Source organism: Ambystoma mexicanum, chromosome 6p (assembly GCF_040938575.1).
Source record: "Ambystoma mexicanum isolate Mex_15411 chromosome 6p, UKY_AmexF1_1, whole genome shotgun sequence".
Taxonomy (NCBI): domain Eukaryota; kingdom Metazoa; phylum Chordata; class Amphibia; order Caudata; family Ambystomatidae; genus Ambystoma; species Ambystoma mexicanum.
The window spans coordinates 684,320,742-684,609,099 of NC_090935.1; the positions used below are offsets into that span (position 1 = coordinate 684,320,742).

Here is a 288,358-nt window from a genome sequence, read left to right on the forward strand (position 1 = left end):
GCAAGGCCAAAGCATAGCTGACCCTATCCAAGCAGGGCCAATTATCCGGAAAACCCCACAAAAATCCCAATAGCAGAGGAAAACCTGTGGTACCCTTGGGGAGCATCCAGTGACTCGAATTACCCAGCTGCTTGCTGTTAGGAGTGTCCACCGCTGTCCTGTGACAAGAGCTTTTGAATCCAGAACCGGTTGACTGTCCAAATCCCCAAACTCAAATGCAGATTGTGAGTATTTCCCCATCCCGTAGCCTACCCCATCTTTATACTTTGTCTTTGTTCCACTTTTTAAGTAATCCTATCAATAGCCCGATTCCTTGTTAAAACTGTTGTTGTCATTGATCGCCAAGCGTTAGCACCACTTTTCCTTTAATTTCTGTCTTGCATAGATCATAAGGCCTTAGCCATATTTGGAATAATCAAGTTAATTCCCACAAAGTTGAACACGGGGTGAAAAGGTTGACGTTGTGAATCAATCTTGGAACGTACCGTGTCTTTCTTTAACCATATAGTCTAGATAATTTAGTTTAAGTAAAACTTTCCTTTCCTTCATGAAAACGATTTTCTTTTCTGAACTGCTTTATTTTACCTAAACTGAACCTCATTCCACATTGAAAATCTCATCCAATTTTTCAGCTATAGCCACTCTCTCACTTCTATATTGTCCCTGTGATGTGCATATATCACCCAGCCTAAAAACTGCATTCCGATTCTGTTTTTCACCAGTTTAAAAAAATAAATACATTTTGACATTTAAAATTGCAAATGTGTAAATTGCAACTTTTCAACGTGTGAATTTGGCTGCACTGTGTTTTCATTTCAAGTTGCTTTTTGAACTGTATGCCTTTTGTGATAGCTTACCTTAGAGTTGCTAGTGATATAACATTCCTGAGACTGTGATCAAACATATGTACATCATTATTTAAACACACAATTAATTATTTGTCAAAAATCTGAGTGTCATTTTAGGCCATTGTAATCTGCCTCTTGTTTTTGTGAGGGAAGGTCAGATTTGGATTCTGTTTGCTGTCTCATATTCCTGACTCCTCGCTGCTTCTTTCTATCCACTCAGAATTCGATTGTGGGTTGAGGGAACATTGCAGGGGGAAACCTTAACTCGGGAGCCATCGATTCTAATTGAAAAAGTGCTTCTATTCATTTGTGCTTTGGATATGGTCTTGTAGAAGGTTACCCAAGTGTATTTCAGTGCTTTACATTGTAATTATCACCCCATTGTTGATTGCTGCCCAATATAAAGACTCTGTGATTTTCTTTGAAATTAAAATAAAGAAATATTGTGTTACAACCCACCGGCCTGGTTCATGGTTCATTGTGACCCGGGGTATTTGTAAAAGGGGGTGTGAGACGGGTTGGGTATCGGCTCAATTCGAATTCGTAGAAAATCAAGAAAAAGCATTCTCATTGTGCGCTACATCTAAGGCTTAGGGCGAAGGTCCTGGTCCGGTGTGTGACGCCTGGTTGGAATCCTTCACACTCAGCCTTTTCCCATTCCCCTAGGCTTGCCAATTGCCTGATTGCATCACTCACCTCATCTGTCATTCTACCAGTCATTCCCACCAACAGGGTCATAATGACATTCTTATATGCAGGTGGAGTGGTTCGAATGATGGCATTTCTAGCTGATACTGATAACGCTACCACTCCCATATGTTGGGGGGTATCTAAAATGAATCACTTCTTTCATGGCATGTTCCCTCATTCTTTGTATGGCCTCTCTCAAGGTGTACCACCTTTTCTCCTCATTAGGCTAGTCTGATGCGATCGGGTACTTGCGGTTACACCTTTGGGCCGCTAAACGTAATGAAGACATTTGAACCTCTCCCATGTCCTCACGAGGAGGACCTACATCTCCCGAAAATGTGTTTCCTGCGACAATGGGAGAAACCTGCGCATCACTGGTTTAGCTGTTACCTCCTTCCGACCAGACTCTAGCCTGGACAATACCTCCTGCTCTGAACCACTCTCGGTACTGGTACTGTCAAATACATCCCCATCCCACTGGTCGGGGTCCCAATCAACACCTGCGGAGGCAATAATGGTCGCTAACTTAAGGGAGGTCACCCTTCCTCTTCTCTTTTGATGTTTATATCGAGCAACTCTTACAGCAGCTCACTCATTTACAGCTTGATATTTGCCTGCCTTATCACAATATAACTTGGAGCTGCTGCATTAACACAATCTGTTTCTCAGCCGCCAGCTCCTTTTCCAATCTCAACACACTCACCTGCAATGCCACAGTCTGTTGATGCACCTTTCGGAATGCATGCAACACAATCCAACCTCTTCTGCCTAAAGCCAAACACACTTTCCGTTTTTCCACAGGCACCTGTTGCAGGCAGCCCATCACTGTGGCCGGACTCGCCTCTCCTATGATAGTATCCCAGGTCTCACTCAGACCTGCACCACGTGCCCATGTTTGTGCCACTTTGTCATACAAACTTTTGGACCACCCTGGGATGGTCACTTCACAATCTTCACCTGCGGAGCTTCCTTTTTTCCTAAATAGGGAACTCATGTTATCAAATGAATGTTTCACGTCCCCATCGCCAATACGTCACCACACCAACTTTCCTCTTCAAATATCCACAAAACCAAAATTGCTTCTTGGAGTCCAACACTTCAAATGTATTGAATTGGCAGGTCTCTTTGGCATCAATGTCAGCACAAAGACCCTGCTCACAGCGCCAAATGTTTTGCTTTGTCCGGTCCGTGTAGGGACCTCAGACCCACCCACACTATTACACAGACCCAGCAAAGTTCTTGGACTCAGAGGCAATAAATCACACTTATTCACCTATTCACAGGCTATATAAATACACACACACAACTAAAACATCACATATAATAGATTATACATAAATAAAGAAAGAGCATCTCCGTTAATATGACTGCAAAAGACACCTTCATCTCGGCGACCACGACACTGCTTAGTCCCAGAGCAGGTAGGCAGAGAGATCACTCGTTCTAACAGGGTCTGGAGCGGAGCGTCCTCCCTCTCAGTGAGACTGCATCACCCGGGGTTCAACTCTCCCAGTCTTTTTCATGAGGAATACCCCTTCCCTTTATGGGGAAATCCCCACCCCTTCATGGTTACCAGACTGCCCTTGGCCGAAGGGCAGACAGCAAGCATTGGGAACAAAGAGTGGAAAAATCTAGCTTCTCTACCTCGCCTTCGTTCCCAGCACCCCCTATTGACTGCACCTGCAAAGCACTGACTCCATGCTTGGCTCATCCTTCTGCGGACAATACAACAACTATCCTTCACAGATCCCTCATGACTTTTTTATTTTTTGTATCTGTTATTTGTTAAGCTTGACAATACAACTGTGTGGTACGAGCAAGAATACATTGAATATTCAATGCGGATTATGACTTATACAGACAATGCAACACTAGTAGAGGTAAGGGTTGTTACAAAATATTTACAGTGGATTGTGACTTATACAAACAATGCAGCACCAGTAGAGGTGAGGGTTGTTACAGAATACTCGTGACATAGCGGGTATCAGTGCATATATACTAGGTAGACTTGGGAATCGATGAGTCCAAGTCATCCGTCTCGTCTTCAGTGTCTGTGGATAAAGAGATGTATAAACGAAAGTGCGTCCAGGTGTTCCTTGGTCTAGATACTATGGGTTGTAGATGTATCCAGTGTTCTTCGGTGTCTGAGGCCCAGGTGACCGCCCGAGCCACTGTGCGTGTGGGGGCGGGGGAGGTCTAGGGCATAACCAGAGCAATAGAACACAGAGGATTGCAAGAAGTAGACACAGGCCGGCCAGTTTCCTAGAATTCCGGCTCATCCGGGGGAGCTCATGAAAGAGACAAGTCTATGGGGACAGAGTGATTATGCAGTCCGTGATATCCGATAGGGATGTGCACACACCCTTCCCAAAACAGGGTCAATCGTGGGCACGACCACACCATGTGTATATAGTTTGCATTGTCAGAGTTGCATCTCAGGCATGTGGGTGGGTGGGTGGTCTTGCGACATATGGTGCAATCTGATCATGGTATGATGGAACCTGTCGAGTATCTTGCACTGGATCAGTTTGAACCAGGAGTTAAATGAAATCTTGTGGATGCAGGCACACATGCGGTCCCAGCGATGGTCTGTTATTTTGACACCCAGATCTTTATTCCAGGAGTCTCTAAGCTTTGTGAATGGGGCGACCACCGTGTTCTGGAGGGTAGTGTATAGTCTGGAGACCTTCCCCTTGAAAGTCGTAGTATTTAAGATTTCTGCCAGCAGTAGGTTATCTGGGGAAATCGAGGGAAAGTTCTAGAGTCTGCTCTTAAGAGAGCGGTGCAAACCTGCATAATGCAACCAGTGAGAGGGTCTATTTCATAGGGACTGTGGAAGATCCAACCATTGAAGGAAAATGCCCTGTTCAAATGCGTCTCAGAGAGAAAGCAGTCCGGCCCCCGACCAATGAAGCGTTGTTGCGGTACCAACTCAGGGAGAGTCCGGAAAGAAATTCTAGAGGGGGAGGTCCCCATGTAAGGGGTACGGGATACCAGTCAGTTGCCATAGTTTACCCAGAGCTGCGACTGTAGCTGCAACCGGGTCAAGTAGTTCAGGTTTCATTTGACAGGCGGGGAGGACCATCGAGTGAATGTCGAGGCCATCTGCAGAGTGGCGCTCGAGTTTAACATGAAGGGGGGGATTAGTGGCATCAAACCAGAATGAAGTAAAGTGGGCCTGGGCAGCCATCCAGTATCTTTTGAAGTCAGGGGGGCCAAACCCACCCCTTGATGCTGGAGTAGTCAGCGTTCCTAATTTCAGTCTGATCGCTCCGGAATTCCATAGGAAAGTATTGACAGTCAGGGAGATCAGTAGTCTGGCTCAACCCTGGGTGAGGACAGTTAAGTAATTTCCAAGGTTTGCATTATACAAGATATTTTGGTGTTGCGAGACTGTCATGCCCAGGTAGGTGCTCTCGGATTGTGCCCATTCAAAGTCCAATGGGTTCGAGTGCTGGGGAGGTGATCTCGGTCAGAGGGAATAGTACAGAATTGGAGCAGTTGATTTGGAGACCCGATAGTTTGCCAAAGTGTATGATGTCATCTAGAACTGGGGCCAGGTTATGTTCAGGGGATCGGATGAAAAGGACAGCGTCATCCGAATATAAGGAGATATCCTCGGGGGCCCCAACCAACCGTATGCCCGTATGTTCGTGCCACCGACGTATCCTGTCCACCAATGGCTCGATAACTAGTGCAAAAATTAACGATGAGAAGGGGCAACCTTGCCTCGTTCCCCTGGCTATCAGGAACTGAGGCGACCACAGGCCATCGGTACGAACTCTAGCAACTGGGGAGGAATATAGGAGTCTTACCCAGGATCTAAAGTTGGGGCCGCGTGCGCTCAGGTCGATACGAGTGATAATGTTGAAGAATCGCCATAGATTGAGGGAGGTGGATCGACCCAGGATAAAGCCGGACTGGTCCGGATGTATGATGCATTGCATGTAAGGGGCCAATCTTCGGGCCAATACTTCAGCATAAATTTTAACATCACAGTTAATAAGCGAAAGGGGGTGGTAGGAGCCACGTTGTGTGGGAGGTTTGCCTGGTTTAAGTAATACCATTATTATTGCTTCACAGAGAGATGGGGGAAGGATACTGGTGTCGCAGGCCTCGCTCCACAAGTCCGATAAGTGCAGGACGAGGCGAGATTTGTAGTGTTTATAAAATTCAATTGGTAGGCCATCGGAGCCAGGGGCTTTACCAGATGATAATGAATCTATGGCATTGGAGCTTTCTTCAGAAGGGTGATTGAGGGATCTAAAGCGTCCTTACTGTCCGTGGAGAGGACCAAAAGCGGGAGACTGTCCAGGAATGTGTCTATGTTGGCTATGATGATTGTTTCTTTGTTGGAACAAAAGGTTTCGTAAAACAGGCGGAATTCGGAGTGGACATATGAGGACAGTGCTAACGAGCCATCGGACCTCTCTATAAGCGTAGTGTGTGAAGTCCCGCTTTCAATATCGATCAATCTGGAAAGAGCCCAACCCGTACGGCCCCCCTCCCCATAATTACGTGCTGCCCGAGGGTCATTGAGGAATTTCCGTTCCTGCTCGGCGTGGACGCGGAATGTGTCTAGTTCAGTGCCTATTTCGGCAAGAGTATCGGTCCGCTGCGATAAAGCACACCGAGTCTCCATGGAGGAAAGTTTAGATTCACTCAGGACAATGTCCCTCTGTATCACCTTGAGGATCCCAGCCTATTTGGAAATAGCTATGCCCCTAATATAAGCCTTAAATGCTTCCCATACGGTGGCTTGTTAATCAACAGAGTCAGTATTCAGTGAGAAGTAATCATCGATACTGGTTCCCATATCAGTTTCGAAGGCGATGTCTAATAGGGAGTGAGGCTTTAATCTCCACGAACAGGCCTTGGGGTTTTTGGTATTCCACCTCAGGGAAATCAACACGGGAGAATGATCGGAGAATGTCCTAGGGAGGATATATACACAGGTAATGATTCCGAGCAGTGTAGCCGAGATCAGCCATCCATCTATGCGTGAGTGGGGGTCATATACTGTGGAGTAGGAGAACATTCGGGTGTTGGGGTTGAGTAGTTGCCACACATCGACGATGTGAAGTTGGGCCTGCAAGTCAATGATGGTTCTGGCAGCTCTGGAGAGCTGACGAGGCCTAGAGCCAGATATATCATAGTTAACATCTAGGATGGTATTGAAGTCTCCGCCCCATAATATGGGGATGAGAGGGAAGACAGAGTAGGGAAGATAGGTGCGTGTAGAACTCAGGATCATCGATATTAGACCATATATGTTCAGCAAAATAATGATTTAGCTTTCAATGACCCATACAGTAATACATAGCATCCCAATGGGTCTATGTGGGTCGCCTTCTGGTGAAAAAGGAGGCTCTTGTGGAAGAGGGTCATGACCCCACAGTTTTGGGTGGAGTAGGTGGTGTAGTAGCATTTGAGACCCCAGGATCTCGCGAACCCCTCGCAGCCCCCATGTCTAGCATGTGTTTTTTGTAGAAACAGTATTTTGACCTTATGGCGTTCAACATATAATTGCATTTTCCGCTTTTGGTGTGGCTGCCCAGACCTGTAACGTTCCAGCTCATACATGTAATATCCTCTGCGATTGTGTTGGACATCTGACCATGTAGCAAAGTTATACAAACCATGGGGTGTGGCGCTCCGTTTCAGTCGTGGGCAATGAGGCCAGTCTAGTGAGATCCATCAGAGTGGATACAGAGGATCAAGTCCCCAGTTGCATGTCAAGCATTTATTTTATCAATAACAATAACTTCCTCCCTTCCCTACCCCAACGCCACCCCTCCCCCAATCAGAGAGGTGATTTCTACAATCAACATAAACCCAGTCACAACCGGTGGCGACATTGCCTGGGGGGCTTTGCGCCGACATGAACGGTAACACAACCGAGGGGGGATATTGACTAGGTATTGTGTGGTGCATAGTATACTGACAATACAGAACAGTGAAAGGATACTAGACTTGTAGGCCAGGTCATGATGGCTGACATTCCAATCAACGGATTGGTCAGCTGGTAAATCAATCGTCAGACCTCTTCTGCCTTAGGAGTTTTTAGCATTCACCAATAATCGAGACTCAAGTTGTTTGTGGATGGAGTCAGATGTTTTGCTCAACCAGGAAAATGATCTTCAATGAACTTAGAGGCTTCTTCCGGGATTGTGAAGCAGTAAGTGGTTCGAGTGTTCGATCCTAGTTTTGGCGGGGTATAGCATGAAGTATTTGACCCCTAGGTCTCGCCGTTTTTTCTTGGCGGCCAGAAAGGTCTTTCATTCCTGCTGGAAGGCCGTGGAGAAGTCTGGGTAGAGATGGTTCCTGGAGGAGCCCAGCTGGAGGTCACCCTTGGCTCTTGCCGCCCAGAGCAGAGCATCTCTGTCACAATAATTCAAGACTCTAGCTATATTAGGGCGGGAAGGGGCCCCAGGTTTTGGCTTCGCCAGCAGTGATCGGTGTGCCCTCTCGATGGCAAACTGCAGGGAAAGTTTCGGAGAGTCTGATAGAAAGAGCAGCATGTGCTCGACATAGTCCTCCATGGCACCCAATATGACGTCCTCTGGGACCCAATGAAGCATATGTTATTGCGCCTAGAGCGCAACTCAAGATCTTTGTTCTTTTTGCTGATCTCTCAGACCCGTCCAGACAGGGTATTCACCTCAGCTCGGAGGGCCACAATGCTATCCTCGGCCGTCCCAACTTTGGTCTCCACCTCTGTGACCAGAGCGTCTGTTTTCTCTATGTGGGCCTTAATCGAGGATATGGTGCCGCTCGAATCATCCAGCTTGGAATGAAGGGTGGTGAACCCCTCCCGCATGAATTCCATCATTGACTGACTCAGGGGGTTCTGTGGTTGACGCATAGACGTGTCCTGTTCTGGTTGAGGATCGTCCACCTTTTGTGTTGCTTTAGTATAAAGATTGATCGAGCTCTGCTTCTTGCCAGTACCTTTGGTCATAGTGTCTTGGGCCACCCGAGAGGTAGAGACGTACCACATCACCTGTCCTGGAAAGAGGGATTCTAAGTGAAAATGTCTGCAGTAGGCCACCTGGTTCCAGAGATGTGTTGGTGTCAGGGAGTCGCCGAACTGAGTCGTTCCAGCAAGGACACAGCAGTGGTAGGCGTTCGAGCCAGAGGATCAGGAGGATAAGATTCCGGGACATTAGGGCAGAGAGGGTAAACCTGCACCCCACCAAACCAGAGTAGTGTGAATCTCAGCAAGCCCATGAAGAGTGGGTGCCGCCAACAGAAGAGCACCACGCCGTTACCCAGTGGTTTGCAGCTCCCAACGTATGAAAGGGCAGGGGAGGATGTGCAATGGATGGACTGCAGTCCGGGTGAGTGTTAAGGGGCCATATAGTGTTTGAATAGCAACAGGATGTTGCTCTACCAGCAGGGTCCCTCGGCTCTTTCCGTAGCGCCACCCGAGTTCCCAAAGGGTGCATAGTTGAGAGGTCTGGGCGCCCCTCCCTCCAGTGGGCACCAAACATACAGAGGGAATACCAGTGGAAGCAGGGTCTATGCACCAGCGCAGAGCCGGATCGCCAGCTCCAGTGCCACAGCTAGAAATGATCTGTGGACTGAACTTCCAGGTATCGTAGGGCATTATTTGATATAGTAGCTTGTCTTGCTAAACAGATGGGTGAACGAGTATTCAGTACACACCCCTATAAGCAATTGTAGTCCCAATGCAGGAAGGTGTTAGATTTAGAATGGCGTAGAGGTCGAGAGCGTGCAAGGGGATTGTCAAGGCCTGTGTTCCTCCGACTGTTGTGGAGCACAGGGTCCCACAGATCCAGACAGCCAAGAGGTAGGATGATCAGCCTGTCGGATGCCAAAGCGGGAGAGTCCAATGTAGTATCCGGAGGATACGACACAACAGGGGAGCATGGGCAGTGGGCTGATTGGAGCAGCGATGTTAGGTTGGATGCCACTCGCCTAGATGCATTAAGATATGCAAGCACTGCATGGAATAGCAGATTCCGCTCAGAAGTGGTCCTTGATGTAGGGGACAATTTGCAGCCCTCACGCTTCCCCTATATTACTGAAGCTAGAATGGCTGGTGCGCCACACAGCCCATGGTGTCACAGACTTATGTTCCATGGAAGGATGACACAGAACTCCTCTGTTTCGCCTGTCTCTGCCGCCGTCAGCTCGTCACTGCAACCCAATGGGTGCCCGCAGGTGAATCCGGGGGAGGGCACCCCTCTGGCTGCGGGGCCACCAGCTGTCATTGAAGCAGGGCTGAGGAGGCTAGGTATGCGCAGGATGCACCACCGGCTGAATCCGGGAGCTCCTGCTCAGAGCCGTGGGTTGCCTGCCGGGTCTCAGCAAAGATTTAAGTCAGGCAGGAGTACCCCAGGACAACCGGTCACAGTCTCTCGTTGCGGGGGTGTTGGGACGTCACAGGACGGGGTGGTTTCTGGCGAGGTCATGTCACTCCATGAAACGGCCCCTCTTCCCTCAACTGTGCCTGTAAGGTCCATCACCCGTGTGTTGTAGAGTCCACACACTGTGGAAGCGTGGTGCGGGGCGCAGTGAAAGGGGCAGGCGGCGATGGAGAAAGCAGAGTTTTCTCTGTGGCAATCTCCCCGGGGGACACAGCAACTCAGGGGGCGGGGGTCGCTCAGCAGACCATCGGGCATTGGTCCTCAGATGTGTAGATTAATGCGCAGCACCTACACAGAGGGCTTAGCAAAAAGGATATTCCCCTTCTCGGAGCGCAACGTTTCGGTGGCCATTCAGTTCGAGCACAACAGCGCCCCCGTCTGACATTATTTGACCTTGCAACCGTTGCAGAATTCATGTTTGCTTACTGAGCTCAAGAAAACTTAAGTCTTTCATTGCGGCAATGGAAGTGAGTGTCCAAAATGGCTGAGTGTCCAAAACTATCCTTACAAAAATCATTGAACAACAAGATGGAGGTCATATTCAAGACACTCTGACATACTTGACTATCTGGGTGTCTCATACACCAACTACGCTGACACCCAGATACTCATCCCCATCTCTGGTGACTTTGCTCTTGACGCTAGGGCACTTAATGATGCCTATTCAATCATCCAGGCTTGGATGGCTCATCATGGGCTTTGCCTCAATGATGAGAAAACAGAGCTACTTATCCTTGTATCGCATTCCAAATTGGCGAAACTTGACCCAGCCTACAAATCATTAAATATAGACGGCAACATCATTAAAGTGTCTAACGAAGCAAAAACTCTAGGCATTTATCTTAACGCAACTCTATCTCTAACGAGACAAACGCCATAGCATCTGCCTCGGCTTATATTTGTAAACTCATCACAGCCTGCAGACCCTTCCTGAACACTGAAAACTGCGTTATCCTAGCTAGAACACTAATCATGGCAAAGATAGACTATTGTAATGCTCTCTACATAGGGACCAGTCAAAAAAACATTGACAAGTTACAAGTTACACAAAACATTGACAAGTTGTTTTGTATCATCGCTGTTAAGACTGCTCCCTTGGGGGAACAGGTTATGCTTGCTTGTAACCACCTTCTTGTAACCACGCACCCAGATGCCTCAGGGCAAGGTTGCGCGCAACAAATAAAATAAATACAAATACAAAATACAGCTATAAATCCACCGACTGCTAACACAATTGTGGACACTTGCATAGCCGGGGCTTCAGCAGGGGGATTTCTTTCAGGCAAACAAAGGCGCTTACACCTTACTGATGGGAATGACACCCAAACTGCTTTGCCAACAGGGCAGCACAAGCCTGTTATCTCAAATGCAGTTCTTAAAGTTAGCAAGCAATCACAACTCTCCTCTTTCTATCCGCTCATTATCAATAACACTAGAGTTGATAAGACGGATATTGGGCAAGCACCTGGCATGGTTAATAACTAAAATGCCACTACTACTACTTCTAGTAACGAGTCCAAATGGATTCCTCTACAACACACGCCCTTGCAGGAAGGATGGACTGGTGATACTGCACTATCAAATGGGAAGGATTCTAATGATATAGATCAAATTCATCCTGGTCTAAATGTAGTTAGTGAGTCTAATGCTACAATAGAATAGCAGCGGGTTGTGTCTCATGATGTGTTGATAACTGTTGATAATACATCTACCATCATAGGCTGGATCAGTGATCCGGCAAATAATGGTCAAACTCGTCTTAATCGCTCTTTCATATTTAAAAATGTAATAGCATTCAGATGCTAAGCATTCTCAATTCTAAAGATGTAGAGTGGGAGAAACTGGCGTGCAACAACTTAAGAATGATTTGCCAAGTAAATTCATTAATCATATTGAAACAAATTTGGGAGAATCGTGAGGAACTTGATTTATTGGGTATTCATATGGTACTCTCTGCAAAGTATGATCAGGCATTTTCGTTTATAGAAACCCAACTACCTTGAGTTACTAGTGTATCAGAGAAGTTAGCCGACAATAGACCGTCTGCTACTCGGCAAGCCGAGTTTATATCTCAATTGTTGGCCATCGCCGCAACCATCAAGGAATGGTCCTTGGTGGGCAATTTGCTAAAAACCATACTGGATGTAGAGCCCCCAAAGGCAAATCCTTAGCTATATAAAGCTTAGATTGCACTGTTGGAATGTATGTGGCTTCCACAATTTCTTTGCATGTTTGAAATCACATGCTATATTTGATATACCATCTATCATTTTTTTGCAGGAAACAATGCATATGAACCAAATGTGTGTGGATGGTTATAGTACATTCTATTCTGCGGCTAAAAAAAAACAGGATTGGGTTGTCCTAGTGACAGACTTGCTATTTTAATCAATAACATGAACATGCATGCTACTCTAATTCACACATCTGAGGCTATATTAGCCATTGAAACCATACAGTCAGATGATTCAGACGCATTCCTTTTAATATCGATACATTTCAATCATCCCAACATGATGATGGATAGTTTAATGGACATATTGGATGACATTTTTGAAAATGCTTTAATGCACAATCCAAACTATAAGATCTTGGGAGGAGATTTGAATTCTAATTGTGCTAAGGTTTCCAGTGTCACTAGTGGTCATCAAAAATCAAACGTTGATCATAGTTCTGTCAAACTGGGCCAACATTGGGATCATTTTGCCACATGGAACATGTCTATAGTTGAATTTAGACATGATGGTCCTGTATTTACAGGGCATAGAGGGCATGCATGTTCAATTATTGATTTTTTCTTTATATCAGCGAATCAGCTTAATTCTGGTAGAATGTGTGAAATTTCAGATGTGGGGTACAGTGACCATTGTGTTATTTGTTGGTTTGGTGGAAATAGAGTGGCCACTTCACTCAGTTAATTGGAATAAGAAGCTCTGCAATCTTTTGGTTTACAAACTTAGTTCCACAAAAAGATTTGACGCAAAAAACTATACTCAATCCAGGACATCGCTTGGATAGAAACATATAACAATTATATTATCCGAGAGCAACTTGCGCTTGTAATACGCAATAAGGCCCAAAAACTTTTTCTGCATCCTCAAATACTCATGGGAAATTGCTCAATTGAAGCAACAAAAGAATAGTGATACAAGAGCTCTGAAAAGTTTGCATTTACCTATACAAAAGTACATCATCATAAGTCTTACATAGCTGATAATCAGGCTATAGTTAATCATCTTTGTAAACATGACATCAAAGGCATATGGAATATGTTTAAGGAGAAAAATCTAAGAAGACCTTGGATTCCATGGCGACATCTATCTCAGCGGATACCTGGTCTAAACATATTTCATAAGCCTTTCAACTTCCAGACAAATACAGTCATATTGTATTTCAAATGATTAATTTAACATCTCTGCCACAAATCTTATGGTCTATAGAGGACATCATATGGGCCATAGGGAAACTGAAATATTCGAAGGCTTCAGGGCCGGATGGCATACCAGCTTGTGTGTTAAAGATGGATGCTACATTTTGGGCAGGTATTCTCAAACTGAAATTTGAAAATATTCTGAATACCAGTACAATTCTGCGCTCCAAGCAAATGTCCCTGATAATTCCCATATTCAAAAAGGGCAATCTATCAGAGCTGACAAACTATCGTCCGATAGCCCTGATCAACGCATCATATAAAGTCTTTACCATCTTGATTCTCAATGAAATTGAGAATTTAATTCGGGGACATGACCTGTTATCACAACATCAAACTGGCTTTAGGAAACATATGGGAATGGCGTTCAATGCAACTGTACTATCCCATGTGCTGTTTGCAGCGAAGAAGACAGCAGAAAGTGCAGTCTATATGGCCTCGTTGGATCTTAGTTCTGCATTTGACTACGTAATTAGCAATCTTCTGTGGACGAAAATGGGATTTACTCAGCAAGGGGCCCTTACAGATGAGATCACCACACAAACGGGCGTAAAGCAGGGGTGCAACCTTGCTTCCACTTTATATCCTTCTGACATTGATAGTATCTGACAATAAATGATTTCATTTCCGATAAAAATAGGACATCTGCGATTAAATTGGCTTGCTTTTGCCGATGCCATTTTAATATTCGATAAAACACCGTTTGGGTTACATAACAAAATGACAGGCCTTTTCCAAATACGCTTTAGAACATAATCTGCGTGCTAATGTTGGTAAATCAAAAATATTAGTTTTCACTGGCAGAAAGAAAATCTCCTTATTCCACTGGACACTAAATGGGACAGTCATAAAAGAATGCCAGTGCTTAGGTATTTGGGTTATGATCTGTCAGATGTGTCCCCTAAGGGAAACTGGCACAGATCTTTGAATCAGAAATTAAGACCTCTGATTTCTCAGCTAAAAATGATCTTTACAAGATACTGCAAGTTTTCATTAAATCCAGCTCTTCAATTTTACTTAATGAAAGTTGAAGCCATTTTGCTATATGGTCTTGATTTATGTCTATGATATTAGTGCCCACTTGAAGTACAATTCTTGCATACGTATCAAATTGGGTTTATCTAGTCTATCTGCCCGATTACAGTGGAGACAGTTAAATACATATGCCAACCCCCCCTCCCAGAAATTCCTTATATCAAGAATTTGCTAATATGCTTGTGATATCTAATCCGCAGTCCTTGGTAATTTTTCAAGGAAGAAAGGGGGCTATATTGGATATGATTAATATCACGAAGGAAGATCTTTGGTTGCGTCTTTGTGATTGTGCCACAACTATAGATGAGATTGGGGGCGATCATCGTTCCGTGAATTTGCGCAGTTCACTCATAAAAGATGGCCTAGATTGAGATACATTGAATGCTTTCCATGTGAACAGATTTGCTCAGATTTGCTCAATCTACACGCAATTTTGAATGAATCAACTGCATACGCTTGAACGTACTAAGCAATGGATAAAAAGCGCATCAGAATGTTGCAACTTCTGCTTGTTCCATCAGCAGCCAGAAACCATTAAGCATTTAGTTGTGCACACTATGAAGATGTGAGAATTGCCCAGCTGGGAGCAGATAATGTAAGAAGTACATCTCTGGCAAGAGAAGCCAGAGTATGGCAAGCCCTAACAATTCATTTTTGTTTTCATTGGGCCGTCTGCTCAAAAAGATTGAATCAGATTTGATTAACCTTATGCCTGTCAAGTCCGTTTAGAGAGTGGATTAATCCATTAACCAGGTGTCCTATGATGGCTTATTTGGCTAATTGTAAACCGTAGATGTTATCATTAGGGAATACTTGTTGTAAATCTTTGCAATACTTAAAGATTGTGACATGACATTTAGTTTGAGGAACAGAGGAACATAGTCAGTACACAGTTTTGATTTTATGAAAATGTGAATGAAGGATCTGTCTACATGCAAATCTATGTAGTGTTTGAATTTTTGGTTAATCTTGGTCAAATGTATGTATTGTATGCATTAGTTTGCGCACAAGATTGCTGTAAGGTTGTTGTCATTCACGTAGAATGCTCAAAAAAATTGTGTTCTTTGCACCTTATTTTAAGACGTATATGTTTTTATTGATTTGTTTTGTACTATGGCAACTGTCCCTATTATAGGGTTTCGCTTGACAGCTACTCATAATGCTGCACAAATACCCAAACCAGAAGATATTCAATGTCTCACAAATGCTCTACCCCAAGTCCCCTTTTGTACCGATATTGTTATGCTGAGTAATCTTACTCCTACACAAATAGACATTGACCCCCCCCCCAACAGAAGCAAAGTGATTCAATGCTTTAGCCGAGGATGCCGACTTGGCTAATATTTCTATGCAGGCGTGATCCTCTTTTCAAGCATCCACGCAGAGTAACCTCCAGAGAAGAAGTTTTAAAAATCAAGATGTCCCTCATTTCACTCTATCCCAATCCCCAGTGATGTTTTCAAGCTCATCTCAACATTGCTCGCCATCACAACTCGGTTCACCTGGCTCTTATGACATATTCGACTCGAACTGCTCACCTGTCTTGAATATTTTTGCAGATATTCCCTCACTCGAGGATTTGACTTCTCCTGATATCGATAGAGTGGAATTCTTGGATGACTCAAAGCTTACCTGCGCAAGGCTGTGGATTAAATCAGGGGTCATCCTAAACCTGATGTGGCAAGCAAGACAGGACATTTTTGAGCTGGGTTTCACAATCTCGTACTAAACTTTTCAGAAACAATTGGCAAATCAGAAAATGCAACCAAACCCGTATCAAAGCAACTAAAAATTTTCAGGTATCAATCAAACTATTTCCAGAAAATCAGGTAACGAGTCATGATTATGATCATCAAATCCTGACACAACACCCAACTAACACCACTTAGCTGGAATTCACGAGGTTATGCCTCCCTACTAAACAATGACCAATTCAGTCTGCATCTTTACGATATTATTGCCATACAAGAGACATGGCTAACAGATAACCCCACTTGGGACAATTTTGAACTTGTAACTCTGAAAGCAATAAAACAAGCCAAAGGTAGACCGAAGGCAGGGCTGCTCACGGCAGTAAGGAAGTCGACAGGCCTCGCAATCACTGAATGGGCGACTCCTAATGACTAGATGCATTTAGTAAAATTACATACCAATTCATATATCATCGCACTTGTAAATGTATATTGGAATCGGCTTGCGCTGCCGATTGCAGACTTCCTTGCTGACATTGAGCTCCGCCTCAATTTAATCGCCTTAGACAATACAACATCTACGACCTTTGTAGTGGGAGATCAAAATTTACATTACTTTCAAGAAAACTCCCAACAAGAAACAAATATTCAGAGATGGTCAGCCATTACGGCCAATAATGATCTGCTTATGGCGAATGGCTATAGAAGGGGACATTCCGCATCGACCGACATGGCATCATCAAAATCAAAAATCCACTATAGATTACATATATACTGACTCCATGATGTTTTTGCTAGCAAAAAAGCTTGAAGTACAAGCACAAACTCTAAGTGATCAAGACCAATTGATTTTCACATGGTCCCATGATATCCCTATCACGCAAACTGAACATTTAAAAATGTCATATGTGATAAATAGCGGACAGAATAGGCTACTTTTAAAGGAAGACTCTTCACATAGTCTTTATTACTGTTTGAAATTTAAGGTTGGCCAATCCTGCCCTACAATGGCATTGGAGGGGTCATATGTTGATGCCCTTCAACTATTCTCAGAAATGGATAATGGACAAAAAAAGAGCATCTTTTATACACAAACATGCCTTCGACCCTGAATTGAAACTTCGAAAGTCTATCCTGCGGAAGGAAATAAGAAATCAGCAAAAGTTTAAACAACTTGGTTACCAGAATAGGATTAGACACCTAAAACAACGTAAAGAAATTGGATAACAGAGAGAAAACCTCTCCTATTCCAAAACGATAGTGAAGAGATGCTGAGAGCACTCTGTCAAAAATTCACGAGGAATATGGTTGTTTAAAAAAACCCACTCATCCTCTGCAGCTCACTTTACAAGCTAATCCTGTAAGCGAGCAAAAATTGACAACTCATTTTTTTGAAACTATATGCGTCTCCTAACACAACCTTAGCATCAATAAAGGAGAGGTGGAATCCTACCCCCAGTTTAGATTTAAAATTTGACTTAGAAGATATAGAACTCTATATCTCCAGGCTCAAATCATCAAGGGCCCTGGGCCCTGATGGCTTGTCAAATGTAATAAATCAAACCCTAAATTGTGGGCTCTGATCTTGACTTTTATCTTTAATGACTTTCTTAATTCTGGGAAAATACCTCCCTCATGGCAAAAATCTGTGATAGTCCCCATATTTAAGAAACGGGACCGTCACAGCCACAGAGTAACCGCCCAATTACGTTGTTGGACGTCCCTGGAATGTTATTCTCAAGACGTTTCCTATGTGATTTCACACAGTGGCTAGCGCAAAAAGAATTAAATGATCCACACCATACAGGGTTTATTCCCGGAGTTGGGACTGCTATAAATTTGACAACAATAACTGTAATACAACAGCAGGCCCACTCTTCGAGACGGAGCATATATTTTGCTTTTGTGTACTTCAAGTCCACGTTTGATTCAGTTAGTCGTGAACTCCTGCTAGACAAGTTAATAGCGGCGCGATGCCCGGCGACTCTTGTGGACTTGATTTCTCCACTCCACTTTGAACACGCCAATCTGCGTAAGATTAAATATGCAAGGACTCCTGTGTGCTTCAATCTGGATGCACCGCGGTCTCAAACAAGGCTGCGTCCTAGCGGCAATCTTATTTAATTTCTTTATTCATGATTTACAAATCCATTTTTCACACCCAACATCTGATCCTCCGCGTCTAGGTACTGATGGAGTTTCCTGGCTCCTTTATGCGGACGATCTCGTCTTGTTATCTAAGACAACTGTCGGTCTCCAAAAACTACTGTCTGCTTTAGAGCAATATGCCCATACAAATGGCCTGGAAATAAACACAAATAAAACTAAGGTCTTACGCTCGCTAAATAACACACCATCTAGATCATCTACTTACAAATGGCACTTCGATACCAACACACTAGAAACTGTAAACGAGTATAGATACCTAGGTGTCAGCATCAACAATGATTTCAATGGTGACCTATATGTTAATGAGTTAAAGAGAAGAACATCTTCCTGTGCTTTGCAAGCGATCCGCATACGAGGAAAATATGGGAGGTTTTCTTATCAACCTGTTATCACTTTTTACATGCAGAAGGTGTCAGCAATAATTCTGTATGGAAGTGAAACCAAACCAATAAGGAATCTGCTCTTTTGGACCAAACTTGAAGGAATTTATTGGAAGAGAGTATTAAATATGCCGAAGAGTCAACCTATGTGCCTCTTAAGACAGGAATTAGGCCTTCCGTCACTAAACGTTATGGCTAATTGGAAATTACTTGCGTTATATCGGAAGTTTATTCTCATACCTGATCCTAACTCTGATTCAATAGCATCAAAACTTGCGAAGTAGATGTTGGAATCTTCTCATGCATATCCACGATCATGGCAAAATCCTGTAAATTATTTGATGGTCTCAGCAAGCATTTCAGAAATTCTCTTGAAACAAAAGCCCATACGCGCAAAATTAAAGCTATGGTGGTTAGATTGGAGTACTGTACTTGCTGTAAAACATACAAACATTTTCAGGAAAATCCTTTTGAAGGAAAGAAATTTCAAACAACTGAAATGTATCTAATACAATTTCCACAGAAAAGCTACGAAATACATTTCTATGATTCTGTCTAAATGTATGCCTAACTAGAGATGTACGTGCCTCTAGAAAGCAGTTAGACAGGCAAGAGAACTCCTGTAGATTCTGTGCTAATCAATTGATTAATGATACCTTACAACATGTTGTGAGCGAGTGTCCTGCGCTGTTAAATCAACACATCCTTTTATTACAACCGCATTTTCAAGACCAGACAATCCTTACTTCTGAGGAACTTTGGAAGAGACTTTTTCATGCAAAATCCTTTTACTTGATTTAGAAGCATAATTACCTTCATAAAAATTCAAGGCGAGCTAAACCCTGCATATTGATATCACTACTTAACATATGACTCCCAATGGTCACTTTAACTTCCGAGTCAACTTGAGGCTTAGAAGGGACAGACATTTACAATGTAAGTTCCATTATAAATACTGGTACAGTTTGATTAAGGAGGCTTAAGTGACTAAGCACTAGCTTAACTAAGAGATGCTGCTATAATCTTAAGCACGGTACACCGCTACATTGATTTGTAACATTTTCTTGTTTCAAAACTGGTTCGTTATACTTAGGAAACAGCTGTAATCTGAGTTCTTGAATTGATTTACTTTTTAAATCTTTGTAAGTTTATGAAATGAAATGACATTCTTTCTTTTGTATTTCAGATTTAAGAATTTATATTTCATTACCATTTAACAATTTAAATGGTAACTATATTAAAAAGTTGTATAACTATATCAATTATAAAAAATAAAAATAAAAATCTCCCTTTTGCCACGCAGGTTCGTTTGTCTTCTTGAAAACCATCCTCGTCACCAGTGAAATAACGTGGCTTCCTTAGGCTCATAGGTAAGTTCCAGTATTTACTTTATTACATGTACTCAAGTCACATAGAGTTAGCTCAGTAGGAACAGACACTGGCTCCCATCGCCCATGCAGTGGCTCTCCAACTGCCTAGGCTTAGAACCCTCACCACAAGCATTCTCTCACTCACACCATAACATTCTATCTTACATCACAGGCTTCTGCATTCATCCCCAAGCACTATATAACACCTCCCTTTCGTCCAGATATCATCACTTGAAAACAAAGCACATCATAACAGATCTAATACCAGATACATATTCCTTTCATTTATAGAATTTGGAGCCAAAATAAGACTTATACCTTCCTTGTGCTACTACCAATTAAGATTATTTTTCTCTTCTTCGCATACATCATCAATTCATTGTACTTATAGATGTGAATAGCCTCTCTCCCGTATCGTATACCAATCAGGGGTTAAAAACAGAATTGGCACATGGGTCCTGGCGTGCATCCAATCAGCAACTCTTAATCTGCCTCCCCATGTAAATTCCCAAATCTTACCTGCCTCTGCTCCAGCACTACTCTTGCACGTCTTCATCAAGCAGTCATGGAAATGTAAGAGTGGCTCCTCCAGGAGCTCCTTCATCTTGCCTGTATTTCTTGAGGAACTCAAAGGGTTTCCATCTTTGTGGGTAAACTTTGACCCCTGGCAAAAGGACTGCTGTCACGCTAGAAGTTATCGCAGGGTGGTAATGGCAATGGCTGTACTGCCAACCATCGTTTTGCCTAAGTTTTGCACCATCTGCATGAAAAAAAGCACCACATTCCGTACCATTACTCTTTCATTCATGAAGAATATATGTGTACAACCCCCTGAAATGCTTTTTTAGATAAACACTGGTTCAGAGCAACATTGTTAATACAAACCAATCAAAATCATTCTGAATAAACGATTAGTGTTTTCAGAGGTTCAAAGTTTATTTAGAACAGAGGTGTTGTGTACCCTCATTTACATAAAAAAATTCCAAATACTTTCCTTTCAGCTTTTATAAATAGGCCTTGACACAAAGTTCGTTTAGCAGATTCTCTAAAGAGACGCATTGTTCTATGACGTGTAAAGTTGCACTTTGATATAATAACCTCTTCTTGGTCCAGAAAGATACTCTGTTTGCAAGTTTTTATTGTGTTTCCGTCCAAAAACTTGTTAGAAAATAATTTGAATTTCAGTTCATACAGATGCAAAAAAAGATGCTTCAAATTTGTTGGACACCAATGAGACTTCTCACTTTCCAAATGCTACTGTTGAAACAGAATGCTGAAGGCCATCACTATACAGCACACAGCCACATATGGACTCTTCCGTTCACCTTTGTAAAAAAACAAAAACATGGAATAAAAATGAAGAATCAATTTCCAAATGAATAGTTACAGTGCACACAATCCAATCATTTCAAAATTTAGAAGCAATCTCTGGAGCCTTTACTAATATGAAGTTATTATATAATGCAGCATGACATCAAATTCTACCATTAGATATTGTGGGAAAGAATTCAGTGTATGTGCACCTCTCGTCCTCGATGTAAAATATAGCCAGAAATAACCATTGCAGCATGGACTTGTCTAAGCATTCTTCCACTTTCTTGTCCCGAGCTTCCCAAGCCATAGCACCTTTATCCAGTACTACAGTTGTTGAAGAATCAAGTGTTTTCCATTCCCCCAACGTGCAAACTGCGAGAGCAGACTGAGCCAAAAGATCAATCATAACTGGAGTGAAAATTCCTTCAACAATCTTATTTTTTGAATCACGGTCTCTGGCAATTCATAGTTCAAGAATGCACTCTTAAAATCACATTTGGAACAAGAGAGCACATCAAATCAAAATCTATGGTCTTGGGATCCACACATGAACCTGTATGATTGGTAGTGCTTGACATCGTCTACACATACACAAATGACACAGCAACATAGAATGAAACATCTGGCCCTTACACACGACATCTGGCAGATATTACAGTACACAATGCCTACTAAAACTACTCAAATTAAAGTACATTGCATGACCTGAAGGAATTTTGCTTCGACTTTCTCAGCGAATTAATCCTTACCTCTGGCATTGCTCTGGGCACCCCTCCAGACCATCGTTCCTTGCCTGCCAAACCATTACAAAAGAGAAAAGACCATATGCAAGTCAGGGCCGGTCCAACCCCAAAAAGGGTAGTTCGGCCCGAACGATATCTGCAATGCTGCAAGTGGGCTGGGCTTTTAATAGAAGTCAGGCAATCCAGCATCTCAGAATTTTGGCACAATAGGTTCTGGCGTCAGCTTCTCACTGGCCTTTGTGTGACCAGTCAGAAAACAAAACAGGGTGTTCAGTGTCCAGTCTCTTCCCGAGTGCTTATAAGATGTTGCTCGACACATTATAGCTGTAGTAAGGATTGTGAGGAGGAAGCTGGATGAAGGGGTAATGACACCATTGCTTACCAGTAAACTATGTTGCTCAGCCTCGTGATAGTCTGCTCTCATTCCCGCCTGTCTGGTGTTTATGGCTTGGGTATACAAAGGCTGAGCTAAGCTAGTTGGGGGAGTTATGGCTCCAGAAGGGGCAGTCAGACGGACTGAAGGACCACAATTGACATTTAAGAATCATTCTTTTTTCTCTGCAAGACTGATACCTCACATAAGGAATGTGAGGAAGATCTGGACTTGGAGTAATGAAAATTAGCAGCAAGTAATCTGGATATTGCAGCATATTCAGAGCTCATATGCTACAAATGCAGAAATTACAGTGAAAGTGTCAGCACTTGGTGGTGGAGGTGAGGAGGGTCCAATACAATCTAGGGAAACGGTTGTAAAAAAAAATGGGAGCACCCCTATACTGAACACCAACATGTTTTAAATCGCTCCACCTTACATTAGGAAAAATATCCATTTGTATACCAGTCAGTTCCCACCGACAAGAACACTAGCACCTAAACGCAAATCTCCTCTCAACAAGAGTACCTGATTGCTCACGTCACCTCTGCTGTTAATCTGTCTCTTTCTACTGGAACTATCCCCTCTGCTCTCAAACATGCCCTGGTTATTCCATTACTAAAGAAGCAATCATTAGATCCTGCAGTACTTGCTAATTATCGTCCTATCTCACTACTGCCGTTTCTCATGAAGGTCTTGGAAGCCCTGGTATCTCCTCTCTTGTCTTTCTTGAGTCTTCCCACTATTTTGTTGAGTTTCAGTCCGGTTTTCGGCTGGGAAGAGGCACTGAATCGGTTTTAAATTGTGTGCTTGATGACCTGGTTGGTCTGGTTGATCAGGGCGGTGTCGGAGCGGTCCTGCTACTAGATCTTCGGTGGCTTTCGACATCGTTGATCATTCTACCTTGACTGCACGATTATCGGCTGCCGGGCCAAGTTCTTAGCTGGTTCTCAGCATTTCTGGCTGACCGTTCTCAATCGGTGTCCCTTCCCCCCTTTCGTTCTGCTCCTGTCTATCAGTTGTGGGGTCCCTCAAGGCTCTGCACTGTCCCCCATTCTGTTTAATGTCTATATTAGAATCTTGATGGTTCTCCTGCAGTCACACGGTTTCCATTTTTATACCTACGCTGACGACACCCAGATTCTGGTGCGTCTGGATCTATCTCAATCGGACACTGTTGTCCGTTTGAGGAACTGCCTGGAAAAGCTAGGAAGCTGTATGACCTCTGGCTCAAGCTGAATGCCAGCAAAACAGAGGTTCTAGTTGTAGGCACGGCCTCCCCTCACTTGTATTGGACTAACGATTTCTGGCCTCCCTCCTTGAGCTCTCTTCCTACGCCTGTTGCTTCAGTGAGAAACCTGGGCATAAAAATAGCCGCCTCTCTGACCATGGTGGACCAGGTAGCAGCGGTATTTAAGACCGGTCACTTTAAATTACGTACTGTAAGAAAGTTCTTCCTTTCATTCCAACCACTAACCAAGCGCCTGTGGTAGCTGCCCTGGTTTTGAGCGGAATTGATTACTGTAATTCGCTCTACTTAGGTCAGCCCCTCTACTTGCTCAGGCGGCTGCAGCTTCTTCAGAATGCTGCAGCAAGATCGGTTCTTCATCCTTCCTTTGGTACACATATGCTTCCATTACTTAGACAACTCCATTGGCTTCCTGTTGAGGCTAGAATTAGGTTTAAGTCTATGTGTATGGTTCACCGGGCTTCCTATGGCATTGGTGCAAGCTAAGTTTGTTCATTTAACTCCTATTCGCACTCTCCGCTCATCTTCTAGTTGTCCCCAGGTTGAGGCGCACTCGCATTGGTGGGCGCGATTTCACTGTTCTGGCAGCAAAGACCTGGAATAAACTTCCTCTTGATCTCCGAAAGACTGCTGACCACCTCCTCTTTCGACGGTCATTAAAAACACTGTTATTTTAGATTCTTTTCTTCTGTTTTTTTACTATCCTGGTTCATCATAGCACCATGATGCCCTCGGGCATGCGTGCGTTCTATGAATTCAATTAACATAATATAACAAGAGTACCATCAACAACATGCCTCCTCCTTGTTGGGTGCCATTCTTGTGGTATGGCTGTTTTGGGTGCTATGCATCTCTAAGCATGGGGGAGCAAGTGAACCACATCTGCACCAGCCTTTGTGTCAAAAGTGGAATAGGTTGTTCCTGGATGGGACCGGAGTCCTTGACCCCAAGTGGGTAGTCGCTCCCCGTCAGATCCTACTTTCCGCTACCCATAGGGGAAATATCACGTCGTAGGCTCACCTCCTTAGCCTCACAGAGAAGGGCTCCCCACTCTGGGGAAAAGTGACTAAATCCTGTCAATCATCACACATCTTAAAGTAAGAGCTTTGCTCGAGCAGGTCTATAAAAAACACAATGATGCAAGGTAACCCTTGGCATTAGTCTCCCGCAGCCCCTGATGGGATGGATACAGCAAAAAAAGAAGAGAACAGCAGGTGTACTTTAAGTAAAAGGATCAATATCCTTAGCTCTACACCAGCTGCAAAACGTGTTCCAATGGCAGTGGTATAGTGTTTTCGTTGCTGGTCTTGGGCCGAAAGCAACACCTCCTCACATAATGTAAGTGAAGAAGGGCAAGCCCATATGGCAGCCCTGACAAATAAGGTAGAAATAATTATCTGGGGAGGAAAACTGGCAATATAACATTACAGCGTGTGGAGAGACAGTAAGAAAATAGCACAAATCCTGTCCACCTATCATTGGGATATGCTTTTTTTCACCGGTCCAACATGGCAGACAGTAAGGAAGACACAGTAAATTGGGGATCAGTGCTGCGCTGCTGCCAACATGGCATGGATCTTAGACAAGAGGACACGCCTTAAATGGGAAATAGGGGAGCAAAGGCAAAACACCATTACCCTGAGCACTGCTGGGTAAAACCGATTGCTGCAGTGATCAATTTCAGTGGTATGAAAGCACAGAACCCTCACGACAGCCTAACATACGACCACACATAAGGCACCTGGTCTTTCACACATACTCGGTGGCCATCCTAGACTTACACTGGGGATGTCGAGGTACAGGGTGACAAATACGGGCAAGCCAAGAAGAGATTGGGTCCGAGGGTATTGGCAAAGATTGTTTATAGAAACATTCACGTAGGCAGTGAACAACAAAGTTAATTGAAACTCTTGCTTCAATGACTTTGAAAACCAACAATTTAAAGGACCTGGCATTTGGGTTACCCTGAACAGTTAACTTCTAAATATTGTAGTGGTTCCAATAAAATACCCGAACTGAAAGGGAGCTCGGTATGCCATTATTTACGTGAATATTCAGTTATCAAATTCAGGACATCATATACATTCCTCCTTTCCGCTACATTTAAAACCATTCAAAAGTGCACATCTTCAGAAGATGGACTACGACACGCCAAAAAGTCCTACAGGCTCTCACAAAGGTGCATTTCGATCAATATTGTCAGAAAAGTGTGTCAAGTAGAATATTCTTAGAGGAAAACCTCCATGCTTACTTCCTACTCAATGGAAAATACTGTTAACGAAGTGTACACATAATTGCATGTTTTAGTTTCTAATTCCAAAAAAGATAAAGCAATTAGCAATATATATCCAACAGTAGTTCATGTTTTTACAATGCACATTATGTAGATTCAAATGAGAAAAAAGCCTTTCGAAATATTATTTTGCTTATTGAACACGATAGTTGGGTAATGGAAATAACTCACTTCTTCAGCTGTAAAATAACTGCATAAACGCAGTTGCAAATGCTAGTATAAATAGGCACACACACAAAAACAACAAGGTAATTCACAGAATAAAATAATTCACCACATCTATAACGACACCATTTAAAAAAAAAAAGCATTGGCAAGGACAATAGTTTGGGATTTTGGAATGTATGGGAAACACTTTTGCCAGGCACGGCCGTAGTAATATTAGCTGGCCATCGATGGTGGCAGCTGTAAAATGGTGCCAGTACCTAGGCATATAATAGCGGTCCCCGGCAAATCCCTAATACTTGTATAGAGCTCCCTCTGTGTGGTGGACTGCTCGATTTGCAGTGTGTGCTGCCGGCACACCCACACTCATCTGATGCTGGCCTGCCTGAGCTGAGGATGTTCATCTGCCGGCTTTGTCATCTTTGGTGCTGCCGCGGTCTTCCCTGTGTGGCCCTCTATCCCCTGGAAGTGCAGGAGCTGCCTCGAGACAATCACGTGACTGTTAATAAGGAAGTGCGTCTAGGGTGTCCTAAGCCCTAGGTGTCCCATCCAAAAGGTGACCTAAGGGCTTAGACTGATCACGTTTGCCCCTGTTCGCACTGGGTCCACTAAATTTTCTGCTTTTCTGCTCCCTGGTGTGGTTGGTCTCCTAATGTATAATGTTACTAGCGATCGCATTACTTAATTGCTACTCATTTTTTTTCAATGCCATATCCCATACCTTTACATATTTCGGAACTTTCTTTTTCACATCACCAATCCTGCCCTCGCCCAATCTGTTATTTGCCCCCTGTACACTACCGGGTCTCTTTTTCCTATTTCCATTAGTCTCTGGATTGCAAGATCATTGTGTAATAAGTTGCAAGCCACTCTTGACCCGTTACAGCGACTAGTCCTCAATTTTCTTTGTCTTACTGAAACCTGGATTTCATACTTTTAACAGCCACTGGCTCTTCCTCCAACTTCTCTAACATACCCTGTCCCACTGGTTGTGGCGGTGGGGTAGGTATTCTTTCTCACCCTTTCTAGTTACACCAGGTTTCTCCTGGTCCTTTCACCTCTTTTTCATCTTTTGAGTATCACTTTGCTTCCTTCCTTAAACTCTCCTTTTTAACTGCATCACCCTTTATTCACCCGCAAGGATTCCTACCACATCTCAGGTCTCGACTGTCACCCTTCACATTCCTCTGGTTGTTCTCTTGGTCTGATACTTTCCTCTGTTCCTTGTAATGTCTTAGTGGTTTCTGATCTTGTATATTCCTCAGATCACTTTTGTTGTCTTAATTCATCGTCCACTCCACCTTTACCTCCTTCTATAAAAACTTTTTTACATCACAATCTCTGCTTTGATTCTTCTTGTACTTCTACTCTCCTATTCATTATTTTGCCACTCTAACTGCTTATTCTGCTCTGGGCATTCTACAATCTATTCTTACATCTACTATAGACTCTCTTTACCCTTCTCATCCTTTTACACCTTCCTGTAAACCTCTGCGTCCATGGCTTACCCTTGCTATTCTTGTTCTTGGTAATTCTCTCCGGAATGTGAGCGCTGGTGGAAAAGAACCCAATTCCTTCATGACCATGATTGTCTGCTCACTCTTTGATGATACTCCCTATTTATCAAAAAGCAATATTTCTCCTCCCTTACTTTTTCTCTTTCAAAGCATCCCTGTCAGCTCTATCAGCTCCTTAACAAAATCGTTTCTCCTCATCCACCCGATCGTCTTTATCTTCATCTCTTTCTGCCTCTGATCTTGTTCATTGTTTCTCTACCAAAGTCCATCAGTTTTCCCTTCCCCTCCTGACCTTGCCCCTCCCTTATCTTCTGCTTCCAGCCCTTCCTTTACTGCCTTATCTCCTCTTACCCATACAAACACTGCTCAGTTCCTTTCTTGTGCTCATCCAACTTCTGATTCTATTCCCTCTTTACTCATTCCGTTAGTCTGTCCTAACATTCTTACTTACCCTACTACTCTAATCTCCCTCCCTTTGCTTTTTCCTGCATTTTTTTAAAACATGCTACTGTAATTCCTATTCTAAAAATATTCTCCTCATTATATCAGTCTTTACCTGCTAATTGCCGGTCTATTTTGTTACTTCCTTTTCTTTCTAAACATTTAGAGAATTGTCTATTCTCAAATTTCAACCTTTCTTCATCTTCATTCTCTCCTTCCTCCACTCCAATCTGGCTTTAGATCTTGCCATTCTACCAAGACTGCTCTGTTGCATGTCTCAGACTCTCTTCCAGGCATAATGTAATCTCCTGTATTCTTATTCTACTAGGTCTTTCTGCTGCTTTTGGCACAGTTGATCATCCCACTCCGCTATCTACACTTCAGCTTTGGGTATTACAGGTACTCCCCTCGCTTGGTTTAAATCCTTTCACTCTAGCTGTCCCCATTCCGTTTCCTCGGCGGATCAGCTCTTTGCACCCCATACTCTTCTAAATGGTATCTCAGAGTTTGATCCTTGGCCCTCTTATGGTCCCGCTACACCATTCCTCTCTCCATTCAATCAGTCCTGCCACTTCTAGGTGGACAATTCTAAAATCTTTTTCTCTTTTTCACAGTTCATTGATGCTCTCCACTTCAATGTATCCGTTTGTCTTTCTGCCATCCGAGCCTGGATGGCTTCTCACTTTCTTTTCTTGAATTCCTCCAAAACTGAAGTTATTTTCCTTCTTCACCCCCCAGACCCTGATCTCCACTTTCATCCCCTTCTTGTCTCTTTCCTGCTACCAAGCTTCCTTTTTCAACCTTGGCTCGTAATCTTGGAATTCCTTTGGATTCCTCGGTCTCCTATTCTTCCCACATTTCTCTCACTGCCTGCAATTGTCACTTTGTCCTTTTTAATCTCCTTCTTGCTCACCCTTTTCTGTCTTCTCAAGCCACAAAGAGTCTTATTTTCAGCCTTATTTTGTCCTGCATTGACGTTTTTCTCTTTTGATTGGACTACAGGCTACTTGACTTGCGCGGCTTCTCTCTCTCTAGAATTCTGCTATTCGCTTAGTTTTTTCAAACTTTTAATTCTCATACTTCTACTGCTAGCCGGTCCTTTGTGTCTCGTCTCCTCTTTCCTTTCCCTTGTATTGTGTTCAAATGTATTCCCAGTCTTGCACCTTATCTTGCTTCTCTGTTTCTTTCTATGTCCCAGCCAGATCTCTTCGTTCTGAATCCACTTATCTGCTGGTTGTTCCCAAATCACCACCCCCCCCCTTAATCCCCCACCGTGCCTCATCCTCATCCCATTTCCGCTCTCTCTCTTTTGGCACCCTTTAATTGGAATTCCCTTCCTCTTCACTCTTCTACCTATTCACTCAAAATATATCTCCTATCCCATTCCTCTTCTTCATGTCTTCTTATTGTTCATCTAGGATTGGACAGTTGTTATTTTAATAGTTTTAATGGCTTTTTGGTGAAAGGGTGATAGAAATCACAATAAATTAAATGAAAAATAAAAATGAAATACAACCATAACGATTGGCTTTGTCAATGCGTGTTTTTTTACAGGTCTTCAGTGAGTGCTTATAAAATGGAGTAGCTGGAGGTAGACCTGGTTGACATTTTTATGACAACAATGGCGCTTTTACAACCCCAATTAAGTCCAACTATCAGAAGACTGCTTTAAAAAAAAAAAATCTGTTTTAAGAAAAACAATGGCAGGCATTTGAGCACAAAGTCTGATGGTAAGGCTTGATAAAGCTACCTCAAAGAAATCCCAGGAGGATGCGATTTGGGAGTGGAGGGGCAGGAAGTAGATGGTAATGGCCATAGGGCGTTAATTTTTGGGTAAATACACAAACACCAAGAAGCTGTGTGTTCAGTCTCATATGCCATTTCTCCCTAGCTGTACTCTAATGAAATAGGTTTGGCTCATAGGTGGCAGTAGCCTCACAAGTGCTCTTCTGTAAATGAATTGGTTTCAAGTTGGTAGAATAAAGGCAAACTAAAGCACTCCTAAAGCATTTGCTGATACGATCTTCAGGAGATGATTAGCTTTCAGGAGGCATAGTGGGTGCGAAACGTCATTTTTATTAAGCACATTCAAATAAATAATTGTATGTCGGTGAACATATCGGTGTCCTCTGAATGCAGTCCATAACAAAGGGCATAGGCCTCCTTCAGAAACAAGTGAATTAAAAGTATTGAAATGGCCAGAGAATTACTGCTGAATGGAGGATGAAAGAGTGGTGGTGCAGAAGAGAAAGTTTATAGTGCTAATAATAATCCATTATTTGTATTTGTTCAGAACATCTGTGAAGTCATAAGAGCGCAATGGAGAATGTTCAGCAAAGTCAATCTATGACAAAACCAATGCTGGAAATGTGGAATTTTGAAACTGTTCAATTTGCAACCTACTAGTCAGGACTAGAAGTAACTCAACCCCAAATAAATATAAGTTCTCTACATCATTCCTCTTACCCGCCAAGAAAGAATTATCGTTTGCCAAAGACTAATATCAAGTGAATACTTTGTGGCTTCGATTTAAGGTTGCATGTATTTTTATTTTTTTTTAATTTGAATTTATTAACCATGACATTCGCCTAACAATGGCATCTTAGACCTATTCCAGAGGTAGAGGGTTCACGTAGTTAAGTGACTAGAAAAGGAAAGTCTTCAGGGCGCGACAGAAACTAAGATGGTTCTCAGCAGCACAAAGTGCTAAAGGGAAAAAAGTTCCACAACTTGGCCACAGCAAATGCACAGCCCCCCACGTCTGTTTGTCAAACATGCAGAATTCGAATAGTGAGAGAAGTTTGAGAACGTAGGGGCCGTGATGGTACATAAGGGCAGAACTAAATTGAAGATACTCGTCCCCGGTCTTATAAAAAGCCCAAAGACTTAAACTGAATTTGCTTATCTGCCGAGAGCCAATGCAGTTTGCACAGAGTGGGGGAAACATGCGCCGTCCAAGAAACACGTGTTGCTGCTGTGTTCTGCAGCAATCGTAACTGGCACACCAAGTATGCTGGCTGAGCGAGATAAGAGTGAATTGCAATAATCCACCACACTCATGAGCAAAAATTAATCACCAGAGAATAAAATTGAGAAGGAATGAAGGGTAATTCCTTCCAAAGCATCCTCAATTTACAGGGTCCACTCTGACACACAGAAGCTATCTGAACTTTCATAGAGAGATGATAGTTTCACACTAAGATCCTTTCCGGCTTCGGCAGTAATAGGGGGCTGGCCAAGAGTTATTGGCCAGAAATCTATAGGCCAAGGAGAGGAAAGACAGAGAAGAGAGGAAGAAAGTGAGCCCATGACCAGTACGCTCATCCAACAAGCTATAGCCTCCAAGCAGCCCTGCAGCTGAGATGCAGTGTTCGGCTCTGCCAGATCCAGCCAAACAATGATTTGGGTGTCATCAGCATAGTAGGAGCAGCAGAAGCCGTTGGAGTGGATAAGCCCAACCAGGAGCATGGATATACACATTAAAGAGAATGGGAGAACATGTAGAGAGTTGAGGGGCCCTCAAGTAACAGGCACTGGTTTGCAGCGAAAAGGAAGGACAGACAGAGATTGAGCACAATCAGTCAGGAAAGATTTAAACCAGGAAAGCACCTGAACGGAAAGACCTGGACTGGCTGGACAGACTAACATGGTGGAGTTGTCGACCGTATGAAGGGTGGCTGACACATCTAGCAGTATCTGCGCCCCACTCCACCCTGATCCATCAGACACGCCAGGTCATCAAATAAAAAACGAATACACTTTCTGTGCCTTTTCCAGGGCGATAAGCTGAATGAAAAGACTCAAAAAATTGGTTGATTCCTGAAAAGAACTGAATAGAGTAAACACTAAGTACCTATAGTTTTATAGGAAAAGGCAAAAGTGAGATAGGCCAACAATTAAAAACGGTGGGGGTCAGAACTTTTTTTTTTATTTTCTTTTTTTTTTACAGAGGGATAACCAAGGCATGTTTCAATAAAGGAGGAATGACGCCTGTCAAACAGGAATCGGTAACTGACTGTGCTACCCCAGTGGCAATAGTAGGCATCACCTACTTAAGAATATTCAAAAGGGAGAGGGGCAGGCATTCTAATCTGTTGAAAAACTAGGAACATGTTTGGGCAAAAAATGACTCATTGAGTTGCAGGGCAAAACTATGCAAACAACCCTTGCAAGGTAGGTAGGACAATGATGAGACTAGTAACGTCATAGGGTTAACAGACCAAAATTCCCTTCCAACATTCCCATACTATACCTGCCAACATAGATAATGGGCAGATTAAGCCAAGGGATAGGACTGACCACTAAACCCTTCTTTTTTCAGAAAGGCTCATTAAGACCTTTAATGGACTTTTCAAAAACATCAAAACATATGCCATACCAACAAGCTACAACAAACTACTCCTTAGAACAGTAAAAAAACAAAACGAACCGCTGAATGGAAACTTACCAATCCTCGCACATTTCCAAAATATCCCCAGCACACTGTATAGGAAAAACAAAAAGTTGTAAATTACACGGTTGTGCTTCATGTACTAGTATCGCTCAACTGTGCAATGCATTTTATAAACTATCCATACTCGCAATGAAGGGTTTTTTGCACTAAGGCTCATAGTGGAATCACTCAGAACTCGGGGAGAGCAATGAGAAATAAAATAAGTATCTTTAAACAATATTGGTTAGTTTACTTATTATGTAGGCGGCTACTTTATAACGCATTGTTAAACATTCAGTAATCTACAAATAAAGAAATAAAGCAAATCTAGTGCAATATTTATGCATTTTTAGAAATGTTTCGGGTACATAAGACACACCTACAAACACTCCCTCAACTGCATTTGTCACTGAAAGAAAACGCATGTCAGTTCTTCTTTTGAACATATAAAAAAAATGCCAAAGAGAATCTAATTCACACTATTTTGGAACATATTTCCGGAATAAGATTACCAGTAAAACAATGTCTGCTGGAAATTAAGGCAGCACTAATATGTTTGCTTATGCACAAGTAAACAGAGTTTTGTTTATCTTCATAGGTCAATCACATACTGCACACAAATATTTCATAAAAATTAAGCCTTTAATAATAATAAAAATACAAACACCATGCTTGGCATAATAAAACACCCTGCTTGGCACATACAATTTTTTCTTGTATTTATCATATGCAATACGGAATGCACTGTTTTTATTGCTTTTCCATCATCACACTGGTGTCCTGAATAACGCCACTTCTGCCATATTCATGGCCTTCCGGTTCTAAGACCTGCAAGAGATCTGTTAGGTTGGAGGTGATTGGTGTGGGAAGATAGGAGAAGGAGAGTGAAGAGAGCAAGGTTTCTGCAGTGTGGCGGTATGCAGAGCAGAAAAAACAAGGCTGTTTGCAGAGTATGTTTTGTGGTGGTTGCGTGATGGTCTGGTATGTCCCAGCCTAGGGACACCTTTGTGTGGGTATGTTTGGTATCAGGAGCGAATTTTGTGTAGTGACCCAGTCAGATTCATGAATGCAACAAGATAGATTTTGAGGTAGTGGTGAAGCATGTACCTCTTAATACAGTCCTTCCGTGATTTAAAGCTGTGGAGGGATATGGAGTTAGTTAGGCAGGTGGGATGCTACATTAGTTGGTAGGGAGTATTGGACTCGAGCGAGGTTGTGCCATGGAATGCCTTTCCTTTATCTGGTCTTTTGCTGGGGTTTCTGGTGCACCCGTACTCCCACAAGACGACCTGACGTATGTGTTCTGCAGTTTGTAATGATTATAGTTTGAACCTAAATTGGTAAAATGTCTTGGCTTGTTGATCAGCCTCTCACCTGTGTGTTCCAGGCTCTCTCATCTGTTTGGCATCTACCTGTGAACACATTTGCCTGCTCATGAACCATTTTATGTCGCCAGTGGTTTGGAAAGGGCTAAGTTGTGTGCACTTTTGTTAATGTTCAGACCTCCCATTTACAATTTACAAGACATTATTTTCACAGGACCTGGTTCTTCTTGAGAAGAGTGTGGCCTCAATTTCTTTACACAAGATGAATTGTCCTACCAACATGCAGATTCCATGGAACTTTGGTAACCACGGTCTGGTGGTCATGACTGAACAATGTGCATCCTTGGCATTTTGAGTTGTAGAGAGGCACTTCAGGAGTAATTGCACTGCATCTTATGGTCTTGTCAGACTGTAGGGTGACCATTTCTTTTGGATTCATTCTGCTTTAAGTCCTGCTCCCTGCATGCAATGCAGAGTGCTTTGAACTGTATTCTTGGACTGACGTCAATCAGTGTAGAGATCAGTGATGGCATGATGTGATTTTGTCCAGCCATAGTTACAGTCTCGCAGTCATGTTCTGTATTCTCTCTAGCTTCAACAGATGTTATGGATGCGGTTCAAATAATCCAGCCTTAAAAAGGGGGTTTATGATTGAAGGTGTGAAGAAGCAGGGGATGTCAGATTGTTTACAGGTGAAGACCAGTTTTAATTAATCAGTGCCCCAATTCATATCACCAGTGTTAGGCTATCAACATAATTCCCAAGGTCATTTTCCACACAGTCATTTGCAGGCGGTTAGCCATCATTTCTGTCCAGGGACTGTTCATCTGGGGGAGTGGGGGGACAAACATCAAGATTCAAATGTCATGTCGGTGAAGCGTCAGTCTTTTCGAGGTTATCCACAAGTTCAGTTGGTTGAGACACCTTGCGAGGCCAGGCTGAGCTTTGTTTTTGTCCACGAAGATTTTGAAGCCGTGAGTAGTGTCCAACTAGAAGGAGTATGTGAGAAACATGTTCTTTGAGGAGTCTTCATTGGAGCATTGTAGGTGCTGATGAGGAGAGAAATTAGCATGATTCTGGTGCTACTCCAAAGATGACTATGTGGGGTTGAGTAGAAACAGAAGTGGTTTATTTGCTTTGTTTTTTCGGAAAGGACAGCATCATTGACGGTGCCAAAGGCAGCAGTGGCGTCGAGTCGGATGAGGATGCAAGCTGTGTCTTTATCAGTGCTAATCTTCAAGTCATCTCATCTGAATAGTAGTTATTTGGTTTCTTACTGATCTGAAACGCTGCCAATGATCCTGGATGTTGCTAGCTTCCATGTGATCCAGGAGTTGGCTGCAACAGTTTGGATGAATAAGCTATGTTGAATATGAGGCTGTATTTTGTGGGAACCTGGGTTCGTGTCACATTCTTCACTAGTGGTTTGATGCAGGATGTATTGACTGCTCCTACTATTTCCTACTTATCTAGGGCTTGGTAGATCAATGTGGTCATATTAGTCAAGTGGCTAGCAATGTCATAAAGCTCTTCAGATGTTGCGAGTGTCCCCTTCCAGATGGTTTGGTGGAATTAAACATCTCCTTTTGTGGGCAGGCTGCGTGCTTGGTGCATTTGGCATTAGGGGTTCAAATTGTAAGTTGCAAGCTACTAGCCAGGCAAAATAATTCACTAGTCACTGAATTATTCAAATACAGCAAAGCATTTCTCACTCGCCAAGAGCCATTTTCATTGGCCAGAGGCTAGAGACAAGTGCACATTTTGAGGCCTCTCTGGCATTTTGTACTTTCTTTGTTGTTGGGACTGCTGATTTGTAGTCTCACACAGTTGGTAGGGTGTTTTGTTGTTGGTGCTGTAACGTCCTGGAATTTAGTTCCATCATCATGTTGATTTTTGGGATTTAATTCAGTTCTGGCGTGACAGTAGAGCTTGTCCGCGACACTCTGCTGCTGTTGGATTCAGCTTTCCGTGTCAGCTGTGATTACTGGAAAGACTCGCAAGTGATTCTACGTGCATTCAAGGTGACTGGACTGTTGTGGAGCCAGGCCCACCGAGCTCTTTCTGTTCCTGTGAGCTCTTTTTGCATCTCCATTGATTATGCATTTGTATTTCACACAGGAGCCTGCTTAGAGCAACGCCCCCATTCAATGTCACAACCAAACTCCCATATTACGAGCGCGCGCATGCACACTCTTGGGAGTACCGGGAGAGTACTGCTTGTCCACTTAGCCGCGCAGCTGAGCAGCCTAGACTTAAATAGCTCTTGGGGCGTTTCTTAAGCAGATGAGGCTATTTGGGTGGAAGTAAGACGATTGTTTATCGCCTATTTTATTTTACATTACAATTTGTTTTGTCTTTGTGATCTGTCATAAGAATGGCATATAAATTAACTACGAGTATGCCGGCCAATATTTCAAATTTGTCGTTATTTTCAAAGCAGCCTATCCAGGCTGGTTTAGAGGCCCCTCCTCAATTATTTTACTCAGCTATTTCCATAACACCTATCTGTGTGTTAGCTCGCTCAGTCTGAATTTCCTTTTGATGGTCACACAAAGGAGAGTCCTGTTTCTGTGGTGTCGCAATCAGCTCCCTCCTTAGTAAGTAGTGGTACCCCTCTTCCCAGTCACGGGTTGATGATGCTAACGCTCTTCTAACGCCCTATGTGCACGAGTCCCCAACCCCTTTCTGATATCACGATGTTGGCATCAACCAAAAACTGCCCGAGGCTATCCTCTCCACCTATTTCAATTTCGCCAATTAACTTTCCCCCATTGTCTCTGGAGCAGTCAGGTCCATCAATTCATGAGAGTCAATGTGAGTCACTGATCACTTGGAGGGAGGAGGAGTGCCCCTGCGAGGGATCCCAGGAGGGTGAGGGCGATGTAGGTTTCCATCAGTCTTCTGTAGCCCATCATAACTCTATGCTACAGTCTTTTGCCCTGCCTACACCCAGACCCATTAAATCAATTCCAGCTGATAACTCATTACACCATTTATTATTGATTCAACCCGCCCTTACTGCCATCAATACTACCATCATGAGTTTATGCAAACTATTTGAATCAATTGATGCAAAATTATCCCATCAATTAAACCAGTATGATGAGTTGGTTAAATGGCTGTCATTACATTATCTGCCAACAAAGAGCAAGATTGATCACCTGACTAATGAACCTGGTGTGTTGTGCGACTCAGTGGTATATGTCGATGACCAGAATGTTCTAGAGCCTCCAATCCAAGCGCCTATCTCTAACCATGCTACTGTTGCTATATCATGTTTTTTACCCACTATTTCTGGCATTATACGCCCAGTTAGCGACTTAAATAACCATCTAATCCTAGACGCAAATGAGGCAGCCTCTGCTCAACCAATGCCTGGGGGTCAGGGCGAAAAAGAGTATCTCAATAACCCCAAGAGAGGACTCATCAGGTACAGGCTCAAGCCATCTAGTGTCACTTAAAGCCAGAAATCCTAAGTTTGCAAAGAAAAGATCATTGGCTATATTGAAGAAGACAAAGAAAATGGCAAATGTGAAACATACTAAAAGAACATTGAACGCTTTCTTTAAAGCATTTGGCAAGACGACTACATCTCATGCTGAAGTGATTGTTCCAACTGAGGGGGTACCCCTTGCAAGGGCCCTAATCTCAACCACTTGTAAGCCTGCCATCGGGAACCACCTCTGTTGCAAACTTCATCAACCCAGCCCTATCAAGCATGCAACTTTCCCCTCTTTCCCATTTAGTGTTTTCGATTCAGCAGATAAAAGGAGGCTGAGGCCTTGTCCAATCCGGCCTCAACACAAAAACAAAATGGTGCACTGCCTATCCTTATTCCTGAGAGTACTAGCAGCATTACATCTGTTGACATGTGTAAGAGGCTGATTTCAACATCACATCAGGTTGGAACACCACATGACTCCTTGTCTACTCAATTCCAACCTATTAAGAAATCTGTAGCTTTCTGTACGCAAGCCATCTCAAACATGACTGGCAATGCAAGGACATACTTGAGAATTTGAAACAAAAAGTAGAGTATTTGGCTGTAAGTATGCCAAACCCATACACTCACCCAGCAGCTAAATCCATATCTTCTGCCTTTGCAGAGACATTTGTTGGTCAAACTCCACTTACTCCTTTAAACACTGAAACATCACGCTGGGAGGAAACGGGGCAACCTCATCCCAGGACAGACGCAAATCCCTCTAAATTGAATTGGACGCCTCAGCATCACACTCTTCATCCAGTTTCAAGACATCTGCATCCACGCCGGGCGAACTTTCATAAATTCATTTTGAAATGTAGATAAGGGAACTTTCCAGTCTATGACTTAAACCGCCAGAGTCTCCTGAACCTGTTTGGTGATGTGGCAGAGCTATATAATATATCGACGCAAGACATTGACCAAAGAGAGTTTGTTTCTGAGCTCACATGCTCAGTAGTGAGGTTGTGGATCCCATCAGAGTTGTATGCGAATCCATTTGGCGCTGCAGAAGGCAGCTTTTTGAGATGGGCTTTCTTCTGGCTGAAGATCCAGAGTGTGTAACACTCAAGGCCCAATGCACTAAACCAAAGTTCAACATTTATCAAGGGGCAAGTAGAGCCATTTCCGATACCCAGTTGCCACTTAACCAGCAGCATTAACCGTTAACATCGGAGGTTTCATCTATTTTAAAAATTGCAAGCTGGAACACAAGAGGCCATTTACATCTGCAATTGTCTTTTGCTAAATTATCTAGTACTCATCATGTGATAACTCTACAAGAAACCTGGCTCACAACACCCCCACTATGGGATGACTATAATACAATCTTGCTTCCCGCCATCCCGAGTGGAGGGAGACCATCCTTGGGCCTTCTTGTAGCTGTCAAAACATCCAGAGGCCTTACCATCACACCTTGGTCCTCCGTTGGTGCCCATATCCAGCTAGTCCAAATGAAAGTAACAACCAGTGATAGCACTAGTTAACATCTATCATAACGTTGCAGTAATGACGGACAATGTTTTTTATGATGGCCTAGCGTCTATCTTGGATATGATAGTGCTGAACCATACAATCACTCATACTATCATTGAGGGCGATCTCAATCTTGATTGCTGGAATAAGACTTGCAGCAATCGTGATGTGCAGAGATGGATTGCCTTTATGTGTGACCGCAATTTCTACATGCTCAATGGTACGGTTCATGGTGATTCGCCTCCTCAATACACCTGGCACTGCGGTTTGAGTATGAGCATCATTGATTATATATATATATATCAGCCAACAACTACTCCAAAGAGTAAAAAAACTGACAATCTGTGATCAACCATATAGTGACCACAGACTTTTAGTTGCGCACGTTGCCTGGGATTTTCCCAAATCTAAAAAAAAGGCTGTTTTTCAGGCCGAGTTCACGGTCAATTCAGCAAGATCTCGCCTCTGTTGGAATATGTCCACGCTAACTGCCTTCGAGAATATAATTGACTACAATTCACTTTTTCCAAATATTAACCAGTATTCCGATTTATTACAACCCTTTATTAGAACTGTAACAATACCATCTCACAACAGAGTTCGTCATCCTCACTCTTTTGATGCAGATACTCAGCGCATCAAAGCGGAGTTTAGGAAAATTAAGAAAGATCTACTAACATCAAATCATCCACATCGCTGGTCACTCTTAAAAACAGCGAAATGTCGATATAAAAACTGGCTGAGAAGTCGGAAAGCCGGGCAATTCCAACAAGATAGTGAGGCGATGGCAAGCGCCATGGCCAATAAAAACTCATCTAGAATGTGGCAACTCCTGAATAATCAGCCTTTTCATTTACAAGGTGACTCCCAAATCAATGGTGTTCAAGAAGAATGTTGGGTCAACCATTTCTCAGCATTATATTCTGATCCTTCCTTCGCAAAGACAAAGTATGAACCTATATCCACATCATCATGACATTTGGAGATATCTCCCGACATTATTCAAGGTATCATAATGCAGGCGAGCTCCTCCAGGGCGATGGGCCCAGATGGGTTATCATATTTTATGTTTAAATCTCATCCGGTTGAATGGGCAAATATCCTCTATAAAATCTTTTGTCGTATATTAAGAACACAACTTATTCCGCCCTCTTGGAAAAACCTCCATAGTCATACCTATTTTTTAAAAGGGTGATCGCAGCGTGCCGACCAATTACCGGCCCATTGCGATATTAGACGCTCCAGGCAAGGTTTTCACAATATTAATTTTGTATGAATTTAATGCCTGGTCCCTACAATTTCATCAGCGGGACCCGCACCAAACAGGTTATGTTGTGGGTATGGGTACAAACATAAATCTCCTTGTTCTAAATGCCATCAAAATGCAATGCCATATGCACAAGCAGCAGGTTTTCTTTGCTTTTGTCGATCTTAATGCGGCTTTCGATTCGGTTAGCCGCTTGCTTCTTCTATCTAAGCTCCGCAAATATCATTGTCCACCAATGTTATATGACGTCATTCATTCGCTACACTCGAACACTTCCATTCGAGTTCGTCTATCCTTAGCTGGTCTACTTTCAGAGCAGATTAATACCGCACATGGCCTAAAACAAGGATGCTTATTAGCATCAGCGATTTTTAATTATTTTATACAGGATGTCAGATTTCCTTTTGCCAATGTTATATCAAATTCACCAAAACACAATAACCAATCGATTCAATCACTTATATATGCAGACGATTTAGTTCTCATTTCCAAAACACAAGTAGGTCTGCAGCTTTTCCGAGATGCTCTCATTCATTTATTCATATATATATAGGATACATTACTCACCGTAATCGTATTTCTGATGCTTGTATCTGCTTAGATTCACATGCTGTGCATAGGCCGACATCTAGTGGAAGCTGCGGAGTGTTACAGTTTGTTTTTCGAAACTCGAAAATGGGCGTCGACACAGGCGTGCCAGTAATACTATCCCTAGTGTGACGTCCACTGTACCCAAGATCCCTCACGCGTCTAGGATCCTCAGATTGTATTTTTTCTGACATGAGGAAGCATGAGGAGTAGCGTGAGTACAGATAATCCAAGCAGATAGACAGAAAGGTAAGACTACCAGCAATCATGCGCCTTCTCTCGGAGGGGAGGAAGGGTGGGTCGCATGTGAATCTAAGCAGATACAAGCATCAGAAATACGATTACGGTGAGTAATGTATCCCTTCTGAGGCTTGTGGATCTGCTTAGATCACATGCTGTGCATAGATTAGCGAGCAGTACCAGAAGAAGGAGGTGGGATGTGAGAAGAGTCATGAGCAAACAGGTGTCTCAGAACCGCTTGTCCCACTTGTGTATCTGTCTTGGAATGAGTGTCAATGCAGTAATGCTGAGTAAAAGTGTGAATAGAGCTCCAGGTAGCTGCTTTGCAAATGGTGTCGAGGGGAACATTTGCAATGAAAGCCAGAGTGGCCCCAATGCCTCTAGTAGAGTGGGCTCTTGGCGTAAAAGGCAGAGTTTTTTCAGAAAGAGAGTAACACAGCTGTATACAGTTGATAATCCACTTCGAGATCGCGCCTTTAGAGACGCGATCTCCCTCTCTGCCTGTAGCTACGGAGACAAACAGTTGGTCTGTTTTCCTTAGCGGTCTGGTTTTGTTTACATAGTAGAGGACCGCCCTACGCACATCTAGGGTGTGTAGTTTCACCTCAGCCGAGCTTTGCGGGTTCTGGAAGAAAGCCGGAAGCTCGATGGACTGGTTTACATGGAATATAGATATAAATTTAGGTGAGAACCTAGGGTGTGTGCGTAAAACCAGTTTGTCTTTGTGGATAGTAAAGAAAGGATCCTGCACTGACAGAGCCTGAATTTCACTGACCCTTCTTATAGAGGTAATAGCTACTAAGAAGGCAGTTTTATAAGTCAGTTGTTTGAGACTACTTTTATGCATGGGTTCGAAAGGGGGGCCCATGAGCTTAGCTAGCACCACATTAAGGTCCCACCCTGGTGGTGGGTTAGAAATAGGAGGGTGAAGTCCCTTTACTCCTTCCATGAAGGCTTTAACTACTGGTACTTTCCACCACGAGACCTTGTTATGGGATGTGGTGTAAGCCGAGAGGGCAGCCAGGTGTACTTTCAGAGAGTTAAAAACCAATCCTGCATCCAGCAGGTGGAGCATGTATGTCACAATGTTGGAAGGAGTGCAATCAACCGGGTTGATTTGTTTATTCTGGCACCAAATAACAAATCTCTTCCACTTGTCAAAGTAACAGTGCCTTGTGTTTGGTTTCCTGGATTCTTTTAGGATGTCCATACACCTCTGTGGTAAATTGAGATGTCCAAACTCTATGACCTCAGGAGCCATGCGGCCAGGTTCATTGAATTGGGTTGCTGGTGCACTGTTTGACCTTGTTGCTGGGACAGTAGGTTGTACCAGGCTGGGAGTTTGATGGGCTCGCACACCGCCATCCTGCGTAGGTGTGGAAACCATGGTTGTCTCGCCCACATGGGAGCAACTAGGATGAGCGTCATCGATTCCTTGTTCATCTTGTACACTACCTTCCTGATGAGAGGAGTTGGTGGAAAAGCGTACGCAAACATCCCTGACCAGTTCATCCACAGGGCGTTCCCTTGGGAGTCTGGCTGGGGGAACCTGGATGCAAATCCTGGGCATTGTTTGTTTTCGCTTGTGGCGAATAAGTCTATAGTGGGGAAACCCCACTGAGAGAAGAGATCTCCTACGATCTCTCTGTGAAGGACCCATTCGTGTTCTTCTGGGAGGGAGTCTCTGCATAGAGCATCCGCTATGGAATTGAGCTCCCCTGGAACATGTTGCGATGTCAGGAAGATGTTCCGTCTGAGTGCCCATATCCAGATTTTCTGGGCAAGCTTGGACAGATTTGGCGAACGAGTCCCTCCTTGCTTGTTCAGATAGAACATGGCTGTCGTGCTGTCCGTCCGGATCTGCACCGACAAGTTTATTAGATGGGGCTCGAACGCCCGAAGCGCTCTGAATACTGCCAGAAGCTCTAGCAGGTTGATGTGGTTCTTGGCTACTGAGTGAGACCAGAGACCCTGAGCTGTGTGGTGGTGATGGTGAGCTCCCCACCCAGTCAGGCATGCATCTGTAGTCACCACTGCCTGCACTTCGGGATCGTAAAAGGGTTTTCCCCTTGCGAGATTCTCTCTTGTCCACCAGTGTAGGCTCTGTACAAGTGTTGGCGAAACGACCACTAGATCGTCCCACTGACCACTTGCCTGAGACCACTGTTTCGCCAACCATTCCTGCATAGGACGCATGCGCAGTCGCGCGTGGGGGACCAGGTAAATGCATGACGCCATCATGCCCAGTAACCGCATCGCTTTGCGTACCGTTATTTGTTGACCGGACTGATAATGTGGAATTTGCAGTAGTATATTCCGAATTCTCTCTTCCGAAGGGTAGGTCAACCCTTTCTGAGTATCTAGGATTGCTCCCAGGAACTGTTTTGAGGTGCTTGGCACTAGGCTTGACTTCTTCTCGTTGATTGAGAAGCCTAATTCGTGAAGGAGGTCGATAGTCCTTTGAATGTTTGTCCTGCAAATTCCTGGGGTTTCCCCCGTTATGAGCCAGTCGTCCAGATAAGGGTACACTGGGATTGCCTCCCTGCGTAGGTGTGCAGCTGCCACCGCCAGTACCTTGGTGAATACCCTGGGTGCTGAAGCTATTCCGAAGGGCAGTACCTTGAATTGGTAGTGGCGACTGTCCACCTTGAAGCGCAAGTACTTTCTGTGCGCCGGGAGCATGGAAATATGAAAATAGGCATCTTTCATATCCAAGGTTGCCATGTAATCCCCCTTTTTTAGGAGGGGGATTACCTCTTGTAGCGTGGTCATACGGAATTTTTGGGGCTTGACATACTTGTTGGCAGGCCGTAAGTCCAGTACTGGGCGCATTGTCAAATCTTTCTTTGGCACAAGGAAGTAAGTTGAATAGATACCCTTGTTTACCTGGTGTCCTGGGACGAGTTCTATCGCGTCCTTTTGTAGCAGAATGGCAATCTCCTCGAGAAGGATCTTCTGATGTTCTAAGGAGTGTACTCTTTGTCGTGGAGGATGGTTCCGGGGACGCTTCAGTAATTCTATACAATATCCTGTGGCCACTGTTGACAGCACCCATCTGTCTGAGGTGATCCCTTCCCAAGCCTGGATGAAGTTGGAAATGCGTCCCCCTACTGGGGTTGCGTGAGAAGGGACCCTGAACTGAGCGTCACTGCTTTGGAGGGGGCGTGCCACTTCCCTTGTTGGGGCTGCCTCTGCCTCTTCCACGGCCTCTCTTGTTACCCCTGCCGTAACTTTGGGTAGGCTGCTGGCTGTTGTTCCACTGTGTACCCTGTACCTGGGCATAGTTGCCTCTTTGTGAATTTTGGCCGCGTGGGCGACGAAAATTACTATTCCCCCTCTGGTTAGGGGGTTTGTTGGTTAGTTGGCCAAGGGATTTCAGTGTCTCGTATTCGTCCTTGGCGTTTTTAAGTGCGTCTTCGACCGCTTTCCCAAACAATAGATCGGGTTCCACCGGCTTGTCTATTAATGAAGCCTGAGTTTCTGTTTTGAACCCTGACTGCCGTAACCACGCATGTCTTTTGATAACAGTACCTTCTGCTATCAATCTTCCTGCGTTGTCCGCGGCGTCGAAAGTTACTTTTAATATGCAACCAGACACGGCTCTCCCTTCTGCCGAGATCCGAGCCAATTGGCCCTTTAACAGGTCAGGAGCAGAGGCTATGAGCGCCGCGGCCTCTTCCCATTGATGGCAGTTGTAGCTGGCCAACAGGGTGGTGGAGTTAGCAATCCTTGCTTGGTAGGCGGACGTTGAGGCTACCTTCCTGCCAAACCCGTAAAGTTTCTTGCTCTCCTTGTCGGGAGGAGCTTCTGATGAAGATAAGGGTGTTCCAGCCCTCTTCCGAGTGTTGGTAACAACTAGGGAGTCTGGTTTAAGATGTCCTCTTATATAGAGAGGGTCAGACTGGGCTGCCCGGAAAAGCTTTTCGATCCTGGGGTTGACTGCTCTGGTGAGGTTAGGGTTCACCAGGGATGGATCTATTCTCCGTTGGATGGATTTAAGGATAGGGATGGTCTGAGCGACCGGCCTCCTCTCTCCCACCAACTCTTCTGCGAAGTCCCTTTCCTCCTGTACACCGTGGGTGTCGATGTGAAAATGTTCTGCCGCGCGAGCGAGAACCTCATTAAGGTGGGGCTGGTTATCGACTGGAGAGTCGGTAACTGGGGCTTCGTTCTCTACCGGGGAATCTACTCTGTAAATTTCCTGCTCATCTTCTCCCTCCTCCTGATCCTCATCATCCGCATAGTATTCCGTCCCGGCTTGTTCCTCCATAATTTCAAACTCCTGGTCCCCCTCAGGGAATGGAGTAGAGTAAGGCTGCACCTCGAAGGGTTCAGGTCTTTCGAACCGGGCCTTTTTACTTAGGGGGATAGGATCAGTGGAACCTGAGGGTGTGGCCCCGTGAGGGTCATACGAGAGGAAATGCTCTGGATTCTTGTCGTAGAAATCAGCCAAGGAAGACATCCTTGACATGACCCTGTCTATGTCTTCACTGGACCATTCTTTGGAACAGGGTATGACTAATAGGCAATTTAGGGGACTTATCAAGGGTACCCTTGCTGGATGTTGATCTTTCAGTAGATTTGTATTTATCTGTCTGATTAGGGGGGAAGGATGGTCGTACAGGAGTGGAAGAATGTGCTTTCCGCTGTTTCCCCCCCTCCCCGTGCGTGGAAAAATGTTTCCCTTGTCCCTTGGAGGCCCCGGAGACTTTCGACGCCTGGCGTCGAGGATCGGGAGAGGTATCTGTGTTTTTCGAGCGTGGGGCCTCGCTGGTGTTAACTACAGGCTCCGTTTCTTGGAGCGCGGCCTGGGGGTGGAAGTCGTCTTCGTCCTCCGACGATCGAACTTCCGTTAGTCTAGGGAGCGAGGCACTCTTGGCAAGAGTGGATGCTTGCCTTGCGTCATGAGGCGATCTCGATCGAGAGCGCCCAGAGGACACCGAGTCGGACCGTTCTCTTTGTGCCTCTTTCCGAGAAGTCGACGTCGTCGAGGTTCGGTTGGACTTAGTGTGCTTAGTGTGTGTAGGGTGTGTAGCGCCTGCGTCGCCGGGGGTCTTCCCCATAGCCGTCCTGCCGGACGACCTTCCGAGGTCGGGGACCTGCGCTCGGCTGTCTTTCGACGCCGTAATGCCCTCGCCGTCCGAAAGTACGGCGTCGCTGCCATCGCTGAAGGCGCCCTCCGCTGCCATGGCCGCCTGCCTGGCGTGGTGGGCCCAATGCTTAGTCGAACGGTCCTTAAGTGTTTTAGGTTTAAACCTACTACACGCTCTGCAGTTCGCTTCGGGGTGGTCCCTCGGCAAGCAGAGATTGCACGTGGCGTGCCTGTCGACCCAAGGGTATTTGCGGTTGCACTTGGGGCAGAATTGGAAAGGGGTACCCTCCATACGCACCTAAAGGCAGCGGGCTGGTAAGTGTATGAAATATATAAGCTAAGGAGTACTTACATACCAAGAGTGAAGAGTATGTACCACCCCCCACTCTCCCTACTTGCAGGGCCGAGGCCAGCGGCCTACCAGGCCCGGGCCGAGGCCAGCGGCCTTCCGAGGCCCAGATCCGTCGTGCGGCAGCCGACGGTCGATGTCTTCTCCAGCCGTTGTCGAGTATCGACGTTGGGGTGGGGAAGGATGTCAATAAAGAATTATAATTGTTCAATTATTAGCAAAAGTATGGCTAAGGCCAGGGGACTCCGCAAGATGCTTCCGACCAGTATGGCGGAAAAAAACAATCTGAGGATCCTAGACGCGTGAGGGATCTTGGGTACAGTGGACGTCACACTAGGGATAGTATTACTGGCACGCCTGTGTCGACGCCCATTTTCGAGTTTCGAAAAACAAACTGTAATACTCCGCAGCTTCCACTAGATGTCGGCCTATGCACAGCATGTGATCTAAGCAGATCCACAAGCCTCAGAAATATATATATATATACATACACACACACATACACACACGCACGCACAAATTAAAAATCAACATAACCAAAACACAAGCGTATTCCCCTAGGCGTGCTGGATCATTGTCATATGTTTGGACGTTCAATCAGTCACCAATAATAATGGTGCCACAATACACCTATCTTGGCATGCTGTTTGAAGGTTCTCCCCAGGCAAAGGGCCACCTGGAGCGTGCAAAAGCCAGACTTACATCAGCCATTTCACAAGCTTGAATCATTATGTACAAATATGGAAAATTCGCAATCATGCCGGCATGGCACTTCTAGACCATGAAAATAACACCCTCGCTACTATACGGATTAGAAACATTGGATGTTAACTCCTCCTTCCAATTCAGAAAATGGGAAGCCAAATTCGGGCGGCAGATATTGCACCTACCACAATGTATACCTGCTGCCTGGATAAGTAAGAATTAGGCCTGGTTTCCCTCCAGGCGCTGTATAATTGGCGTTTATGTTCCTTATTCAGAAAATGTCTGCTTTCCACCCAGTTAAACGTCATGTTGAAAATTCTAAGTAGTTACATTTTCGTCACAAACCATCCATTCATTCATTAAAAGGTGGCTCTCGAAAGTCTATCACATGCTAATCTCAGCAGAAATGTCTTTGGATTTATTATTATATAACCCAAATAAAGCCAAAGCCAAATTATTTGATTCTGATTGGATAGAAACAAGAGCATCATGTCTTCTGTACAAAGATACAGATAGGTGTCGCTTCCACATAAAAAAATGCGAACTTTGCCCCCATATTTGGTGCACTGCCCTTCTCACAAGCTACGTAATGACATATTAAGATTGCATTTTGATCTATGGATCACTAGAGACATCCAAGCTAAACGCAAACTTTTGTCAGCCTCTGACAATATCTGCCGATTTTCCTTAGTGATGGACACTCGTGAAGCCTTAGAATGTTGTGTACTCCGACCAACAAGAGAAACTCATTTTGCAAGACATTACAAGTACTTGACTCTCGTAGATCCACAAAAATGTTGGTCATTAATTTTGTGGTCATGCTACTTACCTCTTCAAATTGCAACGGTTAACTTTTTATTAAGTTTAAAATTGGAGGTTATGGAAGAAATGTGACATTTCCATATGTGCCAAAATAAGCTGTTTAAATTTGGGTGTTAAGGTAATGGTTGCCAAATTATTTTTTATCTATTTTATTCATATTTGATTTTTATTGTTGTCTATATTTTGTGATTTGTTTGATATATGCAAATTATATGTTTCTTGTGTTTTATATTTGAAAGGTTGATTAAATTCAGCCAATACAAATAAATAAATAAATAAATAAATAAATAAAAAGGTATTACAACCTAAAGAAAAGATTCACTACACCTTAAGCCAGAAAGAATAATGTTGGACACAAATGATGTTTTGATGTTTTGGGGGTTGTTTTAAAAAAGTGGGTCTGATCGGGAAGTGTTGTTGGTAAACGTTTATTTCCTCCCAAAAAAGGTAAAAAGGTTACCCCTGTTAATGATGCCCTAAAGAAACTGGCAGAGATTACCTATAGAAGTTGCCCCTGCATAATATTTGTGAAGTACTTTAATGCTAAACTAGGAGCAGCTGGTAAGATGTCAGAAGAGAGACAGCTATATATGTATATGAGGTATTCCACTAAGGAATCTCAATATCCAAAGACAAGATGGTATTGGGGCAGTGTTTGATTCCTTTATGGCTGAGCACTGCCTGATTGGAGTTTAATGGGAGAGGCAAGGGTGACAACCCCCCCCCCACCCTGAGTGCATCTATAAATGGTGATTTTGTGTAATTAGACAGATAGTGACCACTCCCCTCTTAAAATCATGTCCAACCTTTATGATACGACAGACATAGGCCCCCGCCTCCCATCAGACTTGTTGCGTTGGACAACAAGAAAAGTAGGAAAAGCCATTTTGAAAATGTTATTAACCTCCCATTAATTAAGACTAAAGTGGCCAGCCTGCTGGGGGGACATTTCTCCTAGAAACCCAATCCCTAATGGAGGTTATTAGAGAAAGGTGCATGATGTCTGTATCCGACGAAAGAATATTTCAGTTGGGAGGGATTTAGGACTCCCTGTGGTATGACACAGACAGCAGAGCTTTCAAATTTAGGATAAACAAATCTGTTAAGCAGGGGACAATGAATGAGGTAGCTCTTGCCAATCCCAAACAAAAGAATCTAAATCTATTCTGAAAGAAGAGAAAAAAATAAATAAAAATGGTATATGATCAAATTATGGGATCTGATGGAGGCGGTTGTCTTAAATAAAGAAGTTATACCATTTTGGAAATTGGTGGCCAATGGATTTGATGGATCAGGGGGAAGCCCGGCAGGAGAGGGGGTGGGGGGGTTGAGATCCCCAGGGGATTGGGTCAAGCATTATGAAAGTATTTTTTAATCAACCAGTATTAGCTAATTGAACAAAATGCTCCCACGGAGGCGAGTATCTCGTTTTCCAGGGGGAAGTCACCTTTTTTCAAAGCTTTGCCCTTCAGGAAGGCCACAGGCACAGGTGAAATTGGCTCTGACATTTATATGATTTTGGGAAACGTGGTCTCCTTTACTCAATGCTTTTTAATGCAGTTTAAACCAGTTGTGCGAGTCTAATCATCCAATAGCTTGCCCCCATAGCTATGCCAATTAGTTGTCTATAATATGTTATTGAAGAGGAATATGTTGATTTAAACTGCAAATAATAATAACTCCTTGACCATTTCAACATGTGTGTAGAAAGATGCTGAATCCTGACAAAAGCTAAAATTAACACACTCAATTGCTTTGGAATGCTCAATATACGTGTAAAGGGCCTTTACATCAAGGGTGACCAGCAACATATTCGGGTGGTACGTTAGGTCTTCAAGGCTCCGAAGAATGTGCATTATGTCCCTCACGTAAGTTGGTGTGTGGGGAACAAGTGGCATAGATGGAAACAGGTTCCAGAATTCCACCTCTTCCACCAATTATTGGCCTACCTTCCGGAATGGTCTCAACTACTTTGTGAATCTTGGGTAGAAAGTATGCCGTTGGCATGGTTGGTCGATCTACTAACAGAAATGTTTTTCTACATCTGTCAGAATGCCTCTAAGGTACCATTTCTGAATCCGGCATGCTATCTGTTGCAGATCTTTTAATAGATTAGCAATCAGCATCTGACAGCAGCCCTCAATATTCAGATGTTGTAATCCCATTCTGATGTAATCAGACTTGTCCATCAGCACAACGTTGCCCCCCTTATCTGCCTCTTTGATAATCAGGTTAGGGTTACGAGCTAGTTTATGCAACGCAATTGATTCAGTTTTATTCAAATTCCAATTATGGTGATATCCATGTTTATGACTGTCCGCCAGTACTTACATAATTGGCATCTTGATATTCTTTAAACATGCTTTACTATCAAATTCCATTTTCAGCTTGACATATAGCCACAGTATAGTTAACTTGATTATTGAGTTCCATAGGAAATCCTAAAAATGAAGTGCTAATAACTTGACTAGTAGGACGGATTTGGCTGAAACTTTGCAAAGATTGTACTCACGGGCCCCCAGACTAGACATTTTGGTGGGAAAGTTCAGTTAAAAAATAAAAAAGCTATTAAAGAAAAAAAGTCCAGAAGTCTACTTTCCTCCTCAAGGTCCAGAGATACCCCCAACCTAGCAATGAAATTACCCATTATAACAATGTGCTCCCCTGGGCTCAGTATTGTCATCTGATCAAGCGGTCTCATCAACTTGCGGTCGGTAGCGAGACAACTTTTTGGCAGCAGACGCATATTACTGGTGCCCGGTCCCCCGAGACTAAAAGCTATTAAATGGCCGTGGTCGACCTGGAGCCTCACGACATTAGAATGGAATGATGAGCAGATCCATGTCGTTGGGCCCCCTTTCGAGTGGCCCTTGGTGCTTTTTTTTGGCCAAGATTGAGAAACTGATGTAAACAGCCAGCATATGATATAATGCTGCGACTGGCATCACCCTGGGCCCAATCGAGGCCTACCTCTGAGTCGGGGAATGTGGTTAACACTGCTGAAAATGGGGTTGCAAGCTTGCCAAGACAGCCTTGTAATGTATTTGCCGTGCCGGAAAAGTGTTTTAAGGAAAGATGGGGCTAAATCAAGGATAGGGGAGAGCTGGTAAGTGCCGGTTTATTTGGCCCACAGGGTTCAGACTGGTTAATACATACCAGGGCATGGAGCCAAGCATCGAGTTGATGACTGTCTGGCCCTAACATCCAGCTTAACTCGGCGTATTCCCATTGCAAATCCCATGAGCACATGACATGCATTACTTACCGTAAAAGCATTTTTGATGATTGTATCTGCTTAGATTCACATGCAGTGCATATAGTCCGACATCCAGTGGTTACCGCAGAGTATTGCATCTTGTCTTTCAAGAATTGAAAGGGGACATCGACATGGGCGTGCCTGTAACACTATTCTTATCCTGACGTGTAGTGTACCCAAAATCACTCACCCGTCGAGGTCCCTCCGATTGTATTTTTTCTGACGTGAGGGAGCCTTATGACCATCGTGAGTGAGTACAGAAAGAGAGAAGTAGTAAGACGTGTTTGTTCCTTCGATCCGAGCGGGAGGAAGGGTGGGCACATGTGAATCTAAGCAGATACAATCATCAGAAATGGTTTTACTGTATGTAGTGCAGGTCTTCTGATGCTTGTTAATTTGCTTAGAATCACATGCTGTGCATAGACTAGCGAGCAGTACCCGGAGTTGGAGGTGGGTTGTGAGAAGGAACAGTAGTGAAAAGATGTCTTAGTACTGCTTGTCCCACTTGAGAATCCGACCTAGAATGAGTGTCTACGGAATAGTGTTTTGTAACGGTGTGTACAGAACTCCAGGTTGCTGCTTTGCAAATGGACTCAAGGGGAACATTTGCAATGAACGCTATGGAATCCCCAGTGCCGCGAGTAGAATGTGCTCTAGGCTTGAAGGGCATTTCTCTCTTAGCAAGAGAGAAAGAGTGTGATGCATTTGACAATCCACCTAGAGATAGTGGATTTGGAGACTGGGTCTCTCTCGACCTGTTGCCACTGAAACGAAAAACTGATTTGTCTTTCTTAGTGGTCGAGTTCTTTCCATGTAAAACATGACTGCTCTGCGTACATCAAGTGTGTGCAGGCTTCTTTCTCCCATGTTTGAAGGGTTTTAAAAGCAAGTTGGTAGTTCTATGGATTAGTTCACACGGAACTTTGAAACTAATTTAGCCGCAAACCTAGGGTGAGTGCGCAGAACCACCTTATCTCTGTGAACTGTTAACAAAGGGGTCTAATACAGAGCGCTTGTAGTTCACTTACTCTCCTAATGGAAGTAATAGCTATTAAAAAGGCAGTCTTGTAGGTCTTTGAGACTCGCTCTATTCATGGGCTCAAAAGGAGAACCCATAAGTCTAGTTAACATCACATTTAGGTCCCATCCGGGAGCCGGGTTAGAAATGGGAGGGTGAATTCCCTTTACTCCCTCCATGAAAGCCTTAATAACTGGTATCTTCCACCACAACACCTTCTGTTGTGATGTAGTGTAGGCTGAAAGAGCAGCTAAGTGAACCTTTAGAGAGTTTAAGACCAGGCATGAGTCAAGTAAATGAGTCAGGTACAAAACAATGTGTGGGAGAGCAGTTGGAGTTCCACCAGATGACAAACCGCTTCCACTTACTGGAATAGCAATATGAAGTGTTATGTTTTCTTGCCTCCCTGAGTATGTCCATACATCTCTGAGGGAGTTGCAGGTGCCCAAACTCTATGACTTCAGGAGCCAAGCCGCTAAGTTCAATGTCTGCGGGCATGGGAGAAGAGTCTCCCCTTTGTCTTGCGACATGTTGTACGGGCAAGGCAGCTTCATTGGAGGAGATAGAGATAGCTCCATCAAATGAGCGAACCAGGGTTGGGGGGCCCAAATGGGGGCCACCAATATCATCGTGACTGGTTCTTGATGCATCTTGTGCACTATATTGTTGAGTAGGAGAGTCCGGGGGGGGGAGGAAGCGTAAACAAATTTCCCTGACCATGATATATGATATGATATATGATATGGCATTTGTAACGCGCCTATACACAAGTGTTTCAAGGCGCTACGAGACGAGGGGGGGTGGGGAACAAGGGGAGACAGACAACGGTCCTACTAGGCCAGGTGTCATTCAGATCGCACAAGTGCAAGGGTAGAGGGGAAGGGAAAAGGGGAAAGGGAGAGGGGAAAGTGCAGTACAGGGTTAGTAGAATACAAGATAAATATTAAGGGCCAGCTAGTGGCAAGTGCTAGGTAAGTGCCGGGAGGAGGGGCTGTAGGGATACAGAGACAGTCCCGCAGTGCAGGGGTTGCCAGGGAGGCAGTGCAGGGAAGAGTGGCTGAGCCAAGGACCGAAATCGGTGAGTGGCCCAGTTGCAGATTCAGTGCAGGTTCAGTGAATTTAGCAGGGGAGAGGGGCAAAGAAGGTTTTGAGGTGCTTCCGGAACCGGAGATGGTTCTTCTCAAGTTTCAGGGAGGCAGGAAGGCTGTTCCAGAGGGAGGCCCCTGCTGCGGAGAGAGATCTACCCCCAAACTTGTTGCTTGAAGAAGAGGCTGACCCAGAGGGAGTTGGAGGTGGATGAGCAAAGAGCTCGGGAAGGAAGATATTTAGGAAGAGAGAGTTGAAGATATTTTGTCCCAATGCCCCAGAAGGCCTTGTGGACAATGCAGAGGGTTTTGAACGTAATCCTCGCAGCCACTGGGAGCCAGTGTAGTGATTTCAGTCCTGTAGAGATACGGTCCATGGGCTTGAGGCCAAGGACAAGTCTCGCAGTCCTGTTCTGGATGAGTTGCAAAGGGCTGAGAGTAGAGGCACGCAGATTTAGATAGAGGCTGTTACAGTAGTCCAGCTTCGAGAGAACCAGGGCTCTAGAGACAGTGAGCTTCTAGGGGAAGGAGAGGAAAGGAAGGATACCTCTGAGAAGATGTAGCTGGTATTGTGACTTCTTAGAGACGTCAGATATGTGAGGAGAGAAAGAGAGAGTGTGGAGTCGAAGATGACCCCGAGGTTTTTTGCCTTGCAGGTAGGAGCAGGAAGAGGGCCAAGAGAGACCGGCCAGAGAGCTGCAGGGAAGGAGGGAGTGAGTGTGCCGATGAGTAGAATCTCAGTCTTACTGGCATTAAGGCAGAGGTCGTTGGCGGCACACCATTCATGGATAGCAGAAAGGCAGTCAGAGATGAGGGCAGGGGGAAGAGGAGGCCGAGGGTAGCCTGAAAATAAGCTGGGTATCATCTGCATAGCACCGGAAGTTGGGACAGAGAGCGGCGATGCGGTGGGCAAGAAGTGCCAAATACTGATTGAACAGCCAGGGGGAGTGATTAGATCCCTTGGGGACACCACAGGTATAGAAAAAGATGTCAGAGAGGAAGGACCCCAGTTGGACCTGGGAGGGTTGATTGGAGAGGAAAGAGGTCAGCCACACCAGAGCCTGACCAGTGATACCCAGGTTATCACGGTGACGGTTGAGCAGGATGGTGTGGTTGACAGTATCAAAGGCAGAAGAGAGATCGAGCAGAATGAGAACACACGGAGTGTTGGAGTCGAGGTTCGAGAGCAGGTCCTCACGGATGTTCAGGAGAGCAGTTTCCATGCTTCTGGCAGTTCTGAAGCCAGACTGATGGTCATGAAGACTACCAACAGATTCAGCATGGAGATTAAGCTGGGAGATGGCCAGTTTAATCTCCCGGAGATTGCCCAGGAAGGGACTGATAGAGATTGGGCGATAGTCAGCCGGGCAGGAGGGGTCAGAAGAGGGTTTCTTAAGAAGTTGGTGCACAAGGGAGTGCTTTAGGGGGGATGGGAATACTCCAGAGGCGAAGGAGTGATTGCAGAAATCAGCCAGGCAGGAGCCAGGGAGTCGATGTGGTCCTTGATAGTTTTGGAGGAACAGGGGTGGACCTGTTATCCAGAGACATGTTTTGACGAGACATGTTATCCAGAGTCCGTTCCCCTTGGAACGGTTCTGGGGGTACTTGGCGGCGTAATCTTGGCATTGAGCATTCTCCAGATTTGCGAATAAGTCTATCTCTGGGAAGCCCCATTCTGTGAAAATGTCTTTGTGTAATCGCCATTTGTACCCCACTGGTAGTGGGAAATCTCTGCCGAGTACGACCGCCAGAAGATCGAGTTCCCCTGGAACATGTGACAACAGGAACATGTTGTGTTTGAGAGCCCACTTCCAAATGTTCTGGGACAGTTTGGACAGCCTTGAGAGTGAGTGCCCCCTGGTTTGTTCAGATAGTACATGGCCGTGGTGCTGTCTGTGAGGATGAGGACCGTCTTTCCCTGCAGTCGTGTCTGGAAAGCTTTCAGTGCTTTGAACACTGCTAATAGTCCCAACAGGTTTATGTGGTTGGATGCTATGTCTGACGACCAAACTCTGTGTGCTGTTTATTGAAGTTCCCCTTCAAGAGGTTGTCCCTCGACCACCAGAGAACGAGGGCTGGCGAGACAACCACTAGATTGTCCCATTGTCCGCTGGCCTGACACCACTGGCTGTTGAGCCATTCATGCATTGGACCCATGCGCAAGCGCGCGTGAGGAACCAAGTAAATACATGACGCAATCATTCCTAACAGTCGCATAGCCTTGCATACCGTCACCTCTCGACTGGCTACATATTGAGGGATTTGAATGTTTTGGACCCTCTCGTTGAAGGGGAAGACGAGGCTGTCCTTTGTTCGAATAAGAGCCCCTAGGAAATGCTCGACCTGACTGGGGTCTAGGTTGGATTTCCTCTTGTTGATGGAGAATCCCTGACTGAATAAAAGATCGATTGTTCTTTGGGCATTTGATAGACAGGTCTCGTAAGAGTCCCCTGTTATGAGCCAGTCGTCGAGGTAAGGATAAACCGGGATAGATTGCCTGCACAGGTGTGCTGCTGCCACTGCTAGTACCTTTGTAAATGCCCTTGGTGCAGAGGCTATGCCGAAGGGTAGTACTTTGAATTGATAGTGTTTGTCTTGTATCACAAACCCGAAGTATTTTCTGTGCGCCGGCAACATTGAGATATGAAGGTATGCATCTTTCATGTCCAATGTTGCCAATATTCACCTGTGAGAGCAGGGGGGGGGGATGACCTCCTGCAGGGTGACCATACAAAACTTTTGTGGCTTTACAAATTTGTTCCCTGGCCACGGATCTAATACAGGGAGCATGGTGAGATCCTTTTTGGGTACAAGTAAGTACACTGAATAAATACCTTTGTTTACCTGTGAAAGAGGTACTACTTCTATGGCTCCTTTCTCATGTAGTGTCTCGACTTCCTGAAGAAGGATACGCAGATGGTCTGGCATCAGATCTGAACGTTGGGGGCCGGCTGAACTCTATAAAGTACCCATGGGCCACAGTGTTTAGCACCCACTGGTCTGTAGTTATCCCCTCCCATGCCTGACATACTGATGTTAACCGACCCCGACCGGGGAGGGGACCTGAATCTTCATGTCATTTTGAACCTGAGGCCAGGGAGCATCTGGGAGTAGAGTTCCGGCCCCTTCCTTTCCCACGATGCTCATCCCTTTGAGGATACGGGGGTGGTGTATCCGCTGGTTCCCTGTGGAGAGGACCGATTGTTTACCGCGGTGTACTGGTGTTGAGGGAAGCGCTGGCCACGAAAAAGGCGTCTGGACCCAGATCCTCGTCTTGTAGAGTGTCTGTGTGATTTGGTCTAGTGGATTCCTTCTTTGCGGTCTCGAGAGCCTCGTCCAAATAGGTTGGATTCTTCAAAGGTTTTATTAATAAGTGACACTTGCGTTTCTGGCATGAACCCAGAGTTCCATAGCCACGCGTGTCTTTATAGGAAGGTGCCCTAAACCAAAGATCGAACAGCTGTCTCAGCAGAATCCAAAGTGTTCTTAAGTATACTTTGGTTTGCTTGTCTGCCCTCGGTTACTGTGGGCAGAAGACAAGTCTGTAGCGGTTCAGGAACCTTCGGCAGGCCTTCCTGTAACAAGGCCCACTGAGCATCCGTGTGGCTGGCTAACAAGGTGGTATTGTTAGCGATGCATGTAGAAAAAGCGGCTGCAGCCGTGATCCTCTTTCCTAGGGTGTAGAGCCTTTTACACTCTTTGTCAGGGGGTGCCTCGCCGGTTGACAGGGGAACCCCTGCCATTTTTCTGGTAGTGGTCACCACCAAAGAGTCTGGGGTGGAGTGCCCTCTGATATAAAGGTTATCAGATGGTGAAGCCCGCAAAAAGCTTTTGTATCCTCGGATTAAGTGCTCTTCTGAGTGCAGGTGTTGCTAACGAGGGAGCCAGATGCTTTTTAATCGAGTTGAGGAAAGGCATAGCCTGGCTGGCCGGCAGCTTCTATTTAAGAATATCCTCCACAATTCAGCTTCAGGACAGCTTCATTGGTGGCGATTTTTAAATGTTCTGCTGCTTTGCGCAACATGGCGTTAAACGTCATTTGATCGTTCACTGGAGAGGGCTGTCTAGTGGGAGTAGTCTGGGGGGAATCCAAACACAGGGCATCAGGATCTGGTGAAGGGTTTGGAGACTGCCAAAGGTGAGAGTCACCCATATCTGGGTTTTCCCCCCACCCTTCTATGGGTTCATGCATATCCTCAGGATCGATGAAATGATCTTCATCCCGAGTGTCTGCAGGAACTTCCTCCTCAGTGGGGTCATAGGTGTACACACCCTCTTCCTGAGAGGGGTCAAAGTCTTGGAAATGTAGCCGCAGGGTCCAAAAGGCTTTCTTCCTGTGGTCTTTTGGGGGTGGATTGCTCCGATAGGGTAACAAACCTGTCAAGCCTCTCCATAAAATTCTCAAATGTTTCCTCTAGTCCAAACAGAAGACGCAGAGGGGTCTAGAGGTGGAAAGGGCTCCTGTAAACGATCCTCTGCCGCCAAACGTAGAGATTTGTGTCTCAACGCCGAAGAAATAGCTTCTTCGCCTTCCGAAAACTCCTCCCGGGGGACCGAGAGAGGTGGCGTGTCCCTGTGTTTCTCCTTAGGCTTGGTGGAGGGTTCTGGTATTCCCATTAGGCTATCTTTGGATATCGACAGATCCTTGGCCTTTTGCGTAGGCCTCAGCGAATCCTTTGACTGCCGCCTATGACCGTCGGCCGAAACAATTCTCGCAATGCTTTCGGCAACGTCCTCCGCAGACTCATAGCCTCGGCCTGCGGTTGTGTAGTTTTCGGCAGAGCCGGCGGCTTGTCTCCAGCGGACGCCTTCTTCGGCAGAGCCGGGGCCTTGTCGTCGGACACCTTCTTACGATGCGTCTCGACGGAACTTGGAATATTAGGAGTAGCGCCCTTTGTTTTCGAGTGCCCGGTCAATAGGCGCATATGGTCGGCGGGTATGGCCGGAACCTCTGGTGTGCCTGTTGGCGCTGTGGCCTTCTTCGACTTCGTCGAACACTGGCCGGGGGTTGTGTGCTTAGTGATGTACAAATGTTCGTCTTTGTCGCCAGTGTGTATATTCCCCATAGCAGTGTCTGAGCTGTGCTTGGCGGGTCGGGGACAGACAACGTGGAGCGGGAGCACTCTGTTGAAAGGTCAACGACCTCCAGGTCGGTGGTATGCTCGTCACTATTGCCCTCGTCACACTCGGCGGTTGCGGCAGTGGGAGATGACTCGCCCTTCGACATTCCGTAGGCTGCCCACCGCTTGACACAACGCTCTTTAAATGTTTTAGGACGGAGGTGCTTGCAAGCCGCACATCCTTCTTTGTTGTGATCGAGGGGCAAGCAACGGTTACACTGTCTATGCTTATCTCTCCAATGAAATTTGCCCTTGTAAATGGGGCAAAACCTAAATGGAGTCCTCTCCATAGCTGAGAATAGGGAAAGTGACAAAGACCAAAGAGGAAAGAGAAAGGCATTCTCAGATTGTTCAAAAATGTCCACCCAGAGCCCACTCTCCCTACTGTGTAGTCCGGCTGGAAGGCCCGACCATGTGGTCGGCAGCGCCGACTGGATCACCGTCCGTCGAAGGTCCGTTGGTTTTCAGAGATCTGGAACAGCTGTCGAAAAGGAAGGACGGTTAGGGTGATCTCAAATATTAATATAATCTATTCGACCAAAGATCGATGGTACAATTTGCAATGTCTCTGAACATGCTCCGCGAAAAAAACAATCTGAGGGACCTCGACGCGTGAGGGATTTTAGGTACACTACACGTAACAATAGGGATAGTGTTGCAGGCACACCCATGTCGACGTCACCTTTCGATTCTCGAAAGACAAGATGCAATACTCTGTAGTGACCACTGGATGTCAGACTATATGCACAGCATGTGATTCTAATTAACAGGCATCAGAAACATATTATAAGAGAAAGGCTTCACAATGACATACAAAATGGCATTATGGGGGCCGTCAACAGGAGCACGCAGAGTTAAGCTGGTCATGACTTCCCACATCTGCTGAATTTCAAGGTTTTAGTTGCGTTGAATCTGGTCAACTTAACTACACTTTAACTAAGGATATATTGCTATTTTAGAGGGTGGTGACAGTTAATCCTTTAGTTAAGGTGAATCGGACTCCCATAGGAACCCCTTCAAATTCGACTTGAATAACGATTTGAGTAACGGATTTGACCGAAATTCCAAATGTGATTAGGGACACATGCCCCCACAGCCTCCAAACTGCATAGTTTCGTAAAGATACGTTAAAAAATAAGAAAGTTATTAAGAAGACAAAATAAATGTTTTTTTCCAAAGTTGCATCCTACTTCCCATTCATTTTCCGATAGACCAAGGAGGACAATTTTTGCCAAAGCGCACAGCCCAAAACAACTTGGGTACGAAGCATTAACTCGCAATCCTTGCTTGGTCCAGGGTTATTCCATGCAGTAGTTATTTAAAGATTGGACTGAGAAGGAGGTGCCCCCTTCTCAAAAATAGATAGCTATATTGCAGGGATTTCGCAAAACGGGGTGCTTTTAGAAATGAAACGGCCGCCATCTTGTCCCCCCGTAGCCCCCCCGCCCGAGAGATATTCAAGGTTATAGCCGAGGATACGGGAAAATCAAAACAGGAAAAAAAGCCACTTGCAGGTTGAAAAAAATGCAAATGCCATCAGGCTAGAGGTGGGTGGGTGGGGTGGCTAGAGGGCACCAAATGAAATTTGGGAGTTGGAGAGGGTCTAGGGACTTAGTTTGCAACACAAAGCTTTCTGTAGCCTCAGCTATAGTCGCAAATAGCCGACATTTCAAAGCAAACTGCGTCACAGAAACAATGTGTCTTGTCGGGGGAAAAGGGACAGGGGAGGTGAGGAAGCCATCTGGGAGTGGGGGGAGCTGGCACTGATGAGGGGGCACTTGGTGAGGGCATAGGTGGCAGAAAATCATTTCTTTGCCCGTTTTCCAATATTCGCGGCTATAAACGAATATGATAGCCAAGGTTATGTGCAGATCAGTACCCACGGATACAGTTTGTTAAAAAAAAAAAAGTATTTGTGCAGCTATACTGACGTAGGTGGTGAAAAATCAAGGGCCATTGCCTGCCAGTGACAATTGCCATCCAGTCATTCACCAGGACAGATCCTGCTTATATTCTAAGTGAGGAAGGTGCCAGCCTTGTCAGGCCATGTTGCCGATAATTGAGCCAAACTTACAAGACCACTTAGAGAAACGGGTCGTCCCTTTCCTTGCTTTCAAGCCAAGCAGGCTCAGTCCTGCTTTAAAGCTAAGCAGGGTCCTGGTTACTGCATGGATCGGCAACCGAATGGGCATCCAAATAATAAACTGTGCTACTGTCAGTCCTTGAAATCCTTCATCGCTTTGAAGCTAAGCTGGGTCAGTCATAGTTACTGCATGGATGGGAGAGAGTCCACAGTTCTGAATGCTGTGTGTTTTCCTATTTTCTTTTTCAAATTTGATTTTGTTAAGCATTTTTCTAACCAGAAACATGCGGTCCATGACCGATAAAACCAAAATCACACTCCCCCACCCCACCTCCCTCTAACATCCAGGATACGGCAGGAACTTCTATAATTTCTATGCCCAGTGTTAACAGGAAGAGAGGTGCTCTGCCAACATTAAACAGTCACTTATAGATCTCGAGGAACGGGGCCCATTCTATTTCTCTATTTGGTAGGTGGTCGTGCAGGAGGCTCGCAATGTTTTCCATTTCGTGAAGGTCTTTAGCTTTCTTTGCCCAGGTGGCTTCTTTAGGGAGGGTTGGAAATTTCCAACTCATCGTGATGCAGGCCCTCGCGGCAAGGAGTAGAAAGTGAGCCATATGAGGGACTTTCGTCCATCGCTCTTCTTGCTGTTCTAGGCCGAATAGGACCATTTTGGGGTCTAGCCTTCTGGGTATCCCTTCAATTTTATGGATCCATGCTAAAACCTCTTTCCAGAATGTTTGTGATTTTGGGCATGCCCACCACATATGCCAGTAGTCTGCGTGAGATCCACAGCCCCTCCAGCACATAGGGCTCGTTTGGGCAAACATCTTCAAGAGCCTTTTAGGATAAAACGGCCACCTATGCAAGAGTTTTATCCCACAGTTTATATTGGGCCGAGATTGAGGTTTTGTGTGCCGCTTTACACAGCGTGGACCATTGACTGTCCGACATCGGACCCAAGTCTCGCTTCCATCTCTTACGTAACGTTTCTGTCTCGTCCCCCCTCGCCTCATTGAGAGCTGCATAGAACCCCAAGATGAGACCCCTCGTATGTGTGGAATCACTCAGGATAGTTTCCATGGGAGAGAGGAGGTTGTCCTCCCATTTCTTTGAGGTGAGGATGGCCTTCAGTTGGAGAAATGTAAACACGTTTTCCTAGTTTTAAATATCTCATAACACACAGCGTCCAAATCATGTTTTCTCAACCGTGCTACTGTCAGTCCTTGAAAGTTTTGATCTCAGAGACAATTCTTTTGCCTTTTGCTGAATTGCATTCTAGTATTTGTAATCTCCCAGTCAAGAAGGGGGAAATAATGCTAAAAATGTTACACTTTTTGCCCAACATTGTTCTATAAGGATTTATATATTTGAGTGACACTTATGTGTAATTTTCATGGTATATTTATAAAGAAGAGTATTGTTGAAAGCCAGACATGGGGGTGAGTAGGGGAAATGATGCTTGAATTTAGCAACAGTTCAATCACTCACTCAAAAGTCGTGCTGGCTTGGTTTGTATTGCTCCTAAAAATCAACCATTCCATTAAAAAGGCACAGAATGGTTATTGCTGCCCTAAAATGTGCTCTTCGGAAATCGCAATGCTCAGCCATTCTAAAACAATACGGATTTGATTCTGCTGTTCCTAAACGGAACCACTTTAAAACTCCACTTAATTCCTACTGCGCTTGAACCTCGGCATTCTAAACTCAATACTACCTGATCCTAGCAACTTACTATCGTTATTGCCTTATGCCATTTCGAAATTAGCTACTTCAAACAGGACTTATTTGTTCCAGACTGCAACCAACATTTTGTTCGGAATGAACGCTTGCTCCCTCTAACACCTACACTATTACGAACCTGACTCTGCTTTGACACACTGTATTACAACAACCTGAACGCCACTGCTCTCAACCTTAACTACCTGGAATCTTCCAATCTAATCCTTATCACCAAGAACCTGATAACTCTGGAGTGACCCAAAAGAAACAGGAGGGCTTTTGCCACTGAACAAAATAACAAATCCTAAACATCTGTGACAAAGCAAGCCCTGAAAAACCATTAACCACAGCCGGGCACTCGCCACTGTGTGAAGCCCCACACCGATCTATCTGGTCAATAATCGTCTAAGACTACGGCTTAGCCGCCATGATCAAAACAAACAGGAACAATCAACTAGAGAGCCTCCCAACTAGGTAGCCTACTACCAAAACAGCTTAATGCACAACCAGGTCTGCAGTAGAACACTGACCCCCAAGTCACAAAACACTGCAACCGCAAACATGCCCAGATACAAGGAGGTCAAGGAAACAAAAAAGGACAACGGAACAAGAAAGACTAATGAAACCTCACCCCAATCGAGCAACAGGAACTACCTACCAGAATTTGCAACACCTCAAAATTACCATCAACCACCTCGAAATGAACTAAAGAGAAGAAAAAAAGACAACATAAATCTCCCCTCCCTCTGCACCTAAAATACTACTACACCGGAAAAGAAACACAAAACAAAGGACCCAATAAATACTAGAGCAGACCCCACCAGACTATCGAACCACCCAACACAACGCACAGAACCAGGGAACGTGGAAAACCACTTTGGAAAGAACTAGTGCTAAGCTAGAATCCCTAACCATACAACACCCTTTACATAACCAGAGACTGGAAAAAGGGCCACATGGAGAACCAAGCACTGCACTAAAATGAATCAGAACAGAGAAGCACATTGCTCAAATTAATGGAACCCCTCAACAAAGTAACAGAAGATTCAACCACAAATCCAGCAAAAAATAGACAGAGGGACGAAGAATCGGTCACCGCCCCAACCGAAACATGAAAATTGAAACTTAAAGCACAAGCCGACGTGAACACACTACACTGCAGTCTACTCAAAGTACGAGCTATGGAAAAGCACAAAAAAGAAATGTATGACCTCTTAAGTGAAGGCAGAACAGACGTGCTCTCTCTCCCAATCACAGAAACATGGCTGAAAACGATAAAGTATTCACCCACAAAGCCATACCCGACAACTAAAAACTAATACAGCCTAAGGGAAAACATAAGATAAACAAAAATCACAAATCACATCAGCTCAACACCCCTGCCCTGAACCGACATAGGAGACTGTGAATCACTCCTAGTCAATCTCTAGCTCAACGACCAATCAACCCTACTGCTCCTTCTGATCTACAGACCGCTCAATTAGAAACGCAACTTCATCACAAATCTCACAGACGCCATTCCAACCTCTCTACAAACCATGACAACATAATTGTTCTGAGGCATTTCAACATTTGGTTTAAAAGAGAAAATAAACATCACTACAAAATCCCTCAGTGCCCTACTGGAAACCATTCACTTCAAACAAACAGTGAATAGTCCCACCTACAGAGCTGGAAAAACTTTATACGCAATCTTCTGCAGAGATGGACTCTCGACCACCGTCCCACCATTACCAATTATATGGAGCGACCAACAAAATCCTGAGCTGCATGATGCCCACAATCATAAAACTCCTGCGACAAACAAAAGAAACTTGAAAAGACTTGACCTGGAAACCTTGACAGATCTATTGTAATCTACCACACCCAACACCACCCAGCTAAATAGAATGTCACCGGACTCTGTGGTAGAAAAACTTCACACCTGGATCACAGACGTGCTAGATCAATTAGCACCCGTAAAACTCTTCAAACCCACTCCAAAGAAAATGCAGCAAGATGGTTCACAGAAGGACTGAGGGACCCAAAAAAACAAATCAAACTGGAAAAACTATGTAGAAAAACACAACCAACTACCAACGACAAATCCAAAATATAAAAATCTGCAATCTTGAAAGACAAAGCATAATACACTGCAAGAATCCATTCGATAAACCCACAAAAAATGTTTTGAAATCTTAAAGGAAATAAAAAAAAATCCAACTTCTTGAAAGAACTGCATTGCACCATTGCATTACCTATGAGACAATATCACAACCCATCTAAGAGCAAAAAAACAAGCAATACAACAGACCATCGACGCAGGCCGAAGTACCACAGACCATCCCAGAAACCAGCACTCCATGATTTGAAACGATGAGCAGGGAAAGTTTCAACAAACTAATAAAAGGTAAACATCGCCGCATCTCCCAGTGACGCTTGCCCACCAGGTATCTACAAAAAAGTTCTCAACTACAAAACACCAGCTTTATACTTCCAACTACCAATGAATCTAACCCCAATAACAGGAATAGTACCAAAATCATCAAATCAGCGTGCATCAATCCCTTCCTAAAAGATGAGAATGGAAATAGAGAAGACCCTACTAACTACAAACCTATTTAAAATCTGACCATACTAAGCAAAAATCCTAGAGAACCAAGTCTACAAAGAACTACTCAATCATGTAGAAAGCATCGGAATACTTGACCAACCCCAAGTCGGCTTCATACCCATGAGACAAATGGAATCGGTACTCCTCTCCATATGGGGTGACCTAAAAATAAACACGGACAACAGCACCCATCAGCTCTCATAATACTGGACATAACAGCCGCCTTTGACATAATAAGACACACAACACTAAAAAAAAAGAGACTGCAGGAATGCAGTATTAAAAGCTCTGCACAATGGCTGAAATCTTCCCCCACAAACCGCCATTTTCATCAAACACTTACCTGTGGTGAACCACAAGGATCAAGCCTTTCCCTGCTTCCCATCAACATATACATAACACCCCCCACCCCCCGCAAAAGAAAAACATTCAAACCCATGGACTGACACCCTATAACTAGGTAACATTCGACAGAGACCATGACAACACCTCTCACCTGCTGTGCTATTGTCTTTACTTGATCGAGTTTCCTTCTGGTTACTTTAAGTATTCCTCCTAGCCATTCACTGTCTATCCAGACCTGTCGCCTGATGGAACAGGATACAACAACGCGGATGAGTACATGGGATGGTGCCCAAAGGGGAAAAAGCCACAAGGGTGGAAAAAAAACCTTGATGAATCTTTGGCTGATGGTGCAAGCAAATGGGGTCCCGAAGAACGCAGTAAGGAGGTGTTAAGACGGATTTCTGAACTCTGTCCTGGTGGCGCAGAAGTTCAGAAGGCCAACCTAATTACTTGGAACAGGGTAACCTCTGGACGAGCCAGACCAATCAAGGTAGCGATCGCGGCGGTCAAGACTAGGTCTCAAGGGGGGTGAGGGTGACTGAAAGCCCGCAATCAGCACACAAAGCAAGATCACTTACAAACTACTCCAAACAGTTGTTATATTAAAAATATATACACATTTATTTCAAGGCCTTTAAAACAATGACCGTAGCGAGAAAATCACAATATAACGATAGTAAACCAACACATACCATATCAACACAATATATATACAAATACAACAAGTCTCAAGCGTTATATGTACGAAATGTGTAGTCCACCTAAAAGGGAGGGAAAACAGGCAGTGCGAAATAATGCTTAGACCCAGTTCACCTTCAGAGGCAACTAACTAGATGGAAGTCCGAGCCCTGCGAAGAGTGGAGCCTTGTGCTCAAAAGTACCTGCACGCGCTGGTGCCAACGGGCAAAAGGAGAAGCTCTTCGAGGGAAATCAGGCAGTTCAGTTTAGTGCACAAAAGAGTTCCGCAACTCAAGCGCAGCCTCCACAGTGGGCAGAAGCAGAGCGCGAGTACGGAAAAGGGTGCTGTTTGACACAGCGGGGAAAAGCAATGGGCTCCTGCAGGAGGGCGACCAGATCCTAGCTATGCTACTCACCGGTCCCCGATGCAAGCAGACCCAGGCTTCTCCGCGTCCGTTTCAGTAGCTGGCAGGTTCAGAAGAGCAGGGAACGCCTCGTCGTCGTGTTGAGTAAAAAGACGTCCCAATCGAAGAAACCCGCACAGTTTGTTACCACAGCAGGGCAACGGAGCGGCCGTGTGTATCTGAGCCAAATGTACACTACTCACTTCAGACCTGGGAACGCCAAGTGTACGAAGCGTGTGAGAGTGACAAGGACTCGAAATACTACACAACCTGGCGGCGGTTACAGAGCAAGACTCCCGTGTAAGCTGGTCAGTCAGCTGGATGGCCCAGAGACGCTTCCGAAGGCTTACTGGCAGGAGATGGTGAAGATGCCGACAATAGCTGTTCCCGCTATTCCAAGGGACGAAGTACCAGTACAGGCCTTCTGGTTCGATCAAAGGTGAAAAGGGTTTCACAAGGCGACAGCAGTGCAGAGGAGAAGTCCTTCAGCGGGTCACCAGCGATTCCTCGGTCCAGCCTCTTGGTTGCAGGATACTTGGCTCCTGTATTCCTTCGTTCGTGAGAACTCAGGAGATCGACCTGGTAGTGGTGTTTCCAGCCCCCTCTTATCCACGGTTCCCTTCGCGCCAAAACGGAGGGGACCCAATGGGAGATCCGCTCATCAACACTCACACCATTCGTGGACCAATCACGGACCACGGTGGTCCCAGGCATTCACACCACCCTAGACTCTCTGGCAGCCAGGATGTGTATTGGGACCAGACATCCCAGCCCACATCCTGGAGGCACACACAAGACATGTAGAAGCCCGCGAAAGCATCCGTGTTTCGCGGGAAAGTACATGCCCAAATAAGGAAGGCCCCGGGTCGGCTCGACCTGGGGAAGGTGAAGGGAGCAAGACGGTCAGCGGACAGGACAAAGGAGCCTCGTGTTCTGGCCATTTTGGGAGCCAGGCCACCATTTTGGGTTAAGCGCGAGAAACGCGCTTAGAACGCCAAAAGGAGCTCAAAACACAAGAAACGATCGCTGCCACCATTCCTGTCCCTGAATCACTTACACCGATCAGATACGATCCTAAACGAGTATCTAGGGCCTGTAAAAGGCTAGAGACCCAAGAGAGCTGTAACTTAGCTTACAGTGCCCTCTTGTGTCATGTTGCCCGAAAGCCGCAACATGATAAAAGAAACTACGGGAAACAGCGTTCCCCGGTACTGACTGTCTTAAGGGCATGTCAGTTTCCCCGTAAGAAAGGAGCGAAAGCCCAGAGGAGTGCGGCAGAAGGCTGCACTTCTCTGGCAAAGTCAAGAACAAGGTGAAAAACAACAGCAAAAAGTTTAGGGGTTGCCACATGGAAGGAAAATTACCTACAATTACGAAATCTTTCCTAACAGGAGGTAAGCCAGGAAGGGGAGCAAGGTATAAAGGCAGAAGGAAGAGCAGGGGGAAAGGCAAGGAAAAAGAGTAAGAGGCAGGCACAACAGAAGGCGAAAACCAGGAAGGATGGGAACACAAGAAGAAAGTAAACAAGGACAGCGCCTCACCCTGGAGGTGGAAGGATTGCAACGTGAAGCGACAGCGTCCTCCGACGTGTAAATGCCAGATGGGAGAAGCAGGCGCCCTTTTGAGAAAGACTAGACCGAGAGGAGAGAATACAGGTATAGCGTAATAACACATTACTGCTGCAGACGCCAGCACTTCCATAGCAACCATCGCCTCATTATGACAACACCCTCAACAAATGCCTCACTGAGAAACACCTGGGTGACAAACCACAACCTCAAGCTAAATCCAACCAAACTATCTAGAATAGACTATACAAAGAGCCTCCAGCTTGGAAAGCCAGAATGCCTCAAATAAAAACTATAACGCATTTAAAATACTGCAGCAGGGCTACTCCCGAGACTAAACAGAAGAGACCACATTACACTGGCCCTGAGAAGTCTACGCTGTCTGCCAGTAAAGAAACGCATTAACTTCAAAGCCCACTTGAATGCCCATAAATCACTACACGGACAAGGAGTCGAATTCCTTCAAGCTAAAATCACCCATTACTAACCAGCAAGAGACTTGGAGCAACGACCTCCAAATAAAAAGACATTACAAGAAAAGGAAATTTGGAGGAACAGCCATTTCCCATCTTTTAGCCAAACTATGGAACTCGATACTGAAGGAAATAAGGACAGAAGACTACTTCATTTTCAGGCAAAGACTAAAAACCTCACTGAGATAAAGATAGATATGCGCTCCTACGAACCATACTCCTGTACCAAAGCAAACATGGGACAATACAAAATGATAACAGACAATAAAACTACTCAACAGCAAGAGATCACCAGAAGTCAACTAACCAACACACCCAAGTGGGCTGGTGTACAACAAACCAAAACATACAAACTACACAGCCCGATCATGCTACAGACCCAATATCTGCAGACAACAAACAACTCTGACACTGGATGCCACTCTTTCAGACACAAGCCCAGTGTATATAACAAAGCACACCAAGATAGCTTACACGGGTCTGCATGCATCAACAGATGATCACAATCTGTATCCTATCCCTCTCTCCCTCACTAACCAACCCTAACCACTTTTCTTACAGAGCCATGTGAGCACCTGGAGCCCATGCAAATTGCAGCAGTATGCGGTAAAAATCAACATAACATCTCTTTCTTATTGAACTCTCCAACAGTGTGCGACTTCTGTCAGTATATTAACCATATACTTGCTTCCAATCGTACTCCATACAGGACCCAAAACATACATTCCCAATTTGTGCCATGGGCGTTCTGGAATATCCGTAATAACCATGGGATATTTAGAACTCACACACACTTTGTCTCTCTTATTGCAAAGGATACAATCTGACAATTCTTTCGATTTGCAGCCTGGCCACCAGTAGTCACTTCTTATCCTCCATTTGGTTTTAATAATCCCTTGGTGGCCTTTGTGGGCAAGGCTTAGGAGTCATTCACAAGCTTTAAATGGAATAATTTTGTCACCACGCATCCTCTCCTTGGACACACACATTCCAGAAAGGTAAAAGTCCCAATTCTTCAAAAAAAATGTCTTCTGGAAGGATGGTCTTCCTCCAATTCTTGTTCGAGTCTGCTTAAACTAGTATCCTGTTTCATGGCTTCTTCCCATTCTTCCTGCGGCACTGGCATGGATTTTATTGCTAAAATCACTTCCTGATCTTTCTCCTCATTCTTTAATTCCACCACAGTTGTCAGCTTTGACAGTCTGCTGCAAAATTCTTCACTCCAGTTAAATACTTTACGGTGCAATTCCGTTCTTGCAGTTGAGATAACCACTTCCCGATACAGCCCGACACCTTATTCAGGCCCTTTGAAGAAATTATGTCCACCAGGGGCTTGTGATCAGTGCGGAACTCGAAATTCATGCCCCAGATGAAATTCCTACATTTGTCCGCAGCCCATTTGAGCGCCAATGCTTCCTTTTCAATGGTGGCATAATCTGGAGGCAAAGGCTATGAGAAATTCCCTCCCATTTTCTCCCTGTGTTACCACTGCGCCTAGACCAACGTTGCTGGCATCAGTTGTTATAATTGTCTACTGTTACTCCTGACGTTCTGTAGAGCAGGAGCTCTCACCAGGGCCTTTTTGATTAATTCAAAATCTTCATCACACACCCTGCTCCAAACAAACATACTCTTCCCTTTGGTAAACTCAGGCATGAATACAGTGCGTTTTGTAAAATCGCAAATACATTTGTACTCCGCCATTCCTAGAAATGTTCAGTTCGGTCTAGGCATGTTTTCAATTGCTTCTGCAAGTTGTATTTTGGGATGTATGCCCTCGGATGAAATAACGTGTCCTAGATATTCAATTTCTTGTCTATTAATTTGGGATTTTCCCCTGACTCAACGTCATGCCTGCAGCATGTAATTTCTTGAAGACACCGTCCAATCTTTCGCTGTGAAGCTTAAAACTATCTGCATAGACTAAGATGTCACCTTGGAAGCATAAGATTCCTTCGTCTCCATTGAATAGCTTGTGCATTACTTTTTTGAAATACTGAGGTGGCAAACACTAGGCCGAATGGCATCAAGCTGTACTGACACAGTCCTTCAGGTGTGATGAACGCTATCGATCACTTGGATTTGTCATGTAATTTCACTTGATTATATGCAGATTTGAGGTCCAGAGTTGAGAAGTATTTTGCTGGACCTACGGTTGATATAATCTCCTGTATTTTGGGTAGTGGATGTCTAAATGAAACTACACATTTATTGAGTTCTCTCATGTCTACACAAATTGAGTTTTCCAGTGTTCTTCCTCAAAACCTCTAGAGGTGAAACCCATTCCACCGCATCAATGCCCTCTATGATGCCTTGACTTTCCAATTTCTTCAATTCTAGTTTGACCGCTCCCCTCATGGAGAGAGGGATATTGTGCAGTTTCTGCGCTACTGGCTTGCGTCATTTTATTTTGTGCACAAATTCACGTAGGCAGCCTATTTCATCTCGAAATATCTCATTCACTACTTTTTCTTCACTGTTGACATTTCCCACAGCGAGTACCGTTTCCTCAGCATTGGGATCTAATTTCACTTTGAGCTTCCTTTGACGTGTGCAGCTCAATAAGGGGGTATTGCCCTTCTTCTAGTCACATACACTTTTCCTTTGGCGTCTGTTGTTGACTCTCCCAAAACCACCCAATTAATTAAATGTTCATACCTCCATATGCCCTAGAATAGATATCAATCTCATTCAAAAATTCACGCCTGTTTTTCCCCATTCACTTTGGGGTAATAGTATGTACTTGGCACCTGAATCAATCATCATGGACATTAACGTGTCATCCACAAACACCAAGGCTTTGGGGCTGACTATATCTTTGTCTACTACAATACATATGCATTCTTCGCCCTCTTCCTCACTGTGGTCACTGCCGATCCAATTGGTGGACGGCTCCTTGGTGTTGCAGCATCTTGAGTGGGGAACTTTGCCTTTGCATTTGCGGCAGATAATGTTCAGGTCCAGGCATTCCGGTTTGTCTGCCCAATGGTTTGTGCTATCGCACCTGAAACATCTAGGACTGCTCCTCCTTGGACTGTTTCTTCTCCTTGTGCGAAAAGACATTCAGCCTCTCCTGTCATCTTTCCATGTGGGTTTCTGCATTCTGTCTACCGTTTTCCTTTTAACAGTATTATCATTAACAGCTGATATGGCATCATTCATTTTGGGCAAGTTTATAGGTTGTGGTGTGACTTCTGTCTTTAAGTCCTTCATTCTGTCTTCTAATACTTCGTCACATTTCTCTGAGTTCTACTTCTTTAGCTACCCTCAGAACAGTATCCAATGGGGTAATCTTCTGACCATACTTGCACTGCTGCACTCTAACATAAATTGATCGCTCAAACATTCATCTCGTTGATTGTTGAAATTGCATGTTCTGGACAATTTTCTCAGGCCTTTGGTGTACTGCTCCACACGTATTCTTACACTCTTTGCAAATTTATAGCACTCTTGTACTGTACTCAACTTCTTTTCGTAATGTTTTCTAATCTTTTTGACAGCCCTTTTCTATTCATAGAGGTCTTCATCCTCATTTTCTGGTAAATCTTTGAACTTTTCTTGACCAGCAGGACCTAGGCAATGCAACAGGAGGGACTTCCTCCTCTCAACGCTGTAGTTGGTTCCACAAATTACGCTGGCATAGTGCTCAAAGGACTTTATTCTCTCTTCCAGTGTATTGCAGGTTCTCCTATTTCAGGTAGAAAGAAAACTGGTGGGGGGCACACTGCTGAATGTCATTGTCGAGATGGAAGATATTGTATAAATTGTATAATAATTGTCAGCTCTATTCTCGCTCAGCAGACTGTCTAGAATTGTGGTTTAGGGTTTGAATCAAATGCTGGGTATACATGTTAGCAGTGTTCATGGAAAAAAAATGTTTACTTGCAATATTAGAGTATATGGCTCGGGCATCATGTAGTGTGGTCATACATGTTTAAATCCCTTCTTTCTAGGTTGGAGGCGAAATGCTCTCATACACCATTTTGTACGGTAGAAATAGTCGGATTCGCTTGGGAACAGTCTCTACGCGTGGCTCCTACATTGTATATTACGGTAGGATACGCAATGTTGTCTCGTTGTGAGGCATTATGGGAACTGCTGTGCAGGCACTTGTTGCAGGGACTGCAGAAGCGTAAAGCTTGGCAGTGTTATGCTTCATGGCCCAGAGGATTTCTCCTCACGACTGGGAAAAGCGCTGTGGTCTGCTTACCGTCGTATCTGCCGGCGAGATCAGGTGAGAGCATACAGCCGTCGTTGTGGGGCTTAGAAGCATCCCATCCTCGTTGCCATTGTAGTACGTGGCTTCAAGGAGACAGACGTTATGGGGAATAACTTGTGTATTTATTTGTGTCATAAATTAAGACAGCACTCTATTTGACACAAAGATTGAATTATACAAACTGATACGCAAAATGAAACAAAGTTTTTTTCAGTGAACTGGAATATGACCATACAGAGGTTGCAGAGGATTCAGGCTCCAAAGAATTTAGGGGTAAGAGCACCTTCATCCCACCGATAGATACCCTCAGTGGACATCTTCCAAAAACAAGTCACTAGAGATCTTGAAAAAATCAAATTCAAGAAATCGGAACATGAAACCACATGAATTACAACTCATCAAGAACCTTTATAGTGATTAATCGATTACTATTAGATCTGCAGATAAAGGAGGGGGCCTAGTTCTTTTGAACACCACAGACTATGAACAAGAATGTGAAAGACAACTTAGTGATACCAACACCTATGCTAGACTTAATGCAGATCCAACAGGAGAGATCAAAAACAACCTGAAGAACTTTTAAATAAGGCAAAAGAACTTAAGTGGATCAGCCATAATACAAAAAAAATTCTTAACCAATCGCCATCCTCGAATAGCGCACTTCTACACACTTCCCAAAGTACCTAAAGATATTGAAAAGTCACCAGGAAGACCTATACTAGCGGGAACAAACAGCATTTTAGAACCACTAGGGAAGTACATAGACTTTTTCTTGCAACCTCTTATCCAAAAAACCAGTACCTACATAAAAGACTCCACACACTTTTTACAATATTTGAATGGAATACCATGTGACTCAAACATTTGCTTTACAATAGACATTAAAAGTCTTTACACATCCACCATCCCTCACAATCTAGGAAGAGAAGCAGTCGAATGGATGCGGTTACAGGAAGAAGATATACCAGCGCAAAATGAATTCATCATGACCCTATTGGATTTATAGGAAATAACTCATATTTCCGCTACAAAGATCAATACTACCTGCAAGTTGCAGGTACTGCAGTGGGGGCTACGATGGCCCCTTCTTATGCAAATTCATTTATGCATACGTTTGAAACAGAATATGTACTACAAAATCAGCTATGGAAACAAGATCTAGCAATTTGGTCTAGGTACATAGACGATATTTTTGGAGTGTGGACAAATACGGAATCTAAATTACTGGAATTCTTTAACTACCTCAACAGTATAGACCCAAGAATCCAATTTACACATGAATACTCTCAAAACACCATACATTTCTTGGATGTCAAAATCAAAATGACAGACGCAAAATACAAAAAAAAAACGATTTTCAGTAAAAGCACAGATCAGAACAACCTACTACAAAGGCTATGTTTCCATCAAGCCAGTCTGATCAAAAATCTGCCATACAGCCAGATGTTACGGGTGAAAAGGATAGTAAGCGATACAATAGATTACGATAATGAAGTTGCAGAAATGAGCAAGAAATTCTTGTAACATGGATGTTCAACAGAAGAAGTTAAGACAGCAGAATCACGTGCAGCAACACAGAATAGAGAAGACCTATTGAAGCCGAAGGTAAAGACAGACACAGCCCCACCCTTAGTTTTCATGTCAAAATATTCAAGGCAAAGTAATCGAATAAAGGAAATCATCAAGAACAATTGGAACACAGTGACATGTGTTCAAAGGGTAGAACATTTATTCAGAGACACCTCAACTTTCGCTTACCAACAAAGCCAAAATCTCAAAGACAGACTCGTAAACACAAGACCTCCACAGAAAAAGAGATTAACAGATCGTATTGGTACTTTTCCTTGTTTGAATTGTAATAACTGTGGTTACATCCTCAAAGGTGAAACAGTCAACCATCCATACACAGGGGACAAAATCAGATTGAAAAGCTTTGCAACTTGCGACACACAAAGCTTCATATATGCAATAAAATGCCCTTGTGGCCTCTATTATGTAGGCCAATCTTAAAGGGCGGCAAAAATAAGATGGAATGAACACAGATCATGTATACGGAACCAGAATTTCAACCCGGCGGTAGCCAGACACTGGCAAGAAAAAAAGCATAATCTGTCGCAAATCAAATTTGTACTTTTGGAAGTAGTGAAAAGAAGAGATCTTTATGAAAACTTACAGAAAAGACTGGACCAACAAGAGAGTTTTGGATTGACAGGATGAGCTCACTGACACCAAAAGGGTTAAATGAAGAGAAACTATATGTGGTACCTGTAACCGTATGGGCTCCGTTACGTTGTCAGTCACTCTGTATATTGTGTATATTTAGTATTTTATACATTCTCCAAGTCGATGCATTGATAATTGCCTAACGATTTGATTGGTTAGATTGATTCAGGATTGCGAGGAATTCAGTTGTCTTTTTCAAAGCGTGCTTGATTTCTAAAGCAGGCATAACAATCACATTCATTTGCCATTATTATCACCATTTTTATTTACATTTTATTTACATTTTTTGTAGTTTTTCACTTAACATACACACTCCGTGGACAGACACATTGGGGGTTCATATTTCTCGAATGTCCAGTGGATTCACGATGCTGCGCAGCGCGGCAATAATTCACACTGATATGGTCTTTAGATACTTTCCCAAAGTACAAGCTATATCATTGTTCACAAATACATATTGTCATCTAGAGAATGTAAACAGCCAGACAGTCTAACAAATATGAATTCGGCAAGGTTCCTGGTAGTTTCATATCAGTCATCTGGCCTGAACCTATAACAAAGGAGGTCAGGTTGTTGGGAGTAATTTCCAGCGCTATACAAATGTCAGTCACACCAGGCAGTCCAGATGGGCTCCTTCAGGTCCAAAAGCTGCTCCATCACACGTGGAGTGCCTTAAGGTTCCATTCCTTCCAGGGTCAACTGAATGTACCCTCTATATGAACACCTGGGCTCACTCCTACACGATCACAACATTGAGATACACCAAATGATACACCAGTATGCAGATGATACACAATGATGATACACAATTGTACCTAAAGGTCAAGGGCCCACAAGATATCACTCCCCATCACGCATGGCTTGCAACCATTCAAACGTGGATGACAAGTGCTTATTTAAAACTGCAAGAACCCACTCAAAAGTAGCTGGACGAAATGTGCTTTCAATGGTTCAACCCTAACCTCCCCCACTCAGCAAAATCCCTAAGCTTCATTGTTGATAGGTTTTTCTATTTCCAACGGTTGTGTCATTTTTTTAAAAAAAGATTACATGTTTTACTTATGCTGGCAATTTCCCGTCATGTTACCAGCAGTATTGGATCTACAATTGACATTTCAATTTGTACAGGTATCTTATCCAACATTATATTACACATTTTCAGCGAACATGAGGTTCTGTGTCATTTTACCGACATTCGTTTTTTCTATGGATTTTTTGCCAATACAAATCAATTGAAAAAATCTCAACAAAATGTATTTTAAAAAATATTTTACAAAAATTAGTTTCAGGAGATAAACTCCATCGAAATAAAACTCCATAAGCTTTTCAACAAAACATTGCAAAAAAGTCTAAAACAGCTTGGTATTACATCGCTCTACTTTGCAAAACCATCCCCTCTTCCTGACACAGGACTTCCGATCGGTGATGTAGGCCAGGGTTGAAAATGTAAAGTTTAAAGCCAGCCAGCCTTTCGAAAGTCACTCGCCACCTCACAAAGCACAAAATGTCTTACTTGTCAAGAGTCACTTATCACTAGCCAATAGCTAGTGGTGAATGCCCATTTTTGCAACCTGGTGTAGGCCCTAGTGGGTAACTCATCACCAGCTTTGGGAACCTAGACACCACCACCTTGCGCAAATTACAGTGGCTCTACACCTGGCCAGGATGCGATTCTAAACACTATATCTCATCTACAGGATAAGCACTGCTAGTGCACCAGCCTACTTGTCCGCCAAATAAAAAGCAGGTGGCACACATTCATCTCACAATAGGACCATCACCAGCTGGAAACTAGACAGACTTGCAGGCAGAAAACAGTAGAAAAAGGTCATGCTATCTTGCGCACACCCCATTTCATATATTGTACTGTGATTTTTAATGTTAATTTCTCCTTAACAATGTTTTCCTCTAAGACATGTACAGTACTCCTTTGCTTACAACCTAGGTTTGTGCTATATAATAATACTAATAAAAGTAGAAAGAAACGTGGAAATGGAGTACATACGCCGCTATTGTAGTTGGCCGGAGGTTGACTAAATATTGTATATTTTTAAACTCATACAATGAAGTAATGAAGAGTAGTACTACAATGTAGTAGTCTCACAATGCCATGGGTTACAAATTAAGATAAGGCATGGAGCACAAACACACTGTGCTGAATCACCTAGAGGCACATGGACGTTGCCTTGGACTGTAGTGGAGGCAAGTCCTCGTTGACAGTGGTTGCCTCTGTCCATCTTTAGAGGGGGCAGGGAAAGAAAAGGCTCAGGTTTGGTTTGGCTGGGGCTGTCTTGAGTCATGGTAGTCATCATTACAACCGTTACGATTCGAAGGAATGGGTGTAGACTTGAAGCAAAGGTGTTGAAGAGCTGTGCTAACCCTCCTAAAATAATATTCAAAAATCAATGCCACAATCACTGTGAATGCTAGTATTTTGGTTGCACAGGGGTTGGGGGGGAATCTTATGATCTTTTTCAGCGAGTTGGGGCATAGGGCCTACATGGTCCCGGTCCACCACTATCTCTGAAACAGAGTGCTGTCCGGTTAAGCCCTGGTCCAAGAAGGAGAGCTGACGGTGAGGGCCTTGCACACACATTTGGTTCAGGGGCGTCTCTTTGGACCCCAGCCTGCCAACAATTTTTTGTGCAGCACTAGAAAATTGGTCCCTGCCGCCAGACTGAGCAGATACATGAGTGATCAAGAATAGGAAAGAACTAACTCCCCCTCCCCTTATTTGCATCTTTTTATTAGTTCTCAGTTTGCTTTGCATTTCTTGTTAACTTTTTATTTTTTGAAAGCCTTCCGGAATCGTCTCAGTTAACATAACAAATATAGTCCCTCAGCAAAACATGGAACTGGACTACAAAGCTGTATCGTGTTATTAACATACGGTCAAAGGTCTCCAACTTTGTCATGTTGCAACATGGACAGCTCCGTTTGTCAAGTGTGCCATGCCAGTAGTTATGGTTCCCTAGACTTTAATAGGACTAGCTGCCCAGTTAAAGCAGTGGATGTGGTGGAATACGAGTAAATCCAGGTACCACGTGGAAGTGTCTGTGGGTTAATTGGTGATGCCTGAAAGTTGTACAGTGTAAACCATTAAAAAAAAGCAAAATTTAATGTGGTCTGAAAACAAACTCTTAAAAAGCATCTTTCAACAAACTTCTCTGCCGCTTCAACAGTGTCACGCATAGCTACAAAATGCCAGTGACGACGGAAGGACGAAGGAAATTGAGGAGGCACCCTGATAACCTGTGCGGGGTCCTCCTCCTCCCTCCCCCCTGGGTAAGAGGGAGGGGCGGCTGAAGTGCGGCAAAATGCCAAAATGGCTGTGAAGGGCAACAAAGGAAAGGGGCGGGGATGCCCCTTTATAACGGGCGGGATCCTTACTGCAGGAAGCATCCAGCCCATGCAGAAGGATGCCTGCCTGAGCGACGAGGAAGGATTTTGTTTTAGCCTGAAGTGCTGCAGGAAGCGAGAGCAGACGGAGGTCCAAGAGCGGGTGTAGCAGCCGTTGCTGTTAAGAGCAAGCCAGTTGGGACGGCGACGACGAATCGGGACGCGGACCATCGGTGAGGACAGTGTTGGTGCTGTCTGGTGAACCGCGTAGTGGCAGGAGGAGCGGCCTCAAAGCAGAGGGGCAGCGCGGAACAGGAGCATACGAAGGAGGCAAGGACCAGCCCCAAAGCAGCCCAGGAGCAACGTGTGGAGGCGCTGTCGTCCGTGGCCAGACACAACAACGGTGAGAGGCGCCGGGGGACGTAAGGCGGAGCAGGAGGAAGGAGAGCTACACGGCAAAGCAGTAGGAGCAGCTTCGCGGACCAGGAAGAAGGAGAGCTAGGCGGCGAAGCAGAAGGCGCATAGCTTCGGGTAAGGCAGCAGCTTGGGAAAGGCAACGCGGTGCCTGCCAGAGCACAATAGCCGACAGGCCATAAAGGAGGAAAGAGGTCCGGGCCACCTGGGTGAAACATTGCAGGGCATATAGAAGGACAACGCGACAAGGGCTTCGTCAACGCAGCTGCAGTTTGAAGCAGCAACAGGACAGAATAAAGGTCCGGGCTGCCCGGGTGAAACTTTTGAGGCCAAAAAACTGTATTTTTAACCAACGACAGCGGGACATTCGTTCAATTGTAAGTTTAAAACCGGTGAAATGTTCAAAGCCAGAGAAAGAACTGAGGCACGTGGATTCACGGTTTAGGTCTTTCAGCAGCACAAGCTTCAGCCTTGCAAAGTGAAAAGGGAGTGCCAGAGATCTAACCAGAGCAGCCCTACCTTGCAAACAAAAATCAGAGACAGTGAGCAAGAACTGCCTGATCAGAGGAACATGGATCTGGAGGCATTCATGGCAATGGCCAGGATGGCTGCTGCAAAATACAGACCCAATTGGATGGAGGCAATGGTCCCACACATGGGGGAGGAACAGGCTGGTCCCAGCCAGAGGGCGTTTTCCCCTCTAACGTTCCCCAACAGCGACAGCGAGGAGGCCTTGAGGGAGTTGCAAGGACTGGAGGGTGAAGAGGAGGCAGACGACCATGGAGAGGAAGAAAAGGAGCCGGCCACAAAAGGAAGAGAACCATGACACAGAGGGCTAAAGCAAGCAAGGAACAAGCCAGGACCACCAATAGCCCAGAGCCAACGGGGCAAAGGGAAAATGGAGGGCGCAGGAGGTTGAAGCTGTCCCGGCACCTATACCTGCTGAGGCTCCTGGGAATCGTGGCTCGCCCGGTGCTCCTGTAACCAGACCGGTGGTAGTTGCTGAGGAGGGGCTCACATCCTTGGGAGGCAGTGAAAGGTATGGTCATGCAATGTATGCAAGCGTGGGGCAATGGTCAATTAACGAGATGTAATGTAAATGCTTTTAATCAAATTGCAAGTAATGCTGCAGTGGTACATCAGGCAGGTATTTCACACAACACAGGATTCTCGGGGGGTGTGGTCCAGTTGCCTTAGGGTTACCGCGCTATGGCCTTAAATAACCCAAGCTCCTTAGGGGGGGTTAATACAGTGCAGCAGGAGGGGACAGCGCTGGCAGGGGCACAGCAGGGTCCAGCATGGTGGGGTAAAGGGTTGTCGGGGCCCGGAGTGAACATTAGTGGGGGGAATCAAGGGACCCAGACTGCTCAGACTGCGGGGCGAGCCAATGGCTTGCAAGGGGGAATGTGGGGCAATGTTACTCAATACGAGAGACCAATGCCAGGCTTCTCTCCTGTCCGGGTGTCAGCGAGTTCCTTATTGTGGCACATCCCCGGGTTTACCAAGGAGAAGGTGCAGAGAAAAGAATTTATTGAAATCCTAGACTTGGTGGGAATGGAACCCTCAGGGGAAGGTATAACGGATTTGTCAGAGAAAGAGAAAGAAAAAAGGGAAAGAGAAAAACCCAAGGTGGAGCCAACCATCCACAACTGGCTGAAAGCATTCAAAATGTATGTCAATTATGCTTGAGAGGTACCCACAGGATGCATTGTCAATGATCGCTTATGAACAGTATATCCACAACCTGTACTTGAAACATGTGGGGAAGGTTGGTTACAGTATGACCGGGGCTTTCGGCTAAAAATGCAAGTATGGCCCGCCATGTCTTGGGATGAGATGCACATTGGTGGGGTCGATAGATAAAATGGTGCCTGCAAGTGAAGGGGGCTGGGGGGGACAGGGCCCAAGGGGAGAAACCTCAGGTCTGGGGGGGCAGAGGGCATTATTCTCAACGGGGTAGGGCGTCCTTTCGCGGGCACTCCTGGAACAGCCGTACCAGCTACCAGGGGGAGCAAGCACCTTGCTGGGGGTTTCATGCTGAAGGGGGCTGCCCCTTTGGTAAAGCATGTCGCTTCAGGCATGCAAGGGACAAGAGGGTAAGGGACCATAGCTCCGCTGCCGGCAAAGGGAAGCGGAGGAGTAGCCTCAAAACAAAAGAGAAGGGAAAGGGGGAATGAAGAAAAAGCACAAATGTTTAGGTGTACATACCCGCAGGTGCCTCAGATTGTAATTAAAAATTGTTTACCCACACCGGTTAACCTCCAGGCAATGACTCCCTTTTTAAATACATATCACAACAGTATGGATGCAAAGCTGCTATGGGAAGGTTTCAGGTGGGGTTTAAAAATTCCATGCACTGGGGTTAAAAGGGGTAGGGAGGCACTCAATCTCAGATCGGCATTGGGGATGCCGGAGGTGGTGGCACTTAAAGTGGACAAGGAAATCAGGCTGGGTAGAGTTGCTGGCCCGTTCACTTCCCAACCAATGGAGAATGTTGTGGTGTCACCTTTGGGTTTAGTCCCCAAGAAGGATGAGGGGCAATATCGCTTAATTCATCACCTCTCCTTTCCTGAAGGTGACTCAGTGAATGATGGCATAGCCGAAGAGTTGTGTTGAGTGCATTATTCCTCTTTTGATGATGCAGTGGAAATGGTAAGGGCAGCCGGGAAGGGGGCCCTAATGGGAAAGACCAACATTGAGTCTGCATTCCGGTTACTGCCTATTCACAAAGAAAGTCTGCATTTGTTGGCTTTCAAGGTGCAAGACCAGTATTTCTATGATAAATGTTTGCCAATGGGTTGCGCAATATCATGTGCCTATTTTGAGGTGTTTAGCACCTTCTTGGAGTTTTCAGTGAAGCAAGAGTTTCAGGAGTGGGGGGAGTATTACATTACCTCGATGATTTTTTGTTCATTGGCAAAGAAGGGACCGGGGAGTGCGGATCCCTCAAGAGTACATTCCAGGGGTTGATGAAGAGGACGGGGGTCCCGCTAGCTGAAGGTAAGACGGTGGGTCTGGTTACCTGCTTCACATTCCTAGGGACAGAAATTGACTCAGTCAAGGGTAAGTGCAGGCTCCCACAGGACAAGGTGATGAGATTGAAGGAGACTATCAAGGGTTTGAAGGGGAAGAGTAACGCGACCCTGAAGGAGCTCCAGTTGCTGGCAGGTAATCTCAAATTCACCGGGAAAGTCATCCCGGCAGGTAAAGTGTTTGCGAGAAGTATCAAGCTCAAAACAGTGGAAATTGCAACATACCGGTCAACATGTCAGGCTGGGATCCAATGTGAGGGAGGACCTTGGGATGTGGGAAACATTTTTGGAGGATTTCAATGGGGTACTGCTATGGAGGGAGGATTGGATCAGCAGCGACAGGCTCAGGCTATTCACAGATTCATCAGGTTCCCTGGGTTTTGGGGCAATCCTGGACAACAATTGGTGTGGTATGGCTTGGCCCACGGAGTGGCATCAACAGGGGATCACCAGTGACATCACGTTGCTCGAGCTGTTCCCCATTGTGGTAGCCTTTAAAATGTGGGGTGAGCAGTTGAAGGACAGAAAGGTGATGCTCTGGTCAGACAACCTGGCAGTGGTCGTCTAGCAATACAAGGGTTTTGAGACTGCTTAGAGAACGCAACAAAAGCATTCTTGCATTAAACATTGAGGTCAGAGCATGACATATTCCTGGGGTCAAAAACATAGCCGCTGATTCCCTCTCTCGTTTAAAGTGGGGAAAGTTCAGAGGGAATTGTCCAGGAGCAAGCGAGGTGATGACCCCATTCAAAACTCAATGGTGGGGCATGATTGGGGCGATCCGAGTTCTCTGATTCACACGGCGCTAGCACCAGGCACATCAAGAAGATACAAGACATGCTGGGAACAGTTCTTGGCCTTCCAAGAGGAGGTTTTGTTGGAAGAGCAGAGAGAGCTGCCAGTAAGGGCCTTTGTGGGCTGGTGCTGGCATTTAGGGAAGACCAGAGCATGGATGGTCTATCACTTGGCGGCAATAGCCCATTATTTTAAACTGAGGGGTAAAGGTGATCCCAAGAAGGAACATTACATTGTAATGGCCATGAAGGGCTGGGCAAGGCAGGTGGTGAAGAAACCAAATGAAAGACGGCCCATCGACATCGTAAAACTGCATAGATTGGTCAAATGCCTAGGGGAGGTTTGCCATGACGAATATGAGATGGTTTTTTTCAAGGCTGCCTTCACACTAGCTTTCTTTGGGGCATTTAGGTTGACCAAACTGGTCCCAGAGAATAGGGATGCCAAGGGAACGGGGTTTCTACAATTGGGTGATGTGCACAAGACAGAGGGCCGGTTAAGCATGTTACTAAAGAGGTCTACAACCGACCAGGAAGGGAAAGGGTGTACAGTATCTCTCAAACCCATCGCGGGGAGCATAGTATGCCCAGTCAGGGCTCCGACTGCCTTTCTCCAGCAGAGGCCACAGTCGGGCGGGGGGGGTCTCCTCTTCTCATTCACAGGGATGGGTCCGCATTGAGCCTTTTCCAGTTCAGAAGGGTCATGGACATGGCACTGGGGAATATTGGGGAAACAGAAGGGGTGTTGGGGACCCATTCCTTTAGGATAGGGGCGGCCACATCAGCAGCAGCCGTGGGCCTGGGGGCGGAAGACATCAAGCACATCAGGAGCTGGAGATCAGGGTGTTTTAAGAGATACGTCTGACCCGAGAAACTGTAGGGTTAACATGCAGCCTTCTCATCCCACTAGCAGCGGCTCGGAGGAGAAGGAGATCCGTCCGGGTGATAGGACACTCATTTGTGTCAAGGGCAGGGGCGAGCTAGATGTCGGAGCAGGAAGAGTTGACCCCCGGCGAATTCAGGATCTGGGGGCACGGGGTGCCAGGGATGAAATGGGCACAGTTGCAGGGGCATGTGCGCAAATTGCTGGGTAAGCAGCAAAAACCGGACGTATTGGTCATACATCTGGGGGGTAATGATTTGGCGGGCCTGGGGAGGGGGCTTTGATGAGGGAAATGTTCTTGTTACAGGAGCTGGCGGCACAACTGGGAGAGACGGAAATCGTCTGGTGGAAAATAATCCCGAGACAGGAATGGAGGGGCACAGAGAGCCACTCAGCAGTGGAAAAATTTAGAAGAAAATTGAATTTTGCAATGTCTAAATTCTGCAGGAACAGAGGTTTCCCACAGATCAGGCACGGCCTGATTAACTTGAAATCCCCGGAATATTACCTTAAGGATGGGGTACATTTATCGGCGATGGGGATGGATCTCTTTTATTGGAATATCTGCACTAAACTCCTGGAATTGTAACATATGGAAAGGGGGAGCCACGGTGGACGGTAACCCCCCCTGTGGCATGGCAGTGTTTGGGCAACCAAGCACACGAGACAGACTCTGAGCCAGGAGAAAGCCGAAAGTGTCTTCGCTCTTCTCAGACGAGCGCCTCTTGGGAGCCTAAGCAGCAGGGGCGTCTGGTGGTAACAATAAGGGCTCAGCTTCCCCCAAAGAAACGGCGCTCTCCCCACTCAGGAACACCTGCAAGGGCAGGCGAGGCTTAGGCGCAAAGGGTTGGGAGAGTTGGGCCTACAGTGGACTTTTGGAAAGAAAGGCGGAAGCAAATGGTTGGACACGGAGCAGTCGCCGCATCTTCAGAGCTATTTCCACTAATGTGTGGTTTTTATGATGTTGTAGAAATAAATCTGCAGCCTTTTTATGCCAAAAAAACAAAACGAGACTCATTCTGCACTTTACTGGGAGAACAGAGTAATGAGCATGTACTGTACTATGCGTCCAGACGGACAGATGCACGGGTTATGGCTGCCAACATAAAACAGCCTTCACCATGCTGTACTCATTCTGCATCACAGTGCAACTGGCATCAGGTCCTGGTGATGTGCCCCTTAAAGAGCCAACAAGCAGACACAAAAAAGTAAAAGACGACCCACCTTAAAACATGCTCAACACAAGGCCAGTCCATAAATCCAAGGTAGAAAAATCGTAGAGCATTGCCGGATGATTTTTTGTCAAAGTCCTGTTAAAAACGACTGCAGAAAACACGTCCCGAAAGCAACAACGTATTTCCCCTAGCACAAATCGCTCGATATGTATAGAAGAAATAAATTACATTAGTCCAACATCTTTATGAATACAAAGATCAAACGTGTCCAACTGCGTGTCTGTCAACACTCTTAGAAATGATTTCCCTGTATAAATAATTTAAAAAAACACTTCTGCAATCGAAAGGGTTTACTTTTGGAGAAAACACAGCAGTCACAGATAAAGTGCCAGGCTATTATGCAAGTCTATGCAAAAAGGATGAGTATATTCGCCCTTGGTACATCTCACAAACCAATAATACAACATGCTAATTGTAAAAATTAGAAAAATATTGGTTCCTCATATAATAGGATGGTTCATTGTGGTATTCTCCGTTAGGAGACATTCCAGCGAACAAACCATCAGCAAAAGTTTCACCTAGATAGCGAGTTCTGTTATGATAAAATAACGGTGTTGCTGCAATGCTGTGTCCTGGTGAATGAGAGGGTGACGATTCTTAATGCTGCCTCACATTTGGGCGTTGATAGACAGTGGATAGCTGTCATGGCGATGCTGTTAGGAGGTCGTGTAGTCAGGCACCTGTGGTATTGTTATATTTTAAGTACAACTCAGTGGTACAATGCCAATAAAAAATGCAGAGACCTAGAAAGGCAAGGCCTTATGTAGAAAAGGCCAACAAGTCCAGTGCATCTAAAGTAGTATTTGTATTAAATAAAATAAGTATACCGAACGTTTTATAATAATTATTTAAAAGGGACCACTCTTGATGTGCAGAAAACATGCAAATACAGCTCAGAACCCCAATATGTGGTTAAGTATGTGTCTTTCACCCCTCAATAAAAATGCTCATGGCATGACTAGCGCAACTGGCGCTTTTACAGCTTCCGAGGCTGCATAAAAGCAGTTTAAATGATCAGAGCATGACAACGTCATAAATGATCCGATCGTAATACAAACTTAAAACATGCAAACGTTTAGTTTTTTCAAGCCCTTGGACGAATTTCTGTGAAGTTTTCTGTTCTCTTGCAGCTAGCTACACAACAATGAAAACTTAATTACAGTATATTAGCGAGGATTATGATTTGCACACAGGGAATGTTTTCTTACCATGCTAAACACAATAATACAGGTATCAGAACAAATGTGGATGTGTTTCATGTAAAGCAGCAATAACATACCCGGTTTTGTTTTTGTCGAGTAAACTAGGAGCCATGGCTCGGAGATACGCACACGTACATATCAGCAGAAGGATTACAGTCAGCAGACTCTGGAAATTGAAGATGGCAGACTAGCAAGAGAAAAGAAATACACGGTCAAAGAACCCTACTCTTTCATCAATCGTATTGCTGGTTAACTATCCTGGGTTTCTTTACATTATACTTTGCATTTTAAACATAACATTCAACTGCTTCCTCAGTAAACTCGCACCATTCACGGATTTAGTTTCCTTATGGTAAAGTCCCAAGGGCTAGAGCAACGCTAAAGACCACTTACCAGCCAAACATATTACCTTATTTTTTGGTGCTCCACAACAACAGGCATACAACCCTTATTTTGAAAAGGTCACTTAAAAAGGTAACTTGAAATGTAAAATGCTAATTAAACTGCTAATTAACTGCTTAGGCAATAATGCCTTCACAAGCAGGCTGTACTAAGTGACAACAATCTGCTGCCCGAGTAAATGAGGGCAGCGAGCTGCTACTACCCCAGTGTGGTCTGCCAGGAAAAGCATTGTGATTAGCATCTGCAACAAGTGGCACATTTCTGAAAACACTCTTGTGAACAGATAATAAACAATGTACCCAATTTAAATAGACAATCAATGGAAACAGACAACCGGCTCAAACAGGAGCTTGTTTTAGGTCAATGGCATGTGGGGCAAGGAAGGAAAAAGTTACTTACCTGTAACCGTTCTCCAGCATGGTTCTGGCAAGGATTCACATGCTCATGAATATTTACAGTCAGGTCAGGAATCCTCAGTAAAAGAAAAAACAGTCACTTTCACAACAGTTTCACCTGAGGCATCCAGCACAGCTAAGAAAAAAACAGATATGGAGGATGTAGCGAGAAAGGGGAGTGCGGTTGGCACCACCGCACGCACCGTAAAGGACTGCAAGAAGCGGTTGGATGACCTGCGCCTGCGAGTATGCAACATCTTGTCAGCCAATGGCAGCCAGGGGCTAGCAACAGGAGGCGGTGCACACTCCCCATAAAGTTGACAAGGTGGGAAGAGACCTGCAGCTCGACAATCGATATGGAGACCATTGAAGGAGTAGGCAGAGCGGAGTATGGAGTCCCATCATCGGCTGATGAAGGTGAGTGACCCTTTGCGCACAACACAAGTCCCCACAAACACCTGACATCCAAAGTACAATCTTGTCCAACAAACGTGGATCTGATGAGAGCTACTACATGGCCCATCATACACACATTCACATATCCCTGTCTAGATGCTGGCCCCACCACTGTCACATCAAAATGCATGCTGCATGCTGCTCCTATACCTAATACACACCTGATACACAGAATAAAAGCACATGTCACACAGCACGCAAGCAACAACACACCTGTAGGCCACACAGAGACACCATGCTAGACATGTCAACACTTGAGGGATGCCAATACTACCCCCCAATCTTGCACACACCCTGTCCACCACAACAACAAGCATGCAATGATCCACATGTCACAAACACCAATGCATGCATGATGAAAGTACTCCTATCACTGAAACCCTGCCTCTCTCTGTCCCCCACAGGCACGGATGCAGAAAGCAACGGGCATGATGCTGGTGCACAGCCCAGGACACCAGCCAAAACGTCCAGTGGTCGGGACGATGGCACCAGGCCATCCACATCCAGGGGAACAAGGTTGATCCAAGTGGCACACAAGGCACACACCAGTGCCCAACCAGCTGCACAGCCCCCAACACATTACCAGCAAACCCCTGCCCCTGCACCGCTGGAGAGACACGTCTCACAGGATGAGCCCACACCTGTGGAGACCCGAGCATGACGGCACACAGTCGGCAGCCACTAGTTCTGTTGGGGAGGCAGCTGCATCCGTACCACATAGTGCCGATGAAGACGAGGGGCATGAAGAGTACACCCATGAAGGAAGCATCTTGTCGGGGGATGTTGTATGAACGCCCAGCCCACAGGACACCCCACAGCACGAGCGTGAAGGCGAGGGCCGACATGAAGAGTGGGCTCCATTAGAGGACAGCCCTGTATTGCCCACAACACCACCAGCCAATGAACCATCCACCTCCACGGCAATACAGGACCTCGAGGGACGTTTGTCAAGGACGGAGGGCCGCCAACAGGAAATGCACAAACTTGTAAAGCAATATGTTGCTGATGGGGAGGACACACGCCGTGCGATGAGGAAGAACCCTGTGGCCATCATCAAGGCTGTTAATAGAAATTCCAAGCGGGTCCATGAGGGCTTTGCTACTGTGGCCCAGATCCTTCCGAGAATGGCCAACACCATGAAGCAGCGGCATCCGAGCCACAGCCATCAACTTCGTAGACTGCCACGCCGGCCAGCTCCACGCAGACCAGACCTGTGCGCAGGTCCCTGCGCAGCATGCGGCACACTGACATGCAACCCACTCCTCCGAAGAGGGGGCGGCAGTAGCAGGTGTACTGGTAGTGCATCTGGACACATGTTGGACACTTGATGGGTGGGGGTGTTGGGGGGGGCGGGGAGGGTGTTGGAGGAGGGAGAGGAAAGGTTGGAGGGGTTGTGTGGGGGTTAGGGGGTGTCTGAGGGTGTTGGGGGAGTGGAGAGGGTGTGTGTGGGGGGTGGAGGGTTCATTCATGTTGTAAATACCATCTGTACAATATACCTGTTGTGTTAAAAAAAATCTCATAACTGAACATTGCTTCTTCAGCATGTGTCAATTTATTGAATTTATTGAATGACAGTGTACAGTGCAAATTCATCCCCAAACCCAGTGCCCATATCCCCCCCCCCGTCACAGAGCCAGGGTCCCACATTCATGTCACCCTCTGCATCCCAGTACATCAGAAACTATGGTTTATCAATAATTGGCGCACAGCACGTCCCTCATGAACATCGTGGCCTAGCCGATGTGCAACATCATCTTCTTCACCTGATGGTGGCTGGTCCATGTCAGGTGGCAGAGGAACGTTACGCTGGATGCACATGGCACATACCATGATGTTCTTGCCTTCCTTCTCAGGACCGTAAATGAGTGCGCCACCCGACCTGCTGAGGCAGCGAAACCGTGCCTTCAGCAGGCCAAAGGTCTGCTCTATGACCACACAAGTGTGGATATGGACACGATTGTAGTCCTCTTCATGCCTGTTCTGCAGATTCCTGACAGGGGTGAGGAGGCACGGCTTCAGGAGATAGCCAGCATCACCTGCATGAGAGCACAATAAGGTATGTGTAAGGGTATTTCTTCTGTTCCATTTGCGCTTAGCCTGTACATCGTTCATACTCATATGAAGTATATTGTAAATGGCAGCTATTGATTCACATCTGCGCAACTATCTGCCCTGTACACAACTTGGCACTCCATGGTGCTGGTCTTGGGTGACGTACACGACTTAGGGGCCTTGACATTGGAATCACCAACCACCCAGATGGAGTGACAAGGCCCATGATGTACTCAAATGTGAGTTGTGTGGCAGGGGATGAGACCAAATGCATGTTGGGCAATGTTTGATGCATTAGGCTAATCCCCAACGTGATACAGCTTGTTTAGTCTATCATGCTTTTGGATAATTATTGACACCATGCACGTGGTACCTCAACTTCTTCACACCAGTCACAATGGCACAATATGATTGTTGGTAGGGTCCCCCAGTGTAGAATGTTGCAGGGTATCGACTTGCATGCTGGTACTCATGTGCTGTGGGCGATTCCTGCACCAATCGCACCCATGTAGGTAGGTGTTAAATACTTAATGGCTCCAATTTGAGGCATCCTTGTCACGTGTGTTTTCCCATTTGTATTCATCTGCACATGTTGCCATGGTGTTATGCAGTGTTACTGTTGTGATAGGGGATTTCCCTGAGGGGGAAGTCATACTGCGCACTCATGGAAGCATGACCTGCGAGGTGCTTCGATGCGGTCATGTGCATTCAGCTTTGTGACTGCATGATGGTGCATTGTGGTGCTGTGGGTACAGTCAGGTGATGTCCAGTGGACAGTCATTCCTGTGCCATGAGCAGAACATCCTTAAAAAAAAAAAAAAAAGTGTGCTGACGTCGAGTCCCAAGGGCTTGCAACCCGATAGTATTATGGAGTGATGAGCAGTGACATTGTTGCTGAATATCCAAGGTGGAAGAAGGGGGGTAAAATGACAGTGTATTGTGAACGTCTTGTGTGATGGTTCATCGGAAATGCTAGGTTCACTCATTACTCAGGGTGGCTCTACAGAAATTATCAAGCAGGGTTGGTGGATAGATAGATAGATGCAGAGGACGAGGGAAAGAAAAAGGGGCATTATATGTTTATTAAAAGTGAAGCGGGGTACCAAAAATCCATTTATGATTCTAGGAAAGTTGGCCATGTATGGCGATGGGAGGGGGGTGCTGATTGCGAGTCATTTATACATTGGAGTGCGGCCCGAATATTTTGGCCTCCATTTTCTGTATCATGCATCTTATTTGTATGATTATGGGCACATTGTTTGCCAGCATGGACAGTGTCCAGACACCCCATTGAGGACACTCCATGGCCCAGAGGGCAGACTCCCCCAGCAGCCAGGCACGTTGTGCAGCATCTCGTTCCATATAGCAGGGTAGCGAGGAGTTCCGCAGCACCATTGCATCATGCGTGTATCCTGAGAATCTGGCACACGTGTTATCTTGCTGACATCACACACCATCTGCACATTGATGGCGTGGTATATATTCAGATTGCGGTACACCACCTCCACGGCATGCAGGACTACCAACTCCATATGTGGGTGCAGTCGAGGGCACCAATGACATTGGGCATGCCTACCAGTGCATGAAATGCTATTTTGGTGTAATTCACCTCCTGTTCTGTCTGTGGTAGGGATATGTGGGCCTTTGCGTGCTTTAGGAGTGCATTCAGCACTTGGGTTAGCACACCAGAGAAAGATGGTTACAAGCGGAGCACAGACACCACCTTCAGCAGCGGGGGGATGGCGGTGCGGATGTTGATCAGGCTGACCAAATCTTCATGTATCCGCTACGATCTTCGGTCTACAAAAATCGCCATTGCACACCATGAGGCAACAGTTACACCTTAAGATGGCCGCCCATTTTTTGGATCAAGCTACCTTTGCCTAAAACCAGCCCAGCATACCTCACTGAGCCTCTGATTGGTTGTAGCCCCAATCACATTCTCCAATGGTGTACCGGCAGGCGTAAGCCGGGCCAGTTTCGTCAATGCCCAGGGAAGCAAGGCCATCAACTGTCCGAGCCTGTCCCAAGCCTGTCCCAAGCCTGTCCCGACCGTTCACGCCGTCAGCCGTCCCCCCCCTGCTCGATTTGCCCTCCCCTGGCCCGACCCACATTTCAAGCCGACAATCAAGGAAAACACTAACCCCATCTGCTTTATTGCCTGCTGCTAAGTGATCTGCTCCATTTCACCGGGCCCACCTTCTGGATAACACGCCTGGCATACAGACCCCCCCCATTAGATCTGTTCGCCACACTACATGGCCATCAGGCACCCTGGTCCCTCTGCCCCTGCTCACCAACAACGACGACTGTGCTACGTCTTCGTTCCAGCGAGATTGACAATCACTATGAATGCATGCCTCTAAGCCTTACTAAATACGCATTTCATAAACAGTTTATCGCCACCTTGCGTGCACTATCCCACCCAAGTTGCTGCATAACATTCTGATTCCGCTTGTAATTTAAATTGCACTCCTATTTGTGCTATTGTATGCCCGTTACAACGCACTAACTGCTGCTCTACAAACATTGAATGTAACCCGTGCATTGCCCGCTCCCTACCCTTTTTCTTGCTTATCTTGTCTATTTAAGTGATAAAAGCCCGATTGTGCCGCAAGTATCTCTGCCTCCAACCTGAATGCCCTCCGTTGCATAGCGCACACACTCCCGAGTGCCTCTGAACCCACGTTTATTATGAGAATGCAACTAACACAAGATTTACTGAGCCTGTTGCAAGTATTTCTGTACATAACGCCACAAGGCTAGATGTTCCTGCTCGTACTCCAATTACTGACTTTGCCTCATGCCAATGTGACCTCAAACTTGACACTCGCACTATTACTAGTTGTAAGCGATATTCAACCAACACTACAGCTAAGTCAACGCCTAGTCTGGGATGCTGAGGAAAACCCTTATTGATGTATTTTTATGTTCAGTTCAGTACTCTGGATGACAACCCTTGTATAACACCCCCCTCTTAGAATCCCCCTGACCCCACTGAGCCAAGAAGTAGGTTTGTTTTGCAAATTAAAAGGTTTATTTGAAAAATTAAATATATATATCTCACACTTTATAATAAATTAATATCTGATAGTACACTTAGACATATGATGTTGATCAACAATGGGTAATCTGGCACTAGCACACTTCTTTACAATCAATGAGGAGTTAGTATAGGATGGATAAAGTAGCAAAAATACTTTTATGGTTTCAAGGGAAAATCAATGAGGAACAAAATGCAGTACAGAAATACTTGATATGATTTTAGCAAAAGATAAGATAAACACTTTTTCTCTGGCAATTCACCCCCCTCCCCTATGCAATGTAAGAAATGGAAGGAGATGGAAAGAGGAGCACACAGTTCTCAGGAATGCAATCAACTACAATACGAAATTCAGTTCCCCCCCCAGCAAGCTTAGAGGAAACAGGTAGGAGTTTGAAACACAGGCCCAAAATGCTTTTTAAATGTGATGGCAATGGATGGGAAAATGTGCCAACTGATTTTAATTCCCTCTAGAGATTCAGGGTGAGTGGGAGATGCGTGTTGGTATTAGTTCAGGCTCACTTTAGCGATGCTCTATGAGTTATTACCAAGTTGCAAACGGATTTTAACAAAAGAAAGAATGGAGCTGCTATTTTGACAAGTGGAGAAATTGAGCCAAAATCGCAAATCGCAGTAAATTTCGCGAGTGCGTAAATTGTGATTGCGTAAAAAGTATAAGGAGTAGGAAGTCGGTTCTAGGTTTGTTGGAAAGCCTAGATTCTAAATTCCTAACCCAAACGGTTCCAGAGATACGGACGATTAAATAAAGGTACTTTTTCGGATTTAAAGTAAACACAAAATGACAGGTGACAGCTTGCAGCTGCAGAATTGACAGGTGACAGTTGTGCAGCTTTAAAAATGACAGATCACACGATTTCTAGGAGGCAGTTCTACTTAGGTTAAAATAGTTTGGATTAGATTATTTTAACTAAGAGATTGGTTCTGCACAGTTCTGCTATGTACTCACAATATAAATTTGAACTAGGCCTCGTCACGGATCTGGTCAACACGTCCGGCTGCGGTTCTGTCTGCTCGGCGGGTCAATCAGGCACCGGTTCTGCTCACAGCGATCTGGGTCAGCTCTGCTCTGCTGGTCTAGCCTCTCTGGATTCTGGATGTAACACTGCTTTCTGGGTACTGCTACAGGTTCTTGCAAAAATTCTCGGCAAAACTTCAAACAGCTCGCCCGGCTGTTGAATAGTTTGGTTAGTTTTGAGGCCTGCTGAAGAGGATTCAGCTGGTGGATTCAGGCCTCTCTGCTACAAATTCTGGAGTTAATTTCTGCTACAGGTTCTGGAGATTGATGGATTTGAAGTCTGATCTCTGGATGTGAAGTCGTCGGTCAGCATGCTCCGCAGCAAATGGAATTGAATGTCTCTACCGGTCCCAGCAGTCTCTTTTTATGTGTTTTGGAAAGTGGGTGTGTGCGTTGGTCATAACTAAACCTGCCCCTCTCACTTATCATTGGCCAATTCCTCCTCTCTCCCTTGATTGGGGGAAGGAAATGTGAGTCAGAGTGATGCTGTAGGTTTTATGGTCAGAGGAACCTCCCCTTGTCAGATTGCACACAAATATATTTCTGACCCAAATACATATTTATCTATGCACCATTTTTCTAATATTATAGGTCCAGTTAACATATTTTCTGTAGCACCAAACCATCCGATCCCTGTCTTTGTACGATGTTGTGTCCACTGATGACAGAATTCTCCCCTTTTCATCCAGATAACGACCTCTAAACCTTTCCAGATTTTACACAAATGTGCACCAGTGATATGGGTTACAGATGATAAAGTGTCAGATTTTTAACATGCATACATTTGGAGTGAGACCCTATTTTCCGCTAACAACCCCCCAGAATACACCACAGGGTCCTAACGCCTCTCAAAATGTTCACAGAAAAATCACAAAAATAATTACTTATATAATTCTGACAAGTCCGCACTATGAGTTATCTATCTTTTTAAAATTATGCCCTGGTCAAAAAGGTGTGTGGCTTCCCACATCACAGGGTGGAATAACTGGTTTATCCACTTCCCCCAAGCCAGCTTGTTCACAGAGGCACAGCTGCCTCCCAGTTTCTCCCAAGAGGAAGTTATTTTACAACGCCCCCAATATAACATTTGCCTGAGTCCAGGACAGGCCTTTGTTCAACTCCCTGTAGTCCCCAGCTGCTCCACCCCTAATCTAATCAGAGAGGTGACAACTCCTTTTGGCAAGGGGAAGAGTGGCTGAGCAGGTTTCAACTCCTGTCGGGGGTAGTTGTCAGGCAGAATCCAGTTTCATTAAGCCAGGTTTCAGCTAAATGTTACTTTTTGTTCCCAGTTTAAATCACTTACAATTTTTACATATACATTAAATAATTACTTCCTTCAAGTCATTTCAGAATATAGTTTTACATTGTATCCACCTCTTAGCAAGTCTTTCCTTGGTCTGGTTTTGTTTCATTTGTTCAGTTTAACACAAAGGTCTGGTGGTTTTAAAACGCCGGCTTTCTGATAGTGGTGAATACTGGTAATGCAACCATTTTTGGGATTAAGAAAATGAATTCCCCACAGTTCTGAGTTACTTTTTTGGCAATCAGCATTGCCATTCCCAATGGTTTCAGGCTACTGTGTGTGTAGCCCAAAGGTGGTTTTAGGCAGTGCCCTCCTGTGCTCACAACAAAGGCAAAAATGGGTGGCAGCCTATTCTTCACGTTTTCCCTGTGCACTCTCTGGGGAGTTCTGGCCATCATGATGTTTTCCATGCCAGTACTGCACAGTTTTATGGTAGGGCTTGTATGCATGGGTAAAAACATCCCACAAGCCCCCCCTCTTGCGATGGCCATGCTGTCCTTTCGGTGATGGAACTCGCAAGATCTGGGATGTTCGCCTCCTCTTCTTCCAATTCCATGGATGGCACAGTTCAGCATCTTTTCCTCCCTCCAGTCGATCAATCAGTTCTCCTTGCTGGTCCTGATGGGAGGATTGGGCGGTACCCCCGGGTCTCTGCTCCCGGTCCCCGGTCGTCCTCCTTGGTCAGTCTCCATGGTTTCATCTCTCCTAGGATGATAAAGCAAAGCGGCAATACCTATTTGTAGACATTTCTTCAACACTATTAATGGTGTGGCGAACATATACATTTTATGAATCAGAAGATAGGAACATATACATTTTCTTTTTTAAATTAGGAGACAAGAACATATATATATATATATATATATATATAGGATCACAGAATTTTATATGCTATATGTGGAATATTTTAGGGTTGGAACTGAATTACTCTGGAGCGGCCCCCTCTGGGATTCCAGTGGATTTCTCCAGTTGTTGCAGAGTGTGCCTGGGATGGCAACACTAGCCGATTTATATGTACCCACTTGTCTTCCCCTTCCGCCAGACTGCCTTTGGGGATGCAGATCTTATAGGCAACAGGGGAGATCTTGTCTATAATTTCAAACGGTCCCTTCCATGTAGGCAAGAATTTTCGCTGTTTGGCCTTGTTCCTTTGGAAATTGTATAGATAGACCCTATCACCCACCTTATATTCCTTTCGGGGAGTTTTCAAATCATAGTGGGCCTTCATGCTCTCGGCTGATCTTGCTAGATTCCGTTGAGCATAGGCAAAAGCATGCTGAAGGTGTTTCCTTAAATTCTCCACATACTCATGAGTTGTGGAGGCATTTATCAACGTTTGCTCTTGGGTTCTTTAGAGCAAATGCTGGGGAAGCACCATCTTGCGTCCAGTCATCAACTCAAATGGTGACATTTTGGTTGCAGATGAAGGGGTAGATCTGATGGCCATTAGGACCAGAGGTAATCGGATATCCCAACTTGGCCCAGAATCTGCCACAAACTTTTTTAAGATGCTCACAATGGTTCGGTTATATCTCTCCACTGCTCCAGAAGAAGCTGGCCTGTAAGCAATGTGTAGCTTCCTTTTAACCCCCAGTATCTCCCACATCTTTGTCATTACTTCACTGGTGAAGTGGCTACCTCTGTCTGACTCAATCCTTTGAGGTAGACCAAAACGGGAAAAGATGTGGTTAATCATCAGGGCAGCTGCAGTTTCTGCCTTGCAGTTTGGGGCTGGGAGACATTCCACCCACTTGGTAAACAAGCATGTAACGGTCAACATGTACTTGTTTCCTCTAGACGAGCGGATTAGAGGGCCTACAAAGTCGATTTGCAAATCTGACCATGGCAGCGTCATCCCCCTCTTTTGGAGAGGCGCACGGTGTGTGAGGGATGATGGCTGAAATTGTGCACACACAAGACACCCCTTCAAGTATTGGTCGAGGTCCTGCCCCATGTGTGGCCAGTATGCAACCTCTCTTAAGATTTCCAGTGTTGTGTGAAACCCCCTATGACCGGCGGTGGCCGCATCATGGGCGTGACTTAACATCAGGCTTCGGAATGAGGTAGGAACCACCCACTGATCATGGCCAGCTTGGGATTTCCTTACCAGCAAACCGTCTTGGATTCGGAACATTTTTGGACATTTCAGCAACACTCTTAGGTCCTCTTTCCCAATGTAATTGGTATCCGTCAGGGGAAAGTTCTCAGGGTCCTCAAGGTGTTGGTAAAACTTACCAATAATTGGATCCCCCTTCTGAGCTGTAATTAAATCAGCATCAGGGGTCTCCTTACTCCATTGTGCAGTTGAAAGATCATTGTGAGCATTTGTCTGGGACCTAGTGATAGCAGTGACCTGGATTTCCCCCAACAGGGACTCTATTTCTATTAGATCCCCTTGGATGGCCCCGGTTTTGGCCAGCTGATCAGCTAAGTCATTTCCAGTTTTGTCTGGTCCCTCTACTTTGGAATGACCCTTGATCTTTTTCCAGTAGATGGTCATCCCATTCGATGTGACCAGATCATCAATATTTTGGATTAACTTCCCATGTTTCAGGGGTTTGTTATTAGCGCATAACATGCCTCTGGTTTTCCAGTTGACCAGGTGCTCCACGAACCCGTTCCGTACATAATCCGAATCTGTGATTATGACGAGTTCGTGGAGTTGATGCTGGACAGCAGTGAGGATGGCCTGATGCACAGCCATCAATTCTGCCACCTGACTACTTTGGGGACCAATTTTGTATCCAGCGAAGGGTTCTGGAAACTCCTTCACCCATGCATTCCCTACGCCGGCCACCAGTTCTTTCTCCCCGTCGTTGTCAACATGGTAAGAGCATCCATCCACATACAGTGGGCATTCCCTCACACTTGTCTTCTTCAAAGACTTTGTGTGGGGAATTAAGGTATGCCTCCATGTTGTCCTTGATGTTTAGACTTTCGTCCTCGAGACAGTTTTCTCTGGCACAATCATGCAAGTCAGCCAGACCTTGCGTGAGGGGACTCTTCTTGTTTTCGCCATATCTGACCTCCACAGGAAAGCCTTGCATTGACAGAATCCAGGAAGTAATTCGGGAATTACTCACATTTCCGGCCCGGATTCTGTCACTTTGGAGATATTGCAGAGGCTGGTGTGGAGTCTCCACTATGATGTGTTCCCCCTGGATAAACGGGCGGTAATTCTTCAATGCCCACACCGTTGCCAGGAGTGGCTTCTCACAATCGTTGAATTTTTCCTCCACAGAGGATAAAGTTTTGCTCGCATAGGAGATTACTTTATTGACCTGGTCATGCTTTTGGTATAATACTGCCGTCAAGCACGTATTAGAGAACCCTGTCTCCAGGAAGAACTCCTTGTTTCTGACAGGGTAAGCTAGGCAAGGCGCTTGTGAGAGACTTCTTTTGAGTTGTCTTACCGCCTCTGATTGTTCTGGACCCCATTCCCACTTGACCCCCCCCTTTCAAGGGATGAATCAGGGGTCTAGTGATCTCTGCGCAGCCTTCAATGAACTTTCTGCTGTAATTAGTCAGTCCAAGGAGGCTCCTTAGTTCCCGCAAAGTTGTGGGGTCTTTCAGTTTCTGGAGTGCTTCCACTTTCTTTTCTTGGGGACAGAGACCCTGAGGAATAATCTCATGCCCCAAGAAATTAACACGGGTTCTACACCACTGTGCTTTCTGAAAGGAAAGTTTTCCTCCGGCGGCCCTCAACTGTGTCAGAACATAACGGATCTCCGCTATGTGTTCCTCCACAGATGAACTTTTGATGAGGACATCATCTACATAAGCCAGGTTACCCCTCACACCCAGGTCGGGCATGGCCTTAGGTAGGAAAATGTTGAATTCATTGCCGGAGTTGAGGTATCCAAAGGGAGTCCGGGTCCATGTGTACTGCTGGCCCCCAAAGGTAAAAGCCAGTTTGTATTGGTCCTCCCTACTGACGGGCACGGTCCAGTATCCATTGGTCAGGTCTATTGCTGTGAATACCTGTGACCCCTGAATCTGGGCCAGCCCTTGGTCAATGTAGGGCAGAGGCCATCGGGAAGTATGGACCAGTTTGTTGAGCTCCCTAAGGTCGGTGCAGAGTCTCCACTGGCCGTTTGGCTTCAATATTCCCAGCACCGGATTATTGAAAGTGCTGTGGACTGGACGGATTATTCCCCGGGACTCAAGGTTCTTAATTATTTCAGTAAGGGACTCCATGGATGTGAGAGGCAAGCGATATTGCTTCACAAACACTGGAGTCATTCCAGGGTCCGTGGGAATTGTTGTGGTGTGGATGTCGGTGCGACCACAGTCATATGAGTCTACCGCAAAGAGATCTTGGAAATCCAAGAAAACTTGTTTCAACTTTTGCTTCTGTTCTAGAGTCACACAAGCATCAGCTAGGTTGACTCTCTTCCACCATCTGCCTGAAGCCTGAAAAGACTTCTGGTTTGGCTATCTCAGCGGCCTCCTCCAGCTGGGTGGAGAAGTCCCTGGTCAGAGTGCTGATTTGGACTTGAGGCTTCAGGTGAGAAAGGCAGCCCTCATGGACCTGGAAAATCACCTCATCCCTCCTGAAGTCACAAGTCACATCTTCCTTACCATAAGTTCAATTAGTGTACACCAGGAAGTTCCCCCCAGGCCGGGTGTAAATCCTGTCTGGTGTTGTATTGTTCTCACTGTCACTGTCAAAACAGTCCTTGGGGATTGGTCCTAACAGTTCATTTCCTAAATCAATGGAGAAATGTCGGTCATCAATCGCCATTCCAATAATGGTGCCTGCGGCTAGAGTAATACTCCGTAAGTCGCTGTTATCCACCTCTACTGGAATGGTGTCATGTTCTATGTTGGCTAATGGTGTTGGGTTTACCCCTAACCCTTGCTGTTGGAGAGAAGCATTTAGATGGATATAAGCATCAGGGTTTTTCAATTTTTGTCCTCTTTTAACTTTCACTTCCAGGGAGAATTGTCGGGTCCTTTCTGGGATGGGGACTTCCTCTTTGATCTGAATTTCAACTGCATAAGGTTGCAATTGAGCTGACCTAAATGCTTTTTCTGGATCATCAAAGCCCATGGGATTATCCGCTAATCGGGACCAAGCTTTGAAGTTTATTAGGTCCAAACTAATGGCAAAGCGATTGAGAATGTCACTGCCTAAGTAAAAGGCGGCAGTGACGTCTCGCACGACCCAACAATTATGGACTATGGTCTTGTTGCCAATGGAGATTTTGAGCATACATCTGCTTGGCAGGAGATGTATGGAATTAGGTGCTTCCAGGTCCATTTCCCATTTGTCTATCAGTTTGAATGTGGGAATGGCTGGATCTTTTGGGAGTTGGCGGAACATGGCTTCGCTGATGAAGCTCTTTCCGTTGTTCACACACACTCGAGCGAGAACAGAGTCCTTCCCATCACGTAACTGAACAGGGATGAACAACTGCTCTCCAATTTGCTGAATATCAGCCAGGCTCTGAGCTGATTTCACATCTTTCTGGACTATAGGAGTGGGAGTTTCTGATTGTGGATTAGTAAAGAATTTCAGGGTGTAGCCAGGCTCTGAGCTGATTTCACATCTTTCTGGACTATAGGAGTGGGAGTTTCTGATTGTGGATTAGTAAAGAATTTCAGGGTGTTTCCTTCCAGTGTGGAATACCACCTTAAACTGGAAGGAAGGTTGATTTTCAGAAATAGAGAGGACCCCCCATCACCAGTCTGTTGTCCTACTGCTATTACCGTCACGTCTGGAGTTTGGTTGTTCTGGAAGTGAAATTCTACTTGGTCAGATTTTTGTTCAACCATGTGGCAGGTGCCGTTTAAACTAACATGGTTGACACTCTGTTTTTATTTTTATTGGTCGGCTAGTCTGGGTCCAGAGGACCTTGTTTACACAATCTATTAGGGGTGACAACCTTCTCAGGAGGTCATTCCCTAGTAAACAAGGGGTGCCCTCCGGAGTCACTACTATGACCGGGTGTTTCACCTTGTGTCGCCCAATTTTAATGTCCAAGTCTGCAGTCCCCTCAACAGGAATTTCCTTCCCGTCAAAGTGCTGCAGTTGTCCAGGAAGAGAGGTGAGAGGAATTCGGTAATTCTCCCCCCTTCCTGCATTTAGTTCCTCAAAGACCCTTTTGGACAGAAGGGTAGCTTGGGATCCAGTGTCCACCAGTGCCAAAATTGTACCCTGCCCCTGTACTTGTACCGGGGCATAGTATCTTCCCTCCTCCTCCTCAAGGGGGCACAGATAATGCACATTTTTGGACAACTGGTGGGCTAACTTTCTGGTTTTGGACATTGCTAGCGAAGAGGTTTGGGCAGAATTCTGTGGAGAGCCTGGGGAATCTGAAAGAAAAAGTTGGCAACTGGAAATGGTTTCGGGTTCTGGGCCGCCCCCCCTTTTTGGAGGCAGGCATCAGGATGGGTTTGACCCTTAGGATTTTGGTATTGTCGGTTCTGGGATGAGATGATGGGCGGCGGTAGCTCAGTCTCCACATCTCCCCAGTCTCAATTGGCATCCCTGGGGACCCATTTTTCTTTGGGAGGAGTTCCCCCATCGCTAAAGGAGAAGATCCTTTTCCCAGGATCTTCTGAGGATCCCTCTCCCTCAAATTGGAAGACCTGTACCTCCTCCACAAAGTGGGTCTGTTTGGGTCCTTTGTTTCTCCTACCCCCCTCTGCTCCTTGGGAGGCAGGCTTTCAGGGGCAGGAGATTTTGTTTCCGGTTCCTGGTTTTCCAGGGGCTGTTTACGAGTTGGGAAGGAAGCTTCCTCCAAGGCTTTACACCCCCCTTCCCCTTGTGCCTCTTCCCTGGGAACCGGTGGGTTATCGGGGTGCTGCCCCCGTCATTGTTCTGGAGCACCAGGTCCAGAGTTTGGGGCATTCTGCGGTGGCATGCTCATCTGAGGGTTCTGTTGAGCCCTCAGTATGTGACCCAGATCTCGTGCCATATTTTGGACCTGGCGCTCGAGTTGTGAAACCCGCTCAGGCTGATACGGGGATCTATTTTCTCCCCTGGGCTGATCCCGGGAAGGGTAGCTATCCCTTCTCTGGTAGTACCCCTGGTTGGGAAGATTTTGGTACCCCTCCACCCTTGGCCTCCCCTCTCCCGGATTAGGTTGTCTGGGCTCAGGGAATTGGGGAAAGAAGGATGGATGATTTTGGGGCTGGAAATTGGGTGGATACCTGGGGAAAAAGTTCTGCCCAGGATTTGGAGAATTTCTGCCCTCCTGTGGGAAGTTGGGAGGGAAGTTCCCTGGGTTAGGTGCTTGACTGGATCCCCCCCTTGGGCTGGAGGAGTCCACACATAACCCAGGATTGGTCGGTTTCCCTTGTAGCGGGGACTTACATAGTCAGGGGAGCGGGGACCCCATTTGTGGGACTACCTCCTCGACTCCCTGTCTGTGACTGGCCTGAGGGCCTTCTGGGCTGTGAATTATTTGGTGCAGGCAGGTTTTTAGGCCCCCCCCATCTCCAAATCTAAAACGGGGGCAACCTTTACGTCTGCCACCTTGGCAGAAGCAGGGGTGCTGTTGGTTTTGGGGTTTTTCGGCGCGTTAATCTTATTTTCGATAGGCTTCTGCACCTCATAGATCCGGGTAGCCTGTTCAATGACCCAGTCTAAAGATCTTTTCTCATGAAAATCTCTCACGAGCTGGGTCATTATGTATTTGGGTAAGGCATGGAAAAACGTATTGATAAATTCTCTGCTATCCGTGCGCACCCTTCTGGTGGTCTGTGCAAAAGCACGCTTTAATTCTTGCACAAACTCTTGTGGGGCCTGATCCTCCCCACATTGCAAATTGTAGGCTGCCTTGCGAGCCTCTTGAGGATTTCTGTGCACAGAAAAATGTTTCAAGATGGCCGCCCTGTATGTGGACCACCTTGAATGGTTTTGATCCTCCAGCCCCGCAAAGAAACTGGAGTATTCTGGTGAGAAGGTCCACTTTACATATTGAATACAGCTTTGGCTGTCCTTCAAATGGAAAGTCTCCATCATTTGCTCATAGAGCTCCAAGTGTTCCCAAACAGAATACTTGGCGTTCTTATGATAAGGCGTGATGACACTCCTTATTGCCTTTATTTGTTTCAATGGGTCCTTAAGCAAGGCCCTTTTTGCCTTATTGGCATTTTTTGGTTCCGGTAACCCTGGTCCATTCATCCTCCGACTCAGAAGCGCTGCTCCCAGAGGTGCCCGTCTGATCTTCCAGGTTTTCCCGGATTCTGCGAGCCTGGGAATGGCTGGCAGGATGTGGGGACCTGGTCTCCTGTGTCCTGTAATTCTCAGAGGAGTCTTCAGACCCCTCCTTGCTGCCAGGATTTAATGGTTACCCCCCCAATGACCTAACTGGGCAGAGGTTTTCAGGATGCCCTTAATGGGCCTACTCTCCTGGGGTTCCCCACTAAATTGCACTGTGCTTGGGTGCCCATACCCGGATGCCCACCCATCCATTCCTGGGAGGTACTGGCCTATGAGCCCCATACTTCTAGCTGGATAGTAATCTGCCATCCCCGTGGCCCTGGGCTCATGTGCGCAAGGGGACATGGGGATGGCAGAGTCCAGGGACTGGGAGAGATGAAGGCCTCTGGTACTAGGGCTCCTGAGGTTATGCTCAGGAGTTTCTCTTTCCCAAACCTCATCTCTATCCGCCCATGCTTCCTGTTGCAATGCAAGAGCCTGCGCTTTCAGTTCCTCAGTTAAGGCCTTACTAGACTATCAATCTCTCCTACCTGTTGCTGGAGCCTATCATTGTGCTGACAGAGAGCCTCATTTTCTCTCTGTGCCTCCCGATTGGTCCTGGAGTACTGGGCCAGTCTCTGCTGCAGGAGGGTTACCTCCTCAGTCCCATCCCTACTGGCCTGCTCCTTTCTTGCCAGAGCCTCCTCCACCCTCCTGGTGTGCAATAACAAGTTCTGGTGTTCTTTTTGGAGGTCACCCAGTCCCTGGAGGGCCAGGTGATTTTCTTCCATTTTCCTTTTTAAGTGGCAGACTTCCTGGCCTAAGGTATCCCTTTCCTAACTAAGAGCCTGCATCTGTGCCGCCAGGTCGTCCCTTTGCCTTTGGAAGGCACCAGCTTTCTGGCGTTCCTGGCCAAACTCTGCCTGGGTATCCAGGTCTTTCAAAATCATTTTATTGCTCTCTGCCTTCTCCCTATCTAGGTGGCTTTGCAGGGTGACTACCTGCTCGGCACATGGCCTATTGAAATCTAATTGTTGCTCCAGCTTTTTCTGGCTCTGCACTAGGGAGTCCAAACCTTCTTGGTACTCCTTCTGCAAGGCCAGAAATCTGGTATCCTGGTCCGCCTTTTCCTGTTTCAGCACATCCATATCCTCCTTTATTTTAGTGATGTACTGTCCGCTGTCCTTTTCTGACTCCTGGCTCCTGAGCAGCCTCTGCTCAGAAGAGTCCAGATCAGATTGGGCCTTCTCTAACGCCATCTGTTGTCTATTTGCCAGATCTTGGCCTTCAGCACATTTGTCCTGCATGGCTCCCATATATAGATACAAATATGCCGCTATCCTGGCAATCTTATTATGTTCATCTTTGGCTTTAGGGGCCATATATAGTTCACTCAGGGCCACATGTAGGGGACCCTGATCTCCCCATATATCTGACCCTGTTTCAGTGACCTGTTGCGCGATTGCCTGCAACCAGACCGTCTGGTCCTGATGAGTCCACTCACCTCTCACAAATAGCTTATGTAAGAAGTGCTCGCTGGCTATTTTCATATCTACCAAGGTTGTCATTCTGGAATTTGAGTTCCTTCCTGACTTACAGAAGTTTGTATTTTATTTTGCAAAACAGACCGTTTCCTTAGAGTGTTCCTTTGAGGGATGCTTTCACAGTGTAAAACAGCGTGGTGATCTAACCGGATAGGTGTATCTGGTCAGTTGGCACACTGTATTAATCTGCACAAGTGGTAAATCTAACCTTGAATCCCGGATGAGCCCCCACTTTTGTAAGTGATATTCAACCAACACTACAGCTAAGTCAATGCCTAGTCTGGGATGCTGAGGAAAACCCTTATTGATGTATTTTTATGTTCAGTTCAGTACTCTGGATGATAACCCTTGTATAACACCCCCCTCTTAGAATCCCCCTGACCCCACTGAGCCAAGAAGTAGGTTTGTTTTGCAAATTAAAAGGTTTATTTGAAAAATTAAACAATATATATATATCACACTTTATAATAAATTAACATCTGATAGTACACTTACATATGATGTTGATCAACAATGGGTAATCTGGCACTAGCACACTTCTTTACAATCAATGAGGAATTAGTATAGGATGGATAAAGTAGCAAAAATACTTTTATGGTTTCAAGGGAAAATCAATGAGGAACAAAATGCAGTACAGAAATACTTGATATGATTTTAGCAAAAGATAAGATGATCACTTTTTCTCTGGCAATTCACCGCCCTCCCCTATGCAATGTAAGAAATGGAAGGAGATGGAAAGAGGAGCACACAGTTCTCAGGAATGCAATCAACTACAATACGAAATTCAGTTCCCCCCAGCAAGCTTAGAGGAAACAGGTAGGAGTTTGAAACACAGGCCCAAAATGCTTTTTAAATGTGATGGCAATGGATGGGAAAATGTGCCAACTGATTTTAATTCCCTCTAGAGATTAAGGGTGAGTGGGAGATGCGTGTTGGTATTAGTTCAGGCTCACTTTAGCGATGCTCTATGAGTTATTACCAAGTTGCAAACGGATTTTAACAAAAGAAAGAATGGAGCTGCTATTTTGACAAGTGGAGAAATTGAGCCAAAATCGCAAATCGCGGTAAATTTCGCGACTGCTACAGGTTCTTGCAAAAATTCTCGGCAAAACTTCAAACAGCTCACCCGGCTGTTGAATAGTTTGGTTAGTTTTGAGGCCTGCTGAAGAGGATTCAGCTGGTGGATTCAGGCCTCTCTGCTACAAATTCTGGAGTTAATTTCTGCTACAGGTTCTGGAGATTGATGGATTTGAAGTCTGGATCTCTGGATGTGAAGTCGTCGGTCAGCATGCTCCGCAGCAAATGGAATTGAATGTCTCTACCTGTCCCAGCAGTCTCTTTTTGTGTGTTTTGGAAAGTGGGTGTGTGCGTTGGTCATAACTAAACCTGCCCCTCTCACTTATCATTGGCCAATTCCTCCTCTCTCCCTTGATTGGGGGAAGGAAATGTGAGTCAGAGTGATGCTGTAGGTTTTATGGTCAGAGGAACCTCCCCTTGTCAGATTGCACACAAATCTATTTCTGACCCAAATACATATTATCTATGCACCATTTTTCTAATATTATAGGTCCAGTTAACATATTTTCTGTAGCACCAAACCATCCGATCCCTGTCTTTGTACGATGTCGTGTCCACTGATGACAGAATTCTCCCCTTTTCATCCAGATAACGACCTCTAAACCTTTCCAGATTTTACACAAATGTGCACCAGGGATATGGGTTACAGATGATAAAGTGTCAGATTTTTAACATGCATACATTTGGAGTGAGACCCTATTTTCCGCTAGCAACCCCCCAGAATACACCACAGGGTCCTAACGCCTCTCAAAATGTTCACAGAAAAATCACAAAAATAATGATATTACTTATATAAAATTCTGACAAGTCCGCACTATGAGTTATCTATCTTTTTAAAATTATTCCCTGGTCAAAAAGGGGTGTGGCTTCCCACATCACAGGGTGGAATAACTGGTTTATCCACTTTCCCCAAGCCAGCTTGTTCACAGAGGCACAGCTGTCCCCCAGTTTCTCCCAAGAGGAAGTTATTTTACAACGCCCCCAATATAACATTTGCCTGAGTCCAGGACAGGCCTTTGTTCAACTCCCTGTAGTCCCCAGCTGCTCCACCCCTAATCTAATCAGAGAGGTGACAACTCCTTTTGGCAAGGGGAAGAATGGCTGAGCAGGTTTCAACTCCTGTCGGGGGTAGTTGTCAGGAAGAATCCAGTTTCATTAAGCCAGGTTTCAGCTAAATGTCACTTTTTGTTCCCAGTTTAAATCACTTACAATTTTTACATATACATTAAATAATTACTTCCTTCAAGTCATTTCAGAATATAGTTTTACATTGTATCCACCTCTTAGCAAGTCTTTCCTTGGTCTGGTTTTGTTTCATTTTTTCAGTTTTACACAAAAGTCTGGTGGTTTTAAAACGCCGGCTTTCTGATAGTGGTGAGTACTGGTAATGCAACCATTTTTGGGATTAAGAAAATGAATTCCCCACAGTTCTGAGTTGCTTTTTTGGCAATAAGCATTGCCATTCCCAATGGTTTCAGACTACTGTGTGTGTAGCCCAATGGTGGTTTTAGGCAGTGCCCTCCTGTGCTCACAACATAGGCAAAAATGGGTGGCAGCCTATTCTTCATGTTTTCCCTGTGCACTCTCTGGGGAGTTCTGGCCATCATGATGTTTTCCATGCCAGTACTGCACAGTTTTATGGTAGGGCTTGTATGCATGGGTAAAAACATCCCACATAGTGGATATTGTATGTGTTCACCTCCTGCACTGTTAACATTATTTACTAATGATTGCGTCGCTAAGACACTTCCATTTCATTGCATTTGACACCTGTGGTAATCTGTAACTACCAGCACTACTAGTACTAACTGCCTACCGACCAACCCAATCTGTCATTATACAATCTAGATCATCTAGTACAGAATGTATTCTCTACTCTAGAATCTACTATTTGCATAACGTGTACATGCCCTTACTTATGACCATGAGCAAAGCCCTAAGGTTACTGACCGTCCCACTGTTCGCAGGCCTCATCCTTACAATGGCCCTGTCCTCACTGACATCACACCCCGCCAAGGACAGAAATCAGAGACTGATATCTAGACTGTCCCGTCTCTATGATATCAAAACTACATATAGCAGTAGGCGCCAGACCCGCAACGCAGCCTTTCCCCCAGATCTCTCCCCTAAAGGTGCACAACACAAAATATCCACAAACTTTGCATATGCACCCAGCGTCATCTTGACAAATAATCCTTGTACAGACCAACCACCTACAACAACCCTCCCACTTCCCACTAATATCGATAGGGCATCCCCCTTATCAGGGTCCCTCATCAAAGCCAGGTCGCTGATAGCCCATGCCGCTGATATTGCCGACACTCTAGTGAACAAAAACCTAGACTTTCTAGCCATCACGGAAACATGGCTACATGAGGCTGCAGGACCTGCCCTCATGCTATCTGTACCAGAGGGCTACCAAATTATCAGAGCAGATGGACCAAACGCCAGAGGCGGGGATTAGCCATCATCTCCAAAACGAATCTGTCCCTCAGACTAGCTACACCCCCATCCTGCCAATCTTGTTAGCTACTCACAGCTAAACTCCCCCTCTCCAAGAACCATACACTCACCATCCATTTGGTATACAGACCACCAGGACCCATAGGCTCCTTCGAGGACGACATAACTGGTCTCCTAGCCAACAACACTAAAAACCATGCACAAATCCTCCTACTGGGTGATTTCAACCTGGGTTTCAGTGACATCCATGACAAACATGCCCATTCTTTTGCTGCCCTTCTGGCGCATCATGGACTAACACTAAAAGTCATGGCTCCCACCCACTCCAAAGGACGCACCTTGGATTGGATTGCTGACCTAAACTGTAACATCAACAATACTATCACTCAATTCTGGTCCGATCACTTCTTAATAACTTTCACTGCCACGCTAGACCTCACCCCTCACAACACCATGATCATGGCACCGCCTCTCCCAACAAGAAGCAAAAAAAGATATCTCAGCGGACAAAATACTCCCACTGCTCCTCCCTGCCATTAATAATACAGATAGAAACTCAGCCCCTACCACTCTAGAAGAGGTCTTCAACGAGGCTATGACTAAATCTATGGATGCCACGGCACCGGTCAAACTCAGGAAAGGCAAACAGAAAATACATAGGTCCACACCACATCTTAAAGAGCTCAGACTGCAAAAAAGAAAGCTTCAGTCAATATGGCGTCACTCGCCAACTAATGAGAATAAGGACAAACTTTACCAATCTATCTAAACACTACAAGAACGAAATAATTAGTGCAAAAAAAAATACCTTTCATAACAGAATATCTAAGGATAAATTAGACACCAAGGAACTATTCTCCATCCTTCGGGAAATGGAATCACCTATACCCCAGGTTGACAACACACCCATGGACAAACCCTGGTGTACTATCATACAAAATGCCCTCTCAAACAAAATCTCCTCACTTCAAACTAAAATAGCTAACAAAAAAGCAACTCTAATCACCTCTGAACAGCAACCACCTCCTATTGCCACTACGCCTAGCCCCATACTACCATTTAGCTTCAAGAGAATCTCCATCATTGAGACCGAAAAAAATCATACTGTCACTAAAGCCCTCCAATTGCAAAGGAGATATCTGCCCATCCCAAATTGTAAAAGATGCCGCTAGAGACCTAGCTCCCTTCATCTCCAAGCTTATCATTGCATACTTCAAGCAGAATCTTGTCCCTAATAATCTCAAAGAATCTTGGGTACTCCCACTGCTCAAAAAACAGACCTTGGACCACTCTATCCCCACTAACTATAGACCCATTACCACGGTCCCCTTCCTACTTAAAATTATTGACAGGGTAGCCTACTTACAAATTCAGGACTACTTAGAAGCTAATCACTTGCTCGGCTCACACCAGTCTGGCTTCCGCCCTCTCCATGGCACAGAAACTGCATTAATTGACCTTAAGACCCAAATTGACGTGTTGAAGGACAATGGGAAAACAGCTTTGCTACTCCTCCTTGACCCATCTGCGGCCTTCGACCTGGTGGACCAAGCAGTCTTATGCAACCACCTCAGTTTGGCCGCACATTTCTCAAGTGATGCCATTACCTGGATCCAGTCCTTCCTAGCCAACCGGACAATGAGAGTCTTCTCCCCTTCTGCCGCTGCTGATCCCATACAAGTCTCCTGCGGGGTACCACAGGGATCATGTGTGTCTCTCATCCTGTATAATATTATTACCAAGCCCTTATTCGACAAGTTGGACAGACTGGGTGTCACCTACACTAACTATGCAGACGACACCCAGATCCTAATTCCCCTTTCGGGCAACTTCCTCGAAGACACAGCCTTGGTAAATTAGATATACCTCCTCATTCAGGCATGGATGGCCTCCCATGGCCTCCGCCTGAATGACGACAAAACGGAGCTCCTGATCTTAGGTTCAGACACAGCTACAAAAAAAAAAACTTGATCCCAACTATGCTTCCTTCAATATTGACAACAATAACATCAAAGTGATGCCGTAGTCAAAACACTAGGTTTCTACCTTGATGCATCACTCTCCCTCAGAAACCAAGTCAACTCTCTAGCATCTTCAACAGCTTACACCTGTAAACTGATCGGAGCATGTAGACCGTTTCTCTCTGAAACAAGCTGCATCACCCTGGCTAATGCACTTATATTATCCGAATTGGACTACTGCAATGCCCTCTATGCAGGTTCCAATAAATATATCACTGTTAAACTACAAAAACTCCAAAATAACACTCTTAGAGCAGCTCTAAACATCCCTAACAGAATGCACATCTCCAGCTTCAGAAGAGATGTCCGCTGGCTTAAGATTAACAGGATTCTCCTGAAAACACTCTCCCTCACATCCAAATGCCTTAATAACATAGCTCCACCCTATCTGACTTAAAGAATCACCAGAAGAATCTCTGCCCTTCCCACGAGATCTGCCAACATCAACACTCTCGAAGTGCCAAGATTTAAACGGATTACAGCTGGCGGCGCCAGCTTCCCAGTCATAGCTGCCCAAACCTGGAACACACTTCCCCTTGATCTGAGATCTGATCAACCCTACCCCAGTTTCAGGCGAAAACCTCTAACATGGATCTGGACTAATGACTCCTCTGCCTCTCCTTAACCACCCTGCCTCCGTCCTTCTGGACCTCTACCTACCTGCTCCTCTATGAATACTGTGTCTTTAAGTTACCTGTTACCCAACGTTGTTCCGGTCAAATATCCCTATGCATTTATGTGACTATCTTCTACAATTGTACCACCTACTTGTTTTTGCTATTTATTTGTAACTAAACTATGAGTATACTTGTAATGTTCGTGCCCAGCTACCTTCGGGTTTGGCAGCGCCATACCAAATAACCAAACAAACAAACATTAGATCCACTATGGTGGTGATAGTGTCTCTGTCCAGGCAGTACAGGGTGTGGATCTGTGCTGGGGTTAAGTTGAATGGACTGGCCCTTATGCGAGGGATTGGTGGCTGCCTGCGGGGACCACTGCCTGCACTGGTGGGATTTGCTAGGGCCGTCTCACCCTCCTTCTCCTGCATCTCCTCTGCAATTCCTGCTGTACTGCCTGCTCAAGGAGTAGCCTTGCAGGCATGTCCTCCAGCTCCAGTATTGCAAATGCAACTGGAATCATTTTGGTCTTGGAAGGGGTGTGGTGTGTGGGTGTGCTCCTTTTGTGCAGGGCCAGGCTCCACTGCCTCCACCTGTGTTGATTGTGTGCACCTGTGGCAGTTGGGAACACAGCAGTTTGCTATTCATGGGTGATCCGCAATGCCGGTATTGCCAGCATCATGGTGGCCCTTCTTACCGGCATCTGGATACCGGTATGTGCATGTCCATGCGACTCGTAATGTCCTCTTCCTTGCAGAATGCCGGTGTTACTGGCATGGCGCCTGCCGGTATTGTGGTGCACGGCCACAGCGGGTCCCTGTCCATGCAGGTAGCACCGGCATCTAGGATCGTAATACACCGGTCTGGTAATGGATGCCGGTATTGCCTTACCAGTACCGTTATTACCGGAGCGCCAACCTTGTAATGAGGCCCATTGTGTATGTATGATGGGTTTGGTTTTTCTCCTGCACCCTCCTCCAATCGCCATACATGGCCAACTTTCCTAGAATCATAAATGGATTTTTGGTACCCCACTTCACTTTTAATAAACATATAATGCCCCTTTTTCTTTCCCTCGTCCTCTGCATCTATCTATCCACCAACCCTGCTTGATAATTTCTATAGAGCCACCCTGAGTAATGAGTGAGCCTAGCATTTCCGATGAACCATCACACAAGATGTTCACAATACACTGTCATTTTACCCCCCTTCTTCCACCTTGGATATTCAGCAACAATGTCACTGCTCATCACTCCATAATACTATCGGGTTGCAAGCCCTTGGGACTCGACGCCAGCACACTTTTTTTTTTTTTTAGGATGTTCTGCTCATGGCACAGGACAGACTTGTAACAGATACCCATGTTGAGTATGTGTCTGGATCATGTCCAGGTCAGAAAACACACCACATCTTGGAATCTAAATTGTTTTTGAATGTGGAGAAAGTTTTAAAAAGAAATGTTTAGGTGTGGCTTAAATATTGGGACTATCCAACCGTCCAGTTTACCTTCCATCATAGAGCAATTGTGCCATTTATCAGATGCTTCGCGACATTAAGCTGTTCAAGGCCACACTGATATGCCCACACTGATATGCCATGGCTCATTAGTTGAGGAAACAACACAATCCTAATCATGCACATATAAAGTAGTAAGCTCAAATCTTAGAGTCATTAGAGAATACTACGTTCTGAAGCAAGCTTGCTCCTTCATGAAAATATGAGTCTTTGCCACAAAGAAAAGCTGGTGCAGCTTTATTCCATCCCCTTCTAACAACATCAAGCATTTCACCAATCTTGAGAAACAGACTCAAACAAAAAGGGGACATTGGAAATGTTTGCAAAGCTGTAGAGAGAGAGACATGAGTAAAAACAAACATGAAAGAAACCATGTTTATTTTCTTGCCTCCTGCCGGGGACAAACAGATTGAAGTTTTGTAACAAACAAGGGCAAATTGAGGCTATTGGCCTGGAACACGCACACCTCAGCAAGGGGAAAAGCGTTCCCTACACAGTTGCCAATGTGTCTACTATTTTTACAGGTGGTATGGAACGGTTCCATAATATCACATTAACAATCTATATTAACAGGTGCAGGATAGCAAGGTGTGGTGCTCTGTGTCTTCCCCTCTCGTCTTTCATGTGTGTTATAGAAATGTTGCACTAAGACAACGCCAGCAGGGTTCCAATTAAGGATTTGTTCAGCAGCAGATAAAAGCAGCTCCTAGCTTCACCCACTAAGCCACCTCTGGGGAAGCGAGAGCCACATACAACTTTCACATGAGGTAAACAATAGCCCCAAGTCCATTACATAAGAAGCATTATGGTGCAAGTGCCTTCAAGATGCATTCTAATGCTCCTTTAGGTACATTCTCAAACACTCAGTGTTAAATCTTGTATGGCACAAGATGGCCTGGTGAGTCGAGAATAGCTTTCGGTTGCAGTCAGTCTCAAGCTAACCAGCCTATTCCAGACTGCAAACAGAAGTTGAACAGCTCCCAACTCCAATTTCAAACCATGAGAAACGGCAGGACCAGGAAAACTGTGCTGCTACATTGCACTGGTAATCACCCAGGATCACCCTGTTCTGGACTCAACCACCTACCTGGTTGCCGACTGAATCTCGCTTTCCTTCCCCTCTAGCCTAACTGCAACCTGTAACTTCTTGCCCCTTGATATGTGTATTTGCCTTAAATTCACATCTTACTCACTTTCCACTGCTTTTAATGCCTAACTCATAATTCCGTCAAGTGTGCATTTAAATCTTTGGCAAATTCGAAAGTAGGTTTGCTTTAAATCCGGGCACTGATGGTTCCCATTGCATACCTCCTCCCTCTGTGCCTGCCAGGCTGCTACGCCACTTGGTGAGTTCCTTTGCACTATGCAGCTCCCTTGCTTATCTCACTCTCTTCCCTCACTTCCCCCATAGCACTCCCATCTCTATCTAGTCTAACTGCTATTCTATCACCTATCCAACAACTCTCACCAAGTTTGGAAGAAAAAAGCTCTCCTGATCTCTAATCTAGGCCTTCCTATTGCTGACTCCTATGTTAATGTGAATGTTAAAGGACATTTGTACAGCGCACTATCACCACCGGAGTGGTCCCCTGGCGGCTCTGAAAGAGGAGGGGAGGTTGAGTTAGTGGGAGGAAGCAGGAAAAGTGCAAGAGAGCAGTGATGTGCTGTTGCCGGCCTCAGCCCGGTGGGTCTGTTGGCTGGGCCTGGGGTGTTTGCAGCCGGTAGTCGTAGTGTACTTTATGCAAGACTATGTGTGTTTTTATTTTGTTGTTGCAATGTAGTAAAGTTTGTGCGGTTTGTTGTGCTGTAGGTTTTGGTTGTGTTTGGTTTGGAGTTTGAGAGGTGTATGCAGAAAGGGAAATTGTTAGTAGGGTTGGTTAGTTTGCGTCTCTATCCTGAATTGAGGCGCTCGGCTTGTGTAGTCTCCCCGGATGCGGCTCTTTCCTGATCTGGGTCAGACTGGCATACAAGGTTCCTTACTCCTCTGGCCCTTACCTCTAACATGCTCTCTCATAGCTCCCCTTAGCCTCCCTTCATACTCCTGTGGCCAGTGCACATGCCAATACCACTTCCAGGCAGACGATTACAGGCATCCTCTTCACTGTCCCCTCTCCTGACCTAGGGAGCTCCCCCACCGTGCCCCATCTTGTCTCAACTCTTTCCCACTTTCCCCTCACCCATTAATGGTGGCACTAGGTGTATCATTAATGTCCATCACAATGGCACTATCATGGCCCAAGGTTATCAACCTACTCTTCTTGACCAGCGCCTGTCTGCTCTCAAACTTCCGCCCTTCTTCTGCCACTCCTTCCTCTCCTCTCACCCACCACAGACGGGTGTACCACGCCCCTATACCCCCCTCAGAAAACCTTCAACAACGTGGTAACCAGCTTTTCTTAGCTACTTTGAACGCTTGCTCTGCTGTCAAAAACTCCCGACATCGGTCTCCTTCTCAAAGACTTTGACCTAGACGTTCTCGCTTTCTTCGAGACCTGGTTCAATGCCAGCTCGTCACTGCTCGACACTCTCATTCGTGATTGCTACAAAGGTCTCTCCAAACCCACACCTAATAGGCCTTGAGGCGGTGTAGCCCTGATCCTCCCTGAGTGGGTTGCTGCCTCCATCATGCCTACTCAACCCTACTCTTGAATGCCTCACCTGCAAGCTTGGGGTCTCCCGTACGCTCTTGCTCACCCTTGCCACCATCTACAGCCTCCCTGGCCCGATCCCGCTCTTCCTCCCTGAATGGGCTGATCTTGCCTCCTTCCTTTCAACCTCTTCTTCCAAACTGCTCCTCCTTGGTGACAACAACATCCACCTTGACTCCATTGAATCATCCACGTCTCAGTTCCATGTCCTCTATGACTCCTTCTCTTCTCTCTATTCTCCCTTCTGGCCCGACCCACTCTGCCGGTTACACCCTGGATGGCCTCATTTCTGGCGACATCCCTATCTCTAATCAGTCACCAACCCCCTTGCTTGGTCTTAATACTCTCTCCTCCCTAACCACCTGGGACCCTTTGGCCCTCTATCTGAGCCGCTGCCAGCCTCCTTTGACATCATCCGACCTATAAAGCAAGTGTCAGTCGCTGCTTTCGCCTCCACATACATCCACTACCTCCGACTCTCCCTCCGACTCTGTCCTTGCTAACCTGCAACTCTCCATCTCCAACACCCTTGGCATCCTTGCACCTGCCATGTGGATCCGCCTAAAACCTGCCTCCAAGTACAACAGCTGCTACAACCCCGATCTAGCTTCTCGGAAAGGCAAGTGCAGTCGCTAACAGGTGGCAGACCTTGGGCCTACCCTCCGGCACACTGGTCAGCCATCTGCTCCAAAGGCAATACCGCTTCTCTATCCGTTCCAAGAAGCGTGCCCACATCGAAGCACGCATCTCCGGAGCCACTAGTAACACAGCCAAAAATGTTCAAAATCTGTAAGGAACTCGCCAATTCTCTACCTCCTTCCTCCCCTCCCAGGTTCTCTGCACCGCATTTGTGTCCCAAAAACTCAGGTCATCCTGTCCTCACTCTCCTCCACCCCCATCTCTACTTCCATGCCTACCCCTCTGCCTCCCTTGGCTCTTCTCCTCCGATCCCCTTCTCTCTCCTCCCTCCTGCCCATAGCACTGGATGAGGTCTCTTAAAGTGGTCTGCTCTATGAAGGACTCCTCCAAACAGGTGCTCCCCTGCTTCTCCAGAAACATTAAGGACATCACTGCTCTTGCCCCGGCTCCTTTGCCACTGGCTCTTTCCCTCTATCCCTCAAGCAGTCCTCTCTTAATAATGCTATCTGCTGACCCCTCCTAACTATCGCCCTATTTCCACTACCCCCTTTCTGAGTACATTTCTGGAGAAGTTGCCCCCCTCCCCCCCAAACTAACCCTCCACACGGATTTTGTTGGTTGCCTTCATGACCATCAATCTGGATTCTGGGCATCCAGAAGCATGGAAACCGCTCTCCTGAACACCTGTGAAACCATGCTCGCAAATCTCAATAACAACTCTCCCGCATTCTCCTTGATCTCACCTCTGCTTTTTGTCAACCATTCCATCCTCATAAAATGACAGAACGTTGGCACCACTGACCAGGAACTGGATCAGCTGACCTCTTTCTGACTAATCACTCCTCCCAATTGCAATTGGGCCCTTTCTCCTCCACCAACTCACTCTCTACTTGCGGCGTCCCCCCAGGGCTCTATCCTATCGCCCTGGCTTTTCAACATCTATCTTGCCCCTCTCGCTCACCTGATTTCCACCTTTGCTCCATATTTCCAGTGTTCTGCCGATGACACAGCTATCCTTCAAACTTCCCTTTACTACCTCCACCTCTTTCCCCTCCTCTCTGATCCCAGACTGCCCGTCTGCCATTCAGGCATGGTGTGCAGCTAACGATATCTGCCTTAATGCCAGTAAGACAGAGATCCTTCTGATTGGGACACCTCTGCCCTCTTTTCCTGCTACACTCTGGCCACCCTCTTTGGGCCCTCTATCCCCACCATCTTGTGAGGTCAAACACCTCAGGGTCATCTTAGATTCCTCTCTTTGATCCCTCACATCATGGACCTTAGTAACGCCCACTTCCAGCTCTACCTCCTCAGAGTCATTCTTCCTTTCCTTACCTTCCCCCAGAAGCTCAATGTCTCCAGAGCTCCACCCCTCTCCAGGCTGAACTACTGCAACAGCCTCTTGCTCAATATCCCTCTTTCCTTGCTGCACCGCCTCCAGCTAATCCAGAATAGGGCAGCAAGACTTATCCTTGGCCTCAAGCCCAGGGACCGTATCTCCCCAGCCTTAAAACCTCTCCACTTGCTTCTGGTGGCTGCAAGAATCAAATTCAAGACCCTCTGCATCATCCAAAAGGCCTTCTGGGGCCTGAGACCACGCTATCTACAACTTTCCCCTCTGTAAATACTCCCCTGCTAGAGCCCTACGCTCCTCTCATTCCAACTATTTGACTGTCAAACGCTGCTCTAAGCAGAGAGAGCGGGGCAGGGCTCTCCCCTCAGCTGGCGCCTTCCTCTGGAACTGCCTCCCTGCCCCTTGCAGACTTCAGCTGGACCACCTCAAGTTCCGGAAACTGCTCAAAACTCTACATCTTTCCCTTCCCTGCTAATCACCCCACTGCTGCTGTGACTGGTGGCATGATCCTCAGGGTTTCAGGCCCTTCTTCTCAGTTCTCCTCTCTGGGTCCACGGGCCCTCGACCCCGCACCTCCAAATATCCTGCACTTGCACGGCCGAATGCCACAAGGCCTATTAGGACCACGACTGTACTTTACAGTTTTTTGCCATTGTTATTTTTCCCCTGTCCCCTTCCCATTTAGCCTTGTCGCGTTTTGAAACACTATTCAGTTGTAAAAAGCACCCGACAAATGCGCAATAAAACAAAAATAAAATAAACCCTGCTGTGTGACCTCAGTTGATAATTTGTGCCTCCCACAGAGAAGAATTCACAGCAATATCCTTGAGCAATTAATAAAGAAAGCACCTGCCATCATCAGGTAACAGTTTCCATATTCACGTATCATCCTTCTACCCATCGACTGTTTGACACAACTAGTAATTGGCTTCCCAAAAATATGACTGCACAATAAGCAAACAGCAATTTCACAGAAAACATGTCAGCTAGTATCACAGCCAGAAGGGCTGGCAAAGTGCAGTGTGTTTTACACCATGTTAAGAGAGCAGGCTGCCTCCTTGATTCTAGTCTGTAGGAATGTAGCATCATAAAGGGAAAACAAACCCAAATATATATATCTTTTGTGGGCACTGGCCTTGCAAAAGGGGACCCTTCTATTATGGATTAGATTGGTATTTGGTTTCTCCGCTAACAATATCTTTGCTTCTTGGAGCAATTTCAGCAGAAAGGCACACCCCTAACTCTGCTGAAAGAGGTGCTCTTTGAGGATTCTTGGAGTGATCACCAGTGGTTTCACAGAGACAGACGGGATTGTGTCATTTTATTATTGTTCATTTATTAGGTGTAATAAGTGGGGCCTGGAGCTAATGTAAGAGGGTACACCCTATGGGAGCCTGCGGAGGGAAGCAGGAATTGTTCTGCCCCATACAGAATGTAGAGCTATCAAGCGTAGCACATTTTCTAAAAAATAATGGGTTAAAAAGATGCATTTTTAGCCCTTCAGTGCCAAGGACGAGCTATCTCGTCCTTGGAATTCCCGTCAGGGTGCCAAGGACGAGATAGCTTGTCCCTTTCAGCACTCCGTTTTGAATTGCTCAAAACAGTAAACCAACCCCCGGGCTATGTAAGGGGGAGGTCCCCCCTCACTGCCAGGGGGCTGGATTACCTTCAGTTTCACATCGGCGTGCGTGAAGCACGCCGACATTAAAGTAATTTTCACTGCAGCGCCATTTCGGGCTGCTGCAGTGAAAATGGAAGATGAGTGTTCACCTTTCTCCCCCTCAATCTCCGGCTGTATTTCAAGCCGGAGATCGAGGGAGGTGTCGTTGGAAAGGGGAGATTCTCCCCTTTCCAACACCACCCTTTGTGACAGCATTGCTGGGCGCAGAGCGCTTGATCTGCGCCCAGCAATGCCACTGTACCACCAGGGATAAGTTTATGACGTGCGGGGGCTGCTTACAGTAAGCAGCCCTCTCCCCTCCAGCCCCCAAAGCATGGGGGCATATATGTGCACAAACCTGGGGGCAGATGGCTGATCATCTGCCCTCAGGGAAGGGGGCAAAATAAAAAATAAACAACTGGGATGGGGCGGGGGGATTTTTTTGACCCCCTGAAAGGGTGGTGGCCCTCCCCCTCTCACACCAAGTGGAAACGGGGGGCCACCCCTTGTAGTCCTACCTGGGGGGAGAGGGCCCCCAATCTGGCCCCAGGGTGCCCAAACATTACTGTCCCACCCACTGGGGCGTCTGTCCCACAATTTTTGGGGGCCCTCTCCCCCCCACCCAAAATGGAGGTGTGGTGTAACTCACGCAGCAGTTTGTAGGATGCCCAGAGGCCTGTATGAGGTGCCCCCACCACCCATTTGAGGTGAGGGGGAGAGGGCCCCCAGAAATTGTGGGACAGGCCCCCCAGTGGGTGGGGCAGTAAGGTTTGGGCACCCCGGGGCCAGATTGGCACACCAATGCGCCCCTCTGTGCCAAGGGGAGTTGGGTTACCAAAGGAAAAAAGTGAAAATGGTGGAACAAATTTTAGGGGGGGGCTGTGGGGCACCCCAAAGGGACGGGGAATTTTCTAATGGGATGAGGCGTTGACCCCCCCACCCACAATGGTGTGGGTGCCATGTCATACAGCCCTCTCTGGGACCAGATATCTGCTCCTAGGAAGGGATGCCTGAGCCCAGGGAGGAGTGCAGGACAGCCCCCCCCTTATCTGCCCCCAGGCAGGGCTACATGAGATGCGCCACCCCTCCAATTGGGGAGGGGGTAGAGAGGTGCACCCCCCTTCACATTAGAAAATTCCCCGGCGGTGTAGGGTGTCCCTCAGCCCCCGCTAAAGGGCAGCCTGCCATTTTGAATTATTTTCTTTGTTTACTAAACTTGCCTTGGCGCAGAGGGGCACACTGGTGTGCCCATCTGGCCCCGGGGTGCCCAAACTTTACTGCCCCACCCACTGGGGGGGGGGCCTGTCCCACAATATTTGGGGGCCCTCTCCTCCATCACCCAAAATAGGTGGAAGGGGTACCTCATGCAGTCCTCCCTGGAGGCAGATATCTGCCCCTAGGAAGGTGTAAATGGATTTTCAGGGGGGGGGGTGAGGTTCAGTAGACCACCAGGGATGGCTTGCAAGGGGTGGGGCATGCTTGAAAATTATTTATTTGTTTTTGCTGGTGTGACCGTAGGTAACATGTTTTTTGTTTTGTTTACAGCGTTTTCGACGCGAGCAACCGCAACGTTATGTCAGTACTGTTTTTTTTATTATTCTATGCTTAGGGCCCACTGTCAGTGGGATGGGTGAGACTGGGGCTAGATTGTTGGTGGTGTGGGTGGGAATGGGCCGTCTGGGCAGATATGTTGGTGGGCTGGGACACAATAGCTGGGGCAGACCACAAATTGCCCCCATGCCAGCAGAACATTGATGTTTCCCTGTCATGACCCTTGCCCCTGGCCCTCACTGGCAAGTCAGGCTTCCAGTTAGGGCCAGGTCAAGGCCTTAAAACCTCATCCAACAAACACCCCGCCAACAACACATGGCCTACCTTCCGCATCCCCACACGTGTCCCGATGAAAACGGTACTGCACATGTGTGGGTGCACCTACCTGGGCACCAAGGGGAAAGCCTAAAAGACCCCTAACCCCAAGTATTTTCCGACAGCTGAATTTCACGATTTTTTCAGACGGGCACACCATACAGATACGGGCCTAGGGTGTCCAAGCCACCAAGGAAAACAGGGAACCCCATGCATTTCTGAAAAGAGGACACCTGTGGGAATACACAGAGGTCTGACTTGCACGGGCCAGAATTTATTACCCAGAATCCCAGACAAATATCACACTTTGTGGGGGTTTGTGGGTAATAAATTCTGGGCCGATTTGCGCAAGTCAGACCTCTGCGGATTCCCACAGGGTGTCCGCTTTTCGGAAATGCATGGGGTTCTCCGTTTTCCTTGGTGGCTTGGACACCCTAGGCCCATATCTGTACGGTGTGCCCGTCTGGAAAAAGTGTGAAATTCAGCTGTCAGAACAGACTTGGGGGTTGGGGTTTTTTAGGCTTTCTCCTTGGCGCCCAGGTAGGTGCACCCACACATGCGAGGTACCGTTTTCATCGGGAGACGTGTGGGAACGCGGGAAGGTATGACATTTGTTACGTTTGTGTGGTTTTCATAATGTTTTGACCCATTTGCTGGTGTCCTTTGTCACACAACCCTTTCATTTCCCAAATGTGCCCTTCATTTAGTCTCTGCTCTAGGCACCATACACTTTTGTAACCTGCACAAATCACCTACCCTTGAAAAGGTCTGCCTGTGCTCTTTCAGAAAATGTATGTTTGCCGTTCCTCACCACATTGGTTTTCCTGATTTACACATGCTAAGTATGTCTGTTCAGGCCGTAAGCATAAAACTCCTGTGTACCATGGCTCAGTGTTTGGCTTGTGGTATTGCTTGTTTTGTGAAACACTACAAAAAATGTGTGCTTTCCTAACTGCAAGAGTCGGGGGAATGTAGCAGAGCATCGCTTTTCTCAAAATTCATAGAAGCCATACCAAGCCAACGATGTCCACCACATACCATTTTTTTCTGTCATCTCCCAGCTTTTTCCCCAATCTATGGCATTTTCCCCTACCTAGTTGTTGCCCGACCTGTGCAAATCACCCCTTCCTAAACTTGGAATTTTATCTACTTTCAGAAATGTATGCCTTTCTGTCCTCCAATTTGGCTTTACTACCGTTTTCTTCCATTACGTCCAAGCATGTCCAATTGGCAAAAATGGCCAAAAATCGCCCACCTCTCACAAAACGGTAGATAACCATATCGAAATAATTTCATTTAGTTTCCACTTAAAAAGCCAGGAAATTGGGGAATTCAGCACAGCAAACCATTTGTTCCTAGCTCTTACAAGGAAAAAACCACATTTGTAAATCATTTTATTCGCATTTTTTTTTAAAAACACTTTTCGCACTTTTTGGTTCTTTTCTCTCACCCCCACTACAGCAACCTAGGATTCCTGGGTAGCGTTGCAACCGCCTACATGTGGTGAAAAAAGGGGGCAAATTTGGGCAAGCTATCTCATGTAACAAAAAAGTTACAAGGCATTGAATGGCCACTTACCGAAATCACCAAACAAGGCCTTAGCACTGGGGGGGGGGGGAAATACCCATGGCACTTAAAGGGTTAAAGTACACTTCGTTGTGATAATTAGGTTTAATGCCACACAGTTTACAATCGTTTTTGTAGGGCAAGACATTAAAAAGTAAATTCCATGCAAAGTCACCAACAATGCACAGGAGCGTTTTCCAATGTATTTTCAGAATGCCTTTACCCACTATATGCCAGTACTCTGCAAGTGTAAACAATATTTTCCATTTTCATACTGATTGTGCCCAAAAATGTCCATTCTGTTGCATCTATATATGCCAGTATTCCCAAATAAAACAAAAAAAAGACTAATTTTTGCTGTGTCCATAATGTCAGTATGGATTCTATAACAAAAACAACTGAACATGCTCCTGCTGGCTCTGCCAGTATCCAATGTACGAACATATTCTTGTTTTTTCTTTTAAAAATAAAACATTTCCACAGTAAGAAAACATGTCCTTGCTGGATACAATCTCCGCGCCCCCCCCCCCAAACACTAAACACCCTGTATAAGAACAAACATGTTTAATTTGCCCCATAACGCCAGTAACAGAATTGTCATGCCACAGTAAGAAAACATTGCCTTGCAGTCTACACAAATAGCCCCTCCCCATGTACTCCAACCTCTCATTCACGAAACATGCCAAGTTGGGTTTGCTTTGCCCAAAACGGCAGTAAAGGATGCCATGCCCCTGTCAAAAAAGAATTTTGCTCCAATGCCTCTTCCACATGCCCCAGCCTCGCATACACAGGCACTCAAAATACATACAGAGCCATGCACACAAACACACAGTCATACACATTCACCCACCAGCCTGCACTAACATATCGTCTGTCATTCACATGAGCACCCAGAACATTCACATGCACACTTGCACGCATGTACACCGTTCACACTGCACTCATTCATATACGTGCACTACAGACATCCACCCCCCACACCCTTGCATGCATGCACGCATACATTCGTAAATCCTCGCACACAAGCATACACACAAACCCCTGCCCCTTACTCGTTTCACTGCAGTCTCCCTGCCGCCGCCTCAGCTGCTCCCTATGCCTCCGGTTTCTGCATGTTCGTCACAGACACGAATCAAGGAAAGCTTCCTGGTTTCCGATATGCATGGTTTCCAGGAGCCAAAGAGCAACGCCTGCTGCTCAGCCCCAAACTGATATCTGTAAACACATCGCTGCATGCTGAGTGTCCATTTACAGATTTTGGGTGGGCCTTACCCGCTCAGGGCAGACCCAGTTTACACCTCTGATTTCACAAACACTGTAAAAGCATAATCTATCCCTTGCTCTGCAAAAGGTGGGTTGTTGCAGGGACCCATGCCTTGTTCTGGGATCCACCAAGGTGGAGACTCAAGGGGGCGGACATAATTCAAGTCAGTGGGCCTCATTACGACCCTGGCGGTACGGGGTAAATGGCGTTGTAAAAGGTGCTGGCGCCGTTTTCCCCGTACCGCCTCATTACGAGGTCCCCTCGCGGGACCCAGGAAGCAACGCCTGGTCAAACCAGACATGCTTACCGGGTCCCGCGAGGGGAAGAGGGAGCAAACAACGGGCCAACTCGTAATGGCCCGTTGTTTGCTCCCTCTCCCATTCAGCCCTATGGGGGCTGAAATGGGAATAGGGAAGGACCGGGTCTGGGTCCTTGGAGGGAGGAATTACCGGGCCTTTCGAACTTGGAATGGCCCGGTAATTCCTCATTTTGAGGACCCGGACGCGATTTCGGCGGCAGCCATGCCGCCATTAGCGGCATGGCTACCGCGAGGTCGTAATGAGGCCCAGTGGATCTTAGGCCCGGAGTGGCATTTGGATGATTGCCTCTACTCTTTACTTTGACCCCCTATCAACTGCCAGGTGACTGTCAAGGTGTCTCAAGGGAGGTGGTGCTAGAGAACCCGTTCCGGAATGGCAGACTCCTTCTGAGCTTTGTGAGCTGGCTCCATAAAATTCGGTTAAATAGCGGCTAAAATGGTCCCCCGGCAGTTGTAACTGGTGGAGCAAGTGTGTGAAGACTGGCTGCCCACCCTGGAATGGTCTTCATCCTGGTTAGATCGCCCTGTTCTGGTGACCGGCGCTGCCGCTGAAGGAGACTGTAGCGGCACAGGGCCTGGTGGAGGAGGAGTAGTAGTAGTAGTCGGCCCTCTCCCCTGCTGATCCAGCCTTGGCGTGCCTTCCTGAACTGCCTGCAGTGCCACCGGTGGGAGGCGCAGAGTTCCCCCTCTGTATATCGAGTGCAGAGAAGTCGGTGGCAGCCCGTTCAAAGGCTGGGGGCTGAAAGAGATCCAATGAAAAGGTGCAGCAGGCGGCCCCAGGGTGGCGTCCGGATCGAGTCAGTGGTGATGCAATGGCAGAGGCAGTCCGGAGCCCGCCATGGATTCCCGTTGGGCCAACCCCCTGGCCTGTTGGAAGCAGCACGTTAAATAAAGGACCAGAGAGCATCGTGTGGACCTGTGTTGGTGGGCGGCTGTACCCAGCCTAAGGGATTTTGGCAGCAACTCTACCCCCCTTCCGTGCTCCCCTGGGGCGCCGGCCTGGTGGAGGGTGTAGGCGTCGTAAAGGGGGCACTGTCCAGGAGGGCCTAGCTCATGGAGTGGCAGCCGCAGATGCTCAGATCCAGCTAGCCCCCCCACCCCTCCAGCCCCTCCCTGTGGTGGCCTAACAGGCAAAAAGAGATTGGAGAGAAGTGGCTTGCGGGGCTGGATTAAGGCCCGGCAGTGTGGCTCCGGAGGGATCTGACCCTTGTGAACAATGAGTGTGGGGTCATGGACCCAGCGTCGGTTCTGATCGGAGGTGGGATGCCGGGGTGGGCTCCCGGTTTAGCTGGGCGGGTTGCCAGCTGCCCCGAGGTGAGAGATTGTGTGCACTACCGTGGTAGTTGGTGCCTCTTGGCGGGCCGGAGTGAAACTGCACCCTAGCATACTGGGCCTTGCTGAAATACGCTGAGGCCCCTGGCACAAACATACAAAATTGGCTTGGGTCCAAGGCGCGTTCCCCCTATTTAAATCTTTAGATAAAATGAAATACAGGACAGATTTGCAAAACCATGCTTTGAGTTCCTTGCTAATGCTCCTCACAAATGTATGCTGCAATTATAACCAGCACTTTGGGCTGTATACGCAAGCAGATGTTTCACGTTGCAACCTATCCAGATTTCAAAGAACTTTAACATATAGATGGTCCATGGTACCCATGCCCACTTTAACCCTGTTGCCTGTCCGTCATGGTCAGTAGCCACATTGTCCAGGCCGTTGCCTTTCGCAATAACTGACCATCGGCCATTGCCCATGGCCACACGCTATACTTTTTTGTACCTACATTATGACACTTTTCAAAAAATATAACACGGACACATTTGCAAAACTATGCTTTCAGGTCCTTGCCAATACCCCTTGCATGAGTTTGCTACAAATCCGTCCATGTTTTATTTTTTCAAAAGTGTCAAAATATACATACATAAAGTAGTTATAAGTTAGCCCCAACTTAACAAAATCCATTTAGACCTTCCACAAACATTCAAGGTTGGGTCTATAATGTTTCTGGACACTTTTGTGCAGATTTGTCAAATGGCAACAAAGTTATAAACACCTAAAAATGGTCAGACACTCTCTAATGTTGGCACCTCTTAAATCCCACCAACCTTCAAATTTCAAAAATTCAAATCTGGGTCTAAAATCTATCTGCAAACGTTTGTGCAGATTCATCAAACGGCACCACATTTCTAAGCCTTTCAAATATTTTGGGACCCCCACTCTAATTTCGCTCCCTCTTGTTCCAGGTACAAAATGATGTTGCAGAATGTCATGCAGTTTCATTGAGTGGTGCCAAAGTTACAAGCCACCCAAAAACTGCTTTTCACCAACCCTGCAATGCAGAAATATGTATAGATGCCCCAGAACATCTGAGATGTCTGCAGACATCGCAGGGCTGCCCGGACAGCTGATCTGTTTGCAGACTTTGGAGAGGACAAAACACCGTTTTGTTTTGCTTTTTCTAGCCATATCCTGTCCCATCCTCATCACCCCTTACCTCACCATAAATTGTTTCATTAGTTAAACAGGTGCAATGTGTTTTTAATAGGTTTTACCTCGATGTCCGCGGACTACGGTCGGCTGTCTGCGAATCCAACATGGGGACAGTTTTAAAATATCTGACCCAGCTCACGTTTTTCACCATCCAATCAGCGGACATCAAGCCATCCTCTGGACCAATCGGGGGCCCGTCCACAGACTGAACTGGGATGTGAGTCCAAGGACAGAACCCAGATAGCACTAATTTATTTGAAAACCTCACCAAACTTTGCAAAATCAATCTGACGGCCCATATACTTTTTTTGCAGAGTTTGGTGAGAATTCGATCAGGGGGGCCGAAGTTCTAAACTGCCCAAAACGTGCTCTTACTATGGTTATATATATATATATATATAACCATGGGAATCCCAAAAAAATAGCTTTCACTTGTGCAAAGGATTTGGCCGAAAATGTGAAGTCAAATAGGGACATGTGACAATCCCTGCCACCCCGCACGACTGCAAAGTGGTCAAGATAAGTTACAAAATAAAAAAAGTTATTAAGGAAAAAAAGTTGCTGCCTACTTACCTATAATTTTCCCATAGACAAAAAAAGTCAATTTCTGCCAGAGAGCACAGCCCAAAAAGCTGGACCGATTTGGATCAGGTCCAAAACAAGCTGGGCACAAGTATTGACTTGAGATTTCCAGTAGTTTTTTAAAATATTTGATGGAGAAAGGGGTGCTCCCTTCTCCAGAATAGATCGCTATATCTTGAGTAAATTGTCAAACCGGGTGTTTTTAGAAATGAAACAGTCACCATCTTTGTAGGTCAACCAACATGCAAATGCCATCATGCTACAGGTAGGGGGATTGGGGGAGGGGAGGGGAGTCTGGTGGGGGGGGGGGGTAGAGAACACCAAGAGAAATTTGGGAGTTGAAGAGGGTCTAGTGACTGAGTTCGCAACACAAAGCATTTCTGTAGCCTCGGCTATAGCCACGAATAGCCGATACTTCCTAGGAAACTGAGTCACAGAAACAGTGTGTGTTGTGGGGGAATTGGAGAGGGGAGGTGAGGAGAAAGAAAGGACTACAGATAACTGAGGGTATCTACAGATCTGTACCCATGGCAATATATTGTTTTTTTTAAAGATATTTTTACAGCTATAGGGACGTTATGAGTGAAGAATCATTGGCCATGGCCAGTGACATGGTAGGGATCTGGGATCCCATCCATGCATTCCCTCAGGCCATGTCGCCTAATAAATGAGCACAATTTACAAGACCACTTGGAGCAAGGCTTTTTCATTTTTTTTGTCTTTTGCTGAATTGTATGATGGTATTTGTAGTCTCCTAGTGAAGATGGGGGGAATAATGCCACAACCGTACACTGTCTTGCCCAACAGTTTTAAAAGGATTTATATATTTGAGTGACACTTTGGTAGGTATACTTTAAACTATTTTTAGAAAGCAGAGTATTGTTGAAAGCCTTGCGTGGGGTTGAGGAGGAGAAATGATGAGAGGGCAAACAAGTCATGAGTATTTTCCCAGGATGGGCAGTTATTTTCCTCTGATTGTGGCAGCTTTTCAGGGCAAAAGTTAAAAAAATGTGGGTAGGCGCAAACATTTCTTTTTTTTTTTTTTTTAATAGGTTAACAAGTTTGCAAGTTAACAAGCAGGATTTTACGCAGGTTGTTGTTGTGTTCACTCTGCAGATGCTTACCCACAAGATCATAAGCACTTGTCTCGTATTGGAATTTTGTTGTCTGAAAAGTGAAAAATATGATTTAATTGCTGGGCATATATTACTGTGTTTGTTGTATCCCACCTTCTCTACATCCACCCAATCTCCCCCAACCCCCTCTACCATTTTTCTTCACTTCATTCTCTCCCATGCACTCACCCTACTTACATCATTGTACCAGTATTGTGTCTTAGCCCATTCATATACTCTACCCACACCTTTCCTGCTCTTACTAAACTTCCCCCAGCCTCTTGACCACTACCCACCCACTCTACTGCTACTGAATGTATTCATGCTTCTGAACCGTTGTCCCATTTTTCTCTTACGCTGTATGCATCTCAAAATATAATTTTGTTCAAGAAATAATAGCCGCAGCTATTGAACAAGCGGTGTGATTGGGCGTAACGCACACGCGGATAATCACAGCAATGACTCGAGGGCGTACCCGCAGCTACGAAAAAACAGCAATTACTGCATGGCACACACAGTCATGGCTATTTGTGCACCCCTGTGTAATCACGGCTATACAAAGTTCAATGGTACATCATTTTTTTTTCCAGATTACATAGCTGCTGCTCCCCTTCGACCAAAACCGTGTCAAAGAAATGACCAGTGTTATTGGGGGAATGAACGAGGGGAGGTGAGGAGGATATTGGGCGTTTGGGGGAAGGTAGCACAGATGGTGGGGGCACTTGAGTGCAGGAAATAAAAATAAAACAATCAGATTTTTCAAGGTAGCTGGGGCTACAAAACAAACAAGTTTATTGCCAGTCTTATACCTGCGGGTGTACAGCAACCAGCCAGGCATATGTAGGCAAGTTAATGTATCCTGTCAGTATGTGTTTTGGTGTTTGCAATTGGTTGGCGTTATTGTTGTAAATGCAGGGTTCGAAATTGAGTGGAGCTAGGAGCTATTTAGCTTGATACCAGGAGCTAGCTACATTTGGCTCCCCAGGCCAGCTGCTGCTGAGCCAACAAACTTTTGCGCTCTGAAACACTTGTGTACGAGCGCGTTACAAATAAAATATATATCATAGTACACATTGAAATGACATGTAAAGTATAAGGGTTACCAAATAACGGACAAAAGGATACGTTTGCATCTTAAGTGGAAGGTATTTTCAGAGCACTGTTCACTAGCTCCTTGTTCCCCAATGATAGCTCCTGGTCACTGGTTAATGCTGGATTCCCAGGAGACACATTTAGCTCCTGCTTATCCAATGTTAATTTCGAGACCTATAACTTTGTACTTGCCTGTGATAGGTTGCAGTGAAAATGTGTCGGCCATTTTAGTATTATGCTTATTATAGAGTCCTCTTTTTGTGCTATTGATTTTGAAAAGTATAAAAGCCAGCCTTTTTATACACTTTTCTCATTCTTGCAGAACTCCGAGTGTGTGGCTGATGTGAAACTAAGGGCCAGTCAATATTCACATATTTAAATGTTTATCTGTAGTGTTGTGCGTGTCAGCTATATTAATCACTACTATAGATGGTATATATTGCAACTATTTTCCACCTGCTCATCATGTCAAGTGGCAGTTAATTGTAGCATAAAAACGTTTAGAAAGTGCATTCTTCTTTCTTAACTTTGCAAAAAAGTGTTACTGCTGCTCATCAACTTATGCATCGTCATTGTTTTACTGAGCTGCTAAGTATATCCATCTCTGTTGATACACCTATGCACTAGTTGTGTTATATTATGGTATCCCTCAAATGTAACATGTTTCTCTATATATAAAAGCTACACTATTTTAGAAGCACTTCTATCAGTTTACATGTAGTGCCAACATAGTACAGCTGCTCTCACCAAGTTGTACTTAACAGTATTGTAGAAATGTTTTGCAATTGCTTTGTCCTTACTTGTAAATAAGGTACAAATGGTGATGCTCATAATTCCCTTATGCATTTTCTTAACTTTCACTAACGTGCTGCTTAAAAAATAAATGTTTAAAACAGCATTCATATTCAGCGATTTCACATGTTCTATGCAGGTTACACTTGTCTTGCACTTGTCCTAACCCTTCATTGCACCTCAACCATGAAGTAGCTACAGCTGTCAGCAGTTGTGAAAATTCTCTCTGGAAAATTGCATCTCCACTGTGACCCAATTGTGACAGTATGTACAAAACTTCTACAGCTATTCAGGTCTGGTGTGGGCAGCAGTGGGGGAGGTTGGGTCCCGTTGGAGGTTGTGGAAGGTACAGTGGTGGAGGCGGATGGTGCAGAGAATGCTGTGGTGGTTGCTGGTATAGAGGTCAACACCATGGCAGCTGTTCGACACCCTACAGAGTTCGGTTCATGAGCGTGTATTTTGAGTTTCTCATTGGCACGTTGTCCAAGTGGACACTGACTAAGTGTTGTATGATGATGGAAGTCCCGAAGGTCTGTGACGGTACGTTAGATGATTAGTGCTGCTCACGGGCCTTGAAAAATGTTTGGCCAGCCATCCTACTCCCATCCTCTCTTCGTCCACCTGTGCTATCTGCACTCGCTTTACCGTCACCTATCCTACCCCACCAAGTGTACCTATATCCTCTCCAAGTCCTCTTGCTTACCCTACCACATGCTTTGTCCAGTCACCCACCACTCTATCCTTGCCCATGCATTGTATCCTCACCCTCTGTACCCCTTCCCTTCTAACCACAGCCACTGTACTTCCAGAGTCTCTACGCTCACCTACCGTACTGCACCCTGTGTACACATATTCATTCATTGTATCCCCACCGACTCGACTCCCACCCAATTACCTTATCGATGTGTTAGAGAATGTTTTGGTTTCTTTTTTTTCATTTCGATCTTGGATTTGTTCCCAATGATTATTATATACGACAACAGTGTAATATGCACAAAGGTTGCATGGAACATTAAAAAAATTAAACATCTGTACAACTAAGTGTTTTAGAAAATATATTGTCGAATTATATTATATTATCTTTTTCTACAGATAGAAAAGGGTAAAATATGCTATTTTCACCATATCTAAATAAGTGTCCCTACCTAATAAGATGCTAATTGTAATCCAAATAATATTATTCTACTTACAATGTTCATATTCATATAATCACTGTGCACATATTACTGTGGCCATGTTAGCGTCTCCACTTCTGCACGCCTACTGTATCCCACCTTCTCTATATTCATTGAACCTACTCCCACTGTCTTGACCCTTTACCCATCCACCATACTGCTACTGAAACTGTTCATGCTTCTGCACCCTACTACCATCATCTATTACAGTCTTTATATATCAACATTTTACTTACAAGGCCTTCTGAATACATAAATACATATGTAAATATAGATTATTTTGTAATCATAAAATTCATAACCATGGCTAACATCGATATAGCGAGCTTTGAGGCTTGGTTAATCTCAGCAACGACTGGAGGCCGTATCTGCGGGTACAAGATTGCTAATTGCAACTCGCCACACCTAATCGCGGCTATACTCAGGATGCAGCAGGGCCTTTGATAGCCTCAGCTATAAATAAAGTCAATGGACTCCATATCTGCAACTACAAAGAACATTTTTTGACAAATGCATTTCAGAAACTGCATAAAATCACCTAAGACGACGTGATCTTTTAGTGCAGTTTGTGTTTTACTTATATTTTTATAACTTAGACGGTGGCCCTGAAAAGAGCCATTTTGGGGGAGAGGAAAGTAGGAGGGTGGACCTGGGAAGGGAAGAACATTAGGATTCACACATTTATTGGACATTCTAGTTGACATGGCTACGAGTCATGTATAGATGCTTAAGCGGGGTGCGGAATAATCTGATTGGTCAATGGTTTGGGCACGACTACGTCATTGCGCCTGGGCGTAGGCGTGTGTATAAAGCCATGCTCCGATTGGATGTTTTTGTAGCCGCAGCTATTCATTGCACCCAAAGACAACTCTTTTTTTCTCATAGCTTTTTGTTTCTTGGTGGGTGAACTTGCTTTTGAGCCTTCAGGAAATTTTAAAGAGCAGCATCCTCATTTTTCCATTCCCTTTTTACCCATCTTGTTCCTATATGTAGTTTGTGTTTTTATTTTAGCTTGTCATTTATTTTTTATTTTTCCATTTTAAGTGGCAGAGTCCTTCTGTTTTTTTTACGGTTTTGTTTTTTTCCTCCCTGGTCCCACGTTTATGTGTGTGTGGGACCAGCAGTGATCAAAATCTGGTGTGTGCTGCCTTACCTCCATGGAAGAAGAAGTGTGCACAGAAAACTGTTGCTGATAGCTGGCAGTATTATCATGTGAAGGAGCAACGGAGTAAGCAGGAGATTGGGGAAATTCAGTGCGTTTTCTGTGGCAAGGTGTTGCAGATGGGACCCTCCAATAAATCTCTCGACCTCTGAGCTTTCCAGGTGAGCAGCTTCCAGGAGCATCAGTGCTCCCATTTTCGTTTTAATTTATAATGATTTCGTAATGGTTTGTGCGCCTTCTTCAATGCTCCCCTTCTCCCCCCAGCGCTCTGCGATTGGCCTTTGGAGGCCTGAAAAAAGATTTGGAACTCCACTTCGAGGAAACTCCTAGGACAGCCTTGCCCTGGGCCGTCGGCAGAGGGGCAAAAGGATAGCGCAGCTTCCCCACTGAGCAGCTCCAGTCCGTGATTGCCAGTGTTTGCCTGGGACGCCAGCCGCAGTCAACCAGCAGTGACTGATGAGTGTGGGGTGGACGCGGAGTACAGTCAGTACTGTGCGCCAGTAAAACCACTCCACTTTTATTAACCAATATCACATGCAGTTAGCTCAATTGCACTAGTTGAACATATTCTGCTGTTAGCCCAACTGTCAAATAGCCATATTCCACTGTGAGCCTAACTGTGTCAGGGAACCATTTTCCATTCTTAGCCTAATTGTGCCAAGTAGCCATTTTCTGCAATGTGAGCCTAACTGTGTCAGGGGGCCATATTCTGTTTCAGCTTAATTGTGCCAGGTAGCCATATTCTGCTGTGAGCCTGTGTCAGGGGGCCATATTCTGTTTCAGCCTAACTGCGCCAAGTAGCAATAGTCTGCTCTTAGCATAATGTCACGTAACCATATTCTACTTTTAGCTTAACTGGGTCATGTAGCCATATTCAGCCTTTAGCATAATTGGGCCATGTGATCCCTATTCTGCTTTTAGACTAAGTTGTGCCAGGCAGCCATTTCTGCATTTAGCATTACCCTCAGGTAGCCATTTCCTGCTTTTAGCTTAACTGTCAGATGGCAATGTTCTATTTTTATCCTAATATGCATCTTGTGGCCATATCCCGAATTTAGCTTAATTGGGCCAGGTAAGTATATTCTGCTTTTAAATTTACGGTGTCAGGAAGCCAAACTCCTGTCTTCAACCTAATCGTGGCAAGTGGTCATACTCAGCTATGCCTAATAGTTATCAACATATTTATTGCACTGCACCCGATAGTTTGCCACTGTGTCCGAACCACCCTACCCTCATCCAATTTCGGCATCCTCCTTAGTTAACAGGTGCTGAACTGTACAGCACCCCATAGACAGCCTATAAGGCCTCCAAGCCCTCACCACCCAACCTAGCCGGAGTTGCACCATCACCTAGCCACGGGGCCAAACCGTGCTGCACCCTACAATAACAACAGCACTACACACCGGTACATGGTATTATGCCACTCACTGAATATTCTCACGTGAACCGTCCAGGTGTGCGTTTAGCTATGGGACATGACCCCAGCTAATTTTTAGTAAGTTTTCAATACTCATTGCAGTATTGATAGCTTCTCTCTTCTCCTATCCTATTAGATTGGCATTGCACAACCTCCAGCCTAGGGACAGCACTCCACAGGGATAGGGTGCACTGTTGGTTAGGTATAGCGTTAGGGAACACATTGATTGGGTTGAAAACTGTAAAAAAAAGAAAGTGATCGGTACCCGTCTATGTTTGTACCTATCTGACAATTACAAAACCATTGTGCATGAAGCCATACTGGACCACTTCAAATGAATACATGCCAACAGAGAAAACCAATGAGGATGTGGAATCACAATAGTGTACAAAACAACACATCTGCGCCGCGCTCCTCAACAGACATCGAAGACTATGAATCCCTGCTCATCAATATTGAACTCATTGACCAAGCCAACATAGTGTTTCTCCTGATCTACAGACTTCCATCCTACAACCCGAACTTTGCGACAAAACTAGCAGACTCCATCGCCATACTATCAACCTACCATAACAACCTAGTCATACTGGGAGACGTCAACATCTGGTTCGAAAAAGAAAACAAAACCTCTGCGAATTCACTTTGCACACTCTTGAAAACACTCCACTTCAAGCTAATTGCAAGCGAAACCACCCACAACCCTGGACGCAATCTTCTGCAGAGATGGACTCTGCGCTTCTGCCCCAATAACACCAATGCTAGGGAGCGACCACTGCCGTATACCATTCTACAAACTCCAAACCTGCATACCGACCAGGAATGGCAATACTACATGCCACCAAGAAAAGAAACTGGAAGAGTCTAGACCTGAAGTCCTTATCAGACCTGCTAGAATCAAGGCAACCAAACACCACAGAGCTAATGAAATGGCCCCAGATTGAATGGAAAACATACTCAGCAGCTGGATCATCGAGACCTTAGACCATCTAGCACCAGTAAAACCTTTCAATGTCACACCAAAAAAACTTGTGGCAAGATCATTCACAGATTGTCTGAAAGAACTAAAAAACAAATACAACCGCAAAATGGAAAATGTATGGAGAGAACACAACTGACCAGATAAAAGAAAATACCAAAGACAACTCAGATTATACAAATCAACAGTACCCAAAACAAAAATACACACCAACCCACAAAAAAATAACTTCAGAATCATCACAGATATATAAAACCCTTCATCCAGCAACAAACGCATCATCCCAACACACGCTCTGTGACAGCATCACCAACCACTTGAGATCAAGGATAGAAACAATCCAACAGACCATCAACACAAACCGTGCTAATACAAACACCCACCGAAGCACAGATAAGGGTTGAATACGACGACTACAAGACTCACCTGCTTTGAACCAATAACCAAGGAAATGTTCTCCAGACCATTAAAGGAGAGCAAGCTCACAGGACCTCCAGGTGACCCATTCCCCCCAGACAGCTACAAAGAAATCCTCAACCGCAAAACCCTATTGTCACACTTCAGGCACCTAATAAACCTGTCGCTAATCTCAGGAATAGTACCAAACTCCTTCAAATCAGCATACATCAAACTACTGATAAAAAAGAAAACCTAAAGTGCAGAATATCCAAGCAACTACAGACCTATATCCAACTTGCTCTACCCGGCAAAGATCCTGGAGAACCAAGTACACAAAATCCTATTTAAATACGTTGAAACAAACTGAAGACTCAACTACTTGCATTTGGCTTCAGACCAATGAGCAGAACAGAAACGACACTCCTATCCATATGAGATAACCTTAAAATAAATGCAGACAACGGCAACCAATCTAGCCTCATACTACTGGGTATCTCTGCAGCATTCGACACAAAATCAGCCACACAACACTAATAAAAAGACTGAATAATAGCATAAAAGAATCCACCTAAAGGTGGCTTACCTCCTGCCTCAAAAATCGTACAGGAAGAACATACCTACCACCTTTCACCTTAAACACCAAAAACATCTTCTGCAGAGTTCCACAAGGATCCAGCCTCTTTCCTATACACTTCAACGTCTACATATCCCCCCTTGATGAAAACAGCCTCAACACTTATGAACTCAAGGGCAATCCCCCTACTCTGACCCAGACTAGGTAGCTATAAACCTGTATCAAAACAAGTGTACAGTCAAGAAATAATTTCTGAATGGAAACAAATTCCTAATTATTCATAGATGTAGTTGCAGAGTTCTTGTGACTCGTGTTAGTCCCTGGCAGTTTCAATCAAAGCCATTAGGCATTTAAACCTTCTGAAAATCAGATAGACAAAACATTTTCAGTCTTGCATATGGCAAATTATGTATTTGTTATTTTGCAGACATATGTAATTAATACACCAACTCCTCAGAAAAGAAACACATATATACTTATGTGTGCATGACCAAAAGAGAATACCAAGCAAAAAATGTAAACATACAATGATACAAATGCTTGCTACACAAAATAGAGATATGTCTGTCAGGTAGCACAGAGGAAGGACCAAAACATCTGTCCAGATAATACAGACTGTGTGGTTGAACCAATATAATTCAACAGATAAAACAGGCCACATCGACCTAATCATGAGCCCATGATTAGGTCGATGTGGCTTGTTTTATCCGTTTAATTATATGTGTAGTCAGACAGAGAGGCAATCGTTCAACCACACAGTCAGACAGCCGCAGCAACCATGTTATGCTATGGTTTGCAATGTAATGCCCCAGAACCGCGGCTATGAAAAACGTTTTTTAAAAAGATTTACATATGTATACATGTGTGTGGTAGGTACTTCTGAAGTTCCATTTTTAAATATATTGTTTAGAATCTGTGCAAAATTAATTTAACACTTAATGACTTTCTCTTCATTTATAATAAATATAACTAAACATGTTTTTAAAGTTAAATAAGTATACAACGTTTTTTGCAAAAGTATTTATGGGGTGCGGGGGGAGTGGTTGTGGGATTTATTGAAATTGAAGGGAAAAAAGAACAGGTACGTTAAGGTGAGAAAGCCCCCCGAAATTCAGCTAATTCCACCTTAACTTCATGCCCTTTGTGGCACCGTCTATGTCCAAAATGATGACATCCCCAATTACATTACAACAGTCACTGGCACCAAGCATGGCCTTCAGCCAGGGTCAGTGTGCATGCCCAAATAACACATTAATGAGCAAGCAGTCAGGGTCTTCGACCATGGACACTGGCCACAGCCTGCAGCCGTGCCCACTGTATATTTTAAAACACTAACAGGCCACCAACCATAGCCTTTGGCCTCCAGTGGCTACGACCTTCAGCAGTGCCCGCTGAATATTATATAACCAACCACTAGCCATGGCCTTCAAACACAATACTGGGCAGTGGCCGCAACCTTTAGCTGTGCCCACTATATATTCTAACATATAAATGGGCCACTAGCCATTGCCTTTGACCATGGCCAGCGGCTACATCCTTTGGCAATGCCCACTGTATAATTTAAAACACTAACCAACCACAAGCTAAGGCCTTACTCCGTGCCCACTGTATATTATATACATTTATCAGGCAGTAGTCAAGTGGCCACGGCCTTTGGGCGCGTCTACTGTATATTCTAAAATATTAATGGCCACTAGCCATGGCCTTTAGCCATGGCAGGTGGCTTCGGCTTTCGATCCTTTGGCACTGTATATTTTAAAACAATATCGGGCCACTACATATGGCCTTTGGTGATGTCCAGTGACCACAGCCTTCATCATGGCCAAGTCCACGAACTAAATTGTTAAGATAATCAACATTTTTATGAGCCAACTTATTAATGTTATTATGTCCAATACCATTATTGATGTAATCTGTTATATACAATGTAATTAGTGTTGTCACGAGTGATGCCATTAGTGAAGTCAAGGTGGCTTTACTGTATACTCTCAGCACTGATAGTGGATTGGTACAGATATAATTGGAATTTTCCAACTACTGTCATCTATCCCGAAGTGACAGTCTTGGCTCAATATACTGGTATACTACAAGATGGTGCCATTGAATCCATAAAGCACTGTGGTAAACGAGGAGCTAAAAAAAAAAATGAAAGGAGGACTAGGTCTTCCAGACCGTAGAGTTGGTATGTGTACATATGGCCAGATCAAACAGAACGTTTGTGTGATAAAGCCACTAGTCAGTGACGAAACGCGTTACAAGCAGTTACTTATTCTGCTTTTTTAATCGTGTTCTATTGAATAAAATGAGTTTTCTATAATTCCACTGTCATTTTCTTTGTATGAAATGGAGAAGCACGAGTATCTCCAAAGACCAGATGTAACTAAAAGATCTCCAACCAAAAGAAAAGAGCCTCCTTAACCAAAATGTGGCACTACCATTTTTTTCCACCTCTCGGGCAGGGTTCTCAGGCTCTTTCAGGTTTAATTGGGACGGCTGATCCAGATTGTATCCGGATCTCCGCCAAGTCCCCACCCCAAAGGCAAGCTCCACATTTATCATGGGAGTAGGTCACAGACACCAGCTCACGTTTTTTGAAAGGATCCGACTTTTGAGCCTAAAATGATTTCAATCTTTTTCACTTGAAGTTATTCTTGAAACACTATATCCAATCCTACCTCCAGACGAGGACCAGCTCCATTGCCTCACCATAAGAAGTTGGTTCTCCTAATCAGGGTTTTTTTCTTTGCCTTTGGGGTTATAGAATCTGATTACCCAGAATGGCTGGAATTGGTCGACCATTGTTTTGACTTATTTCTTTAAGTCAAGACTCCTTTCACCTGTGATCTAGAGGAGACGCATCTAGGTATTGGCAGCTTCATGAGAAAGACACACATGGTGTGCCATTGCCAGATATTTTTAGCAGAGAAATATGGCAAGCATCCACATATATTTGTTAATCATTATTGTTTACGCCTTTTCCATCAACAGAAGAACATGTTTTGGATACTGAAGACAGCAGCTAAGAGGTGATCGAAGCATAAGCTGTGCCATTATATCTGGGGCTTGCATTATTTTTCTGTAATGTGGTTTTCTTTTAAGATGTTGGCAAAGTCAGCTTGCTTAGGAATAACTCCTTTTGTAAGATGGACAAGGGTGTAATTCCTAGAGTGCTTCCCACACAATAGATTGTGCTCCTACTAGTACAGAGCTTTGGAATTATATGGGCTAAGTTGTGGGCAGACATCCTGCTTATTCTACAAGCACATACCTGTGGAAAGAATCATCCCTGTTATGAGGAAGGATCCACCTATTTAGTGACAAGCATTGTCAGAGCCAACAGTTGTGGCTATTGTGTAGGCATTTTCCAGTCACTGCTACAATAGTGCTTGCAATGTAAAGGCCATTTGTATAGCGTCTTTTCTTATTGGTATGGTCTCAAGGCAATGTAGGTTGAACGCCCTCGGGGGACCAGGTATGGGAAATCTGTCCAAGGAGTTCAGAATGTGTGTGTGCATATTAGCTAATACAAAGGTAAGTAGGGGTGGCCAAGTCCCTGCTAGCTACCCATGTCGAGACGAAATGTGGATGGGTACTGGGAGGTAGTCTGGAGAGTATAGGAGAGCAGGAGAATAATTATGTGTGCAGCTAGACCAAATTTGTGCCGTGGTGGATAGATACTTTCTTATGACAGAGGTGTAAATGTGTCTTAGAGTAGTGTACGATAGCGTGCGGTTGGGAGGCATGGTGTAATACCTACCTGTGTTTCCTGGCTGGTTTGGTATATGCAGCTGAATTTAGAAGGGGATGAATTCAAAGCGTGGCTAAATTCTATACAGTGGCTATATTAAAAATAAAGCTAAATAAACTTTGTGGCTATACTCGAAAATGCTGCTAAATACAACACAGTGGCTCTTCTGAAAAAGAGTGCTGCTAAATTATAACAGTGGTTACACCCCAAATGCAACTAAAAATACCACAGAAGAATGCAGCTAGATCTAGCAGTTGCTATATTAAAAAAAGCGGCAAAATATAACACAGATGCTATACTCAAACAGAGGTAAGTTTAACACTGTGGCTATACTCAAAGGCTGCTAGGTTTGAATGGGGGCGACTGAGTGAGGATAGATTCTACACAGTGGCAAAAAAAGAAATACATCAAAGCGCAACAGTTAAAGTCATGGTAAAACTAAAGTTCAGGTAGTAATAAGACAGTGTTAAGAAATCAAAAATACAGAGCTGCCTATGCAGACAAATAGTCATCTGTTAGCTGGAAGTTTGCAGCAGAACGCTCTAGTGGCCTGGCTGCAACGGCCAGGGCCAATTGGCAAACAGGCGATGGAGGTGCATTAGGGAAGGGCCCTTTGCATTGGCCCTTATCCAGCTGCCCGGGGGACTCTCAACTAAATGATGCGATTCCTGGAAGCAACAACAGCCTATCAGGGAGTGGCTGGGACGAGAGGATCAGAGGGAGTAAAACTGAGGCATGGATTCCACACAAGGCGTGGGCAGCAAGGTGAGAAAATAAAATGAAGCTGTGTGCAGGAGCGGCTAGGGGGGGGAAAATCACAGGGCTTGCCTCTGGGCAGCAGGAGGGCCCTGGCTCACACGCCGAATCCAGATGAAAAAAAGCTTCCTGATACTAAGACCTGGACATATGGTAGAAGTGCCTGTTGAATACCCAGCTAATGCCAATAGCCAAGACAAAACTGTTGGCTTTGTTAATTCTTGTTGTTTGTTAGACTACTTCAGTGCAAGAAACAGATATAAATTCAGTCTGTACCACCCAAAAGGGTAATGGCATTGAGGAGTGATTCCATCCAAGCTGCCCTCCACAACCACTTTGATGTACAAGCAATGGTAGGGTGGATGCTGTACTCCAGGACCACAACTCATTCCACAACAGGGAGTTCCCCATTTGAAGGAAGACAGAGGACAATAAATGCTGTTTGCTTCCAGGCCCTGGTGGCCAGTTGATACCCATTTGCAGTTGAATGTCCCCGCAGATGTGCAAGGTGTTCGCTCTACGTTTATGGAAGAACAGGTACGGATGAGAATCACATGATGAACATGTCACAGGTCACACTCCATCTTAAGGTGGGGGGGTTGTGTTCATATTAAATTGCCTATCTTGGTTCACAAGGATTCCAAATTCGGTTTGCCCCCTTCCTTGTTCCAAGTGCCGCAGGGAGCTGTCCAGACGGTAATGCCTGAGTCTGGAATGTCGACAAAGTTGTCTAGCATCATGAGTCTACAAGCACTGTAGGTATGAAGGGGGGGGGGGTGGGATCTACCATATTTGCTCCCCACTTCACATCTCCCATTGCATTCGACATAGGGTTCTGCAAGAGTCGCTCAGACAGATTACGAATGCTCAAGTTCTGTCCAAAGATAAGGCATAACAATCAGTATTGCATAGCAATTTTCTATGCAATTCTGTAGGTTTGCTAATTAAATTGGCACTAGTGTAGCAAAGATAGATATTTAAGATACCCTCTACAATGAATGCACAGCTCACCCTGCATTTCTCTCTTGCCCTCAGACCTCTCTCCACCCTTTCTTCCCTCTGTTCACTGCAGTAATCATCTCCTCCACTCATACATCCCAAAGGCCTGCTTGGGAGTGCTAGTCAAGAATTTGTTTTCTCTGTGTTAATTTAACTTTATATATATTTTTTTAAAAGAGTCATGCAAATCAACTCCTTATATAATGTATAATTGCTAAGTGTCTCCAGGTTAGTAGATCTAAATCTTTGTGACAACTAGATTTAATTGTATTGGTAAAGTTGCATCATATTGACGAGGGAACACTTTTGAAAATGTACATGATTACATGGCCAAATACTTTTGATGGCAAACCTAGTTCTGTGACCTACTGGTGGCATGCATCTGCAACTGGTGCTCAACCCATGAGCTGAACCCATACTTCGGGACTTTCCATTTTATCACCCTGCTTTATAGCAGCTACCCTGAAAGTGAGATGGCCACAAACTTCAATTTTCCACCTAGTTTGTCCAGTTCCCTGCCTGCTATGCCATCCATTCTGCTTAGTCTCCTTCCTCTTACATAATGAATACCCAAAACTAACTAGATATGTAAGCAATAATTCAAACTAGTCTGTACATCTACAGATCTGCTGGAATACCATCCCTCGTAGTTGGCCTCAAGAGCCCACTTTGCTCTATGATGAGGATTGCTTTGTTGATTATGATTGCCTTGTATAATAACAAACACGAGGTGGGCAAACTATTTTCGGAGACTTTTCATCGTATCTATGTGTCCGCCGTTAACCTTTTACAGACACTCATCTAGGGCACGCAAACTCTACTCGTCCACTCAGTTGAATAGATTTAATGAAGGGCAAGTACCATTTGCAGGGGACGTTTGAAACTTTAATTTAATATTTACTTTGTTTGCAGTAAATGTCAAATAAACATTTCACTGTGCATGGCTGGCTTCTGGGTGGCAGCAGCATGCCAAACAAAGTGGGATTTTTGACGTGCACCATTTTACAGAAAGCGCATTTACATTTTTTGTCATTTGTTGCCACAGGTCGAGTGCCTTTCTCTTAGGTCGAGTAGGTAAACTAAGTAACTAGATCTCCAGGTCTAGCGGAATTGTAAAAAATGTGCAAGTCCCGACTCTCTTCTCACCAATGTTTTAATTCAGCGGTACACATAAATGCGGTATTGTTTCTCGTTCTGTATCTTGGGTATAAACAAACTTCTGATGACATTAAGCATATTAGTATATCTTTCCTAATGGGCTTGTTTGCTAATCAAGAACATTTTAATTAGCAAACTCTGCTAATCAATTCTTTTAAACAAATGTATGCCTTGCAACTACACTTCACCCACCCTCACCTCTACTATTTTTCTGCCCTTTAGTAAAGATTATTCTTCAGAGGCTGGTGGAACAGTGGCCCGTAGAGGCAAGTCTAGGGGTGCTCACATCAGGTCCCTTTCAGGGTGTTTTCCTATCATCAAACCTGCATTACCTGCACTCCTATGCAGTCAGCAAACCATACATTTCACACCAGACAGTGCATGTTCTACTGTGCTTGCCACTTGTTTATGACAGTTCTTACTATAGTTCATCATGATATGTGTGTTTATTTTATGTCAATAGAGTGGTAGTCTATCCTGCCACCAGACTCGCACATATTACAGATCGTGGGGCCTTTAAACAGGCAGTGTTGCAGGACTGGCAGTTGCTTTAGCCCAGCAGTCAACTAGCTGGGTGCAGGGGCGTACACTTTGCGTTTTCCTGGGAGGGGCTGCAAAATAAAGTCCCATTGTAACATATGGGGACTTTCACACAATTGGCCTTTACTACAGTAGGGGAGAGTCAAGCCCTGGAGCACCTGCATACTCAGCCCTCATGGCTGCATGTTTTCTGCCGTCTCACTAAAGAGGCAATCGTTATTTTTTGTATTCAAGCCTCTTCCCTTCAGGTCTCCAATTAGAAGGATACATCCAGATGCCAAATGCATTAACAAATGACACCAAGTGACACACTAATTCTGGAACGGTACAAAAAAATACAATATTCCAGATACCTCATTGCACCAAACGTGGAACATTAACGCAAAGAAGAAAGTAAAAAAAAGGGGGGAAATTGATTACAGTGTGGGGGAGGGAGGAGTAAACAAAACCGGACGATGTTCGTACAATGTCATTACAATCATACTACACAAAAATCGAATTATAAATGTGTTTATTGAATTTGAACAGTTTGAACAACCCACAACCTTCAGCGTCAAGGTGCTTGTTCATGCCAGAATGAGACACGTTGTCTTCTACTTTTGAAGCAACGATGTCCAATCACATTTAGTGCCATAATTAGCGTCTTTGAATTCTAATGTACTCATACAAGTGTATATTGCAGCACAACTAGATCTTTGCAGTACCAGGAACCTAGGGGTATAGGATTTTTTAAAATAAAAATGTGCAATATCTTGCAACATATCTCAGACAGTCAAATTATCACCCATGTGCTCCAATATAAATACGCATGGATTTACATAGGCACACGGCCCGCAATCAAATTAGTAATGACAGGATAATCTCGTGAAATGGAGCTGACGACGGAAAACGTCCGAAAAAATGAAGGAGGCAGCAGGGTAACCCCTGCGGGGTCATGCCGCCGGGAGCTGGGGCCCTCACCCGGAAGGGCAAAGGACAAGGGGGCGGGACGGCGCCAAAAGCCGAATGGCCCAAAAGCCCGCGAAGGGGAAACAAAAGGAAGGGGGCGGGGCTTGCAAGATATAAGCAGGCGGGACCAGGCATCTCGCTCTTGCACCGGGACCCGGTCGCCGCCACCTGAAGTGCAAGGAATTTCGTTTTCCACCCACCCACCCACGAAATACACGGAGGAAGACACCTGGGCGTTGCTGTCGCAGGGCGGCCAGGTCGGAGGATGACAAGTTGGCGGTGTTTGGGCAACCAAGCACAAATGATAGACTCCGGACGAGCCAGAAGGAAACGGAATGGGTCTTTGCTCTTCTGGACCAGCGCCTCTTGGGGGCCTAAACGGCGGGGGCGTCTGGTAGGAACAAATAAGGCTCAGCTTCCCCCCCAAAACAAACGGCGCTCTCCCCACCCACGGACCCCTGCACGGGCAGGATAGGAACAGGTACAATGGGTCGGGGAAGTTGGGGGCCTACTATACCAAGTACAGGGGGAAGCAAAGGAAATCCGGCAAGCAAGCGCCACACGTACAGAATGAGGTCAATAGTGTGTACAAATACTTCTGTTGTCATGGAAATAAAACTGCGGCCAATTTTGCCAATTGAAATCTTGTGTCATGCCAATTCATGGGGGACAAAAACATTGTGTGCATGCGCAAAGATAAGTGGGAGTAAAGGCAAATGGACGGCTGCAGGGCTTATAACTAGCACAGTACGCAGCTCCTTTAGAAATGAAAAATAATGGCAGTTCTGAAATGTAATGTTTCAGGTTGTCTATGCTCAAAAGGAAGAGTTGGGTCGCATCATTTGTTCTGCCTTTTTACCTAACCACAACCCCCGCCAACAGATTGGTTGACACTCCGTTATGTTATGCGATTTTTGCAAAGGGCATCAAATACCCAAAGGTGTATCTGGACAAAGACACATAGAAAGGCACTAGGCCACAAACATAGCTTCAGTGCAAGAAACGTTGCAAACATCTAGCCCCCTTGGCGAGGTTAGGGTTCATAACATGTCTTCTCTGCCTAGACACTGAAATACGTAAATGGGGTCCAGACCAAAAAGAGTGCGTTGCTTAGTGTGCAAGAAGCATTACATATGCATGGTTCTGTCCGGTCCGACCCCCATCTGCCCATGTTTGAAGCATTCTACCCCAAATGGCTTACCACAGATACAGCTAAACATTGCAATTCATACAATTACCCCCAGCAACAGCTTTTCACCCCCGCCAGGCACGGCTGCCCGATTACACAAAAACCTGAGCTCTGCCTAAAATTATCCGAAAACGCTCCCTATTCAACTACCATGAGTTTAACGTGCCCTTCTGCAAAGCTCTGCCAGTTTATAATATAGTGTTATCTTCATATACACAGTAATTCTCGCAAAAACACAAGTCTTCGACCTACACGATCGCTCTCTCCTACTCAGACCACTTCCTTGCAATTTCTTCTACCCTGCTGTCATATTGGCACTAGGGAGTTCAACTGCCCCACTCCCATTTAGCCGTAGCCCACAGCTGCAACGTTCACCCAAGTCTGCGGTGCAGCTTCTTATACCGGGCATGGCACCCTTTTTCTCGCATGTACATTCACCGCCCGCCTTACAAAACAGACCATACTCCTATCCGGCAACATTTCTGCATAGCGGATTAAACTATAGAACTCTCCTCGGCCGTAGCTCTGAATGAACTCACCATAGTGGCGCCCTGTCACATCACCGGAAAAGACGTAGAACACCGATAGTATCACATGACTACCACGTCCACACAAAAAGACGCGCATGCGCATTCCCAGAGTTAGCTTTTAGAATTGCTAAAACGTTGTTTCTAATAGTGTAGAGGTTTTAGTTGGTCGGGATACATTTTATTTACACTTGCAACTGTGAGACGTAAAGGACGGCAACTCGGTTGTACACCTAAATTCACGTGACCTCAGACTAAATAGAAGAAAGGCAGAAAGGGTCGATTAGAGGTGCAGGGTGGGAGGCTACGAAAAACTGGGTGGGTAAAGAAGAGAGGCGTTGCAGTAATGTAACTAGTTCCAGACACAAATATCACGATGACGTACACCAAGACACTGGGCGCTCATCAGCTTTACACGCCTGTTGCATTGTGTTTAAAATCTTCCATATTGCGCCGCATCCTAAGTTTTCAATGTTGGTCCTATGCAACATACACCCATATACATGCCAACATTCTGAGCCACCTGGAAGGAGATTTCATGAGAGAATTCCAGAGAAATTAATTGCCCTATAGGAATGCATTGGGACAATAATTATTTTAGATGGGAGAATGTGAAAAATAGCAATATTTCGCAATATTTTTCATTTTAAAATCGTGAGTCTCCCGCCTAAATCGGGATGGTTGGCATGTCTGCCATATGTTTATTACATGGCCTGCGGTAGCGGGCATGTAGTTATTGTTAAGTTGCTCAACTCATAGGAAGAGCACTCTTTGGGCGGCTTATAACTTTGCTCCTCCTTGGCGAATCCTTACCAAAAAAAGTATATGAACCTCTCTGAATATTTTTTGGCAAGTTTGGTGATGATTCGTCAAGGGGGGAGGGGGGGACAAAGTTATAGGGGGGGTCTCAATTTTTTTTTCTCCATAGACGCAATAAAAAAAAACATTTTGCTCATGCCTGGAGCCCAAACCGCTGGACCGGTTTTTCACCAAATTTGCGGCAGGAGTGGCGGCTTGGTCCCGAAAGCGTGTTTTTGTAAATTTGTTGTAAATTCGTCCAGTAGTTTTCTTTAAAACAGGCGAAATGTGGGTCCAAAAAAATTAGTGATATCTGTGTCTGCTCTGCGGACCCATTTCCCTGTTCTCTCCGCAAACAGAACTCCGATTGGTGCAGAGGTCACCGTGATGTCTGTGGACACCAAACGCGCGCGCTGATTGGCTTGTGAAAAGCGTGATGTGCGTCATATTTGTCAGCGGATAGCATGGTGGGGGACAGGGCTGGGAAACATGTTTTGGGGCATCTGGTGTTGAGAAGAGGAGCTGGGAAGGTTGGGGGAATGAAAGATGGTTGATATCATGTATTTGTTTGGGTGGAAGAAGACCATGCGGAACGCGGCAGCTTGCGGTAGTCTGTTCTACTGAGATTTTTTTTATCAAATCACTGTCACACGAACTGCAGCTGCGAAGTGTGGCTCTATTACCTTCTTGTTTTTGGTGGGTGTCAAACGTGCTTATTTATTTTCATTTTGTGGGTGGCTTATCTGGTGAATGCAGGTAGGCTTCATTATGGTAGGGGAGTGGAATGTAGATGATATGAGGATGTTTGTATAGGTTAAAAATAGGCCAGGCACCCAAGAATCTAGGCTCTGGCACAACTACTGCAGAATTATACGGCCGTGCAACCAAGAATGTGCCTACAACTATTGCAGTGGGTTGTGTTTGGTGGGCAGTTGGAGGTTGTGATATGTAGTCGATGCACATACGTGGTGAGAGATTAAATATATTTTATTGTTATATATATATATATATATATATATATATATATATAAATATATAAATAAGTAAATGTAAAGGGAGCTAAAATGACCCACACCGCACTCAGCTCAGTCAGTTTCTCTTCAATCTGACTCCAGGATTCCACAGCACGTAACCAGCACAGAACCAGTCACGAGCTAGGATTCACATGTTGACTGACAATGACATAAGCATATATGTAATGCTATAGAGGAACATGTTTGGGGTTATTTGGTGACTGCACAATGGCTTGTTAGAGTAGGGTAGTGCAAACTAGATGATATGGTGATAATTCCATTGGTGAAAAAGGGCAAATTGTTGTGTGTTGGTTGTGGTCGTATTATGCTGTGGTGGTTGTGGCCAGACACTAGACTCTTGGGTGAACGGCTGGAGGACATAGGCCGTAGGCCATGCACCCAAGTGTCTAGGGACTGGCCACAACCACCACAGCATAATACGGCCATGCACTCAAGAATCTGGCCACTGGCTGCAAGTATTGTAATAATATGTGTACAGAAATGTAATTTGGCCATTGGAAAAAACCATTACAATAATATGTGTATAGTAGTCCACAGACCAGGCCTTGGGTGGACGGCTTATGTGGTGACTTCAAGAAGGCTTTATTAGGGTAGGGGAGTGGAATGTAGATGGTAGGAGGATGTTTGCATAAGTTAAAAATAGGCCATACGCCCAAGACTCTAGGCACTGGCAGAACGACTGCAGTATCATATGGCCATGCAACCAAGACTTTACCCACACCTATTGCAGAATGTAGCGTATGGTGGGCAGTTGGAGAAACATGTTTGGGCTTATTTGGTGACTTCATGAGGGATTCTTACAGTAGGGCAGTAGAGCCTGGATGATATGGTGATATTGCCATTGGGGAAGAATAGGGTTGGCGGTCTACTTTAATATCTGTGTTTAAATTGGGAGGGTAAGGGCAAATTATTGTGTTCGGGTCATGGCCACTTCCAGATTCTTGGGTGCATAGCCGTATTATGCTGTGGTGGTTGTGGCCAGTCTGGGTGCATGGCCGGAGGCCGTAGGCCATGCACCCAAGAGTCTAGGGACTGGCCACAACCAGCACAGCATAATACGCCCATGCACCCAAGAATGTGCCCACTGGCACAAGCATTGCACTAATATGTGTAAAGAAATGCAATTTGGCCATCGGAAAGAAGCATGACACTAATATGTGTATACTCATTATACATATTCTCTAACCATGGTGTACTTTTTGTTACACAGTGACACAATACCATTGAAGTGGAAATGGTACTTTTCATTGATGTACCATTGCAGGCACACATTCTGTTTCTTGCACATGGTAATGCAGGAGAAATCTTTGCTTCTTTCTCTGTGAAAAAAAACAGCATAATATGTTAGGTAAGGTACTTCACAATGTCGCATTGTACACAATGTCACATATTCATGTACTTTGTAGACCCTCATAATTAGTACATTACACGTACTATGCTTCAAACAACATTACTGTGCAATGTGCACAGTTGATGTGTTTGGTTGCATAATCATTGGGTCTGTGGGAAAAATAATCCATGCAGGATAAAAAAAACCTATTACATTTATTTTACGTTACGTGTCACACTATGTTTGATTGAAGTGTGCAGTACTTACCGGAATGTTTAAGGTGCACAAATACGTGATTTTGCTGTTACAAGCACTGTTGCAGTAGGAGGAATTGAAATGGTGTATGTGTTTTGCTTTTTGGAAGTGGTGGTGGTATGGCTGTAGTTAGATACCAGTTGGCGTATTCTAAATGTTTATCGTTTTTTAATTTTTAAGACTATCCTTTGATGCAGTTTGATTCCTGTTGATGCATTCCAAGTACTTTACTATTGAAAACTAATATTGCAGTACTGTGGGCGCAGTTAGATACCAGTTGGTGTATTCTAACTGTTGCTAGTTTTACAGTTCTCAAGGGTATGTTTTGATGCACTTTCATTCCTGTAGGTGGATTTTAGCAGTTTCACTACTAGAAGTAATATTACAGTACTATGGGTGTACTCAGAGACCAGTTGGCGTATTCTGACTTTTGGTAGTTTAAGAGTCTTGAAGGATATGTTCTGCAGCGCTTTCATTCTTGCTGGTGGATTTTAACTTTCACAGTATTGGAAAGTAATATTGCAGTATTCTAACTGTTAACCATTTCACAGTTTTGCAGGGTTTGTTTCGAAGCACTTTCATTCCTGTTGGTGGATTTCAAGTCTTTCACTATTGGCAAGTGATATTGCAGTATTATGGGCACAGTTAGATGCCAGTTGGTGTATTTATTGCAGTGGTATGGGTGCAGTTAGACCGGAGTTGGCATATTCTAACAGTTGATAGTTTTACAGGTTAGTGACTACAGTTTGGGGACCCTCATAATCAGTACATTTTAAGTACAATGGGTGAAACAATATGTGTGTGTAATCATTGGTTCATTGGGGAAAAAACTGTATAGCATTATCAAAAATGTACAACATGCACATCTGTTGCCATAATGAAACTGTTTTCCATTTCACAAACAGCATTGTAGCGCTATGGATGTACTTGGTGTATGCCAAGTTGTTCTACTTTTACAGGTCAGAAGGGTATTTTTCTTTTGCACTTACATACCGTTTGGTGTCTATCGGGCAGTAGCTTATGCAACATTTACAGATCAATGAGTAAATTTAGGTTACAGGAATATTAAGTAGGCATTTGTTAGATTTACTGGTAATCTCTGTGTAGAGTAACAGAAGTATCATTGCCTTCAAACCACCCACAATTTTTAAAAATGTTGGCAGTATAGTGACCTGCACTGGTTGTGGCACCCGTGTGGTAGATTATGCCTACTGTTGTGAAGGTATTCTTGCCAAGCGATACTTGCCCGTGTGTGAAGCTAGTAAGCTTACAGTTGTTTTTGGTACCATCTGCATTGTATCTTAAAAGCATTACTATTACATATTGGCTATGTGAATTTATGTGTAAGGTGGAACGATTGTCTGAATTGCAAACAGTACATAATATGCCATGATTTGCATTTTGCACCAGCTCTTGAAATGGAATGGATTCACAATTAGGTATAGATACATACACAAAGCGTTTGTTAGGGACTTGCTCCTGTGCAACATGGTTGCAGAGAGTGCATGTATGTTTACACATATGTGAAATCTGGAAGATTTCATTTATAGGTATATTTTTGCTTTCTCGCACTTGCAGTAAGTACATTAGAAAATAGTGTGGATCTTCTTGTGTATTTATGGTGAATCTTAGCATTCCCGCACAGTAGTTCAATTCCTACTTATTCCTGAGACACTATACGTGTTGTCAGGATTGTTTGTGCATTTCTATGAAGGTGGAGCATTTGCAAAAACAACTCGTTTGCGCCGTTCAAGTAAATGTTTTGAACAATTGGTGGCAATTGGCACAGAACATTTATTGCTACATTTGCATAGCAATTTACACCAGTTGTGTTGGAAAATTTAAATGGACCCGAGAGGTCTGTGTCTGTGTCATTTGCTCGAGCTCCACTTGTTTTTTTAGAAGACATGTTTCTCTGTGTTTGTGCTGTTGGATGTGGACTTGTGTTTGCACTACATACTTTTGTGGTTGTGCTACTTGATGGAGTAGCAACTGCTTTCACTTTCTTTGGTGGTACTGTTGGGAGATCTCTTATAAGTTCTGTTTGAATTACTTTTCTTTTATCACGTTCTCTTTTTTGAGGAACAGGGTACATATCGAGATGGGGTGTGTAGAGTGCACGTAGTCTGTTGTACTCCCCGAATGTCACCCTTGACTTTGTATCAAAATTGACCAGAAATAGTCCCTACCGTTCTCTGTGTTCATACATGTCTTTTAAAAGAAGGAATTATGCTGTTGAGCCTCCTATCCTTTAATTTCTGAAAGTTTGTCAAAGTGGGTGTTGACAAACTGAATGTTGTTGTCACGTGGATATGTCTGGAAGCCAAGAACTGTACCAAGTGCTCCATTAACTAAACCATGCTCCATGTCAAGGTTATGTTTCAGAATTACTCTATGTCAGGGAACGTTGTGTTGCGCGGAGGAAGCACGTAGACCTGCCTCCCCGTTGAGTCTTGGTGCCTGGAGTATTTACAACACAGGTCTCTGCCACCCGCCGGGGAAAGAGGGTTAGGGTTCGGTGGTTTGGATAGGTAGGGGGAGTTAGGGAAACCGGGTTGAGGGATAGGAAGAGGTAGTGGATGGGGATGGGGTAGTTAGGGAGGCATTGACTATAAGGCCCCTTCTGGGTTTTCAGAGTTCACTGATGTGCTGCCCACACTCTTTGCACACAAGCACTTTCTCAGCCTCTATTGTATTAATTGACCCAGATATGTTCTCTGGATTCTGCCGCGTTAGGCATTGTCTATTCTTAACACAATCTGCACAATAAAGGTCTCCTTACTGTGCTTTCCAAACACTACTGAACTCACAAGTATCCTGAATCGTAAGAGGTTATTCCATAGCTAGTAAACATAAACATTAGCTGTTGTCAAAGTCACAACCATACATTATCATTAGCAATAAAAATAAACAAGATGAATGCACTTAGCTTCGTATCGTGCAGAGTTGGGTTCTGCCTTGAACCGACCAATGTTCAATGTTCTAGCCGGGCCGTGTGATCGGCGGAGCGCCACTACTAGAAATCAAAACATTAATGAGCTTATGTCTGATGAACGTAGTACAGCTTTAACAGTTTCACTGGCTCTATTCCATTTGTCTATGACATGCAATGTAGAGGGTTAAAGGGTTAATGGGTCGGTGCCCCAACTCTATGCTGCCAGATTCGGAGTCCAGCATTTGCGTGAGGCTCAAGGATTAATGGTGCCAGTGCCCGACTCTGCGCCACAGGATTTGGAATCCAGCATTAGCATGGGGCTCAAGGGTTAATGGTGCCGGTGACCCGACCCCCAGCATTAGTATGCGCAATGGATAAGAATAGGAATGCACTTATCTGTTGTTCTTAGCAGGGCCTGCAGTGTTCGCAGGTGGGGAGTGGCCCCGCTGTTGGCAGCCTGCAGGAGCCTGCTGAGACACGTCTTCTCCCTCTGATGGTCCGTAGCACAAGCGGGGATCCTCGTGTGTTCCGCGTGCATGCGCAGTAGGGTGGGCATCGTCCTGAGGATTCCCAGAGGCTCGCAGGCACGTGGGCCTTGTGGGAAATGGAGTTTCTTGTCCTCTTCTGTGGCTTTTAAGCCCATAGAACTGGCCCCAAGCCTTCTGCCTGCATATAATACAAAGTAGTGTCCTATAATAAGGGTGTTTGCATCTTTCTCTGTCCTTGCCACACCAAAACCCTACATTACTGGCATTAGCAACCTGGTACTTCACACTTGCCCCAGCTACATGTGATGAGTCCCTGACACTCTACAGTTTAAACACAATGTTAACGTTTTCTCCAAACCAGCTGTGTTGGAGATACAGTTTTCTAAGCTATTCAGTTGTGATGTTGCTTGTTGACACAGTCGTGCACTTCCAGTTTGTCTGTGGAGTTCATTTTGCACCATTGGTTGCATTTCCTTTTTTATCATTGTCTCATTGAATTGTGTACAGCTTACTAGGGTTGGCATTAAAGATATACATTTCACATTTTTGTGTGATAATTACTCCATGACATCAGGAGCAGATGTGTCATGCCCATATAGCTCATGGGTGAGTATACTATTAGATTAGATTGTGCAACCTTAGAAAGAAAACCAATCCGAAAGCTTTTTAAAATGTTAACATAGGTGAAGTCTGCAGACTGGCGCATGTTGAGTTAGTTCTCTGTATTGGAAATGTTGTATGAGGTTTACATTTCTTATGCTGCCAAGTGTGTTACAGCACAGTTTGTGTCCTAAGGTTTTAAACGTAGGTTCACCTTTCACTGGTGTTAATTGTAGGAGATCTCCGAAAACAATAATGTGTTTTCCTCCAAGGAGTTCTTCATAGTTCATTTTAAGCTTCGCGGGATGAAAGCGAGGCTGTTTAGCCCCAACATTGCCTAGCAAAGACCTTCGTGCATCCCATTTAAAATACAAACCTCCGCCGGCTGGCGGAAGAGCCGGCGGCCGAATCCAAGGCCAATATAAGGCCACTGGCCCTGTTTGCCCCTGGAGAGAAGCCGTGTTGCCGTGGAAAGGGCAGGAGCCCCTACCAGCAACGCCTAGCCTCGTAGTGGAGAGGGCAGGAGCCCCATCTACCTGACCTGCCAACAGAACCTTGCATTGAAAGTGCCCGGATCCCGCAGTGCCTGGACCCCACCACCGGTGCCGAAAAAAGCTCATTTTGGGGCCCTTCTCTGGCCATCCAACTCCTTTTTGCAAGCAAAGCCGTGAGCGCCGACATCCCATTTCCAAACAAATGTTGGGCGCTTCGCGGGATGAAAGCGAGGTTGTTTAGCCTCTACGTTGCCTAGCAATGACCTTCGTGCATCCCATTTAAAATACAAACTTCCGCCGGCTGGCGGAAGAGCCGGCGGCCGAATCCAAGGCCAATATCTGTTTGCCCCTGTTCGCCGCTGGATGGCGCCCAGAGTACTATTCACCCGGACCTTGACACAAGACTATGCATCTGTTGTAAGTACCCAATCGAAGTCAACCTCACATATTCATTAATTATAGCGCTATATATGTGTAACGTGCCCAAGATTACTACACATATACACAACCAACTTCACCTGTATGCTATTGCAAGCCTATGCCTATATTGAGGTCTATCCTACTGTATTGCTGCGCCCATACTGTCATGCTCTGCATTCTGCCACTAACAGCCCACGTTATTTATTGCCTTAGCAAAGTATAACCATATTTCGTTACGTGTGTACATCGCCTGCCTAAGGGCTCAGTGAGCAACTCCACACACTTGAATCCTGCACCCAATGAGACAACCTTACGCTCTCATGGCCAGCCGCCCCAATTGTAATACCTAACTGTATTATTACATGCTTTCTGTTCTGCATGCCGGCTACAGCCGTGTCACTATTGCCTGACTCCTTTTGTTTTTGAAACTGCCTACTGTTACTTCCAAACATAGAGCCCACCCTGTATCAATCCACTGTTAGCAACAGTGTGCCTAATCGATATCTGCCAGCTGATTGGCATACCTAGTGCGCCCTACAAACATAGCCTACTGCTATCTATTGTATGCCCGTGGAAACTACCTATTGCCCACTGCCAACCATTGTCCCTCCACCAGAAACAGCCAGTTGTCAAATATTGTGCCTACCTGAACTAGCTAACAGCTATTGTCCTACCCTACAACTGCCTACTATCAAATATTGCATGACCATTGTGACTATTTGAAACAACTTGATCATCATATATTGTGCCCTCTGCCCTCTGACATAGTCAATTGTATATTGTACAAGCATTGTATTCCTGATGAAATGCTATACTGCACACTGCCAACCGCTGTGCACCCGCCCCAAAAGCCAGCTACCAAATCCTGTGTGACCTTCTGTACCAGCTAGCTGATAGACATTGCGTACCTGAAGTTGTCCATGCCTAACATTGTGTGCCATTTCAAGTAGCCTACTGCTAGTCACTGAGTCCCCTTTCTTACCTCAACTCACATGGTTCCAGCCCACCTTCACCCTTACATTCCTTGCCCATACTGAGCCAAATAGCATTTCCCACCTCTCCCACCCACTCACTATAATGTGCCTCAACAAGATTCAGGTGGCCTCTCTATTGTGCCTCACCATACCCATCATGGCGTTCACCTTGCCCCTTTTTAAACAAGCACCTTGTCGCACCATGGACAGAAATAGCAGACTCCGAGCAAGACTACCTCGTCTCTACGAGCCTATATACTATAACAACAAAGCTGTCAACCCCCATTATAAACCTACCTCAGGGTACCCTAAACTAGGTCCCAACCTAATCACACCTTGCGACAACACTACCCAACTCAAACTTATCCCAATAAAAATCCAGAACACACCTAATGTAACTAGACTATCTGGAGCTTTGATCATTGCCAGGTCCCTAGTGGCCCATGCCACTGAAATAGCTGACACCTTATCCTCCGATAATCTTGACTTCCTGGCAGTCACCGAATCATGGCTGCACGGAGCAGCAGATCCAGCACTCTCTCTAGCAATTCAGGAAAACTATCATTTAATCAGAATGGACAGACCATATAGCAGAGGAGGCGGTTTGGCCGTTATAGCAAAATCTAACCTTGCGCTAAGACTACTAGCTCATCCCCCTCTCAAATCATGTGAACTCCTTATAGCCAAATTACCTATCTCCAACTGCCATACTTTAACAATCTACCTGATATATAGGCCACCCGGCCCTATTGGGACTTTCGAGGAGGACCTATCTAGCGTTCTGAATCTAGGTTTTAATGACCCAGATGACAAACCAGCCCAATCTATAGCCACTATGCTAGCTGAACATGGCCTAACCCGAAAAGTTCTCACCCCTACCCACAACAAAGGAAGGACCTTGGACTGGGTACCACTATTACTAAAACTAACCTTCAACATTGGACAGATCACCACCTCATCAAATTCACACTAACTCTCGATAAACAAATCACCAAAGAGAAAATTATGGCACCACCCCTTCCCACTAGAGCAAAAAAAATATAACTCCAGAAAATCTCTTGCCATTACTAATACCTATCATTAACGCTTTACCTGAAAACCTGCACCCAGAGCACCTGGTAGAAAGCTACAACAATGCCATGAAGAAAGCGTTAGACACTATTGCCCCTCTAAAACTCCAAAAAAGTAAACAACAAACACATCTAAACACCTGGTTCACCCCACCTAAAAGATTTAAGAACGCAAAAAAGAAAACTAGAATCCAAATGGCGCCACACCCCATCTGAAGAAAATAAACTGAATCTTAAACTCTTTGCCAATAATTACAAAAAAGAAATCCTACTCACAAAAAAAGCTCTTTAATGAAAGAATCTGCAATGCCAGTTCTAACACTAGAGAGCTGTTTACTATTCTAAGGGAGCTGGAATCCCCTGTATCCCACCTTACAACATTACCAAAGACAAACAATGGTGCACTAGTATCCAAAATGCCCTTACAAACAAGACCAAAACACTCCAAACTAAAATCTCCCTAAAAAAAGACTCCCTAACTTCAAACGAGACACCCTCCCTCACCAATCTTATGACTACCAACCTACCAGGCCCGGACCCATTCAAATTCGCAAAAGTATCCACCCTGGAAACCAAAAAAATTATCGCATCCCTTAAACAATCTAATTGTAAGGGTGACAGCTGTCCAGCTCAGCTAATTGAGGACGCGGCAAGGGATTTAGCCCCTTTCATAACCAAATTGATTAACGCATCCTTCTCATCCAATACTATCCCCAGCAATTTAAAAGAGTCTTGGGTTCTGCCTCTCCTCAAGAAGCAAACCCTAGATCCCACTATCCCCACCAACTACAGGCCTATCACCACAGTACTGTTCCTTCTCAAGATAATAGACAGAGCAGCATACCTACAAATCCAGCAGTATCTTGAAACCCACCAACTCCTAGGTGCCCGCCAATCAGGATTCAGACCGCAGCACGGTACAGAGACAGCTTTAATTGATCTCAAAGCTCAGATTGACGAGCTCAATGACAAGGGAAACACTGCTATGCTACTCCTCCTTGATCTGTCAGTGGCCTTTGACGTGGTGGATCACACAGTCCTGTGAGAACACCTGGCCTCGGACGCCCACTTCTCAAGCGAGGCCATAGCCTGGATCCAATCATTCTTGGACAACCGTACTATGAAAGTGTCATGATGCCTACCTCCAAGGAGCCAGGTCCGACCCAGCGACCCCAGAGGCAGGCATCATTTCCCCCAGGGGAGTGCCAGCGGGCCCAAGCTGGGGCCCTTTGGACGCAGTCCTGGCGCCTTAGGCGCCAGGCTCATGTTGGACCTCTGTCCTGGCGCCTTAGGCGCCAGGCTCATAAAGCTAGACATGTGTACAAGTGTTTTAATGTGCACTTACCTGATGCAGACCATGCTGCCTCATCCAGGCCCTCTTGAGGCCTGAATGGAACTACTTTACCTGTGGGACTACTTTCCACCCGGGTGTGGTCGGGGAAGGATACATACCTGATCGGAGGAAGGATACACACTTGGGACTTCTTCCAAAGCTATTTAAACCACACCCGATCAGCAACTCACACTTCGCGTTGTTCTGCTCCTCGCAGCTGGACGCTCACCGTGTCAGCTCCTGCATCTGGACTTCAGCCACGCTTATCCTGGGTCATCTGCAAAGGGAGACAAGAGACCTTACCAGCTAAATCTGCACCACAGAGACATCACCGACGATCCTGAAAGGGAAGACATTATTTTTAAAAGCATTTCGTTATGATCGCTGCAGCGCTGCATTTCACTCACCTTTCCTGGGTTCCTCCATCTTCAGCAGCGATCATCCGGATTCACAGCCACTTCCCAGAGCCTAGAGAAAAAGACAAGAATAAGAGGTGAGAGAAGGAAGGGAATAAGACTTACCTGTTGGGTCTTTCCCATTTCATTTCGGGTCTTGCTGCTTCCAGGCATTTTCCGGACCCCGGCCCCTATGGGGAAAAAAGACAAAGACATTGAATGAGCGTATGCAAAGTCAGTTCCCGAGCGCTCATCCAGAACTAACCTGCCATTTACTAGAACTGGAACTGCACGTTTCACTTCGGGTCGGTGCCATATCTCCGGCATTCCAAACCCCGGCCCCTAAGGGGAAAAAAGACATAAGCATTAGCGCTTGCTGCAAAAAGACAATGAACATTATTATTAAGCTTGGACTTTTGAACTTGCAACAGAACTTTTACAGAGCCTTACCTGAATAGTCAAGCTTACCTGAACTCCCATCAATCCTCTATCCAGTGAAGTAACTGGGTTTCAACGCACCCCTGCATCAGAAGCAGGATGGAGAGCTCATCCTTCCTGACCCTAAGGTGAGACTTCACGGGGAATCGTGGAAGGGTATCGTGGAGGGTTGGATGAGAGTGGGAGGCTTGAGCATAACTCAGTCAGTAGGTAATACTCCCTTTTCACGCACAGGGGAATATTCCTGCGAGCCGGAGAAGCCAGAGTAGAGGGCCCTTCCTGTCCATCTTCAGAGTCCTGCGCTTCACCATTGAAGAAGCATCAGCACTCGAAGCCAGACCTGCGCCTCCGTGGGAATCAGGTGAGCGTTACAGAAAGTCTTCTCCCCACTGGCATCAGCAGACCCCATTAAAATAGCCTGCGGTGTACCCCAAGGCTACTGCATTTCGCCAACTCTCTACAATATCTTCACTAAGCCCTTATTTGACAAATTGGACAGACTGGGCGTCACATACACTAATTACGCTGATGACACTCAGATCCTCATTCCCCTTTCGGGCAATTTCATCTCTGATACGGCCTTGGTAAACAAAATATAGCTCAGCATTCAGGCATGGATGGCCACGCATGGCCTATGCCTGAATGATGATAAAACTGAAATCCTGCTCCTCGGCTCCGATGCTAACCTCAAAAAACTCAGCCCCAATTACTCGGCATTCAATATTGATGCTAATACAATTACAGTTGCCAAAGCAGTTAAAACATTAGGCTTTCACCTCGACTCGGCCTTGACATTAAAGAAACAAGTGAACTCCTTAGCTTCCTCTACCACCTACACGTGCAAGCTTATCAGGGCAAGCAGAGCCTTCCTCACCCAAGCCAGCTGCATCATCATCGCCAATGCCTTAATACTCTCCAAACTCGACTATTGCAATGCCTTGTATCTGGGAGCCAACGAATACATCATTGACAAACCCCAAACATTGCAACACAATGCTCTTTGAACTGCCCTTAACTTACCCTCCAAAGAACATATTTCTAACAAAAGAAGAGAGCACAAATGGCTCAAAATATATGACAAAATCTCTCTTAAAATGGCATCACTTACCTTCAAATGCCTTAACAATGCAGCCCCCCCCTACCTAGCAGCAAGAATAACAAGAAAAACATCAACCCGCCCCACCAGAACCACCAACTCCTACTGGCTACAGATACCCAAATTTAGACTAAAAAAAAAAAGGTGGCAGTAGTTTCCCCGTCAAGGCAGCCCAATCCTGGAATGCTCTCCCACTCAACATTAGAACAGGCCAATCCTACTATAGCTTCAGGCGGAATACCCTTACATGGCTACGATCCAATGACAACTGAGCTGAACCATGCCCCAACTCTTATCCTGGATACCTAATATGACGGTATATATGTATATTCCTTTATCTGATTTGTCAAATGTAATGTATCATATTCTTATTGTGCCTTACCATGTAACTACGTTTTAAAGTTTTTATGCCTTTCTGTTCTCTGTTGCGCCCAGCTACCTTTGGGTTTGGCGTGCTATACAAAATCAATAAACAAACAAACATAAGGACCTCTTGCAATCTGAGGTGAATCAAAGCCAACATTAGGTTGGAGACCATGCTCACCTCATCTATTAGGAGCATTTTCATTTGTTTTAGAATTCTGCATAGCTCCCTAGCAGCTTCTATTAAGGTTTGTAGTACTCTAATTTGTTTTGGTGCTCTACTGGAAGGAACAGCCATTGGTGTAAAGTAACACCTCCTATGTTGTAGGCAGCTAAACCTGTGGGGGCTGTTACAACAGCTGAAAGCTTGTAGTTTGTTAATTTGTGGAGGAATTTGCTGATGATTTTTATTAAGAATGTTTTGCCTGATCCAGCTTCACCACTTACAGAGAGGAGTACAGGTTTTTAACTTTGAAAGCTACAAGGTTTACTTTTGTGCTGCAAACCATGTTCAATTTATTTACTTACTTAGAAAAATGCTACGTTGCTCATCATTGAGTTGTGATTTCAGCAGAGCAAAGTTTTCCTCAGTTTCCTCATATTGACACATGGTGTTTTCTACTTCACTCATGGCTAATTCTTCTTCATTTACTATGAGTGGCTCTACAAGTGGTTCTTGGCTTCCTGTAACAGAAGTTTCACTGCCCTCAGGAGTGCCTTCATGTAGTTGTGCTTGAACCTCTGCCTTTTGTTGGCGTTCATTATCCAACATGTTTTTCTACTGCTTTAAATTGAAATGTGTTATACTGCTTTCATTTGCATTGAAAGCATCTTCATAGGAGTCATCGGTGCCTAATAAGTTGTCTTCTTTTCTCCAGGGTTTAAAAAGTTGGAGTAGGGACATGTAGTAAAGTTCTCTATGTTGAGGAGTTTTAAATGATAGTGTTATATGATTAATTAGACTTGGTTTGGTAAGTTTAACGAGGCTGCCTTTACAAGTTCTGACTATGTATTCACCCTTTTTTCATCTTGTTTAATATTATTCTTGTATGAGAAATGTTGGTGTATGTGGTATAGGCACATGTTTTCCAAAGCACTACTTCTCTCTGGGTAGTATGTGTCTGATAAATTGTTTTTTTAAAATGTCCTGGCTGTTGGGATCATTTTTGGCTATTATTTCTATGTCTTGGTATGATTTGAGCACTCTTTTTCTGGATGCAGCAGGACCAAGGCTTAGCCAGACTATGTTTTTAGATTTGCCATATAGGGGTGTGCCTGTTAAACGGTCTGCAGCTTCGTAGCATCCACATTCTCTATGGGAGAGCATTTTTATGCCAAAACTGTACAATTTTTGTGACAGTGTTTTGGCAGATGATAAGTCATCCCAGAGGTCTTTTAGCTCTGTTTTCTCAGTCTTGGTTAGTAGGCTGTGATATATGGTGCAACAGCAGTACTGTATATCTATCTATGCATTCCACAAAAGGGCAATGATTGCATTGTAATCATAGATGTACTTTGAAGCTTCACTTCTTTTAATACAGTATGTGTTTTTAGGCGATTTGCCTTTTACACTGTGTCTAACAGAAGACATGAAGCTAGTTACTTGTCCTTTTGCTGAAACTGGTCTAGGGAAACCAAAGCGGCATTTGGTGTAGCATTTTCCTTTGTTTTTATATCTGCATCGACAATATTTGCAACATTAATGTCTTTGGAAGTGTAAAATGTGTGTATGTAGCTCACTATGTGTGCTTTCTGAAGGGATGTAGCAATTTACATATTTGTGAATGATCTGCAAAACAGTGGCATCACTGTCCTGACCAAATGTAGCAGCATCTTTTATCCACAAAACATGTGGATGTGTGGTGCTCCTATGGATTGATATTATTTTCTCCAAAAGAAGTGTTGCACTTATCGAGTGGAGGAATTGTTTTATTACAGATGAAGTGCAGCATGGCAATAAAGCGGTGGTGAAAGTACCTTGATACATTTACAGGATCAAGAGAGCAGAGTTCTCCTGGTGTTTTTATGCCTATACCTTCTTTGTTTTGAAGAAATGTGTTGTGAGGGTTTCTTAGAAATCAACATGTGCCCTGCAACTTATATCATTTTGGCTTTGATAAGTATATGTGTTGCGTACGTGAGATATTCGGAGGCAAAGACCCCACCTCCGGAATAATGAGTAAATGTTTACTCTCACTAATTAAACTGCTCCACAAAATCAATAGTTATTGGATTTATCGATAACGTGATTCCACTTCCGTGGAAAAGCCCATATGATGACACGTGTTTCGGGACATCCTGTGCCTTTTTCAAAACTGGTCCTTCTTCATTGATTCAGAAAAACATACAATACTTGAGAGCAAATATAGTTGTACATTGGTATATACATTTGACAGAGATGAGGGAGTGGTTGAGGGCAGGATTATTAAGGTCAGATACAAAAAACAAAACAAAGGTGATGAACCACAAAGAAAAAATAGAGAAAAAAACCACAAAGTAAATGAGTAAGTCATATACACATCGGTTGTCGCATACATGAATACCTTATGTCTAATTCAAAGACTTCCATTCAAGATGTTTCAAAATTCTTATAGGCTGCAATCCCCATTATTGGTCATAATGTTAGAAAATTGGGCTTCTATTAGCATAATCCTTATGTTGTACTATGTTTACAATAAAATTCTAATGCTTCTATTCTTTTTCGTAATTAATTTAAATGTATTATTTCATCTTACCATGTATGCATATAATTCTTTTTTAGTCTTGATTAGGAAAATTCCACGGGTTTAATCCCACCTGCAAAATCGATTTACCTCCTTATTTGAAAAATCCCACTGAATAGTTTTTGGTATTATCTAACACCTTACATACAGTCGCCTCACTCTTATAGCGATTCTACATTAATCTTCTTTACACACTCCTGTCATCTTTATATAGGTATTTTCTCTTGACAAATTATTCATCACCAAATCCCTTGTATGTGCGTGCCAAAGATATTTATTTGGTTTGATGCTATGCCATACCCTGTCATTCATTCTATTTCTGTCCAAATGTAACTGTTGTATCTCCATTCTTGACTTTGTTTTTATACACGCAACAGCAAATGTAAGCAAAGAGTAAACAAATGATCATGTAACAAACAGATGTTAGTTTTGAATATGCAACCACAGTTATGGCATTTGCATTCACTGTCACATTTAATCAGTGACAATCAAAAACTATTAGTCATAGAAAAACCTGCGATCTCTACTAGCAAGAAAATGGCTGTTGTCAAAATTGCTTACGCATTCGCAGTCCTGCTACTATCCGCATTCACTGTCATGTAAATAGTTGGAAAACATCTATTTTGCTAATGTAGAAATTAATCACACCGTCTGTAGATGTCTCTTACTTAACAATTTAAGAAATTGATCCAATGTCCCTGCGCGTCGGCTCTCAAAATGCATGTGAGAATGTGACACGAATAGTTAATGTTTACTACCAGTCACCATGGTTATCGTTATGGGCTGTCATCGATTTCAACTATCTATGATGCGGTCACCATATTTTGGGACTAGACTAATGTCCCACTGTTAATTCTGTATTTACCTATTCCCAAACTATGTTCTTGTTAACAAAACGCAGATACGTTCTAAGGATAATGCCTACATTTTTCAGTATTACGATCTCCCTTTTAAACTTAAAGTTGTATACATGTAAGTAACGCTCTTTGATGGCTCACTGGCTTTAAACGTTTCCTTTCCTAGAAAATGGTATTGCCATTAATGCATTACATTATATGATCAGCTCAATAGCTTTTTTATAATTTCATTATACTATTCATGTCTTGTAACATGTTTAGAGGAAAGTTTTTCCGCTTGCATGGTTCATTGCCCTATAATAGATTGGCTGTATTGGGTTCCTATGTCTTTGCCTATGATTATAAGTTTTGGCAGAAATGTAATGCCTGGGACGGCTTGGCATAGTAAAGTGTATTACGTTCCGATATAATTAGGTCGAATGAGGATGCACAACAGGATGTGATGTGCAAAAAAATGTATAGCCCATTCTAATATGCTCAATTGTAAATCCTGTATACATATGACTAACATAATTAAAAGTCCCACAATTTATTATGTTATTTTAAATGTAAATATATACAATAACATTACTTTACATTGTTGTAAAATGGGTTTCCATATTCTCAAAACCTGTTAAAACAGTTATGTATTGAGTGTATTATTTTCCACATATCCATCATTTTATGGTGACATTTATTTAGACTGATCCTGCAGTTACTTACTTCTTGCATTTCATCAGTGCAGATCCCTTTTTCAAGTAAGCTTGGATCCAACATTTTCCTTAAATAATGTATCATTATTCTATCACTCCACACACTTATTTCAATAGTTTAAAAATACAAATACCACTATCCCGTAACACATATAGATCTTACCAAACTTCATTCTTGTTTTACAAAAATGAAATCATCTCATTATCTTTATTCAAACCTAGTTCCAATGTCCTAAATCTACAGATAAGCCTACTTCTGCTTGTCTTAATAGTAACTATCTATCACCCACTCTCCTGCTTAGCATCACTCTTTGTAGCCCAATAAACCTGTTTTCCTTCTTATTGTCCATCTGATGTTTATTCTGCCAATGCTGTAGTGTTGAATCTTGACTTCCAGTTGTTAAGTGTTCTCATATTCGTATTTCTCTTATTGTACTCCCTATGTAGACACATTTACATACACAGATTGGAGCGTACACCACATATTTTGTCCTGCAATTAATATTTTCTTTGATTTGAATTCTAATTCCGTTTGTGTCCTGGAAATTATTAGTGCTAACATGTGCATATTTGCATAGTGTACAAGTACTGCATTTCCTAAAACCATGGGTGTCCAATCTCAACAAAGTTCCAATTAGGATGTGCTATTCATCAGGGAGTGGAGATGCACTCAAACTGTTTTTCATAGGCTTGGCTTTTTTGTATATGATTCTCTGGCTGTCTTCCAGAAATTTGGATATGTGTGGATCCAATTTCAGAAGGTGCCAGTTCTTACATATGATATTCTGTATTTCACAGTGATTTACACAAAGTTTGGTCACACAACTCAGTTTCTCCTGATGTTGTGTTCTTTACCTCTCTTTTTGTATTAGTGTTTGTACTCTTGGTATCTTTCCTGCCTTTTCCTGTGCCAACTTGATAATTTCCAAAGGTAACCTCGCTGCCTAAAACTAGAGGATAATAACTCACATTCTTTGTCAACCCTTGTTTGGTTTCGGCAGTTTCTCCTTGTTCGTATAAATTCACCAGTGGGTATATTTTTCTTTACTGGTTTGTGATGGCAGCTGGTTGCGTGTAAGTTGAATTGACTTACTCATTTACTTTGTGTTTTTTTCTCTATTTTTTCTTTGTGGTCAGTCACATGTTTGTTTTTTTTTGTATCTGACCTTAATAATCCTCCCCTCAACCACTCCCTCATCTCTATCAAATGTATATACCAATATACAACTGTATTTTCTCTAAAGTATTGTATGTTTTTCTGAATCACTGAATCAATGAATAATGCCCAGATTTGAAAAAGCCACAGGATGTGCCGAAACACGTGTCATCCTATGGGCTTTTCCATGGCAGTGGAATTACGTAATTAATATATCCAATAACTATCGATTTTGTGGCGCAGTTTCATTGTGAGAGTCAACTTTTGCTCCTTCTTTGTTTTGTTTTGCTATGCGTAGGAAGTCGTGCAAATCTTCCCATGCATACTCTGCACAACTCAAAGTGACAAACCATATGGGTGGGCCAAGGTTCCGTAGCATACACCGTACATCTGCGTGACGTTGGAACCAGTATTCTTTTGTACCATGCATGTTTGCAAGAGATTTGTGATACTTGACTGCAAAACGTCATCCATCTTTGTCTCGAATCTTTTGAAGCAGTTGTGTAGTAGACATGTTTAAAAAATTGGAACCTGTTTTCAATGCGTGTGCAACTTCGTAACGTAGAGTTGCTAGTTCACTTTCAAACAGGAGGTGGAAACTGTATATAAGGTTTTGTCTGAATCTGGGGTCTTCAGAATACATTAATAAAGAACGGTATTCTGACCCTGTTATTTGTGTGCATCTTTCATCATACCTTCCCCCTTTTCCACTAGGAAAGAGGGGAGGAAAGGCTTGTGCTTCTACACTTTTTTCCCATATGCTGATTGGAGATCCTTTGGCTTGCTGCATTTGAGCTAGTGCATCGTCTATGGTGTATTTGGAGTGCAGTGGGTGAATTGTATACTGGTCTGAAATATTGCGTGCCGTAATAGGATCTACAAGTTCAAACTGGCCAGTTGATGAGGAATCCTGAATTATTTCAGTGGTTTGTCTTAAGTTTTCTTCAATGTTCATTTCTTTGTAGTACTCATTGTTCTCTTTAAGATACTGTAGGGCTTCTCTAACTCTGTTTAAGTTTACAAGTTGTTGCCAAATTTGTTTGTTTTTCGTAGGTACACCATTCACTAGGATAACCAAAGATTGATCTATTGACCGTTGCACTCCTAGAGTGTCTACATTTTATTTAAGATCTAATGGCAAATAAACTACTTTGCCACAAATGCCTTTCAGTAATTCAGAAGGAGGCAACTTGGCTGTTTTAGGTTGAAGGTGTATTATAGCTTGAAATGGGTGTATTGTTTGGATTATAATGCTCTCATACAAATTAAACTGTTGCAGAGGTTTTGGAAGTGGGAATATTTCCAAGTTATTAATGATAGCCCGTGAAGGCATTTGGTTATTATTAAGATTTGTAGTGCAGTATGTGCAAAGTATTGAGGGGATAGTCATTTCATATTTATTTTTTGCTGTAAGATAGAGAGCTAATTGGAACCATTGGGATTTCTCATTGTCTTCTATTTTGTATGTTATGTCTACAGTTTTGGTGCTCTTTGTATAAAAAGTTCTGCAACAACACACAAATACTTGGTTTGGTTCTTCAGCAGATGTGCTTTTAAACTTTGCTATTTCCTTTTGGTATGTGTGTATTAGAAGGTTGGCAGTTGTAAGGTCTTTGCTAATCTTCTCTAATGTTACTGGATTTTCTAAGTGATCTTCACTTCCAAAATATTTGCTTTGGATGTGGTCTATTTCTTCAAGGAGTTCTTTGGCTGTGCCATGTAGGAGAATGTGGTTAAAATGTTCCAGTTCTAAAGCAGGACTTTTTGCATAGTACTGTCTCTGGACAAGAGTCTATATAGTGGAATGGTGTGTTGCTAACATTTTCATGTGGTGGAATTTGATTTTGCCAGCAGGTCCGAAAATACAGGCTAATCAAAGTCTTTGCAGTCCTGTGTATTTGAGCACTGGACAGGAGTCCATGGTTTGCAAAGTTTGTATTCTTATTTTCTCTTTTACTTTCACATAGTGATTGAGGAATTGACTTAAAGATTTGATGGATTGCTTGTGTACATTACACATTGAGGTGCAGGGCCATTTGTAGATGGGCCGGATTGGTTCGGTGGAATGGAGAGTTGATTGTAAGAGGGTTTCTTCTGCCATAATGTTGTCTACTGTTTCATACCCTCGGCCACTGCTTTGTATGGCAATTGGGTTTCTCTGCTCTTGTTTATATGCCTTTTCATTGAAATATGGTTCTATGCTGGTTGTGTGAATCAGCTTACCTGCACAGAAGTTTGCAAAGGTATCTATGTTGACATTGCGCATGTTGCAAAGTACTTTTTGTAGTTTACTGATTATTTTGTTAGTGGCTTCATTCTGTTTAAACTTAATATAAACAATTTTCTTTTGAGGAGCATTGCACTTTAAATGAGAGCTTCCAGGACTAATCATCTGCGGTAAGTTTCAAGGGTTGTGCGTGATTTCTCTGCTGTTTTTATAAGATTCTGAAGTATTCTGCAGTGGAACATTTTTTGTAAAATAATTTTTGGGGAATGCTTGACTGTGGCTAGGTTAACATTGGTAGATGCAGTGCTAGCCCTATTGGTACTTTTATTCTTCTTTATACATTTCTTTTTATTTTTACTTTTTGGAAGAGGGGCCATACTTTCTTTCCTGCTAGCTTATTCTGTTCTGTTGAGTGACTGTATTAGCTGTTTTGTTTGAACATTTGCTACAAACTCTGCTAGAGGTGGATGACCATTTTGCATGCTTTTAGTTTTAACTGCTCTATGTTTTCATTGTTTTCTGCTGAGTTGCTTTTTGGTAGGTATTCTCTTCTGCCTGTTGGAGAAAAAAAGGATAGTGTGGGTTTGAAAGTTGTGCAATGTATTTGCGTGCACTGTGCATGTGTGTCTGAATATCAGGGCAGGCATACATAGAGGGCTGTGTGATTGTGCAGTGGGCTGTTAGTTCTGGTTGGGAAGGTTTTAATAGTAGCTGTGTGTGTTGATGTGTGAAGGGCTCGCTGCAGTGCGTATGACTCTATATTGTGCATGAATAAGTAAGGACATTACAGTGTTTTCACGATACTAGTGGGTGTTACGATACTGGTGTTCAGATGAGAATACAAAGAGTGTGCCTGCTGAGGTGCAATGAGTAAGAGTGAAGTAAATGTTGTTCAATTACATAGAATCTTGTAGGCTACTATATGGCTATACTGCATTGTATGAGTAGCAGAAAGAATACTACTACACTACTGCACTTACTTTGTTGGATGTGAGTAGTTTTCTTTCGGTTTTATCTTCTAGTAGAGACGTTTCTGTCTTTCAGGAGGCTGTTCTTCACTGCAGTTGAGAAAGAAGAAAATTAGTGGCTATGTGTGGTAATGGCAAAATAATTGTACTGTAACAACACATTATTTTACACTATAGGAGGATTTGTCGGGAAAAGAGTTTGTAACATTGTGCGTGATTACGAGCATGGTTGTAACACTGCTGTTGGTGCAGACGGGTTGGCACCAGATTCCTAATACTTGTTTGGCAATGTTGGGAAGGAAATTATCCTACCCCACCCCTCTACGCCCGTCTGAATTAGGTGTACTCTATAACATAGACAACGGGGGAATAGCCTCCATCACCAGGGTGCCTAGGCAGGCCCAATAGTGCATAGAAATAGGTGAATACCACTAACCATGCCCCTGCTCCGCAACTCTATTTTTTATTAGGCCCAGAACAGACATACTGAGAAATGTGTTCCAGTTAGCACCCAGAGTTCACGCAGAGGTGCCAAGCCATTACCTGTACAAGCCCTGTTCCCACGGGAGCTCATTTCCCTTCTCTCCCACCGTTGTTGCAAATGTCTAGAATTACATTCAGGAATGTGCCTGGCACAGAGCATGAAACGGTACCAGGCCCTGCAATGCCCTCATCGATCTCCACTACACTGCCATTGGGCCTCTGACCCCTACCCAGCCAGGCTGAAGCCAGCTACCCCCACTGACCTGACCCCCAGGCCCTAACCTCTCCAAGGCGCCCACCAGAGGTCTACAAATGCGCATGACTGTATATCTTCCCAATAGCAACACATGTCCCCTGCAACATGAGGTACCAGGGAGGATAAATTAGAGATCAATCTCCCTGGGGGAGACATTGGGTGCCTATTGGCTGCAGTATTGATCAAGCCCTGAATGTTGGGGTCAACATAACTGTATTGTATCCCCCGTTCTCTTAAGACCCCTTTTGTATGATGTTCAGGCGCCTGCCATGATGATTGAATAACTTGTTCCTGTTGTTTAGCTTAGAATAGAAAGAATGTTTCTTATGTTTGCTCCGACCTTCACCGCAAGGATGAGCCCAGTTGACCCACGTGCACCAAGATCGACTGGGAATGAATAGCCAATTAGTGCCTGGCATCCCCTGTGGAGCAGGCTTCGATGTATGTTTGCACCAACGATCTTTGGGAATTCCTACCATATATGATGTCATTGATGATGCGTCTAGCCTTTTTAGTCTGCTGCCCGTGTAATATTTGGCAGAACGCTCTTGGGCAGCAGAGTTCTTTGCTGGAATTATATTATATAAAACTTTGTTATCCTTGCAAAGTATCTCTTTGCTTTATTCCCTAGCGGGTTGTATTTTCTTTGGAGTGTAAGTGCAGAGGTCTAAACATTCATTTGGTGACCCCTGTGATGTGATTCATTAGTCCCCATACTTGCGGTGAGATCCAGGGGCCTCACTGGAAAGGCAATGCCCATCTACAGCTGACCAGTCCCTTAAAACGCATACACAGCAGAAGCGGTTCTTGTGGGTTCCAGCTTTGCGAATACCCCACCTGCTCATTGGAGCCAGGTGCGGCCCCAGGGAGAGGCCAGACGAGTTGTGGATTAACCATGAATGGAGGTTTTCAGAAGATCACAGACACCTGAGTATAGACTGTAAAAGGTAACAAAGTCTGGGGTTTTGGATCTATACCAGTATGATTGATGGGAACACGCAGTGAATGAAAGTGAATTAACTCTAAGTCTCTACTTAGGCGCTAACAAATCCATCTTGAACAAACTACAAATTCTGCAAAATAATGCTCTTAGAGCCACCCTAAACATACCCAGAAGAGAGCACATTTCAGCAACTAGAAAACTCTGCAAATGTCTATCCATACAAGATAAAATCAACATGAAAACTCTTTGCCTTACCCATAAAGCATTGAACCACCGAGCTCCTCCCTACCTCACTGACAAATTCACCCTAAGATCTTCCACCCGTACTACTAGGCCCTCTAACAGCTCCTGCCTATTGGTACCAAGATACAACCTAAAAAAAGAGCAGGCGGCTCCAGCTTCCCGGTACTGGCCGCCCAACCCTGGAACATACTTCCGCAAGATATAAGAACGATCCAAGTATTCAATAAATTCAGAAGTTGTGCCATAACTTGGCTACTGAATAAAAACTAACCTTATCTCCTTTCGCAGCTTACTGCATCGAATCTGCTTATATATACCTCTATCGATCATAGCTGACTGTACCCAGATCAATGCCATGCATCCTATGCCCTAAGGACTATTATGTATCATCTGTGTCAAGTAACCTCTGATTTTATGTACTATCTGGGATGACGTAAATTAAGTTACTTCTGTACCTTCTAAAATGACTTTAACATGTATTAAATGCCCTCTGTATTCTTCTAAAGATCTGTAACCATTATTTTATGCTCTAGCACCCAGATACCTATGGGTCAGGCGCGCTATATAAATAAAATAAATACCCAAACAAACATACGGCATGATTATTTGAATGAGAAGAGTTCTTTAATGGCCATATATTCTTTTTTTTTAAAGTTTAAAGCTATACAAAGAATACAAAAGAGGAAGAAATGGGAACCTCCACCCGCAAGGGGGTAGAAGGTGGCAGCCACAGTGCACTGTCTCGTCCAGTGCAGAGATTTACAAATACAGAGACAATGTAGGAGCCCCGTATAATTAGAGGGCTCAGGAACAAGTAGTGGTTGTTTTTTAAACTTATTTTAGCTTGTTATTTCCAGTGTTTTTTTATATGTAGGGAGGAGGGCCGGAGGGGCAGTGTGGTGTGGATGAGGAGTGAGTAAGTGAGGATTGGGAATGCTCTCAGGGGAAGAAAAGATCGTGTTAAATATATGTCTTGTTTTTATGTGACTTTGTTTCTTGGTTAAAAGCTGTTTATGTCTATTTTCGTTTGATCACACAACAGTTAGTGGTAACATACATGTGACGGTTATCAATTGACTGACATTGTGGGCCTTTAATGGTCTCGATGGGTAGGGAAGGGGAACCTTGTACAAACATTTTTTGTGACCCACGCCTTATAAAAAGTGACAAACCATGGGGATAGACGCCTACCCCTGTATAGTGACAAAAGTAAGTAATATCATGGACAGTGGGTGACAGAGACTAAAGGGGAGGGACTACCCTTCTCTTGGCCAGAGGACACGTCCTTTGATAAGGAAACCTTAGATCACATGTCAACATATTTAACTGTTAAGTACAAGGGGAAACAATTGCAAAACAGGAAGGAAATATTGGATCTATGGCGAATGTATGAAGAAACTCCCATCACCGAAAAAAGGAAGACAGTATTAGAAAACCTAACCATGAGTGGTGGTAATATGGGAGAAAATGAAAAAAGGGAAGGGGAACCAAAGAAGATTTACCTGTTATCAACGCGACCAGCAGAGGGGTACGCTAATCCAACCTATGTGTCAGGGGGAAATGCTCAAGCAACTGCAAGTACAGCCCCGCCCCCGCCATATGACCCTCCGACCACAACCCCCACCCACACAGGAGTGAGCGTAAGGGATATATCAGAGCATTGTTGGTAATCCATGCAATGGCAAATTAAATAATGGTGAGAGGGATACCAGTGAACCCCGACATGTTCATTTATGGAATTTGATTTTTAGCAAGAACAGTACCTGAAATTACCAGGAAGGAATGGAGAGTGCCTGCAGATTTTGTCTTTAGCCCCATAGCAACCCATGAAATGGTTGCTGGTACCATCCTGTCCCTAGATTTAGAAGGGGTGCAAGTGTCTGCTAAAAGAATTGTCGTAATAGGTACTGACATTCATGGATGCGAATGGTGCACAGTGTTGTGCATTGATTCCAATATACCATTGTGTAAATTAACTGATGAGGAACTGTTCGCTGATGACAACAATGACGGGGAGATTGTGTTAGAAATCAGCATTCCTTGTGATATTATGGTGCCTTACAGAAAAGTGCCAAGCCCCCTGATGGCTGTTGTCAGCAGCCTGCCATCCTTTTATGAAACAGACATGCAGCAGGTCCCTCCCCACCTATGGACCATCAACCCCCATGATGTAGGAATGTTAAAGGAAGTTACCCCTGTAAAAATAACGCTTAAGCCAGGGGCTATACTACCAAGAGTGAAGCAATACCCCCTGTCTAGGGAAGCAGAGGAGGGGATACAAGAGACACTTCAAGCCCTCTTAATGCAAGGCATAATTGTCCCCACTACGTCCGAGTGTATAACCACTGTGTACCCAATTAAAAAAACTACAGATGGGAGTTGGAGGATGATCCAGGACCTTCGCTATTGTATAGAAAGATTTCCCTCTTGTTCCAAATCATGCCTCCATCCTGTGCAGCATTCCAAAACAAGACACTCACTTTACTGTGGTAGATTTGAAGAACACCTTCTTCTCAGTATCTCTCGACCCAGAATCACAGTACCTCACAGCCTTTACCCTGGGAGGAAGGAGTTATGAACACTGTTGCTTACCCAGGGGTACTGCGAGAGTCCCAACATATTCAATAAGATATTGCACGAAGATCTTGGCAACATTTAGGTCTCCAGCACAATCATTCAGTACGTAGATGACCTAATGGTCTGCAGTGACAGTGAACAGAGTTGTCGGAGGGAATCAATTGTCAATGCTCCAGTTAATAGGACAAGGGGTAAAAAGCAGATAAGAAAAACGAGAGTACTGCATAGCAGAGGTCCTGTACCCGGGCTAGCTCATTTCCAAAGATGGTAAACAGATAATTCCAGATAGAGCAGCAACAATGCATGCCACTGCCAAGCCAGGCACAGAAAAAGAAATGCAGAAATTCCTGGGGCTGTGCAATTACTGCAGGGCCTGGATCTTAGATTACACAGCCTACACCATGCTGCTCCTGCAAGGATTAAAGGAAGAACAGAAAGAAAAAAACAGGTATTACATGGACAGCAGAAATGATAACAGCTTTCAATGATCTGAAAGGTTTGATTTCAACAGCCCCAGTACTGGCAAACCCAGGAATTTTACCTGTTTTTCCACTCATATGGCACCATCATGACCACAGTACTGACACAGAAAAGTTTGATGGGACACAAGCCGCTTGGCTATTATAGTGGCACACTCGATTCAGTAATGCAGGGTCAGTTCGCTTGTGAACAGGCCCTTGCAGCTGCCACCTTTGTAATTGAAAAAAGCTCCACCATTGTCATGTGGTGCTCCGTCACTCTGTACGTCGAACACTCACTGTTCGAAATCTAGGAACGATCAAAATTCGACACAAAGAGCATCAGCCTATGAAATCATTTTCTCCAGCCCCTATATCCATGTGGTATGGTGTCAGACAGTAAATCCGGCCACATTCCTTACAGAACCATGCACTGTCAAGGACATGCAAGAACACGATTGTGCAATCTATGAAGGAGATGGAGATGACATATCCAAAGCAAGAGAGCACGCCTTAGAGGCGGGAGAAGTGTTCTTTGTTGATGGGTCAGCTTTCATTGACCAAGGAACAGGAGAAAAACATGTAGGGGCTGCAGTAGTGAGAATGGAAGAGGGGGAGTATGAAACATTAATCTTGAAACGATTGCACATGAACTATGCCACACAGGTTGCGGAACCATTAGTGCTCATTGAAGCCCTTCAAGCAGCCAAAGGATTCTGCGTGACAATTTATTCTGATTCAGCATACGTCACCATGACGGTACATGCTGGACTATCAAGATGGAGTATAAGGGGGTTTAGTAGAGCAGACGGGTCTCCAGTGCAATATGCAGAATTACTAAACAAATTGATTCTGGCCCTTGCAGAACCTTCTGTTGTGGCCGTCGTCAAATGCCTTGCACACACACAAAGCACATATGAAGTATCTGTGTGGAACGCGGCCGCAGAGGCGGCTGCCAAACAAACAGCATACCTCCCAATTCCATTGGGTACAGAATGTATTCTGACAAGCAAAGAGAGAACTCAGAAAACAGATGCGTACATGGCACTCCCTATAGCACAAATAACATAATTACAGAGCAGAACAAGAATTGTGACTTAAACATGGCTGTACCGAGTCACCCACTGATCCGTTATGGAAACAACAGACAACAGAGAAGGTTGTCATGCCAGTTGAGTTACTACATACAGCATTCGAGCAATTACATTTCCCAGCACACACTTCGAAACAACATATAGCTGTCGATCTCCAAGAAGATTGGTTTATCCCAAATTTTCAGGAATACCTGAACAAAATGGTGGTCCAACGCACCACGCGCCAAGTGTTCAGCACAGGGATGACTCTAAGAACGTTTTGGGGCACTTTGACCCACCTTGTGGGCCCCTTCCGTGAGCTTCACATTGACTATGCGGACATGGGGGAAAGATGTAACGGGCCCAATACTTACTTGTGGTACTCTGTCCCTTCTCTCGGTGGGTGGAGGCAGGGCCGTGTACCCACCCAGATGCAAAGTGTTCGTGGGGTTCCTTATAAGAGAAGTGTTCCCGAGATGGGGAGTATGCAAAGTCATACGGTCAGATAACGGAACACACTTCTTCAATGAACTGTTCAAGGAACTCACATCCCTTCTAGGGATAAAACATGAAATGTGCTTGATTTACCACCTGCAAGTGAATGGAGTGGTGGAGAAAATAAATGGTCCCCTCAAGAGTAGGTTTTCCAAATTATGCAACTCTCACAAGAAAAATTGTGTGTACTATCTGCAGCTGTTTCAGCTACGCACACAACCTAGTAAAGACCACCATCTGTCCCTCAATGAAATAGTAACTGGCTGACGTATGCAAATGCCACTGTCACCAGTGCAAAGTACTTATGATGCATACAGAACGGCCATGGTCCTGGGAGAAGAGTTTAAGGAGTACCTCATACGGCTCACCCATGCCATACACTGTATATGAAAGCAAATTGCACCACCATTCACAGCAGAGAGTGTGACAACCACAGGGGCATCAGCAGAGATTGCACCCATACAACCCCTGATGCCAGGAGAATGGGTCTATGTGAGGAGCTTTGTGTGTAAGTGGAACTCTCCAAGGTTCCACGGACTGTACGAGGTAGTGTACTGCACCCCACTCGCAGTCAAAGTAAAGGGGTTGCGGTGCTGGATCCACCTCTCAGATGTCTGAAAAGCACAGGGTGACATGTCCCCAAGCACCCGGACTGAGAACCAGACCACAACCACCACATCTTAATAAGCTGCTCATGATACATTTTTGATTGCATGTGAAATATGTAAAACGAGACATGCATTTCTGTTAGAGTAGGATCAATTACAAATATCTTTCTCTCTTCTTCTTTTCTTTCTCTCTTGCTCTCTCTCTCTCTTCCTCCTTCACATTTACATCTCTAGTAATACCCACCCCATTTTATTCCTCTTCCCAGTTGCAGCGATGATGGAATTTACTCCGCTCAACGAGAATGTAATTTTAGATAGGAGTAGAAATAGAATTAGCTTGACTAGGGCCTACAGTTATACATGTGGCCTACATTTTAGCACAGTGCTGTTTACTATATTGATGTTTATTTTGGCTATTTAGTGGGGAGCATGTTTTATCTGGGGGTCCCATGTAAAAGAAGGGGCAGAGGGAGTCAAATGGAAGTGGGAACGCAATATATCCCTGAACTTAACAAGTATACATAACAATGCAACAAGACACAGGTAATACTATACTCAATGACAATATGACTGAAAGCCTACAAGATTAATCAAATGTCCCCTTTGTACCACCCAGAATGTTTACAGTTCAACATATCTACCTCAGTACTTAACACATTGTCTACCTTACCCTCTAATATAGTCAAAGATTCCTCCGACCCTACTATTCTAAATGAACAAATGAATGTGAATGATAATGTTTTTCTAAGGAGTAGTGAACACCCTGTAATGCCTAACATCTCAAATACCACGTGTAGCGACTTCCAATCCACACCCTGCAATTGTTTAATGGTCCAGCTATTACCACTACGTGTACAGAGATCATTGTGTCACAAATGTGAATCATGTAAAACCCTGTTACAGAAGCGACAATTTCCCTTGAGCAGTAATAGACGAAAACGGCAAACACGACAGTACAAATTTGATGCATTCCATGGTTTAGGACTAGATGAAGTGGAGGACCTTCGCCATCCTGGGCACTCAAACAGCTGGTACTCTGACATGAGTACCATGGGAAGGCGAATGACTAACAGGAGTTGCTACATGTGTTCCTTAATACCGCACGCATCTAGGGCACAGTACAGCAAGAGGACAATTATGAACTTTGTTTGTATGGGGAAGGGGATGTCTCCTTAAGGTCCAACCAACACTGTATCAAACCTGTGATCATTCCAGATCTCATAAAAGGAACTGCCGCACTGATGGACTATTACTGGGTTTATGGCAAAAACGTGGACTTGCACCTCCTGTCATAATGGAAGGGCTATTGTTTGTTTCCAATGCTACACTTAGCCCTGTTGGAAGTACCTCAGAAGCACCTAAAGGGAAGACCATTGTCTGACGATGGACAAGCACCAGCTGCAACAGAGGTAAACCCTACAGTATCACCCCGGTGCTTTCACATCCTGCCAGAGAAAGAGCGCCATGACCACCTGTTCAGTAAATACGATTCTCCAACTATCTGTCTCAAGATTCCTCTGACGTGCTTGCATAAATTCCTGACCAGTATAAGCATTTCAAATCTGCAGAGACATTTTTCGCATCCCTTTCGCATCCATGCCAAAGCAAACGCCAAGTGGCTCCAGATTGTCCGGTGGGAGCTGATCCAGTTGGTGAATGGCACTGAAGAAGGATTCAACGTCATCAAGGTAGAAATGACAGTAGTAGAAATGACAGCACTTCGTCTAATGACATTGCAGAACCAGTAGGTCATCGACCTCGTCACAGCTATGGAGGGCGGTCTCTGCAAAAAGATCAGGAGTTCATGTTGCACATTCATACCTTCCTCACATGCTGAAAATGGGACAATATCGCACGTGATTGCAGCAGTGCACGAACTTGGTGTAAAAATGAAAAAGGAAGCAGGAATACAAGATGATGACTGGGTAACAATGGCATTCAGCTGGGTACCGTCATGGCTTGGAACAACAATGAAGATGCTGATCCTATTATCATGTTCCTTTTGGTGATCTTCTGTGTGTGCTAGCTGGGTCTCCGTTGCTGTGAAAAGATGGTACCTAATGGTGCAATGATGATGGTGACAATTGGGAATAGCAATAGTAAAAGGGTACCTCATGATACACAGGAAGTGCAAATACAGACCAGAGAAAACGATGGTCCCAAATATCGTATGGTTGCTATATAACATGGCCATTGGGATGAGGTGGACACTTTGTACCACACGATTATTGAACCCCACCAGACTCTATAATTATAAGGAGGTGTGGGTAGATTTGGCAGGTGATGGGGGATGCATATACATGACCTGTACGCCAGAACAGTATAGGCAGTGCAGGGAAAGCTTGATGAGCGTGTGCAGAGAGGAGGGTAAGTGAACGAAGAAATGGAGGGGGGAATGTGTTACTGTAGAAGAAACGAAAGGGGGGAATGTTGGGATGTAAATGATCCTACCTCACCCCCCCTAGGCCCATCTGAATTAGGTGAACTCTATAACATAGACAAGGGGGGAAAGGCCTCCATATCCAGGGTGCATAGGCAGGCCCAATAGCGCATAGAAATAGGTCAATAGCACTAACCATGCCCCTGCCCCGCAACTCCATTTTGTATTAGGCCTAGAACAGACATACTAAGAAGTGGAGAGTTGGCGTCTGGAGTTCATGCTGAGGTGTCAAGCCATTAGCACACCAGGCCAGCTCTGTTCCCACTGTTCCCACTGAAGCCCATTTCCCTTCTCTCCCGCCGTTGTTGCAAATGTCTAGTATCACATTCAGGAATGTGCCCGGCACCAAGCGGGAGACCGTACTAGTTCCTGCAATGACCTCATCGATCTACACTACACTGCCATTGGGCCTCTGACCTCCACCCAGCCAGGCTGAAGCCAGCCACCCCCCGACTGACCCGAGCCCCAAGCCCTAACCTCTCCAAGGCACCCACCACAGATCTACAAACGCGCACGACTGTATATCTTCCCAATAGCAACACACGTCCCCTGCAACATGAGGTACCAGGGAGGATAAATTAGAGATCAATCCCCCGGGGGAGATGCTGGGTGCAGGAACTGCTGCATTAACGAAGCCTTGAATGTTGGGGTCAACATAACTGTATTTTATACCAGGTTCTCGTAAGACACCCCTTTCATATGATGTTCAGGCACCTGCCATGATGATTGAATAACTGGCTCCTGTTGTTTAGCTTAGATTAGATAGAATGTTTTATCTGACCTTCACCGCAAGGATGAGCCCAGTTGACCCACGTGCACCAAGATCAACTGGGAAGAAACAGCCAATTAGTGCCTAGCATCCCCTATGGAGCAGGCTTCAATGTATGTTTGCACCAACCAGCTTTGTGAATTTCTCCCATATATGATGTCATTGATGATGCGTTTAGCCTTTTTAGTGTGCTGCCCATGTAATTTTTGACAGAGCGCTCTCGGGCAGCAGAGTTCTTTGCTAGCATTATATTATATAAAATGTTGTTATCCTTGCAAACTATCTCTTTGCTTTATTTCCTAGCTGATTGTATTTTCTTTGGAGTGTATGGGCAGAGGTCTTAACATTCAGCAGGTAGATTTCCGTGTATCACTAGGATATTACCGGCCCTGTTGGCATGAAATGTCAGGTGTTGGAAAATGTCACAGCACTGTATGGGAATGGGGACTTGGAAGCACCAGCATTGTTGGCATTTGGGGCTGGTGGTCCTGTGATAAGTATGCTCTACAGGGCTGCACTTTTCAAAGTGTCTTAGTTGTTTTTGCCCTTTTTGTATTGGAAATGGAGTACTGCAAGTCCTAGTAGGCTCAGAAAAATGGAGAAGCCAAGACAGATGTACAGATTAGAAAGGAAAATGTTAGTGTGTGCAATGTCAATAACTTTCACACACATAGATGCTTGGTACATGCTTGCTATTGCAGTATGTTGGAGAAATGCTTTCCCTTTCGTTTCATTTATTTACTAAAAATTCCAGACAGCGCTGGTTTAAATGTGCACATGCATTCATTTGGTTTCCTTCAAATGGTGGTGAAATGACTAATTCCAAATGCAGTGCATTTTGTCATTGTTGCAATCTATGTACATGGAATGCTTTGGTAACATATATTACGTTTTAGTTTTCAGTGTGCATTGTGGACGTTTTACTGCAGGTGTGTTAGTGGGAGAAGTGGTTTTAAAAGTGACAGAAGGAAAGAAGAAAATGACAATTTGCACATTAGAATGGGTGTTATGGGCAAGCATGCATGGTGTACCCCCCAACAGTAGTTAATAGCCTCCACACCCAAGACTCATGATGGCATCTGGTAGTAGCGACTTCCTCTACCTCATCCTCTTCTTCTTCTTGATCCCCCTCTGCATCACCATGCCTGTTCCCCTCTCCAGACTAACGCACACAAAATCACTGAATTAGGAAAGGGAGGGGGTAGCAGAATGGGAAACATATACAGGGAATATGGGGGAATTGGGGTTTTGCACAGGCTGTCCAGGGGAAGAAGAGATTGAGGGCTCATCATAGCATTGTTGACTACATGGGTGTGGTGGGGATGATTGGCTGGGACAGGGGGAAGGGGCACATCAGTGGGGCAGTGGTATTTAATATTGTCCATCATATGCCTTTCTACAAATGTCTTCAACTGTGCAAAATGGGTGTTAAGCTGATCCATTTTTGCAGACAGAATTATTAGTACATTAGCTACATTTGCATTTTGGGTCTGTCTGTGCCCATCTTCCTGCACATTTGCTGGTAATTCTGGCCCACTTTTGTCATTTGAACTATGGACTGTTAAAAAAAAAAGCATGTTTCAGTGACATGTGAAGCAATGTACATTACTTTTCCTACTTTAAAAATTGTATCGGGTACCATTAGAGTTACTTCCGTCACTCCTTTTATTTTTTTTAATTTTTTTAAAAAGATTTTATTAAATTTTACAAACAACCAAACAATACAAACCAAACAAACAGTGCATGTTCCAACAGTTTCATTACACTTTCTTAACTTCTAACCACTACTCACCCTAACCCACCCCCCCTTTACAAGTCTATTGCATTAAACCTTCAGTTTCCGCATCCTGTGGTTCGGTCCCCTCCTCTACAGGCTCAGCCGGGTCAGCTAATGACCCAAACAGTTCGGCTATCAGTGATTTCCAGGCCATCAGGGACTCATTCTCCTCCTCCCCCCGTGCTACTTGCTTCTTGCCATGCCATGGTTTCGGCTTCCGCCCATTTTTGCAAGACTTTCCACCATACCTCTATCTTTGGCGCATGGCATGACTTCCATCCCATGGCAATCCTTCTTTTTGCAAGCACATAAGCCAGATCCCTCAGCTTACTCACATGAGTAAGCTTCTGTGCTTCTGTGGTCTTGGGAACCCCCCCCCCCAGCAGACAGGCCCACACTGTATCCACTACTATCTTGACCAGTGGTCAAAGTGTACGAAAAGAAGTAGTGGAACTATGTTCCCTGCTGGCCTGCCCCAGCTACCCACAAACCTCATCACCACGTCCCCTCCCATGCACAATACACACAGCCAAACACTTGCACTTGCTGTTTAAGGGAACGTTCAGTTCAGTGCACTGAAGGTGCAAGTTTCAACTTCTTCCAACACTTTTATTTTAAAACGAAACCATTCCGGAACGGTTTCTTTTTAAAATAAAAGTATAGGAGCTGTAAAAGGTAATTTAGAAAAGTAGAGGAGCACCGTTCCTGACCGCTCCCGCTCACTTCGACCACTGATCTTGACCCCCTTTTCTTCCAGTTTCTCTTTCACTCCCCTCCAGAATCGCTCTATGATCGGGCATGACCAGAACATATGCACCATGCCCGCGTTCTCCTCATCACACTTGGGGCGTGCTTGCCGCCCTGCATTTTCAAACCTCGATATCCTCCAAGGCGTCATATAGGCCCTGTGTGTTATGTACAACTGAATCTGTTTCAGCCTTGTGTTTCTAGACACCTTCTTATGATACCCCTGCGCCCGTTCCCACATCCCGTCTCCCATTGGGGCCCGACCTCCATTTCCCAGTCGAGTCTCAACTGTGTGACCTCCTTCCCCACTTTAGACATCAACATTTCATACAGTCTGGAAATCTTGTGACCCCCCTGAGCTATGTCATATATCACGTCTATGGCGGCGTCTAATTCTTCCTCCAACACAGTTTCAGGCCATGTTCTCTTAATCCTCTGTACCACTCTATGATACGTAATGTACTGGCCCTCGTGCAACCCAGTTTCTCCCCGCAGCCCCTCAAAAGTAATACTTGAGCCCTCCTGCCAAATATCACCCATTGTTGCCACCCCAGCCTGTTCCCAGTGGTTCCTGAGTATCATTCGTAGCTGAGCGTCTGCCCCCGTCAATACAACCAATGGTATCTGTGGTGAACATGGGGAAGGGTCCCCCATCATTTGGCATGCCCTGCACCACACTCCTTCCACCCCAGTAGCATAATATTAGGGCACCCCAGCATTTCCACCCTGGGTACCCACATCATCTCTTTCAAATAAAAAGGTGCACAATCACGCCCAAACAGCCTAAGTTCAGAGGTCTCTTCATCAGAGAGCCATTTGGCAACATACTGCAACTGGCTTGCCACATAGTACGCCTCATAGTTGGGCAACTTTATTCCTCCTTTGTCATGGAAGTTCTGAAGCTTCCATAACACCACTCTGTTTCGCCTGCCATTGGACAAAAAGTCCTTACACATGCTATTCAATTTGGTGAAGAACTTCTTAGGAATCAGGTACGGTATGTTCCCGAAGTAGTGTAAGAGCATCGACAGGACCACCATCTTTAGCATTCCTCCCCGCCCCATCATCGCCAAAGGCAGTTTTGCCCAAAACTGCATGCACTTCTCAATTTTCTTGATGGCTACTTCTGTATTGCACCTATGCTCTTCCTCCACGGTGTGATATATGTCTATCCCCTTGTACCGAAATGTGCTAACCGCCCACGGTACCTGCAATACAGGTAACCGCTCCGCTGGAATCCCCATGTAACCCCCTAATGGGAACAAGCTAGACTTCTGGGGGTTCGCCGCTATGCCGGACAGCACAGCGTATCTCCCGAGCACTTCCAGGATGTACTGGAGGTTTTCTTCTGGGAATCGCACGTACAGCAGCATGTCATCTGCATATAGGGAGATCAAATGCCGCTCCCCTTTCACCTCGATGCCTATGGTGTCATATTGCTGCCTCCGATATAATGCTAAAGGTTCCAGGGCCAGTATGTAGAGCATAGGAGACCACGGGCATCCCTGTCTAGTACCTCTGCTGAGCTGCCACCTCTCTGATATCACAGATCCTGTCTTAACTCTAGCAGCGGTTCACTATATAACATTTTCGCCCACCTTACATATCCAGGCCCTAACCCGTAGTGCTTCAGGGCCGCCAGCAGCCATGGCCATTGAACGGAGTCGAAGGCCTTGATCACATCCAAGGACACGATTGCCATTTCCTCATCACTTTCTCTGCCAAACTCAATGATTCTCTGGAGTCGCCTATGATTATTGGTAATGTTTCTATGGGGGACGTAGCCCGTTTGATCCGGATGTATTAATTTGCTAATAACCCTCTTCAGTCTGTTTGATAGGACAGCAGTTAATATCTTGCCGTCTTGATTCAGCATTGACAAGGGTCTAAAGGAACCACAGTTGTGCCCAGGTTTATTAGGTTTGGGGAGAGGTATTATGACAGCCTCTCTCAGTGACTCCGGTAAGCGTCCCATCTCGAACGCTTCGTTTATCATCTCTAGCAGTGGGGGGAGGACCTCTTCTATGTATACTTTGTAAAATTCACTTGGGAGCCCATCTGTCCCTGGGGTTTTACTAGTAGGCAGCTGCCTCACCACCTCCCCCAATTCTTCCAAGGTGATCAGGGTGTCTAGTTCCCCTCTCTCCTCCTCGCTTATCTTGGGCAACCCCATATCCTCAAGCATTTCTTCCATCATAGCGCGGCTACTTTCCCCATCATCTCCGTATAATACTTTATAACAATCCACAAACGCTTGATTAACTCCCTCCTGGGTGTGACTCTGGGGGTCTCGCTCTTATATAACCACGCCAAAAGTCTCCCCGGTTTATCACCTCCCGCATGCTGTCTCTCTATGTATTCTTTATAATTAAGGTTACACAATCTCTCCCAATATTCCGCACATTTTTGCTGTAGCCTACGTATCAATTCTAGCTTCTCCACTGTATCGTCTCCGCCCTTTAAGGCCTCTTCTAATTTTTCTTCCGTCTCCTGCAGTTCAGCCAAAACCGCACCTTGTAGTCCCTTGGATTTCGCTATGGCCACACCCCTCATGACCACTTTGAAGGCCTCCCATAGTGTTCCCGCAGAGTCCACCCTCCCAGTATTAGTTTCAAAATAATTTACAATCTCCTCCCTCAAGTCCTTTCTAAAAAAGGGGTCCCGCAACGCCTCCGCTCGTCGGCGCCATGTCGGGATCCTCGCTCTCGGGGGGCAGTATTGCCATGCGAGAATCAGGGGCGAGTGGTCCGAGAGGACCCTGGCCTTATACTCTATATGTACAATCTCCACTATCATTTCAGGTGATGCGAAGACATAATCCAGCCTCATTGATTACTGCTGTGTGGCAGAATAATGTGAATATTGCCTTTCCTGGGGGTGCCACACTCTCCATGCATCTTCTAACCCAAAGTCATCCAGCAATGTCTGTAACGCCCTAGCTGCAGGGGCCAGTCTATCCAACTTCCCATCCGATCTGTCCACTCTCGGGTTCAATACGCAGTTGAAGTTCCCTCCCCAGATCACCGCGCTTCCTACACATGCGCTCAGGTTCGCACTCAATGTCCTAATGTACACCGCTGTGTTCTGGTTCAGGGCATACGTGTTAACAATGCTTATCTCCCTGTTCTCCACCAGTCCCCTCAGCATAACCATCCTCCCGTCTGTCTCAGCCACCACTTGCAATTGCTGAAAAGGGACATGTGGCGCCACCCATATAAGCACTCCTCTTGCATAGGCAGAGTACGATGAGCCAACCAGCACCCCTTTCCACTTCCCTGCGATCGTGTCTATCCTCTCTCGTGTAAGGTGGGTTTCCTGCAGCAATGCAATATCTATTTTCTGCCTGCGCAGGTACAACATAACTTTGTTCTTTTTTAAGTAGCTATTGAGCCCCCGCACATTCCATGTAAGTATCTTAAGGTCCCCCATGGCCTGTTACAGTTCCATTCCCTCTCCCACAGGCGCAGTTTGGCTTTGGATTCCAATCCAATCTCTATAGGCTCGCATCTCATTCTAAATTCCCTTTAACCAAAAACAAACCAAACTTCCTGCTCCCCCTCCCTCTCGCCTCCTGTCCCTTCCCCAACATCACACCCCCCCCAACTGTTGCCCAGCTCCATCCCTGGATCTCAGGCTCCCCCGCATCTAGCTCTTTCTGGCTCTCGCCTGTACTCGAAGCTCCGCAGGGTGAGGCCGCCCTAGTGGCCAACCTACTACTTCTACAACTATAATTCGGGGGGTAGGGTGCTTTCGCCCTGCCGCTGCTATGGCACATCGGATTGACTACACATTGCTATACAATTTAAATACATGTACACGCCACTATATTCCAGTCCTTCAAGTCCATTGCAATCAGCTGTATTTTGTCAAAATATCAGCCTCCTACAGCTGCGCCCATTGTTCTTAGGCTTCGTCTAGGCACCCCTGGGATGCTCACACGCCGCCTTAACAGTATGCATACTGTATCCCAGTCACTTATCGCGTCCATCTTGGGTCTCTTCCGTGTCTTGTTCCGGGCAGCCCTGCAGATCCAGCCACGTCGTTGCTTCTTCCGGAGTGTCAAAAAAATATGTTTTGCTCTTGTGCACCACCTTCAATTTGGCAGGGGACAGAAGCATATATTTTATCCCAGCCGCACGCAGCCTCCTTTTGATGGTCACATAGCTGTACCGTTGCCTCTGGACCAACATAGTATAATCCGGATAGGCCGTGATGGTGCTCGAGGCCCTTTCGATTGTTCCACCTTTTCGGAAGTACTCCAGTAATCTCTCGCGGTCTTTGTAGTTCAATATTTTGCCGATTATCGCCCGTGGAGGGGCCCCTGGTCTCGGCTTCCTCTTAAGGGCTCTTTGTGCACGATCCACTGCAAATCCCTGCGAGAGTTTGCGAGCCCCAATTCCTTGTAGGAGCAGGTTCTCGATGTAGTCTGTCGGGTCCTGGCCCTCTTCACCCTCCGGCAAGCCCACCACACGGATATTGTTTCTCCTCGCTCTCCCTTCCGCTTCTTAAGCTCGAGACTCCAAGTTAGCCACCTGTTGTTTAAGGACATGGATCTCCTTTGCATTGTTAGTGCTGGTGTCCGTGTTAGTTTTCACCGCACCTTCCAGGCTGCTTGTTCGTTCCGCTAGCCCCCTGACATCTTGCGTCAGCAGGGAGACTTCAATGCCCGCTGCTTCAATTTTAGCCTCCAGGGAAGTGCGCAGGTCCAACATCGCAACCCCCCAAGAGTCTTTCAGCTCTGTGATGGCCTCTAAAATCTGATGATTATCAGCCGCTGTGGTGCCCTCCGCTGGTACCATCGGGCCTTTGGGTGCGATGGCGGCAGGAGAATGTTGTGTTTTGGCAAAAATATCCATTGTGGGTTGTTTATTCTTATTCTTGCCCACGGCCCCTCGCGCCAACATTTTCCAGCCTTCGTTGGGCCTCTCTATCGCGATTCAGTGTCCGCGTGCCTCCCCGACCGTCTTTTCCACCCTTATCGGCTGTTGTAGTGATCTTCAAGCAGTCGCAACATCCGCCACCTCTCGCCGCAGCTTGCTGCTCATCAATGCCGAGCGAGCGCTTCCCGTGCCTATCGTGGTGCGGCCTATCTGTTCGCAACCCGCTGCCCTCGGGCTCCTGCCTTCCGGGTCAGCACACAAGCCATCGCGACACAAGGCTCACCGCCACAGGGATTTCGCTCCGTCTCCACTTCGCCATCATCATTCTTTCCCCGCAGCCGCCGCCTCTATTCCGCCTCTTCGGGTGCTCTAGTTTCGTTTCCTTTGTAGTCGGCCATCTTGTGTGACAATGGACCGAGCAGCCGCCGTCGTTCACTGAGCAATTCCTCCAGAATCCCACTTACGATTCTCTCGGTCTTTATACAGTGAGCAGAACACACGTTCCCATGCATGTGTGGTCAATCCTGGAACCAGTGGCGCGTTTTTAAAGGTAGTTTTCACGGATCATATGTCGGCTCCTCCGGAGCAGCTCAGGAACCCGGTCCTACTCCATGGCTGCCCAAGCCACGGCCCCCTCACTCCTTTCATCATGGGGGAAATGTTCCTCTGGCCACTCCAGGGTGCTTGCCATTTCTGTGTAAAGAAAATAATACTTCTTACTCGTCATGTACATAAAACAAACTCCAATGTTACAGGCAGAAATATAGTGTACTTACGATTTTTTGTATGGCTCTCTCTTCCTAGTAGGTTGGACTTGCTTGTTACAGTTGCTTCTGACTGTGTAAGCAAAGCAATAGTAAAGTACAAGTAATATTGTTAGATGCACAGGTTACTTTTCTGCTTGGTGTATTCCATTATGTTGCACAACCTATGTAATTGCACTTCTGCTTTCATAAGTAAAGAGTTTGTAGCCGTATTTAATTTTTGATTGTAGTATATATGTGTTGCCCTTTAAACATCTTCTGTTTGTTCAGTTCATGCTACAACAATGAAAGATAAACCCTGTTCTTTTGGGCAGTGTGAATGCTGTCCATGGTCTGTGGACAGTCGCTCTGTTCGCGGACTCTGTGCACACCATTTTGGGCCAGGTGTGTTTCAGTATGATGTAAGGGACATGTACACAAATGAAGGGTATCCTGGTAAAAACCTATGAAAGTCAGTGAAAAAACTTTGTTAAAGGGACATTATGGTTAAGTTGCGCTAATAAAAACCTATCCAAATCAGTGGGAAAACTTTGTTAAAGGGATATTATGGTTACAAGTAAAATCGAAAAACACCAGAAATATCACCAGTTATGGTAAGCTAAGCAACCATAACTCACGCCACCAATGTGCACTGCTAAAACTAACACCCAGGACATCAAAGATGATATCACAAATGTCTTATCTAGCTGCGGCTGCAATGGGGGAGGTGTCTACCCGTGACTTGCAATGTTGCATGCTGGGTGGCAGTTTGTTAACCTCGAATACTAACAATAGCACCATCCACCAATTAGAAAGTACAACACACACACACATTATACATATCCTACTATACAAACTACTAGAAATTCAAGGTAGGAATCATTTTCCTGGAAACAGACAAATACTGCAGATATCATGGCTGCTTTGAAAACTGTGTGGCTGATTGGAGATAGTTGGATGTTGGTTCCACGTTTTTTACAAATGGTTAAATCTGGGAAGTACAGGGCACCCAGACGTCATGCTAATTCATTGTGGAGGCAATGATTTGGGGAATGTACGAGGGGTGTCCCTTACATTAATGATGAAACAAGACATGGAAAAACCAATGGAACTATTTCCTTACACATCTTCATCTTTTCCAATCTAACTCAGAGGCAAAAATGGAGATGGACCACCGGATTTAATGGTAAAATTGAGAAATCCCAGAGAAATGTTAATAAAGCAGTTTCAGCATTCATGAGAGACCACAACCAATTATGGATTTTGAACAACAACATACAGTTCTACATGGCCAATTTCTATCAGCATGACGGAGTACACCTAATCGATGAAGGAAATGCAGTGTTCCTTGATAACATCAAACCAGTACTCCTGATGTGCTAAAGTTCTACACTTAGTGTTCCCCAAACAGTCCTTTTAAGGACTACTGATCATATATAAATACACAAATACCAAAAAATAACAAAAAAACATTTTTTATAATACCCGCGGCTACAGTTCATTGACTTTTATCATAGCCGCGGTTCTAAAAAGTTAGTTGAGAAGGGGACTGACTTGAAATTTTATACTACTATACAACTTGAATAATCACTACAGAACAACAATGCTCATGTACTTATGTGAAATAACTGAAAAAACATAAAAATATATAACAATAAACTAGGTAGGCTAACATTCCACAGCCACAAAATATAAAACCATAATTGAAATATACACCCTAAAATACATTCTATTGTACATCTAAAACTACACTACAATTCCTCCTTTTCATATACATTTTGTTAAACTAGTTTCTTCTATTTCTCTCCAAAGTCTCACATGCTCAAAAGTCTGAAAACACACATCCAAAATAAAAAAAAGACTCTCTTATACCTACTAATTCTCTGACCATGGCGTTTGGCCATAGCCAGGGATTTTTCACCCCCGACGAGAGTATACCTAAACAAAGAACTTTCATGAAAATATAAAACACTGACACCCCAAACTGTATTGCCGCCCATACCAAACTACACATACCTGTGGCTATCTATAGTCTTTTGTAGCCTCGAATATATCCACGAATATCGTCAAAACAGCAATTGCCCCCTTCATCTGTGCCAGCTCCCCTCCCTCCCTCCCTAGATGGCTTCCTCACCTCCTTTGCCCTCTCCCTTTCACCCGGAACACACACTGCTTCTGTGACGTAGTTTGCATCGAGATGTCGGCTATTTGCAGCTATAGCCAAGGTTACGGAAAGCTTGTGCTACAAACTCTGTCCCTACGCCCCCTTCAACTCCCAAATTTCCGTCAGTGCCCTCTGCCCATCCCCCCACCTCTACCATGATGACATTTGTATGTATTTTGACCTACAAATTGCTTTTTACTGCGTTTCACTTTCCCATAACCTCAGCTATAGCTGCAAATATCTCTTGCATCGAGAGAAAAACCAACTGGCGGTTGTTTCATTTCTGAAAACCATGATCCTGCAATGCACCATGGGAGATATAACCATATTTTTTGTGGGAACGCGGGCACCCCTTTCTCCATCAAATTTGAAGATTACCACTGCACGGAATAACCCCAAACCACAAAAGGATTGCGAGTCAACGTGCCCAAGTTGTTTTGGACCTGGTCCAATTCCGTCTAGCGGTTTAGGCTGTGCGCTTTGGCATAAATTCACCTTTTTTGTCTATGGGAAAATGAATGGGAAGTAGGCCGCACTTTTGGAGAAAATAAAAACCCTTAATAACTTTTTCATTTTATAACTAATCTTTACGGAACTTTGCAGTCTGGGAGGCCTGCAGACTTTTTATCACTTCCGAAATTCCGGCCAAATCCGTTACTCGAATCTAAGGTTATTAAGAATAGAATTTTGAGGCGTTCGTATGCATCACCGACTCACCTTAACTATAGGGCGGCTATCGCCGCCCCATAATATTCAGTGAATGAAACGTTGTTAAAGGGACGTTGTGGCTAAGTTTCTGTTGTATAATAATCACGTTACATGTAACTTGAAGCAACAGGCTTTATTCAACTTTAACATATGCAGCAACTGGTATCATTGAAAACAAGTCGATAAAGTACTTGTGAGCTGCTGGGATGCAAGGTGCAGTCTCTGGGCTCCAGGATGGTTCTGATGGCCCTGTGGCAGTCTTATGGTCCTTAAACAGGCGGAGCACCAGGTGCACGTCTGCTCTGTATCACAGGCGCCTTTCACTGCCTGTTTGCTACTTTCGCTGCTCAGCGTGCTTTCTGGATGTGATCTTTATGCATTCTAAAGCCTCTTTTTGGGCTTCGGACCAGAGGAACTCTGCTTTTGGTGTAATATTCTGAAAGTCCCAGAAATGATCTTACTTCATCCTTGTTGGCAGGTTCTGGAGCCTTGACTATAGCCTGCACAAGGTGTTGCTTGTGCTAATTCCTCTGGTGGATATCTTGTACCCCGGGTATTTGACTTCTGTTGCCTTCAAGATGCACTTCTCATACCTCAGCTTTACTCCAGCACCCTATAAATTGGTGAGTACTTTTCTCAATGTGACGTCATGCATGTGCTTGTCCTCGGCGTATACTAGTATATCGTCCTGAAAATAGGAGATGTTTCCTATGTCTCGCAGTAGTGAGTCCATCATGCGCTGGAATGCCGACACTGCTGACGACAGACTGAAAGACATCTTGGTGAACTGATATGTCTCAAATGGGCTGATGAACGCTGTGAGGGGCTTGGTGTCTTTGTGAAGATGGATTTCATGAAACACATCCCTCATGTCCAGCTTTGAAAACACTTTGGCCACCTTCATCATGAGGATTAATTGATCTATACTGTGGAGGGGGTAACTGTCTGAAATTACCTCCAGGTTGACGCTGCAAAGGCCTATCCAAACCAGCAATCCTTGGAGTTTTACTTTTTGTTCAGCACGACCAGGCTTAGCCACTCCGAGACTTCCACTTCCTTGATGGTGCCCTCTTTCACCATTTTGTTGAGTTGGCTTTTGAGAATGTCCCTGGAGGTCACTGGTAGCGGCCGCACTTTACGCTTTACCGGAACGGCATTGGCCTTGAGCATTATTCTGTGGACAAAGTTTTTAACAACACCGGCACTCTTGTATTGACTGCCAATATTTATTTATTTATTTACATTTTTGTAAAGCGTCACATGCCCATAGTCCTCAGAGCGCACATAAAGACGAACAGGGGCTAGGCGGCAGAGGAACAGTGATCAGGGGAAGTAGGAAGATACCAGGTTCAGCCTGGGTTGAGGTTGAACAGGTATGTTTTTTTTTACTTCTTAAACAGTGCCAAGTTGTCAACATGGTGTATATGCCCGGGGGGTGTGTTGCATTGTAGTGGGGCCTGGACATCAAATGATGTCCCCCCAAAATGTGCCAGCTTGTATCTAGGCTGATAACTGACCTTCTGTGCTGGGGACCAGTTTCATTTTGAGTTTGGCTTGGTCGTCCCATCCTAAGACCGCCGGTCCTACTTTGGACAGGTATACTCTCATTGTGGTCTCTCTTCCTTTGAACTTCACAATGCCCTTAATGTACCCTAAAAGGTTCACTGGTGCACCTCAACACACGGTGGGTTTGTGGCACGTGTTGAGTACTTCCACTCTGTCAGTTCCCATCATTTCCTTGTACGTATGTAAGGGTAACCTGGTCAAATCTGAACCTGAGACGGCCATCACCCTTGTCCCATACTGTTCACTCTGATCACACAAAAGGCTTCTCTCTTCTGGCTCTTGAGCTGTTCACCATTAACACCGTCTGTCTCCCTTCTTCTTCCAAAGAGGATTCTGCCTCCACGTTGTGTCCTGTATTGATGGTAATCACTTTTTTGTTGCACCACTTGCAAACCAACGTAAAATGTCTGATTTTCTTGCACACAGAGCATTCCTTGTACCTCGCTGGGCATTCTCTGTCATTGGCTAGATATTTTGTCCTGGTGCATCTGTGGTACTTTAGTGGTTCTTTCCTTCCCCACTTCCCTCTCTTGTGGCAGCCGCTTGTTTCTCTTTTCTGTTTTTAAACATTATCGCCTGGACCTCTGCTGGGGCAGAGCTGTCTGCAAACTCTTTCCGTTGTACCCCGGTCTCTTCTACGTCCCTCGCTATCTCGCTATCTCTACAGCTTTATCAAGTTGAAGTTATTTTTCCAATATGATTCTGTGGTTGGTGGTAACATGTCGCTGATCATTCCTTCAGCGTTATTGCCAAAGTTGCATAATACGGCCAGTTCTCGCAACTTGGTTACATAATCGTCCACGGGTTCTGACGCTTCTTGTTTGCAACCATAAAATCTTATTCTGTGCAGCACTGTGTTTTCCTTGAGCAAACCACTTCACGATTCTCCTCACGGCCTCCTTGTACATATCGTCGTTCTTATCTGCATTTGCTTTGGGTGTAAGGCTAGCAAAGACACGTCCTTCTACTCCCAGGGCAGTCACTAATGGATCTATGTGATTTTACCAAACCGAAAAGTTCGACCCCCAAAAGTCTGCTTTTTTTTTCTTCAATTTTCCAGACCCCCTACAATCCCCCACCTTACCCCTATACATGTTTTATTCACTTTACCCCCTCACATATATATATGTGGAAAATAGGGGGTCAGACTTTTGGGGGTCGAACTTTTGGGAGTAGGTAATTTTGTACAATACCGTCACTAACATTGCTCTGTGCCTTGCAGCTATATACCCTACACCTCCTAGTGCCTCTATGTATGTTGTGAAATGGGTTCCCATTGTGGCCTAGCTGGTGTTTGCAGGGACGGCGGGGGAGGTGTTGCTCCTTGCATGGTGATTTGTGGGTGGTGAATCCCGTCCTCGTTGACAAATATGTTGTTTAATAATCAAGTCACAGGTAACTTGAAGCAACAGGCTTTATTCAACTTCAACATATGCAGCAATTGGTATCATTGGAAAATAGTCCATAAAGTCATTGTGGGCTGCTTGCAGGCAGGGTGAAGTTTCTGGTGCTCCAGGATGGTTCTGAATGGCCCTTTGGCCGTCTTAAACAGGTGGAGCGCCAAGAACACATCTGCTCCGTATCACTCACAAAATATCACTGGCACCTTTCACTGCCTGTTTGCTGATTTCGCAACTCGGTGCGCTTCCTGGACGTGATCTCGTGAGACTATGGCGGTGCCATGTTTCGCAAACTTCCTACAGTTGCACTAACAAAAAATCCATGAAATTCAGTGAAAAAACATTGTTAGAGGGACGTTATGGTTACAAGTAAAACCAAAACACCCCAGAAATTCACCAGTGATGGTAAGCTAACCAACCATACCTTGCACCACCACCGTACCCTGCTAAGGCTACACCCAGGACATAAAAGATGACATCACAAATATGAGTGATGACATCAAATATGAAATGAATTTTGATTAAAAGTTCTTACAAGGGGTTGTGTTTACAATGTTGGTATCAAGATGTTGGATGAGCAGAAGACCTATCATAAAGTACTTAATGTATTAAAGAATGTAATCATCTAAGCTAAATATATTGCAGTGGTGTTGTTAATACAGGATCCTAATCATACATACACATAAGCAATGGCTGCAGCATGCATGATAGAATTGAACTATCTTTAATCTGGTAATTTTGGCTAGTAAAATAATGAATGCTACCTTATCAGAGTTTTCAGGAATGTTAAACATGAAATGAAAAGCTAATAATTGAAGACTTACTACATACTTGTATTAGTTCAAACAATACATATGAAGACACGCAATGCATACAAATCAGATGCACATACAGGGAAACTAATGTAAGGAAGAACGAAACAACATCACTAGAAAATCTCAATAACATTAAAGTTCATTATCATGTATACAAATGAATTGTGTGTTTGAGGCCTGTGTATTGCCCCATATATGTGCACCACGAGTTAAGAACAAACCCTAAGTAAAGTATTTTAAGAACATATGAGCCGATTAAGATCAATAGAGAGTTCAAATAATACCATACAAAACTATACTCATCGGATGTACATATGAACCCAGACGTCATGAAGCTGTATATTAAAGGTTGTAATTTAAAGAGACAGAAACCAGAGGGGAGATTGAGTTTGGAGGAGGACCTGAACATAGATGAACGTGCCACCTGAACACGGGGAAATGTCCGCGCCTGGATGGTCTGCCAGCCGAATTGTACCAGGTTATGCTGGATGACGTATACAACCTAATGCTGGCCATGTTGCATTCCTCGAAGAACAACGATTTGCTACCTCCCATCACCAGACTCGCCACCATTTCCTGATTTCTGAAGCAATGCAAACCTTAAGTGAATCTGAGTAGCTACAAACCAATATGTCTGATTAACACAGACAATAAGATCTTCGCAAAAGGCCTTGGCAACGAGACTTCAGAACCTGTTGCCCAAGATCCTCAGCCTTGAACAAGCAGGTTTTGTTAAAGGGAGACATGCATCCGAGAACATGCACAGATTGATCCCAACCCTATATGAAAGCAGGAAATTACCAACAGAGGTGGCGGTATTATCACTGAACGCAGAGAACGTGTTAGATCGCAGAGAATGGGAATACCTCATGCCCACCTTAGAAGGTTTTGGATTGGGAGAAAACATAATTCGGTGGCTACAACTGTTGTACTCAAGACCAACAGAAAGTGTGATTACAAATGGACTATCTTCAGAAGGATTTGAACTGGGAAGAGGAACAAGACAAGGTTGTCCATTCCCCCCACTGCTATTTGCCCTCTCAGTGGAGCTGTTAGCAGCAAAGATCAGGAGATCCCTTGATTGAAGGGGTTCAATTTGGAGAGGACTCACAAAAACAATGCCTATATGTGGACGATATGCTACTGGTGTTACAAAGTATAGATATATCTGTCCCGGAAACAATGAGTCAAATCAACATCTTCTATGAGCACTCGGGATACAAGATAAACTGATTAAAATCGGAAGCAATGCCGGCTTCAAAAGCATCTATTAGGCAATGGCTGAGTAATCATGGTTTCAGTTGGTGCCCAGAGAAAATGCAATGCCTGGGTATTTGGTTTACAATGGAAGTGGATCATTTGATGGATGTTAATTTGTAACACGTTACTGAAAACCTGAAAAATGACTTGCGTAGGTGGAACGAATTGAGGCTGAGCCTATGGAGGAGAGTGAACGCAAGCAAGATGACTTCAGCTCCACATATTAATTGCATCCTGAGTATGATTCCATTGGTGGCCAAAAAGAAGATAGAGTGTTTCCTACAGTCATTCTTGTGGGATGGGAAAAAACCTTGTCTGAAGCTTTGGAAACTATAAATATCAACTGAGAATGGTGGATTGGGGGTCCCTGATTTTTTTAGAGAAAGACATTTGCTTCTATTCATTGAGAACTCTATGGATGCTTGGATGCAGGCAGAAACTTGCAGGTGTACGCCACTGCGACCCAGGGCGATAATAACCTCAAAAGATGCAAATGGAGCAAATCATATGCGCCAACAAAGTTCTTGAGGGAATGTTGGCAATGACTTATGAAGAAGACCAACAAAGATGTTTCCTGCACTAGTAATGCATCATTGTGGCTAAACCCTGAGGTGTCATTGTACAAACCCCCAAACCTCTGGAGCTGATAGGTCTACCCCAGTCACTGGTACCCATAGGGGCTTATCAAGCCATACAGTCTGAATCAAGCCCCAAAAGGTTGTCCTAGGACTTCCTGGAATCAGTCCTGGCGCCGTTGGCACCAGGCTCATAACATGTGCTAAATTGCATGGGACTACTTCACAGCCTAGTAGGGCTGAGCCTTTCTGTCCACCCTGGGTGTGGCTGAGGGACTACATTACCTGAGATTGCAGGGTGTGGCTGAGGGACTACTTTACCTGGAACTACTTGCAGGGCTATTTAAACCACACCCTACAGGCAGAACAGACTTTGCCTTATTCTGCACTCCTGCAGCGTAACGCTCCCTGTGTCTGCTTAGCCTTCGAACTTCTACAGCCATGCCCGTCCTGAGATCCCGATCCTTCGGCACCTGAGAAGAAGGAAAAGAAGAGAACAGGAGTTAGCACAGCAATTGAGGCCTTACCTGAGCATTACATCCCAACGTCCGTGCCTTCTGCTGCTCTCCGGATCGCCGCACCTGCAGAAGGTATCTGCATGGACAGCCAATACTCACCGGGGGTCAGCATTCTTCTGGGATTTCGTTGAAGCGGTTTATCCCATCGCTGTCCTGGAGCTGCGCCGCGCCGCGCCTGCAGAAAGGAAAATGAACAGCAGGATAGTCGCTCACGGAAAAGAACCATCTATAAAGACATTCAGCGCCACGCACTCGTGCTAATATTCACCCGCAGGAAATCTGCTCAGCGTCTCAGGAAGAGACAAATCTTCCTCTGAAAACCACTCAAGACCACGCCTGAAAGAAAAGAGAAGCAAAGGTTAAAACTTGGACAATAAAGACATTAAGCACCAATACCAAGCATCTATTGGCATAGAGACTTACCTGCCGAGTCCAGCTATTCAAGACTCCGCTACAGTCCCGCAGGATCAGTGAAGTAACTTGGTCCAGAGAAAGACTGTGCATCCCCGCACCCCTTCTAGAGATTGCAGGATGGAGTGCCCACCATTAAAAACCCCAAGGTGAGGCAGAGGAGGAGAAGGGAATCAGAAGGTTAAGGGAGGTGGGAACCAGACCCGCTCCTCACAGTTAGCTAATATCTTGTCTCGACATTGCAGGAAAATGCCTCCTGGAGTAGTAGTGTGGGAGAAGACGTGTGCAAGCATCATCTCTCAGGCTGCGCAGTGCCAGTGCAGACATCACTTGTGCAGCTTCATGCTACGCCCCCGTGGAGACCAGGTGAGCATGACAGAACGCGAAGCCTTGCACAAAATCTCTACCTGGGCGTCATGAAAACCTTCGAGACTGACCAGCCAGCCCAGCTTTTGGGGGAACTCAGGGCAGAGGTGCATTCAGCTTGGCAGGAAACCAATGCCTTAAGGAGAAAACTGATTGTAGCCAAGGATCGTACCAATGACCTCTCCAGACAACTGCTTCAATCACAGGCGGGGCAAACACAGCTACCGGGATTGGGGTCAACGGTTCCGACTACACCAAGCAATCCAGTACAGGTGGTCCTTCCAGGAGCCGTGCCTTTGGCACCCCCCAGAATACTTTGCAGGGGACCCAAAAAGGTATGTGGTTTTTATAATTCAGTGCCGTCTACATTTCCTATGCAGGCCAGGAGCCTTTCCAAATGACCAATCAAAGGTGGCCTTTGTGCTTTCCTATCTCAGTGGCAGTGCTGCAGACTGGTCGGTACCACTAGTCAACTGGGATGATGCCATCTTGCGAGACTTCCAGAGGTTCCAACCGGACATGGAGAAGTTGTTTGCCTGACACTCCCAAGGTCAGGCATTGGATAATGAACTCTTGTCTCTGCGTCAAGGGAATCATGATCTGTTAACGTACATCGCAACCTTTAATAGACTGGTAGTGGATACTGGTTGGCCAAATGACAAAAGAACAATACTGTTTTACCGTGGATTGAGAGGGGAGTGAAAAGATGTTTTAGCTCAAGTGGTCAATCCACCCAGAGACTGTGCTGAATACATAGACTTGGTGGTTCAGCTTGATCATAGACCATAAGGCAGATCGAGCTAGAATTGACACTCGGGTATTTGTGCGCCCAAAGGAAAATGCTTCCAAAATCACCGACACGTCTTACCCATGCAGATTGGAGGAGTCCGAGGGCCGTTATCCAAGGCTGAAAGAGACAAGAGAAGGCAACAACAGTTGTGCTTGTATTGCGGGACAGCCGGCCATTTCCTACAAGAGTTCCCCGTGAAACCACCCAAGAAAGCAGTAGGGGCCGCAGGCAAGGTAGAAGCAGAGCCAGAGCCGGAAAACTTCTCCCCGCCCGACAAGCGTAGAGGTCCACTTGTCGAGTGATAAGAAGGATTCCCAGACCTCGCACCTAGCCTTGCCAATGATCCTCATAAGTCGCCAACAGACGTCTCGAATGCATGCAGTCAGAGTATATATCGACAGCTGCGCCATTGGTAATTATATGGATCAAGAATTGGCTACAAGGATGAATCTTCCTCTTTGTGAAAAGGCAACAACTGACTTAGTCACCACTGTCAATGGAACAGAGATCTCCTCGGGTCCGTTAACACATTCAACGACAGAAGTGACACTTCTGTGCCAAGATGGGCATCGGGAAGCCATTGTGTTCGATTTAATCAAGGATCCACAATTCCAAATAATTCTGGGAATGCCATGGATAGAATCACACAATCCTTGCTAAGAGGCTGACCTCAGTCGATTGTGCTCATACTTGTTATCAAGCAGAAGAACCTTTGGCCAAAGAAGTGACAACGATCATGAGTCTAACTAATCCGTTACCCCAGGTATACCAAGACTATCAGGATGTCTTCCAAAAGGATCAAGCCAACACTCTTCCCCCCCATAGACCATATGACTGTCAGATCGACCTTATACCAGATGCACAGATTCCATGCGGGCGAATTTATGCGCTCACTGAGCCTGAAAATCTGCATTTAAAAAAGTATCTAGACCAGTACCTGGCAAACAGGTTTATCCGCCCGTCCAAGTCCCCGAAGAATAAGGGTGAGGCCGCCCTCACCCTTATTCTTCGTGCCTAAGAAGGAAAGAGACCTTAGGACTTGTATCGATTACCACGCATTGAACCAAGTCACTGTTAAAAACCATTACCCCTTGCCTCTGATTCCTGAACTATTGGATCAAGTTAAAGATGCCCGAATTTACACTAAGTTAGACCTCCGAGGAGCATACCACCTGGTATGAATTAAGAAAGGGGATGAATGGAAGACGCCTTCCGCACCAAATACGGGTTATTTGAATACCAAGTGATGCCCTTTGGCCTTTGTAATAATCCAGTGGCTTTTCAATATTTCATGAATGACATCCTGCGGGAGTTGATCGATGTGTGTGTCGTAGTATACATCAATGACATTCTGGTATACTCCCCTTCTGAACAAGAACATGTGAAACACGTCTGAGCTGTTCTGGACAAACTTCGGCAACACAGATTATTTGCAAAACTAGAAAAATGCTTCTTCCATGTTACTGAGGTTGAGTTTCTTGGATTTGTTCTAACCCCTCATGGTGTATGTATGGACTCGCAAAAGGTTGATGCCGTCCAAAAATGGCCTTCTCCAACCTCAATCAAAGGAGTTCAGAGTATGCTCGGATTCGCAAACTTCTATCGTTGCTTTATTCCAGGCTTTTTGAAACTAGTGCATCCCATCAACTCTTTACTGCGAAAGAATAAATGTTTTCAATGATCACAAGAGGCGTACAAAGCCTTCCAGAACTTAAAACAAAAATTAATCTCAGCTCCAATCCTGAAACACCCTCGTCCAGATCTACCGTACGTGGTTGAGACCGACGCTTCCAGCTTGGCAATGGGAGCGGTTCTCTCACAAAGAGATCCTGAAATGGGTCAACTTCACCCGGTGGCCTTTTGGTCACCGAAATTCACGCCACCAGAACAGAACTACACCATTATGGGCAAAACACTTTTGGCCATCAAGGCGGCCTTCAAAGCTTGGTGGCATTATCTCTTAGGAGCAAGACACACAATCACGGTAATCACAGATCACCGCAATTTACAGTACCTAAAGATGGCGAAGGCACAATCATCCCGCCAACTCCGATGGGCGTTATTTTTTGCTGAATTCGACTTTGAAATTACTTACCGACCTGGTTGTCGAAATGGTAAGGTGGATGACCTGTCCCGTATAGGGGTAGACGATGAATATACAAATCCCAACCCAGTGCCCATCATTCCTGGAAGAAGAATCCTAGGAATAACAACGTCTCCAACTTTAGATGACATCCATGAGGAAATCGCGCATCTCGTTGATGAGAACACATTGCAGGATTGGCCAACCAAAAGTACGCACCACTCAGTCTCAAACCATCTACCATATTTTCATGGACGTCTCTATCTGCCTAGCAAGGAACTTCAGGAAAAGGTCACCTCAAATTACCACGAGTCACTGGTAGAAGGACATCCTGGAATTGCTAAAACCAAAGCCAAGATCAAGCGGCACCTTTGGTGGACAACATGGCATAAGGACATCAAGCAGTTCGTACTATCATGTGGAGTCTGTGCACAAAACAAGGCCCACAAGAAGAGAGCACCAGGCCTACTGCAACCAGTGGAGATTCCGCCTACACCTTGGCATACATTATCTCTTGATTTTGTTACTGATCTTCCTCCTTGTAATGGATTCAACACCATTTTAGTGGTGGTGGACTTGTTTTTCAAAATGGCCCCTTTCATTCCACTGAAAGGCTTACCCTCAGCTTCAATCCTGGCTAAAGAATTCCTAGAACAGATAGTCTGAATACACGCATTTCCTTCCATCTTGATTTCAGACCGTGGCAGTCAATTTATCTCACGTTTCTGGAAAAAATGTTGTGAGTTAGCACAAATCGATGTAAGACTTTCCACCAGGCACGATCCCCAATCCGATGGCCAGACTGAGAGAATTAACCAAACTTTGTAGCAATACCTAAGATGTATGTTACACCAAACGGAAAGCAGCTGGAAAGATGTTTTGTGGATAACCGAGTATGCCTATAACAATTCTTTACATTCCAGCACGGGGCAGAGTTCTTTCTATACAGTATATGGGATGCATCCACAAACCTCCAATCTTGACCCGCCTCAACTCCTGGAAATGCCAGCTGTAAGGAGTTTGCACAATACTATCACTCAAGCCTTTAAACAGGCGACAGACCATCTGAGACAAGCTAAAGAAAGATACAAGAAATCGGCAGACGTACATAGAAGTGAAGCTCCAAAGTACCAAGTTGGGGAGGAAGTCTAGCTGGCCTCTAAACACATACCCGTGAAGGGAACCCGTACCTTCAACCCCAGATATTTGGGTCCGTACACCATCAAGGCCATCATTAATCCGGTAGCTGTGAAACTGGACTTTCCTCCACACATGTGGATTCATCCCGTGTTCCATGTCTCACTTTTGAAACCAGTGCAACCTGGGACCTGAGTACTGCAACCACCAAAACCAATCCTAGTCGACGGGGAACCTGAATTTGAAGTTAAGGATATTCTAGACTCAAAAATCATTAAATCCAAACGATTTTATTTAATAGACTGGAAAGGATATGGACCACAACAAAGATCGTGGGAACCTAGCGATCACATTCATGCTCCATGGTTGTTAAAAAGATTCCATCGTAATCATCCGAGCAAACCTGGACCAATAGGAGAACCCACCGTTAGGCGGGTATTGGGGGGGGGAGTGCTGCCATGGTACAAACCACCAAACCTCTGGAGCTGATGGGCCTACCCCAGTCACTGGCACCCATAGGGGCATATCAAGCCCCAAAAGGTTGTCCTAGGACTTCCTGGACTCAGTCCTGGCGCCGCTGGCGCCAGGCTCATAACATGTGCTAAATTGCATGGGACTACTTTACAGCCTAGTAGGGCTGAGCCTTTCTGTCTACCCTGGGTGTGGCTGAGAGACTACTTTACCTGAGATTGCAGGGTGTGGCTGAGGGACTACGTTACCTGGAACTACTTGCAAGGCTATTTAAACCACACCCTACAGGCAGAACACGCTTCGCGTTATTCTGCATTCCTGCAGCGTAACGCTCACCATGTCAGCTTAGCCTTTGATCTTCTACAGCCACGCCCGTCCTGAGATCCCAATCCACCAGCACCTGAGAAGAAGGAAAAGAAGAGAACCGGAGTTAGCACAGCAATTGAGGCCTTACATGAGCATTCCATCCCAACGGCCGCACCTTCTGCTGCTCTCCGGAACACCGCGCCTGCAGAGAAAAAGATATCTGCATGGACAGCCAATACTCACCAGGGGTCAGCATTCTTCTGGGTTTTCGCTGAAGCGGTTCAACCCATCGCCGTCCTGGAGCCGTGCCGCGCCTGCAGAAAGGAAAAAGAAACAGCAGGTTAGTCACGCACGGAAAAGAACCATCTATAAAGACATTCAGCGCCACGCACTCGCGCTAATACTCACCCGCAGGAAATCTGCTCAGCATCTCAGAAAGAGACAAATATTCCTCTGAAAACCGCTCAAGACCGCGCCTGAAAGAAAAGAGAAGCAATGGTTAAAACTTGGGCAATAAAGACATTAAGCACCAATACTAAGCATCTATTGGCATAGAGACTTACCTGCTGAGTCAAGCTATTCAAGACTCTGCTACAGCCCCGCAGGATCAGTGAAGTAACTTGGTACAGGGAAAGACTGTGCATACCACGCCCCTGCTAGAGATTGCAGGACGGAGTGCCCACCATTAAAGACCCCAAGGTGAGGCAGAGGAGGAGAAGGGAATCAGAAGGTTAAGGGAGGTGGGAACCAGACCCGCTCCTCAAAGTTAGCTAATATCTTGTCTCGACATTGCAGGCAAACGCCTCCTGGAGTGGTAGTGAGGGAGAGACGTGTGCAAGCAGCATCACTCAGGCTGCGCAACACCAGTGCAGACAATCCTTGTGCAGCTTTGTGCTATGCGCCCGTGGAGACCAGGTGAGTGTGACAGAGGTTAATTGGAAAGGAAAACTTTGTTTTGGCCGAATTGGTTTCTGAGCGGTATACAATGGCAGGGCAAGCTTTTTGAAGATAAAACATGGATCACTTTTAGCAGCTTAACTACCGAAAGCGGTCTAAATTGTCACACATTTGCGGAATATTGAAGACTGAAGAGAGCTTTGCGGAAAGGAATTCCTGAAGAGTGCAAAGACTGGATGGAATGGTTGCGAGAATTCAAGTTGGAAGGACACACTGCCTCAAAGGTCTATAAACACTTGCCACAATATAAATAACAATATGCCTCTACGGGGAAAGGGATACATACACTGGTCCATTTTGTCACGTTCCATCCCCTTTATGAAGACATCTGGCGAACTCTGTTAGTGGAAGTTTTGAGGGGAAGCGGTTTTAGGTTTCACAAACTGGCTTTCCTCTTTAGTGCGGTAATCAGACATGAAGGCGGCTGTTTGCCCTAGAAAGCTTTATGAGAAAGGCTTGTCTGTTCCAAAAATCTGCCCAGCAAGGGAACTTTGCACATTGCCACAGAGTTTTTAACTTGGAATTGTGAGTGGAATTTTTATTTATTTTCTGTTTTATGTCTGTATCTTCTTACTGAATTTGTTACTGTTTTAATGGATCAGTTGATGGGGTTACAATGCATTCATAATTTACTGTGCCAGTATGTGGGGATTTCCATATTTTATTTATGAATCTTGCTATTTTAATGTATCAATTGCTGTCAGTTTTAGTTTGTTGTATGATTTATGTTTTATGCATCTTTGATCAAAAATTAACAATAAACAACAGTACAATTCAGTCAATATAACATTAGACCTACTGTTTTCGTCATCAAAATACTCACAAAGAACAATTATAACAAGAAGAGCCTTTCCTCTATGTAAAGACATATACATATTTATCATATTACAGGGACTGCGGTAGCGGCCCTGTAGTTAGGGTTAAGTTGCTCAACCCATAGGAAGACCACTTTTTGGGTGGCTTATAACTTTGCCCCCCCTGTACGAATCCTCACGGAACTTTGCAAAAAAAAAGTATATGGCCCCATCAGATTGATTATGCAAAGTTTGGTGAGGTTTCATGGGGGGGGGGGCAAAGTTATAGGGGGGTTCTAAAATGTTTTTTCCCCATAGATGCAATGGAAAAGAAGTGTTGGTCACTCCTACAGTCCAAAAATTCTGGACGGATTTTCACCAAATGTGCAGCAGTAGTGGTGGCTTGGTCCCGAAAGCGTCCTTTTGTACATTTGGTGTAAATCCATACAGCTTTTTTTTTAAACGACCAAAAAGTAGGTATAAGAAAAAAAGTGTGATATCTGGGTTCAGTCCCTGAACTCACTTCCCTCTTCGGTCCGTGGACGGGCATCGGATTGGTGCAGAGGGCGGCGTGATATCCGCGGACATAGGACACACCCACTGATTGTCATATTTCTTTGTAGCACCCGCCATATTGCATTACAAAAACGAACAGCGGTACGTAGTAAACGGATTTATCCCACAGAGACATACAGTCAACATGTTGTAAAATGGACACGGTACATCGATGATGTGTTGTTCATATGGAAAGGAACATCTGAAGAATTGGAACTGTTCAGACAAGAAATAAACACAAATGACATAGACACTGAATTTACAGGGGAATCAAGTACATCAGAGAATTTTTATTTAGATTTGACGATCTATGTATCAGGTAACTGTCTCAAAACCAAAACATACAGGAAGACCACTGAAGTGAACTCTACGTTGCATGCAACTAGTTGCCACTATGAACCGGTGATTCGAAATATCCCCAAGGGGGAGTATATCAGAGCTAGGAGAAATTGTTACGAACAAACTAATTTTGAGGTAGAATGCAACATCCTTTCTACCAGATTTAAAGCAAGAGGCTATTCGGGAAAAAATATCAAAACAGCCTACAAGAAGGCGCATCAAATACAGAGATCAAAAACACTTGCACAACGAAACAAACCAACTAAAAAAGAAAAGGTACCATTTATTACAACGTTCTGTGCCAATAACAAATTGATCAAGAGAATCCTTAAAAGACATTGGGACTTGCTCAAGTTGGACCCACATATTGGACAACTGATAGAGGATTACCCATCAATAGTTTACCGACGGGCTAAAACTTTGAAACTGAGCCTTAGCCCTTCATTAGTACCAGAAGACAATAAAGAGAGACCAGAGAATTGGCTAGACAAATCAAAACTGGAATTCAGGAAATGTGGAACTTGTACTATGTGTAACATGCAGTTTCTATGATAGACAATTTCATGAACACAAATGGGATAAAAATTAAAATCAGAGAACAAATCAATTGTAGTACCAAGTACATGATTTATGCAATTGTATGCATTTGTAGAAAAATCTACATCGGGAGTACGATTCGTGAACTTTGGGTGAGAATCCGAAAACACCTGGCAGTGGTTGGGAGCCAGGACAAGAACTTACCACTGGCAGAACACTGGCAGAAATACCACCAAATGGACCGCAAGCAAGACATCAAATTTATTGGTCTCAAGAAGGTTTCCCTAGGACATAGAGGTGGAAATCAAGAATTACGGCTACGCCAGGAGGAGGCAAAACTAATCAACCATTTCAGATGCATTGAGTCTGGTTTGAACACTGACAATGAGATGTCTAATTTCTTGTAAAGAATTGTGGATCAAATATGTTTACAGTGTGTAGGAAATAATAGGTTGAACCTGTTTGGAGCGGGACTTCATATGAATAAACTCTAAAATATTCCAAAATTCTATATCACATAAATTGACTAATAGGGAATTGTAAAAACACATACCAGTTAAATTTCAATGTGAAGATATGACCTTTCAAATGTCCTGTGATTACATTCTTATACATTTTGTGCACCTGCGCTGACGACACAATGGTTCTTCTTTTTTAAAATTGCAGGAAATATATGTTTTGATAAAGGAAACTGTTAACTTTAAGAAAACGTATCTCCCTAGAAAAACTAAGGAGAGGGGACTGAATACTAGAACAGGCTTTGAAAACTACAATCCCCATGAGGTCAGCGGTACATACGCACGTATAACTACGTGGTAAATATATGCAAAACAAAATAGAGTTTACAAAATAGATTTTGTGTAATGCTAACAAACATATTGCCTGTTATGTTTTCCCAGATTGTACAAATTTAATCAAAATTACTGAAGGAGAAAGACGGAAACTGATATTTGCATTTGGACCACAACTCCCATGAGTCCTCGGTAGCATAGAACTACATGGTTGAGTTCAATTAACCCACTAAAAACAAGAAAGATATATATACCTATCTTTTTTCCGAGATGAATTTGTATTTTAGTAACAAGAGTATTATTCGTAAATAAGAAACTAATATGAGAAACATAATTGTAAGTAACAAATAGGAGTCAAAACTCTGCATTAATATGGCTGAGTTCAATTGTTTTCCCGCTAAAAACAAGGAAGATTTATTTTTCTTGCGATGAACTTGTAATTAAGGAACAAGAATTAATATTCGTAAAAAAAGAAACTATCATGAGAAGCGTAATTGTAAGTAACAAATAAGAGTCAAAACTCTGCGTTAAGATGGCCGCAGAGTTTTTCCTCAGAATCCGAAATGGAGATAGGACAAACAGGTTACCGTGGATACAATACATATACATCACACGGCAACCCGAGCGAGCTCTCAGAAGGGACGCGACGCATGATGCAGGACGCATGAATTTGTAGGTAAGCCCTAGCAATCTATGAGGGACCACCCATCTGCACCTCCAATTAGGTTCAGATCTGCATGAAGAGCAGGCGGCTATTACGTACCGCTGTTAGTTTTTGTGATGCAGAATTTACATTTTAAATGTGTTTAAGGTTAAAGTGTTTGTATTGGAAAGGTAAAGCTCTACTCCTCGGTAGGAGATGGGCTGTAAGTAACAGCTACGTAACTTTGACAAAATAAGAAGTGGAACTATGGAGATTTTTCCATTTAACAATTGCAAATGAATGGGCAGCCATTAAAATTAAAATTAACGTATTTTGAGCACATATAGAGTAATTAACACTATGTTTATTATCTTTTACCATTAAAGCTGAGGCTACGGTACGAGTCTGATGGGACTCCAGCAATTCGAATACGTTATTAGAGAGGTTATTCTTGAACACCAAACAATAGGTAAGCTTCTTTGTAATTAATTTACAAAAAAGGACATGAACAATAGCAAATTAGCCAACTGTCTAAGGTTGCATTTAACATCACTCTTACAAAGTTTTGTTTTTTATTCCCCCCCCTTCTTACCTCTCCTCTGATAAATTTTCAACATCAAAACTGACAACTATGATGGTATGTGTTATTAATTTACATCACGTGGAATATATAATTTTCTCAAAACTGCATTTTCACTTATGTTGTGCCAACTTAATGTTTGAAATAATGTGAAAAAACAAAAACAAAATGTAACACATATGATGATTAATATGATGATACTTACTTATTTTTCATATTTTTTATCTTTATTTACAAAATATTTACTTTTTGCAGTTGTTAACTAATCTGAAAATAGTAACTTGCACTGTATTGCCCAGATTTGAGAGAGGCACGTCAAAGGTGCCGAAACACGTGTAATCACTATGGGCTACCTAATAAATCTTGACCAAAAGATAAATCTATGTGTGGCGCTGTAATAGATGGGTGCAGAAACCCTCTTGTTTTTTCAGTACTAACAAACGAAGTAGGGGAACTCTGTGTCTTCATTTTTCTGCATGCACCATTGCGACTCAAAGAAGCTGATATCATATTTAGAGTCGCAGAGGTTTAAGAGTGACGTCAAAAAAGTCCCCCACTGGTTGCTTTACTTTATTAGGGTATAGTGGACACTGAGCTAGGATGCAGGGTAGGTGCAGTGAATAATAGGGGTGTTTTTGTTCGGCTGGGGTGATGGTGGAGCCTTATGCCATAGGCAATTGAACAATGATTTTGATCCCCAGCATGCGCTGCTCATAACGACAGACATAAGTATGTGTTGCAAAAAATATGTATCTTAAAGGAGGTTTATAGTTCTTGCATATATATGAAAAGAGGAATTATTAATAACTTATTAATAGTGATGTAATACCATGAAACAATTCCACTTATAAAAACCTATTAAATTGACAGAAAAAAAACTTTGTTAAAGGGATGTTATGGTTAAGATGCATCCCACTTTTGGGACTCCTCTTCTTCAGTAGTTACTGTAAGGAAGGCATGGTATCAAACAGTAAAACAGACACAAGTGACCACAGCTTGAACTTCAATTAGGTTTGAAAAATGCCTATCTAATCCTAAATCTAAAGATGGGAGCAAGCTATGACCATCAAATAATAACACAGTCCTAGTCAAGTCTGCCAAAATAAAAAGGGCCTATACTAATAGACCTACTGCCAATCCTTACTTCTAAATACAAATAGTGTGAGAAACAATGTTATGTAAAAGACAATTGTTCAAGAAATTTTATGTCCGGATATTCAAGCAGTTGGCTTCTTTTCCCCATGTTTTCAGCACAGTACAAGGTGGCACACTGGAGCTTAGCACAATCTATGGCTTCTCTAGCACAAAGATGCAGTTCAGATCTCAATATCAGGACCTTCTGTGCCAAAGTCTCTTTATCATTTAAAGTCTCTTACTACAGAGGGCCTGATGCAAAAAAAAAAATTCAACAGTTCCTTTCTCCTCAGGATTCTCATGTGCAACTTCTTGGGTGATTTTCACTTCACCCCGTGTCCCCCTCTGCCGAGCTCAGATCCACTTTAACACAAAACCTTCAATTGGTCTCCCTCTGCCAGGCACAGACCAGATTCATGTACTTTTCCAAATTTTCTCTACTCAAATTTGAAGACTTCCGACTGTGCACAGGATTTTGCTTCACCTGTCGCAGGACCACTTCGATTCACATTTATTCGTTTTCTTTCAAATGATCTCCCTCTGCCAGGCTTGTACCAACTTTATCTACTCTTTCGTCACTCATCAGCTGGGTACCTTACAGAGACTTTCGATTGAGCACCCAAGTGGTGCTGGACCACTCTGTCAACGGTATTGTAGCTTGTTTCAAAGTTCAATCACCCTTCAACAGTTTAACTTTGCTTGCGCCTCTTATCACATGCGTAATAACAATGTATGTTCCAGTGCTCGCCAGATAATGTTGGGCCTAGCAGCCTTGCCTTCAACACAGACCGGTCTTGTATCAGTCTCCCCAACTTACCGGCTGTGTTGAACTGACATTGCTTTGTTCTTGGAGCCAAGGTCGGAACCACAGTGGCTGGTGATTCTGCCCACCGTGATTATTGACACGTGAGGGCCCCGGGTATATCTCCAACAAACAATGCAGAATTCTTCAGTCTGGTTTCCTGATCTTATGCTTTCTATTCTCAAGGTTTTTGGAAAGAAACGGTTCTGTGTTGGAAAGGTAAATGGAATATCCCTCCTTGCAATGTCTTTCAATTATGCCATCTTTCCCCACTTACTCAGCTGCCATCTCGAAACTGCTGTTTCCTCATGTGCTTTGCCTCGCTCAGGGTGTGCTCTCATGCTCTGCCTTTTATCCATGTGGGGATGTGTAATGGAAGTCAGATGTGTGTGATGGTCAGTAATTGCCTGACCTCGCCTGACCATTGTATTGGGACACGTCAGGTATACAGCTTGGGTGTTAGTCTGTTTTCACTTATCGCGGGCCGCCCATGAGAAAGTGGCTGTGTTGTAAAAAGGGGAAAGGGGTTGAGTTCCAAAATATCCTACCTGGTAGGATGGGGCAAAGGTGTTACAAGGAAGGGGAAACCGCGTCTCACCATTCGGTGACCCACTCCCCAAAGACCCCTCATTCAGGTGATCCTCCCACACTGGTCCACTCCCAGGAACTGGATCCACAAATGATGGCTGTGTCCTTGCCACCATGAAGACAGATCCCCGGGGATTAGTCGGTGAGACACCTTCTGGTTTCTCACATTACACAGAAGTGTTCCTGTAAAGACTGGAGGGGGGTATCTGTACTCCTGCTCTCTATATGGCAAGTAGAGGCACAGAGCACCCCAGCTAAGATTCTCTATTTGGTAATGTTGGGCGAGCAATCAAGGCTTAAGCTCTCAGGAGGTGGTGCAGGCAGGTTCTTAAGTACAGTGTAGTCCCCAAGCACCCACAAAGGAATATCCACACACTATGTTAGTGAAAACACAGTCTTTATATAAATAAGGTCCACATTATATACACAATCACAATAACACACTTTGTACTCAGATAATTCTAAAATGGTAAATATATACAGTTTCTATGTGGTACCACTATTACTTTTATTCTGTTAAAATGCATCAACTGTAGACAGTTCAAATTGCATACAAATCAATACAGCAAAAGGTATTAACCATTGACATAGGAGGAAAGCAAGGGTTTAGACAATTGGCAGAATATGGGCCACTACCGCCAGGCAAAGTTGTGTGTGAGGATCCCCCCACCTGGGCAACCTGTAAATAGGATATACCACAACCCCATTCCATGTATTGTCAAACAGAGTCTTATCTCCTTCTATAAAAGTTCTACAGCCCCAAAGTACCTGGTTTAGCAGAGTTTAACGTTGGGTCGTCGACAGATCCTTCTTGAGTGACCCCCTTTAAGGCAGGAGTCACGGATTGTCGAGAGCCCACGAAGAAAAGGAGAATGAAGGCGTCCAGGCAGCAGGTTCGCTCCTGGCAGTTCTCGTCGACGATCGGTCATGGACCTCTGTGAAGATGAGGCATGCGAGGCACCTCGAGGACGATAGTTCATTGCCGCAAAGAGTTACTGAAGAACTTTGGGCCCAGCAAGGGCATCGTGTCATTGGCATCTTTGTGGTCTTCGGGTGGGGGGAAAACCACTGGTGTATTCTCCTCAGTGCATCAACAGCCTTGACTTTCTCCTGCGGGACAAAGCGGTCATCAGTGATGAGCGAGGGAGTCCTTCGTTCAAAGTGTTCTTAGGCAATGGAGCGTTGCGGCTCCGGTCGACGATGATCGTCGTCGACGGTGATGGACTTCAATGTCCGGACCCTTCGCTTCATGATTCTGCGGCGGTCCCCGTCTCCGGTCGACAGCCTTTCGAGGACTGACTTCCAGGGCGCTTCAGCGAAAGTTAGGCAGAGCAGCTTTCAGTTTGGTGAAGGACAGCAGCAGCAATTCTTCTTCCAGTGGGCTTCAAGGTTAAGCATCAAGTATCAACTTCAGCTTCTGAACAATTTCCATCAGTGAGAGGTCCCCAGATATACTGTTTGGTCTCTCATTCACTCTGCTGGATCACACTCAGGCAACCAATCATCCAGAAGGGCATTCATGCAGGCAGGAAGCCAATCAGGCTCACAGTGCATTCAGGCCATTCTCCTCCCTCCAGACACTCACAACAAGGAATGTGTATTGGGACAAGTACCCAGTCATTCAGCAGTACACACTGCATTCATACCAGTTTCGGGCGGGGCTGTCTCAGGCTTTGTGATACATACCAGAAACCAGACACCCATAACATGCAGTGTATATTGGTCACACACTCCATTTAGCCAGGTCCAAGCGCAATGGCGTAGCCACAACATACAGTCACTGGGATGGCTCCAGCCAGTCTGGCCTGGACTTCCCCACAATGCCATATATGGAACTTCCACCCAACAGCCAGTCAGGGGGAAGGGACAGAGTCAGGGCGTCCCAGGACTTTGGGAAAACAAGGTAACAGGCAATAAAAAGCACAAGGCCACAGGGGCCATCCTGTCTCCTATCAGGAATCAACTGATTCCAATGGCAGGGCCTGGGTATCCCAAAATGGAGGATACTCGGAGCACCTGTCAAATTCAGCATGGAGCTTTCACCAGCCCATACCCTGCTCTGTGGGCCACACACAGGTTACCAAAAACATACACTAGGGGCAAAGGGTTGTACCCCCACCCATGGGTGCCATAAGGGTATCACAAGGGTCTGTACACCAAACCAAAAAGAGGAAGAGCTGCACTGCCAGGAGTCCCACATGGACCCCTGTGCAGAAAACAATACAGAACACACATGAAAAAGGATTACAGGAAAAGGACAGGGAGGCCCTATCCCTTTCCAGGATCACAGTTCCACCTTGGCATACCTTTGTATTTCCCTCCTGGTTTCTCATGAGCATTTTCCCATTCATGCTGCCCATTGTATTTGTGCACTTCTCTCACTGCACAATGCATATGTGCATTTATAGGAACATTGTGTCCAATTTTCTTGTATAAGTAAGGGAGATGTAGATGCAAAAGATTTGTAAAAGATTGTTAAGTGACAGTTGGTGTGTAAGCTTAATATGGTCATAGTACATATGTACAGTTTTGGAAGTGATTGGTGGATGAATGTGTGACTGTTTGAAAGCAGGCATTGAGGGAGTTTTACAAATATACAATTAAAAAGGGTAGAAGGGCTGCCCTGTGCGATAGTGTGCATGTGCCATCCGGGTCTTTAAATGATCCATGGTGTGGAAAAGGGACTGTGGAAACCATGGATTGATTGATTGATCGATATTTTATTTCTATCGCGCTCGTACACAAGTGTTTCAGAGCGCAACAAGGCACGGGAGGGGAACAGGGGAGAACAAAACAGCGATCTTACTAGGCGCAGTGACATTGAGAACGTGCAAGTGCATGGGAGAGGGGGGAGGGTAAAAGTGCATGGAAGGGGGGAGAGGTGAGAGGTAAATAATAAAGGCAACAAACAGTGGTAATGCAGCCAGCAATTTGCAAGTGCTAGCTTTAAGGCAGCAGGCAGGGTAGGTCTGATAAGTGCAGGAAGAAAAGGGGGGGGGCTGTATGGGTACAGATACAGACCCCAATGCAAGGGGTGGCCCGGAGGCAGTGCGGGAGGGTGGCAGGATGAGCAGGTACCTGGGCCCAAAAGACAGAGGGTGGCCAGGTGCACGGTGCCAAGAGAGAACAGATCAGCAGGGGAGAGGAGGAGCGAAGGCAGAAGAAAAGAGGAAGGTCTTGAGGTGCGTCCGGAACCGGAGATGGTTCTCCTCAAGTTTTAGAGTGGCAGGGAGGCTGTTCCAGAGGAAGGCCCCAGCCAAAGACAGAGATATACCCCCAGCTCGTTTCTTAGAAAAATGACTGACCCTGAGTGAGTTGGAGGTAGAGGAGCGAAGAGCTCGAGAGGGGAGGTATTTGCGGAGGGATAGCTGAAGGTATTTTGGACCCAGGCCCCAGAAAGCCTTGTGGACAATGCAGAGGGTTTTGAATTTAATCCTTGCATCCACTGGGAGCCAGTGGAGAGATTTCAGAGCTGGAGAGATACGATCCCAGGGCTTGAGGCCAAGGACAAGTCTTGCAGTCCTGTTCTGGATTAGTTTCAGAGGGCGGAGAGTAGAGGCAGGTAGATTTAGAAAGAGGCTGTTACAATAGTCTAAGCTAGAGAGAGCCAGAGCTTGAGATACCATGAGCTTCTGGGGGAAGGCGAGGAAACGCAGAGTACCTCTGAGGAGGTGCAGTCGGAAATTTGACTTTTTAGAGACCTCAGAGATGTGGGCGGAGAAGGAAAGGGTGGAGTCAAAGATGACCCTGAGGTTCTTAGCCTAGCAGGTGGGGGTAGGAGGAGGGCCAAGGGAGGCCGGCCAGAGAGTGAGGGGAAAGGATGGTGAAGGTGTGCCGATGAGGAGGATCTCCATCTTGCTGGCATTGAGACAAAGATCATTGGCGGCACACCAATCTTGAATGGATAGTTATGAAGGTCCATCGATTATGTTCTTCATTGCATTCTAGAGTAAAGTATTTGGGACAGAAAATAGTTTCGTCAATTTTATATTTTTCTTTATTATAGAATTGTACTTTAGCACTGTGGGCGGGGGAGCTAGCCCATCAGGTGGCTAGGAACGCAGGCTTGAACCATTGGAACAAGCCCATGTTCCATGCCCACCTCACAGCTAGCTCTCCCCGTCGCCATGTTCCTCCCCACCCTCCATCTCATTTCTCTTTTTAGAACCCCCCACACCACCTACTTGCCTTATTTTGTCAGCGACGGGTGCCACTGCCGCATTTGCTCCTTTTCTTTGCCTCCCGCAGGCCACAATGGAAAGGGAAGAGGGGGTCTGTAGGCCGCCCTGCCTTCCTTTTTTATGGTGGCCATCTTGGAAAAGGATTTTCCTTCCTACAGCAGGACAACTCTTTATTTTTAGCACCCTGGATTATCGCTTTGGCAACCCTGGGTGCTAATAGCTTACATCACCTGTTGCAGGGCCTGGAATGGGGGATAATTGTCCAGAGCCCTTGTTATCCACCCTCGATTCGCTTGGGACGATAATTAGGGCTGCCAGGTCATTATCCCCTGTCCCAGCCCGTGTAATGTGGGATAAACGCTGCATTATTCCCATTAGCATAACACAAAATGCTAATGGAAATGTTTAAAAACGAATTTAGTCTATCTACATTACTGAGAAATGTAAAGGAGTCTATAAGATTATTTTGTTTAGTTCTGTTTTTTAACTGTGAAAGGTGCATCCTAAAGGAACTTTTTTTTCAGGAGAGATTATAAAGTAAGCTGGGGAGGGAAATGAGGGAAGAGGCACCAAGCACTAATACGAAGGGGCATGTGGACAGGGGAATATGCTCCTTGATTACAGCTTCAATTTCACTTCGAAATTGCTCCCCCCACCCCTCCACTGCAGAGTGGTGTGTTTCAGTATATACAGAGTACTGTTGTCTTCGAAAGATATGGATAAACAGCCTCTTTTATCGCTTTCAGGGATGAAAGACCAAAGAAATATCGAGGCATAGTAGCACAAATGAAATACGCCAATCACGGGTCAAAACGATACAAGTATGTTTTGTTACTGTACAGTATCAAAGCAAAACAGATCGCTATCTGGCCCCCGACACCTCGCAGTGTGTACCATCAGACACAGTGAGGAGTGAGAGAGCTGGACATCTTAACACAGACCCTTTAATACAATGTCATAAACATTGTCCAGCCCCTCTCCAAACTAATAAGTTACATGCTAGGGTTCGTGCCCAGTTCACATGTCAAATATTACAATATTGTACAACGGATTAAACAAGTTTGCATGTCTATGAAGTTACAATGGGAGTATTAGGTTTTCCGCTCATAGTAAGCCTAGTTTCAAGAAAGAACACAATATATTACAACCAAAGAACACGGTTTGAGTTTGCTCTACATTGTCCCGTTGTTTATATGAGGATGAGGCTTGTGAGCGCAGACAACACTTGGATTGCAGTTCATTCGAGTCACAAGGTTTCTTTGCATTGAACAGTCTGCTCTCAATCAACCTAAACATTAATGGAACTCAAAGGTTGTTCGGCTTGGCTGCAAGTTAAAACCACAGTCCACCTTTTTGGAACACAATACAAGAGTTGAAATCAAGATGGCAGATGATTCCTAAAATGGCAGTGAAGTTGATTGAAAATCGAAACATTTCAGACGCGGTTTTCTGCACAATGCGAAGGGGCTTAGGCCAATATTCATCACAAGGCGGTATTATACGAATACAGTTTAACAAACCCTCCTTTTGGCCTAAGCCAAGAGCATTACCCAAACATTCGCTTTGCTCAAGACCCCACATCTCAATGTCCTTACATCCTGAATCACATTCTTTAGAAATATCAATTGCCATAAGTTCCTTGATAGTGATCTCTTTCATTACAAAAGCGTTATCGGTTTTCTTGGGTGCATGTACCTTTGGTCCTAATGTACCTATAGTTTGTGCACAACATCCTCCTAACATCGAACATATGGCAGGATGACATTGTATACAACAACAGCAAAACAATGAAACACCAAGAACTATCATTAGGACTGTAAAGAGTTTCCAACCCCATGTTCGTAGAATGTCCCAGAACCAAGCATTAAGATTCCAGTTTCCCTCTGGGACATATACGTCAGTACTCAAGGTATGCAAATTTTGTATTGCCTTGAATACGCTAGGCGTGGAGTCAGGAACGAAAACACAGCAAGCAGATCCCACCAATTTACATACCCCACCACACTGAGCTAGGATAACGTCTAATACCATTCTATTTGGAAGGGCCACTACTAATCTGATGTCCTTTTGCTCTAACGTCATGTTGTACAGTATATCGGTGGTTCTATTGATGGTTTTCTCCAATACCCTTGCCAGTCTCCTAATATCTTCAGAGTTCATGATCTGTCCCCAAAATGGCACAAAGGATTTTGCTACATCACCCAAGACATGTGAAGGCGTATAACCATTCTCATCCCGCCTTGGACAAGCTCAAGAGACCTCAGAGGTGCTAGCCACATCTACCCTTGGTAACAAGATACCCAAGTAACAAGTCCCCTGCCTCTCTCTAGGTAACCAAGGATAAGCTTCATTGCCACAAGCAAAGTAAATGGGGTTTCCTACATACAAAGGTCTGTCTTCACTAGTTAGATTCACAATGTTAGTACAGCCCTCGAATGTACCCATTGGCTGAGAACCATCCCTTTGTATACAGAAGGAAATAGAGTTGGGGCTATGATTGATAGTATAAGAAGGAGGTATGGCATCCTGGTTGTCTACGGGAGCCATCCTGAAGGAAATCAGTGATTGAAAAGGTCTAGAGAGTCTATTAGAAGGCCTAATAGAAGCAACATTAAATTTGCTCCTATTTGCGAAGAGCAATTGCCAGAGGTTTAAGATTCATCCAGCCATCACCTCTTTGTTTGCTTTTGTCACCCCGAGTGGGACAAATATGCCCATACGTGGGTCACATGCCTGCTGGGCCTATAGACCCAAGCTACTTCTCACTGATTATGCCCAATGAGGTCAAAACATTGGTGGGGTTGTGCAGAAGGGATGTGACCTAGCAGTTTGGGCTGGGCTGTCCATTTGGGGATGGGACCCAGCCTGATTTGCATATGGTCTTTCTCCTTTCTGTAATGGCTTGGCAGGTGAAGAACGATCATGTGTAGTGTTCCCCAGAGCAAGTGCCAGAGGTTTAGGATTAATTATAAACCTTTAAGCCATCACCTCTTTGTTTTGCTTTTGTCACCCCAAGTGTGATGGGTATGCCCATACGTGGGTCCCGTACCTACTGGGCCTAGAGACCCAAGCTACTTCTCACTGATTATGCCGAATGAGGTCGAAACATTTGTGGGGTTTTGCAGAACGGATGTGAACGAGCAGTTCAGGCTGGACTGTCCCTTTGGGGGTGGGACCAAGCCTGATTTGCATATGGTCTTTCCCCTTTCTGTAATGGATTGGCAGCCGAAGAACAAACGTCTGGAGGGTTGCCCAGAGAAAATGACAGAGGTTTAGGATTAATTATAAACATTCAAGCCATCACCTCTTTGTTTTGTTTTGTCACCCTGAGTGTGAAGGGTATGCCAAGACATGGATCCTGTGCCTGCTAGGTCTAGAGACCCAAGCTTCTCCTCATTGATGATGCCCGATGAGACCTGTAGGGTATTTTGTATAGATTTGGGGCCTAGCGGTATTTTCTTACTGCCAAAATGAAAATAATTCTGTAATAATCACTCTTTGCAGTCAGATTAGATTTGGTATATAGTACTACAGTATACATACATAATTTCAGCACACTGATACATTTAGTGGTATACATTATGTTGGTATGCGTTATTGGTGGTATTTCTGGTGAGCATAATTCCTTTGTTTTATCTGTGGTCCCAATATCCAGAACCCCTTATTTTTGCTTAGTTTGTTTGTGTGATCACTAGAGAGGCCTCAGGCTTACATTTCAGGAACACCACATTTTCAATTGGAGTGCCACCATGGGCTGTCCTCGCTGTCTTATCTATGGCAGCGAGCTAACATGCAGTATTTATCACCAACTTATCTACATCGGTGAACTATGTCCAGGGCCTCTCTTTCTGCTGACTCATGTACCTCCAGCAGTAGTCTATTTCATTATTTTATTATTATGTTCCGTTCAGAAAACATACACTAATATACTGAATGGAATCATGCACACAGCTACCGCTAAGTCTTATTTTTAGCTAGCTTAAAAATGACAATTGCACCGTCTAAACCTCTCTCCATATTATCAGTACTGTAATGGTAGATGCACAAATAAAAGAGAAAAATAAAACACACTATCCGACTGCTTTCTGATATTTTTTGTGTATTATAAAAATTGCATTTCAACACGATCTTACTCTTTTTGCAGAAATAAATGGAAATTGCACAGTAAAAACCTTATCTGTAACAAAATGAAAAGAGAGCGGCAAGAACATTTTCAATTCGCAACATTAAACCTGTTGATAAAACACTGGAGTTCCCTCTTCCACGCTGACTGAATAGTTTCGCACACATGGACACTGCCCCCACACTCTGTAATATAATTACCATGCCTGTCCAGCATGTGAAGTTTGTCGGCTGGTAGCCTTCTGGAAGTGGTTCAATGAATTCTTCTTAAATCACCCCAGCAAGGACGAGCATCTGCCGTCACTCAAACCGGGGCTTATTAACTGGAATTCCCAGTCTCTGGAGCAGTGCACTAGGATCTGCTTTTTCAATCAGGAAAATACCCAGCCACCAGCCAGGTCTTTCTCCCAGCTGTGTAAAAAGTCTTCTCTTCTCCTTTTTCCCGAGATTCATTAGCAAAGCTCTGTTACAGCCTGCCAAACGAGTTCAACCAATGAAATTCTATCATGTCCTACCCTCTTTCTCATTAACAATGGCTTGGCTTATACAGTTGCAACTGTAACCAAACTGATTTCCTGCTTATTCGAGTCTTTGCTTCCTGCAAATACTGTGGACAGAGCGCAGATAGAAGCAAAGAAAACAAAATCTGGATGCACGTTTAAAATGACTTTCAGAGCCTGTCATTTTCCATTTCATTTTGCACTGGAGAACACATTACATTATTAATGAGTTAGAATCATTAGTATTGTTAATAAGGTTAGTTCATTAATCCTCAAATGTGTCTCCTGCAACAGAGGAATTTCAGGTGGAGAAAAAAAATATATACTTTTAACTGTGAAAAAAAAATATTTGCATTTTAAATGTAGAAATCGTTTTTGACTGAATAGCCTGTTTTTCATTTACATATCCATGTCACACTGGCAACACATGCCCTGCTGTACCGCATTATAGCAATGCACCAAACCCATGCAGTGGTGCTGCATAAAAAATAATGCTAAATACTCTTACAGACCGAAACATGCCTGTGGATGCTTAAGGTCTTGTGCTGAAGACATGTGACTTGGTAGTTCAGGCTGGACTGCACATTTGGGGGTGGGACCAGGCCTGATTTGCATTTTGTCTTTCCCCTGTCTGTAATGGCCTGGCAGGTGAAGAACAATGGACTGAAGGGTTGCCCACAGCAATTGCCAGAGGTTTAAGATTAATTATAAACCTTCCAGCCATCACCTCTTAGTTTTGAATTTGTCACCTCGAGTGGGACGGGTATGCCCATACGTGGGTCCCGTGCCTGCTGGGCCTAGAGACCCAAGCTACTGCTCACTGATTATGCCCAATGAGGTCGAAACATTTGTATGGGTTGTGCAGAAGGTAATGTGACCTAGCAGTTTGTTCTGCACTGTCCATTTGGGGGTGGGACCAAGCCTGAGTTGCATATGGTCTTTCCCATTTCTGTAATGGCATGGTAGGCAAAGAACAATCATCTGGAGGGTTGGCCAGAGCAAGTACCAACCTTCAAGCCATCACCTCTTTGTTTTGCTTTGTCAGCCTGAGTGTGACGGGTATGCCAAGACATGGGTCCCATGCCTACTGCCTAGAGACCCAAACTACTCCTCACTTAGGATGCCCAAAGTGGCTGAAACATGTCTGGGGTACTTGTGTGTTGTCTCATGCAGAAGGGATTTGATATAGCAGTTCGGTCTGGACTGCCCATTTGGAGGTGGGACGAAGACTGATTTACATTTGGTCTTTTACCCCTTTCTGTAATGGCTTGGCATGCAAAGAAAGATTGTGTGAATGGTTGCACAGAAATTGCCAGAGGTTAAAGATTAGTTATTAACCTTTAAGCCATGACCGATTTGTTTTGCCTTGTCACCCCGAGTGGGACGGTACGCCCAGACTTGGGTCCTGTGCCTGGAAACCCAAGCTACTTCTTATTGATGATGCCCAATGAGGCTGAGACATTTTTGGAGATGCTTGTGGTCCTGTGCAGAAGGGATGTGGCCTGGCAGCTCGGGCTGGACTGTCCATTTGGACGTGGGACCAAGCCTGATTTGCATTTGGTCTTTCTCTTTCTTGTATTGGGTTGGCATGCAAACAACAATGGTTTGGATGTTTGCCCAGAGCAACTGCCAGAGGTTTAAGATTAGTTCTAAACCTTCCCGCCATCACCTTTCTTTTTCTTTTGATTTGTCACCCCGAGTGGGATGGGTATGCCCAGACGTGGGTCTCCTGCCTGCTGGTCCTAGAGATTGTAGCTCTTCTTCACGAATGACGCGAAAAGCGGCCACCTCATGTCTCAGGATGCTTGTGGTTTCATGCACTAGGTATCTAGCCAAGCAGTTTGGGCTGGACTAAGCCTGATTTGCAAATTGTCTTACCCCTTTCTGTGATGGCTTGTCAGCGATGAACAATGGTCTGGAGCATTGCCCAGAGCAATTGACAGAGGTTTAAGATTAATTTTAAACATTTAGGACATCACTTCTTTGTTTTGCTTTGTCAATCTGAGTGGGACGGTTATGCCCATACGTGGGTCCCGCGCCTGCTGGGCCTAGATACTCAAGCTACTCCTCACTGATGATGCCAAAACATGTCTGGGGATGCTAATGGTCTCTTGCAGAAGGGATGTTACCTGGCAGTTGGGGCTTGGCTGCCCATTTGAAGGTGGGGCCAAGCCTGATTTGCATTTGGTCTTGCTGTAATGGCTGGGCAAGCCTATCTGTGTGTAAAGCGTTTCGACAAACAGAGTGGAGGAGGCCTCTTGCTTTCCTCAGCTGGATATCTTCTGTGGCAGGGCCTCCCCTTCCCTCTTTATCTTGAGCAGGACCTTCTGAAGTTCCGGAAACATCTCAAGACTCTCCTATTTTCCTCCTCCTTTCCTTCTTCCTTCCTCTGCTAATCCCACAGTTGTTGTAGAGGAGGAGCCAAAAGCCTCTACCGACCTACCCCTAACCTGCCTATATGTTGGGACCCAGAGATAGCGATAAGGGCATCACCTGTAATGATGCCAATAACACGAGCAGCCTTTGAAGCAAAATACCCATCGAGGAAGCCATTTTTTATGTATTCATGGAGAGCTGATAGTCTCTTAGGGAAGATCCCCAAGAACGTGACAACATGAATGAAAGATTAGACTGGTGATGTCACAACAGGTAAACATAACACACTGAGAAAAGGTAGTAGTGGAGAATGTAAGAGAACATATGGAACCTGATGATGAAGTAATAGAATCAAGTAACCTGATGCGTACAAAAGATTACACGTGTGAAGAGCACGGAAGAAAATGCAAGCTGTTTAACAATTGTACAGAGCCAGTAACGCAAGCAGACTAAGTGATTATAGAAGCTAGATATATGTAGTATATAGTTTGCAGGTGGTGCCGGCAAGGTATACATGAAGCATAAGAAACGCAACAGTACATATGAAGCATAAGAAATCTGGATGTTCATCATTGTGTTTTGAGCAAACTTGGATCCATTGGCTGAAAAGTCTGAAAGGGTGTCGCAGTTGATAAACAGTGGCTAACGAGCAAGAAAGAATGAAGGAGGCTTCCCAGTATCAAGGAATCCAGGGCAGCCGAGAACTGGTTGTCTATTCAAAGGATACAATTAATACAAAAAATGAGCCCAACTCCTGTCAAGGTGCAGCTAAGAGTCAATGAGTGCCAAGTTGTATTCGTTTTAATACCATCAAATACAGAATTGAAGCTCGAAGCATGGTCTTCAGACACGTGACCAAGATGGAAATAGACTCAAGCGGATGACGTTGAGGCAAGCAGATGTGAGTATACCCATACTCCCTAATATTCTGAAGAGTTGGGAAGGTTCCAAGGCCATGTTCAAAGGCTAATTGACTGACAAAGAGTAATAGTGATGATGTATGTCAGGCTAATTGGATGGGAAGCTATGGTTAAGACCAGCCCGCCAGCACTTGGGTTGCCGGTTTGTGTGCTGCTAGCGAGTGGAATATTCCAGAATGATGCAAGTGTGCCAACCAATTATAGGGGGCCATGTAGCAAAGAGCCCTATAGTTTGAGAACCTATTGATTGCCGTGTATTTTGTGACGATGTAGAGGACTTGTACTAGAGCTTTCAGAAACTATGCTGATGACACTCAAGTCTTACTCCCCCTAACTGGCTCCTACGAACAAGACTCAGCTGCCCTAACTAGCATCTACGCAGCCATCCAGACATGGATGCAGCAAATGGTCTTTGTCTCAATGGATTTAAAACAGAGATCCTCTTGGTAGGCACCAAAGAGACACTCAATAAACTCTCTCCCCAATGCAGCATCTTCAACATTGATATTACGCCTATCACTGTATCACCTTCAGTCAAAACCCTGGGGGTTTTCCTTGACTCTTCCTTGTCTATGACATGCCAGGTCAGTGCTATTGTCTCCTCTGCCGCACTCACCACGAAAATCATCAATGCAGTTAAGCCCTTCTTATCAACGAAAAACTGCCTCACGATTGCCAGGGCTACAGTCAGCGCCAAACTCGAATACTGTAATGCCCTTTTCCTGGGCACCTCCTCCAAAAAACCTTAATAAGCTACAAGTCACACAAAACAACTCCCTCAGGGCCGAACTGAGAATCCCTAAAATGGAACACATCTCTCAAGTGAGAAGGGATGCGCACTGGCTGCCAGTCAAAGAGTGCATCCTATTCAAAACCATGGCCATCACAAACAAGTGCCTCTCACGCACAGCCCCGCCTATCTTTCTGAAAAGATCACCCCATCACATCATCCAGACCCATTAGAACGCACCTTTCCAATCAGATCTACGTCCCATTCTACAAAAGAACCAAGCAGGAGGTTCCAGCATCCAACACCTAGCACCCAAAAATTGAAACGCCCTTCCCACAGCACTAAGAAATGAAACTTCCTACACAGTCTTCCGGAAAGTACTGAAAACCAAATTGTTCAGTTAATTACGCTAGGCACTCTTACCGCCACCGGTCTGTATTAAAAACAGCTCTGGCACACCTATGCATTGTTAACAACTGTTTCTGTTAGATGTCCAGGTGGACCCATCTTGTTATCCTGTTCCACTGTAACCAAGGAACCTGTACTGTCCTCTCTCCTGTTGTTACAATTTATCTGCACTGTCTCTTTAACTGTACCAATCTCATCTAAGTAAGCAGCACCACGATGCCCAAGGGCTGTTGTGCTCTCTATAAATCCAAATAAATAAATAGAGGAGGGCTTAGGTGGCCACCTGACAGAAGATACCCAATCACAACTTCAACCCCCATAGAAAGTATATGTATATGTTCTGAAAGATTAAAGAATATCGAGGCGTAATACCACATAATAGAAATACACCAGTCACAAGTCCAAAGGTACAATGTACTATTTATTAACAGGCAGCTGTCTGGCTCTCAACACCCCACAATGTGTGCAAGCAGACACTGTGAGATGAGAGAGTGCTGGACATTTCAAAAACACAAGTATTTATCCAGGTTTTCCACAATCCTGATCGCATCATCCAGCTCCTATTGGTGTAATACATTTACCTGGGGTTCATAGCCTTTCCACATAACTAATACATGCTCAAACACCTTCACATAGTTTGTTGTTTTCTTTTAAACATTTCACATGTTTTCCAAACAGAAGACACATTCCTCATTTTACTCGCTTATATTTGTCTACCATTTGTTATTGACCTTAAAGTCAGTTTAATTTCAAGGAGAGAAAACAAAGATTTCTGCCATTGCACGTGTTTAGCTATTCATCATTCTATTTTGCTGTTTGAACAGGAGAGACATTGTTGGTACAGATGGTATCTAAATTACTGATTAGTACTGCTTTTGTTTAGCTCCAAGGTAGGACAATCAATCCACCTTAGCACATTCAACATGTTTATCTATGTAGACATGATGAAACAGTACAAAGTTAATTTTGCTCTGCTGGAGTCGAAAACACAAATACCAACATGCGACAGATAGCAAGAGGCAATCAAAATGGCGGTTAACTTAAAATGGCAGCGTAGTCAGCCTGTTTCAGGTTCATTCAAAGCGATTTATAGTGCAATGCGAATGTGCTTAGGCCATTCGTTTACTATCAGGCTGCGTTCATGCAAAATATACATTTACAGTTCCATGTTACCCTGTCACAGACCCACACAAGTTTTACAAGTTGCCACGTAGTATGATGTCAATGATGACAAATATTTAGTATATAAGTATGTTTTTTTATGAAATGCGTGGAGATTATGATGTGTGACATCTGCTGGTGTTCGTTGTACTCCCTGTTTTAGATAATTGTTAATAAAACAGCATACACCTTGCCAACTTCTTGAGTCAACCTTATTATTGGTGTTTGAGTAATTTCTGCATCCCCATCCTTCCCATAAGAGTGCCACCTCGTTTTAAAGAGCCCTTTATCTGGGTTCACTATGATTGGTGTCTTGGATCCTTATGTATCCTCTGGGCCTCTGACATTCACACCCAAACTCCCCAGCATCTGTCTTCCCTCAGCACTTGCCTCAGCACTGGAGATTCGCACTGTCCACCTAACGCGGCTCCTGGCCGCATAGCACTTACTATACCTTGCCCTTCATCCACGGCTCACCCTCGAGCACGGACACATCTGCACCTACCCCACTGCCCTCTTCCTTACTACACTTGCACATTCTGAATACTCAGAAGGCATAGTAGGTTCAGCCGTCCCTTCCCCCTCTGTATTCCTTATTTATTTAATTTGTACTGCTATCCCGTATTCCCTCCCTGCTGCCCTGTGGGTGCCTTGAAACAGAATGTATTTCCTGTATAAGCGCCTAACAAGAAAACAATAAATACATTAATAAAAAAATTCTAAACCTTTCAGCCATCACCTCTTTGTTTTGCTTTGTCACTCTGAGCGTAACGGGCATGCCCAGATGTGGGTCTCGTGCCTGCTGGGCCTAGAGATCCAAGCCACTCCTCATTGATGACACCGAATGAGACCAAAACATGTTTGGGGATGCTTGTGGTGTTGTGCGGAAGGGATGCAACCTGGCAGTTCAGGCTGGACTGCCCATTTGGATGGGGGACCAAGCCGGATTTGCATTCGGTCGTTCCCCTTTCTGTAATGGCTTGGCAGGAGAAGAACAATGTCTTGGATGGTTGCCCAGAGCAATTGCCGGAGGTTTAAAATTAGTTCTAAAGCTTCCAGCCATCACCTTGTTTTGCTTTGTCACCCGAGTGTGATGGGTAGGCCCAGACGTGAGTCTCGTGCCTGCTGGGCTTAGAGACCCAAGCTACTCCTCATTGATGACACCCACTGAGGCCAAAATATGTCGGGGGATGCTTGTGGTCTCGTGCAGAAAGGATGTAATTTAGCAGTTCGGGCTGGACTGCCCATTTGGGGGTGGCACTAAGCCTGATTTGCAAATGGTCTCTCCCCTTTTTGTAATGGCTTGGCAGGTAAAGATTGATGGTCTGGATGGTTGCCCAGAGCAATTGCCAGAGGTTTAAGATTAATTCTAAACCTTCCAGCCATCACTTCTTTGTTTTGCTTTGCGATCCCAAGTGGGACGGGTATGCCCATACGTGGGTCTTGTGACTGCTGGGCATAGAGCCCCAAGCTACCCCTCTTTGATGATGCCCAATGAGGCTGAAACATGTCTGGGGATGATTGTGGAATCGTGCAGAAGGGATGTGACCTAGCAGTTTCGGACTGGACTGCCCATTGGCGCTGGGACTGAGCCTGAGCCTGATTTGCATATGGCCTTTCACCTTTCTCTAATGGCTTGGCAGCGAAGAACGATGGTATGGAGGGTTGCCCAGAGCAAGTGCCAGAAGTTTAAGATTAATTATAAACCTTCCAGCCATCACCTCTTTGTTTTGCTTTGTCACCCCGAGCAGGACAGGCATGCCCAGGCATTGGTCCTGGGCCTGTTGGGTTTACAGACCCCAGCTACACTTCACTCAGGCTACCCAATAAGGATGAAACAAGTCTGGGGTTGCTTGTGGTCTTGTGCAGAAGGGATGTGACCTGGCAGTTTGGGCTGAACTGCCCATTTGTAGGCGGGACCCAGCCTGATTTGCATTTGGTCTTTTCCTTTTCTGTAATGGCTTAGCAGGTGAAAGCAATGGTTTGGAGGATTGCCCAGAGCAATTGCCAGAGGTTTAAGATTAATTCTAAACCTTCCAGCCATCAACTCTTTGTTTTGCAATGTCACCCCGAGTGGGACGGGTATGCCCAGATGTGGCTACTGTGCCTCATGAGCACAGAGACCCAAGCTACTCCTCACTGATGATGCGCAATGATGCCAAAACATGTCTGGGGTTGCTTGTGCTCTCATGCAGAGGGAATGTGAACTAGCAGATTGGCTGGACCACCCATTTAGGGTGGGACCAAACCTGATTTGCACATGGCATTTCCACTTTTTCTTTAATGACTTGGCCAGCAAGGAAAAATGGTTTGGAGGGTTGCCCAGAGCAATTACCAGAGGTTTAAGATTAATTAATAACCTTCCAGCCATCACCTCTTTGTTTTGCTTTGTCACGAGTGGAATGGGTATGCCCAGATGTCGGTCCCCTCCATGCTGGGCCTAGAGACCTTAGCTACTCCTCATTGATGATGCCCAATGAGGCTGAAACATGTCTGGTGATGCTTGAAGGGATGTGACCTCGCAGTACGGGCTGTACTGCCATTTGGGGGTGGGAGCAAGCCTGATTTGCATATGGTCTTTACCCTTTCTGTAATGGCTTGGCAGCCAAAGAACAATGGTCTGGAGGGTTGCCCAGAGCATCTGCCAGAGCTTTTACGATTAATTCTAAACCTTACAGCCATCACCTCTTTTGTTTTTCTTAGTCACCCCGAGTGGGATGGGTATGCCCGTACTTGGGTCTCGTGCCTGTTGGACCTAGAGACCCAATATACTCCTCATTGATGATGCCCAATGAGGCCGAAACATGTTGAGGGATGTTTGTGGAGTCGTGCAGAAGGGATGTGACCTAGCTGTTCGGGCTGGACTTCCCATTTGGGGGTGGGACCAAGCCTGATTAACATATGACCTTTGTGTATTGGCTTGGCAGCAAAGAATGATGGTTTGGCGGGTTGCCCAGAGCAAGTGCCAGAGGTTTAAGATTAATTATAAACCTTCCAGCCATCACCTCTTTTTTGCTTTGTCACCTCAAGTGGGATGTGTATGCCTAGAAGTGGGTCCCATGCTTGCTGGGCCTAGAGACCCAAGCTCCTCCTCACTAAGGATGCCCATTGAGTCCGAAACATATCTGGAGATGCTTGTGGTCTTGTGCAGGAGGGATGTGACCTTGCAGTTCAGGCTCGACTGCCCATTTGGGGGTAAGACCAAGAATGATTTGCATATGGGCTTTTCCCCTTCTGTAATAGCTTGACAGGCAAAGAACAATGGGGTTGCCCAGTGCAATTGCCAGAGGTTTAAGGTTAATTCTAAACATTTCAGCCATCACGTCTTTGTTTTGCTTTTCCACCCCTACTGGGATGGGTAAGCCTAGACGTGGATCCAGTGCCTAGAGACCCAAGCTGCTCCTCACTGATGAGGCCCAATGAGGCTGATCCATGTCTGGGGATGCTTGTGGTGTCGTGCAGAAGGGTGACATAGTAGTTCGGACTGGACTGCCCGTTTGGGGTTGGGACCAAGCCTCATTTGCATATGGTCTTTCACTTTTCTGCAATGGCTTGGCAGGCGCAGAACGATGGCCTGGAGGGTTGCCCAGAGAACTTGCCAGAGGTTTAAGATTAATTCTAAACCTTCCAGTCATCACGTCTTTGTTTTGTAATGAATGCAAGAGAAGCTGCACATTGAAACTCAATAACATAAAATTCTCACAGATGAGTAGCCGTACTGTAAAAGGCACTGTACACACACCACAGCATTGATATAACGTGTGACTATCACGCAGGGTCAGACTAGGGCATACAATCTGCTCTGGCGCCAATGCAAAAGTGTCCAACTGTAGCAAATGGCAATTAGTTCCTTTTGTGGCTTGAATTGTGCCCGGGGCGTTTTTTGGTCAAATGAGTTGCTAATTGGGATTTTTTTAAGAATGTTTTTTCAGTAACACTGGTCAAAACTACAGAGTGAAGTAACTCATAAGACTGCCCTCTTTCGCCAACAAAGAGCGAGTCTGAGCCTACTATCCGAAGCCAAAGCACTTCTGTTTCTGATCATACTGTTAGCAAATCAAGCTTTGCCCTTATTGCCATTTGTTATAAATACAATAAAATACAATACATCAAAGGAACTAATAAAATGGGGCATCAGGGTCTAATTATCAGTATGTTGGAAATAAATGAAACAGAGATAATTTTACGAGACAACAGGGCTTGCCAAGAGGCCAAAGGGGCAAAATATGCCAAACAATATTACAAATCGCAATGGCATTTACTGTAGCCGTGCAAACGTGTTTGCAGGCACCTTTAATTGTTGAATCTCAGCAATAGCTCATATTACACTCATTTGGTATTCTGTTATCTCAAGACTACAAGATCTTCCCTAAAAATGCTATGGCAGACTGTATTGTCAGCTGTTATTAGCCCAAGGTCAATAGGGCAAAACTGTGCTGAGTTTGTAAATGCAGTGCGATGTAGCTCATTACTCTCTAGGCGCATTTGTGGAGCAGTGTGAATATTGAGGAATTTTTGAGGAGGAGATTTGGCCTAGACGAAAGAGCGCGTTATCATTTCAAAATCCCTGATGATGAATGAACTGGCCCACTTCAAATGCACCTCAGAGATGTTCGATCAGAGTGTACTGAGTGTTTAAAAATGGCCGCATGATCAAAGGAACAAGAGATGCTGTGGCATGCATAAGCAGCCTCCTAGAACACTAGCAGCTAAACCCAGGAGATCTTCCTTCACACTCATCAGTACTAACCTAAGTCGCCATCTTTACATTCACTGTGTCTGTATTCACGCACCTGCTTCAAGAAAAAGCTATTCGCTTCCCAATGGATAGAAGAAAGTGCGCATGTGCAATTCACAATCAATGATGCTCTGTGTTCAATGGCTCAAGAATACATGGGAGACTTCGCCTCAAAACTACAACACCAAAGCTAGCCAAAAAACATAAAAGGGCAATGCTTCAGACGTTAATTCGAAACAGGGTCTTGTTTATTCAGAAGAAAGTGAGGCTGGTTAGGGTCCGGGCTCTTTTGAATTGAAAAATAGCGTTTTGCCTGTTTTCGCCTGTCAAAGTGATCCTGCCAACACAGGGGTCTTCACACCAGACACAAAGTGCTACAGAAACCCAGCTCAATACTCAACTGTTTGGGGAGCATGCATGAACGCTTGCTATGTCAAGGGGTAGCAGGCCCACCTGCATGCCAGTGTGCCATAACTGATTCTTTGAATGAACTCTATTGCTGTCTACCAGAAATTATTGGATTATTCCGAGAGCATATGTTTGCAAATAAGTTGATTGAAATTCAATAAACGCTACAAGGCAAATTACAAAATCTCCTTGCAGGTAAAATAGGCTGGACGATGTTCTACTAAATCAGGGCAAACATATTGCAAAGAATACATTCAACAGGAAAGTTGACAAAACAAACTCCGTTTGGGGTTTTGCACCAAAGCAGGATAGTCAAGTGTATGGAGAAGGTGAGAGGATGTATGATCCTAATTGACATGTTTGTCTAAAATATTGTGAACATTATGGTATAGGAGTAGATGGCTATTTCAGAAGAAATCCCTCATAAAACTGACGAGGAATCCATTTAGTAAATTACGTTTTTTGCAGAATGTTCACGTTCCTGGATAGCACAGCGAAATCTACAAGAGTAAGACTGGGGTGTAGCATGACACTGCAGGGATCTGACAAGCTTGTCTCCCAATTTCTGCATGTAGAAGGACAAATAACAATGTCTGGATACTTCCTGGGAGTGTCTCTGGCTGTCGCATCTGAGGGATTCTATTGGAACACCTGTTTACCCCTATGCTTCCCCAAATTGTTATAATTTCTTCAAATGCATTTTTTCGGCCACTGAGGTTTCTGTCCTCCAAGAAGACGGTCCCAGGGGACTTAATGAGAAGTCTGAAGTTATGACCACCGTCCCATTCCTATAATTAAAGGAGTGTGGGAGCCACTCTGCTGAGAACAAACATGGGTCAAATATGGATTTCTTTCCACTCAGGAGGGTCAACAACCACGTTTTAGCTCACTGCACCCTTCACAGAGGAAATGTATCATTTGCATTTCAGTCTTTTCCCCACCCAGAAGGGCAGTCCAGCACTGAAATGCACAATTCTTCTCTGAAAAGGAATACCATCAGCAACCCCAGACACGTGTTGGGGCCTTCTTGGGCCTCCTCAGTGAGGCCTATCTGAGACTCTCTAAGGCACAGTAAGCAATGCGTCCATGTCTGGATTACCCTGGATTACTTAGGGTGAAACACCAAGTTTTACAATATTACAGGCAGACTATGGGTCAAATACCCTCTTCTAAGGAATTTCTTCCACTCTGGAGGGTCTACAACCACGTTTTAGCTCACTGCACCCTTCACAGAGGAGACATGTCTATTTGCAGATCAGTCTTTGTCCCACCGACAAGGGCTGTCCAGCACTGAAATGCTAGGCAATTCTCATCTGAATTAGTACCATCAGCTCCCCAGACACGTGTTTCAGCCTTGTTGGGCCTCCTCAGTGAGGTGAAGCTTACACTCTCTAAGGCACAGTGAGCAAGTGGTCCACGTCTGTCTTACCCAGGGTTACTTACGGTGAAACTCCAAGTTTTACAATATTACAACGGAGTGTGGGGGCGCCCCTCTTCTGAGAACAAACATCCCTATTATCTGTTGGTTGAGAAAGCCACTGGGTGCTGCAGGTGAATGCTATGGTTGTGTGATGCAATGCAGAATGATTTGAGCATGGGACCAAGCCAGTACTCGGAAAAACAGAAACAATGACAAAAAAAGGAATACTAAACTAAATACCTAGCATCTAAATACCAATGGAACAGGTTCAGCAAGTCGAAGGATTCCTTCCAGAGAAGAACGGGCTCTTGAACTTAGGTAGGACCTTTGAAAGGACAGGAGGAGGAGGGGGAGACCAAGCTTTATAGTAATCGGAGCGTGAGAGTCACTCCAAGATGCTGATTTGTTATGCTATTTCCCACAGGCTAGAGGAAAGGACCCTACCACGTGGTTGCGCATCACACAGCGACCCTCCTTATCTCCTTATGTCATCTCCAGGAAACACTGCATCTGGACCCCAGTCGCAATGGAAGCTGGTATGCACCCAGAAAGGACAGTAAAGCCGGGGTGCTCCGGCGAATGGGACCCCCGGTAAGAGGTTCCTAATAGCTAAGCATCTTCATTGCATCTCCCTTGGATTATATCCTGAATGTCATTGGACTAGGGCTGCACTTCGTTACATCTGCCCTATTTAGAGGTAGTGTACTTTCTCATTTCTCAGGTATGCAGTTTAATATGAGTACCTTGTTATTTGGTTCATTGTGTGCTGTGGCATTTGCGGTATTGTAGATTACTTCAATTGCCAACACCACTGGGAGAGCTTGAAAAGGGGAGCAGTGTGTGTCTTTGTGTGCGTGAGTGTGTGTATACATTTTCCCATGAGAGAGAGACAGACAGACAGAGAGTGCGCGCGTGTGTGTGTGTGCAACATGCACAGCAGGAATTGTGAGAATTTGAGAAATACTTTCTCCCACCGTCCCCCTTATCCTCTGTGCTGTTTTCTTTGTCTAAGAGTCAGCATTGTTATGTTTACAATGAGAAAATCTCTTTGTGCCCCAATTGTGTCACCTTAACACAATCCCGTCCACCCTTGTCCAAGCTTTCATTAGCAGAGTGAGGGACTTACCTGATTGATTCATAAAGAAGTTAAGTTCGGTAATTAACCCAATTGTTGCGATTCTTCCAAACGAGATGTCCTATTCTGGGAATGCTCTGCATCGGGCCCTATTAAAAAATGATCCCATGATTTAAAGGAACAAGTTTCCTATAAAGAAGGCCCAAATTGTTGCCAGGGATATGGGAATGTTCTGTAATCAAGGGCCTTCTTTTCCCCTGATCAGCATCCCTTCATCTAACTTATGGCTGTCAGAGAGGCTAGCTCCTAGATACGGCTATAGGAGGTCTTGGCTTTAGGTCTAGAAATACCAGATGGTAGTGACTTGATAGTCTCTGTGCACAGAAATGGGTTTTGTGGATGATGTGGTGATAAGGAATTCAATCAGGCGACACACACCTTAGTCTCAGCCCAGTATGCAGCACGCAATTGAAATGCTTATGTTTTAGATTAGATTCAATATTGTGATGGTACACCACTCATATCACACCCCCTTTTCAAATACTCCGGGTCACAATGGACCATGAACCAGGTTGGTTTGTAAAATATAATATTTATTTATTTATTTGAAAATTAAAAGAAATCATACAAATTTTAATTTGGGGCAGCAATCACCAATCGGGTGATAATAAGAATAGGAATGTAAGCAATGCACTTAGTTAACCTTCCATTGACACATCTACAAAACACCAGGGAAAAGGAGCACTTTTTGATTTTAGGTAAGATAGCACTTGAGATAGAATTTGCCCCTGCAAGGTTCCCTAAACCCATAAATAATCAATTCTGAATGGATAAACAGAAACAGCAGTTAATCAGGAATGACAAATGGAAAACAGAATTGCAATCGGACCTTCTCTCCCCAAACAAGAGAGAAAAACGGTTTTCAAACCCTAAACCTGCTAAAAATGACACTCGGAAATGGATGAATGAGATAAAGAATGTGTGCGAAAACCTTGAAACAAATACAGTTCTTCTCTACAGCAACAATGTAAAGGTGCAAACAATCACAAGCAATGTATAACCAAGAGCATACAGTTCGAATATGAGTGGCAGGTTTTAAAACATGTTTGCAGCAAATAACACGTTGGAAAATTAGCAAACTTTTGGAATTCCCGCCTGAAATTACCAACACGTTTTCTGATAAAAACAGGTGAAACATGGTAAATCGCAATATAGTTTTTGTGTTGGGGTGTAGCTATAGATCATAGGTACAATATAGAAGTGTAATTAGGTCTTTAGCTGGTAAATTGAGTGAATTATGCTAGATAGAGTGAGGTTCGTTTTCAGGAAAATAGAATAGTGAAAAACAGAAAAGCTGCTTTAAAATTGATTGCAAATTTTACTTAAACTGGATTTAATGACTAAGAAAAAGAGAATGCCACCAGTGAATCTCCATAGTTACATGGCCATTATAACCCTTCTCCTGGTGTACCCCGTTTCATTTATGGACAATTAATTTATTTAATCAAAATCGTTAATGGCTTATGTTCTAGCAAAACAAAAATGAAGAGAAAATCTGCGCTAACACTAGAAATCAAAGGCAGGGTTTCACAGATAATGCTGACAATTTTAACAAGATATCGTGGTCAGAATAGGATAGGTTAGAGATTGGAATAGGACAAAGCAAGGCAAGGTATACTATGAATTTCTATGGGTTCCTATTGATACTCACAGTCCATTTTTAGTTTTTGGATTTTGGACAGTCAGCGTTCTGGTCACCACACGGATCTGGTCTAACAAAGAACAGCTGGACAAAATCAGCGGGACAGGATCAGCTGAGCATAGACTGGTTACCCGGTAGCACTTCTGGTCACTGGATAAGATAGGGCATCGAGGTAGCAGGATGGCACCAGCATGCAGTGAGTGGCAGCAAGCCAATCTGGATCAGGATACCAAAGGTACCACGGTTTTCCCTTGTTAATGGGAAATTTAGTGGGTTTGTTTATATTGTAGGCCTTGCTGGAGCAGGATCAGCAATGCTTGGGTTTTGCAGTGGGCCCTGGAGTAAGATCAGCAATGCTTGGCCTTGTAGTTGGGATCTGGAATCTGGATAGATGGAACAGGAACGCAGCACAGGAAATCAGGAAAGATGTGTGTGGGTGTGTGTCAGGGACCCTTATTTATAGTGTAAAATGACATCATCAAGGTAGAGGCTGGGCAGGGCTAACTACGCACGCCCCTAAACTACTTGTATTGTGCAGGGGTGCTAGTCTCCACCTTGCTCTCAAGTGGTGTGGTTTCCAAGGGAATTATGTCAGGTTTATGAGGTGAGTTTTACAATGTACAGACACTCTCACATTTACTTTACTGAAAATCAGATTTTGCCAAAAACATACATTTATACACTTGCAATCTCTTGGCAAATCATACACACAGGTTACATATTATGTGCAGCACATATCAGTCCAATCCTCTAGTCTGTGCGACCTTGTTTCACCTTTCCGATACATCTTGGGGATTTTACACATGAAAGATTTGGCCTAATAATCAAAAAATGTAATACACAGATTTGAATTATCCCCAGGAATGTATGTACAACATGTTATGTTTGCAACATTAATACTTTCCTTGGAATCTGTCATATTTTGTAACTTCTGTTCCCCATGCAGTAATGAATTCTACCAAGTTTTAAAAGACAGCCCATAAAATTAGATTTGAAACTGCAAACTTTTTACATTTTTGCTAATTCTTACTACAGAGATAAAACGTTTTTAAAGTTTTTTTTTAAAATAGTCTTTGTAACCAAAAGGCTGCCCATTGCTAATAGATCCCTTTTTCTTTTCTTCCTCCAACTGCAAGCAAATGTAATTTCCTTCAAGGCAAGGATTTATTTTTTTTGGCTTAATTGAAGGTTTTATTGGCCCTTACACTTGAAAGGTTAGTGTCCCAGGACTTCTATTGTCCCAGCCTGAAGCACAGAGGAATGTCTGACCAGCATGCAAACTTTCTTTGTCCTAGCCCATTCAAAGTTTTTCAAGCTGGCAATTTTCACCAACGTGTCCTGGATTTATGGTGTGTCTCCCTTCCTTGGGCAAGTTTCATGGCTGGCAACTGGAATGACTGGTTTTTCTGAGAGCTTGCAAATCCAGCCCATGTGTTTTAAACTCTTTAATTTCTTATTTTGGGTCCTGAATTAAAACAAACCTGTGAAGGAAGATAGCCTATTTGTGTATTATCACCACTAACACAATCCCTTTACATTGTTAAGTAAGCAGGCTTTCATTCAACAATTTATTCTAAACAGGCAATTTTTTTGTTACAGTCAGCAAAGCCCATTTTTCCACATTTGTTAAAACTGCTAGCATGTATTTCTTTAAATTCGGTTTTGCAGCTTTCTCAGATGCCCACACTGTTTTTGCAGCTGTAGTCATTTCCTTAAAGCAGGAGTTTTTTCTAAAGTATAGATACATTTACACTTGACCTGGCTCAGACGGTTAAAGTCTCTTTGAATTGCTGAGCCTGGATACATTTGGAAAGATATAAACGCGTGTTCCTGTGCGAGTGAACGTGAAGTTGATAACTGATTTCTCTTCAGGAATTATGCCTGGTTTTGGTGAAGCACAGTGAAATATCCTGGGCATAACAGGACCTTTTTACTCACAGTGGTTTCAGAATGAACAAATGGAATTAGCATCAAAGCAGCATTTTTTCAAAGGGTGAAAAATGTTTCATTTTGAAGGGGATTTTTGCTTCTGCAGCAAAGCAACACAGCTTTTTCACTTAGTTCCATTGATAGGTTTCAGAACACACTGGCATACTTTTTCAGGGTGTCCCCTTGCTCCATTTTTCCTGAATTGTGCTACACGGGATGGTGCAGCAATTTTGTTTTTTGTTGCTGCCAAAACACAGTTTTGAGGTCCAGGTGTGCACAGGAGCCAGTGCAGCCAGGTTGCTGTTTCTTGCACAAATGCAGCTTAGTGATGTGGGACATTGCTGTTTAGTGGGTCAATATATCCCACAGTGGCCTGTGCTACTGAACCAGTTTTTTGGGGAAGGACTCATCCAAGTTACCCAGAGAAGAGTTGAGGGAAGAAAGCTTGACCATACAGACCCCCACTTTACATGCCAATAGATTGATTGATTGATTGATATTTTATTTCTATCGCGCTCATACACAAGTGTTTCAGAGCGCAACAAGGCAAGGGAGGGGAACAGGGGAGAACAAAACAGCGATCTTACTTCGCGCCTTGAAACACCTGTGTATAGGCGCGTTACAAATGCCATATCATATAATATCATATCAGGCCCAGTGACATTGAGAACGTGCAAGTGCATGGGAGATGGGGGAAAGGGAAAAGTGCATGGAAGGGGGGAGAGGTGGAAAGTGCGAAGCAGAGGAGAAACAGATAAATAACAATAAATTAAATAAATAATAAATGCAACAAACCGTGGTAATACAGCCAGCAATTTACAAGTGCTAGGTTTAAGGCAGCAGACAGGGTAGGTCCGATAAGGGCAGGAAGAAAAAGGGGGGGGCTGTATGGGTACAGATACAGACCCCAGCTCAAGGGGTGGCCCGGAGGCAGTGCGGGAGGGTGACAGGATGAGCAGGTACCTGGGACCAAAAGACAGGGGGTGGCCAGGTGCACGGTGCCAAGAGAGAGCAGATCAGCAGGGAGATGGGGAGCGAAGGCAGAAGAAAAAAGAAAGGTCTTGAGGTGCTTCCGGAACCAGAGATGGTTCTCCTCATGCTTTAGAGTGGCAGGGAGGCTGTTCCAGAGGGAGGCCTCAGCCGAAGACAGAGATCTACCCCCAGCTAGTTTCTTAGAAAAACGACTGACCCTGAGTGAATTGGAGAAAGAGGAGCGAAGGGCTCGAAAGGGGAGGTATTTGCGGAGGGATAGCTGAAGGTATTTTGGACCCAGACCCCAGAAAGTCTTGTGGACAATGCAGAGGGTTTTGATTTTAATCCTTGCATCCACTGGGAGCCAGTTGAGAGATTTCAGAGCTGGAGAGATACGATCCCAGGGCTTGAGGCCAAGGACAAGTCTCGCAGTCCTGTTCTGGATTTGTTGCAGAGGGCGGAGAGTAGAGGCAGGTAGATTTAGAAAGAGGCTGTTACAATAGTCCAAGCTAGAGAGAACCAGAGCTTGAGATACCATGAGCTTCTGGGGGAAGGAGAGGAAAGGCAGAGTGCCTCTGAGGAGGTGCAGTCGGAAATTTGACTTTTTAGAGACCTCAGAGATGTGGGCGGAGAAGGAAAGGGTTGAGTCAAAGATGACCCCGAGGTTCTTAGCCTCGCAGGTGGGGGAAGGAGGAGGGCCAAGGGAGGCCGGCCAGAGAGTGAGGGGAAAGGATGGTGAAGGTGTGCCGATGAGAAGGATCTCCTTCGATGCATGGCAGATGCATTCGAAATGACAGGTGAAGTCATTCATTTCTGGTTCACCATCAATACCAGAGAGTCCCAAGCGAGGTGGTAACACATAAACAGAGTAATGGCCAAGGGGCAGGGTTGTTCTCTCTTGGCTCTACACAAGGACACGTGTTATAGAGTGTGAACTGACATTTTTGTTTACATTCTATTTTACATTATTTGTTTTAATACACTGGGCGTCATTTTGTTAAAAGTGGACATTACATGCAGCAGTCCACCATCGTTTGCACGTATGTACTGTTGGTCCCCTGCATGCAATGTTCAATGATTACAAGGTGGAATACAAAACTGAAGCATTAAACACAGCAGCAAAACTTTTACTCTTCCATTTTACATTCTGTTTTGCAAAAAGTAAATGCAGCCTGCAGGCAGTGTTTACTAATGAATGGATTTCAATGGAATCCACCTGTTAATTAAAAGGTGCCTAATCACGGCATTTTGCACATTTCCATAGGAATTCATTCGTTTTACGCCTGCTTAAAAATAGAATGTAGCCGTTATGTTATGTTAGGGCGGGGTTTGTAAAGCAAAAATAATTACCCAGCGGTGTGGTGGTGCTGTAGAAGATGACTGTGGCCACTCAGTCGGACATACCAACAGTGGAGTTAGAATCAGATGAATAGAAAGGTTTGAAGCTGTTTCCTAAAAGATAGATGATTTGGTTCTCTGCGAAGTGGTCCAGGAAGTGAGTCAAAATTCTGGATGATTGGACCAGAAAAGTTTCCTTTCAAGACTGTATCTCAAAGAGTGATTTGGACCATAGAGGGTAAATTTAGATGCTATGAGGGTAGCTGGTGGTTGTTGAAGACTTTTATGGACAAGTCACATACTTCTGAAAATAATCCGCTTCTCTACAGGGAGCCAGTGTGGGGAAGTAGGCCGCTGAGCTGATATGGTTGTGTTTCCTAAGTTTCATTATTATGCGAGCCGCTGTGTTCTGCACTCTCTGGAAGCATGTGATTGCATATTTCGGGAGCCCTGGATAGCATCTAAGCAAGAGATAATGAAGTAATTTACAACCAATACCTGATGGGAGAAGGGCAGGAACAGGAGAATGAAAGTGTTTAATTTTCCTTAACATTATAAACCAAGTTTTAGTCACAGAAGTGATTTGGCTCTTTAGAGTAAGCTTATCTACTAAACAAATACCTACATTCTTGACTATAGGTTTGGGATCAGGACACAGACCGAACGAGTTTTACCAGCAAAGGGAGGTGCAGGTGTTCGGCTTTTCATTTGTCAGCAGGATTTCTGTTTTTTGGGATTCATCTTCAAGGATTTAGTGTCCATCCATTCTTTTAGAGAGGAGAGGTACTTTCTTTCAGTAGTAGTATAACTTTATTCGGAGGACAAGCCACCATCAAAGTGCAGTTTACAATACAAAGGATAAAAAACACAATATTTCATTGATTCCTACATTGATCTCTTTAAATAAGAACATTGTGAGTAAAATAAGCATACAATGATAAGACTAGTAGCCCCTTGTGAGAACCACAACGTACAGACATCCCCCCCATCTTCTGCTTTCCCATTTTTTCACTCGTAGTACACCCCAACAGTCTCTTCTTGAGTGCGGCTCTTAAGAATTTTGAGATCAATAACACATGTTCAGGGAGGGTGCATAATTTCAGGGCTTGTACGGCTAGGGCGGTTGGAAAGTGTGCTAGATGATTCCAAACCGCGGCAAGCCAACGCCTCCTTGCCAAGGAATGGGCTTTACAAAAAAAGAAGAGATGCGCCTCGTCCTCATGCCCTCCTTGGCATAGGGGACATGAGGGTAAGGAAGAAGGCCCACTCTTCTACTTAGAGGACTCATTGGCCAGCGGGAGTATGCCTAATGGAAAATTGGCAAACCCAGATTTAAATTTTGTTGACATCCGGGGGTTCAGATATACCTCCGACCCCCAGGCGTCCTTAAGCGACAGGTAAGCCCTTGCTTTTTTCCCCTTTAGGCAGTTATCAAGCATCTTACACCAAGCCCATTCTCTAAAGTTATTCTTAAGTGCTGCTTTGTAGGCACAGCACAGTTTTGTTGGGTCACTCCAAAGAGCCCTCAATCCAATATTAGAGAGCATAGTTCTTACATGCTTAAACCAGGGGAGATTCCCACCGCCTGGCATCGCGAGAACCTCCTCCAAACCCTCCCTAAATAAAGCCAGAGCTTCATTATTCCAGATGTGTGGCCAGTAAAACACTGGCTGCATCATGATGGCATATTGGATCTCAATAAGGCCAAATTCACAAGCCACTGAGGTGGATGGTGCATTGCAGGGTAGGCCCAGCAAAGCCTTTAAAAATGTTTTTTCTGTCTGAATCGTGCTACAGTCATTTGCTCCCCATACATCAGCGCCATATATTATCCCTGGGATGGTCTGGACCTGAATAATCTTTAGGGGCACCGAAAGAGCCCCACCCTCCAATCTTATGACCAGGTTTCTGATAAGGCCACACTGATGCAGATGCGAAAGTGAAGACCTTGCTATCTGGTTCTGCCATTTCAAGTTGTTCGAGAAGATCAGCCCCAGGTATGTGTATGAGTCAACGGACTCCAGGGGCTGTCCGTTCAGGTTAAAGTTTCCCATGCTCAGGCTTTTATCCCAACCCCACCCGCCTGCATGGTTTTGGAAAAATTGATTCTTTGGCCCTTTGCAGAGCAAAGATTATGAAAAACATCCAATTGGTTTTGCAGGTCAATCAGAGTTTTTGAGAGGAATATTGCATTGTCCGCAAACAACAGCAGGCTCCATTTTCTATTAGCTAACATTGGGGCATCTTTCGCAGCTTCTAAAAAGCTAGGCACCAGACTATTAATGTATAATAGAAATAGCGGGTGCGCCAGAACGCAGCACTGCCTAACCCCTACAACTATGGATACTGGATTAGTTATCTCACCAAACCCCCAGCTTATCTGTGTCGTGTTCCCAGAATACAGTGTCTTGATAGCATTACCCAGGGAAGGTGGAATACCCAGTCCCTCTAACATGGCCATATCAAAGGCCGCCTGTAGGCCCACAAATGCCAGTTGGAGACATTGGGAATTGAGAAGCATGTATTTCTGACATAGGAGGTTCAACCTCACAGCCTGGTCTACCATGGAAATGCTGTCTCTAAATCCCACTTGCACTTCGGAAAGGATACCTTCACTTGCAACCCAGTTCTCCAGACGGTGCAAAAGCACCCTGGAGTAAAGTTTTGCCAGTGAGTCGATCAACGAAATTGGCCTATAGTTACTCGGGACATCCCGATCGCCCTTCTTGTGTATTGGAATGACGATTGCCTCCCTCCAGCTGTCCGGTAGGCTGTTACTAACAAAGATCTCATTAAATAATTTTGTTAAGAAAGGTACCAAAATCCTGGGTTCACCTTTAAAAAGATCAATAGGAATATAATCCGGGTATGGGGCCTTGCCCTTTTTCGCCTCAGACAAAGCCTGTGCGACCTCAGCAGTTGAAAACAGAAAGGCCCTAGTCGTTCCTGAGTTTTTTAATCACCTCTGGAGGATTAGCTACCCCGCACTTACTTTCATTTTTTCTGATGTAGTGACATTGCCTGCTTTTTGATCTAGCACAATCTAGTTGTCTGCCTAGGTAAGAAGGAGACTCCTGCATGTCGCAAAAAGTCCATTAGTGGCCGGAGGTAGAGGTTAAATAGGATGGGAGTCAGAGCTGATGCCTGGCGGACACTGTATTACAAAGGACAAGGTTGAGAAAGAAAAGGACTAAGAATAACGTGTTGGGAACGGTTGGATGGAAAAGAATGGACCCATTTAAAGGCAGTGCCCGCAAAACTGAGCATTTGCAGACTATCGATTAAAATTCAGTGATCAATGTTGTCAAATATCGCTGATAGGTCTAATAATATGCAAGCGCTGTTGTCACCTCTATCCATAGTTTCTCTCAGGTGGTCCAAGACAGAGATGGAGATTAGTTCAGTCTTCCTTGATGGTCTAAATCCCATTTGGGCTTTGACTAGTATGTTTGTGTTTTCCACGAGTTTCTAAACCTGGCCAACTACTATCCTTTCAATTTGTTTTGCTAAGAAAGGAAGTTGAGAGATAAGTCGGCTGGCTCTAGTGAAGGTTTTTCAGTAGAGATTTAATCACAGTGCATTTCCAAATAGCATGTGTTAAATGAAGTGCTCATACAAGACGAGGAGGAAAGCATGGCAGATGTTAACTGTGCTCAATGTCCAGGCTCGCCTTGTTTCAATATGAAAATGGGCTCGAGTGGAAAATGGAGGTGTAAAAGCATTATGCCTTTGCTTATATGCTTCCATTTTGTGCAGCACAATTTAAAATGGCCACGACTATGAACACTTGTTCAAAAGTGGCATTGGATTTTGCATTTGACTTAGCTGTTGAGATCTTTGTTTGATGGTATCCCCAGCAGGAACATTTAAACTCTCAGCCACAGCTTGGCCTGCGGGACAGTCAGTTTGATCATGCCTGCAAAGCCACAGGACTATATTCAGAGCCAGTTTATCTGCTGCTATTATATGTCATTATTGGTCCTTTCATGTGGATGAAGTGACCATTTAAAGATTTTCTCTGAACGAGATAAGGGTGGGCCGTGAGGAAGGAGTGTGATATCACAAGGTTGGGGCAGGGGGGAGAAAGTTGCAAGCTGTCTGCCTCCTTGACTGACATTTTACTTTGAGGTTTGTGGCCTCAAATCTTAACAGTGGTATGACAAGAGCGCCGCTGATTCAATTGTTTGTGATATTTAACACTTTGGGGCTCATTACAAGTCTGGCGGTTTTCTGATGGAAAAGCTGCCGGAATACAGACTTACTGTTACCGCTACTTGGTCCAGCGGTATGAATGCCGGATTACAAGTGGTGATGGCGGTGCTAGTCCCCATTAATCGGAGTCCATAGGACTCCATGGGGGAGTTCAGCAAAATTACTGTGGCAGTAATTCCACCCAAAATTAGCAGAAAGGTGGCAGATTTACCTCCAGCTCATAACTTGAGGTGAATTTTCCAACTTTCCACCAAACTCATAATTTTGCTGTGTGGTAATGCAGCGGTAATAGTATTACCACCACATTTTTACCGCACCGCCCAACTCACAATGAGGCCCCATTTTTCGGAAGTATATTAACTCTTTTAGTTGTGCACCTTTTTCTGATTCTGGGAGGCCTGTGTATTGGTTATTTGCATAATGTAGTGTTATTTATTAGGCCAAACACAACAACATGCTGTTCTGGTGGAATGCAGGGGTGGCCTCCTGATATGTTGTCCATTTTCGTTATGCCTTTTTGGTGACATGCTTGCTTGTGTAACTCAGTTCTCTGTCTTTTGGAAGATGGCATGTGCTAATCTAAGTAAGGAGTCCCATCTGGGGTGTCTGTGTAACTGTGTAATAGACCTTGAAAGTCACAATAGGGGTGTGTTTGCAAGGCCATCGGTAGATGTTGAATAATCTGTTCATTAAGAAAAACAAATGTTTGACCACACTGCTAAATAATGACTTTTCCCTCGAAATCATGCACACTCTTCTCATTACTGCACGCTAACTGCAAAAAGGTTACCAGTTTGGTGGTATTACCATAGTTAATACAGCAAAACTCACAATCAGGGCTTATTTGTTTTATTAAGGTGAACTGTTGAGATATGTATACTTTCCTTGTTTCACGTTTTTTATAACAACATCTGTACATTTGAAATAGTGTGCTTTGTAATGTAGAGAGCTTTAGCTCCTTAGAAGAGATACTGAAGAAGTATCTTGGAATGATCCTGATGTCAATAGGCTGGTTTGTGATACTAAACGTTTGAAATTGGCTATTGTCTTCATGCCACTGGCCTTGTCAGTTCATTTCTCCGTCCTGCCTCATGCCCTCCCCTCTGCTTTCCAATTGTTTGTGTGATTCCCCTGCAGACAGATCTCTCTACACCATATCTCAAAGATATGTCCCTTTCCCGACCATGTAAATCTGATCACAGGGATCCCTATGCACCATGGATCTAATCAACACACCTCGTCCAGTTCTCCAAGTCCTACCCTTTCTCCTACTCTGTCTCCCATGCCTGACCCTTCCCACGTCTTATAGACTGAGGGAGGGGTCATGAATGAGAAATAATGAGCCTTCCCTAATTAATTGCCCTAGGTGAAGCTATGGGATTTAGGTTGGTGAAGGGTCATTATCCCAAGCGGTATTGATCCCTCCTGTGGTCTTTAAGGCTTTTAGCTGATGGAGTTGTGCAACACAAGTCAGAATGTTTGGAATAAGATCTACACCAGAGATTCTTGACTGCCTTCTGAGAATTCTGAATATCTCAAAGGAAGTCTGTAATGGAACCCATGGGTTTACGGAAGTTAAAACCTGGATTCCACGGAAGCTGATTGGCTGTAGCAAACTAAAGATTCTATTCCATATCCTAATATATTTGTATTATTATTATTATTAGTAGTAGTATTGTTATTTTTATTAGTACTATTTTTGCTGTTTTATCTTGTTTGAAACATTGAACGACATGTATGTTTTTCAGGATCACAACAATTAACTATCATTTTTTTTCTCACTACACAAGATAGGGAAGTACCCAATTCAGTCTGCCCACTTGCAAGACTTTGCCTCTGACACACTCCTACAGAGGTAGAAATTGGCCATCATAGTATTCATTGCCTGTTACGCTACATTGTACAATCACCTGCTTGATTGTTGATGGCTAGTTTTACATTATGAAACCTGTTTTGTTAAGTTTAAGGCACATGAAAAACACAAGATAACAAGTCTCTTAGAATCCAATTTCCTTACACAACCAAAACAGTCACATACAGCAAATTTCAATAAAAGGATAAATAAAGAAACAATTGGGCTGAAAAAATAAAGCCATAAACAACTGATGGAAAAAAGAAAGGAGAGATAAAGGGCGGAATTGGCTGGTGGTGCATGCGTTCACACTATGCCCAATGGATCCAGCACAGCTTGCTCGTCACTGTTTGTTAGCGCTTCTCCTTACCCTGTCACCCCACTTCCTGCATCGTCCCATGGAAACTGGGCCGAGTCATTGTGCAGCCACCGAGGCACACCCGCTGAGCGGTGATCAGGCGTGCCTGGCGGTAAGATCTGAGCACTGCGGCACATACATCCCTAGTTACCAGAACGTGGGAAGGTCTAATATGGGAAGTAGGGCTTTTGGCTGGGGCCATCTGTCCGACTTCTCAATACCCCTCCAGCAATACCCGCAGCACTGGATTTCTGGCTAGCCGAATATTGACCAAGGGTGCTTAGGAGCATGATGTAATTGTCTACTGGCACTACTCCTAGCATCACATTCACCAATTGAGTGCTTTTTAGAGGTTTTTATTTTCTGTACCTCGCCTTTATCTAGGCTACTTCCCTTTCCTTACTTGCTCCAACATAGTGTTGTCAGGTGTTGTAGCTTGACGCTAAAGCCAGTACCATCTCTTCCAAGGCCCAGCCTCTGACATCTCTTGCGCAGTGCATGGTGTGCACAGCATTTTCTACAGAGCCTACTTTATGCTGCTGTTTCATTTCGGGGAATTTGAATGTCTGTGCGATTGCTGCCAGGTATTGAACCTTGACTCTGCAAACTGAATTTCGCCCTGCCATCATGGTCACTAATGGAATCCTTAATTATGTTTTTCCTGTGTCAGCACTGCTTCACCATCTTGCTTTGCCATCTGGCTGTGCTTTTGGATGCCTAGCTGTTTTTTCTGATAGGTAACATCTTTAGTCCTGGACTGTGCCACCACATACATGTGTTTGGCCGACTAGGCTTCCATAAACCTGGGCATCCATTGACCTGAACCACTTGGGCTTTGCCAACTCAGCTACCACTTACCCACATGACCACCTTCATTATTGACTTTTTAGCCACCTACCTGCCCTTCACCATTAACTTGATTTTGAGTTAATCATTACCATTCTTGCAGCCATATTCTTTATTTTTGAGCTGCATACGTGCCTGAAAGAAGTGTTACCATGCATTTGACTTATATTTGCTGGCACAGCACTGGCTAGTATGTTATCTTGTATTTGTAAAGCACCTACTTCCATAGTTCATGACATTGTAGAACTTTTGCCCGTCAGAGAGACAAAGGAGGAGTATGATAGAACATTCAGTAGTGGTAGGGAGGAGCAAAGTTGGCTAGATAGTTAGGATGAGGGTGAGAGATAGATAAGGTACTTAGAAAGGCATGAGAAGCATCACATTTATTAGGGGACTCAATTGTATTCTATTGTGTGCAGTGCCAACAAGAGAGACAGCTGGAGAGGAGGTATTTGCTGTGCCAAGGCTTATGTCTGGAATTTACTCACTGCCTGGTAAACTGGGGCATGTTGAAGCCAGGCCCAGGAGACAAAATAGGCGGCCAAGCTCTCCTACTTATTTCACTAGGGCTCCCAATAACTCTTGGCACGGTTGTATGACAAAATCGGATTTTGTCAATTTTGCAACAGCTCCCTGAAAAGCAAGCAGAAACACCTCACAATTTTTGTTTTACTCATTTATTTATGTCATAGTTACTAAAGCCATATGCTTGGGCGCAAGGTGCTTAAGAACAGCAAGCCTATCTATGGCTTTGCTGTGGTCAGACTCCTGAGCCTTCAACAGTGTCATGGTAAGCCAAGGCATGTAGAAACCATACCCACAAAAACACAGCATACAAAACAACTCTATTCACATCCCTGAGCACCGGAAATGGCCATGAACGGCCATGTTCTATAGATGGGAAAGCTGGAAGGAATTGCAGACTCATTTAACTGAGGGTGTGATTTCAACCACAGGCTCCTTGTAAGCTGAATCCCCACTCTGGCCTTCCTGAAGGATCCTGAGTCCTACTAGGACTTTTAAAGTAATGATTATAGTGGTGTGTGATGCAGGAATCCTCTAAAACTGAGGCTGGGTGCTTATCAGAGTTCATTTACATAATCTCGCCTTTGACTAGGCTGCTCACCCTGAGCTGCAGTTACTGTGTTTTATTAAGAGAGGGCATCATGTGAAGGTTAGGTCAAAACAGGGGTGAATGATCTAGTTAACAAATTAGATTTCCTAGTAACCCTTCTGTTTTTTCTTTCTTTTTTTGCGTGTTTAGGGGATTGATACCTGCTGTCTTATGGCAGCTTCAAACGCACATGAAAATTGGATAATTTAAGCAAAACCGTTCTATTGAAACCTCACCATAATGTAACATGACCTATCCATCTAGCATAAAAGGATATTCTTTGCCCCTTTTTCCTGAAGGAGTGAATGAGTACATACAGTAGCACTCCGGTACATCCTAATTAACGTGCATTTAGCTTTGGCAAAAGAGCACATTGTCCCCAGCAGGACAAAGACTTTACACAACATGTTTCTACAGAGTAGAACATGACATGGCATAGCATAATATAACACAGTGTAGTATACCAAATCTAACTGAGTGTTGCTCTTCAACACCGGGCATTGCATAGACTCACTGTTTCTGGGTTTGAAGTCTTCTTCTGATCTTGGGGTTAACTGATTTGAAGATGTAAATGTCTGCTCTTTTCTAGGCCATTGCTCTGGGTCTTGGAAGGGAAGGGACTCCACCCCGATCACACCCTTCCTTCACTCTGCCCTGGGGAGCATTGCTGTTTCCTTTCATTGAGAGGTGCCATTCCTCCATTAATTACGATGTGTTATCTCTCTTGGCCAAAGGAAAGAACACGTGGGTCCTTTTTTTTGGTGGAGTGCTGGCTCATTCTGTGACATACACACTCATTAAGATACCAGCAAACAGCCCTTACTATCTCCGCTGCTCAATATCCGTGTATTACCTGGATGTTATGGGAGGCAGAAAGCCAGTAAATTCCCATCACATGGAATTCAGTCCCATGGTGCCAGTGATTCAGGCATTCCTTTGCAAGCAGGGACCTGATCTACCAGCAGGTCGCCCTGCCAGGAGATCCTTGGCCCCCACCAGAAGTATGCCGGTCGGGAATAAAATGGCAGAGTCTGAATTACAGGCAATTTTTCCAGACCGGCACACTCATAATGAGGCACTAGTCTCCAGTTTGGCTCTTGCCATCTTTAACTTTTTTTAATTGTGCACTCGTTCTCATCTTCTCATATTATATTTTTTTCCTTTTGACTATTCCTTTACTTTTTATCTCTTCCCATTTTCTTTCTTTCACCTTTTCTAAATCCTAGTCTAACTGGTACTGCTGGAGACACAACACTTCTCTTTCATGCCTCAATGACTATTTTTTCACTTTCTAATTTTTCCTCATTCCATTTCTCTTCTTTCAAATTTCAATATCTTTCCTTCTCTCATCCTTATCACTGTTCTTTCATAATTGTTTATAATACAACAAATCCCCTATCCTCCATCTGAACTGGTACTGATTTGTTCCTCTGAGTTAATTCTGACTTTCCATTCTTTCTTCTTGGAGATTTTAATGGAATCTAACTTTGACCTATTCCTATTATTAATCTCACTACTCCATCACTCTTGCCCCTCCTATTTCAACCAAACAAAGCCAACCAGCTAATCATACCTCCGCTAACATCTGTCCACCTTGCCCCTCTTCCTCTGAGACTCAACTTCTGTAGTCTTCCTTACTGCATCAACTGAACATTGGACTCTGGAATGCTCAGTTTGTATGCAACAAAACGTCTTTATCACTGAATACATTCACATTACCTCTCCTCCACTCGTCCTCCTTGCTAACACTGAAGCCTGGATTTCTCCATTTGACACTGCCACTCAGGCGGCCCCACATAACTCCATATGACTGGTAGAGGTATAGGTGTCAGACACCTACTCTCTTCCCGCCTTTATGCCTCACCCATTTTCAGTGCCATGTGCTTGTCTACCTCTTTTGAACTCACCATCTCTAATATTGCTCTGCCTCACTCGGTTCACATCATCTCCGTCTATTGTCCTCCTGATCCCACTGGACCATTCGTTGATGAACTTGGGCAACTCCTTGATTCTCTTTACACTAAACATCACCTCATGTGACTTTAACCTTCCCTCTCCAGGCACCTCTCAGACATCTGAACTTAAGTCTTTTCTTAGTGACCATGCTGTCCATTCTTTTCATAACCTACCAGCCCACACCAGAGGTAACGCTTTGGATCTCTCTCAGCCACTGATACTACTGTCACACCATACCTATCTAATCACTCCATTGTTGGTTCCACCACCATCTCCTTTCCTTCTCTGACCTCTTCTCACCACTTGCCTCACTTATTACTAAAAAGAAATGTCAACCACCTATCATTCATCCCTTTGTCTCTGACATACAGTTCTCACTCTGCTCCTGATGCTTCCTCTACTAACACTGCCACCTGCAGTTTTCAATTGCTACTGTATAACTGCTTCTCCACTCACTTGCCAATGCTAATTTTCACCACTAAGTCTCAGCAATGGAGGTGTACCGACATGCATGAGGATCTGCAACTCTACCTCTCTGCCCTGAACTCTCTCAAGTCCCTTCTTGATAGAGTGAAGTTGGATTTCTGCATCACTCTCATTGACTCTCACTTCAACCATCCTTGCCAGATTCAGGGTGCCCTAAACTCACTCCTCACTGCTCCTAAACCTATGACTATCAACTCCACTCTCACAACTAATGACCTAGCTGAATACTTTGCTGCAGAAATGTAAAAAATTAGACACTCTCTCCTGAACCTCCTTACTCTCCCTCCTCCTACATTCTACAGTCCACCTACTCTACCATCATCCTCTGCCTCCATCGCCCACTTTAGGCACACGGAAGTTCTATCTCTTTTGATGAAGGCTCACCCCTCACCTGCCCCATCAGCACTCTTGCACCTCAGCTAGTCAAGCATATTGCCCCTTTCGTGACTTCTCACTTTGCTGAACTCTTCAACCAGTTCCTAGATTCCCAAGGGGCTGACCCAAACCTACCAGCTAACGCTCTCCCTACATCTCTTCCACACTACTCTAAAGTGCTCAAAAGTGTTGTGTTCAACCACCCTACACATATCTTACACACCCATAACCTTCAGGGCCCTACACAAGTATTTTTTCCGCTCCCATCAACCCACAGAAACTGCTGTCCTGAATGTCTCTAACTTCCTTGTCTCTGCTAAGCACCCCACCCTATGACCTATCCTAATTCTCCTTGAACTGTCCTCTGCCTTTGACACTGGCACTCACCTGATCTCCTTAATACTCTCTTGTGTCAATAATCTTGTGATTTGTGACTGAGCCCTTGCCTGGATTCAATGTTATCTTGCATCTTGCCAATTCTCTCTCTCCTGGAGCAACAACACCTCCCGACTCCTCTAACTGTTGGTGTTCTACAAGGCTTTTTCCTGGGTACTCTCCTCCTTACACTGTATACCTCTGCTCTTGGGTCACTCATCTCCTCCTTTGGAGTTGGGTTGAGTTCTCATACCAAATCATTGCAGACACTCACATCATCTTCTCTTTTCCTGAGCGCCTCTGATCTCTCTATCAAAATTTCCAGCTGTCACTCTGCCATTAAATATTGGATGGCTTTGCACTCTCTGATGTTAAACTCTGTCAAAACAGAGGTGCTCTTCTTCTCTGCCAAATACTCTCTTTCATCTACCAGGTTCAGCCTTATATGGCAAATCCAAACACATTGGGCCTCATTACGACCTGCCAGTGCGGGACCGTGCAAAATCCGTGACGACGGTAAAAACGTTTCCGTGTCCGCAAGGTTGGGGAAAAACCGTCCGATTACACGCTGTCGGTCGCGCGTACCACACGGACTCGGAAACGTTTTTACCGCCGTCACGGAAAACCCCACGGAAATGGAAATAACGCAGCCACAAGTGGCGCAAAACCCGTGTCCGCCTCCGCCGCCACGGACACGGAACCGGAAATACCATGATCGCCAAAACAGGAAACAGAGAGGCGGCCATCATATAAAAGCACAATCCATTGCCATCCAGAGTCAGCACAAGCACAATCCTAACCCTGAGAAGCAAAAGGGACCACCAGCATGTCTGCCAGGATTCCTGCTCAGAGGCAGCGCAAACAGCGCTTCAGCGAGGCGGAGCTAACCGTCTTTGTGGAGCACATTGTGGACAATGCGGAGATGCTGTTCAGCGCCGACCAACGGCGTGCCACACATCAGCGGAGGAAGGAGGTGTGGGCTGAAGCTGCACGCAAGTGCACCGCTGTGGGCGTGACAGTGAGGAGCGTGAAGGACTGCCACAAGCGGTGGGACGACCTGAGGCTGAGGGTACGCAACCTCATTTCCACGCACCGCCAACGCAGCAGTGGGACAGGCGGATGACCCCCTTCCCCACTGAGGCTGCAAGCATGGGAGGAGCGTTGCAGCAGCGTCCTCCACCTTGAGGGAATCCATGGGATCGGGGAGGCTGAGGCAGGAGTGAGCCCACCTGCAGATGCCGGTAAGTGCCCAAACATGAATGCCACATGAAAATATGCAGTTGTGAGTACTGGGCCAAAGGACCCATTAACAACCCCCCCCCCCAGGCAGTGCATGTGTGGGCCAAAGGACCCATTAACATCCCCCCCCAGACAGTGCATGTGTGGGCTAAAGGACCCATTAACAACCCCCCCCCCCCAGGCAGTGCATGTGTGGGCCAAAGGACCCATTAACAACCCCCCCCCACAGGCAGTGCATGTGTGGGCCAAAGGACCCATTAACAACCCCCCCCACGCAGTGCATGTGTGGGCCAAAGGACCCATTAACAACCCCCCCCGGCAGTGCATGTGTGGGCCAAAGGACCCATTAACAACCCCCCCCAGGCAGTGCATGTGTGGGCCAAGGGACCCATTAACAACCCCACCTCCCCCAGGCAGTGCATGTGTGGGCCAAAGGACCCCTCATGATCCGTATGGCAACCAATATCACAGAATGCATACACCAGCAATCAGATGCATGTGACTAACACTATTCAATGTACAATCTTAATGACGCATGTGATGCACCCATCTGCCACCACAACACTAATTGCATGCCCTTTGTGTCCCCATAGCCGTTTCAAGTGACAGTGATACTGCACAACAGGCCAGCCAATCTGCACCGGCAAGTACACAAGCCACTGCCACCACACAGGAGGATGCTGCCGGCAGTTCTGCACCTCTGGCCACATTACCAGCCACTACAGATGTGCCGCCCACCACCACCACCGACATCCCCACCGTCTCCACACTGCCTGAGTCTAGACAGGTGCCACAGGAACCTATCATGGCCACCCAACACAACACCGAAGGCAGCAGCACTGCAGAGAGAGCGGCCTGCAGTGATAACAGTGCCCCGCAAGAGCACTCGGAAACGGGGCCACAGGGGGAGATGCCAACATTGGAAGACCTGGGCTCCTTCCATGAGCTGGAGTTCAGCCCCACATCACTGAGGAGTCCCATGAGGTCGCCCACCCCATCCATGGCCGAACTGAATGCCCGCATGCAGCGGATGGAGGAGCAGCAAGCTACCCTCACCCAGCTGGTGGAGAGGCAGCTAGAGGAATCCAGGCTGCAGAGGGAGAGCTACAGCGCCTCAGTGCGTCACCTGTCGAGGTCAATCGGATGCTTCGCAAGCACTATAGTAACCCTTGCACGCCATGTGCGGGAGGGCAACGACCACACCTCCAGGCTTGTAGAGGCCATGTTGGTTGGCCAACAGGCAAATCTGGCACGGATGCCCTCAATCCCAGATTCTGCGCAATCAAACACAACCACCCCATCCAGCTCCACTACTGCCAGCCCAAGGAGGCGCTCGAGTAGGCTAACGGGTCCCTCGGGCAAGGTTGCACAGGCACAGAAGCGCACACGGAAGTGATGGCATGTGTGTGGGGCAGTGCAGGACACATGTGGACTACAAGGGTGTGAGAGGGGTGGGCACATTTGGGTGGTGGGGTAGGTAGTTTTGGGGGTTTGAACAATGGGGCCTGGGTAGGGGTGGGCACGTTTGGGTGGTGGGGTAGGTCGTTTTGGGGGTTTGAACAATGGGGCCTGGGTGGGGGTGGGCACGTTTGGGTGGTGGGGTAGGTAGTTTTGGGGGTTTGAACAATGGGGCCTGGGTGGGGGTGGGCACGTTTGGGTGGTGGGGTAGGTAGTTTTGGGGGTTTGAACAATGGGGCCTGGGTGTGGGTGGGCATGTTTGGGTGGTGGGTGGCCCCGGGTGTACAGCTTCCCTAACCAATGCACCTCCTTCCCTGTTGTTATTACATCAATACATCACCATTTCGAATCAAGACATACATGTGTGGACATTGATCATTTATTTTGCAGTGCAACTATTAATTCATTGTCGTCACCATGTTTGTGCATTTCTGTGAATGTGCTGTGACTCAAATGTAAATGCGAATCAGGGCATCCCGTGCTCTCTGGCCATCATGTGGACCCCCAGGGGGAGGCGGTGCCATCCCATCCCCATCTCCATCCCCTTCCCCATCTCCATCCCCATCCCCATCTCCATCCCCATCCCCATCCCCATCTTCCTCATCTGCGTCTGGTGGCATTGGGATGTTCCTGCGCAGGCATATATTGTGCAGCATGATTTTATCCGTCTTCACTGGGCTGTACAGCAGTGATCCGCCAGATCTGCTCAGACAGCGGAAACGGGCCTTCGGCAGTCCAAATGTCCTCTCAATCATTCCATGTGTGCGGATATGTGCCCTATTGTATCCCTCTTCATGCCTGTTCCTTGGTCTCCGTACAGGTGTCATCATCCATGGCGTGAGTGCATATCCCGCATCACCTACATGGGATGTAGATGGGGGAACATGTCAGTGTTTGTGGCATCATGTCCTCATCTGCTGCTGTGCATTCTTGTATCATCATTCATTCATGCATATGTACCATGCAGTGTATGGAGGTATGTTTTGGGCATCACGATGTATGTCGCTAACTGGATATGGGCCTACACATTAACTTGCATGTTTACTGTGCCCTGCGGGTGACATTTGATTGTGTGCATGTCACGGTGCAGTGCTGTCCACACATGGCAGAGTGACTCCACTGTACGGAAGTAGTAAATACACGTCGTCTCATTTACACGCCTCTCGTGCCTTTTGAGGCAGTGTTTCAATTGAGGGTGGGTGTCTGCAGTGGCACAAGGTTCATGGGACAGTGACGGGATTGGCTGTGCCAGCGTGTGCACGGGCACATTGTGGTGCCCTGTCATGTCTTCCTTCATGATGTTTGGCATCCGCTGTGCATTTGGTAGATGGAAGGGGGGTGATGCATGTGCGGTCACAGCGGCACACTCACAATGCTCATTTGCCTGGACACACACACACCACTTCGACAGGGTTGTGGCATTGTCAGCTGTACTCACCCAATAGCTATGTGCTTTGTCCGGCATAGCGTTCCATGTACCGTGGCAACGTGGAATTCCGCAGTACCATTGAGTCATGTGATGAGCCTGGGAAACGTGCGCAGCAGTGTGTAATCAGTTGCATGGCATCACAAACCATCTGGACATTCAAAGAGTGATACTGTTTCCTATTGCGGAACACCGCCTCAATTGCACGTGGTACTGTCAGCTCAACGTGGGTGCAGTCAACTGCACCTATGCAATTTAGCATGTCTGCTATGGCATGGAAGGCCAACTTGGTGGCAATGACCTCGGGGAGGGTGCGGGGTAGGGCTATGTGTTCCGACACATGGCGCAACAGGGCATCCAGTACCTGTACCAGGATTATTGAGAAACGGGGTTGTGATATGCCATGCAGCTCACCAACCGTGTGTTGATAGGTGCCAGTGCCAAGGAAATGCAGTACTGAGACAACCTTCAAGAGGGGGGGATGGCGGTGGGGGTGTCAATTTGGCTGTTGATGTTGTCCTCAATCATGGCGGTGATGTGCAGGATTGTTGCACGGTCCAGCCGGTATAATGTGTGGATCTGTCGTGGGGTGAGGTTCCAGGGTGAGGCCCTGATGCGTGGTATTGCTGGCTGGCGGCGGGGTCGGGCTGGCTGGGCAATGGGGTTTGCCATAGCTGCAGGGTTGGCTGGTTGCCGCCTGCGCCTCCTCCGCCTACGCCTCCTCCTCTGCGCCATTACTGCCACCATGTGCAGTGCTGCCTGCTGCCTGTTGGTTGAGTAGGCCCAGTCCCAGTGCTACTAGACCTGCTGCCTGCATGGTTATGTGTTGTGTTGGGCTGGGTGTGGCCCTTTTGTAGGCTCCCAGTGGCCTGCTAGGTCCAGCTGGGCTGATTTGGTGCAGTGTATAACGCCATGTTCGCGGTATTTACGCCATTTTTTTGCCGGTATTTCCGTGTCCGCGCTAGTTGTGATGCTCACGGTGTTTCGTGTTGACGGTAACGGAGGGGTTTCCGTGCAGACGGACTTAACGGGACCCCTATTTCCGCGGAAGCGGTTGAGGGTGGTGCTATTACCGGGGCCGCGGGTCATGATTGGGCGGACATGGAAACGGTGCCGGTATGGTTTTACCGGCAGTGTTAATTCCGGACCGTAGTACTTGTAATGAGGCCCATTGTCTGGCTAGACCATGGTGCAGCTTCATCCCAAAAAAGAGTACTAAAATCCTACCAGTTTATTTTATTTATTTATTATTTTGTCATATAGTGCTAATACACAGGTTAGGTGCTTCAAAGTGCTGGAGTGGTACAAAAAAGATAGCAGCAATAGCCACAAAGGATACAAACAGGCAGGATATTTTAAAAACAATGTAATTGACACGTACTACCCAAACAGAAGTACTGCTTTGGAAAACATGTGCTTGTACAACATACCCCAAAACTACTCCTACAAAAACAATGTCACACCAGATGAGACAACTGGCAAATATTCAGTCTCAACTTGTGCAGGAAGCCTAGTCAAACCCAGCCTAATTAACAATATAAAGTTATCATTAAAATCTCTGCAACATAGAGAACTGTATTACATGGCCCCAATGCACCTTTTTAAACCTTGAAGAAAAGAAGCAGAATCATTTAGTGACTGTGACTCATTTGAAACAACATTCAAAGCAAATGAAAGCAGTATAACAAATGCCAATTTCAAACAATACAAATAAATATTGGACAATGAACGCCACCAAGAGGAATACATTGAAGCTCAACTAGATAAATACACTCCTGAGGACAGTCAACCTTCCCTTACAGGAAGCCAAGAACCACTTGCAGTACCACACATTCTAATTGAAGCAGAAATAGCAATGACCAAGGTAGATAATACTATTTGTCAATATAAACAATCTGAAGAAGACTTGTCAGTGCTCAAATCACAGCTAAATGATGAACAACTCACCGTTCATCATGAGGTCACTGAAGAAATTGAACATGGTTTTAAACATGAAATTAAAACAAGTAGCTTTAAAAAATATAAATCTCTGCTCCTGTATGTAAGTGGTGTAGCTGGTTCTGGTAAAACATTCTTAATTAGAATAACCTTAACAAACAACAAACTTTCAGCTGTTGTAATAGCCCCTCCAGGTTTATCTGTCTACAACATAGGAGGTGTAACTTTACTCCGACTACTCCACCTTCAAGTAGAACACCAAAATAAATTGGAATACTACAAATTATCAACAGAGGCTGTTACTGAAGAATGCAGATTTCTGAAACAAATTAAATAGCTCCTAACATATGAGGGAACCATGGTTTCCAACTTCATGTTGGCTTTAAATCACCTCAGAACTCAAAAAGTCCCAAAAACCGACTACAAAGAAGTGTTTGGAGGAAAAGATGTTATTGTTTTTGGAGAACTCCTACAGTTAACACCAGTGAAAGGTCAAACTATTTTCAAAACATTTGGACACAAACAATGCCAAAACACACTCTGCAGCATTGGAAATGTAAATCTCTGGCAATATTTTTAGTACACAGAAAAACTCAAAACATGCATCAGTCTGCAGACCTTACCTATGCTAACATTTTAAAAAGCATTAGAACTGGTCTGCTTACAAAAGATGCAAAATCCATCTTAAATACAAGACTAATCCATGAGTTATATGGGCAAAACACATCTGCTCCTTATGTCATGGAATAATTAACTCAAATAAATCTAAAATGCTTGTCCTCTATGCCAACCCATGCAAGCTGTAGTCAATTCAATGAGACAATGTTAAAAAAAGAAATGCAATCCATTTGCATATCAGCTCCACAGACAAACTAGAAGTGCACAGCATGACACTGCCTGTGTGTCAACAAGCAACTGCATGACTAAATACCTTCGAAAAAAAATCTATCTCCAACAAAGCTGGATTGTAGACAATATTAACTTTGTGCCTAAACAGCAGAGTAATTCGAAAACATAACCTTGATGTAGAACATGGTGAAGTTAGTGAAGCAATTGGTACAGTTGTTGGCTTCCAAACATATCCACATCCACTTTGACAAACTTGTAGAAGTTAAAAGAATTGGCCATACAATAACATGTTTCCTTCTTTTCAAAGACATGCATGTGTGCAGAGAACAATTGTCTGTTGCTTATGCTGTCACTATTCACAAATCACAAGGTCTAACCCTAGATCATGCATTGATTGATATTGGCAGCGCAGTCTTTAAGGAAGGTATGCGTTTTGTAGCACTTTAACATCTGTGTACACTCAATGGTCTATTCCTAGTTAACGTTGATGCAAACACAGTCAATGCTGAGATTCCTTGCATCCTAGAATACAACAGGCTATGTGCACTGTATACCCCATCTAGATATGTACCAGGTCCCTCAAAATATAAAACCTTTAAAAAAAATAGTAATGCTAACAGAATTTACAACAGATCTACCAACAATAGATATCTGGGATGATATCTGGTATACTTTAAACACATATGCACCAAATGTGCTATGTATCACTGAAACCTGGTTTAATTCTCACTCTGGTCCCGACTTTTTTCAGATACTTCATCCTAACTAGGGAGGATGGCTCAAGGGCAACGTGCTCGCCTTGGAAGTAAGACAACACGGGGCACTACAGGTCGATCCATGTGTCCGTGCTTAGAAACCTCTGGGTACTAAGCGCGTTATAAATAACCTATCAAAAATCAAAAAGTCATAATAACTACAACCTATTTCAACTAGATTAGCCTACTCTTAAAGCCGGAGGTGGAGTTGCCATGGTAGTTGAGAAAGCATTCAGCTGCCATATTATACAATTTGCTCACAAACTGGCGTGTGAGCTGCTTTTCATTAAAATGCAGGTTTCTCTGGAAAACTGTTTATTTTCTCATTATCTATCCCCCACCCCTGGGTTATGCTACCAATCAGTTTGTGTTTGTATTTGTGAAAACTATAGCTGATTTAGCTCTTATCTATCCCAAGATAGTTATACTGGGGTATTTCAACCTCCAACTTAATCAGCCCTCTGAACCTCGAATGGGCAAATGTGTTGCCTCTCTTGTAGACTATGGCTTCCCCCTTTGTAATCACAGTCTCACGCATGTAGGCAGAAATCAGCTTGATCAGAATTTTTCTAATATCCCTAATCTCCAAGCATTCAGTCCTTTACCTGTGCTATGGTCATATCATCATCTAATTCCATTTGCTTTTCCCTGCACTTTTACCTTTTACCACTGAAGTCAAACCCATTCCTCCTATGAAATTTCAACGACGTTAGTCTAAGGTCCCTAGTGACTCTATCTCTAACTCGGTTGTGATATTAACTCAACAGAGTAGGAATAAGGGTATGACTGCTTGTAGCGCTCTAGTGGATGTTCTTAAGCATAAGACTGATATGTGGGCCCCTTCTCAGCTACTTCCTACACGTACTGTGCCTACGCCCCCCTGGTACTCTTCAGAATTGAAGCTGCTGAAGCAAAAGTGTCACTGTTTCAAACAAAAATGGCACCTTTTGCTTGATACCTCCACAAAGGTGGCCTACACACAAGCATGGAGCAATTATCATATCTCTATAAAAAACAGCCAAGGCCCAGTACTATACCAATCGTATTTTAAATGCCCCTTGCTCATCCAAAGAGCTTTTCCAGGAAGCCAAAGAATGATCCCCTTCTGCTTAGCCTCCTTCCATGTCTATCCATACAAAAGTCCATTGTGATCACACCTCTACCTTTTTTCATGAATACATTTGTGCAGAAAGATCTACTCCTCTCAGTACTATGGATTCACTGATCTGTCTGACTGAATAATGTCCTAGCACATTTAACTTTGTGACAGTTATGGAAACCATGGTCACTGCTGCTCTAAATTGAAATCTGCTCCCCAGGTTGTGTCATGCCACTTACCTGGGGTGCGGGGCGCGCCTGCCGATCCCGGCGTGCCCCATCCTGGCATATTTACCCCCTCTTCAGGTTGGGGGGACCGTGGTCTTCTGCGGCTCTTGCCATTTCCGGGTTTCCCGTTCGCATGCGCTGTCCACAAAGCGCTCAGGAAGCCACAAGCTTGCTTCCCAAGCCTCGCTTTGGGCGCGGCAGTACCCGGGGACAGCGCGGCTTGCAGTCCAAGCCTCCTGGGTGGTGCCTGCCCTATATTAAGGGCCAGTTTATTTGAACAAACCACATCTCAATGCGGTTTGTTTCCTGATCGCGTCCTCACCTGTGCTGCTCTCTGAGTTGCACCTTGCCAGCATCCAGTCTTGTTTTCTTTGCCTTCCCACCTGGTATTTCTCCCTTTGTTCAGTTCCTGAGGGGTTAGTTGTTAGCTCCCTTCCTTGCCATTCAGGTTCTCCCTGGGTGGTTACCTTCTCCTGGCTCCTTTCCTGACTCCCAGTTCTTATCTCATTGGCAGCCCCTGGTTTCCTGGTTTCTCTGGCTCCTTTGCCCTTCTGGGTCTGTGCTTGTCCTCCTGCCTCCTCAGGGGATACTCTGCCTCCTTAACCCTGCCTACTGTACCTGCCTAATCCAGTTTTCTTCATCAGTCTGCTGCTACTACCTGGAGCCTTTGCTGCTGAATCCTGTTGTGGATCTTTCTGTTCAGTCAAGACCCGCCTTCCCTGTCAGTGCTTGTACTCTCCCGACGTCACGTAAATCAGGGAAGTGTGCACCCGTGGCGTTGGGAGCTGGTTCACCTCTGACCCTGTTGATTCCAGGGTGGGTGTTGTGTGGGTTCCTCGCATTACACATTCAGCAATCATCAGTCAGACAGCCTGGCTACTTCACCACAACCATCAACTGGAAGTTCAGGTACTCAGCGCCCATGAGACGCTTTCCTCAACAGGTTGACACTATTCCTCTCTCTATTCTCCATGATCTATCTGAGAATCTGGCTCCTCTTCTCAGTGAGGTACTTGGATACTCATGCACCACAGAATTTATTCCAAAGCCTCTTAAACATGCTGTGATCTCTCCACTGCTAAAGAAGCCCCACCTTGATCCACAGTGGCTGAAAACTATCGCCCCATCTCTCTCTTTCCAGCTTTGAGAAAGCTGCTAGAATCTATTATTACCACTAGCTTTCAGTTTACTTTGAGACCAATCATATTATCCATCCTCTCCAGGTGGGCTTTCGCCCAGGGATGGGCACTGAATTTGTGATGGTTGCAATTCATGATGCTATGTTACAGGACTATGGAGAGACAAATATTCTTATCTTGCTCGATCTCTCCACAGCCTTTGACACTGTCGACCATCAAAGACTCCTGCAATGCCTCTCTGATGCTGGAATCTCTGGTGTCCCTTTGAAATGGTCTCCTCTTTTCTCTCTGATCGCACACTGGTCGTGTCTCTTCTTCCTTTTACTTCTTCTTCTATGGCGATTGACTGTGGAGTATCACAAGGCTCGCCTCTTTCTCCATTGCTTTTTTATCTATGTATGGCTGAACTCATTTCAAGTTTTGGTGTGCACTTTTTTACCTATGCCGACGACGCCCAGATTCTCTTCCGTTTGAATGCCCCTAAGGAAAATCCCCCCCCCCCCAACTGCTGAGAGATTACCTCTTAGTGGTAGGGGCATGGATGGCCAACAATTGGCTCAAGTTAAATTAAACGGAGAGAAGACAGAGGTATTGGTAGTTGGCCAGGCCTATGTTGGTCCCTGTTGGACATCAGAGTACTGGCCGGCATGTCTTGGTCCCTGTCCAAAACCCTCTGCCGCAGTCAAGAGCCTAGGTATAAAGATGATGGCTTCTGTGGTTCTAGAGAAGCGCATATCTCTTCAGTTTGCCAAACTGGTTTTGCCAAACTAAAAATCTTGAAGAAGGTTCTTCCCTTTCTCCCTAAAGAGGCTAGGGACAAAATTGTGACTGCCTCCATCATGGGATAAATAGATTATTGAAATGGAATCTATCTTGGTCAGCCAGAGGCGCTACTTCAGCACCTTCAGAATCTTCAAAATGCAGTAGCTAGGTTTGCCCTTAATGCTCCTAGACTTTCTAATTCTTGTGATCTACTCCACCGCCTTCACTGGCTGCCTGTTAAAAGCTGAGTGAATTTTAAGAATCTGTGTATTGTTCACTGTGCTATTCTCTCTGCTGGAGCTGAATTTCTCCAATCTAAACTCTTTCTTTAGCAACCAAAGATACCTCTTCATTCATCTAACCAGTTCTGTTGTCTGTCCCCTGCTTCCAATGTGCTTGTGCAAGCGGCAGATCTTTCTCTGTGCTGGCTCTCTCTTTGTGGAATTCCCACCCACTTCACATAAGGGCCATACACGTTCTAGCCATCTTTCGTAAACAGCTTAAAACAATGTTGCCCTCTCCTCTCAGGATTTAGCCCCTTGATGCCACCAGGTCTTTGTTGCACTTAATAAATCCATATACAATATAATACAATACAATACCGCTAAATAAACAGCAACCAACTCCTTCTCCATCAAATAATACCACCACAAAAATGTCTACTACAAACCTAACTGCACATCAATCAGAAAAGAAAGAGACAAATATGTCTTCTCCCAATAAATCTGCAGGTCCATCAAACGATGCAGACACACAACTCCCTGGTCCATTTAAATTGAGCAACACAACTGGAGTAAATTTCTATGCAAATGTAACAATCAATCTGCTCTTCCAATTGCCACCAATTATTCACAACATTTACTTAAACGGCTCAGACCAGTTGTGTTTGCAAATACGTATCCTTCATAGAAATGCCACAAATAATCTTAACAGCACATACACGGCCTGATTCATGGAAGTGTTGTATAATAGCACACTCTCATAGGAAAACCTTCCATTAATCAGGCCCACAGTGTCTCAGGTGTAAAACAAGAATTGGACTAGTGTGTAGGAATGGTAACATGTATGATGAACACACAAGAAAATCCTCAAGAATTCCTAATGTACTTATTACAAGTACTGGAAACCAAAAACATCCCTATAAATAAAATCTTCCAAATTTCATAAAAATGGAAACATGCATGCACTCTCTGCAACCATGTTTCACACATGCATATCCCTAATGAACGATTTCTATATACATCCATATGAAATTGTGGATCCATTCCATTTCAACAGCTTCTGCAGACTGCAAATCATGGTATTATGCCATTTCTGCAATTCAGACAATCATTCCAGTATGCAAATCATCTCATCTGGTTCTAGACAAGTCTGATCTAAGAAAGTCTCATCAAAGCAGGTGCTCCCCTGCTCCTCCAGAACCATTAAGAACCACATTGACAGCCTTGTTCCAGCTTGGCTGATTTCTGCAAAAACTCCTTTGCCACTGGAACCTTCCCCTTCCCCTTAAGCACTCCCTTGCGCATTCCCTTCTTAAGAAGCCCTCTGCCGATCCTTCCTCACTGGCAAACTATCACCAGATCCGCATCACTCCTTTCCTGGGCAAACCTCTGGAATAGCTGGCCATCTCCCAGCTTAATCTACATACTGAATCTGTTGGTTGTCTCCATGACCACCAGTCTGGCTTTAGAGCAGCCAGAAGCACAGAAGCTTCTCTCTTGAACCCCTGTGAAGACTTGCTCACCAACCTTGACTCTAACCTTCCTTCTGTCCTCATTCTCCTTGATCAATCCTCCACTCTCTACACGGTCAACCTCGCCATTTTGCTCAATCATCTCCATGACAACCTGGGTTCTCTGGTCAGGTCTTTGCGTGGCTGACCTCCTTTGTCACTGATCAACTTTGTTCTTTCCTCTCTTATATCTCTCTCTCTACTTGTGGGTGTTCCCCAGGGGTCTAACCTCTCTTCCTCGCTCTTCAACCACTACCTGGCACCTCTGGCCCACTGCATCAGTACATTCTGCTCTAACTTTCATTTTTATGCGGATGACACCCAGCTCTCCTTCAGGCTCCCCTCAGCCTCCTCTGCTCCTTCTCTCTTACCAGACTGTTTGTCCGGAATTCAGGAATGGTGTGCCTCCAACAATCTCTGCCTAAATGCCAGTAAAACTGAGATCCTCCTCATTGGGCCACATGTTCCAGCCTTTCCTCTCTCACTCTGGCCACCCACACTGCACCCTCTACCTGCTCTTTTCTGTGAGGGTACAATCCTTGTGGTCATCTTCGACTCCACCCTCTCCTTCTCTCCTCACATCTCAGACATATCAAAGAAGTCACACTATCAGCTTCACCTCCTCAGAAGTATTCTTCCTTTTCTCACCTTCCCCCCAGAAGCTCACTGTCTACAGAGCACTGGTCCTCTCTAGGCTGCACTACTGCAACAGCCTTTTTCTAAATCTTCCTGGTGCTACGCTTCTCCCTTTACAACTCATCCAGAACAGGACTGCAAGCTCTGTCCTTGGCCTCAAGTCCAGGGATTGTATCTCTCCAGCCATGAAATCTCTCTACTGGCTTGCTGTGGCTGCAAGAATCAAGTTCAAGACACTCTGCATCATCCACAAGGCTTTCTGGCACCAGGAACCACACTACATCCAACTTTCTCTTCCTAAGCATCTATCTCCTTGAGCCCTCTGGTCATCCACCTCAAACTCTCTCAGAGGCAGACGCTTCTACAGGCAGAGAGTGGGGGGTAGATCTCTTTCCTCGGCTGGGGCCTTCCTCTGGAACAGCCTCCCTGTTTTTCTCAAACTTGAGCAGGACCACTAAAGGTTCCAGAAGCAACTCAATACAAACGGGTTACCTGGACACCCACTGAACTTATGGGACCAGGCTCCTGCATGACCAGTTGCCCTTGCACTACCTCCAGGCCTCCCAACCACTAAAGGGACTGTATCTGCAACCCTACATTCCCCTGACTCCCTGCACATAATAGCCACTTCCTGGCATCACTTACAAGTTACTTTTCACTGTCCCCTATCCCCTGTATTCCCCCCCCACTTGCACGATCTAAATAGCACAAGTCCTAGTATGATCGTTGTTTTGTCCTCCTTCTGTCCTCCCTTCCATATCTTGTCGTGCTGAGAAACACTTGTGTACAGGCACGTTATAAATGACTTATCACGGTCACATAGCCAATATGTCATACTAATGTTTCTTAGTTACAATGCAGATGGTACTAAAAATAACTGTAAGATTACTAGCTTCACTCATGGCTAAGTATCTCTTGGCAAGGAAACCTTGACAACAGAAGGTATAATATACCACATTGGTGCCACAACCACTTCCGGGCACAATACTGCATATGTCAATAAAATAAGTGGTTGGTTTGAATGTAACGACACGTCCATGACTCCAAAACATAGGTTAGCAGCAAATCAAACAAATGTCTACTTAACATTCCTTTAACCCAAATGGACTCACTAAACTGTAGCACAATATACAGATAGAATACGCCAACAGGTATCTAACTACTTAAAAATACCCTTCATTGCAATATGCTTGAAATACCCAATCACATTTCTTGTTACTACAAAACGTTTTCTAAAGTCTAATGTAGTTAGAATACACCAACAGGTGTCTAACTACTTCAAACATTCCCTTAATAACAACACACTGCAAACACACATAATATCAGACTAATAGTGAGATAATTGTAGTCGTTTTTCTTTTAATCCTCTGTGGATTTTGTTTCCTTATGACCCAATGATTATTGAAGTAAATACAACAACAGTGTACCACCCACTAATGTTGTAACACACATAGTACATAGAATGTACTGTTTATTAGGGTCAGAAAAGGTAAATGTATATGTAAGCTTGTATGTTATTAAACATTTTCAACTATCCTGCTTAACATATTATATTGTTCTTTTCTCACAGGAAAAGAACCAGAGATTTCAGGTTGTCTACTTTATACAGCTAAGTAACTGTACCAAGTGTAAACAAATACATATCCTATACCACTATCCTCAATTCTACTACAAACATAAATACCACATACGTTCTGCACCCCCTACAGTACCTATAATTACTATACACATATTACTATAATGGTTGTGCCCCTGGCCACAACCACCATAATGTAATTAAATCATATACATAGAATACACCTGCAAATAACAAAACTCACCCTGAACCCCCAGCCATTGAATTGGTGTCAGCGCACATCAAAATTGACCGCAGACGCGTCGGCACCTGCAGATCCTTTTTTTCACCCATAAAACAGCTCCATATCACCTTCATTCCATTCTGCTACCCTTTCTATGCCCTCTTTCAGCCATCAAATAACCTCAAATGTGTTTTCCAAGATGCAGTGCTGTCCACGAACTACTGCGGTGTCCCTGGAGCGGGCGGCACACTTTCTTCACCTAGAAAAACAGCCCCATATCATCTCTATTCCAATCCCCCACCCTTTCCAGACCCTCCTTTGGCCATCAAATACCTCAAAATGTGTTTTCCAGACTTTTCCCACAGCGCCCTGTCCGTGGACACAGGCTGCTGTCCGTGGATCCAACATGGTGGGCGTTTCCCAAAATATGATGCACCTCACAACTTTCACCATCCAATCAGCGGGCACGTTCAATGTCTGCGGACATCATGACAGCCTCTGGGCCAATTAGAGGCCTGTCTGCCAACCGAACAAGAAAGTGAGTCCGCAGACCATACTCAGATATCACAAATATTTTGTACCTACTTTTTGGCTGTTTTACCAAAAACTACTGGACGGATTTACACAAAATGTACAGAAGCACACTTTCAGGACCAAGTCGCTGCTCCTGCCACAAATTTGGTGAAAATGTATCTGTCGGTTTGGGCTGTAGGCATTAGCAAAATTTATTTTTCATTGCGTCTATGAGGAAATCCTCACATTTTGGGACTCCCCCATAACTTTGTCCCCCCGAGGACGAAACCTCACCGAAAATCGCAAAATCAATCAGAGGAGGCCATACACATATTTTTCAAAGTTTGGTGAGGATTCATCTAGGGGAGCGAAGTTATAAGCTTCCTGAAAAGTGTTGTTCCTATGGGTTGAGCAACATAACCATAACTGCGTGGCCTCTACCGCAGGCCATGTAATATGATTTCTGATGTCTTCTTTGATGTCCTGGGTGTTATTCTTAGCAGTGCACAGTAGTGGCGCGAGTTATGGTTGCTTAGCTTACTATAACTGGTGAATTTATGGGGGATTTTGGTTTTATGTTGTAACCATAACATCCCTTTAACAAAGTGTTTTCATTGAATTTCATAGCTTTTTATTAGTGCAACTTAACCATAACGTCCTTTTACCAAAGTTTTTTCAATGAATTTCATGGATTTTTACCAGTGCACCCTAATTTGCTACAACTTCCTAATATCATACTTACCCCCAATATAGCAGCATTTTCAGGTGATGTAGAAAGTTAGACTTTCTGGACAGTGTCACGTGACCATGCGCACGTGCACAGCATGATGATGTGTCCGCAAACAGGTCTGTGTTTTGCAAACAGTTCAAACTTCATTTTCAGCTGATCTAGGAAGTTTCATGCTGACCATGTACTCTTGCAGAGCTACTAGACCTATTGCTACTTATCATCCATCTGCAATTCAGGACAGCACATGCTTGCAAGAATATTAGCACAACTGCTATTTATTTTCAAAAATGGCATCAACCATGGCCATCCCTCCTCCCCAGGATAATGTAACACTGGAAAGGAGAAAAGAAGAAGGACATCAGGTGAGCCAGAGGGATGAAATAGATATGGAAAATCCACAATCGTATGTTACAACCCTAGGGTACTTACTTTGCAGGTACACAATAAGGTGGCAGGGTGCAAATAGCCCAGATGCAGATGGTAAGGGGGTTTACTGTGGAAAACAAATCAACCCGTCCAGCGCCTGCTCTATGATACCAATCGTATCATGTAACCTTTTAATGAGGTTACAATTGTTGACAGTGTGAAAGGTGGAGGAGACATCAAGAAGCACTGTCCTCAATTGTACTACAATCAGAAATACCATATACACTTTAATTATATCATTGCACCATATTACAAATACTGTATACTCCCACTACATTACCTATAATTACAATACACATATTAATATTGTGGTGGTTGTGACCAGTTGACAGATTCTTGGGGGCATGGCATCAGCCATTAAATAACCCCAATGTGTTTGCCAAACCATTCATTCACAGCGCTGTCTGCAAACTACCGTGTTGCCGGTGGAGTGAGCGGGACCCGTGCCCACTTTTTCACCTAGAAGAGCATCTCCATATCATCTTTATTCCACCTCCCACCAGTTCCAGCCCCTCTTTCGACCATCAAATAACACCAAATGTGTTTTCCAGACTTTTTCCCTACTGTGCTATCTGCACACAATGGAGGATGTCCGGGAATACAACATGGCGTCTGTTTCAAAAAATATGACGCATCTCACACTTTTCACCATCCAATCAGCAGGTGCGTACAATGTCCGCGAACATCATGCCAGATCCTGATTGGTCCAGGGGGGTGACTGCAGACCAAATAGAGAAGTGAGTCTGTGGACTGGACCCAGATAGCGCACATTTCTTTGACCTACTTTTGGGCCGTTTAGAAAAAATATACTGAACAGATTTTCACCAAATTTACTAAAGCATGCTTTTGGGACCAAGCCTCCGTTCCTGCCACACATTTGGGCTACAGGCATGAGCAATTATGTTTTCCATTGTCTATGAGGATCTCCATAAACGTTGGGCCTCACCTATAACTTTGAAGGATGAAACCGCAGCAAAATTTGCAGAATCATTCCGAGGGGGCCATATACTTTTCTTGAACAGCTCTGTGAGGATTCGTCCAGGGAGTGCAACAGTGCTGTGCCCTTTTGGTGAGTTGAGCAACTAAGTTGCACTAATAAAACCAATGAAACTAAATGAAAAATCTTTGTTAAAGGGACGTTATTGTTACAATTAAAACTGAAAAAAACAAGAAATCCACCAGTTATGGTAAACTAAGCAACCATAACTGTCACCACCACTGCTAAGACTAACACCCAGGACATGAAAGATGACATCACAAACGTAACTGAGTTGCCTCCTATTTTTTTCCAAGTACCTCCACACTTGTGATGAGGACCTTTTATATTTATTGTATAGGGATCTGCAACCTGTGGCTCTACAGATGTTTTGGACTATGTCTCCCATGATCCCTCACCATTGTCGATACAGACTAAAGGGGAGGGAACTTGCAGTCTAAATATCTGGACAGACAAACGCTGCAGACCCCAGAATAGAGTAATGTTTCCTCCACAGATGGTTTTATGTATTTTAGTGCCATGATACACTCTCCAAAATCGTATAACATAACATAACATATCCTGTCAGAGATTGAAGAGGAACAAATAATCCTTGCTGTGAAAAAACGTTGCAGAAAGCAGAGGAAGCCCTATCAGCCTGGATAGCCTCTGGGACTCACCGACTTATTTGTGAAGCTGGTTATTGCGCAAATATTCCATGTGTCAGGCTGGACATTGTTTTGTTGCAGTTTGCATTCATGGCAACTTGTGAAAACCTTTGCATTATATGATAGTACTATGATATTATTTTTGCAGGACCTCTGAGAAAATTCACATACAATTTGCCTGTAATCAAAAGATGTAAAGATAAAAACATTATCTAAGTGCATCATACACACTATAATTAAACAGCAATCTGTAACCCTTGTTTGACACATATGCAATGGAGCAATGTGCTTCTCATTGCAAAGGACAAGGACTTCTAAGAAGGAATTCTTTAACAAGCCTCTAACCATATTTCACAAAATATTGTCTTGGTGTCCTTCCTCCAGACTGCACACTCATACTGCACACATTCAACTGATAGCAAAATACAACCACAACTAATGCTAGGATGCAGCTACCATCTAGTAATCGCACCAGCTGCACACATAATTGTGGCACCCAAGCAAACTATGACACCTTACTGTCTCATACTGATCTGGACTGCGGTCCCCGAGGGCGTTCAATCTACCAGCACTTTGAGGTCATACCAATGATATATAGAGCGCTATATGAAGGCCAAATAACATAATATAACATAACAAAAAGGGGGAATGAAAGGTAAACGTGCAGGTGGAGTGCAAGTTGTATGATGGCACCCAATCAGTATAATGGGATTCAGACTGGGAGGGAATATGGAAAATAAGCATTGTTAGATTTGGGGAAATCCTATTGGATAGTGGAACACGTGGTGTCTCACCCTGTATTAGGGTATAATCACAATGTGGTTACCTTGCTCTATGTATCAACAGGGGTCCTTATTTTATTGGACCTATCGCCGGTGTTTGATAAAGTGGACCATCAGTTATTACTCGACAGGCTAGCAGCTGCCGGCCTGTCAGGCCAGGTTCTGGCATGGTTTGTCTCTTTTTTGGCCAATCGTAGCCAGACTTTGACACTGGCTTTTCAGTTGCCGCAGTGCTATTGTGTGGGGTCCCCCAGGGTTCTGCCTTGTCCCCCGCCCTGTTCAACATCTATATTAGGCCTCTTATTTTGCTTATCCTCTCCTTCGGCTTCAGGTGTTACTCCTGCGCTGATGATACACAAATCATCGTCCTGCTGGACTCCACCCAGCCAGGCCTCTAGTCTCAGTTTAGGAGCTGCCTGTTGGCCGTGAGTGTGTGGATGGGCAGCAATTGGCTGAAATTGAACGGGGACAAGACCGAAGTCCTGGTTGTCCACATCCTGCATGGCCCTCATGCAGCTGGCTTTGTTTCTGCGTTGTCTTGGTCCTCTTCCTTTTGGCCTACTGAACTTGGAGCATATACCACCCCAGCTCCAGACAGAGATAAAGAATTTGGGAGCAATCTTCTTGGCTTCCCTGTCTATGGAAAGCCAAGTTGGGGCCATGTGTAAGGCAGGTTTCTTTCAACTTTGCGTGCTTTGCAAGGTTTTACCATTTCTTCCTTTCCAACTGAGGCCGCTACTTACGGCCTCCTTAGTTTTAAATTGGCTGGATTATTGCAACTCTTTGTTCTTGGCTCAGCCTCTGTATCTCTTTCATCGCCTGCAGCTCCTCCAAAACTGTGCTGCACGCATATGTACCGGCTCCCCATTTGGTGCCCGTGCATCCCCCATTCTTCCATCCTTACATTGGCTCCCGGTTCTTCAGCTGGCTTGTTTTAAAATGCTGGTGATTGTGCACCATATGCCTCAGGTGTTGAACTATCTCCAGGATAAATTTCAATCCCATGTGCCCGCTCGTGAGCTCTGGTTGAAGGGCTCTTGCCTTCTTGCTGTTCCCCCCACTACCAGTTCGAGCAGGAGGGTGGCCTCTCCTTTTCCGTGGAAGCTGCTAAATTGTGGAACTCCATGCCGGTTCAGCTAAGAGTGACCAACAATCTTTTGGCCTTTCCCCGGATGCTGAATACCTACTTGTTCTGACCCTGATTTATCTTGTCTATCTAGTCTCTTCATCCCTCTGGTGTTCTTTTTAGCAGCAAGATGCTTCAGCGAGCGTGCGATCTACAAAAACAATTAACATAACATAACATATGTGTTTTAGTTGATAATGCACCATGAAAGTCCTCCTGTTCAAAACTGAACTGTTGAGTTTTTCCCTGCTGGGCTTTTCTTGTGGAAGGAACCAGTATGACATGCAGGATTGTAGGCCTTTGTTAGGCAAGATTGTATGCAGTACCCTTTGGGTGCACTATACTAACCTTGGCTTCCTGGCAATAGGGACCCAACCTTTGGTATAAGTCAGAACTACACGGGTTGGTAGTGTGGTCGAGCAACCAGGCTTATCTCAAGAGGGGTCAATGCGAGCAGTAAGGTTGTGACACATAGTTTCACAGTAGCAGTTATTCAAATAAACACACTTGAGGTTTCTTGATAAAACAATTATTTATTTGTTTCACAGTCAGTTGTAAAGGCTTCTTCAGAAGGGAGCAATATATGTAACAATTCAAAATACACTTCAAAACACACTCTTAGTTTCTCTAAATTAGTCGGTACCCATTGGGGATGGCCCACAGACACTTCCTACATCCTCAAGTGACTTAAATAGCTAGGACACTGTGGACATTGTTTTATCATTAATACATTTAGAGCAATACTGAGTTTGGTGTAAAAAATAGAATAGAGGAATAAAACAGAGGGTGAAGAAATAATTCACAAACAGGTAAGTACTTTTGAAAACCTTCCAATGGCAAATAAGTTTAACCCTTTACTGGGGGAAAGGTCAAAGCACAAAGTCAGAGGTAAAGAGGAGTCTCTCAGGGAGCCAGGAAAGCCAATGTTGTCAAAGGGAGCTGAAGATATTCTTTTGCAGGCAGGTAAAAAGTATTGCACAATCTTTTTAGAAATGTTTGTCGAAAATAGAACACTTGAAGTGCCACAAGCTGGGAGGCTTGTGAGGGGCAAAGTTTCAGCAACTCTGCAAGGTAACCAAACAGGTCTCAATCGAGAGCAAGTAAGTCGACACAACAAGAGGTAAGTTCCCTTAGACTGTACAGTACCTCTGGTCAGAAAAAGCTGGCTTTTGTTCCTGAACAGCTATGCAGATCCTGTTGTTCCTGGGCCTCAGTCGTGGGGACAAGAGGGAGGATGTTTGGGGACTCCTGCACTGCAATGGGAGGTTCAGCTGCAGCAATGGGCAAACTTCAAGTCAGCGGTCCTTCAGTGTTTCAGCTCCTCGGGTCTGACAGCAAATAGCAACACTGCGGTTCTCGGATACCACTTTGGACTTTCCTTGCTTCTGGGGTCCAGCACTCTGTTGACGTGGCTCAAGCTTGGTCAGTCCTGCATCAGTGAAGTCTGGAGGATCTTCCTAGTGCTCGGGTCTGACTTAAAAGCAACACACACAATCTGGTGTTCTTCTCCGTGGCTCTTCGGTTCCAGCAGCAGCAGTAGTGGAAATGCATCCAGCTTTGAGAGGATGTCCAGACGGGCATACTTTGGAGTTCATTGGTCCTACCAACTCAAAGGGAGAAGTCATCCTTGCAGGGCTTCTCTAGTCGAGACAAATTCAAAGCTTCAGCACAGCAGTAGGGCTTCACCGGGCAAACCAATGGTCCAGGAGTTGCAGCAGGCATCTCTTCCAAGTTCTTCTTCAGATTCCTTCATCCAGTGGTCGAATCTGCCTTCCAAGCCAAAAAGCCTCACCTTTTATGCAGGTTTCTTCCATTGATTCCAGCCTAGCTGTCAATCACACAGCAGGGTGGCTGTCCTTGCCGGACAGCCAGCCAGGCAATCACCTTTGGGTCCATTCCTGTAATGAAGGGGATTAAGCACAGGGAGTTTCGGGCACCTCCCTCACTTCCTGCCCCTGTCAGATATACTGGAGCCAGAGGGGGGCTTCACTCGTGAATCCCGCCAAAAACAAAATTAAAAAAGGGACCAAACCTGGTTTGGCGCTCAGAGTAAATCTCAGGAAGGACCTTCCCAACAAGAAATGGCAAAAAAAGAAGACCGGGCCATTGTGATGAAATGGGCACCCAGGGGTGACTTACCGTGGCTGCGAACGCAGCCCACAGTAAAAACATACAATGGTAGTAAAAAGTAAATCACTGCCACCAGTCATTAATTGTTGAAAGGGTAACTTAAAATTGTTCACATGAGAAACTAGACAAAGGGGATACTAAGTAACCCCTCCAGCACCCTATTGTAAGATAGTGTGTGCTGGGTCTAGAAAGTTACAAAATGTAAGTAACGTCACTTTCACTTCACTGCTCTTTGCAAAGAGTATTTTCACTAAGAGAAGGTATTTAATCCTTTGGGACATCTAAGAGACTTCCCTGTGCCACTGCACTGAAGGTGCTGTATGACACAATGCAAAGATGATGCCTATGGAGTTTGTCAGACTCCAAAGTTAAAAGGAACATAGAAATTAACTCACATTAAAATGACATGAGAGATAAAAAGTCCTACAGTCCAGCAAAAGGGCTGGGGGTCTCTAAGGTAGAAGGGAATTAACCCATTTCTGAGAATTCTCCCTAGCAGCCTTCCTCAGTGGGCACCATCTCGTAGACCAGGCTATTTGTTCTGGTTCATTCCCAGTGGAGGGGTAAGATTTTGACAGACATGGTGTAGGAAGAGCAAGCTTTTTTGGTTTGCTGTGAAGTGTGTACGGTGTGGAACGTCCTGGCTCTATGTACCACTTTGTTCATGCCCTCATATATTGTCTCACCACTCATTCCCATGTTTGTGATATTGCATAGGCACCTTTCAACCACTCACGCCGAATAATAGACCGGTCTGGGACCCAAGCAGTAATATACACAGCACCTAGTACTGACCGTTACCGGCTGCCACTATACTCCTCAGCCCTGCTGTCGACACCTGAAGCGCTCCTGAGTAGACGGTCTTCACTGGACACAGGGAGCGCAACACCCCAGCAGCAATGTGACCGCTGGGGGCTACTTCAACTTACAAGATGCAAGACCCCACGCTGCTTCTTTCCAGGAAGCGACATTAAAGCACGAATCAGATCAGGGAGACCCGGTCAAGGCCCATGATGAAGGCTGTCTGACGACTTGCCGAAACATCAAGGGGCGCAACACCTACAGGACTGGATCTGTCCCTCTGTACCTTCCAGGACAGTTGATCTATATCTAGACGTAGACCGCTGACTAGGTCACCCCTCAGCCTGGCTCTGTTTTTGAACATTTGATGCTCTCTAAAAATCACCAATAGCAAAAAGAAAGTAATAGCAATACAATCCTCAAAATGCAAATGTATTGGTGTCAGTTATTGCAGTGCCCTCTGCTATACTGTTTGTATGTCTATGTGAAGAAGGTGCACTCTAATTGGTGATGGTACCAAAATGTTTATTGTACCTATATACACTGTCATGTGCAGTATTTTATTTTTCCATTATGATTTGTACTGAATAATTCTTTGTTTCACTTCTCACAATAAGAGTTGTACATGAATGGAATAAGAATGCTACACTGATTGAAAACCCTTCTCTTGAATAATGTAATGAGTTGATTCACAATTGCATTAGTAACATTGGCTAAAGTATAAATAAGCTATGTGAACTTGTTAATTGCTGTTGCTCCTCGATTTCCTAACTGATTTCAAGCTAGCACATAGCAGTCTTTTTCTGCAACAATATAAAGCATCTTAAAATAGGTATGCTTGATAAAATAGATATCAAGAGAAAAAGAATGTATGTGGCAGGACGCCTCCATTTTGTTTAAAAAAAAAACAACCTTTAAGCGGGAATGCCTCTGCCATTTATAAATGTGTTATCATTTCTGATCGAAATTGACATCCCTGTTCTTCAAATAAATACAAATACAACACTGATGAATGGGATTGTAATTCTCTGTGTGTGTTCAGATGTTCAACTTGCAGTGCTTAATTTGTGGTGGTGTTCTCCAGGGCTCAGCACTGGCACTTATTTTTTAGCTCTGGCATTTATTGTCTCAGACTCACTTTAAATATGAAGTGGTGATCGTGCATCTATCAAGCACAATGAGCAGGTAGGAGCTGTAGATTAACCCCAAATATGTCGACACTGTGGGGAGCAGTTATGGGTGGTGGCAGCATTTCCCACCCGCAGTGGCAAGGGAGTGCTAGAAAATATTTGGAGTCTGGCACTTCTTTTTTTTTCTTCAAATTAAGCACTGGGTGCTTGATTGCAGTTCGAAGACAGCACTGCCAAAGTAAAATGGAAAGTGATTCAACATATCAGCTCCATAGTTTAAGCATAAAGACAGAGCTGGCGACTAAGAAGTATGTACACTGGTGCACTGAACGGGGAATGAGAAGACCAGATGGGCCCTGCCATCTTTACATCATTACAGCAGTTTTAGTGTCGCAAGCTCCTCCGCTTTTTGAGGTCTTGGGTTACTGAAGGAAGTCAGCCATCCAGGCAGGTAAGAACAGCTGGGCCATTAGATGTGTTTGAGAGGGGATTAATGCGCTCTCACCCTCCCCATAGGCATTTGTTTAAACATTGCCCTCTTTCACTTCAAGTATCACATCCGCACTTCACAGGGATGGCTGAGCGCATTAGCACAGGGTTTCTTCCACGGGCCGTCGATCTCACTATGGGAAATCCTTTGGGTGCTTTTGAACCTGCGAGATTGTTGCCATTTGAGCTCAGATATTAAACATGGTTTAACATTACCGGAAATAATCAACACTAGAATTAATGTCTCATCATGCCTTGGTATGGGATGTTTTGGATTGAAATAAACATTTTAAATGTGCTCCGTTTTGCTAGTTTTTGTGGTCTGTAAAAAGTGAAACTTTAAACAGATTTTTCGATGCGCACAAATTCGTACGTAAACAGTTATCAACCGGTGTATATTCATTGTATTAATCTTCCCTCAATAGCACGGCAGAAATATTTTAAAAACACCATTCTGGCATGTAGTACTTCTGTACATACTTTAAAAAAAGCCTTATAGACTGAGAGAGTGGTTGTTATTGCAGGATGCTTGTGGTCCAAGACTTCCCCTTTGGGGTGGGACCAAGCCTGATTTGCATATGGTCTTTCCCCTTTTGTAATAGCTTGGTAGGTGAAGAACGATGGTCTGGAGGGTTGCCCAGAGCAAGGGCAGAGGTTAAGATGTGTTCTAAACCTTCCAGCCATCACCTTTTTGCTTTGCTTTTGTCCCCCTGAGTGGCATGGGTAGTCCCCAGAAGTGGCTCCCGTGCCTGCTGGGCCAAGCTACTTCTCACTGATGACAACAAAACAAGTATCCGGACGCTTGCGGTCTTGTGACCAAGCAGTTTGGGCCGGACTGCCCCTTTGGGGATGTAACCAAGCCTGATTTGCATATGGACTTTTTTGTAATGGCTTGGCAGGCAAAGAACAAGGATCTGGAGGCTTGCCCAGAGCAATGCCAGAGGTTAAGATTAAGTCTAAACTTTCAATCAATCACCTCTTTTGTGTAGGGATAATGAACCACCAAAATGTTATGGCATAAGGCGAGGACAAGGGCCATACGTTTGGGAAGGGTGATTATCCCAAGTGATAATGACCACTTCGTAGGTCTGTTAGCACATGGTGGTAGTAACAATACATGTTATGAGTTTTCGTGGTGAAGCGAAACATGATGCTTTAAGAGTGAGTACGGTAAATTGACAACTCAGTTAGTAAATTAAATGTGGTTTTATTTTGCAGCATTTAAATAAAATAGTTGTCTTCATAATATTAGCATTTTAATTGCACCTCGGTTGAACTGGACCAGGTTTAACATAAGCAAGTGAAATGAAAGCAATTTTGAATGTTTTCTCTTTCGTGAGTTAAATAGCATGTTGCAGCAGAAAAGGTCCCCCCAGGTCCTCCCAGCAAGTCATTGGGCCTCATTACACGCTAGAAGTTAGCCGTGGTGCTGTTAGCACCATGGCTACCTCCTTACCGCATTCCGGGTCCGGGTTCCCGAAATAGGGACTTACCGGGTCATTCCAACCTTGGAGGACCCGGTAAGTCCCCATTCCGGGAATCATTCCCCATTCCCATTCGAGCCCCCATAGGGCTCAATGGGAATGAGGATGGAGCTAATCAGGGTACCGCAATTTGCGGTACCGTTATTAGCTCTGAAGTCCCTTAACGGGTCCCATCCATAACGCCTGGTAAAACCAGGTGTTGAGGGAGGGACCCGCTAATGGACCTCGGAATAGGGTGGTAAGGGATTACCGGCACCGGTGACCCCTTACCACCTACCGGTAATCCCTTACCACCTACCATAATGAGGCCCATTGTCTTATTCAAACAAATACTTCCCTCAAAATTGCCTCAAAATTGCATTGTTGTTTCCTTGTCTGTTTCTGTAGACAGAATAACCAGAATGCAGTCAATACCAATAGTTATAGACTTCACTTTGAACATTCTGATTGGCTTCGAGGAGGTCAGTAACAATTTCTTTTGTGCTAATCCCTCATGTTTGTTTCCCACATTCTGTCTAAATGGGCGAATCACATTTCTGATCGCATTGCATACTGCAACATGTTATGTGCAAGTGTGACATGGCTCAGAAGGACCTATGACAGACAGAGACTTTACCTTTGCTGTTCCCAAAGATACGATATGTAGAATATGAAGATCCCAATACAATGTACATATTTTTAAATGTTGATTGAAAAAAAGGCATTTGTTTTCTCTCCAGCTCATTGATGTCCATTTAACTTGGAGAGTAAATGGTAAGTATGGAATGCAAAATGCTTCCTTATAGAAATAATCATAAATGATATGTTCAGGAAAGATTATGTTGGCCTAACATTTCTCTAGCAGAGTTTAATGCACCCAAACTACAGTCTTCAGGCTGAATGCAGTGGTCTGCATGCATTCTGGACATTGTTGCAAACACTATGATGTCTTTCCGCATTTTACAACAAGCATGTTGTTTTGTCAAATTAAGGTAAGTACAAAGGAAGTAGCACTTAATGAATGTGCTGGTGAGGTAATCAATCACGTAATCATTCAGCGACCTCGACCTTAAGTCATGAAACTTTTGAGACCTTGTGGTTACGGACTGAGGCTGAGAACCGGGGCATAGCTTTCAGATAATAAATACTCTGCTTCTAGAACCCTCCATTCGGCCTCCTCCAACTCTTTGCGGGTGAGCCATTCTCCAAACAGAGATTTGGGGGTAGAAATGTATCCTCTGCATGTGCGTCTCTCTGGAACAGCCTCCTTGCCTCTTTCCATCTTGAGCCAGACCGCCTCAAGCTCTGGAAACTCATCAAGACCTGCCTCTTCTCTTCCTCTTTCTCTCTCCCTCTCCCATGCTAAACTCCTTCTGCTCTCTCCTGCTGCCCTCCTACTTTATCCTCCCCAACTCTGCTCAGTTTCACTGATTGGTTGCCTGGTGCACCTCCAGAGCCTCACAGGTCCCAGGCTCTTCTGCCAGTCCTACACTTATCTTGGGGCCTCTGCACTCTGCCTCGCACTTCTACACTCAGAATATGTTCCATGGGAGGGGCAACCTCTTTGCACTTAACCCAGGCCCCTGAGGGACTGTGCGCACTTTTTTCCGCCTCCCCCTCCCTTTCACTTCCTGTCTGCACACTTGCATGAGGTTGAATGCACTAGGCCTACCAAGATCGTTTGTCCTGTCCTCCCTTTGTCTCCCACCTAGCTTGGTTGCACCTGAAATGCTGTGCATAGGCGCATTATTGATGATGACCTATAATCAACCAAAATTAATGTTGCCAGGCCTATTACTGTAGTTTATTGTTCTTTGTGTTCTTTTCCCTCACTCCACCCCCGTCTCTCACCACTCTTTTTCATGCACTTGCACTATTTGACAATTAGTTAGGCATAGTATGGTAGTTAATTGATTGTGTGCTCTTTTCATTCTCTCCCCCTCTTCTTTCCTTCCCTCTTGTAATGCACTTCCACTAGTAGAAATGCCAACAGGCCTAGTATGCTAGTACATTTTATTAGATAATTCGGACACTTCAAGGCATAAGAATGACTACTGTATTTCCTTCTTTCCTTCCCACCTTATGCGCTTTGAAGCACTTCACTTGAGTATAAGCACTCTAAAAATAAACAATTACAAAAAAAAGAAACCAGAATATAGTCTGAGGGCTCCATTAAACTTTTGTGTGATTTCTAAGTTACTGTATCTGGTGTAAATCCTGGGAAAAGGGTAACATTGGTTTTCATTTAATGCAATGGTACAGTGAACAAAATCCGAACCTGGGCCCCTTCTGGGCAGATTTAAGCCCTGGAGGAGTGAAAACGAAAATTATATTTCAGTACCGTCACTGATGATACAAGTCTGAAGTTGGATCGAGGTTGGCTCCCCCACCTGACCCTCTTTGACCTTTTGCCAGCCTTTGATACCAAGATTCATGTTAATCTAGTGGGAAAGTTTCAATAGGTTTGTATAACAGACATTGGCCCTCAATACGAGTCAGGCGGAAACCGTGCCGGAAAAAATGGCAGTTAGCCGCCAGACTCGTAATAAATTACCACCGCCTGACTTGCCGGAAGAACTGGGGCATTACAACTCCAGCGGTCAGGTAAGTCAGGCGGCAATTGTTAATCCCCATTCCTATGAATGTTTGCGACCGGGTGCTATTCTGCCCGCGAGGGCAGCCCTGGCGGGAATGGTACCAGGCCGCAGACTTGTACTTTAGTGGTCCGGAAACAACGGTGGTGGTAAGCTTAGCGCCACCATTGCTTCTGGACCGGCAAAATTGTAATGAGGGCCAGTATACTGGCCTGTTGCCATTCATTTTTTGTCAAATCGTCACTGGCTTGTTTTACCCCCTTCGCAATCTGTTCCCCCATTACCACTGATCTGTCGAGTTCTAACTCTCCCCTTTTTTCATGTTTATCTGTTACCCCATTTTCAATTTTCATTCCTATCGAGTCAATTTGTTACAATTATGCAGATGACACAGAGATACTTATAATAGGCCACGCCCCAAACAATACCACTCCAGCAATCTTTTCTGAGTGAGCCACTTTGATTTTTGGATGACAGAAAATGTGCTAAAACATAATCGTTGAAAAGGTCAAGGAATGTTTGCATCTCTTTGAATGTGAACTAATGCCCTTCAGCTTTGGTTCTGAAGTGTGCAATCTCTGTGTCTTCCTTGATAGAAAAACAGTTTTTCATTCCCCCAGCTATCTGGGGTGGTCCAATCTTCCTGGCACCATCTCAGAACTCTCAAATCTCTCATTGGCAATTGTGATATGGATATTACGACCCTAGTCACCTCGAGCCTCCACTACAGCAATGCCACCGTTGCAGGTCTTCTGAACTGTGGCTGGGAAAGACTTCAAGGGGACCAGCCTGTGGTAGTAAAAATGTTCATTAATGAGACTTGTTACGCCTAGTGTACTGACCCCACACCTTACACTGGCTGACAGTGAGGAAGATAAATATTCTCTCTATAATCCACTATTACAATTTTGGCCCAAAACTTTAATTTGCCACCTCCCGATTTTGAACATATATTCCAGCACTTGGGCTATGTACTTGTATTTTTGGCGGTCCCATGGTACATGATATGACATCTGGTTGATGGTTCTTACTCATATCCAGGTATAAATCCATGCAAGCCTATTGCTCTGACACCTAGAATTCTCCCCTGCCACATGTCTTTTAGAAAACAGCTAAAAACCTTGTGGCACACTCATATCAATTAAACCGGCTGTTTCTGTTCTACTCACAGTTATTTCCTAAAACAGTAGCATGGTCAGACTGGGCCATCGGCCATTCGGCCCATGTCCAGGCCGAAATCACATAAAGGGCGAGACCCTCGGGCCGGGACCATGCCTGGGCTGTTTTGACAGTGGTGGCTGCTTGCCTGCCACCCCCCTACTGTGCATGTTTAGTAGCTATGTGCCACCTCGCTAAATCTCCTGCATGTGTACATGCATGTGAACAGCAGCCCACATGTGGCAGCAGGGTTGGACTGGGACAAGAAATAGACCCAGACACCCAAGAAAAAGTGGCCCACCCCTCACCTCAAAAAAGTGGCCCACCCCTTGCATCACAACCCTTGACCTCTGATGACATCACCGGAAGTGATGTCATTTAACCCCACCCAAAAGTGACATCCCTGGAAGAGATGAAACACAACCTTTCACCGTTGACAAAACAGGAAATGGCATCAAATAGCATTGTTCCTAAGTACACTACCAAAAATATGGTTATGATTTCACTAATGTGATATACATTTCATACCAGAATGGATCACCATATATGATATGATAGGTTATTTATAACGCGCTTAATACCCGGAGGTTTCTAAGCGCGGACCGGGGATCGAATCTTTGGTGCTCTGTGTCGTCTTGCTTGCAAGGATGTATCATTAATATCTGTGGGTATAGATCCATATTGTCAAATTACTGTGAATGCAAGCAGACGTCCAAGGCCAAATGATAATCTGTTATTGTATAGCACTTACGCTTAAGCTCTTTTTTATAGAACAAATAAACACACAATATCACCCAACCTGTGTTGGTACTCATTTTATACCGTTGCAGGTGCTTTTTGTTTGTTTTTTAAAAAGTATATTTTTTCTAACATTTTTTTTTTTCAAATCGGCCTAGGCATGGACAGAAATCGGCCTCCAGGGACTACACATGATTTCGGCCCGGCTACCACGGGCCAACTGGTAGATGGTCCAATCCGACCCTGTGCGGCAGTGTTTGATATGTGCACTAATTGTAGCACACTCTCTCTTGTAGCATTTGAACAGCTACTACGACACATCCTGTCACAACGAAATCACAGGAGAGAACAACAAGGGACACTCTGGGCAACAACTAACCTAAGCTAATTGCTGCACTACCTCATATGTGTTTATTATGCTGGGGTGAGTTGGTATACTGCGATAGTGATATTGTATGTGTGTGTGGAATCAGGGATGTTTGTTTGTATGAGTGCTGTGTAACAGCTCACTGAAGCGTGCACAGAGGTCAAAACCTTACCCTAACATCCCCAACCTATCCATAACCTCTCCCTAAACCTCATTGCAGTTTTTCTACTTCACCCCTTTCTATCCAACCATCGTCACCCTAACCCTCCCTCCCTGGGTTTGCGGAGCCCTGTATAAGCATCGACGTTACAGCAGGTCCCAAATCCGCAGTGGGGGTGGTTGGTTCATGCCACTCCTGCGCCTCTGAGCTGTGGACCCTGTCACAGAACTGTATGCAAAATTATGTTATTTTATGAGTTGTGTTGTAATAAAATATTTGAGCATAAATACTAACTGGCAAGGTACTTTCCGGTGTCATCATTTGGGTGTACTGCTTATCAAATGCAACTCTATTTTCATTACTGGTGACAACGAGTAGACATGCCTTGAGTATGGTTCTGCAAAATAAGTATTTAGCTATGTGATAATGTTTTTTAAAAAAAAAACATCAGGAATGTTATCACTTTCCCAAGCGTTTACACAAAACATAACATGCAACAGACAAATGAACTCTCCATAAGTAGCATTTTCTGTAAAGTCGTGAATTGACGCGATTCACGGATGATGGTTTAGGCGAGGGGTGGCCCACTTTTTTTGAGGTGAGAGGTGGACCACTTTTTTGGGGTGTCTGGGCCTATTTCTTGTCCCAGCCCGACCCAGCAGATGCCTGCATGGGGTGTATGCTCGCACATTACACACACTTTGTAAGATAAAAAATGAGTATGGCTGTGGCAACTGAATCCAACTACTGCCTTGTTTCATAATAGGCCACTTATTTAGCAGATAATCATTTATTTAGCAGATAATCATACATCTTTAATCTCTCAATACCATGAGGAAAATGTCTGTGAAGAACGAACATTTTAGCGCTCCCCAAACAATGAGTGAATGAAAAAAGGGTTAAAAGAACCTATGCCAAGTAGAGAATTAACCACCAAACCATGGCAGTGCAGCCCCACAAATATGGCCGGTGCTGCAAGGAGGTGGATGCCCACGTCCTTTGCAATTGGTTTGGTTTGTAGAGCATTTGGACATTCAGGTCCTCAAGGGTTTCATGGTTAAAGGGTCCAGGAATAATGATTGTCCAGCTCCTCTTTGGAATGTTCTCCAGAAGCAGAACAGATACACTGCTGTAGGGTAGGGTCCGGTGTTACTTGTTTGCATCATGCAACATTGCACACACTAACCACAATGAAAAACATACAATACTTATGAGTATCAGTCCTATCAAAAACTTTTTCCCAGTCAAGCAGACCACAACACTAGCTTTCAGGCTAAGAAAGGCAAACTAAGTGGTCAGGGGAATCCAAATTTGGATGCCCTGCTTTTTGGGCTTAGAGGAGTATCTGAAATTCAGCCACACCACACTCGTGATGCTCATGGAGGCACAGAGATGTACCCTGGGTTACTGTTAGTAGTCCTTGTCTCAGGAAATTTGTCTTGTATTTCAGGCTGGACTGCAATTATGAGTGGGATCAGAGGAATGTGCAAATGGCTATTCCCCTATGTTATGGCCGAATGAGCTAAAAATGGATGGAGTTCCTACTGAGTAGGTTACATTCCATAGTCCGTTTTAAGCTAGCGTGTGCTTGCTCTCAGTAGAGGATTCCTTACATTGTAAGATAAAAGAGGATTAACTCTAACTGGATTTAAGTGAGGATAAGGAGTTCTGGGAACATGTTCTAATATTATATTTACAGTCTTGATGAGAACACCATAGTGATTTACTTGCGCCTCTTCAAAAGCACACTGCCACACACTGAAAACACAGGCATACTTCTAAAACTAAAATTAGAGTAATTCGTTTTTAAAACAAATCTGTTTAAGGTAGCATATTATATCACAAATCTAACCAAATGATCAGGAGGTCTTAGCCTTCTAAAATGGCAAATACAAAGGGCAATACAATCCCAGAAGTCTGTCTAATTCTGTCCAGTTAAATCTCATTAGACATTTCACAAAGATGTTTCAACATTGAAGAAAGCAGGTAATAACTAACACAATTACATAAGTAGAAAGATAAAAAAACAAATTACAGGTATAAGATTTGGGTCCTTATTCATTCATCCAGGCCAACGTGCACTTTTCACTTGGCAGAATATCCATCAAGAGTTCCAACAAAACAATGATAGTCACTTCAGGGGTTTCAAACAGGCAGAAGTTGGGCTGGGCGAACCCGTACAGGGGTAACTCTAAACACAGAATTTCTGGTCATTGGAGATCCTACACACATTGGAATGTTTCTAGATTCATTCAAAAGGTGCTTAAAATGTTCCTTGTCACTCCACTATTTCAGATGAAAATGAATCTTCTCTATTGTACACTAATGTTCTCGCTGCCGCATCGGGCAAGATCAAACAGAACACCTATATGTGTTCTATACACTTACATTAATTAAGTATTAAGTTCAGGAATTGCGCACTTGCGCCCAGTATCTTTGATGACTTTTTTCCAATTATTTTTTCATAATAATCAAATTATAAATCAGATCTCGTTTGTATACCAATAAGCACAACATAAACCAAACTGTTACACACGTGTGCAGTTTCACATTTCATATAAAATCCTCCTTTTCATGCAATGGCCTATTCCATATATTCCAAAAACTAGAGTTTTTTAATATATTACATTAAACAAAAATTAAACCCAAATTATCACACAGGTTTGCAGTATCACGTTTGACATCAGATATCTTAGTCTGTCTAGTGGTAATCATGCAACAGCCTACACGTTTTTCACTCAATGTCATGGGCCTAATAGAAAGTTTCTTCAGGGCTTTTCATATTTATTATTCCATATTTTCTATACTTTTTTATAGGCTTTGAAGCTCCTTCATTGTATGCTCCATACAGGTATACGTCCAAGAATTTATGAAAAATAATTTCTTGCGTTTGTCTTTTTATGAAGCTCACTCCATTTAGTATATCTTCTGAGATCCAGACTACTATAATTGAGGTGGCTTTTGTCTCTCTCTTTGTCTTTTCAGCACCTTATTTCAAGGTTGATGGTTGTGGCGTGTTCCCAGCATGTTTCATGCATTTACATGTCACACATCATAAATTATTACTCTAGGGCAAACTACCCTATCACTCTTGGGCACTGGTAAGCTCAACACTTCTGGGTCTTTCTGCTTCTACCTACTGAGGTATGTTTCTTGTCCCCTCTTATTTTCCTACTGGCATGCTCTATCAACCACATCACACATCCACGCCAACCTCTCCTACCCTGCACCTGGAGACTTTATTTAATCTCTCACATGGTTCCCCCACTGCTCCTCTCATAAGCACCCCATGCACCACCTCGAGTGGTCACAACTGCTCTTATCTTTCTTTCCACCCAACCGGATCCTCCTTCCCTCTGCAGGAAGAAACTCTGGTGCATCACCTAGGCCCACTTCAATCTCATCTACCCCTTTCAAGCCCTAATGAAGCATCCTCTCTTTCCCCTGCTCCCTAGTGAACACACTCTGGGAATTCTGATTGCCCTTGGACTCTCACAGCTCGATTTTGTAGTGACAGAAACATGACTCCCCAAAAACACTGGAATTCAACCCTCCTCTCTCTCCCTCCTCCTTCCTCCTGTCCAACATTCCCTACTATTACCTTCTACACACTATTGAACTTCTCACCAACCAACAAGACTAAGCTGGCACCTATCCTCTGGATTGCCACCCTGTCAGGGCCTCCTGCTGACTCCTTAACACAGTGAAGACACATGACCACAGGACTTCCACTTACCTCCTATCTCTCTTCAATCTTTTAGTTTCGTCTGGTATCTTCCCAATCTATTGCAGTGTGGATACTGACATGCCCATTTTGATGAGATCAACCAACCACATTTAAACACACAGCTAACTAGTAGCCCATCTCTCGTCTGCTTTATTATTCCAACATTCTTAAATGTGTAATTTTCAAATACAACACTAACTACCCGGCAGCCAGTGGACCGAGCAGACTCATCCAACCTCAGTTACACAGCACCGCTCCATGGTGACAGCCCTTACTCACACCCCCAACTCTCTCACTAGAGCCCACAATGGCCACCTATTCTTGCATTCCTTGCTTTCTCTGCTGCATTTGATACAGCCAAACAGCCCGCCTCCAGATTCTTTCATATATTGGTTTTGAACACAACCTTCTTGCTTGAGAGTCTTTCTACCTGGCTAATTGTACCTTTTCCCATCGAAGGATCCCTGGGAACCCTGCACCCTCCTGCTAGGGGTCCCATAATGGTCTAACGTTGGTCCCCTCCCCTTTAGCAAATCATCTCCTCCAATGGATTATCATTTAATGTATTTGTGATTGATAGCAACATCTTCTTCTCCTTCCCCTCCTTTGACCCTAATCTGTCCTTTCATATCACTAACAGACTATCTGCCATATGGCACTGCATTGATGGATTCTCAACTCTAAAACAGAAAGTGATGTTTTTCCTGGTCTCTAATACTACATTCATTATGCGCTCTCCGGTGGTCTTGTTACCCAACCTCCTTACTCCTCACCACGATGCTTGCACGCTGTTGGCTCTATTTTACAGCAACCTAAAATGTCAGCACTTCATCATCCGCAATGCTATGGTTGTCAGGCTAAAACCTCTTAACATCTGTAACATCTTTCCCCATCTCACCTTTCACTTTAAATAAAACAACTCATTACCACCCTGTTTCTCAACAGGTGGTTGCACTGCCCCAGCCATCTCATAGAACTCCCCCTTTACTACCCTACTACTAGTACCCTCTGCAACCTCGCACAATCCTTGGCCACCCCCACACAAAGTGCCCACAAGCTTGGTGGCTACTGACTTTCAATACAGACTATACCCTACTGAAATACCTTCTTCTTGTGTTTATATCCATCCATGTGCTTTCATCCCGCCATCTGGCTGCACTAACCCATTCACACTCTATGGTTTTGGCAACCTAACCATCCCTGCCTACCCTGTGCTGCCTTCTGCTTTTGCTCCTTCACTCTACTGGCTCCAATGACTGAAACTCCTTATCACTTGAAATAAAAGACATGGCAACAGAGACCGGCTTCAGGATTTCTAGTAGGAACAGCCCTGTCTCCCAGGAGGGAGTCACAGTCTAAGAGTCCTACACCACCTACAATGACTACCTAGCGGACTCTAACACCCTCTCCTCTATCTACTCTACCATCCAATCCTGGATGGCGGAGAATTGGCTTTGCCTCAATGGTGAAAAAACCGAACTCCTCCTTATTGGCTCACCTTTCACCATCGGCAATCTCGGAGAACAGTACACCTCTTTCACCATTGATAATATTCCAATTAAAGTCTCTAACCATGTTAAGACACTCGGAGTCTACCTTGACTCCGACCTGTCGATGGACAGACAGGTCAATGCCATCGCCGCCTCCTCAGTTTACTACACCAAAGTCATCAACGCAACCAGGCCTTTCCTGGCCCGTCAAAGCAGCCTCACGATTGCCAGGGCCATCATCGGATCAAGACTTGACTACTGTAACGCCCTTCTCGTCGGGACTTCCAACAAAAACATCGCCAAACTTCAGCTAGCCCAAAACAATGCTCTAAGGGCAGCCACCGGCACCGCAAGGAGAGACCACATCTCCGAAATCAGAAGGCAAGTGCACTGGCTCCCTGTTAAAGAAAGAATTGTCTTTAAAACTCTTGCCATCACCCACAAATGCATTCACGAGCTTGCCCCCCCCTACCTGACGAACAGAATCACCAGGCACTCCGCCACAAGACCGCTTAGATCTTTCTACGCCAACACCATTGTCAGGCCTACCTCGCGGAAAGTGCGTGCTGGTGGCTCCAGTTTCCCCACCCTAGCAGCCACGCACTGGAATGCCCTGCCACCTCACCTCAGACTCATCGAGTCACACCTAGCCTTTCGCAAGGCTATCAAAACCAGACTCTTTGTATGACCTCAACCTGTTTCTGCCTATATGCCTGCTAACCTGTAACTAAGAGCCTCCTGCACCCGAATGTAATCTTAAATCTGTGTATCCTCTGTAACAGCGCCTCGATGCCTCATGGGCTGCAAGTGCGCTTAACAAATGCAAATAAATAAATAAATAAATAAATGATTCCCAGCCAACTTCATCAATGGATTGCATTCCTGTAGATAACTGTAATTACTATTTAAAGTGTGGCATATGCTGACCCTATTGATTGTTTCCACCTTGTTCACCACCACCAGTATGTTTACTGCATTAACGAATGCATAATATGTTTTTAGCCTTCAATATACACTCTGCACAGAGCTTCTTGGTGAAACATCTTCTGTTATTTTAACATACATAAACTAAAACATAAACAGTGTGTTTTACAGTGACATCTTTTAGTCTCTGCCTCACTGACACATTTGACTATCATCTTGGCCCCATTGTATCTCAAATACCTGCCAGACACAGTCTTCCAAGGTGCTGATTATTTATCATTTTGCCACTAGGTTGATCCATGTCACTCAAAATGGGTAAATGAACCTGCACCGGCATGAGCTGAACATGGCCACCCATGCACTTCAGAGGAGAGTGTGATGGGGTATCCTTTCAATGCAATTGGGGTTCCGGTGCCAGTGGTTTACTGTAACATGGGCAGACATGTTGTTGAGTGCCTACCAGTTCGACCCATAGTAGATTGCGCCTAATTAACTCCTGAGCAACTAGGTGAATGCCTCATGAAATGAGCACTGGGTTAAGATCTGCTCACCAATTGTTGTGTTGTAGTTTACAGTGGACACTACTGAGCGTAGTGTACAGTATTTTGTATATATTTTTTTTATTTTTTTGTGTTAATGTATCTCCTGCTTTTTGCTTGCGTTTTTATCTAATCTAATCTAAACAGAGATTATGGTGTAGGAAATAACCAAGGTGAATGTGTTCAGTATGTATTTGACTTAATTAATTATTTTATAAATTCACTGCTTTTTTCCTGGTCAATTTACCAGACCTATGATTGGCTATAGCAAGCATGGGACACAAGTGTATGTGTTTAATATGAGTTACTTTTACACCTAAGATATGTATCTATTTATCTATTATTTTTTTATTATTGTTTGAATGTATCCCCCGCTTTTTTGGTTCCTGGATTTAAGCACGGAGCGCAGATGAAGTGAAAGCGTTCAGTATATATCATTACTTCTTTACTACTTATTGTTCTTGTTTATTCCCTCACTTCTTGTATGCATGTATTCACTGCCATTTCTACAGTGTGCATTGTTCTTAATGCATGTATGTCTTGTTTTCTTGTACAGTACAGGACAGTAAGGGGGTGAGCATCATTTGTCTTGGAATGGTACTGCATCAGAGAAACTGCATTTATTTTTCCCTTTAAAGACCTAAGACTACATATCCTAGAATGCAAGGGACATATTGGCATGACTTGCACACAACACACACACCATGTAGGTCGCAAGGGACATCCAACTTTTGGTATTGCATATAGTATGCTGTCATTCTGGGTCATGCACCAAGGAATGTGTGTGATCCCTTTAGATTGCATTTTGAATCCATCTCTTACTTATACAACAGCGTGTGAAGGCTGTTGGAAATGTGCCCACCCTGAACACAAAAACAGTCTGAATTTCTCGATGAACCCATTCCCACACAGGCTTCTCCAAAATAACTGTTGAGTTGAAGCTGCCCCTCACTCCCCTCAACCACCGGTTCACTCCTGCCCGAGTCCTCAAGCCTGCAATCTTTGGGCCATCAATGATCGGTGCAACTGCACTGGAATGCCTTCTCAAGCGAGTGCTTATTTTTGTCAGGCGTGTTTTATTGAATCTAATAGACAGATGAAGCCATGCTCCATTGAAATCTAAGGTGTGTGCTCCAAGATACTGCACAGTGTAAAGTTATATACTCTTTTTCCCAGTGTCACTGTAAAAACTGAATTTGGGGCACAACTCATGAGAGAAGGTTTTAATATGTCAAAGCAGTTATGTGAATATCCCAGTCAGAAATCAATATTCATGGTTAATTGTCGTTCTTTAATCTTAGCCTCGACTGATAATGATAGCAGAGCTAACGCCGCCCCAATTATTACCTTCAAATTTGTCCGAAAGAACTTATCCATTACTAGAAAAGAGCATGGTCCCTGCCAGCTACCACCAGGGTGCATTTCAATGGATGTTTAGACCTGAAGCATTATCTGTGCATCCAAGAAACCATGCCAAACCAAAAGGTGATGGCTGGAAGGTTTTGAATTAATCATAAACAGTGGCATAGCTCCGGGCAACCCTCCAGACCATTGTTTCTTTCACCGTCCATAATGGCCTGGCTGGTGAAAAACGATGCTCTGTGTGTTTGCTGTAGTTATCCAAAGAAACCATGTGCACCCTTTATCTGAAATTGTCTATGTTTTTCCACAGACTTATTTTATGGTGAACTCAACTATTGTACCTTAAGTGCTCCCCTCCTTATATCTTTTACATAACCAACTTTTCAGAGAGAAACATCATAATCAAATCCTTTGATCAGGTATTAAATATGCACATAATCCAGCCACTTTCCATGTTTGACACTGCCCCTTTCCTTTCGATGACCAATGATTGGATCTTTTTAATATGGGCAATTGTCCTCCCGCAAATGTCTTGTGTAAGTAAGACCAAAACCTGCAGACACCAACAATGTGCTCAGCCTTGTTCATGAGTTTAAGAACGCATTTTAAATATCCCTTAAGGTGTATGCATATTGTTTCAATCAGATTTAAGTCTGGGCTGAACTTAAAAAGGACTGTGACCCTCAATGAATCTTCAATGAATCTTGTAGCAGAGGAAACATTGTAGGTTAATTTGCAGTAACCTTAGTTTTCAAATGACCGGGAGATAAAACATGTCCACATGTGGGACCAGCACTTCACAATGTGCTCCATGAAGAAGTCTATGTCCATTAGGTTCACTAAAATGGCTATAGGACCTGGGCCATTCTTGGAGAACTTGCACCAGGTGATTCAGCTCTGGTGCTATACTAGGCAGGTCCCCTCTACTCCAAAAGGCCATCCCATGGAACCACTCAAGCATGATGTACATCTCGTCCAGGAACAGCATGTCTTCAAGGTCCTTGCCTCTCTTGATCCACTGTTTTGCATGCAGCACCTGCTTATCCATGTTAACATCACAGACCAACAGTGACTGTTAGGAATATACTGGAAACACACCATTAATGCTCTTTCCACACATAATGCATATCAACACTGTACAAAATGTAAGGCTCATTTTGACACCAACACATCAAGAGCATCTTCAGTAATGGAAAAGCCAGTGCCAAAAGTCTCCTTCAGCTTTATTCTCAATTCTGGAAAAATTAATTTTGGCATTGCATGTGAAGCAAGAAAAGTGTGGTCTAGCAGTAACAGCAGGTGGAGCGATTCATGAATTGCAGTGCACAATGAATACGACAATTATAAAGTCATTCTCAAAATAGGGACTTTGAATGGGGCAGGGCAGCAAGAGGACAGGTAATTGATTCATTGAGTACTTCCTTAA

The 288,358-nt window shown here is 44.7% G+C and overlaps 1 protein-coding gene across 1 annotated transcript; it reads right to left on the reverse strand.

The window, feature by feature from the left end:
* Window positions 1-20,921: 20,921 nt before the first annotated feature.
* TMEM167A (transmembrane protein 167A) lies at window positions 20,922-144,693 on the reverse strand. The gene is made up of 4 exons (XM_069627576.1): window positions 144,611-144,693; window positions 85,642-85,751; window positions 32,549-32,583; window positions 20,922-21,331 (listed from the first exon to the last, which is right to left on the reverse strand). The coding sequence occupies exons 1-4, from the start codon at window positions 144,611-144,613 to the stop codon at window positions 21,261-21,263; spliced, it is 219 nt and encodes a 72-aa protein (XP_069483677.1). The 5' UTR covers window positions 144,614-144,693; the 3' UTR covers window positions 20,922-21,260.
* Window positions 144,694-288,358: the final 143,665 nt, after the last annotated feature.

Coding starts and splice junctions, on each gene's coding strand:
- TMEM167A (XM_069627576.1), bottom strand. Junction 32,584..85,641: donor CTCGACAAAAACAAAACCGG/GTATGTTATTGC, acceptor TTTCCTATACAG/TGTGCTGGGGATATTTTGGA. Junction 21,332..32,548: donor TTGGAAATGTGCGAGGATTG/GTAAGTTTCCAT, acceptor TTTTTTACAAAG/GTGAACGGAAGAGTCCATAT.